At 42.5% G+C, this 278,420-nt stretch overlaps 4 protein-coding genes across 5 annotated transcripts; all 4 read right to left on the reverse strand.

Annotated features, from left to right (window-relative positions):
• Window positions 1–38,078: 38,078 nt before the first annotated feature.
• Window positions 38,079–38,890, reverse strand: LOC147905553 (uncharacterized). The gene is made up of 2 exons (XM_087393314.1): window positions 38,535–38,890; window positions 38,079–38,166 (listed from the first exon to the last, which is right to left on the reverse strand). The coding sequence occupies exons 1-2, from the start codon at window positions 38,888–38,890 to the stop codon at window positions 38,079–38,081; spliced, it is 444 nt and encodes a 147-aa protein (XP_087249440.1).
• A 22,576-nt stretch (window positions 38,891–61,466) lies between these two features.
• LOC147905554 (diacylglycerol O-acyltransferase 1-like) lies at window positions 61,467–185,575 on the reverse strand. 2 transcript variants are annotated; one of them, XM_087373278.1, is made up of 17 exons: window positions 184,883–185,575; window positions 180,718–181,047; window positions 179,494–179,574; window positions 179,324–179,397; window positions 162,931–163,006; window positions 142,942–143,009; window positions 110,729–110,852; window positions 106,658–106,756; window positions 106,366–106,467; window positions 74,643–74,779; window positions 74,400–74,481; window positions 74,205–74,225; window positions 73,757–73,819; window positions 71,365–71,412; window positions 62,610–62,672; window positions 62,004–62,057; window positions 61,467–61,701 (listed from the first exon to the last, which is right to left on the reverse strand). In XM_087373278.1, exons 2-17 carry the CDS (start codon window positions 180,973–180,975, stop codon window positions 61,594–61,596), a joined length of 1,458 nt encoding a protein of 485 aa, XP_087229404.1. In that variant the 5' UTR covers window positions 180,976–181,047; window positions 184,883–185,575; the 3' UTR covers window positions 61,467–61,593. The 2 variants fall into 2 exon arrangements, with proteins under 2 accessions (XP_087229404.1, XP_087229395.1); XM_087373269.1 differs by having other exon boundaries at window positions 184,745–185,575.
• On the reverse strand, window positions 82,663–85,430 carry LOC147905555 (uncharacterized). The gene is made up of 7 exons (XM_087378447.1): window positions 84,848–85,430; window positions 84,177–84,640; window positions 84,014–84,069; window positions 83,545–83,887; window positions 83,248–83,409; window positions 82,954–83,122; window positions 82,663–82,826 (listed from the first exon to the last, which is right to left on the reverse strand). Exons 1-7 carry the CDS (start codon window positions 85,428–85,430, stop codon window positions 82,663–82,665), a joined length of 1,941 nt encoding a protein of 646 aa, XP_087234573.1.
• A 71,956-nt stretch (window positions 185,576–257,531) lies between the features above and the next one.
• LOC147905556 (type III polyketide synthase A-like) lies at window positions 257,532–259,658 on the reverse strand. The gene is made up of 2 exons (XM_087380557.1): window positions 259,441–259,658; window positions 257,532–258,966 (listed from the first exon to the last, which is right to left on the reverse strand). Exons 1-2 carry the CDS (start codon window positions 259,616–259,618, stop codon window positions 257,963–257,965), a joined length of 1,182 nt encoding a protein of 393 aa, XP_087236683.1. The 5' UTR covers window positions 259,619–259,658; the 3' UTR covers window positions 257,532–257,962.
• Between the last annotated feature and the right edge of the window lie 18,762 nt (window positions 259,659–278,420).

The following is a 278,420-nucleotide window of genomic DNA, read 5'->3' on the forward strand; positions in this document are numbered from 1 at the left end:
GCCATGATTGGCCTAATATGAGACATTCTGATTTCCAAGGAAACCAACGAGCCATTAGTGAAAGAACTTATGCCCACACAATGAACTCACAGCAGTGATTTCATGCATACAGTGACAGCCTTACGTCTTAGTCCATACTGACAGCAAACTATTTCAGTGTTATCGAATTCCCTGCAAGGGCATTGATTGGACTGATCAGTTGCTTTTGTCCCCATACTGGCAGCTGATGACAGATATGATGAGGATGTTCTGTTATTGTTCATGGAGATCAGGAATAGGTCGACAGGAGTAGATAAACAAAATGATTAAGAAATCTTTATCGTTTTAAAATTTTGAGGATCCCATACCATGGGTGTTATTGTGATAGTGAAACTTTTGAAATATAGTTGGGAAAAGGTTACCATACAGTATACAATCGCATGCCGGTAACAAGAGTGGTTCTTGTGTGTGTGAGAGAAAGAGAGAGAGAGCGAGACATGAGCTAAGAAATGTATCCTACATATGATAAGCTCACCCTACCTAGTTTCCCATTGTTTGTCTTATGTTCCCGCTGCCCTGTAAAATTTGAAAGCCTCTAGACAGTCAGATTAGCATGCTTCGTTCTGCTTTGCTCTCAGGAAACACTCATTCTCGTCTGGTTGAACTTCCTGCCAGCTGCTTAAAGGAAATAAGAGAATCTCACTTGGGTTAATGAGTGGGCTTCTCAGCCTCTTCAGATTGTAGCAATTGTTGTTTTCACTTCCGTCCTTCCTAAGGGTTCCTGTCTCATATTTAAACTTTCAGTGGTTGGATTCTGTTTGGATTCAAGAAACAGCCTTCTCTGTTTGTTACACTGCTCATTTGTCCACAGGGTGCTACTGTGGTCTACATCTGTTTGAGAGAGGATCTTGCTCCATATGCTGTCCATAGCCCAACCAGTCTGCAGTGCTTGTCTCTTCTGCTCATTCAAGTTGAACTGGTATTCCTCCTCTTAGTCCTCTGCAGTCATCCACTAAGCCAGTTTTAAGCTGTCCATACCGGGAAGTGACCAACGAGCCACTGGAAGGATTGGTGCAGAGGAGCAGTAAGAAGGGAAGCTACCCATTCAAGAAGACAGATGAGGAGCTGCAACTTTTCTACTTGATGATTAATATTTTCTATGAGAAGGTTAGCTCTATTGAAGTTTTGGCTGGAGTATTTGGACTTTGGGATGCGGCTTGCTTCGCCCTTCATTTGCTTCACTGTCAGCTTCGACTTCACTTCGTTATTGGATTTGTTTAGTTTGGGGGTTCAACATTGCCCCCAATCACTGCCAACTCTGCATCCTCATGGCTTATATATTTTTTTGTTGAATCATGATGCAGCAAATCCATGATCTATGTGGCTTCCACTTTTGTGACTTGATACATCTTGTCCTGTATAGTTTATAGTAGGTGGTCCACTCTCTTTCGATTTGTAGCATTGCCATATTTGCAATGATGTCTAGTACCATTTTTCGATGCTGCATTGCCAGAACTCATATCTTCTTCACTTTCGCTATTTGGAGCTTGATGTCTCTATGCCATAATTTCTCTCCATCATTGCTCTGTGTTCATCAATATATTTGAACCAAGCAAGAGCTCACATGATGCTTACTATAATCAGACATGAGGATCTCTTACGAAGGAGAAGGGTTGCCAGCTGTCCGCCAAATTGACCTCAATGGAGCCACAGTTGAAGATCTTACGCAGTATAGTATGATATTTTCAAGGTTTTTAAACAGGCTATAATGTAATAGCCCAGGTATGAAGGCTTTAACAGGTTGACCATATTCCAGATTGGCATATTCTTGGATTGACGTTGGCCACATTATTGCTCCTGGATGGATGGCTTTGAGGCTAGGGGAGGTTGGGTGAACAGACCATCAAGGTTTCTTGGATTGATGTTAGCTACATTATTGCTCTTGGATGGATGGCTTTGAGGCTTGGGGTGGTTGGGTGAACAGACCATGCAAGAGATACATTGTGGCAGGTGTATGCTCCACTTTGGCCTCTTTATCTCCTCTTGCGAACATGAGGGTACATTTGTAGCTTGTGGGTATCCCATTTTGCATCATGTCGACTCTTTCAGACAGTTTTGGCAATTTGTCCAAGGGTGATAAGTTGGATGGACCAAACTATGCCTTGTGGTCATTCATGCTTAAGAACATCTTGGTTGTTAAGGGCTTGTGGGATATTGTTAGTGGGGATGAGGTGAGGCCAGCGGCCTCATCTACATCCAGCACAGCTTCTTTGAGTCAGACTACAGATAGACAACAGACTGCTATAGCCCCTCCTACTAGTACCATAGCATCGATGGAGGAGCATAAGAAATTTGACCGCCGTAGTGCCCACGCGATGTTTTTGATTGCCATAAATGTGAAGAGGCACATTATGATGACTATTAAGTCGTGCAAGGATGCAAAGGCAGCATGGGAAAGATTGGCAAACATGTATCATGTTAAGAATGAGGCAAGGGCCATTACCTTGAAAAATCAGCTCAAGGATCTTGAGATGCAAAAAGGCTAGGCCATCACTGATCATATTGCCAGGATCACTAATCTACATGATCAGCTCACAAGTATTGATGAGGAAAGAGAAGACAAGAAGCTCATCTCTATTACTCTCAATAGCTTAGCATCCTCATATGGCACATTCGTCACTTCATTGACCATTGTTCTCAGGGTAGCCCCACTCTCGTTTGATGAGTTAGTTGGGCTTTTGTTGTAGGAAGAGGAGAGGTGCTCAAATTTTGCCAAAGCCTCTTGTTAGGGTGAGCAAGTGCTTGCCATGGGTGGGAAGGGCAAATTATAGAAAAAGTTTGAGCTAAAACACAGCCATACAACTCAGCCCAAGGAGGGGAATGCAAGCAGTTCAAGCAAAAATTAGAAAAAGGGCAAATGCAATTATTGCTAGAAGCCAGGGCATTACATCGCAGAGTGTCAGAAAAGGATTGCCAATGAAAAGTAGAGGCAAAGGGACAGCTCTAGCAGTAATTTTGTTGCCCCCATTGAAACTCGCGCTTCAAATGCACATGGTGAAGCTCATCTTGCCCAAGGTGATAGAGATTTTGTGTTTGCTGCATTTAATGAGAAGATGGATGCCAGGGGGGATTTAAATGCAAAAATTCAATCAGGGGATGCTTCCCTTGTTGCAAGTGATACATGGTATATCGACAGTGGTGCTACTAAGCACATGACTCCTCGCTAGGAGTGGTTTGAGAGCATCACACCTATTCATGGCAGACAGGTTACATGTGCCAATGATGCTTCTCAAGACATCATCGTAGTTGGGCACATTCCCATTCAGCTTGATAATTGGAAAGTTAAAGTATATTCGAGATGTTTGGTATGTTCTAGATTTGAGGTAAAATATGATTTCAGTTTCAAACATTACCCATGATCAACATATGTTGTCGAATTTCAGGATAACCAATGCAGGATCAAGGATCCAAAGAAAGGGTATGAGGTTGTAGCAATAGGCACATATGACAGAGGCTTATACAATCTTGATGCTCAGCCTTATGATCAGAAGGTATTGGCTGTAGCAAACACTTCCAAGGCTGATTTATGGCATGCCATGTTTGGACATGTCCATCACAGGGCATTGTCCTACTTGTACAACAATAATATGACTCAGGGAATGCCAAAATTACAACAACTAGAAAATGAAGTGTGTGAGGGGTGTGCACTTGGAAAATTGCATCGCTTGACATTCAATAAACAAGGCAAGAATTGGGTCAAGGCAACCAAAGTTATGTAGATAGTGCACAATGCTATATGTGGCCCCATGACTATTCCCACGCATAGAGGAGCAAGGTACTTTGTGACCTTTATAGACGACTTCTCCAAGTTCACATGGCTTTTTCTCATGAAGGAAAAATTTGAGGTGTTCTATTGGTTTCAGGAGTTCAAAGCTATGGCTGAGAGAACCAAACCAATTCTAGAATTGGAACACTCAACTCAGATAGAGGGGGAGAGTACATGTCACATGCATTCCAGGGATTTTTGAAGCAGCATGGGATTAAACATCACTTGACATGCCCTTACACACCACAACAGAATCCACTCCCTGAGAGGAAGAATCGTACTCTCATGGAAATGATGAGATGCATGCTGAAATTCAAGAGAGTCTCAAAGGCTTTTTGGGGAGAAGCAGTTGTGATAGCCACTTATATTCAGGAACAGATGCCCTACCAAAGCTTTGGTTAATGTGACTCATTTGAGGCTTTGTATGGCTTTTAAGCCAAAGGTTAGTCATTTCAAAAATTTTGGCTCAGTGGCATATGCTTTGGTTCCAGATGCACATCGGACAAATCTTGATGACAAGAGTGTCAAATGCATTTTCGTGGGGTATAGCACTGAAAGCAAGGGATTTAGGCTTGATAATCCCGCTACCAGGAAGGTAATAATCAGCAAAAATGTTCTCTTTGCTGAGAATGAGTGCATGCAGCCTGCTAGTGCAGACTTGCCACTATATGATGACACCTCTTTGGACATCATCCAATTTGAGGATGATGAGACGGAGTCTCCTAATGCTTTCCCTTCTACTTCTCATAGTTTAGATGACTTGCTAGATGTTGAGGATGGCTCTCCCTCAAATGTTTTAGATTTGCAGCCAATTAATGAGAATAGACAGCCTCATGTTTGGAGGCATTACCAACGTCATGAGGCCACTAAAGATGTTGATGCAGCTTCGAGTGGTACATCAGAGAAATCTATTCCACGTTGGGCAAGGTTGACCATTCAAGATGCTAAGGATCAGCCTACTTTGGGGAAAACCAGGGCCAGCACTCAGAATAATAAAAAAAAGGTCAATCTTGCTTTGATGCCCTCAGTGATGGAAGTTGAAAATGAGCCTCAGAGCTTCAAGGATGCTCAGCATAATCCGGCATGGCAGAAAGCTATGGAAGTTGAGATTAAATCCATTGAGAAGAATGCCACATGGGACTTGGTTGATGCGCCCATTGGGAAAAATGTGGTTGGCACGAAATGAATTTATAAGGTGAAATACCATCCAGATGGCACAGTTGAGAAATACAAAGCCCATTTGGTTGCCAAGGGATATGCACAGGACGAGGGGATAGATTATGAGGAGACTTTTGCTCCAGTGGCCAAGATGACCACCATTCGTTTTGTCATCTCTCTTGTTGCATTTTATGGTTGGTCAATGTACCAGATGGATGTCAAGACTGCTTTCCTCAATGGAGATCTTAAAGAGGAGGTCTATGTACATAAACCCCAAGGTTTTGAGGTGAAGGGACAAGAGCACAAGGTATGCAAGCTCAAGAAGGCTCTATATGGGCTGAAGCAAGCACCTCATGCATGGTATCAAAAGATACATTGGTTTTTGTTGTCCCAAGGCTTCGTCAACACTCATATAGAGCCAAATCTGTATGTTTTGCAGAAAAAATCAGAATTGGTCATGTTGGTACTATATGTGGATGACATCATACTCACTGGTAGTGATTTGCAACAAATTACAGCAGTGCAGTCTGCTTTATGTCACAACTTTGACATGATAGATTTGGGCCTATTGCACTATTGTCTTGGCATTGAGTTTTGGTAGACCCATGATGGGATTTCTATGTCACAGACAAAGTATTCGAAGGGGTTGTTGCAGAAATTTAAAATGGAAAACTGTAAGCCTGTGGCTACTCCATTGGAAAAGGGACTCAAACTGAGTACGCATGATACTGCTAAAAAGTTTGATGGCACTTTGTACAGGCAGTTGGTTGACAGTTTGATATATCTATGCTCCATGTGGCTTGATATTGCCTATGCCACAGGGCTTTTAAGCCAGTTCATGCATTGTCCCACAATCACACATTGGAATGCAACAAAGAGGGTTCTCAGATGTGTCCATGGCACTCTCTCTTGGTTTGCATTATGCTTCAGATTGTGATCTAAATCTAAGTGGTTTCACCGACTCAAATTGGTCAGGGGACATTGACGACAGACGGTCCACTACTGGCTATTGCTTCTCATTGGGTTCAGCTTGTATCTCATGGCTCAATAAGAAGCAAGAGCGAGTCTCTCTTTCCTCCAGTGAAGCAGAGTACAAAGCTACAAATTCAGCCACTACGGAGTTAATGTGGTTAAGGAAGCTTTTGCATGACTTGCATCATGCACAGGATGGGGAAGCAAACTCTATCTTTTGTGACAGCTAGAGTTGCATTGCCATAGCCAACAATCCTGTCTGTCATGCTCGCGTGAAACAGATTGAAAATCATTATCATTATGTACAGGATTGTATTTCTGATGGCTTCATTGATCTCATCTATTGTCCATCTGAGGACAATGTGGTGGATATCTTCACCAAAGCCTTGTTATCAACAGATCTTTTCTTACGACATCGACATGGCTTGGGGATCAGGGACATTCTCACAATGTCAAGGGGGGTTGTGAAGTGATTCACAATGACATTGTTTTCGTGTACTCCCATAGGTTGCATATCCATCTGGATGAATTTGTGCAACCATGGTACTTTAGGTACTACAGGGTACACCTGAGATGTTTCCAGGGTACTTTCAGCCATATCTTTGAGGGGGAATTTGTAAGTGATTACAAAGATATGGTGTTGTAGTAGGCATAAAGTCAACCCTATGGTTGACCAGTAGTACTTGGGTACTATATATACCAAGTACTTGTATTGTTTCATTTGAACATTTCTATTGGAGCTTTGTGTGTGCACTCTTGCTCACTTGTGTTCACAACCTGTCTCCACTTTGTTCCTACAACTCACACATTATGCATTGCATTCATCATACAACTTTTAGGGTCATTAAAAAGACGGGTGTTTTAGAGTAGGTTATTGCATATGCTAGTTTATGCTAGTGGGGATATACCAGCCCCACTAGTAGCTTGGGATCACATCTCCATGATGGTGGACTCTAAACTCTCTGCTGGACTCATCATTTGCCTGCTAGTCTAGCTTTGTCAATACCCCCAAAATTTTCCATTCTGGCTTGTCAAAGCTACGTCCTCAAAGTACACTGACTCTTCTATGGCCATGATGGTAGTAATAAGAGCATAATTGGTGGTTTCACTCTGAATTACTTTGCCTTTCTAAGAATATGTCAATCTAGCTAGTGGTCTACTTTCTCTAGTAGACCATCTGAGTTGTTGATTCTCTGGCAATTCTTGCTCTTCCTCATCAACCTTTTCTATAGGTGACCAAGTAATTGGTGTTACCATTTCCTGTGTATTTGATGTTTTCCATTCTAATTCTTCATAAAAATCACATCTCTATATATTATTACCTTGTAGTTGATGGGATCATACAACTGGTATGCTTTGCTTTCTTCATTGAAGCCAACCATGATGCATGTATGTGACTTGACATCCAACTTTCGGTGATGATCGTCATGTATTCCAACTTTTGGTGATGATCGTCATGTATGTGGACATATGCTATACAACCAAAGATGTGGAGATGCCCAATGAATGTCTTGTATCCAGTGAATGCCTCATAAGGTTTCATACTCTGAATCGCTTCGGGCCGACTAAGTAAGGAGCTTGTAGTAGCAATTGCTTATGCCCAATATTGATTCAGGAGATGCTTCTTATCACTAAGCATTGCTTTAGCAATTTATGCTAAAGTCCCATTCTTCCTTTTAGCTATTGCATTTTGAGGAGTATCTACACACGTGAATTGTCTTCAAATGCCATTACTTTGGCAAAAATTCATGAATGCTAGCTTTGATCCCCCTACCTACTTGGTTCTCTACCATGGCTTTAAACTCATGAAATATAGAAAAGACTTTAGATTTCTTTCATACAGTAGACCCAACAATATCTGCTCTAGTCATCGATGAAAGTCAAGTAGTATAGTGAATCGTTGATGCTGTGGGTCTCTACATAACACCATACATCTATATGTATCAAATCAAGAATACCTTCTTCTCACAAAGTGCTTCTTCCATAGTTGGTTTTGTTTTGTTTACCTGAAGCAACATGCTTCACAAACTTTGCCAAGAATCTGAAGTTTCAAATTTCCAATTTCCATATTCTGATTTCTTATCTACATTAAGCTTTTAAAATTGACATGTCCATATCTCCTGTCCCATACTACAAAAGTGGCATTGGTTGCTGTTGAGCTAACATGGCATGCAAATATGGCATTGAAGCTAGCATTCTGAACAAGCGTCCTTCCTTGAACTAAATTTCCCTCTAGATCTATCCTCTAGATTTATATTTGATTGTGTATTCATCTCCATCGGAGATGACTCAATTGTTCGTCATTTACCCAATTGATAAGAGGTTTTTGCTGAGCCTTGGGACATAGAGTACATCTGTTTAACACCATACATCTGCATGTATCAAATCAAGAATACCTCCTTCTCACAATGTGCTTCTTCCACAATTGGTTTTGTTTTGTTTACCTGAAGCAACACGCTTCACAAACTTTGCCAAGAATCTGAAGTTTCAAATTTCCAATTTCCATATTTTGATTTCTTAGTTATATTAAGCTTTTGAAATTGACATGTCCATATCTCCTATCCCATACTACAAAAGTGGCATTGGTTGCTGTTGAGTTGACATGGCATGCAAATATGGTACTGAAGCTAGCATTTTGAACAAGCATCCTTCCTTGACTAAATTTCCCTCTAGATCTATCCTCTAGATTTATCTTTGATTGTGTATTCATCTCCATCGGAGATGACTCGATTGTTCGTATTTACCCAATTGACAAGAGGTTCTTGCTGAGCTTTGGGACATAGAGTACATCTTTCACCAATCCTTAAGTATTAATGAAATTGTTCATACAAACATTGCCTTTCCCTTGAATTGGATTTGATGTTGGATTTGGTGTGTTAATAACTACCTTGTAGTACTTCTAACGATTTCATCTCCTTAAACCTTTGTCATGAGCAATGATGCACTACTATCGATGTACCAAGCATCTTGATCTACTTGATCAACTTGATAACTGCATTCCCCTTGGAATTACAATCAATGTCAATGTATGTTGTGTCAGTCTTCCACATATCCTCACTTGCAAGATACATGGTGTTAGGATCATTGGCATAATGATTGTGGCTTGAATGTCCGCCATGATGATTTTCTTTTCCAGGGAAATTCCCTCTATTGCTGCTAGATTGATCGCCTTGATCATACTACTTCTTGCAGGGCAGCAGCAATCTCTCTCATAGTTTCCAAACTTATGATTGCACTGAATGTTTAACACGTTGGTGGATGCATTCCATCATCCTTGAAATCTTCCTCTGTTGGAATGATTTCCTCTTGGATGATGCATCAACATGGGCGGTGTGGCCTTTACACATCAAGCAAATATGGTTAAAGTGCTAGCTCACACATTTATGACAACAAATGAGAAAATCCTATGTGGTTTAGGTGGAAAGACTATTGATTTGCCCACCTGTGTTCGAATCCTCATGTCAGGGAGTAGTGCGCCTACCCATGATGTTGGATGGTCCCTTTTTTGCCATGAATGGTGATGCACCACATGGATGCCATGCACATCTTTAGCCCTTCCCAACTTTGGGTGGGCATTGGTGTGTAGTGTTAGAGCACCACACATCACAACCAAGACCATCGGATATTTTGGGGCAACAAATCAGGGCCATTGAGCTGGTAGCATGTGGTAGTTTTGTGATAGGTTATAAAAAGGCCTTCTCCTCGCATTCTTTGTAAAAACATCGTTTGAGCTCTTGTTTTTGTAGAGTCACGATTTTGAATTTTTGCGTTCTTCTTCTTTTGGTGAGTTTTCTAGTTTGCAGCTCTTTTGTCTATTAGTCAAGCTAGGTGATGGGGCCCATCTCGGGAGCACGACCATGGTCTGCTTATGGATTAAAGATGACCCTACTTATAATAGAGAACCAGACGAATTTGTTATGAATTTTGTTGACCAACACATATCCAATGACCTCACATTGCTTCCTAAATAATTACAAGCAGTACAATGCCACAACACACATGTACATGTAGGAAAAACGGAAAAGCAATATGTAGGTTCCACTTTTATTGCCGCCAATGGATAAAACAACTATCCTACAACCTCTAGAACAAAAACTCTTCCACAGTAACATGACCCTTACTAAAGTATATAATTAACTAAATGATACAATTCCAAGTCCATTACAAAGTTGAGAGTAATTGTTAGCAAATTGCAACTTACTAAAGATGAATACATCTTATCTTTAAGGGCCAACTTAAAACGACCAACATTGTTTCTGAAAAGAAAACCATCTCATGATTGGAAAAACTCATTTCCCAAATTACTAGCACCATTATGGGCTAAAAATATTGATGCTCAACTTATATTAGATCCACATGCAATAGCCACATGTTGTACATCATATCTTACAAAAATAGACAACACAATAACCAAAGCATTCCATGATATACTAAAAAAAGCAAATGATGAAAACAACGATGCAAGCTGCATTCTTAAACTTACAACAAATATTTGGAATTGCCTACACATATGAAATGCAATGACCAAATCCAAGAAGTGCAAATGCTTTTGGATCTTGAAAAAAGATTCGTTGCGCTGTGTGCGACATATACCAGTACAATTCGATCAATACTTTTTGAAGGGGAGCATTGTAAATGTTGCTAGTAATGTAGAAAATGTTCAAACTATGCTTCCACGACAATTGGATGATAGGTTGGAAACTTATATGAAATAACATGAACTCAACACAACAAATTAAAAAATACCAAACTATGAGTGTAAAATATTTTGACATAAAATTTGGCCATATTTATTACATTTCCTTTTGTACCTTGGATTGGATATAAAAAATGATATTTTTGTTCACCAAGCCCCCTTGAATAAAAGGGAGATTTTCCAAACATTGTCTCGCATGAAGTGAGCTTCATGAAGGATGACTATAATAATCCTTTTTGCCATGTGTGGTCTCGATGGTGATTCACATGTCATGGGGATTTTAAAGGAATACCGATGGAGCATCTACTCCAAGCTACTCCTTGTGAGAGCAATGCAAAGCACAAGCCATCTGCATGTGTCACTCAAGCGGCTCCCAAATTGTTGCAATGTATTTGAGGGCATGCTCAATAAATTTTTTTGATTTGTTAAAAACCAAAATGGATTGAAAATTTAGAATCCAAGCTAGTGGTACTATTGCATGGTGGTCTTAAAACATTGATAGTTATTGGTATTACAATAAAGAGCACACTGGAGTACCAAATCACATATATAAGCAGTAATTTCCATCCAAACATAGTTGTGAAAGCACTAAAATAGCTCGTTAAAACATCATTATATAACCAAGAATGTGTGACGGTATCACGCCTTTGGCTTTGACACTTCCCACTCAAGACAAAAGCATAAAAAAACAATGACAACATACAGGATCAACTTATGGAGAATGAAACAACTCTAGAACAAGGAAATGAAAATGACAGTTCATTTACAGACACATTAGTCCATGGATACATAGATGCAAATGAAACTTTTGGTAGAACCTCAAACATCACAGCAATTGCTCCTATTGAGAACCAAAAACCCTTAGGTATATACAAAAAGAAATACTGTGAGTGAGGAATTAAACTATCTAATATTATTCTTTGGCCAACCAAGATATGAACACATGCTTGAAATCCTAAGCTACCAAAAAGTTGCGCAATGGGAGATAATGCATAAAGACCGATGCTTTGCAATGCACGTTCAAAATCTTTTCTTCAAAGCAACAAAAATACAAGCATACTTATTCTAAATCAAACTTGGGTCGATTTCAAAATTCTAAAGACAAATATTATCACCATTGGGTTTACTTCCTCTCCCACATCATATCACACATCACATATTTGGAATATTAAAAACCTCATGTTAATTTATTAAACCAAAATTACATGTTTTCATCAATATAATTGCTTCATGGATACTTCTAGACAATTGCAAATCGACCTTAGGTCAATGTCAAATCTCTACACACACATTATCATGATTATAATACACATTCCCATATAGTACTAACATGCCCATTCTAAATGGACATTTAGTCCATTTCAAAACCCTAAAAACACATTCTCAATACAATTATCTTTGCTTACTCTCCACTTGATGTTACACATAACATATTTGAAGATTAGATCAACCATGGTTTAATTTCAAAATCTCTAAATACATGTTTTGATCAACATCATTGCATCACAAACACTCCTAAACATTTGTTCTTTGAATTGCAAATTTACCTTGTGTCAATTTCAAATCTCTACAAATGTGTTATCATATGCATTCCCATATAGTACAAGCATGCCCATTGTGAATCGAATAGTGATGATAATATATTTGTAGAGATTTGAAATTGACCTAAGATGAATTTTTTATTGAGAGAAGAGATGTCTAGGAGTGTTTGGTGTTGATGAATATACGTATTTTAGATTCTAAAATTGAACCAAGTATGATTTACAATTGTAATATATATTGGGAATTCATTTGAGCCATGATGGTGACGAGATAATGTGTTTGTAGAGATTTGAAATCAACCTAAGGTTAATTTGCAAGTGAAAGATGTGATGTCTTGGAGTGTTTATGAAGCAATGGTGTTTTTGAAGACATGTTTTTTAGATGAGAATATTTTTTAAGGTTTTGAAATCTACCCAAGGTCGATTTACAATGACTCATGCTTGTATTGTATGGAGATGTGTATGATGGTGTTGATATTGTGTTTGTAGAGATTCAAAATTGGCCTAAGTTCAATTTGAAGAGATGTCTAGCACACATCTAAGAGTATCTATCAAGTGATGGTTTTGATGAAAACATGTAATTTGGGCTTTGAAATTGACCCAAGGTCAATTGACACTTCAAATATGTTTTTTGGTGTTGATGAAAATATGTATTTTGGGCTTTAAAATTGACCCAAGGTTGATTTTTACTTAATATATGTGATGTCTAATATGATGTGGGAGAGTAAGAAAAGCCAATGGTGATGAGAATGTGTTTTTAGACTTTTGAAATTGACCAAATGTTGATCTACAATGGGCATGCTTGTACGGTATAGGAATGTGGATGATGCTGATAATAATGTGTTTGTAGAGATTTGAAATCGAACTAAGTTTGATATGAAGAGATGTCTAAGACCTATTTAAGAGTGTCTATGTAGTAATAGTGTTGATTAAAACATGTATTTTGGGTTCTAAAATCGACCCAAGGTCGATTTATACTTCAAATATGTGATGTGTGATATGTGTTTGAGAGTAAGTGAAACCAATGGTGATGAGAATGTGCTTTTAGAGTTTTGGAATCCCAAGGTCGTTTTACAATAGGCATGCTTGTATTGTATAAGAATTTGTATGATGCTGTTGATAATGTATTTGTAGAGATGTAAAATCTTGATTTGAAGAGATGTCGGTTTTGAAATCAACTTAGGATCGATATACTTCAAATATGTGATTTGTGATGTGATGTGGGAGACTAAGTGAAGGGCAATGGTGATGAGATGTCAGAGTTTTGAAATCAACGCAAGGTCAATTTACAATGGGTTTGCTTGATTTTATGGGAATGTGCTTGATGCTGATGATAATATGTTTGTAGAGATTTGAAATGGACCGAAGTTCACTTTGAAGAGATGTGTAAGACATGTCTAAGATTGTCTATCAAGTAACGATGTTTTCTATTTTGGGTTTTAAAACCAATACAAGGCTGATTTATACTTGATGTGGATATGGCCCGACCATGATCATTACACCACTTACTTCCAAGAGGATAGCTATTGGTTGTCACAGGGATATACCATCAACAAATCCAAGGGACTTGTAGTGTTATTAGGGATCAAGGGAGTCAGTGGCGAGGGAGCTACTACAATCATTGGAGTTGACTTCGTATTTTTATCTTCATGCCATGATGTGTGATTGCCACTTGTCAAAGTTGTTATTCTCACTCGCCAGTTCATTTGGCAATTGATGAGATAACACCATGTTTTGCGTAATATGACTTCTTCCTCACTCGCTCTAATGGGCATGATGAAAAACTTAATATCAGATGCATGATTATTCATAGAAAATGTAATGGTAACATACCCATAACTTGCATCATTTGTCCACTTATAGATCTAATGGTAGTAGGTTGAGGGCTAAGGGGTACCTCTAATAGTCATTCCCATACCTCTTGCATGAGGGAGTTGTGACTAGACCCTGGAGCCACCAATGCATGAGTCATAGTGCTCAATCGATTAGAGCCTTGGAGCTATCAACACATACTTGGCTGGATCTATAGTTGATTTATCAAAAATATTATAATCTTCAGGGGTAGCTTTATAAATGGTCATGATTTGGCTTGGGGAAAAGCTTGGAATTTCTAGCCTTAGCCTCCTCTTGGGCTTGTCTCTTTATGAGTGCAAGCTCCTTCTTATGTTCCTTGTCACGATGGATGGCTTGAAGGGTTTTTTGGATTAGGGGCATAGTAGCATTTAATCTTATTTCCATTGATATACCCATCCAATTTGACTCCATTGAGTCTCGCAATTTGGTATGTTTCTTCTGAAGTGATTTCCACAACCTACTATGGACCCATACCATGATACTTCAAAATTTGATTAGTATTCCTGCAAGGTCGCCTGTCCCTATTTTTAAGGTCGCAATTGAACCAATGTTTCTTTTGTAATTTCTCAACATTGATGCTCTACATGGTCCTTAGCCTAGTTTTTTCGAGCTTCTCAAGCTCTATAAGCCTTTCAGGATTGGCCCCCTTAGATAGTCTTTCTTTAATTGCCACCCATAGGATGGGTACTAAAAATTCCATGGGCATCACTACTTCTAACCCAAAACAAGACTAAGAGGAGTGAAGTTAGTAGAAACTTTACAAGTGGTATGATATGCCCATAAGGCAATCGTGACCTGGTGCTCACCATCATATGACAAACCTCTACCATGCACGTCATGGTGTTAGATAAGTTCTTATTCGAGTCTCGGCTTGACCATTTGCCCTAGGGTAATAGGGAGTTGATTTTTTAATGAACAATGAAGAACTCACTCATAAGGATTTGTATGGTTTTGTTGACAAAGTTAGTCCTTGATCATGACTCCCTCCCCTCTTATGGTATTTTAACACTTTAAATTAGTACTGAATTTACTATTAAATTTATTTAGTTTTGTATATATGAATTGTCCTTAATGGCTTACTTTAATAGGATCTTTAATTTTTTAAAGTCCCTCTCTATATACTCTTTATAACCATTTTTGACAATTTGGTTTAAAGGTAATTAGTGTTTTAATGTATGAGTATACTTAAAACCATCTCCCCATCTACACTTTAATTAATCAAGAGAAATTATTCTAACCTAATTTTATAATTGTATTCTAGTGGTTATATAAACCCCTAAGCCCTACTCATTTACACCTATTTAATGGTCTCGCTTTCTTTAGGAATTTTCTTCCTTTTTTAAAAGTAATTTTGCCTTTCGTTTTCCCTAATTTTTAATAGTCCCTCACACACACACACACACACACACACACACACACACACACACACACACACACATGCACACATGTACGCATGCACACATGCATGCACACACACACACACACACACACACACACATTTAATTCACTTTTAGACTCATTTATACACGCACATACACATACCCCCTAACCCCTCTCCATACACTCATACAATTTAGTTTTTTCTATGCTTTTTCATTATTAATTTCTATTAAGCAGTATCAGAGCTTCGACCCCCTCATCATTAGCTTACACATTTCCCCCATCTTTTTAATATTTCTGTTCTCCACTCTTTTAAATATATAATGTTTCACTTATGAACTTGGGTGCACCTATGAACCTTTTTTTATATATACCTTGTATAATTATTTGGGTTACATGGATAATTTATCCATGTGTCCCCATAAGGGCAGGCCAAAGCATGATATAACATTCTCATATAGCAATTTAGCTATTGCCCTAGCATCAACCAACCTGGTTGCGACTTATGGGTCCTATAAAATCAATACCCCACTTTTCAAAGGGATGATTTGTAAAAACTTCCATGAGGGGCATTTAATCTTTCTTCTAAGGTATAGATTCTCTTTGGTAGGGGTTGTAGCATCTAGAAAATTCAATTGCATCTGTAAAAAGTGTGGGCCACCATAATTGAACTTGTAATACTTTGTGGGCCATGATTTTTCATACAGAATGGCCTCCTGCTATGCCCGAGTGGGCTTCTTCCAACACCTCATTTAACTCAATCTCCACGAGCACAATGATACATAATGCCATCTTTCCCCATCTAGTATAGTTGATCGACAATCAATTTATGCAGCACTACATCATTAATAAAATTTTGTAGGCACTATTCTTGTTAAGGTCCTTGTCTTGCAAAAGCCTCTTGTTCCCATTCTAGTATTAAGAATAATGGGGCATCTGGAGATTATCATAGATGCTAGTTTCTTAGGTCCCCATTGGGGATCCTAGACATATGGTCCACCATGAAATGGGTTCTTCCTTTGTGAACCATAATGGTGAAATCAAACTCTAATAATACTAGCATCCACTGCATGATGCATTTAGTAATACACGTTTTGTTTACTAATAGAGAAGTGCTTGATGGACTACAAAGAATACAAATTTGTTTGCCAACAAATAGTGGCAATACTTCTTCATGGTGTAAACCATTGTGAGGCCTTCCTTCTCTGTGGTTGTATATTTCATTTTGGCATCATTAAGTTGGCGACCGACAAAATATATAGGGTAGTCCAATTTATATGTGAACACACATCCTAGTGCAAAGTTTCAGGCATATATATGTACATGGAATATTAAGTCCCAAGTTGGTGCCCACAATATGGGAGCTGAAGCCAGTGAGTCTTAGCATTCCTCAGTCCATATAAATACAATAAGAAGCTTATATAAGAGGCGAGCAACCTTGGCATAGCTATAGATGAATCTTTTATAATAGCCATTATACCTAGTAAAGCATTGTACATCGTCGGCATTGGTGAGAGATGGAATCTCTAAAATGAGCTTAATCTTGTTGTAGTCCTGGAAATTCAATTCTTCGACACAACATATCCTAGTATCACCCCATATTTTATCCAAAATTGGCATTTGAGGGGTTAACAGACATCCTATATAGTCAGCACCTTGCAAAGACTATAGCCTTAGATATCCAAGGTGTTCATCCCATTTTGAGGTGAATCTACAAATTGTCCAAGAACACTTCTCAAAAGTCCCATAAATATTCTTTAAGGGCTGTGGTCATCAACCTTTGGAATAAAGTGACTCCAAAAGTCATTGCGCAAATGCAAATATTCCCCATTCTATGGCAAATGGCATTTTATGGTGGTCTTTGATCGCAATGAACACTTGATTGTAGCCAAAAAATCCACCAAGGAAACTATAAGCCTTCTTGCCAGATGCTCTCTCAAGTACATGTTCAATAAATGGAAGTGGGTAATGATCTTTGCATTATCTTTGCATTAACCCTTTTAAGGTCCGCACACACTTGGATATGGCTATTCTTTTTAATTACAATGGTGATTGGAGACACCCATTCTATATGTTTGATTTCATGTATGAACCCTACATCAATGAGATTTTGTATCTCTTCATTGAGGAATGAAGCATATTTAGGATTCATTGGATAAGGTCTTTGTGTCACATCACCTATCATAGGGATAGAATGCTTTACCACTTTCAGTGGTACCCCTTTTATATCAAAATACTTCCATTCAAATAAATCCTCATATTCTCAGAGAAATGAAGTCAAGGCCTCTTCTTGTCTTGGCATAAGATCATCGGTGATGTAGATTTGTTTAGGTACTCATCTTTTGCCACTAGGCCCATCAAGGCCTTGCTGGTTTTTTTCCTTTGCCATTCTTTTTGGCTTGCTCTAGAAATATCTTATGGTCCTATATCATGTAGGCTTACCTCTTTAACCTTGGCCCATCAAGGCCTTGCTGGTTTTTTCCCTTTGCCATTCTTTTTGGCTTGCTCTAGAAATATCTTATGGTCCTATATCATGTAGGACTTAAAGTGTTTTGAGACTGGGCATAGATCAACATTCTCATCCTCATCACTATCCAAGTCCTTGTCACCAAGTTTATTCTCTATACGAGAAGGCTTCTTGCTTTAGCCTTGGGGGCCTTACAATCTTGTGAGGGTTGTGCCTCTTATGGTGGCCATTTTGCTATTTTCAAGTATTCTAACAATGCCTTTAATCTACTTTCAAGTATTTATACTTGCTTTCCAACTGGAGGAAAACTCATGGTGAGTGGTGGTGGTAACACTAATGTACTTGAGCCACTAAAGGTCGGACTTTACCCTCATTTCTCCCTTTCCTCCTTGGGTGCCTTCAATATTTTGATCATGTTTAAGGGGACTATAATCTCAAGCACTTCGTGATTATGTGCAGCCATTTATGTTTTTATCCTTTTGGGCACCTCTATGGCTGCAAGGATATACATTCAATTGTACGAGTACTCGAGCTTCAGCAATGGAGCATACCAATGTTCATCCGAGTCTCCTCCTGCATCCTTCTCATTTCAAGCCTTGAACACATTTGATGAGGTGGCCCACTAAGTGGTATCTGACTTAGCTTGTTGCTACAAATAAGTTGCCAAAGATAGGGTGGGATTTTGATGTTTGGTAGTCAACCCTCATGACGACCTACTCAACCTTACGTAAATATATCCTATTTGAGCTACATAGGGAGTAATCCTATAGTGCACATGAAAGGCCTTTCTAGTATGATGTCATAGCTATTCTTCTAGTCATGGAAGTCCATCACCACAAACCATACTCAATAGGTTAGACCAAAGGTCTTCATCTTGATATCCCTTAAAACTCCTATCGGTTGAGATGTAGCTTCATCATCTATTTTGACCATGAGGTTTGTACTGTCCATTTTAGGTTATCCCCACTTGGCTCAAAACTACTTAGTGAATGACTATACTTACATTGGCTCCTCCATCCAAGATTGCCATAGCATTCTTACCTTGGTAGGAGATGGGAAGTATTGCATTACTGTCATCATCTCAATGTATGGGACCAACTTGTTAATTGGTATCTTATGGAGGTTTTTCCCTCAATGGGAGGTCCTACTACCTTGGGATTCACATTTTCTTGGGTCACCATCTACCCATTCGCCCAATTGGAGAGGTCCTGTTCTTTTGCTTGGTACCATGTAGGGTCCTCCTCAAAAAGCTTATGACTTTGGAGTGAGCGTCCTGAGATGACATTGCGAACATTCCTTGTCCACTCTTTTGAGTACATTGGAGGCTTTTGGATCTCCGTTAGAAATCTAATTATGTGAGGATGGATAGTGTCTGAACCTTGCTGGCCTTGAGCCATTATCATGCACCAGCTGTTGTGCCTTAGCAAGGTGTTGTTTCTCAATGATAGGGTGTGAATATTCTCCCTATCATTTGGGGTCATAGGTTTCCTATAGTATCATCCACTTCTTTAGGTGGTTGATTAAATATCTTATTAGCTAAGGGAGCATGACTAGGATGGATAGTGTTAGAACCCTTGCTAGCCTTGAGTCATTGTGCAAATCTTTCTTGGCAGTCATGCACCAGCAGCTGTTCTGCCTCGGGAAGGTGTTGTTTCTCAATGATAGGTGTGAATATTCTCCCTATTATTTGGGGTCGTAGGCTTCCTATAAGTCAACACTTCCCAATGTCATCCCTTTATTTAGGTGGTTCATTAAATTGCTTATCAATTGAGGGAGTACGACTAGAAGAGGATGAGCTAGACTAGGTGACGTGTTCTCATCGGACCCATTTTGAATAATCACCTTATCAAAACTTTTTCCCGCCTCAATTGTCCCTTATTGTTTTCCTCTCTAGGCTGGGAGGTACTGGCTTTATCTCTTTTTCCCTCCTTGCAAAGCTCTTTGATAAAGGCTCTACCATGGGTCTTGGTTATCACATTCAAGGACACCAAAGATACTTGGCCTCTTTCTACACTCAGCAAGTTAATGCTAGCCTTAGGGTTTGAGGTAGTTCTAGGTGGCCTTCACATCGGGCAGTCCTTGTTGTAAAGATGATCCACTCCACAACTAGAGCACAACAGTGCACCCACACTGGTGGTGGTTACCATTGGCATGGTTTAGTCATCCTTATATGGGCAATCATTTAGAAGTGAGGTCCTTGGCACTCATAGCACAACACTTGCTGATTAGTTGTTGTTATCTTACACAGACACTCACTAACCCTATGGGGGATCGTCTTGTATAACCTAGTGGCTTATATAGCCAAACTAGTTCATCAGACTCTTGTATTGAGAGAGTAGTCACTCACTGTGAGGGTGTGATTTGGCTCCTCCCAATCACTGGGTAATTCTTCTACTAATACCTGGTTCATGGGAGTGATTCATGGTGCATGTTGAGGATGGTGTAAATTGCACCATACCTCTAGGGCATTAGGGGCAAAACCCTAACCCTAAGGGATTCACATGTATATATTCATCTTCATGTTCAATACAGCTTAGTGTATAGGTAGCTATATCATGTGCAATCCTCTCTCTCTTTCCCTCTCACTTCTCCTATCATGGTATCACAGCCGATGTTACTCCCACTCCCTTCATGGGTATCAAGTCCTCCTTCTGTGAGGCATCTTCTATTTAGAGAGTTTCCATTTGAGAGAGAGCATAATCCCTTGTTCCATCAAAGCATGCAAGCCATCACTCCATCGAGGCAACATCTACACCATGGTGCAGCCTATCACGACCATGCAAACCACTGGATCTTCTAACCATAAGCTCGATTGTAGCTCCAAATGGCTCCCCTTTTTTTTTTCAAAGAACAAATGGCTCCTACCTGCTGGCCAACTCCTAGAAAAGGCTACATAGCAGCCGTGCAAAATCATGAAGGCCAAGAAATGGCCCAAGTAGTGCTTTAGTAACCAGTGGATGCTCCAAACAAGCGGCCACACAACCACAATAGAGAGCTCCCAGGCAGCCTCACTATAGCACCTTGAAACGATGGATTGCTCCCTCAAGACTCTAGGTGCTCTTAATGCCAAGATCAACTATAGTAGTGCCTACCATCAATGGGGCATCGACAACCCTCAACGACTCTCAATGCTCAGTTCCATCAACAAGGCCAGAAGCGATTACAATGACACAGCTCAAGCCCCAGCTCCAATAGATTCAACGGCTTCCAAATGAGCTGACCAACACAAATTTCCTCCCAGCAGCCTTCAATGATTAGTTGCTCGGATCCTTTGCCATAGCTCACATCCAAAGTATGCGGTTCACATGCCCAACGATAGACTCCATGATCAATGGCTTCAATGATGATGCCTATGACATATCCAACCTTTGACATACACTTAGCACCATAGTAGGCAGCAGCAGCAAAATGAACTAAACACACACGAGTAGCCCGGACTGCAGAGGCAACCACCCACAATTGGCTCTCGATCCGCCATAGCCAATGATGGCGACTCATTAGCAAGGCGGCCCAAAAAAGCCTTCAGCACCTCCCATGAATAGAAGCACTAACAAATGATTAGTGACTCAGTAGACATGGAGACTAGCATGAAGAAAACCTTCTCGTCAATAGAATCTAGATTTCATCAGAATCCTCTACAGATTCTGGACAAGCCACGTGAAGGGTAGGTCTTGCCATCTCACCAAGGGTTATCCTCTCACTATTAAGGGTTAGTCCATAAACTAACGCATGGCATCTATCCAAAACTACCATGTCACAGTGTCTTATCCTCATCCTAAGGCCATGCCATTTGACACATGGCCGTGCCATGTCATCTTGTGTGCCATGTGGCACCTCTCCCAGGTCAGCAGTCTAGGCTCAAGTGCCATGTCATTAGTGCCCAGCTACTAGTAACCCAGTTACCTACCACCTTGGCATGCCATGTGGTAATGCACATCAGCATGTGCCTTCTAAGCACACTATCTCCCCACAGGCGTAGTCCATTAGCATGTGACCTCACAATGCCACATCACCCTCCAAGACACCTCATCAATTTGGACCCCCTCCTTGGACAAAGTTTGGCCCATCCTTCTAAGAGCCATAACTTTTGATCCAGAGGGAATTCGGAGGTGATCAAAAAAGCAAAATTGCTCAACAGCTCGCACTCTATGTACTTATCAGACAAAATTTACATCTTATATTTCCATAGGTCAACTCATTAGATCCTCATCATCGAAACCACATCCTGATCCACCAGTACATAAAATGAATTAAGATCAAATTCTTTTGTTGCATTTGATGCTTTGATGCATAGTCTAGCTATAGACTAGCTCAGCTTTAGAGGAGATCCAACTCCACCAAGCCAAGTCAGCCATTGCCACATTACCCGATTAGTTCCCAGTGATGTCAGTCCCATCAGATCTATCATCGGTATACACTTTCACACATTTGACAATTGTTCATTTCTCTTGGCATTTGGTAGTTCATCACCACGATTGGTGACACTTGGTAGAGTTCTCCTCCTTAGATTCATGTGGTTTCATTCTTCTTGCACACACACATGCAACCCATGTATAGTCATATTGACTCTTTTCTGGCATTGGTTCCCTTGTATACACATTTAGCCTTGTACAACCTCTTGGCTACTCTTGACACACAGTTGTCATCATTTCACTTGAAGCTTGATCCTTGGGACACACAGTTCTCACATGACTTGGTTTTGACCATTTAGCATAAGCCCCATAGTGGTACCTTTCATATAGTGTTCTCATAGGTAGACACTGTCACAGGTACATGGGTAAGCCTCTTACATAGAGCACCAGAGCGTCACCTCTAGCATGGAGTTATCCACATCACGGAGTTGATGATACATCAGTCATGACTCTGGATGAGAACCGTGAGTGGAAAGAGAACCTTCTTTGACCATTTATTTCCACGGGGTATGTACCCGTTTATGACACCAACTCGAGCCTCATCGGTCTTGAGCGATTGGACACAAATGTTCCACACATTAGCATGGATCAGCCCACAGTTTTTGATCATATACATTTGTCTTTGGTAAGCCCTCAGCATGAGGCACACTTCTCGATAAGCCCTCTGCATGAGGCACACTTAGCAGTAAGCCCTCAACATGAGGCATATTTGATGGCAAGCCCTCAATATGAGGCAGTCCCATCTACATCAACACCTCTGATTCTTGTGATGCACATCCATCACTCTCACACATGTACTCGACTCCAATTACTGTCATACAAAATGATGTAGATACTCAACACGAGTTCAATTATGATCATGCAGTTATTCAGTAGGTAAGTCCTTAGTACAAGGCACTTGCATCTCCAGCTGCATGCAAAGATATATGCCACAATGCATTCAACTCCTTAGGTGATACCATTCCAACATCCATCATTGATGTTTTCACCTCTAATACAAAGCATATCACATCCTTGGACATAATTTCCACGAGTAGTACAAATCAGCCCAGTAGTCTTCACGACATTCCAGCATCGGCTCAGTCATACTGCATTGCATCATCCATGGATCTAGTTATCACCTCCTCTGATCAGCAGATCATTCCTCAACATGAGGATGTCTATGCATCAGTGTGGTCCTACCCTAATGCAATGGACATCGTTAGGTCCAACCATAGCACAACCTAGGGAACCTCAGTGTTTCAGTATGAACTTATGGCTATAGTATATAGTCCTTACCTAATGCACATTAGTGGTTGGATTTAGGACTTCAAATCGTTCCCTACATTAGCATTCGGCACCTCATATGCCTTAGGGGCATCTTATGCTTTTTTAGTGATATTCCAAGCTTCTAGGCCATTACAATATTAGCTCCTTCTTGAAGATCCTACAATAGATGCTACATCCCATGCCAATGGATGTTTAGACATGCACACATCAGACAATCTTCAGCTCATGATAGCTGAGCATACAGGTTGGATAGGTTCCTATACCTTGCCATTTGTACGAGTCTCTTCTTCTGCAGAGTAGTGTATCATACCTTCACCTTTGGCCCTAGCTTTTATGTAGCCCTTGGATCACTCTTTCCACACCAATTATGAAGTCTTTTATGATCTTGCATCATTTGATAAAGATTACACTGCTGCAGCATATATTCGACATTGTTATTAGTTCTTTTGGGTTGGTGACACCCTCTTATGTCACAACCTACCGGATTTCTTCTTCATAGCTACATTGACTATTCAGATGCCTCTTCTTTAGAGCAGCTACACAGTCCATGACACAACACATGAAGCTTTGACATGTTCAGCACATAGCCATACACATAGTTCTACACGTAGTCATCATTTGATCGACCAGTCGTTGATCCAAGAGGACTTGATTTTCAGCACATTTTCTTTCTCTTCCCTTAGACCTATCTTCTGGTTTTTAGTCCCAATGGCAAAGGATGACCCACAATTTAAGAGGGGGAAATGCACATTTTTGTAGAGGATCATAAGTTGTACTCATTGTATATGCTTTTGCTACATAGTCACTGTGCTCACACGCACATACTACTCTGATTTCTTTCCATTTTCTTTGTTATTTTTGGATGCTATCATATGCACCAAATGAAATCCACAAAAAGGTCTTGTACATGCACCCTTTGCATAGCATTTGTATACATTTGTTAATGTAGTAAGCATTGAATTTTTGCATCATACCTTAGGTTGTTATGGCCTAAATTGTGCAAATAAGGGAAAAATCATAGCATACTGAACTATATAGCTTTGAATTACATGCATTAGCATTGAAATAGACTTACTCAAGTGTTGCATTAGGCATTAGGTAGTTGTGTTATAATTGTCCCTAGCATCTAGGGGTGGAAACCTCATGTCTCCCTCATGTACATAGGACAATATGTTCATTAAGTATCACATATCTTATATAGATCTAATGTTGATCAAGCTCTAATTTCACACACGACTTCAAGACCAAATGCAAATTTGGGTTCCAGACCACTACGAAGAAAAGGTAAGTGTCGCTACTACAATATTGAGGGACACTTTGAATTTGAGTGCAGAAGGAAGTTGGTAGACCTTGAAAAGCAAGTGAGGGAGTTCAAATTTGGTTCAATCTCATCCCAATTTGATTATTGAGAAGGCTCAGATGCACAACATTCACGAGGACACTAAAGATCATTCTACTCATCTGGTAGATAACTTGATTCTTGATTTGGGTGCTAACCAGCACATGACTTTCCATCATGATTGGTTCGTTTCATACAAGCCATGCAAAGCAAGATGCACCGTGCAAATGGAGATGATTCGGAGCATATCATTGCTGGGGTAGGTGACATACAATTTTGACTATCTATAGGGGACACATTTTGTCTCTCAGGAGTATTGTACATATCTGATCTCAAAAGAGACCTTGTATCAATTGCAAGACTCATTGATATGGGCGTAATCATACAGTTCAATGCCAGTGCTTGTTTGATATGATGAGAAGAAGATAACAAGGTAGTTTCCTAAGGAGTCCGATGCCAATCTCTATATTTCCTAACCACCGCAGTCCAAATCAAGGATGTCATCCTCTTAGCAACCAGTAGTAGCAATGTTGACCCGTGGCATTAACAGCTTGGATACACAAATTTCTAGACAATTAAACAGATGCATTCCGAGAAGCTCGTGGATGGACTAAATCTGACGAATCGACCAAAACTCCGGATGTGTGAAGCATGTATCTTTGGTAAGCATCATCAATGTTCTTTCAATCGCAGTAGACCAAGATCAACTGAATTGCTTGCTCTAGTTCATTCAGATTTGTATAAGCCAATGCCATTGTTATCTAAAGGAGGAAGTCAATATTACATGACATTCATAGATGATTGTAGCCGGTGGACAGAGGTGTACACATAGGATGCAAAATCAAAATATTTATATCAGATAGTGGAGGAGAATATTTGAGCTTAGAATTCAAAGATTTCTGTAAAGAAAGAGGCATTTGATGAGAATTGATAGTTCCATACACTCCTCAGTTGAATGGATTGGCAGAGAGAAAGAATCAACTTGCTATTTGAACATGTGTTGAAATAGCAATTCAACATGCGTTGGGATACTAATTGAGCGTGCACTAAAATACTTACTCTACATGTGTTGAAATAATAACCCAACATGCATTCAGTTAGGTCTTATTCAATGTGATGTTATTTTTTTACCAAATTCAGGATCCAAATAATGATTGTTAGTGCTTGTAAGCTGTTTGTGGTTATCTAGATGTTAGAAATCATTAAGACTGTGACGATCAATTTTATGATCTTCCCCGTTAGCTGAAGAATTAGAAACTCTACCCATTTTATCAATATTTGAGTTCTACTTCAGTGGTTCTGGGGTGGGTGGTGATGAAAAATGAGTGGATCACTTGATGATCAAAATTAGTAAGGTTTAGTGCAAATTAGACCCTTGTAAGTGATAACTAGCTAATTCAACAACTCAAAGTGAATTGAGTTATTAATTCATGTGTGCAAGATTAGGGGTTGACCTCTATTTTGGATTGGATTTTGTGCAATTAATGTGCCAATTGTAAGATTTTATCAATGTCAGAGTGTCATACTATGTTAGGGTATTGTGGATATTTCAAAGTGGTATAAGCTAATTTAGTGTGCCTGAAGCTATTTTAGCATGTGTTGGGATCCTAATTCAACGTGCTATGAAATAGAGCTAATTTGGCATGACTGTGTCATTAACAGTTTTTTTTTGGATTTTAGAGCTTCAACGATTTTTGTGCAGAATTTGTGGTCCTAGGGCGGTACTTACATATTACAAAAATAACTAATTTAAATTGAGGGATACTAAATAGCATATGGTAGTGGCATCTAGCATATGAATGTGGTATCTAAATAGTATTAAATAGCATATAACGATGGTGCTTAGCATTTAAGAGAATATGATAGTGGTACCTAAACAATACTAAATAGCATATGTCATTGGTACTTAGCATCTAAGAGAATATGATAGTAGTACCTAAATAGTAGTAAATAGCATGTGACAATGTTACTTAGCAGATGACTATGGTATCTAAGAGAATATGACAATAGTCTCTAAATAGTACCAAATAGCATGTGATAGTGGTACTTAGCATATAAAAGAATATGAAAGGAGTACCTAATTAGTGCTAAATAGAACTAACTAAGATATGATAGTGGTATTTAGAATTTGACAGAATATGATAGTAATGTACAAAATTTAGTATTAAATAATACAAAATAGTTACTAAATAGTGGTACTTAGCATACGACAATTGAGTACTAAACAATACTGACCAGTTTTATATATTACTAGTACTCAAATTATATGTGTTAAATAGTACTAAATATTTGTAATAGCATCTGACAGTGATATGTAGCATCTGAGAGTGGTATCTAGCATTTGCTAGTAATACCTAGCATATGATAGTTACTAAATTGCCCTAAATAGTACTAAATAGTTCTAATAGCGATAATACTCATCCACTCCAAGATGATGTATGTTTGCAAAAGAAGGTAGATTTACCCCTTTAATCTCCAAGTAATGGGTTGTTGTCTTGCATATTATTTTGGGCTAAACCTCCACAGCTTGTACGACACACTAGGTTGTCTATCCAAAAGTTGATGACACATTGAACAATCTCAAGACTCAAGAAATCTTGCCTATGCCTTTAATCTCCATTAGTCCATTTCAAGAATTTTGTTTCTTGAGGGTCAACACAATGTACCTTAAAATTGCATGGTTGAATACCAAGGGCTTTAGAAAATCTGGTATCACTAAATTATATTGCCATTGATTTGTTTGTTGGTGGCAATCATGTGGACTTCTTCTCTCTTTGCATCGAAAATATCAGCATTTTGAACTCCTTTCACAATACCCAATGATGTCTTTGCCGTGGATATTGAATCCTATTTCGTCAGCATGTTGAACTCCTTCCACAATACCCAATGATGTCTTTGCCATTGATATTGAATCCTTTGGAAATTATGTCTCATGTAGCTTGTTTCCTGTTGGGATGCCGTATAAATGCTACTCAAAATATCTGCCTTTGTACTCAAGTCAAGGTTTTTGGTCACGTGTTTGGATTTTTTTAAAAACATCAATGTTATGTATTCATTTAGCAAACCTATGTTAGATGTCTGGGTTGAGGTGATGACAATCATCAATCCTGCACACAATCTACCATATCGCTAATCTTTAATGATCTATCTTGTAGATACACATGAGAATGAGTGTGATGTTTCATTAAAAGATGACAAAGTGACATTCCTAAGGAACTAGGTGAGATCATGGTCTATCTATTGTGCAAAAAGGATCTTTCTACCCCTTAAATATCTTGGCTTGCAACCACTTTATTTATGCACACACACATTCACGTGTGTGTGTGTGTGTGTGTATGTGTGTGTGTGTGCGAGAGCGAGAGAGAGAGAGAGAGAGAGAGAGAGAGAGAGAGAGAGAGAGAGAGAGAGAGAGAGAGAGAGAGAGAAGAGGGAAACCAGAGGGTTCCATGCATCAATATGGAGTGCACAAGTAAGGCCTAAATGGGCATAGAGGCTCTAAGGTCCAAATGGACACATGGCACTCAAGAGAACACCATGTGGCAAGCACTGAGGCTAGGAGGGAGGATTCTAGAAGGAACTTGAGAAAGCAAATTTAGGGAACATGGAAGGGAATCCGTGGTAGGTTGGAAATGACGAAGGTGAGCCCTCTTTTGTGGTCTCGTATCATTGGTATCAGAGCCTACATATTTATTCATGGGGAGTAGGTGCAATGCTAGAAGCTTGGGTGGAAGATCTCGACGGTTTATTACACACAGTTAATCCGGAGGAAGGAAGTTTAAGGAACAGTCGTCGCGGTGAGTTATGGAGGCCAAAAATTCGAGATGGATAGTGGGACTATGAGAACTCTACCTTGCATGCTTTGCATAGTCCTGACAACCTCCTTGAGTCCTCACATAGAGACAATAAATGGAATATAAATGCGCCATATGCTCAGGAGTCAATATGCTGCCTACGCGCAGTATCTATGCATGAAGGGCAACACGGTGTCAACATCTCCATAATGGGATAGTTGTTTAGACTTCTTCTTCTTCAGCATCGGCTGGCGTTCCATTATTCCATAGTGGCATAGAATTTCCTTCATTGGTGTTATCGAGGCAATAGAATCCAATTTGTGTTAATAGTTTCTAGCCGACCTACGCAGAGAAAACATTGAGTATGGAAAGGTGCAACCGTGCAACCTCATATAATGGTGTGGCTGAGGACAGTGAGGAGAAGTAGCTTGACGTGCGAATTCGAAGAGAAGAAAGAAGCCGCAGTCGTATCACAGAGTGACAAAGAAATTCATTCAGAGCCACATCATTCAAAGGTTTCCCAACCTTTGAAAAAAGCCACCTCACCTTTATTCTTTTTTACCCCTCTCGTCTCTAAGATTACTTTTTCCACCACCAAGGACTAAAGAGCCATTTTATCTTTCCTAAAGGCCCCTAACTCTCCCAATCTCCTTAGCCTGGCCAAACTCAAAGAAGATTAAACTTTGAAGAACGGGTATCGAAGCAAAGAGTACAAAGGAGAGCAGGATCGGGAAGAGAGATCAAGAATTAAAAGTGTGAGACGACGCGTCGACTTCAAAGACAAATCCAACGCCTCGAACAAATATCAGGGAAGTGGGCATCACATTTTTCTCTCTAATATAAAGCTTTTTGCTTTATAATTTTTGGAAAGTACACATTTTTTCTTTAAAAATGACAACTCCAGAAAGAGATAATATGATTAGGGAGGCCGGGGAAAGGGCTAGAAAGGGAAAAGCAATAGTTGGAGAGGAAACACATGAGGAGGTACAAATTGAAAATCAAGAGGATAACATGGAAATGGAGGATAGAGACTAATTTAGTGTGCCTGAAGTACATGTGGTGCAAGTGTTGCAAAAATAGATGTGGCCCAAATAGACCTCCAAAAAAACAAATACATGTGGTGCAAGTGTTGCTGCTTAATGGTACTTAAAAGCACATTGAAGTAGAGGTATATCATGAGGATAGAACCCACATGTGTTGTCTATCATCGGAAATTTGGTAGCCCACCTTTGGTCCTCATGATGAGGATGCATGGAAAAATGAAGGGGCAAAGAGTAAGAGTGATGGTCGATGATAGTGCAACACATAATTTCTTGAAGTACTCATTAGTTAAGAAATTAAAATTGCTTAAGAGTCATAGTGCCCATAAATATGTGGTCTCTTTGGCAAAGGGCAGTGATTAAAAAGTTTGGGACACCATGATAGATGGTGTAGAGGTGGATATTCAAGGTTATTGGGATGCCTTGGATTTCCAAATCATGCATCTCGACCAAACAGATCGTGCTTGGTTGAGAATGGCTATATAGTCTTGGGTATAGCTTACAATGGAGTTATCTTAATAACTCCATTATGTTTGAAAAAGAGTGTAGAGTCTTCCAGATTCAAGGAGAACATGATGTGCCTAACGCTCCTCTTAATTTGTTTGATGGAATTGGAACAACTACTACACCAAGAAGAATGCAAGGTATATCTTTATGAACTTACTTTTATTGGTGATTTTATGTCTTCTGGATCGGAAAGAAGTAATGTTGTTTTTTATAAATCTTCTTTCAATGATTTAATGTTTGAATTTAAAGATGTTTTTTCGTTTGATTTACCTGATGGTTTACCTCCTGAGAGAGAAGTAGATCATAAAATAGATTTAATTCCTAGATCTACCCCTGTTTGTAAACCCCCATATAGGCTTAGTCGAACAGAGGAACGTGAGGTCAAAAGACAATTAACGGAATATCTTAGAAAGGGCCAAATCAACCAAGTAGCTCACCTTTGTCTGCCACCAGTTTTATTGGTAAAGAAAAAGGATGGTACTATGCGTTTATGCATAGATTATCGAGCACTAAATAAAATCACCATAAAAAATAAGTATCGCATGCCTTGCATTGATGAGCTCTTTGATCAATTGCAAGGGGGAAAATACTTTACTAATTTTGATTTAAGATCAGGATATTACCAAGTACGAATTAGGGAAGAGGATGTCCCTAAGACATCATTTCGTACTAGGTATGGGCATTATCAATTTAAAGTAATGCCATTTGGATTAACAAATGCCCCAGCAACTTTCATGACACTTATGAACATTGTCTTAAGGCCATATCTAGGGAAATTTGCTGTAGTATTTTTAGATGATATCCTTATTTATAGTAAAACTAGGAAAAAGCATTTGGAACATTTGTGAAAAGTGTTCCACCTGCTTAAAGATAATTCACTCTTTGCTAAAGAATCCAAATGTGAATTCTTTGCAAAAGAAGTGAAATACTTGGGACATATAATCTCCCAAGAAGGGGTTCATATGGATCCTGACAAAGTAAGGGCCATATTGGAATGGCCACATCCTACAAATCTAGAAGAATGACATATATTCTTAGGTTTGTTAGGATTCTATAGGAGATTCATCTAGGATTAAGCTAGGATTGTTGTTCTGATGACGGAGTAGCTTAAGGGAAGGGAAGCACCTTCATATGGGATGAACCTCAAAAGAGAATTGATGAAATCCAAAAGATAAGGGGTTTGGTGAGAGGTCTCAAAGACACTTATAAGGTTGAAGGTGAAAATAAATTCTCCTAAAACCTTTGAGGAAGCTGTTAAGTATGCCCAAATATATGATGATATGATGGGGAAATTCAAAATTGGAACTTCAGAACAAACAAGATTTGTTCCAAAGTTCAACAAATTTCCCAATTTGAAAAGGAAGGGGCACTTTAAGAAGGAGGTTCCTCAGGCACCACCTAAGAAACCTCAAACACAAAATGATCTTCTCTTGAAGAAAGAGGATTATGAAAGTGCCAGGCAAGAAAATCTTTGATTCAAATGTTTGGGTAAAGACCATGCTGCTTAGAACTGTCCTAAAAATAAACAAGCGAGAGCTAAAGCCCCAAATAGACCTCCAAAAAAACAAGTACATGTGGTGCAAGTGTTGCTGCTTAATGGTACTTAAAAGCACACTGAAGTAGAGGTATATCATGAGAATAGAACCCACATGTGTTGTCTATTATTGGAAATGTGGTAGCCCACCTTTGGTCCTCATGATGAGGATGCATGGAAAAATGAAGGGGCAAAGAGTAAGAGTGATGGTCGATGATAGTGTAGCACATAATTTCTTGAACTACTCATTAGTTAAGAAATTAAAATTGCTTAAGAGTCCTAGTGCCCATAAATATGTGTTCTCTTTGGCAAAGGGCATTGATTAAAAAGTTTGGGACACCATGATAGATGGTGTAGAGGTGGATATTCAAGGTTATTGGGATGCCTTGGATTTCCAAATCATGCATCTCGACCAAACAAATGTAGTGCTTGGTCGAGAATGGCTATATAGTCTTGGGCATAGCTTACAATGGAGTTATCTTAATAACTCCATTATGTTTGAAAAAGAGTGTAGGGTCTTCCGGATTCAAGGAGAACATGATGTGCCTAACTCTCCTCTTATTTGTTCGATGGAATTGGAACAACTACTACACCAAGAAGAATGCAAGGTATATCTTTATGAACTTACTTTTATTGGTGATTTTATGTCTTCTGGATCGGAAAGAAGTAATGTTGTTTTTATAAAATCTTCTTTCAATGGTTTAATGTTTGAATTTAAAGATGTTTTTTTGTTTGATTTACCTGATGGTTTACCTCCTGAGAGAGAAGTAGATCATAAAATAGATTTAATTCCTGGATCTACCCCTGTTTGTAAACCCCCATATAGGCTTAGTCGAACAGAGGAACGTGAGGTCAAAAGACAATTAACGGAATATCTTAGAAAGGGCCAAATCAACCAAGTAGCTCACCTTTGTCTGCCACCAGTTTTATTGGTAAAGAAAAAGGATGGTACTATGCATTTATGCATAGATTATCGAGCACTAAATAAAGTCACCATAAAAAATAAGTATCGCATGCCTTGCATTGATGAGCTCTTTGATCAATTGCAAGGGGGAAAATACTTTACTTATTTTGATTTAAGATCAAGATATTATCAAGTACAAATTAGGGAAGAGGATGTCCCTAAGACATCATTTCGTACTAGGTATGGGCATTATTAATTTAAAGTAATGCCATTTGGATTAACAAATGCCCTAGCAATTTTCATGACACTTATGAACAGTGTCTTAAGGCCATATCTAGGGAAATTTGCTGTAGTATTTTTAGATGATATCCTTATTTATAGTAAAACTAGGAAAAAGCATTTGGAACATTTGTGAAAAGTGTTCCACCTGCTTAAAGATAATTCACTCTTTGCTAAAGAATCCAAATGTGAATTCTTTGCAAAAGAAGTGAAATACTTGGGACATATAATCTCCCAAGAAGGGGTTCATATGGATCTTGACAAAGTAAGGGCCATATTGGAATGGCCACATCCTACAAATCTAGAAGAATTACAAATATTCTTAGGTTTGTTAGGATTCTATAGGAGATTCATCTAGGATTAAGCGAGGATTGTTGTTTTGATGACAGACTAGCTTAAGGGAAGGGAAGCACCTTCATATGTGATGAATCTCAAAAGAGAAGTTTTAAAAAATTAGAAGTAGCTATAGCAGCAGCTCCTGTCTTAAAAGTAGTGGATCCCAATGAACCATTCGTGGTTGGGACAGATGCCAGTGATTTTGCTGTTGGGGCGATACTTGTACAAAAAGGTCGACCAGTGGCTTTTGAAAGAAAAAAGTTAGATTGTGCCCAATGGAATTACTCGGCATATGAGAAGGAACTATATGCTATATTCTATGCTTAAAAAAAGTGGAGGCACTACTTATATGGTGCAAAATTTGAGATCATCTTTGATCAGGAGAGCATTAAATTGATTTGTAATCAGCCAAATCTGAAAGGTAGAAAAGCTAGATGGGTTGAGTTAATGCAACAATTTGACATACAATTGGCATATAGAAAAGGGAAGTTCACTGTGGTAGCAGACTCTCTTAGCCAAATGCCAATTGTTAATGAATTGAGTTTTACTCAATTTCAACATGATTTCCTAGTGTCCTTAAAGGGGAAATGTGAGTTTGATCCTCACTTCTCTGAAATATGGAAAGCAATTAGAAATAATGATCCAACTAATGCAGAGGCTTTCATCACTGAGGAGTCGCATGGAAATGGCGACACACCACAAGTTGGTGATGAAGGACGCAAGTAGAAAAATTATACTATTGAAGATGGCTACCAGCTCTACAAGCGTAGAGTATGTGTCCCGGATAATAATGACATTAGGCACCAAATTCTTTTTGAATGTCATGATAGTTCGAGTGCTAGATACCTAGGAATTCAAAAGAGATGTGTGCCTTTGAAAAGACAGTTCTTTTGGCCTAGAATAGGTAAGGACATCCAAGATTATGTATTGAAGTGCCAAAAATGCCAAGTCAATAACTTTGAATGCCTTAAGGTAGGAGGTCTCCTACACCCATTGGAGATTCTATCTGGCAAATGGGAAAGTATCTCCATGGATTTCATTGTGGGATTACCTAGGACACAGAGGGGGCACAACTCTGTGTGGGTAATTGTGGGTTGGTTGACCAAGATGGCTCATTTTATTCCTGTGAGTGAAGATGTTAAAACTCCAGAATTAGCTAGGCTATTTGTGGATCATATCTAAGGATTATATGGGCTACCAGCTGGTATTATTACTGACCAGGATAGCAAATTTAATAACCATTTTTGGTGGGCTGTGTTTAAGAGATTAGAAACTTCATTGAATATGAGCACCGCGGATCATCCACAGAGTGATGGTCAAACTGAAAGGGTCAATCAGATCATTGAGGATATGCTTCGAGCATATGTGCCCATATTAGAAATTGTATATAACAGTGCCAAACATTCAGCTATAGGTTTTAGTCCATTCACAATGATGTATGGATTTCAACCAAGAGCCCCAATGACAGTGGGACTCAAAAAAGAGAAGGTTTAAGCGGCCAAAGACTTTCTTGAAGATATGAATCAAACGCTTAAGTTAGCTAAAGATAGTATAAGAAGAACTCAAGATAGCATGAAGTTATGCAAGCCCCCACCATAGAAAGTTAGCATTTGAAGTAAATGCAAAAGTCTACCTTAAGGTACCTAAATCTTCAGAATCTCTAAAGATAGGTAAATGTCCGAAGTTGTCTCCCAGGTATTGTGGACCATTCACAATATTTAAGAGGATTGGAGAACTTGCTTACAAATTAGCCTTACCTGAGGGATGTAGAGTACATCTAATTTTTCATGTCAGTAGGCTAAAAAATAAATTAGGAGATGATGATAATCTCATTGGAAATGAAGTCCTAGTTGCACTCATTGAACCTGCATCTTTACCACACGAACCAAAAAGAATTCTAGATAAACAAGAAAAAAGAACACGACATACAATATGGCAAGAATGTCTGGTTAAGTGGAAAGATAGATATGAAGAGAGTTCAACATGGAAGAGGGCAAGAAGTCTCTAGAGGAGGTTTCCCAATTTTGTCTTCGAGGATGTAAACCATTCTTATGGGGAAGGGAATGTTACGTCAGCCATAATCCTGGAATTTCTAGTGTGGTTATAGTGAAGCAGGAAACCAGAGGGCTCGACAGTGCTTGCATCAATATGGAGTGCACAAACAAGTAAGACCTAAATGGGCATAGAGGCTCTAAAGTCCAAATGGGCACATGGCACTCAAGAGAACACCATGTGGCAAGAATTGGGCTAGGAGGGAGGATTCCAAAAGGAACTTGAGAAAGTAGGGAACAAGGAATGGAATCTGTGGCAAGGTGGAAATGACGAAGTCAAGCCCTCTTTTGTGGTCCCGTATGAGAGAGAGAGAGAGAGAGAGAGAGAGAGAGAGAGAGAGATTAGGGGTTACGGGGGGGGGGTATATGTAGAGTAATCAATAAACATGCATGCACATAAAGCCTCACATTATTCATTTTGTGATACCATTGTGCAATTATTGTTTCCTATTGTCACTATATTTACTTCTCTTTCTATTAATTACAAATAAGTGAAAATGTTTTTTGCCTTTTTCAATTTGCATGTATAGAGATAAATGAAAATTTAAATGTGTTGTTTTCTAGAGATAAATGTTGCTTCACAATGATGTAGAAATAAAAAGAACCTATAGTGAACGCCCTACCTTGCAATGAAGTGAAATGGGTGCATTGCCTTGAACTGAGATGCTATCCCATCTAACCAAACCCTATTTCTTTTAAACTCCAGACCTTTAGAGAGTAACCGTTTGGTAGTGGAGCATAAAGCAATGTTGCATGAATATATGTCGTGCTATTTGTCATCTAAGTGTGAGAGATGGATTCCTTTTTTATTTGTCCCATGTTAGCTAATAATAACCAATCTTAACCATGATGATACATTGGTCATTATGGTAATGCATGGAATGGATTTCATTTTGCAATTTAAAAATATAGTGCAAAATCCATGATTGACACCACCACATCCTGTAGAAAATTTTTGATGCACTCTTTAAATTGAGAATGCTTCCAGTAACTACAAAAGTTATGGGTGATAAAAACCTCTAAGTGGTGCAAAATTCGTGGGGTGATCTAGTGAATTACAATCATGATTATTAATCAAGTTTTTCTAAACATTACTATTTCTTACTTAAATAATAGTAAATACCAGGTAATGGGAGTGGACATAGTGGAGGGAGTGTTTCAAATTTAACTAGACGTGATATAAGAAATACACTTTAACTATAGCTACTATCACTAGTATTAAATAACACTAAATTAGTACTATCAGAACCACATGTGAACCGTAATCGCAGACTTTGATTTGATAGCTTGATGACTATTTTGAGGACAAATAGTTCATTAAGACTCTAGGCTTAGTGAAATATATGATTCTTAAATCTTTCAAGCACTTCACAAAACGAGAAGATCCCTATCTAATGCTTAAATATCCTAGCCACATGGACCCTACCAAGAGCCAACTTACACATCAAGCTACTCTATTTCTAGACCCTATTATGTAGAGCTGACCAAAAATAATAGAGGGGTCCCTTTCAATGGAACTAAACATGGCATTGGAGGATTTATTAGCCAAGAAGGTCCCGATGGAGAAACTGTAGGAAAGAAAGAAGTGAATGATGCATAAGCCACTCAAGTGCAGAACCCAAGTCATCTTGACCTGAACAAAGTGCACAAACTAGTCCACTACAACTTCACACTACGAGCAAAGAATTTAGAAGAGTGCCGTTCCCTCGTACTCCACGTAAGTGTCACTATGAAGTGTATTAGTTGACAAAGATTTGCATAAACAGACCCTATATCATAAAATATTATAAGATAAAGTTAATTTTTAAACTATGTGGCAGTATACCTATAAATTGAGATGGCCATTTGATGTAATATGAGGGAGATATAGTTAATTTAGTATCACAATATCAAGCAATTAAAATCTAAGACTAACCATGTATATTCAAATTATACACATGGAAATGAGGCTTCAATCAAACAATACCCTTGTGTGCATGAGAATGAGTGTGATGTTTCATTAGAAGACGACAAAGTGATATTCACATGGAACTAGGTGAGATCACCTATGTAGAGTGCAAAAATGGGCCTTTTGGCCCTTAAATAGCCTAGGGAGCACACCCTTAGCTTTTGTGTGTGTGTTGGGGGTGCGGGGGGGGGGGGGGGGGGAAGGGGAGAGAGAGAGAGAGAGAGAGGGGTGGGGAGTAAAGTAATCAATGATAATGCATGCATGTAAAAGCCTCACATTGTTCATTTTATGACATCATTGTGCAACTATGAGTCAGCATACGCACTTCTCTTCCTTTAAAATACAAATAAGTGAAACTTTTTTCTCCCTTTTTAAATTTGCATTTCATTGCAAATGCATGTGTTGCAAAGACATGACTCTGTTAATGTGATGCACTTTTAGTGTTGTCAGTGTTAGCTAGCACTTGAAAGTACTCTTGAGGGAATTTCATAGGTGAAGAAAGCAATACGATTTCATTCGATTTAAGTAGTGATATAGTGCAAAAATACTTTATTGATTATTAATGGATGGACTTGGATCTGCTAAACTTTGGAACAAAGTATATACGTAGGCACCAAGTCATGCTTCTACCCAGTGACAAGATGAACCAAGAACAGTCCTCTAATCTCTTGAAAGCCCGAGCTGTTAACGGTTGTGGAAGAGGTTGCATTGTTGCTAGCTGTCACTGAGCAACACCAGAGGAGGACTCCGTTTGCCATGGCCATCGTTTCGGCATTTTGGTCACCGCAAATTTCGTCAATACTGTGCGAGGCCGCTGGGAGCTTTCTGGATTCCATAAAGCTCCTTACAGCTAGTGAAATAGTTGCAAAATTGCGCCTCGCAACTGCAGTTCAACGATGAACGTTGCTCAGCGACTTGGTGTGCCGGAAAAGCTGACTTCCGACAAACAGGATTCGCATAAAGCTAACTGTATAGCGCCAACATATGTCTTCTTGTATATACAAATACGGATCACATGCTTTTAGGGGCTTTAGGTGAAGGACTGTTGCAAAGAACAAGTTCGCACTGCGCGTTTCAAACGTGCAGAGTTGCTTGGCAGAAATAGAAAGCACGCCTTTCGGGGGGGGGGTCTAGTAAAACGTCTAAGAGCGCGTTTGCATTTCCGTGTTTCCACATGTGTATGCTTCTACAGATGTAACTAGCCGGTCGGCAGCAGTACGTAATTTGGACAAGGGGGGGGTAATAACTTACTCGATCTTCTTCAGATGGAACACATTCCTGCCTGTGTAGAATTTGACGGCCTCCACGAAGGGGCGGAAGTGGCGCTCGCCTTGGGGGAGGACGTGCAAGTGGATGGGAAGTTTGAGGTCGTAAGCGTATTCGTGAGAGGGTTTGGAGGGGGAGAAGGGGGAAGGGAGGGGGAGACCAAGGGGGGGGGGGGGGGAGAGATGGGAGGGGAGGAAGCGTTTCCAAGAGCCGTCGGAGGTGTGGAAGGTGAGGGAGGTGAGGAATCCCAAGGCATGCATGAGGGAGTCGACGTCGGAGAGGGAGGAGATGGTGAAGCGAGGATCGGAAGAGCAGATGTGGTGAGCCACAACGTCGCGCATCGCCGTCTCTTTATTATTAATCATGTTGCCACCCTGCATAGTCTCTCTCTCTCTCTCTCTCTCATCTCGGCTCCCTTGTTTTCTTTCTCTTCCATCAATCGTTGCGTCCCTTCCCTATCACCCTTTTCCTTATCACCCTTCTTCACTCTCTTCATTCACTCCTTTATATACCTTCCATCTTGCCACCCTACCTTTCCTCCTCGACCATCCACCACATCTCACTTCATAGCCCTCCCCTCCTCTCAAGCCCCGCTTTTTCAACCATCATGCTACTTACTACATAGCTCTTGCTCCCGTATCGTACTTGGTTCTCTCCTATTCATGTAGTGTACACGAACAATTATTTCGAGAATTTCGGAACATCATTCAACCTTCATTTGCGATTCGTATGACTTTTCATGGATTGTTGCATGTGCATGGCAACCGACCATGTTTTGGCATGCAGTCGACTCGTCATGACAATTGTCATCAAGGATACTAACAAGTCGATTGTAATGCAGTGCTTCGCTAGAAATCTAGACTCCAGGAGCTCCCCTTGATTGTAAAGCATGTTGATGGAGTGGATTAAAGCTCCAAATGCCTAGAATCGCAGTCTACACAATCCTTTAGCAAAAGATGGAATTTTTAGTATGGTTCGATTTCTACTAGTTGTTAGTACACCGATATCGAATAAATTATTTTTGTTCGTTAGCAAAGTGAAGATCAGTGTGCTAAAATCAAATTCAGTGAAAGTTTTGCTTTGTTAGTAGAGGCGGTGCTGGTCATTGAATATTATGGTGATTGTGGTGTCAAGTTGCACATGCGTGATTAATGGCTTCACTTTAAAGATTGAGAGGTTTTCGTGGCTGATTGTCCAAGTAGTCTATATAAGAAAGCATGATAGAAGGCATGGGGCATCGAATGTTTTTGGCATGCCTTGTTAGTTTTTCTTGTCACCTTGCTAGCAAAATGGCAATAGTTTAACTTTCTGGTTATTCGATAGAGACTTGAAGTAGTGAATACAACAAAGGTTCATTACGAGAGAAATGGGGTCTCAAAAGGGCCTCATACGGAAAGGATTAAGAAATGGATTACGTTAACTTGAAGTGAACACACTATGGTAACCCATTGGCTAAGGGCCCCCTATCATTGGCTCAACTAGCATGGGTACCTTTGTTTTGAAATTGGGAAACCTTGGCCTTTGGATGGAGGTGGATGGTGGATGGATCAAGGCCTAGGATGCTCAAAATGGTGGGTGACTAAACTAAGGTACCTTTGGTGGGATCCAAACTAGCAAACTTTAACAAATAGGAGAAGGCACCTTTAGCTGTGGACCATTGGATCTTGGCTAGATCTATGGTGGAGATAGACTATACAATTGAAGGGTGGAGATGCATGCACATGATTGGATGGCTAGGATTGCAGCGTATGTAATCAACATCATGGATTGAAGTGCCTTTTTGGTGCATCTCTCCCCTTGGATCTACTTCAAATGAAATGGATGGCCTGAATTGAAGAGCCTTTTTGGTGCACCTCCTCCCTTGGATCTCTTTCAAATCAATGGTTACAATTTAGGTGCCTTTTGCTTTCATGTCCTCCCTTACATCTCCTACAAAGATTGTGGCATTTCCTCCTCTAATCTCCTCCCTTGGATCTATTGCTTGATCAAGGGTTTATGTTTGGTCCCTGTAATCCTTTGAAGGTATCCCTTAGATCTACTGATCTAATGGCTTGGAGTGCTCTACCTCAAATTTGAATGTATCCCTCGGTTTGGAGATTAGATCAAGGGATAGGGGTGAATACCGTGGGTCTAAACTATGGGTTAGAGGTCTTCCCACCCATAAATGCCTTTGGCACTTCAACATACCATTGCCCCATGCCTCATAGCACTCTCATTGGTACACCTCAAATCACTCTCTAATTAGGAAACACTAATTCGAGGCCCCTTTGATACCCCATTTTGCTCCTAATGTGTCAATCATTTCAGCTTCTTGACTTCTGACTTCTTTTCTTCGTACTTCTTTCTTCATCCAGATTCTGCTTTAACTTGCGTATTTCTTGTATTACATGTTTACGTATAGTCGAACATTTTGTCTGAGTGCAAAGCTTGCTAAAACTTATGGTGGTGCATGTATTGACAAAGCGATGTCCTCGATTCGTGGTATGTCTCCAAAAGAGACTCAAGCATACTTAATTTTAAAAATTCTATAACACAAGCCTTCATTCTATGCAAAGTTGCCTTGTGTAAACCATAAATTTCCCTTGGTCTTTGATTATTCAGAGAGCTTCATCCCATCCCAAGTTTTGAGATAAACTCTTTTTCCACACATGAGGTTGATTGTCTCAGAGGACAAGGAGATAGTAGAGTGCAAATGACATTTGCAATGTGAACTCTAAAGCCCGTTTGACTTTTCTTGTTATTTGGATTTTATTTTTGTGAACTATTGTAGGCCAATTCGACGTTATAGTTAAGAATCCAAAGGGATCTAGAGCAGACGAGCCCAATGTCAAGTAGCATATGGTGTGCATGATTTAGCATTATAGTTTTAGTTTTTCATTTCACAACTCTGTTGGCTTTTTTTCTATAAGGGATTCGGAAAGTAGTTTGTGGTTTACTACTCTACTAGAAGTTTGTTTGTGCGTGACGATTGATTTTATAGGAGTTATAGAGCACTTCTTCATCATTAATCTATTTGCTACCTTCCTATCGCAAGCATTTCTATCATCCTTGTCTCCTTACCTTATCTCTCCGCCTCTCACCCCTCCACGTCCGTTGCTTCAATGTTTAGTTACAACTTATTTTGATAGCCAGTCTAGCACTATCTTTGACTAGTGAACACCTATGACAACACAAATTGCTATTCAATTCTCACTTGCTTTGAGCCTTTACCTTTCTCGATAGCCTCAACCTTTAACATATTGCCCGAGTCATGGATGCAACCATTTAAAAACCTTGTTGCTAGATGTTGTTGCCTCCTAAGTTGGATTAATTCGTCAAGTTTTTTTTTAATTCAAAAAAATGGGTCAAATACACTTTTTTCTTATTTAAAATGGAGTAACTAAATTATCCAATTTTATTTGTTCGAATACCTTTATTTGCATAAATAAACTAGTATTTGTATGAATAAATTTATTAATACAAATAACATAGTTTATTCATACGAATACAAGTAGTATAAACAAACTAAACCTTCATTTATGGCCTGTATTTAGATAAATACTCCATCATTTGCTTCTTCCCTAACTACCTACTAGTGCCCCCACTTGCCTACCAATGCCCCAGTTTTGCTCTCGCACATGTAAACTTATCTCCCATGTTCGAGACTGGCACTTATCTCTCTTCTGAGAGTTGTGTGTTGCAGTCTCGATTTTAATATTCATGTTTTCATGTTTGCCATTGGGGTTAGTACTCACCTCTTTTACGAGAGCTGTGTGTTGTAGTCACCACTTTGATTTTAATGTTTGTTTTTAACCTAAGGCTGGCACTCATCTCTCTTGTGAGAAATGTGTGTTGCAGTGTCAATTTCAATATTCATGTTTGCATGTTTGCATTTGGGGCTAGCACTCATCTCTTTTATGAGAGTTGTGTGTTGTAGTCTCCCCTTTGATTTTAATGTTGTTTATCTAAGGCCGGCACTCATCTCTCTTGTGAGAGTTATGTGTTGTAGTCTCAATGTTTATAGATGCTTCGTTTGGCATTCATCTCTCTTATCAATCTTGAGAGTTGTGTGTTGTAGTCTAAGTTTAGAGATGTTTTCATAGATGCTTAGTCTAGCTCTCATTTCTCTCTTGAGAGTTGTTTGTTGTAGTCTGAGCTTGATATGATGCAACGTGTTCATAGACACTATAGGTATGGCACTCACTATCCCTTGATAGTTGTCGTTGTAGTTAAAGCCTCATATTAGATGTACATGAATGGTTAGTCAACACATTCACAAGGTCTCATAAATATATTTGTTGTGTTTTTAGATGAGTCAAAATGTAGCTTGAGCATCTGTGAATTTGCCCGCTTTGTTATTTTTCATTGCTGGCATTGAATCAGTTTTGAATTTTGTATTGCAGCTTCATTGTTGCACTTCATGGCTCTTGCAAGAGAGAGGATTAAAGTTCAAAAGAAGATGCTGAAGAACTAGAACGTGCACTTCTTAATGAATGTCGATAAGGACATCATTGAGATTGCTTTCAACTATGGTGAAAGTGGCGTGTAAAATCTTGCACAGATGATGGTTGAGGGTGGAGTGAGGGCATTGTGTGAACAATTTCCAGATGTTTTTTAAGGACAATCTGGAGATAATACTTTTCACCTCTGTATAGATTACAGAGCATTGAATAATATCACTATTAAGCACAGATATTTGATGGCTCAGATCGATGATTTGCTAGATGCAATCCATGAGGAGGTTGGGAGGATATTCGGGGTGCCTACACCTGTGAATTACATCCGTGATTCGGAATAATTCATGCATCACTTTGCATTGGAGAGTCAGCAACGTCTTGGGCAAATAGATCGAGACATCCTTGCCTATGACACAAAGTGGGAGGGTCCCACCGTAGAAGGTAGAGTCACGTACATTAAAAATGTGTGGTGATCCTTCAAGGGCAAGGGAGCTACCTCATCCTTCATTCCATTTATGCACCCATGTCCCCAACACCCACCTTCTTAAGTACCATTGCATCCCCCCCTCCATAGCCACAACTGATGCATCCCTTACATCCACTTCATCTCTTGCATCCCCCACATCCATAGCCACAACCACTGCTTTCCTTTTTTGCACATGGTCCCCTACCCCCTGTATCATTATATCCACACCTGACTTATGTTTTGGAATTTGTTGCACATCCCTCGAAGAGCACATCATGATTTCACACCTTTTGCACATCCCCCCACACATCTAGATAGGTTTCCCTCTCCTTTGCACTTGCCCATATATGCACCCACAGCCCCCTTGCCTTCAACAGTAGCCACACCACTAAAACAACATGCTGAACACATTGAAGCAAGAATGCCACAGCGATTAACACTCACGCTTCTCCAATGTGACGAGATGTTTGATTCACACTAGCAGCAACAACTCTGGGCACCGGCACATCTGGCAATGTTAGTATGTGCCACATTTCCATCAGGTCATTCGATCCCCATAAAATTTATGCCTACAAGGTGTTGAAGCACTCTAGGACAATAGAGAATTTGCAAATGAAACAATTGGCGGAAGCCACATGGTTGGGTAATATCACACAGCCTAGTGTCATCCTATACACATTCAGGACCTGGCTAGCACAAGCAGAGCTCCGTCTGAAGCTCAGTTTCTATCGGGACTACTGCTTGCACATTTCAGCAGAGGGTTTCATCATCCCACCAAGGTACACCCAGATCCATCTACCACATTCACTCAGGATTGCCCTTGGACATTTACATGTCATTGCATCGACTCCGTATCAAGAGTGGGCGTGTAGAGGGGATACCTAGGGTGAGTCGTATCTACAGAAGCTAAGTCTACAACCTGGTAATTTTCCCATACATATGATTACGAAACTTCTCATGAGCAATTCGATGATTCTCATTAGGAAATGAAATCAAAATTATAAAATTTAATGTGACACAGTTAAGTTACACAAAAAGATTAAAAGCAATTGTAAACTCTCATAGTATTTATAATGGTGTTAACAAACCTTCTCCAAGTGATAGATGGGTCTTCAATTTAATGTTTGATTACTAGGATCCTCCCCATTCAACCTCTTTCTCGCTTTCCCTCTCCCACCAGTCTCACCCTTCAACCTTTGCCAAGTGATAGAATGGAAATCATTTGGATAGATGGATGACATATCTCAGACATCATGGAAAGAGGCCCTCTCTAGCGACACACAAAGATGATGTAGAAATGCCTGTTAGAGCTCCACATGTCCGCCGTTAGCATGTTTTTGATCTCCTAGGTACACTTGTATACACTGTTCATTACATGCACCAACATAACGTCCTACATAATATTTTCATGCGCAAAACACTATGCTTCATTTCTTAGAGTCATCTGAAGAAGTGTATATGGGCATTTGTGATTGGGGAATGATGACATCATTTGTGATTGGGTAATGATGACATTACTAAGAACCAACAAGCACTATCTAGCATTGAAGAGTAATAGTTCCATGACTATTATATCTTTTGCTCAAATATTTTTGCCACGTCTCTCTGAAGTGCCATTCCACTAATCCCCCACCTTTTAGTATTGCACAAGATGTGTACCCCCAATGTTCCACCATATTCTAAAGATGATAGATGTTTGTGTACCACTGACTTATACTGGTCTTGCACAAGCTTTGATTATGTGGCTATGACAACTTGCACTCCAAGGAAAGTACATAGACCCAGAGAGCCCTGAGCTGTTCACCAATTGCAGAGTTTTGTAGTGTTTTTAATATTGCAGCAAGTTGTAGTTTACAACTCAATCCCAACCAAGGACTTAGACTGGCAAATGTCTTATACAACCTTGTACATTTTGTGACATGATGGCTTATAACATGATCATTTTTTGTATATTGTTGAGTCCTTAGTCCATGATGATTACTTAAATATTACTTGTATAATTTAAAATTAAGTAAGCCGTTTAAGTAAGTGTCATGTTGGTACGATTTTAATAAATAAGTAAATTGAAATTAAGTAATGTTTCAACGATATAAAAAGTGTCATGTTGCTATGATTTTAAAAAAATAAATAATTTTAAATTAAGTAATTTGTTTAATAAGTGTCATGCTACTATGATAAGTGTTATCTTGCTATTCTTTGCTATAGTTTAATGCAATTATCATTATTTTATACACGTTCTTACGTTCTTGATACGTTAATAGTGTCATTTTTATGGGTTTAATTTTAGGATTGAAATGAGCACAGAGGGAGAGAACATACCTAATCAGGAACATCCCTAGGTAATCTTGGCACACCTCTAGATGATATAGGGTCTCAAGAGGCCAATTTGGATGAGTAAGTTGAGAGTGCTCTCAATGGAAGCAAGAACGGAAGAGGGAGAGAGAGAAACAGAAAGCCACACAAGTTTTGGTGGGTGCAAAACCCCCCTAATCTTCTTTTTCATTCATTTATATATGTGTTTGAGTATTGTACATAATCGAGGTAAAGGCATAGTGACCTTTAACCCCCACAACCTCCCACTTAAAGGACAATGTGTCTTTAAGGGAGAACAACCAGTGAGCATACTATCCAATGCCCATCAATACATGACCATACTCAAACCGCTGATGACTAGGTAGACTCTTCGTCGGCATATTTGCAGGGTTATCATCTGTATGAACCTTGACAAGCTCTATGTGCTTGTCCTCAAGTACCTCCCTGATGAAATGGTACCTGACCTTAATGTGTTTGGTCTTTGCATGAAAGACTGGATTCCATGCTAGCTGAATAGCACTCATAGAATCACTATGCAATGTCGGTACACCTATATGAGTCCCTAAATCTCCCACTAGCTAATCAAGCCATATAGCCTCCTTGTAACCCTCTGTGGCTACAACATACTCAGCCTCTGTGGTAGACAAAGCAACACACTTTTGTGCATGAGACATCCATGACACTGCACCACCTGCAAAGGTAAACACATAACCAGAAGTGGATCTCCTACTATCCACATGCCCTGCATAGTCTGAATCTGTGTACCCAAGTACACACATGTCTCCTCTACCAAAACAGATGCACATCTCCTTGGCACCCTTCATGTACCTCATGATGCACTTAATTGCCTCCCAATGCCTCTTTCTTGGATTAGCCATATATCGGCTAACAACTCCCACTGCAAATGCAATGTCTGGTCTAGTAGCTATAATAGCATACATAAGACTCCCAACCGCTGATGCATAAGGAACCTTGGCCATCATGGCCCTCTCCTCATCTAAGTTGGGACTATCTGTACGACTCACTTTCACATATGGAGGCAATGGAGTACTCACTGCCTTCCCCCCCTCCATTTTGAAACATTGCAATACTTGTGTAACATACTCCTTCTGTGAAAGCCAAAGGAGTTTCCTACTCCGATCACGCATGATGCGCATACCAAGAATATGACCTGCAAGTCCCAAATCCTTCATATCAAAGGCCTCATGCAACTTGGCCTTTAATGCATCTAGCTCATAAGTATTCTTGCTAGCCAATAGCATATCATCTACATATAGTGCCAGGATTATCATGCTATTATCCTTAGCCCTTTTAGTGTAGAGGCAGTGAACAATTTCACTCCTTCTAAAACCCTAGGACTGAATGAAAGCATCAAACTTCTGATACCATTCTTTAGGTGCTTGCTTAAGACCATAGAGACTCTTCTTCAGCTTGTAAACTAAATGCTCTTTGCCCTTTTTTTTAAAGCCTTCTGGCTGCACCATGTAAATTTCCTCATCCAGATCCCCATGCAAGAAAGTTGACATCCATCTGCATAAGCTTCATATCCTCTGCTGCCACTAGTCCAAGCATGCATCTAAGTGTGGTCATCTTCACAACCGGAGAGAATATCTCATCAAAGTCCACACCCTTCTCTTGCTTGAACCCTTTAGCGACTAAACGGGTCTTGTACCTAGGCACATCATCACCCGTGACCTTCATCTTATAGACCCACATTAGGAAAAAAGGGAGCTCATTTTGGGGCCCTGTAAGAAATTCACTATTTTCTCTTTTCTCTCTCTACAAAAGCAAGAAAATATGGATACTTGCGTGAGAAATGTCAGTGTGAAAAGGAATAAATATATTCTTTCACATGCTTTACATTCAATGTTCATATAAGAGCAACACTTTTCTGTGCAGAATTTGGTGATTCTGACACCGCAGGACGCGTCCGGAACGGTGGCCCGAAACCCCAAGAACGGCACTGGAAACGCTGGAATCGGACATCCGGAGGCCCGAAAATGGCCAAAAAGGGCCGAAAAGTAGGATTTGCAGCAAAATGCGATCTGGCACCTTTTGAAATTTCAAAAGTGCCATATCGCATTTTGCTGCAAATCGCGTTTTTTGGCCTTTTTTGGCTGTTTCCGGGCCTCCGGATGTCCGATTCCAGCGTTTCCAGTACCGTTCTTGGGGTTTTGGGCCGTTTCGGACGCGTCTGCGGTGTCAGAATCATCAAATTCTGCATAGAAAATAATTTTTTTAAAGATTCAAATCAGATCACCTCATTAATGTGACATGCTTCTACGAACATATAGTACTATTTCTTTTTCTTATTTTCATCTTCTTTTGTTGAATTTTCAATGTTACGTTGGCCCACTCCTAATTGGTTGAGAGCCTATTTTCTCTCTCTTCTAAAAGGCCCCAAAATGAGCTCCCTTTTTTCCTAATGTTTACATGGCAATGCTTTCTTTCCATGTGGCAAAGAAACCAAGTCCCAAGTCTTATTCTTCATAAGTGAACTCATCTCTGATTGCATAGCATACTCCCACTTGCGTTAATCTTCGCGCATTATAGCCTCTCTGTAGCAAGAAGGCTCCGCACAATCAGTAAGCATCACATAGTCTACCCCTGGAACAACCTATCAAGCGGTCTAGACACTCTAGATGATCTTCTCAAGGGCATTTCAGCTTGCTGTCCTACCTACATATCAGCCACATTTGGCTCATCATTTCCACTAATAGATGATCCATCATCGACCCTTGATTGTATACCTGTGGGAGTACTTGGTGGTACCATTTCTTGCACATTTGGTGCATGGATAGCTTGCTGTCTATCAACATATGTAGGTGGATTCACGTCCTGGAAAGTGATTCTTCTCATTTCCACATCCCTCATGGGTGCCTTATGCATCTTCTTCTCATTGAAGACTACATCATGGCTGCATATGATCTTCTTTGCTTCTGGATCCCAGAGACGATAGCCCATCTCTCCACTTTCACCATAACCCTGAAAGATGCATTTCCTAGACTTAGGATCTAGCTTCTTTTGAAGCTCTTTTGGCACATGTGCATATGCCTCACACCCAAATATATGCAAATGAGAGTAAGAGGGCTTCTTGCCACTCCATGCCTCTTCAGGAATACCACCATCCAAACTCTCACTAGGTGATCTATTAATCACATGCACTGTAGTCTTCATTGCCTCAGCCCAAAGACCACCAGAAAGACTTGCATTGGAAAGCATGCATTAGAACCTTTCTTAAATGGTACGGTTCATCTTTTTTGCAACTGGATTTTGCTTTGGAGTATGCACCATTGTTAGTTCATAAGCATTTAAGTGTTCGACCTGACTGATTCTTAACCAAGGCCAGCCATTTCTTAAATACTTGGAACACATCACTCTTTCGAGCTATAGCATAAGCCCACACTTTCCTAGTTGCATCATCAATGAATGTCACATAGTATTCAGCCCTGCCTAATGACCCTGTAGGCATGGGACCACATACGTCTGAATGCACCAAATCAAGCTTTTCAAACTCTTTCTTTCCCCTTCTTTTATGGGCTGATTTAGTCTACTTCACATAGAGACAGTGCTCACAAAATTCAAAATCAGAGAAACTCAAATGCGGTACATAACCCAAACGGCATAAGAGTTTCATTCCATTTTGGCTCATGTGCCCCAACCTACAATGCCACAAAGAAGTGTTTGGCTGCTCGGTTATTGCAACAACATGATCAAATACCCCTGATACATATAATGGATACAAAGTCCCACACTTGGCACCCCTGGCCAAAAGCATAGAGCCTTTCTGAATTTTCCAACTCTGAAAGCCAAAAGTGGTGTGAAAACCACCATCATCTAGCTGACCCACTGAAATAAGACTCTTGGTCAACTTAGGCACATGTCTCACATGTTTCAAAACAAATGCAGACCCATTTGCGAAAGAAAACTTTATGTCACCTACTCCCACTATGTCACATGCATAGTCATTTCCAAGATGCACACAACCTATCTTTCCACTGTCATAAGTGGAGAACCATTCCCTATGGGGAGTAACATGGAATGAAGCACCATAATCCAAAATCCAATCCGGGGAATATGCATCATCTGAAGTGGTAAGCAACTCTACAGATAAACTAGACATGAAGAGAATGTCATTGTCACTATCATGTGTGACTGCATTGATCTCCTCGATCTTCACTTTTCCTTGGTCCTCCCTTGGACTCTCTTTCTTTTGATTTGCATCCCAATTTGCATTCTTTTTCTTATCCTTTTGCTCTCTTTTTAGCTTGTAGCAATCGTTTTTCATATGGCCCTTCTTGCCACAGTGGTAATACTCAATGTTGCGTGCCCTGGATTTGCTACGAGAGTTTCCTCTTTCTTGGGACTTTCCCCTGAATTGTGATCTGCCCCTTTGCACATTTAAGGCTGCACCCTGCTTGTTGCCATCCATAGACTTCCGTCTAATCTCCTCAACCAACAAGCTACCCACAACATCATCAAATTTCAGTACTCCACCAGGTGTAGAGTTACTGACAGCTGTATGGAAGGTATCCCATGAGGATGGCAATGAACATAAGAGAAATATTGCCTTAGTCTCCGCATCAAAATTCATCTTCTGAGCTTGAAGCTGGCTAAAAATAATATTGAATTCATTCAAGTGAGAAGCAATGGAGACCCCTTCCTTCATCTGCAGCTCAAACAACCTCTTCATGAGGTAAACTTTATTAGAGGCAATTTCCTTCTCATAAGTGGCACACAGTTTCTTCCATAAATCTTCCGCAGTGTCTGCTCATTGTCTGCTCATTTACTACTGTGAAATAAACTGACTCTGCAAGATGAAGTCTAATAGTAGAATTCGCTAATGCATCCAAATCATTCCAATCATCCTCTACAACCCAATGCACACCACGAATGAGTGCACATGGCTTAAACTGTAACTAGAGTGATCTGCATAAGGTATGCTCAAGAAATCGTGGTCCCATGGCAATGACCGCTATTGAAAATAGAACTTGAGATGCCTCAAAATATGGATGCCATTGCATAATCAGACTCAGCAAGAAAATTTGCAAATATATCTCTTTTGCCAGAACTCCAAAATCCCAACCGATGAGTGAGAAATGGGAGTCAACACTTATCCACTGCCATGTGGCATAAATCTAAGGTTTCAAAACCTTAGAATGAAAAATGCATAACAGAGAGACGAAATCCAATACACAGAGATCTATAACTCTGAAAATACTCCACCGAATCGTGCAAGAACTAATAGGTAGGGGTTTTTGGGCGTCCGGAACGCAATGGGACAGACGGTTTTGAAAACCGGTCCAACACATGGACTAAAAAACGTTTTTGGAAATACAACCATTTGCAAACTCTAGTGGAGTGTGAATGATGAGCAACATAGAAGTTTTAGGACCTCCTGAGTCCACTGAAACTAACAGATCTGCAAATGGTTGCTCCAAACTTGAGTTCCAATACTCGGGCAGAAAAAGATAGGAACTCACATAGTGAGTCAAAGACCCAATGAAATGATCCCAGATTCAAGAATGAAGGTATTTCCAAGCTCCTGAAGTGAAGTGGACACCAAAAGCAAGCAATAGTTGCCTCTACAAGTCAATACGGAGTTCTATCATTGAACAAAATAGGGAAAAGCTCAAAATACGAATTTTTCTTTGAAAACACTTAATAGGCTCTCAAAACCACTTCACAAAGCCAAAGTGACTTTTCCAAAGGTTCGTCCAAGGTCTCTACATACTCGGATGCAAGTAAAGTTACCCACAAAGCTTCCCACAGAGCTTCTCCTTCCTCCCACAGAGCTGCTGAGCTTCCAAGCATTCACGCACACTCAACTAGATCACCCGGGCTTTGATACCAGTTGAGAGTGCTCTCAACGGAAGCAAGAATGGAAGAGGGAGAGAGAGAAATAGAGAGCCACACAAGTTTTGGTGGGTGCAGAACCTACTAATCTTCTTTTTTATTCATTTATATATATGTTTGAGTATTGTACATAATTGGGGTAAAGGCACAATGACCTTTAACCCCCACATAAGTGAATCATGCTGAGGCTCAAGAAATTTTAAACGAGCAGTGAGAGATGGTTGGAAGGGAGGGATTAGGTGTGTTTGCCACGGGTCCGATGGATGACAAGACCATGCAAGGCGAGCCACTATCTCTCCGATAAGTAGCCAAGCTTTTTTTGAGTGAGTTTGTAAGAAACACACTGTTTCTTTGAAGTGGGTGTGCTAAAAAAAATTACTCACAACCCAAGTTATCTGATCTATGACACAAGGCTTTTGCACACAGTCTACCCCAATGGTTCATAGAAATTCAAACAATCAAAAAATTCTTATGCACTTCATCTAGCAAGTGTACGTACACGATGTCTTGCATCGGTGGCTTTTTGGGCATAGGAAAGGGACGTCTTGCCGAGCGCATGCTAACAAGGGCTGAGAACAGAGAGCCAGTATCTCAGAGGTCTCGTGTATTGACTCCATAAGCACACAATGATCTTATTGACCTAGCCATGTCAGCCATACCTCTTCATCAATAGGGTGTTACTATTGAGGACTTGTAAGTTAAGATTACAAGACAAGACAAAGAGATTGAGGACTTGTGAGCACGTGTCCATACCCTAGAGACACAGCTCCAACGATACAGAACCAAATTTGGGGACTTAGATGCAAAAGATGATGTTGATACGTTCGATATTGCGGACTTGACCAATCTTGATAGCCAAGGTGTAGGACCTAGGTACATCTGTTTACCACCATCATCCGCCTCAACATCTACACCACCTCTCTCCTCCCCCTCTCCTGCATCATCATCACAGGTCTCCTCTCCAATAGCCTCACCACTGGCCCCACTAGCCACAACTCCACAGTACTTTCCCCTCGTATCACCTCTATCTCTCAGTCAGCCACCCTTTATCATCTCGTCTGGCCTTGCTACTCCTATATATCACTCCCCTGCCCAAATCAAGCTACCCCCACCCTCAGTACAACCTCAGCAGTCCACCTTCATTCCAACCCCTCTCGAGATCTAGTTCCCACCTGAACGAGGACATCTTAGGCCCCCGCCAGATGCTTGGGACTCCCTATTGGTCGACCATGGCATAGAGGGAGCATGGCGTGTTGGGAGAGATCCCAACCGAGAGTAGCCCCTAGTCATTCGCTTCAGAGATTCACATGCTCGGACTAGCAACACTCTGACGTCGAGCCTCTCTACGAGAGCATCCCACCCTGTCCATGGACAAGGATTTGACACCACTATAGATTGAGGAGCGAGGAGTTATGGACCCTAGCACATTTGTCTATTGAGATGTTTTTCACACAAACCTACTATATGAGACATTCTATTGTGAACATGTGTATATGGATCCTATAATGGAATTTCGTAAAGATGATCTTGAAATATATTTACCCTTTTTCAAGTTTTGTATGCAATGCCATTTTGCAAAGGATGTTACCATCCTTAACCTTTTAACTTTTAATGTTCTATTTCTTTGTGCTCCTTTTTTCTCTCTTGCTTGCACAATAGAAAGACTTGGGAAATGGAAACTATAAACACATTATAACAATGCTCACAAAGTGCATAAATTAACTCCAACGCACAACTTCTCCAAGGTGACATGTTAAGAACAAAAGAAGGTGATATGGACACCCGAGCATTATAAGAATACAACAAAGCATACATACACCTTAATTAAACCTTAATTAAATAACAATAATTTCCCACAAAAGTATACAAGTCAGGGCAACATCATTGAGATAGATATGACCATATGTGATCTTTCATCACTTAACATATTCTCATATCCATTCCTTAACATTTATGCACATCACCCAATATCGCAGTAAACATCGGTATGATATCATTGATCTCTTCGACTTCACTGTTGTTGCTGGGTAGCTCAAGCTCATCCTCTTCTTCACTAAATGCACCCTCAGTAAAAACTTCTGTAGTCAAGCATTGTTTGGCAATTCTCGTTGCATTGGATTCACTTGTTGCCCTTGCCGCAACATTCAACCCTTTCGTTGCATATTTCCAAAGCAATCAACCAAAATTTGTAGCTCTTGATGTCTTTAACCGATTGCATCTCATTGAATGAATAAAATCATACACACTTCAATTTCACTCACATGCACATGATGATGCAACACTAGTGCATATGATTGAGAATAAACCAACCAAGCAAGAGGAGACACAACGGCAAGCCACTCTGAAGGTGGAGGTAAGTATAGTTGTCATGATCTTCTAAAAATGAAAGGTTTCATTAATGGTAAAGAAGTTATTCTTCTACATGACGATAGTAGTACACATGATTTCATTTCAGAAAGACCTTTAGTAAGGCTAAACCTAGATTCATTCCCATCTCACTATAAAGTTAAAGCTGCTTTCACTAAGACGAAGTATAATTGTTTTAGAGAAGTCCAGAATCTAGAAATTTCAATCAAACCTTAAAAGATAGATGAGACTTTTGACCCCCTACAAGGAGTTGATATCATCTTAGGAATGCCATGGAGACATCAATATAATCCTAAGATAGATTATGACTCACATCAGATGTGGATTGAGAAGGACAAACAAGAAATATGTTTGAAAAGTTCTATGAAAGCTAAAATCATTCCTTTACTCAACCATACATAAGCCAAGAGAGCAATTAGGAAACGTGAGAAAACATATTTAATTTTGGTGAATACGGTAATGGCTACTCAGCCAAACACTAAGCCTACACACTTAAAGTTTCTTTCTCAATTTTTTGATTGTTTCTTAAACGATTTACTAACCGTATTACCATGTTCTCCACTTGAAGATCATAGGATAGAATCCTACTAGGCAATACTCCACCTTGCAAGGCTCCTTATAGAGTCAACCAGCTAGAACAAAAGGAAATTCAAAAGCAAGTGAACTAATACAGAGAGGATTGATAAGACCCAGTAATTCTCCTCATGGAGAACCTCTCTTATTAGTCAAAAAGAAGAATGGAACCTATCGAATGTGCATAGACTATCGTGCACTAAACAAAATCACAGTGAAGAATAAATATCCAATCCCTAGAATTGATGATCTTTTAGACAAATTGAAAGGGGCCAAGGTCTTTAGTAAGATTGATCTTAAATCTGGCTATCATCAAGTCCATATGGTAGAAGAGGATATATACAAGACTGCCTTTGGAACACAAACGGGACATTATGAATTCCTAGTTATGCCTTTTGGGCTAACTAATGCTCCAGGTACTTTCAGTAGAATGATGAACCGAATCTTTCTTAAACACCAAGATTGTGTGGAAGTATTTTGCGATGATATTCTAGTGTTTAGCAAAGACATTGAGGAGCATAAAGAACATCTAAAGTTAGTATTTTCACTCTTAAAAGAAAATGAATTGTACATAAATCGTGAAAAGAGTAGTTTGTTTCAAGATGAAATTGAGTATTTGGGTCACATAGTATCCACCGATGGGATTCGAGTAGATTCAAAGAAGATTGAATGTATACTCACAGGGCCTAAACCCCAAGACACACACGAATTAAGATCATTCTTGGGATTGTGTAGCCTCTATAGGAAGTTTGTCAAGAATTTTGCATTGATTGCACATCCATTGATGGACCTTCTTAGTTCAAAGCTAAACATTTCTTATGGACCGAGTGTCTTGATTTCATGCACCCTAAGAAGAAGGTCAGCATGCTTGATTTCAGTATCTTGTGCAACATCCCCGAGGGTAGCGTACATGACAATTTCAAGGGCATGGTTGTATACCAGGTCTCCGAGCTAAGATACGGCCAAAAGGTATTACTTTCTTTTTAGTCTTTAAATGTCTTCTGCAAGCTCATATTGACAATCAGTTTGTTCCATTTGTGGATAGGTAACCTGATTGTTGCAATTCACCAACCCAAATGCCCAACTTATAAAGCTCCAATGTGAGGCATGTGAAGGATCTAGAGTCAGTCGCAATCTTGCTAGGCCCTTCTATCACTCGTACAATAATGTTCAGTTCGTTGTACGAGTCCTTATACTAAAGGCCTAAATATTGCTTCGTAGGTGGTTGTCCAGATACCTAGGAGCCATTGGTGATATCCTCCTGGGCATTGATTGTCCGTTTGTTGAGCTTCCTTTGCATAGCTTGGTTGCCACAAGAAGCATGCTGATGGAGAGTAGACCCTCTGGTAATTTTATCATCAATAGCTCGGGCTTCATAATAGCATTCGAGGAGAATGCATATTGAAAGTGACAATTTCGTATTATTCAAATTGCAAGATATGTTCTTCTGGACTCTTTCTGAAAGTTTCATTTACTTACGTGATGCTCGTTGCAAACTACTAAACTTAAATCATTGAAATAAAATCTACTGACGCTTAACGTGAACTTTATCTTGATATGTTGTGCAAACTTTCTCACCCATAAGATCTTAGTTTGGATGTAAAAAGTGCTACGAGAATGACACATCTAATATCTATCTTTTAATAGCTATCATGTTTTTCCCCTTTTGAAGCAAGATTCTTTTCTTTTGATTGCATTATATGTACTTTCCTTTTTTTGATTGATATTGAATTGTGACATACACAAGCCTGTCACATCCAATGGCTTGATGGGGACGAGGGTGGTTAGTGTTTAAACATGGATCTTAATGGGCACTTGCATGCATATCACGTTCACAAAGCACATCACAACACCACACACACAATACATACCACGACATACATTTTGATCATAGCCTCTTACCTCAATACTCTGCAGACCTTTCCACCTCACATACATTGATCTAACACTCCTAGAGCCTCTTACCTCAATACTCTGCAAACCTTTCCACCTCACATACATTGATCTAACACTCCTAGAAGGTCGATTCGCTTTGATCACCCACTCTCTCCATAAAGTTGCCCTACAGACTTTCACATACACCTCCCGCTCCACTCACGAACCGCCTCTACAATGCAATAGCCGGTACGATGATGAGTGTAAGGCACCAGCAACTTAGATTCAAGACTAAGCATCGCCTTCTGAGTGAGGCTGAGATGAAACACAATATTGTCATCTAGTGCATCAAAAGAGACATAAGATTTATTTCTATTTTGTGGATTTTCACAAAGCTCACCTCATCAAATGTTTGTAGGAGTTGGTTGCATGATCAAGAGATCATCAAGGTAGTCATGGACTTTATGAGAGTCATAGGTTGGGTTTGAACAAGGTAGGATGGAGGAGATTATGAGCACTATTGGGGTCAAAACAAGGTTGATTATTACCGCAAACCTTGTATGGCACCTATATAGACAAAACTCGAGACTTTATTGGCACTCTAGGACGGTTGGCTACTCTCTAGTCGCCAAATCCTGCTCTTGATTCTGTGGCACGTGGATGGTGTGGTGCTACTCTCATCCTTAGTAGAGGACCTCAACTGCACTTCGTACTGTGAGACACACGACTTGAAGGTCAACCTTCCACCAGATCCTTGCTTCATATTATGTGGTACGCAGATGGTGTGGTCCTACTCTCGTCCTCAGTAGAGGACCTTTAACTGCATATCATACTGCGAGGCAAATGACTTAAAGGCAAACCTCGGTGAAACCAAGGAAATGATCTCCAATATATCTTGAGCAGCCATGCACAGAGAGCACTTCACACTAGATGGGCTACTGGTGGAGGTGGTTGCATCCCATACATCCTTGGGGGTTATTTTCTTGGGCCTGATCTTTACGATGCGACAAATGTTGTAGGCTCGACTGAGCAAGGGATACGTCACACTTGCTAGACTTGCGAGGAAATGCTAGCACTTCATTTTCAGGATTCCCAGACCAAGTCTCTTCTCTTTGAGACTCTATTGGTTCACCCAGTTGGTATATATAGCAACTCTTGTTGGGGTCAAGATCTTTCGAAGATAGATTGGCTCATGTGGAGAGGCTTCATCTTCTCTTGCTTTCAAGAATGATCTGTAGTAAGCCTTCAATCCCACATCAGAGGATGAGTTTGAAGCATCCCCACTACAGTTTGATGCAACCTTTTGGATATGGCTCTTGCACTAGAGGACGATGCATACCATGGTTCGCCCTATCTCCGTCCATGGCTTTGGTTGAGGGTGACCAGTGGTATTAGTACGCACATACATGAAGAGTCTAGGGCTCCATGTCAACAAATTTTCACCCTTTCAGTACAACATTGAGGCCCCCTCTGTCGCATCACATATCACGAGTTGAACCAACTTATCCAAGAGAATCTCTTACAGCTAAATACATTCAGGACCTAGTGAGCTGCTTGCAGATTTCGACAAAGGGCTCCAAGATAAGCACAAGTGCACCTTCCCTACTTGTTGCGGATATCGATCGAGAAGTTGTGTTTCATCACATCGACTTCACATTGAGAGTGGATGGCCAGAGGGCATACCCAAAGAGGGTCTCATATGCACTATTGTGATCAACAAGAGATCGAGTCGAAGTAATACTTCGCTTTTAGACACCTTATATACTATGAAATCCGAGGTAAACTATCACAATCTCTTCAAGGATGGTTTTGAAACCTTATCTACTTTGTTGTCCTAACTAGATCAATGATACATGCCGACTTTCATCCAAGGCCATCTGACACAGGGAGCATTTGCTTAAGATGCATTGTCAAGAACAAAACATGTAGCGAGACTCCACTCAGAACATGATCACTAAGTTTTTCCAGCGAGACAGCACGAACCAACATGGCTTAAGATCCAAGGAGCAACAGGGCTCAAGGAGATTAGGGATTTGAGGACAATGCAAGAGACATGGCAGACTCGCTAGTAGATTTGAGGCACAAAGCAAACTAAGGGGCCTTTCCTCCATGCTCACCAAATTGGATGCTGCACCGACGAGAGTGGCAGTGGCCTTGTTCAACGTACGGCCATAGCTACGAGACCACAATGGACCACACAGATTGACATCCATCAATGCCTTACATAGGCTTTATGTCACCATAGCCTAACATATCGTTGACCCCCTCTTAAGCTTGACCTCTTCGACAGCGTCTAGATGTTCTTGACAATGCTACCAACTCCCATCATCTCCATAAGCTCAAAGATTTCTCTTAATGTATTGATGTCTTTATGATTATGGCTATTTTGTATTTGTCATGAGTATTCCATCTAGAGGCTCCACCCTTTCAACTCATTGTATCAAGTTCTTTCAATCTCAGACCCTTCGATCATCCGAAGACTTTTAATAAACTTTCTTTGTTTCTTTTGTTTCTTTCTTCCACCAAAGATCAATCTGCTTCTTTCCTTGCAAGTGACGCTTGTGGCACTCGCTTTCAATAACTCTCATGCCCCCTAAACTTCATGAGCTTCCATATAGAGACTCTAACTACAAGTTCGAATGGTACTTGTTTCAACTGTCTTCAAATGCTACCCTTAGAATGTCCACCAATATGCTAACATGAAGGGCCAGCGTATAATAAAGTAGAGGACAAACTCTAAGAAGTAATTCTTGCAAGAAGTGCTAAATTTTACAAAGTATCCATATGTAAGTGATGCCTTTCGTTTTCTAAAGGCTATATGGGATGCATTACCAAAAATTCAAGATGGTCAACATGGTGGCACAATTGGATCTTATTAGGGTTTTGTGCAACTTTTACCTTCAGTCCCAACTATCCAACCGTAGGTGCTGACTACAATGAGCAAGGAAAAGAAATCATCAAGGTAATCGAAGAGGTTGAGCACACTAGTAGATCCATCTTAAAACCCATTGTCGAAGCTATCATGTGCTTCAAGGAAAGCCTCTTGGTAAATGTTGAGAAAGGAGATACTAAATGTATAGAGCAAAAGAGATTGCAACCACAACCAAATCCTAATGGGATCTAGCAATAGTATAGACTCTGCCATGCAAGGATGCATGGCTACCAAATTGGTGGAAGATGTGCAACAAGAGACTTGACCAAGAGTGAGTCAAAGGTAAAATCTTATTCTTGCGCTCTAAGAATGATAACTTTTTATCGATCTCTGCCTAATTAAAGCATTAAACAAAAGAGAAAGTTGCACTTTAGGATTGTAGAAATAGAACAATAGGTTATAACCCACGTCAAAGAAACATCATGAGTGATATCATCAACAAGGGGATGAAATATCTTTGATTCTAGAAACTATATCTCCTATGTTGGAGGAAGTTGACAATACTTTGAAAAAAAGAGCATTTGAAGTTGAAGGACCACTAAAGGTAGTCACTTTCATTTTATTTCTTTAAAGGTCTAGAGCCACTAAGTAAACAAGGATGGTTTGGGGTAGCAAAGAAAGAACCTTTATCCATGTGTTTCCACACCACTAAGAGAAAACATGTAAACCCAAGGGAAACAAAATTTCAAAGAGCACCACCGTCTCCATGGATGAAGTTATAATTGAAATGTTACTTGAGAACACAAAATAAAGGCGCACAACACACGATGGAGGGAAGAGGAAAGGAAACGTCAAGGATTGGATCTAAGATAGTGTATGCTACAAAATAGTGTATGCTACATGAAGGCTGCCCTAAGCCATAAGAGAGATTCCTTTGAGTAGTAGCTTTCAAAATTAGAGCCTCATTCATTTGCTCCAATTATAACTATTGCATCACTATTGCATTTGACGGACTAGACTTACCATTGGTGACACCATAGTATGCATGAGTCGAGGGCAACATTTTGTTGATATCACATAGCTTTTGCAACATTTTAAGTTTTGCTTCTATCAATAGATGGGCATAATATAGCCAAATCATAAGGATAAGGTAGGGTACTTTGACTTCCCCATAGGTCACCTACACACTACATCAAGCGTGGCTTGGTCATGTGGATTGCCAAAAGCTTCACTATCTACTTGATGACATTGGTGATTGGTGATGTAGTCAGGTAGCATCTTTGTGGTGGGTTTCTCTATAGTGTAGTGAGCTGAGGTCTCACAACCTCCTGGAGAACCCTTTTGTCAACCAAGTCACCATCCTCAATGAATAGCGACGAATCCTCCACGCCGTATATTCTCTTCACACAAGGTAACCAATATTAGTTCTCACACAAGGTAACCAATATTAGTTCTCACAAACTCCCGAATGTACATATACATGCCTGCGCCGTGCATGTTTGTGAGTTTGCATGCATGCAACTTGAGCATGGGTGTGGGTATGCACGCTCGCATGGACAACCAAGCTATTTGAGTTCCCATTGCACATCTCCAAAATCGCAAGTGGGACATTTTGTATAGTTTCTTGAGAACTGCACGTGCCTGTGCATATAGGGTCACAAAAATCTACTTGATCCTTGGCATCATGAGAATTGCTACAAGTGAGGTGAAATGGCTATGTGTGGGTGTATGTGTCTCAATGGATGAGAGTGTAGTAGTGATAGTGAGTGTGTGAGTGTGAGTGTGAGTGTGAGAGTGTGTGTGTGTGTGTGTGTGAGTGAGAGAGAGAGAGAGAGAGAGAGAGAGAGTTGTGGTTGAAGAATTTAGGTGCAACATGGACCTACTCACTCTCTCCTGCATACAGCAAGCAGATGCAGTGATTCATATATGAATCCATTGAATCTAAAGGCTCCCTATAACAGTCTATCGTAGCAAACTCAACCCTTCCTGCAGCTTCACCTACACTCCTTAGCTAGAACTGCATATTAACAAAAGAAGGCACCCCACAATCTTGCAAGCTCAGTGTCTCCCAAGCTCAAAGCTGGATCTAGAATCTAGCTCAAAAAATAACACTCGCTGCTATGATCCTGGATGGGCTTTATTATTTGCTACAGCACTTGAAGAAGAAAATGATGTTTGCCGAAATAACTTTCTTATAATGTTTCCTACAAAGAAAAGGGTTCCCTGCACATGTTTCAGCCACAAGTGGGAAGCTTGAAATTTACAAGAGTAAGAATTGGGATGTAATTACTGTCCAGATACAGAACCTTGATTTATGACATCATGATAATAAAGAAGGAGACTCGTTGGCTGGCCCACAATGCAGAAAAAGAACCAAAAAATCATGTTGCCAACCTGAAAGAACCGGTAAAACTGAATAAGCTAGGAAATGCCAGCACACAAATCAAATAGATTAACATTTGATGGTGGGGAGTACCTCTCACATCAAAAAAATCTTGGTTTTCCCTTCCTAATATTTTGATCCCTTGGCTTTGTTTCCTTTATCTTCCCCACCCTCTGATTTTGTTAAATTCCTATCTTTCTGCCTTTTCATTTTCTTTTTCCAAGACTATGGGAGAAGGTAGTAAAGACAGATGAACACCCTTAATTTAGAATCAGCAAATCTAGGATTGCCAGGAGTTGCTACGATGACGCACCATCAAATTTTTAAATCTCTTTTGCAAGTGATTTGTGATAGCCACCAAAGGAACCTGTAGACGCCACCAAAACAATATAAACTATCACATACCATACGTAAATGTGGTGGAAACGACCTTTAAAGAATTATACGCTACTGAAATCATACGATGCAACATAATTATGACTTGGATGAATGGGTTGTTGGATAAGCAAGTAGATCCATAAACCTATCACTCTATCTTGGAATGCTTTGAAGTGTATAATACAGCTTCAGGAGAAAATTGATTGTACCACTGTATATTGTCAGTCAAAGATGCACGTGGACAAGTACCAGTCCTACCAGGAAATCTCAAAAATGGAAACGTTTTGCATCCCTATCAATTCCTCCCGCTCCCCCAAGACAAAAGGAAAAAACATAAAACTAGAAGGATCAGGCTACTGTAAAGAGAAATAAGACGCATGCCCCAAGACACTTTGTAAGTGTAAAATATTCAAGGCTTCCAATTAGAAACCTTCCATAGTTTATTATGCATTCCTGTTTTCCTGTCATTGATATCATCATTTAACTCGTTCGTGTAGACAGTGTCGATTGAAGAAAGACCAAATCAGAGCACAAATCCTACCTGAAACATTATGGCAAGGAAAGCCCAGCCCCTAAGCATGTGACAGGGGACACCAACGCATAACTGTAAAACACAATCAAAACAGTGAACCTCCTCAAAATTGTAGACACGCCCAAAAAGAAACAATGCCATCCATTCCAGGTCATTTAATGATACACAGACCTACTTATGCATAAGACTACCATGGAACCAAAACATCCCCACCTGTCACTATGTCTGAGCTACAACAAATATGAGCGCTGTGTGGCTACAATCCTCCTCATAACACATTGTTGACAGCAAGAGCATTTCATTCAATATCGCTTGTTTCAGATTGCCTTGATCTCTTTTAAAGGTTTAAGTGCTCCTCATCACAAGGTAGTTATGATGGCCTATGATACCACTTTCTATGACTAGGAAAGGCAGCTAGTCTGATAATATACAACGACATGGAATGGCCTAAGTCTGTTTATAACACATGCTTAATGTCATGATAGCACTTACAGATTGTATCATTACTAGCTTGCCTCTTCCAACCAACTTGTCCTATTTTCCAAATTGAAAGGACTACTATATCCATTAGAAATGCCACCCCTTTGTCCTCTCCATACAACCTCATTCATTGGATGATTGGCTGGACCTAATTCAAGAGACCCATGTTCATATAGACCAAGCTTGCATCCTACCAATTAGCTAGCATTTTAGGCACAAGGGTCCATGGCTCCCTTATTCCACTTTTATTTTACGTACCATTAGATCTGTTGGCCCCTTCTACCATGCCTGTCAACACCCCCCCGTTTGGTTGAGGAACACAATCATGATTGCTCTTGCAATCATAATAGATGTCCTGACACATGGGCTCAGACTTAGCTCTAAAAGGCCCCTCAACCTTCAAGTAAGCTCCTTGAGCTAGAATCAATTTACTTGTAAAACCATAGCAAATTACAACAGTCATAAGATACCCAAACCCCTTAAAGGTTGAGCTACTGAGCTCACCTCCCATTCAATGCCTCGAACAGGCCAATAGGTCCTTTGGTTTCTAGGAATTCCTTCTCCAAGACTCCCATGAACTAAGCCTCGCTCACTTCTATTTGTAAGTCTGTCCCCCCTTTTCTTAGCATTCTGAGTCTTGACTGCACTATAAAAGTCATGCCCCAAATAGCATGCTTTAACATATAGCCATGCTTTTCACACCGCAATCTCTAGTTCTCAATCTTGGCTACTACCAACCCTGGACATATTCCTAAACCCCCGATCTATCCAAATCTTAGTTTCATCTGCCTTAATCCTAGATTATGCAATCTAGTTAAGCCCTAGTTAGGTTAATCCGAAACCTCAAGTTGTTTCCAATACCGATATTGAGTTTAGCATAGTCTCAACCTTGGCTACTGCCAACCCTGAAATAGACTATATTCCTCAACCCTTGATCAATCCAGATTTTTCAGCTAGCCTTAATCCTAGACTATCCAATCTTGATTAATCTCTAGTTAGGGATGTTAGGGAAAATGTAATTATGCCTCATATATGAAGGTGTAAAATCACAAATAGGAGATATAATCATTCAACATCCATTCAATTATTCTATTAACCTAATTTCTTCTCATATAGAATTAGATATTGAAATCTATTACAACTCACAACCTAGAGAGCCATTGCTCATTTACCTTGTTATCCTCTCACTAAGTAAACCAGACCTAATTTCATCTCTTACAACTCACAACCTAGAGAGTCATTGCTCATTTACTGTTATCCTCTCACTAAGTAACCCAATTTCCTAATCTTTCCTAAGATCACAAGGATTATTTAAAGGTTCCAATCTTTAGATATTTACATCACTGACCTTTGACACACGCATTCTCACCTGATGACATACTGCCAAACACCAAAAGATCTGTCATGATGAGCATTCTATCTTGGTACTTCAACTGGACTTCAATATTATCAACATTGAATATCCAACCACGATCACCAAAAGTAAAATCCAAAGGATGCATATTTACCAACTCATACTTTGGTAAATCTTGATGCTATCCTCAAGCAAATCTCAACTATCCCAATAGTTTATTTATCCAAAGTCATTTGACTTACAGAATGGGATTGAGCTACTATCACTTTTTTCCTCTAGAGAATAATACTCTCCATTCTGGTGCACAATCTAGCTCATCATCAAATTTGAAATTTACAGCATCACTGATTGGCTAAATCCATCATGACCATATTCTCATACCAATTCTCTTGTTCCTATATGTCCTTTCCTCTTGCAAAACCTACAAATAATATTCTTGGTGGTTTTCCATTTCCTTGTGGAAGCAAATGCGTGATCACAAGGAGAGGCAAAAAGGGCTTCCTTATTACGACGGTCCTTCTCAATTAGTGCCACCATATAATCAAATGTGGAAGTGGCAAGGTGAAGTACTTCAAGATTTCGCTCAAAGCGGGATATTCCATGCATACTCTTCATAAGGACAACCATCTTATCTTGATCATCAGGTGGGCTTTTCAAACTTCAAAGTTGTTGAACAAGAGACAGAAACCTTGCTAGATGATTATTCAACTCATCACTCTCTTCCATTTTCAAATCATAGAACTTAAGCTTCAAAAAGTGATTTTATTACCAAACAATGTCTCAAGGCGATCCCAAATGTCCTTAGCTGTTGACTTGAAGTCCACATGATGGATGAGAGAGTTGGCCAAGCAAAGACCAATGAGGGCAATGGCCTTTGCATTCTACTGCTTCCAAAGCCTTTGGTGTTGTCGATCAAGTAATTCAACCTTGTCGTCCTTAACATCCCAAACGCCTTGACGCATAAGGAGCAGTTGCATCTTGGTTTGCCATGTGGGAAAACCTTCCCCCTTGAACTTCTCCATGAGCAAAGAACTAGAAGACGATGAAGCCATCATGGCAAACCTTGATGAAGGCGGACAGCAAGCTAAGATGAAGGACCAGCAAAAGGAATGGGCTGGTCTCGAGCAGATATAGGTGTCTAGCGGTGCTCCAAATGCCCCAAAATGTAAAACTGAGTGAAGAATGCCCCGGAATGCAAGAATGAGCCAAGGGAAGAGCATTTGTGGGCGTGATGAGGTCTGAAATCCTCAAGAAGGTAGCTGGAGGGGCGCCAAATACAATGATATGTCTTGAAATGTGTGAAGTGCTTCAGTAAACTAGATCCAAGCTATCCCGGGATGGTGTGGTAGAGGTGTAGATGTATCAAAATGCACCAGCAGGTCAACAGTCCAAAAAAGGCTGTTCTATATAAGCTAGAGGCTAGGAACAGCCCTGAAAATGGCTCTGTTGAAGGCAGTTCTACGGCAGCAACCCTAGAATGACTCGAGAATGCAATAATAGCTCCAAAGCAGGTTGAAAGAGCCTCCAAAAGTCACAAAGACTTCTGCTGCAACAGCCTGCCAACCCTAGAATCAGTGTTGAAATGCTCCAAGACATCTTCAAAGATCCACACGTGCACGGGTGCCTTGAACTCTGTGCCGAACAGCAAGCTAGGAGGAAGAAGATGCACCGACCAGCTATCCAAGAGGCTATCAATGGCCTAGGCACTTCTCCAAGAGTGCCCCGAATGGTGGCACCTGGTTAAGGAGATGCTAGATGGGCAGGAATGAACACAAAGGGCTGCAAGGAGGGCGGCTATGGAGGCAGCAATAAAGTCGGCTGTGCAAAACCCCTAATCGGGTAGGAGGCAGCTGAAAGGAGGTCAAAATGAGCAGCGGAACAGCTTCAGCTGAGGCAGAAATGAATGCAGAACTGAGGCAGCTGCAAGAGGGAGGAGCTTGAACAGAATTAAGGTTATGGTAGAGATGATGTTGCAGCTATGGCAGGGTTAACCTGGCTCTGATACCATGTTAGAAACATGGTGTGAATGAGAGAGAGAGAGAAATAGGCAAGGGAGTGAAGAAACGGTAGACAAATGTAGAATCCATTAAGGCTTTCATTCATTCATCATCAACAAGTGACAAGTCAAGTACAAGCCTTTACAGGCTACACACTTATACGCTAGCACCAAGTGCATATGGGATACGTCGCATAGTGACACGTGACACTCACACATGACTCACACTGACGAGTACTAGATCTCTTAGTACTACACATCACACATCACATCTCACACACTCTTTGGCTATGATATCTCCAACAAAAGTAACCCCCCCCGGAAAGAGCAAACCGAGAGACTAGGTGCCCTGTAGATATCAAAACACACGCTTCACATCCTCCCAATGAGAAGTCTTATAAACATGTTGGATTTCAAATCACACAGTATGGAAGTATTTGATATCAACACATGTCATCACCTAAGAAAAGTGATTGCCACAAGGTCTTTATCCTCCATTTTCACAAATAGCTGCCAATTGCTCGTGATATTCTTGAGCTTGGTGAGATGAGCGGAGAATGGATCTCCCTCTCATCCTTGAAGAATGAATTTCCTTTGAGCTGCAATACTACTCTTCCTGCATTGTTCACCTCAAAATTATCTTGCAATATTTGCCATGCTTGTGTTGAAGTCTCTGCATTCAATGAGGAAGAATCTGATATTTGCAGTCAGAACAAAAATGTTTGCCCATCTTTTGCAATCCATTCTTCTATTTCTTGGCATCTGACAAACCACTAAACGGATATTTGGAACTCTTTAAAAACACATTTATGTCCTGTTGAGGTACCAAACTAATGCTAATTAGGGAAGAGGCTCTAATACCACTTGGGAAGTTTGTGAGAGTAGGGAGACAATACACAACTTGAGAAAGCTTGCAAAGTTTAAAAATTGTACATGATATTAAATTCAGAGAAACAACTGGGTTTTGTAGGAAACCTTAAACCCTAGAAGTAAAGTAAGTCTTAGGGCAACACATGGCATAGTGCCATATCTACAGTGCAAAAAAGTACTATTGCACCATCATCTTGAACACCCTAAACTCCTTCATTGAGCTGGAGTCAGATTCTTGGTCCAGATATTGCACTGTGCTAAATAGCTAGCCTACAAAACAGGTAGAGGGGAGTGGTTTCACTTAATAAATCAGTCTCCAGTTGTTGTGGAAGTTAAAAATGCCTACAAGTTGATATCAAAGAGCATGACATAATTCCAGCATTGGCTCTACATGAAAAATGTGAGAGATATTTTAAAATATCATATATGTTCCAAGGCTAAAAAGAACTTGCTTTCAGTTCTATTTAGCCTTTTAGGATGATGTAATGATATTCTTTTAACAAAGCTAAAATCCACAATAAAGGATTCATTTATCAGAGTTGTTGGCTCAAGTAGCAAAGTGATGAAGTCAAAACATGCATATTCTACATCCAAACAGCTTACTACTAACCTCTAGCACAAGAGGAGGGATCACATCAATCCCAAAAGCCTTCGCAACAATAAAACGGCTTAGCATGTTGACACCTTGGATCAGGTAGAGCCACATATCTCCTTTTGTCAGGGTGGTGTCTATGGGAAGATGCACTGGTTACCTTTCCAAAGATATGAGCAGCAGAAAAGGGCAGCAGGCCCTCTTAATCTTGTGCACAAGACTTGGTTGGGCATGTTAGTTAGTATATGGCACATTCGCCAAAAGGATCCATATCAAAGGTACTATGCATTTTGGGATCTTTTATGGGCTTTCCAAAACTCGCTACAAGGGTTTTGTGACATTGATTGGGCAGGTAGCAAAGACAAAAAATCTCCTACATGCTACGCTTTTAATCTCAACAGTGGTAGTATTTCATGGGTGAGCAAGAAGTAAAGTATTATTGCTCTTTCTTCCAATAAGGCTGAGTATATGCAATAAATGCAGCAATACGTGAAAGTGATTTGGATTCAAAGATTACTTGACGATCTTGGCATAGTACAATAGGTTGTGACAACCAATCTGCATTGCTTTGGTGAAGAATCATGTGGTTCATTCTAGGACTAAGCACATTGATATAAGATCTCACTTCATCCCTGAGAAGGTGGAAAATCTGCAGATCCAGATGATCTAGTGTTCTACCAAGGGTTATCCAATAGATGTATACCAAAGGGTTTTCCTATTTCTTTCAAAGGGACATTGACAATGCATGATGATGCAATCTCTAAGAATCAAGTCAGACTCCAATCACTTGCATTTTGGTTGGTGGGCTTATGCTAACCATGGATTGGATAATGCTCTCAGGGGTTTTAAATGAGTTTAAATAAATAACTGACTCCAATTCAATAATAAAGTCTATGATCCTAGAGAGGACCATAAATGCTGCCATGTCACATGTCGCTCTAGGATTTGATCTAGTTCTACGGCTTAGGGTTTCCTACAAAACCCAAGTTCTTTGTATTTTAAATTTGTATGTGATTCATTTCACAAGATTTCTCCAACGTTGTCTGCTCTCTTCCCGCTCTCACAACCTTCACAACAATATAAGAACTGCATCCATTGCACTAATCAACAACAAAGAGAGCACCATTGATATTAGCCCAAATAGAAGCCAAGGCGCACACGTCGCAACTTCAACGTAGACATAGAGCTAGAGAAGGATTCTAAAAGAAAGGCAAATTTACTACCATGCCATAAGAAGTAAGGCCTGAACACACAGACTCACACTCACACACACACACACAAAACATGACACACGGCAAAGGATTTGCTATCCTAGAATTGCAAACACTAGTGAAATTGACTTCTAACGTACGTTCAGCCCTTAGTGCCCTCATGCCATCACTGATCGGCAAACGTTTTGCAATTCATCTTTGTCAACATTGATGACGACAAAAGACAAACAAATAAGACATAGAATCCCTTTTCGAAAAATTGGAGTAACAGATTTTCTTCCATTATCACGTTGTCAACTGTCATCATATGATCTGTTTGCCCAAGCCAAACTCGTGTTGGGTTGAAGAGCCATGACATGTCTGAAAGCCTCTATTAAAAGGTATTGTCAGAACCATGAATGTATATATATTAACCATCATCCCCACACCCCATTTCTTGGAAACTCTGATACCAATGTGGTAATTCTCAAACTCAGCAGAACTAGACCTGATACTCCAAACTGCTTCTTCCAACACCCCATCGCAAGCGCTTGTGCATGCGTACATGCGTGTGGGTGTGTGTGTTCCCCTCTACATTTTCTGTCTTCTCTGTATATATGAAGGTCTTGGAGCTCATAAATGGCACACAACCACTTGTCCATAGGTTAGCCTCGTATAGGTCCTCTTACTAAGGTAATGTGCCGAAAATACTCACCCAAAGGCCCTAAGCTATCATACATATGCTAACTTATATCCATTAGTTTACCCCATGGTCCACTACTCCTAGGCCTCTAGGACGTCACAACCTCACTTAGGAAGTTGTCACCCTTGTCACTATTCTAGGTGACATAATAATGATGCCGTTCACATGTCACCTAGTTTCTTGCCATAATATGCTACATTGCTGACCCTTTTTCCTCCAAAACGAAACAAGAGGCACAGACGATAGACACTCGTCCAACTCTCTTTCATTACAAGAAACATCATTGACCACCTAAATTAATGTAATGCATACAAGATATTCACGTAGCCGTCACAGTGTTGCATAGAAGTGAGCTTCATATGAGTATTGGCCAAATTCCATATATGTCAGAGCTCAAGTTTTCAAATCATGCAATACAACTAAATTCCTTGAGCATTCTTGAAGGCCCCTGCCTAAGTTTAAAATTTCAGATTTCCAGCATGACTCCTTATATAATCTCTTTTTCTTTCCAGTGTACTTGGGAGTCACTAATAAAATTTAAGTTTGCTTTGGAGTCACCATTGTATATTTGACTTTGGCACACTCTTGATGTATCTAAGTATACTATTTGCAAAATACCAATACTAGCTCACATCCTTTCACACACTAAAGCCTGTACACTAAACCAACATTCTCCTAGAAGAGCAACTGCTCCATAGACTAAAAGCGAAAGGACCCTACTACCAATGAAACAAGATGTCCACAAGAAATTCCAGGCTCTTGTTTTAACAGAAGATTCCTAAAGGTGGGAAGAAGCTCCCTAACTTCAACATCCCATAGAAGTGAGCATCATATGAGCATTGGCCAAATTCCATATATTTCAGAGCTCAAGTTTTCAAATCATGCAATACAACTAAATTCCTTGAGCATTCTTGAAGGCCCCGGCCTAGGTTTAAAATTTCAGATTTCCAGCATGACTCCTTATATAATCTCTTTTCTTTCCAGTGTACTTGGGAGTGTACTTGGGAGTCACTAATAAAATTTAAGTTTGCTTTGGAGTCACCATTGTATATTTGACTTTGGCACACTCTTGATGTATCTAAGTATAATATTTGCAAAATAGATTACTTTGGCACACTCTTGATGTATCTAAGTATACTATTTGCAAAATACCAATACTAGCTCACATCCTTTCACACACTACAGCCTGTACACTGAACCAACATTCTCCTAGAAGAGCAACTGCTCCACCTACTACCAACGAAACAAGATGTCCACAAGAAATTCCAGGCTCTTGTTTTAACAGAAGATTCCTAAAGGTAGGAAGAAGCTCCCTAACTTCAACATCCCTAAACGGACCCATCTAAACTACAACCACCTTGGAGTGAACAAGAATGGTTACTGTGCATAATAACACCCTAATTTAAACAGTGAGCTGCATGAAAATATTTTGATAATTTCTGTGTCTCAGCTCTTCAATCTCTGATCTGGCCTGTTACCTACCACACTCATTTCATGTCTGTCTTGCTTGTGTTATGAAAACGAAAAGCACTACTTTCAAACAGTCCGAAATTTTGAAAGATGACAATATTCCTCATACCTCATGAAAAACCCCAGACACAACAAAGGAGATGAGAATAGCACTGCCCTGCCAACAAAAAAAGGTCAAGAAAGTAAGTATCGCAACAAAAAGAAAGGCAAGTAACATTCATAAAGCAAATTGTGAAAGTTCCCATTTATTACATCCAATGTTGGATCTGCAATTTGTGCACCATATATGCTTCTGTTAAAGAGAGATTCAATAACACTTTCTTAGAGAACCTTAACCATCAAAGAATCGTGGAGCTGGGTTAACATGAGTTTATGGGAGTAAAAGTGAAGCGGACCTCAGAAAAGACATTAGTTTCTTCAATAACGCAAATGCCATACAGGCTGTTGTTTTTCACCTTGCAGGTATTGTGGAAGTTATTTCTGAGAATGAGCTAGTCCCCTCTTTCTAAGGCTGAATGATATTGCACGGCACTGTATGGTCTTTCCAGGATAATATGGAGGAATGCTAATATTGTATTTTTCACTCCCCTCTGTGAGCGCATTTAATTGGTAAGATTCCTAGAAAAGGCTGCATAAGGCATCAGTTTTTTTTTTTCATGCAAGAGACTTCCATATAGTATGAAACAAACCAGCTTCAGCAAGCTCGTTGCAGAAATACATCATGCTGGGCATGAGAAAACTCTCTCTCGAGGAGTAAATAAAAACTCAAAATGAGCTGGAGAGAGACCAAGGTTGAGGCTGAAAATGCCACCTCAACCCTAATGTAGTCTTTGAGAAAAAGGGTGAGCCCCACCATTATAACCCTCTTGGCACAGTCTGCCTAAGAGGACCCCTGCATGCTCGCCCAACTGGCCATCAAAGTGTGTATATTATCGGCCCAAATATTGGCCAGAGTATGAGAAGGGTGGACCTGTGATCCATCAGCAGTAATGGTATCTCCAAGGCAGAATCCACATCAGCATATAATGGTATATACCGGGAGATAGGCACATCCTCCAGAGAGCAAGGCTCAACTAGGAGATGGACCAAGAAGCATCCTGCCACTCAGAAAATGTCAGGTCCTAACAAAGAGAGCCAAGCCACTGATCCCCAAGTCATGAAGAAAAGAGGGGGAATAAAAATGCTGAGAATCTAGTCTGTGCCATCTAGCCCACTCTATAAAAAAAATTTTATAGGCCTTATGAGCTCAGTGATGCAATCCCTGGAACTACACCAATAGGAGCAAACATACCAAGCCGTGGCCAACATAACCTGGTTGACAACCATCAGCCTGGATGCAAGGTCTAACTTGGCTGAACTCCAGAAAAGGAGTTTCCTCCTGATACTCTCCAACACCGGAGCAAGCTGCTGCAAAGAAGAGATACCCATACCGACCTAGCATCCTAAGTATCTGACCGACACACCCCTCAGAGTCCAAGTGAAGCCCAAATCAGCCAACCAGTCCAGACTGTCATCGTCACTGATCCAAAAGCCATTGAACTTGTTCCAATTAATGTGAGCACCTGCTGCAATACAAAACAAGTCCAAGGCTGTTCTGAAAAAAATACAGTCTAAGGGGAGGCCTCCAAGAATATAGTAGTGTCAGGTGCTAGCTCACAATCGACGAGGTCCTTCTCCTATCTAAGCAGTAGTCTGAGCCCAATAATGTCAGCTCGAGGTCTGAGAAAATGCTCATAGCCTTAGCCACAAATAGGACAAGAAAAGGGGCAAGAGGGCATCCCTGATGGACTGACTTGGAAATCTGAAATCTATCTCCCCTGACCCCTCCTATAAGTAGTTGGCTGTGGGCTGATCTGTACAAGGCTGAAACCCCTCTGATCCATGCATTTGAAACCCAAAATGATGAAGGGAACCTTCCAAGAAATCCCAATCTACCCTGTCATATGCTTTTTCAAAGTCCAAGAGTAGAATGGCTATCTTTTGTCCACTCTGCATGGCCCACTCAAAAGCTTGCCAAAAAGAGAATATATTATAAAAAATGCTTCTGCCATGAACAAATACAGTCTGTGTATTATGAATAAGATCTGGTAGTATTGGATGCAAACGCAAGCTCATTGCTTTTGCCAGGATTTTATAGCAAGTGCCCAATGAGTGATAGGTCTCCACTGTGACACTGAATTTCTGCACCCTCCTTTTAGGATTAGATGTATGTAATGAACTAAATCATAGTCGATCACTAGCCTTTCCAAGATTATTGAGTTTAAGTAAAGACTTGCAGCAAGGTTTAGTACAAAGGCAATATTGGAACCACAAAGAAACAAATTCTCAGCTTTCAAACCTGCACATTACACTATCAACATTACTAAGACCAAAAAGATAGCTGCTTCATGGAAGTTAAAAATCAGTTAAGTTGAAGCAATTCTCTCTAACAATGAGCATTATCATCCTCACCACGATTCTAGTTATTGAGAATTTTGAAATAAGAGTATGTGAATACACACCTTTGAAATGCCTCTGCGCAAGCAAGGAAAGTAGATATGCCGAACCATCCATTTATGAACAGGCTGTCCACCCACCAAGAAACTATTTATTTCACAACAACTATTGCTTATGCACCAACTGAAGAAACAAATACGCCTAACTGGTATTGGGAAGGCTGATTATGAAAACACAAGCCAAAAAAGGTGAATGCCAATACACACAAGCATGAATGTGTGCACGCACACAGTGAGTTTACATAAAGCAAATAAATCAATCCCATAGACTATATTTAGAAAATAGCAAAAGACAAACACATAGTCTCTGCCCCATGTGCAAACATAGGATGAGCAAACAAATTCATTCAACAAAATGACTTCAACCAAAACCATTTAAAGCTGATAAAAGGAAAGAGATCCAAGAACTTCTTCAGAGTTTACATCTCAAAAGGATCTTAGATAGTAAACTAACCATGTTCCACATCTTCCAATACTGTGATGCAGAATGTCGCCCAAAGTGGACAAGTAGCCAAATGCACCACAGAACAAAAACCACATTCATTATGGAAAGAAACATTTTTGTATTCAAGGATGGAAGCCATGCAGATCAATATTGAAACATAATATGCTAGTAACGTTATGAAAATCATTACAGCAAACCACTTACCTCCTCCACTGTCTTTGCATTCCACCAATCTTTGTAGAACTCGCGATCTCCAAAGTAAGTTAACTCAGCAATGATGTTTAGCCTACAGAAAGAATTCATAATTTGCTATTAGTGAACTTCTCTAAGCACCCTTTAAATAGATAAGATAGGTGAATTGTGGACACATGGAAGCTGTATGCACAACACTAGCTGCCACTCTGGTTAGCCAATGGCAATTGAGAACAAAAGAAGAAGAATGCGTACCAAAGATGAAATAAGCAATAGAATATGCACAGCCAAACATAAAGCGTTGGAATTGAGAGCTTCAACACCCTCTCAATGGCATAGAGATAATTTCCTTTCAATGGATGCTGTGAATTCTTTATTGTTGGATTAATATACTGCCAAAACAAGATAAAACCTTCTCCAATTATAACCATACATTGTGTCTCGCATGAAAATTGTAATTAAGAGCATCCATACAAGTAAACAAGCAATCCTACAAAATTTCAAGAATGAAAATTACAGTTTTTAGCTATTTGGCAACACGTTCTTCACTGCAAGATCCTTTTGAACAACAAGAAAGTTTATTACATCCACAGATTAAATCAATGTACATAAGAGAAGTGCCAAAAGAAAGGCATCCCAATTGTGAGCTATACCCATTGCCAAACTAGCTAGAGTGCCAACTCATTAAATAGATAGAGGCATCCCAGTTCAAAGCTGCAATGAGGCATGGGTTCATCCATCCACTGGCTGCAATTTGTAGTGTGCACCATTTCCACAGGAAAATAATTTCTCACAATGCTTTCCATGGTAGGAAAATGGGGTACTCTTACCAGCTGCACTGTTCATGATGGTGCAGAATGCCTTGATGCCCCCTGTAGATGTGAGCTATTAGACAATCCAAAAGAAAATATAAATTGTGCAGTTTTATGATCTTGTGAGCTCAAAAGACTTCACAAACCAGCGTTCTGCTGGAATAATGGGAGCATGTATTTCTCAAAAACCGGATGAGCATAAGTTCTTGGAAGCAATCGATCCACCTATGATCAGCCTTGAAAGTTCAAGGATAGCTATTTTCTAGGCCTAAATGGCTTCACAAATCATGGATTCAAGCACATAGCGAGGGCAACTACCGCAATCTATAAATAATATGTAGAAGTCCCATAAGTCACAACTAGGTATCAACTCCTCGCTTCATAACCCGAAGTAAAAAAGGACTTTGCAAGGACAGAAAGCAAAACAGAGCCACCGATAGACCCAAGGTATCAACATTGAGGCCTTCATCCATTTCTCCAAGAGCAAAGATTGTATCACTCTCAAGAGATCATATTGCCTGATCTAAGGTCTTTTGGGTCTCGAGAGAGTGATGCTAACCTTCCATAAGAAAACTCTATGCAGCAATCATTCAACTCCAAACTAGTATACAATATGAACCCTGTTTGGTCCGATTACAGGTTTCATATAATATGATTAGTTTGCATAGATAAGTGTGGGGGTAGAGTGGTATAGTGTCGACAAGGGGATCAATCCCATCCGATCATGGATTGTATGTATAGGTTTTTGGGATTCAACAGATTGTAATTTGTGGGTCTATCTCTTGTTTCGTGTATCTGTCTTCTTGATCTCCATGACCTCTCTCTCTCCTCCTCAATTTGTCTACATAGTATCAGAGCTCTCTTTGTATCTTTGTGACTCCATGAAGGAGCAAGATTAAGAGACAGCTTGAGGTAGTAAGACAAGGCTGCAAAAGCCTTGCCTGTTAGCTGGAGAGAGTCCTGTAGAGGAACTCATGGAAGAGCTTGACTCTTGAAGAAAAAGAAGGCACTATTTTTTGGCGTTCATGTGACTGTGTGGTCAGCGCTGCTCAAGGAGACCTTTAATGACCAAAATGGCACCTAGATGGTAGAAAAAGACTAGTATGACCTGTTTGAGAAATCAAGGTTTCAAAGAGTTAGGTTTCTCATTAGAGGCAAAGGTAGAGGACTAAAAGGTCCAACCAATCAAGCAGCACATCAACACAAAGAGCTCAGTCGGAATACGGGCTCATAGGACATGGTGAGCAATGTTTCAGTTCCTCTTATAGCAACTATTGTTAGAATTATGATCATATTCTAAGCAATGGCCAATGTATTGTAATAAGTGGGTTAGGGGCAATTTTCCCTCTATGAGGCTTTTCCCCCTAACCACAGTCTAATCCCTACCTACAGTTAGTGGACAAGGTAGGGTTTTGTCACTTAGACAAAACCCCTCACTTCTCTTTTGTACTCACTTCACTTCAGTCCACTATTCAGTACACTTACGTTTTGCTCACTCTCTCTCTTGCTCTCCTTTGTGCTCACATTTGGTATCAGAGCAGGACAAGCTCTTGGACCAGCTCCTCCTGCCCAAGCTCCCAGCTCCTGTTCACCACGTTTGCTCCCTACCCGAGATCCTGTCATCCGTACAAGATCTACCGCCATCCGTACATCGGTGCAAATTCGGTACCTAGCAATCAAGTCCATACAACTGCACAATCCCGTACTCATTTCCGTACCCGTCAACTCGTCGTATTGTTGCGCCGTACTGCCATACGGATTTCGGCATGCATTCCGTACACAGGCATCAGCTCGCTGTACCGCCGCACGTGCGAACTGTTTTCCAACTGCGTCTGCACTGCATTCCGTCCGCACCTTCTGTTAGTCCGTACCGACTGACAATTCCGACCGTACGTGTGCTGTACCTAAGCCGTACATGTTGTCTGCAGCTCCCGTCCGTACAACCTACTCACATGTGCGACCTATCTGCTTGGTACAGGTTGTCCATACAGCCAGCAAATAGTTGGTCTTCATATCTGTTGCATCAAGCCATTGTTGGACTCAGGTTCAAGCAAATTTGGGGGTAGATTTGTGCACATTTACAGGTGTTGAGCACATTTGGATCTTTGGTAAACAAATTGCAAATTCGGGGATTTCAGGTAATTTGCCCTCTTTCGGTTGCAATTCATCCCAAAATTTGAGGCTTTTGGTTTTGAACTGCAATTTCATGCATTTTTGGGGCTTTCAGTTAATTTGTCCTCTTTTGGATGCAATTTCCTCGAAGTGAAGAACTTGGCATTCGGATGCAATTTGGCAGTTGAAAGACCATTTGACATATTTGCAAGTAATTTTAGACTCAGTGTGAGTCAATTTGCAGACTTTTGCAAATTTTTGCAGATTTTTGGGCATTCGTAGAGCATTGTGGTGCATTTCAAGCCTTTGATAGGCTGGGACAGTATTTGTCACTGTGGGTGGATTTTCTTTGGCAGACTCTTGTTGTGCATGTCACATCCCAGGAAGGGATTTTACTTATTCAATTTGCTATGTTTTTTTAGTTTATCTGGCAAAAATGGCTCAGAACAACCCCAATGAGGTGTTTGCGGTCCTCAAACAAGAGGATAGGTTGGATGGCACCAACTACTCCTTGTGGAGTTTTATGGTTTGTAATATCTAGGTTGGCAGACATCTTTGGTATTATGTCAATGGAGATGAAGGAAGGCCAAATTCTATGGTGGCTACACCTATTACTCCTACAACTGGAGGCAGGGGTAGAGATCAAAATGCAACACAAGTAATTGGAGCAACTGTTGCTCCAGTGGCTCCCACAACAGAGCATAAAAGATGGGAATCTAAGGATGCACAAGCTCTATCAGTGATTTCTCTTTCTATGAAGAGATTCATTATTCCTCACATTCGATCATGCAAGACCTAAAAGGCAGCTTGGGGGATAGTAGAGAGTATGTTTGCAACAAGAAATGATGCCAGAGTTTCCTTCCTAAATAGAGAGCTATCTCATACGCATATGGATGAGGGAGATTCAATGAATACTCATCTCACAAAGCTTCAGGATTTGAGGGAGCAGTTGCTGAATATTGATGAAGTTATTCCTGATTCAAAGATGATTACCACCACTCTGAATTCTCTTCCTGAGTCCTATCTCGGTTTCCACACCTCGCTGAATTTGTCATTGAGGGGAGGCAATAATCCTCTCTTTTCACGAGTTGGTGGGACTTCTGTTGCAGGAAGAGCAGACACAAAGAAATATGGCAACACGGGCTAGCGAGCATGCCATGCTTTCTAAGTTTGAGCCCAAGGAAAAAGGGCAACATGCTAATCAGCCCGCACATCAGCATAAAGCTGACTCATGACAACCCTCTTATAATGGTAAGGGTGATGCAGATAAGCCTTAAAAAAAGGGCATTTGTCACTACTGCAAGAAGCAAGGCCATTATATTGGTGAATGCAAGAAGCGCATAGCTAAAGAAAAGAAAAGGGATCCAGGTATGGCTATGTCAGATGCATCAGCTTCTCATGCACATGATGAGGGAGATGTTACAGCCAACTTTGTAAAAAAGCACTATGCCGTTTTGTCTTGCATTTCAGATTTTTCAGTAGGTAGTTCAGATACTACAGCCACAATTACCGATGATCCTTATGCTTTCTTGACTTGCAGTTATGATCCTTTAAAGGATGCATGCTCTCTCAGTGTCAATGAGACACTGAATACTTGGTATTTTGATAGTGGTGCTTCCAAACACATCACCTCTAAGCAGAGCCTGTTTGCATCTCTGCACCCTCCACCTACTAAGAAGAAGGTGACTTGTGCAAATAATTATTCTCATTCAGTGTGTGGAGTGGGGGATATCATCCTTACATCCACTGATGGCACAGATTTCAGATTTCCATATGTTCTCAATGGTGCCAGGTATAAAGAAGAATTTTCTTTCAGTATCCTCTCTCAATAGAGGAGGATTTCAAGTTATATTCGATGATGCTAAGCATGCACTCAGACAAAGGAAATGACTATGCTTTGATGTTGTCTGGCACTTTGTATCAAGGTCTTTTTCAGCTTGATATATATGAGAAAAGCTTGCACTTTCAGTGAGCACTCCCACTGCTACGATGTAGAATGCGGAGTTATGGCATGCTAGGTATGGGCACATGAGCTATGGCAACTTAATGACACTTCAGAAGCATGCTATCATTGATGCATTGCTTCCTTTGGAGTCACCTCCTCCTCATGCATGTGAGGGTTGCATCCTTGGCAAGATGCATAGATTTCCTTTTAAGAAGGATGGTGCAAAGAGAGATACACATAAATTACAGCTCATATGCACTGATGTCTGCGGTCCCATGAGGACACCTGCTTTTGGTGGTTATCTCTATTATGTTACATTCATAGATGACTTCACCAATTACACTTGGGTCTATAGTCTCAAGGAAAAATCAGAAGTGTTTATGCATTTCAAACACTTTGTGGCTATGGTTGAGAATGAGACAGGACTCAAGGTGCAGACACTTCGCACAGATAGAGGGAAGGAGTATATGTCTAATGAGTTTGAGGCATTTTTTAAAAGGAAAGGCATCATGCATCAGCTTACAGTGAGGCTTACACCTCAGCGAAATGGTAAAGTTGAGCGCGAAAATCGCACTCTTATGAAGATGGATAGATGCATGCTTACTAGTAAAATGTTGCCTCACAGGTTTTGGCTGGAAGGCCTCATGTGTGCAAATTATGTTCTAAATCGAGATCCCACAAAGGCTTTGAAAACAATCACTCCCTATGAGCCATGGCATGGGAGAAAGCCTGAAGTGGATCACTTCAGGGTTTTTGGTTGTGTTGCATATGCCCACGTGCCTGTGGAGTTTCGACACACGTTATGAAGAAACTTCAGTGCGAAAATCCAAGTTTACTTGGTGAAGTCATCAATAAAAGTGACAAAATAATAGAATCCCCCACTAGCTGCAACTCTCATGGGTCCACAAACATCACTATGAACCAAATAAAGCTTGTGTGAACCACCAACTCTCCCATCCTTGGGAAACGCAACAGGGTGCATCTTACCAAGCAAGCATGGTTAACAAATATGTTTTGTAGGCATATGCATTTTGGGAAGATCAACAATCATATCCTCCTTATATAACTTCACAAGGGTTCCAAAATTGAGGTTTCTGCACTAGAAGAACCAGATACTGCAAAACCAAACTCTTTCTCAGGCATAATATTATCAATGTTGGCCAACTGCTCCTTCAAATCCTTCACATTAGTGAGATAGGCATCCATGTTACCACCCTCTTCAAGCTTAAGGTCTTTCAACCGTTGCAGAGATAGGCAACCCTCGCCTCATTCCGCACCTGATACAAAGATGCAAGCTGATCCCATGCTTGCTTAGCTGTCTTGCAAGACCGGATATGAGGGATAATAACCCGTTTCATTGAAAGAGCAATCAAGGCATGTGCTTTGGCATCATGACCATCCCACTGAATAAAAATGGAAACGAAGTTTGCCCATCTCATGTGCTTCTTTGACAAGTTTCTCTGAGTGAGAAAGTATCGCAGCGATTGATGATCAGTTTGCACATAAAAATCAGCACCTAAAGATAGTGCTTTCACATAGTAAGAGCATGAATTATAGCTACCAATTCTTGCTCATACACATTCATGTTGTGTTCAGCATCTCGGAGCGGCCTGCTCTCATATGCAACCATTATTTGGCACTCTTATATGGTTAACACAAGTTCTATTTTTGACACACAAGAGTGGAACAGTAGAAGAGAGATGGAAAGGATAGCAAAGATGCCTTGGCACCCTACTAGTCCATGAGCCTTATAAATGTAAAGAAAGAGACAGTGCTAAAAGGAAAAGGGTTCCCTTCAAAAGGTGACTTGTATAAAAGACCAAATGGTTGACTTCGGTCTTCATTGTTGTATGCACAAGTTTGGAATACAAGCTCCCTCTTCTCTTCCAAGAGTTTCTTTGGGTGTTCTCTTGTTTCCTTTGTAGTACCTTTGTGTTTTCCACTCCATCCCCCTTCACTCCCCTCTTCCCTTTTCCTTCTCCCTCCCTTCTCTCGTCTCTTCTCCCTTCTCCCCCTTCCCTCTTTCTCTCGTAAACACATTGCAACAATCCAAGAGCCGCTTGAGTGACAAATGCGGATGGCTCGTGCCTTGCATTGCTCTCATAAGGAGTATCTTGGAGTGGAGGTTCCATCGACATTCCTTCAAGATTTCCACGACACATGAGTCACTGTCAAGACTACACAATGTGCAAGGATAAGGCAGCCTCTCCCTAAGGCACTCCCTATTCCTGAGCCTTAGTCCCTCATTCCAAGAGCTTCCACTCACCCTTGCCATCTGCACACGTCCAAAACCACAATACAAAACCAAGTCAAGTCCCAAAAAAGTCAGAAATCATCCTCAAATTATCCAAGCATAAATTAATTTTAGGAAAGTGTCATGTTTTTGTCCATATATACAAACATCAAATCCTATTTTTCCCAGTTCATATTGAAACCCCCTTTTCATCAGGTATATACCCGATATATACCGATGCCAAGCCCTTTTGAAGACCCATCACTTGAAGAAGAACCAGAGGCAGTAGGTGCAGCACCAGAAGTGACAGTGCGTGTAGGCCTGGCCTCAGAACCTGAAACAATATGCCATAGATTCTTGGCAACCAAAACATGTCCCATCATGTATGACCACATGGGATAATTGGTGCCATCAAGCTTGTCATCAACCCCAAGCATCCCAAACAAATCATCTTTGCCACTAGACATGGTGTTGAAATTCAAGACAAATGCACCAACTGGCAAAGCAAATGAGAGAAAGACAACCTCTCAAAAATCAAGTAACAAAATTCTGCCCAAGTTTCAAAGCTTATGCTTGCAAGCATGGTTGTAAGACATGTTAGACACGCTTTAGACACGAGTGTCTAAAGTGTCTTAAAGGTAAGACACATAAGACACATTTTTCAGTTATAATAATATTAAATTTAAAAATATAAGTATGTATAAGTACAACTTGGTAGCATGACTAGCTGCTAGTTTTAACATTTTAGAAGTACAATGTAGTTAAGAGTGAAGACTTCTCACTTGTCAATTAAAACTTAAAAGTTAAATGCCAAGACTCCACGGACCCGGAACTTCTTGCAAGTTAAAAGTCAAGACTCAAGACTTAAAAGTTAAAAGTTAAGACTCAAGACTCATGGGCTTGCAAGTCATGACTCACAACTTTAAGGTTTAAAGTGCAAACCAACAATTTGATATTCAAATTTCCAAATTACAACTTAAAAAGAGCCTAGAGGGCTACATAGATGATAGTCAATCATCATAGATCAATAAAGTTTAAACATATGTCATAAATAACTCGGCCAATGCCAACAATCTAGTAGTCACATGTGACATGAATGAAATCTGAATCCTCATACATATAACTGAATGGGAAACTTTTGAATCTCAAGAGTCAAGTCTCTCAAGACTCATCCTAGTCTGAATCTGCTAGGTCACTGCCACTGCTGGATCCAAAGTCACCATCAGTGATAGTGTTACCCTCACTATCATACTGTGGCTCCTCAGGCACCTCATCCTCCTCCTCCTCATCATCATCCTCCCCCTCCTCCTCGTCCAAGGCAAACCGCATAGGTGTATCTGACGAGGTACTAGCCATAGCCACGGCTCTCCCATGGCCACGTCGGATGGCACAACCACGACCTTGTGCTCCTCTTCCACCACTCCTACCTCTGACTCTGGCCTCTGCCTCTGCCCCTACCCTCACCTGTGTCTCTCTGTGCTGGAATAGCAATGGCTGATCTACGACGTGAACGAGTGACTCGTCTATCTATGGGCTCTAGCTGTCTATGTAGCTGTGCATATATCTCCTCCTCATCAGCTTCAACTCTAGCATAAGTAGGCAACTTGGTTATGTCAATGCTTGTAGGATCCACCTGCAACAACATTTAGAAGCGTATGTTCAATGTTCATTGTTATGATTTCAATTTCCTAGATATATTTAGAATCGAAATCATAGATGATAGAACATGTTACAATAGACTCAAGCTACCAATGTTACCTGCATTGGACCTGCCAAGTTTTTAAGCTTTCTTATAAGCCTCAAGTTTGCACGGCAGTATACTAAGCGCTCGAGTTGCCTTGTGCTTAACTTGTTCCTTATTTTCGTATGGATCAAAGAGTAGGAGCTCCAGTTCCTCTCGCATGCTCTTGCTGCACATTCCTTTTGGTTCCAAATCCCGATTGGCATTTACAAATCGAGATTAAAGGAGTGAGAATCAAGATCAATCATCATCTACATTTACAGTTTACCAAACTAGGAATAGCAAATGCCAAAGATATATGTCTCAGCTCTCACCTGAGATAAAATCCGGAGGGCCAACTTCTGCACTCGAGGAGTGGAGTAGCCATATGCCTCCCACCACTCAATTGGCTTCACACAAATCTCTTTCCTTCTAGACGTGGGTCTAGAGAAGGAAACACCCACACTATTTTGATACTGAGAAATCTCCAAGTCCAGCTCCAATTGCTCATCCTCTGAAAAAACCCTCCCTGTGTAGGCATCTCTATCCGCCAATAACTCTGGCGTATTGAATAAATCAACTGACTTAAATAGTGGATGCAAAAGTGTTGCAAGCCCATGGATGGGCCTACGCATGAACTGCCATCTCGTATCCACTAGAGACCTTATTTCTTCCAATCTACATATCAAAATAATTTGTAAATTATAATAAACACTGATAATGGATTTATGATAAGTGATGATTCATTACTTATTAATATAATGGACATAGACCAACCTAATCTCTTAGGTGCGAGGGAGTTACATGTACTCAGCGAAACACGCAACTGCTCCATGAAATGATGGACCAAGCCAAGAGTACTTCCCTCCATATCAGTCACCCGCAAGACAGCGAATAAAGGATGGAGAGCTTTCACTATGGACTCCATGTCAGTCCAAAGTGAGTGATCCAAGCACATCCTCTGTACTGTCATGCTCTCTGACATGGTAGAGTCAGGCCACTCTAACCACATCCGAGACACCACTGTCTGTCGAAGAGCTGCATGCACTGCAAGAAGGCGGTCCAAAACAATGTGCATGTATGCAAAGCATGTCTTCGATGGCCGGACAATTTTCAAGTTGCTATGCACCCTGAATATGGCCAAGGCCTTGGGCTTCTTCTTAAAGAAGGCTGCAATGGTACTAGTAGTCTGCATCACACTAGCAATCCAAGGGAGCGGACCGATGTCCTCCATGAGAAGGTCTAGACAATGTGAAGCACAAGGAGTCCATACAATGGAAGGAAACTCTACCTCCACAAGCTCTCCCATCCTCACACAATTACTTGCATTGTCTATAACAACTTGGACCACATTCTCAGGCCCTATCTCGATGATAGCTGCTCGGATATGCTGAAAAATGACTTCATCTGTAGTGCTAGCACCTCCTCGACCTGTATCAACAGCTTTCAAAAAATAGGTATCAAGGCATGAGGATACCAATATATTAATGATGCCCCTCCTTCTAACATCACTCCATCCATCAGACAGAATGCTGCAACCAAATTTCTTCTATCCCTCCTTGATAGGATGAAGAGCTTTGTTAATTCTTCCTATCCCCTCCTCCAACACAGATGTCCTCATCGCACCATATGTCACACCTGTCCATGTATCTGTAGCTCCCACAGCTGCCACTGCCTTGATCATCCTCTTCCACTGTGGTGTTTGTAGGACATTGAAAGCAAAATTGCATTCAATCACAATCCTCCCAATTTCAATATCTGCCAAACGCTGCCGCTCTTTTTGCCAAGACTGTGTGGACAATGCACCTGATAAAGTCCCTTGGTTCTTTTTCGAAGTAGCCATAGCGGTGGATGGTGGTGAGGATGTAGCAAAAGCAATGCCCTCTTTCCTAGCCCTCTTCTCTGCATGAGAGGAACCAATAGCACTAGAGTCACTATCCATAGCATCATTAAGGTTGATAGTGTGAGACTCAGGCCCCAACAAATCCTCATCTTGCAAGGCAACAGGCATGGTACTAGTTCCACCACAAAGTTTTGGATGATCTCTGATAACTGTCTGCGCAATCTCAAAAGGAACAAAAGTACATCCACCAATTCCCCTACCACCAAGTCCAGAAACATGGAGAATAAGACGTGTCACTGAGCTCAAAAAAGGCTCGCCACAATAATTGCACTTCCACTCTTTGTTTCCTGACCCCGTTGCCACAGCGGGGTTAATCATAGTGGTATGGATCCCCCAAAGTGGATTTGGAGGTTTAGGCATGGTAAAGCACGGTACCCTGTACGGATTTACCGTATGTTCAATCCTGCTGCTGGTTTGGGTGACAAGCATCAACGTTGGAGCTCAGCCTGCCTTCAGGTTCACGTTGTGCATCGTTTGCTTCTTTTATCTCGTTATATAGTGCTGTTTTTGAAGGCCTTGAAGGCTCCACTCTGCATCTTGCTTTCTCCTTTCCCAAAAAATTAGGGCAATTATGGGCTGAAAGCCCTAAGAAAGTTGGCCCCCTTCTGGGCTTGTTTCAGATAAGAGCCTGCTAGTATAACAATAAATTTAAAGGGGGCAAAGTATGGGCTGAAAGCCCTAATTAATTTGGCCTCCTTGGGGCTGCATAGCACCATACTAGCATTGCTTATGCCTTATGCATGAGACTTGTTACTGCTTAATGCTTGAGCCTTGAAGTTTCTATTGCAGCTTGCTCGGCATGTGCATTTCTCAACACAATTAGTCTATAGATTGCAGTTTACTTGCTTGTTCTACTTCTCCCAAAATTTATATTGAATTATGCTCGTGTGCATGCCAACATGACAGGTCACAGGTCATAGCAGCAGAGAATTACAGCATAGCAACAGAGAATTACAGCATAGCAGTATGGCGAATCTTCAGCAGCCGTACAAGAGAGGCAAAAAAGCGTACGGGGCACCGTGGTACGGACGGCATGTACGGAGTCCAGACGATGAGTCACGAAACGAAAATGCTATTCGCAAAGTCTAAGGTCCAAAACGTTGAAATTTTAGGGCTTTTAAATTTTATAAAAAATTTAAAGTGTCTAAACGTGTGTTAAGTGTCTTACCATAAGACACGAGTGTCTTAACGACCCTGCCTGCAAGAGACTCTAATGTCCCAAGGTGTACCTGTTGCAAGAAAAATCCCCAAAGGCAACACGAGGCCTTCCAAGGCAACACGAGGCCTTTCCAAAATGCAAATGAAGCAGAAATTGGAAAGGACCACTGCAACAACAGCTTACCCAATGATGTAGCCCGAAAGGACAGTAGTGTAAGGCTCTAAATGCGAGCAAATGAGAGCTGCAAATGAGAATTACAGCAAAAGAAAGTGCTCCCACGAGAAGGAGAGCACCTAGAAATGGAGAGGAAGAGATCCAATGGAGGGGAACTCGCAGCCCCAGGCAAAGGGATGCCAAATGAGGAAGAATGGGCTCAGGGAGGAGTGGACTCCAAATCACTTCAACATGCTCCAAATGGCTTCAACAGCCGGCACACAGCTCGGGGCAGCAAGAAAACTGCTCCAAAGGGCTTCAACAGCCAGCACACAGCTCAAGGCAGCTCCCAAACGCTGGCACGCTTCACAAAACAGCTCTAGAATGCTGGAAAGCTTCAAATTTGCTGGCATGCACCTCGAGATAGATCCGTAAAGCAAAGCAGCAGCATTAAATGATCCGTACAATCCCAAAATGACCCATACAAATCACACGTGTGGGCGCAACAGGTCCGTACAGTCTCGAAATGCTCTGTACAACACTGCGCCTGCTTTAAATGCATCTGTACAAGTGTACGGATTCCGTACAACGGGCCGTAAAGTTGTACAGATTTCGTACAGCAACAAAGACCTCACACGTGTGGTCGAATTTACTACAGCAGGCTGGAGGATGCTCCAAAATGCAGCTCCCTTCGCGGTGGTTGCTCCAAACTGCAATCTTCTCGCGTCAAAAAGAGGGTTTTCGCGATAGAAGTGCTTAGAGAGACCTCAAACGCTCTCGGGTGTGTGGAAACCAGCAAGACCAGCAAGAATGAGAGGGCTCAGGAGACTGCCAAACAGCTTTGGAAAGCTGTCAATGGTTGAGGGAATGGATTGCCGACCTGCTCTGATACCACTGTTGGCTATGACAAGCAATGAAAGCTCAAAAATGGAAGCAAGAAGAAGAAAAACGAGATGCTGTAATAGATTGCTGCGAAACTGAGAGTGGAGGGAGCCAACATAACAAAACCCTATGGCTAACTGCCCTAACTGGACTAAGTGTCCTGACTGACCTAGGTGGTACATGTACTAACTATACCAATAGTCCTAACTGACTATAACTAGGGCCTACAACAAGGAATAAGTGGCATTTATGGATAGCCCATAGGATGGCCTACAATTTTCAAAGTCTTCTCCAAAAGACTCTCTCCAAATTAGCTAACACCTGATAACCGTCCCAATGAGGGGCTCTGTAAGGCCTCCAACCTCTACAACTGATGTGGAACCTTCTGGCATTACTCACCGTGTAACAAAAAAAGGAAGACTCCTCTCTTGGTTCCCTGCACCAATCCATTCCCACTATCCGGGGTCCCATTGAAGAAACTTTATGCGGAATCCTCCATAGAGCCACAACCTCCATGAACCCAAAAAAGAAAGAGGACTTGCCAAGCAGAGTCCTTGCCCTGTTCTACAAAGCCTATGATCCTGACAGGCTGAAAAGGAATGCCCAAAAGAATATCATCCGAGGAAATAGAGAGCCTACCACCGAGGTGTTACATCAAAAACCAAGGCATCCTCTTGTGGTCCCAAGAAAATGACTTGAATAAGAATACATGTCATCGAGAAAGCCCCCATCCAAGGTGAACAGCCACAGGTCTATCATCTGTAATCACCCAATCATTGGGTAAGGCTGCATCTATCTAAAGTATCCTCCTTGCACTTCCATTGAGATGACAGACCAATTGTTGTTGACGATCTTCTGGAAGCCTTTTGAAGGCTTTCCAAGAACCCACCGCAGGGCCTCTCTCCCACTTGGACCACCGCATGAAATGAGACAAACCAAGCTGCCTACCATGCTCATCAAGGATACAATCATTCCACATGATAGGCTACCTCTGAATCTCTTCGAGAGAGGAGGAAGGAACTCTCCAAAGAGTACTTCTAAGGCTTGACCAAGCTTCAGAATAGCAACCATAAGCGGGGAGGATGGAGATCTGAGACGGGTTGAAGTGAAAATCCATCTGGTGCTATCCATCCAGTCTCCACCTGAGGAGGGTCTGCATGTCTAAATGCACTAAATTAAGAAATTTCTCCAAGGCTCATCCCCAGGCCAAAAGCCTCTAACCACAAACTTGCAAAGCAATGCCTTCTATGATGTTGAGACCCCCCTCCTGTGTGGGAAGGATCAAGGTCTCCCAAGCCACCCTGGCAATAGTGTTTGCTATGCCATCTAGCCCACTCCATCAAAAATTCCTTATAGACCTTACGAGCTGAGTGATGCAATCCTTGGAACTGCACCAGCATGAGCAAACATATCAAGCTGTGGCCAACAGAACCTTGTTGACAACCACCACCTTGGATGCGAGGTCCAACCTAGCCGAACTCCAAAAAAAGAGTTTCCTCCTGATACTCTCCAACACCGGAGCAAACTGCTGTGAAGAAGAGATACCCATACAAACCTGGCATCCTACGTACCTGACTAGCACATACCTCTGAGTCCAAGTGAAGCCCAATCAACCCCCCAGTCCGAAGTTTCATCATCACTGATCCAAAAGCCATTGACTAGTACCAATGAATGTGAGCACCTGCTGCCATACAAAACAAGTCCAAGGCTGTCCTAAAAGAGGTGAGAGTTTGAGGGGAGGCCTCCAAGAAAATAGCAGTGCCATCTACTAGCTCACAATCGACTAGGTCCTCCTATTTGAGCGGTAGTCTAAGCCTAAGAATGTCAACTCTGGACCAAAAATGCTCATCACCTCAGCCACAAAAAGGAAAAGAAAAGGGACAAGAGGGCATCCTTGATGGACTGATCTGGAGATCTGAAATCTCTCCCCCCTGACCCCTTCTATAAGTACCTCACTGTGGGCTGATGTGTGCAAGGCTGAAACCCCTCTGATCCATGAATCTGAAAACCCAAAATGATGAAGGGTGCCCTCCAAGAAGAGTCCCAATCTACACTATCATATGCTTTTTCAAAACGCAAGAGTAGAATGGCTATCTTTTGTCCACTGCGCATGGCCCACTCTGAAGCTTCCCAAAAAGAAAACATATTATCAAAAATGCTTATGTCATGAACAAATCTGGTCTGTGTATCAAGTATAAGATTTGGAGGTCTGGGATGCAAACGCAAGTTGAAGGCTTTTGCCAGGATTTTATAGCAAGTAAAGTGATAGGTCTCCACTGCGACACTAAATTTATGCACCCTCCTTTTGGGATTAGATGTATCAGACCCTCTGTAAGTGAGTTTGTCATCTCACCTGAGTCCCAAACACCCTACAGGGCTGAGGTAATGTGATCCCCAATCATATCCCAAAAGATCAGAAAGAAAGAAGGTGTGAGTTAGTCTGCACCTGGGTACTTCCCCTCGTGAAGGGTAAGAAGTGCTGACTTGAACTCTATGTTGGTGAAAGGTGCATCAAGAGAAAGCCTCATATCTGGTTTCACCAACATCATAGGAATACACTGCGATATGACATGTCTACAATCATCAGTGGCCTCGCTACCAAGATCTTCTGAGAGAGATGCAAGGGACCGAGAGTAGAGCCTCCCCTTCTTTTTCTACGATGGTCAGTAATTCCAAGAAGTTTCAACTCAGCCTTAGAGGCTCGAAGCCTACCAGAGCTCCTCATTGGGAGAGTTTTCAGATTTCTGCTTACTTGCAGAAATCCTTTTGAAAGAGATCTAGAAATTCCTCACGAATAGAAAAATCACTCTTTTCTATTGGCTTTCTATACATGGAGGGATTATAGTGAACCAATGGAGGCATGTGTTCCAAGCAAACTTTACTTGTATTCATTGCGTGTCTACTGAGGAGTCCATTCAACGTTGCTTATGGGACTATAGACATGCAAGGATCATCTAGAAAGCGATTGCTAGCTTATTAAGCACCTTCATGACCTACGGCTCGATAGCTTGGCTTTTTCTTTCAGGGCCTTACGTATTTAATGAGAGACATGACTCTTCTTGGGCGCTTTCACTACGACGACACTTGGTTGAGTCATGCTCTAGATGACATTCATGGCTCTCCTTACAAACCTGCACATGCCTCTGTGGATCCTTCATGGGACATTCATGGGATTCTAGCAAGCATAGCGGAGTGGAATATTAGGAGATCCAAATGCATAGAAGCCTTGGATGGTTTCCAAGTTCACCCTATAGCCAGTATTTCGATAAATATTGTACACACCTTGGTGGGGCCATTCGGGGGAGCATGTAGGGACCTTCCCAGCCAGCCTCTACTAGGAGGACTGTTTTCCTCAAGGAATGGAGTGGCTCCCCATTCTTCTCAGAGACCCCCACAAGAGTGAGGTGGCACCTTCAGCCTCAACCTTGGATATTTTCTAGCCTCTCTCACGAGCTTGATTTTGCCCTACGAGGTGTTTGTTTTCTCATGCCTTGCATGATTTACTTCTCCCATGAGCTTTACTCTTAGAGTTTCTTACATACTTAATAGTGGAACAAAAAGAATGTCAACAAAAAGAAAGAAAGAAAGAAATTTTATTAGAGTCTTCGGAAGACCGATGGGTCTATGAGACTAAAAGAAAACCTAATACAAATCCCAGTAAGGTGGAGCTGCTAAAACGAGCATCATCACCCGTGCTGAATCCTAAGTCTGATCATACATAATCAAATACATAAAGTATGACAGTGAAAAGAAAAAAGACTGGAGCGGAACGTAATCCTTCGTATGTCATGTCGCCCTGGCTGGTGCATAGCCGGTGATGGGGTGCTGGCGTCCGTCAAGGAGTCTCGTGCATCTCGGTCTCCTAGAGGAGGCTCGATGCAAGACCAGAGCCACCGTGACTCCCACAGGACGTATCCCGAGTCTAAACAATGACGGGAGGTCCCCCAGAGTGATATGTGTGTCCCCTTAATGTCTCGTGTGTCGTGCTACGATCGTCAGGTCGGGGTCTCTATCACATCTGCGGCTAGAGACTGGATGATCAATGTCACTCGATGGGAAGAAATCTGTGATCCTGCGCTGAGAGGTGTCTGATGGTGTGGCCAAGCCCCATCGCCTGAGTAAGTACTCTCTGTGTTGGACCCCCTCGTGAATGAAGGCCGCAAGGCATCTTTGATCTGGGTAGGCGAGGAATCTGGAAAGGAGCCCGGAGCCGTCTCTGGAGAGACGGTGGTGGCGGCCTCGGATCTCGTAGTACACTGGGCACCTGAAAATAAAATGCTCCTCCGACTCAACCTCCTGACAGTCGCACAATATGCATATGCGATGCTCCCTAGGGATCCCCTCTGCTCTGCCGCTCCCTATGCGGAGGCGGTGTGATGATACCCGAAACTGTCCGATGGAGATCCGTAGTGAGTGAGGCATATGAAGCTCAATGTACCCTGGTGGTGTGATGAATCCCTCCTCCGAAATACAAAGACAGTGATCTCTGTAGAAACTCAGCTTCACTGGAAGCTCCCTCGACTCCAACCAGGTCCTAAAGGTGTGTAGCTGCAAGAGATCCTCTCAAATGACCTGGTTGGTGTGTGGCTTGATCGGGATGGTGGGTGGGAGTACCAGAGGGGCATCTAAACTGTACTGAAAAGGAGGTATCCTATCGATGGAATCGAGAGCTAACCATGGCAACCTCTGTCTCCTTGATGTGCAGTCCCCATATGATCTAACCCGATGTAGATATGTGGTGGTTTGAAAGGCTGCATCTAGCTGGAGTGGAAAAGCACCAAACTCGGCTTGAATGATGTGATGTGGTACAAATGGTTTCCCCCGGATCATCCGTGAGAGCATGAGGATCTGCAAGTGCTCCATCCGTGTCCACTCTATCTCTGACATGTCAGGTTCCCAACAAGGGCTGCCATACATACCGGCTGATCAGACCAAGGAGTCGAAGAGAAGAGCCTTGGTCCAAGGGTCCTGAAAGTGTGAGTGGAAGCACTGTCTCTCTAGCCGAGCCAGTGAGGCGTATCCTCTGCTCAATCTGGCCTGCATCACTAGTCTCATCATGAAGATCGAGCTAGAGAATATGACCCCCAAGTAAGTATATGAGGATACAATCTCAACTAGTGACCCACCGAAAGTAAACTGCTTCTGTTGCATGATTGCTCGAGAGGTATTAAAGATCATGACCTTGGTCTTGCCAAGGTTAACCTCCACATCATGGGATACACAAAAAGCCTGCAGTGCATCCAGGTGTCGCTGGAGCCCCTCGGGTGTGGACGACAAGAGTGCCACATCATCTGCATAAAGAAGAATCTTCATGATGATCCCGACAGGTGAGCAACCGGTCCCTCCAAACGCCCCCATGAAAGTCTCCAGCTCATCGATGTAGACGCGTTGGTGATAAGGGACAACCCTGTTTGACCCCTATGGTACTCAAGATCTCATCTGTCCAACATGCGCCTGTTCGAACTCGGCCTGAGACCCTCTCATAAAGTGCCATGACTGCCCAGATGATCTCCTAATCAAATCCCAGTGTCTGTAGGCGTGTGATGAGACGAGCTCGACGTACTATGTCAAAGGCTTTTCAGAAATCCACAAAGCAGCAATATACCCTCTCCTTCCGTGATCTGGCCTCCTCAATGACACTCCTGAGTGTGAGTATGTGATCCATAGTCCCATTGCTGAAAATCACGGGTCCATGTAATGCATCTAGCAAATCATCAATCCGAGCCATCGGATACCTGTGCTTAACAGTGATATTATTCAATGCTCTGTAATCTATACAGAGGCGAAACGTATCATCCTTTTTCCTCTTTAATATCACTGGCGAAGCAAAAGGTGAGAAACTTGGTTGAATCTGCCCCAACTTGAGGTATTCTTCCAGTTGTCTACGCACCTCCGCTTCTTCAGCAAAACTCATTCTATAAGGAGGTCTATTTACAGGTTCTGCCCCCGGGATCAGTTCAATTTTATGTTGAACTTTCCGCTCTGGAGGTAACCCATAAGGTAGTTCATCCCTAAAACATTCAGAGAACTCCTCTGTTATAAGATTAGCCAGCTTGGCCATCTCACCACTTTGCGTAACATCAGTGCTAGTCGAAGAATCATCCACCGACTCTACCGATGCTGTGCAAAGGTACAAAAACTCTACTTGAGCCTTTCTGATTTCCATCACGGAAACCAACGGTCCCTGAGGTATATCTTTTTCACCTCGCAAGACATAAAGCACATCATTCATCTTGAATTGATATACGTGCTTTTTCCAATCAATGGCTGGATTCTTCCTAGAACGCCACGCCATTCCCAGGGCTATATCCGCATGAGCAAGCTTGGTCATTTCAAAATCAAGCTTCTCAGCATAGTCCTGAATCCGAAGCTCCAACTGGGTAACCCTTTGGTCCCATACTTCAGTTGAACTTCCATCTGCCATCCTAACTGTATACGCATAGTCAGATGGACTTGTCTTTAATTTCAGCCTCTTCACGAGCTTGGAGTTAATCACATTGTGAGTTGACGCTGAGTCAAACAACAAAATGACATCATGACTGGCCACTTGCCCTTTCATTTTAATTAACTCCGTATCATTGAAGGCTGTATACCCCGTTGCTGCGGGCTTAGATAGGATGTTATCAGGTGCACTCGTCACTAACTTAGCAACAGACACACAGAACAAACAAGGTACTAACCTCTGAGAAGATCCCGCTAGCTGAATCTGCATCTCTTCCGCTCTGGGACTTCCCTGCATCTCCACGTCGCACTCTGAGATCACCATCTCAGCCATCCGACGATCTTTATTACGTGGACAATCTCTCCACTGATGAGGTTGAAGGCAACCAAAGCACAAGCCTTCTCTCCTCGCTTTTTCCCTCTGTTCTGGGTTCAAGGGAGATTTAGACCAAGCCCAGGCTGCCATTGGGGTTACTTTCCTCTTCACTCCAATGGTGGTACTTGGTTTAGGAGTTTCAGCCGGTCTCGCCTGCTTGGCTTGACCACTCGGCTGCGAACCACTCCCTCTACTAGCCCACTTCTTCTTAAACCCAGCTTTCTTCGGATACCCATACTGGGTTCCGACCTGTGCAAACCCACTTGGCTTGCTGCCCTTGGCATCCTCGTAGTTCAGGGCTATAGCTATTGCATCATCTAGCGTGTTCGCGTACTAAGCCCGAACTTCCATTTTTATTCGATCATTCAATCCAAATATGAAATCTTTCACTTGGATTGATTGAGGCAGGGGTTCATCAACCTTCATTACACTCTCTCGAAACTTATCAGTGTATTCTGCCACTGATAAATTTCTCTAACGAAGGTTCCTATATTGATCCCAAGCTCGGGATGCTTCGTCAGGAGGTAAGAAGTGTTTCCTGAACTCTCTTTTAAACCCCTCCCAGGTAGTGGATGCTATGCCATCTTTTTGTTGTTTAATCCACCACCGATCCGCTGCCTCACTGAACATGTGGGTGGCCTCGCGGATCTTTTTGATGTCATTTCTGATTTCACAAATGGCGAACGCCTCGTTCCATTTGTGTCACCAGGTCTCAATGACATCGGAGCTACGGTCGTTCATCCGGCCGGAATACTTTTCCGGTCTGTAATTCGCAATATTTGGCACTTTAGCCTTCCTAGGCTCGACCGTATGGACACTAGACTCCAGTTCCATTGGAGCCTTTCCCTTCTCTTCTCGAGAAGGTCTGGCAGACATACTCTGTAACGCTCTCCTAAGTTCAGATTGCCCTGCGTTGGCTTGTAATTGCTGCGCTAACAACTGTTGCAAGGCATCCTCCAGCAATGCAATCCTGCCAGATAAAGTGTGAGCTACTGGGCGCGATCCCTGCTGGGTCGGCCGGACTCCTGACTCACCAGGGTCCCTTCTGGAAGCCCCTTCTTCTGCTTCCATTCAGTTCAATAGGTGTTTTGTTTTGGGTTTTTTTTTTTTTTTTTTAAAACACCTCTAGAACACTGTATTCACAAGAAGCTGACACAATTCAGTGTACTGACACTCTGACACAATTCCCTATACTAGGGAATACCTGCAATCCCACATGTACACTGACTAGGCATTTGACACATGCATAACCCAAATAGCGCTTTTCCCTATACTAGGGAAATTCCTGCAAACTAACTCTGACTGAAGCACACAGGCATATGCACAGGCATAATCTGTCCCTGCTATAAACCACAAGTCTATATATGGACTAGCTATCCCTTTATGCACACTGCAACCCACAAACTGAATCTGTTTCTAACAAAACAGAAATGACAGAAACAAAAGGGAAAATGGGTAAAGTGCTCCCTGGTCTATAAATTCGACATTATGGAGTCCCTAAAGCCTGCTCTCTGATCACTTCAGATCAGCCCGTCGCGTGGAGATCAGGTCAGCCCGTGTTTCGTCAGGTCAGCCCGTATTTCGTCAGGTTAGCCCTTCGCGTGGAGGTCAAGAGCCCAATTCTGTTCGTCGTCAGCACGCTGCACAGCTTCGTTGCGATCAACGATAGCAATTGTCACACCTGCGCTCCACCCCTTAGACGCCTGCGTGTCCCACTCCATGCACGTCACCTTTCCGCGCCTGGCCTGAGCTTCCCATTGAGATTACGGGAGCGCCATCAATCACGAGCATCGTCAGCAGCTTCGTCGTTACGTCACCTCACCACCTATCTCCAGACTTGCAGTCCGTCGCTGCCTTACGGGACCCCCAAGCAACGACTCACAGCGGGAAGGTTGTCGACAAACCTTCCGTCCGTCATAGCGTAGCACCGACACTAGTCGTCGTCAGCCACTCGGGCTGTCTAAGCCTGTACCTTGAATTCACGCCTCTCTTCTTCGTAGCCTTGAGCTCTGATCTTGTTCGCTCCTGTGATAAGCTGTCAGCCTAGAGCGCAAAATTTCCTCCGCAGGTCTTTCAATTCACGCTCACGTTGGGCTTCTCGTCCAAACCCACAGATCCCTTCTAGATTTTTTTTTCCCGCCAACCTTACAGCTCTGATACCAATTATCACACACTCTCTCTGTTTGTTCTCTAATTCGATCACGGGAGTAGCACCATTTATTTCCTCCCAGCCATATTTCGCTAAGGCTAACGAGCAGACAGAGATCTACGTTACAAAAATCACATGAATCATTATCTTCTCTTCTCTCACTAGCCTCAGTAAACCCCAATTCCCTAGATAGATCTAGATGCCACATGTCATCCATATAGGGCCTTCCTAATGCAACATTTCACCCCTCTCTTCGGATGCATTAAATTCCTTGCCCCTAGGCACAATCTTAGCACTAGGCCCTTGGTCTTAGATCTGTCTAGTCTGGTGCTATCAGCCCTCACCTAGGACCTTGACATTAAATCCCTCCCGATCATTTACATGAAGCGCAAACACATATATTACAGAGATAGATCCTTTAAGGGAAATGTCGACTGATTCTTCCGAGGTCATGCTACCTCGGCTAGAGCGTAACAGTTGTGCTTCCTATGTGGTGTGTGTGGTGTGGCTAAGCGTGGGGTGGCAATAGTGAAGAATAGGTATGTGTGATCAGCTCCTGGAGGGAGTGGTGCTACAGTGAAGTCGGTTGTCAATCTTTTTGCATCCATTTCCAATTCCAATTCCTTAACTTTAGCTTCTGCAGCACACCAAATAGTTCACTTCAAGCTCTACTTCCACTTTCAAGGTCTAGACTCTTGAATCCAACAATGTTCACGCACAAGACTTCCAATTGTTCACTTTTTTGGCATCATGATGACCTCATGGTGCCATCTTCATTACAAAAACACTCTGCAAACACTTGCAAACACTCTCTCTCTTGCTCTCCCTCTCTCTACGGATAACTAGGACCCAAGACAATCGTCGGGCTGGACCCCCCCGAAGGTTTTTATTCATCAAGAGAATCTGAGTACAAAAGTTCAACATAAAGTTGCCTACAGTCCTAGGACTCTAGGACCACACACACTAGGACTCCGATTTCAACACTTGAAGCTCTTGGAAAATGAATTCACATTTTGAATTTGCAACCCTATAGTTGTGTGTGTGTGAAGAGTCTTGAGGCCACTTGTGCCACCTCATGTGGTAGATGTGATTCCTCACCTAGATTATAGGATCTAGATTCTCTTGTGTGTGACCTCATCTATGAGGTGTCTATGTGAGAAGATAAGGCTTGCCCAGCCTATAAAAGAGGCTATGTACTTGCTGTGTTTTAATCTCATCAATCAATCCACATCAGTTCGTGCCTCAGCTCGTCTCCAATCATGTGTCTCTCACCTTCTCCCCGAATTCAACAGTTGGTATCAGAGCCATGCTGAAGCATCCTGCCCATCCTTCGTTGCCATGCGCCACTCTGCTACCGCCTCTGTTCGCTCTTCTACTAGCCCACGTTGGTGCTCCCGCTTCTGCTCTACGCTGCGCCATTCTGCCCACTATCTCCTACGCTGCGCCATTCTGCCCGCTACCTTTAGCCTCTCTCGCAACTGCTCCCTCGCTCAACGCTGATGGTGCCTCAAACTCCGGACCTTCAGTTTACACTACCTCCAGCGGAAGCGTGGTGAGCTGCTGACTGAGAAGATGCCCGCAACTGCATAAAGGAGCTGATCTACATTGACATGTGCTACGGCTGGACTGTTGCACCGTAAAACCTGACCTCTGTAGCTATTGTACAATCTGCCGTACTGCCGTACGATTTGCCGTACAGCAGGCCCGTACCAAACAGCCTCGAAATCTGCGCCACTGCAAATCAGCCGTACAGCCTCGAAATCTGCGCCACTTCAAATCAGCCGTACAGCCTCGAAATCTGCGCCACTTCAAATCAGCCGTACAGCCTATACGGCTTGCCTGCCGTACGACTACACCTGCAGCATACAATCTTCCGTACAACCCTAACCCAAAAATTTAGGGCTTTTCTGCCCTATGTCTTCCTTTAGCATAATTGAAGCTTCTACCATGTAAAATTTGGGCCTTTCTTGAAATTTGAGTAAACATTGTAAGGGATTTAGACAACGGCTGTAATAACAGCTAAGACCTTCCCACCAATGGATAGCATAAAAAACTCCTCGTTCATCGAGAAATTCTCAGGGAGCAATTTCCCAACTTGGCAGACAAAACTCCGGCTTCTTCTTATGCGAGAAGGCATATGGAATATCACCAATGGCAAGGAGCCAAAACCGCAAAGAGATGATGCTAGAATCAGTTGGTGGGAGAACCAAAATGATAAAGCAATGGCTATCATTGACCTAGCTTTAGCTGACAACCTTATCCACCATGTGGATTTTGATAAGACAGCAAACGATGTTTGGGAAAAGTTAGAGAATTTGTTTGGAAATAAGATCAATAATTCCAAAGTATTTCTCAAACAAAAATTCTTCAAGCTCAAGATGAAGGAAACAGAAACCCTCAATGAACACTTGAGCAATCTTGGGTCAATTCTCCAACAATTATCTGCCATCCGAGCCATTGTTGAAGATAATGATCAAGTTGCTGTACTTCTCTCCAGTATTGAAGACATTTCCAAGTACAATGAGATCCTTGATGTCCTAAGAGTCAGCCGCAATATGAGCTTTAAGGATATGGTAGCGCATCTCATTGATGAGGACCGTAGGCTTACAGAGAAAGCAGAATCTTCCTTCGAATCTGGCAAAGCATTCTTTCTCAAGAATAAGCCCAAGAAGAACGGAAAACCTCTTAAATGTAATTACTGTCAGAAACTTGGCCATCCAGAGGATTGTTGCTTCAAGAAATGGGCAAAGGTACAAGCCAAAGAACATGCCAATCTGGTTGCAGAGCGGAGTGAGGATAAAGATGATGAAGCTACACCACAATGTAAATATTCTAAGTCAAAGTACAGTTAACCATTTATCTGATCATAATTAAAGAGTTTTCATGTGTTAACTATGGTCAAAGAGTTCTTTTAATGGTCAAAGAATTGACTACAATTAAAGATACTTGACTCTGGTCAAGTTAGCCTGACTTTAATTGGGGAGACTTGGTTTATTACCAAGAGGGTTAACTGCGGTTAACCAAAGAACCACAGAGCTGACTACTGTCAGAGAGTGTTTACTTCGGTCAATGAGACTCGGCATGCACCAAGAGCTTTAACTACAGTTAACCAAGTTGTGCCAGCTTCGGTTGGAGAGACTTGGCCATAATTAAGGCGCCACAACCATTGGTTAGAGCCCCTTAATTATGACCAAGAGGGTTGACTTCAGTCGACCAAGAATTGTGTTCTATGTTCTGTTCACATGTTTGTTCAGTGGGAACGCCCACCTGTGACTAGGATTAGTCCACAGTTTATTATTTGCATGCAAAGCGCTAACAATCAATGGGTGCCATGGTGGTGAGTCCTATGAGGGGCTAAAAACCCAAGTAATTTGGAGCGTAGCGAGTATTTTGGAGGCCACCCGTGTGACCAAGTGCTATGAAGACCCCAGAAATTGTCCTTAGAGGCATGTAATAGGACTTAGTCTAGATTTTAGCCAAGTGGCATGTTGCCATTTTGGAATGAGCTTGATGTTGAATTCGGGGAGAAGGTGAGAGACACATGATTGGAGACGAGCTGAGGCACGAACTGATGTGGATTGATTGATGAGATTAAAACACAGCAAGTACATAGCCTCTTTTATAGGTTGGGCAAGCCTTATCTTCTCATACAGACACCTCATAGATGAGGTCACACACAAGAGAATCTAGATCCTCTAATCTTGGTGAGGAATCACATCTACCACATGAGGTGGCACAAGTGGCCTCAAGACTCTTCACACACACACAACTATAGGACACTCCTAGGACTCTAGGACCACACACACTCCCCTTCGGAGCTAGGGTGAGAGACTATGACATCATCCAGACTGTGCATCCCAGGCAATCTCAGAGGCTAACAGCTGAGCATAATTCAGAGGTTGAACTAAGCACTCTCATGGCTTAGGTGTCAACGTGATCAGAGACTTAAATCTGAGCATGGATGCATGACCAACTCATAGGTCTAGGGAGTACACCAACATCGTGGAACTTGGCCAGGCCTGATAAAGGAAAGACATAACAACCCCCCCCTGTCTCCTAACTTGGTACATGGAAATAAGTGGAGCCTTTTATAGGACAAGGTACACAAAATGACAAATTATTACATCATTTTAGGGAGACTACCCAAGGCAGAGTACCTAACACACATGACTTATAGAAAGCCCACTCTTCATCTATCACTTCATGGAGGGATAGACCAGAAATATCAGCAGTGTTGTAGGCTTGTTCCTCAGGTCCAGAAGGTGACATCCCCTCGGCTTCTATTCAGTTGACCTCAACTGAAAAGCTTCCAGACTTTGGTGATCTATTTTAACTGTAAAATCTGCACCCAAAAGCTAATGCTTCCATGTATGGATGGCATGAATTACAACCAATAACTCTTTCTCATAGATTCCCACATATCTCTCTGCATCCCGGATTCTCCTGCTCTCATAAGCCACTACATGACCATTCTGATGCAATGCAGCCCCAACACATTCCCCACAAGCATCACAATCGACATCAAATGGCTGATACAAATCTGGAACTATTAAGATTGGCTCTATGGTCAGCCTTTCTTTGAGTGTGGTGAATGTTGTCTTTTGTGGAATTCCCCATCTGAAAGCTGCATTTTTCTAAGTAAGATCGTGGAGTGGAGCGGCTATATCCGCAAAATGCCTGATAAATCTTCTGTAGTAAGAACACAGGCCTAGGAAACTTCGAACTTCATCCACAGTTTTCAGCTCTGGCCATTCCTGAATGGCACAAATCTTTTCCGGATCCATCCGTATCCCATCTTTGGATATTATATGCCCCAAGTAATGGATTTCTTCCAAGAAGAATTCACTTTTCTTGCTGTTTGCATAGAGCTGATGATTTCTCAGCTCTTGAAACACTATAGCAAGATGTTCCTTGTGCTCTTCTTCGAAGAAGGTACCAGTGAACTGTCTGTAGGGTCAGAAGATATGATACATCATCCTATTGAAAGTAGCTGGGGCATTTGTCAATCCAAAAGGCATCACCAGATACTCATCCAACCCAAAAGTAGTGCGAAACGCTGTCTTGTGCACATCCTGAGGCTATATCCTCAGTTGGTGATAGCCACTCTTTAGGTCTATCTTGCTGAAAACTAAAGCTCCATTTAACTGATCCAACACATCATCAATGTGCGGAATAGGAAATCTATTCTTGATGGTCATTTTATTCAATGCGCGGTAATCGATGCACATACGGAATGAGCCATCGTTCTTCTGTACTAGTAGTACAAGGGAACAAAAAGGAGAAGAATTGGGCTGAATCAGCCCCTTGGACAACAAGTCCTGGACTTGAGTCATAATCTCCTCTCGTTGAGTTGCACTAACTTTGTATGGGGGCCTATTGGGTGGCTCGCTGCCAAGAATGAGTTCTATGCCATGATCCTCATGTCTCTCACTGAAATTTATTCAGATCTGCCTCACTTATTTCAGCATATATTTCCATATCTTTCTCTTTTACAAAAACCATGTAAGCTGAAACTGTAGACTTTATTTCTTTTCCAACATAACTATTTGATACAATGGGAATAGTTTCCCCTCTATTCCTAGCAACCACACGATGTCCTTTGCCCCTATGTACAAACTCTAGCACTCTTTCAGGAAGAGTCAACTTCACTCCCTTGCAATGAAACCGAGGCATACCCAAAACTACATCATGATGTTTCAGTGGAGAAATGAAGAAGTCTTCCTAATCCACATAACTATGTACATGAAGACGGAGCTTCCCTATCAAGGGAGTGACTGGCACATGGTTCCCACAGAACATCTGATCGGCATCCAAAGCCCTGCCCAACTCCTCCGTCTTTAATCCCAGCCTCAAGGCTAGATCCTCTGATATAAAGTTATCTATAGCCCCTGGATCAAATAAAATCAGCACTTGCTGGTCTCTGACTTTGCCCCATGATAGCAGCAATTCTCATTCTTCTAGGTTTGAAACATGATCCAGTATGTCAGGAATTCCTCCTGCCATTGGCTTTTGCAGTCCCCGTGGCTTCTCTGCATCTTTTCCCTTCGAAGTTGAAGGCTTTTCTGGGCACAGGGCAGCCACATGCCCCTCTTTGCCGCACCTGAAGCATTTACCCTCTTTCCTGAAAGTTTCAATTTGTTCAGGGTCTGCCCTTATAGGGCTTTTGAAAACTTGGTTTCCCCTAGGCCTGAGGCTGAAATCCCCTCTTCTCAGCCTTGGAAAACTCTCTTCTTTCAAACTTGGGGGTCGCTGGCTTTTTATCCCCCATTAATCCTGCATGTAGTGAAGGTACACTAGTAGAATCCTGCATGTATATGAGACTAGCCACATTGGCTGAATGCATAAGATCTGATATTTCTTTAATATCTTTGGTGTTTACTTGGGCCTGTATCTTTGGAGTGAGTCCTACCTTGTACTTTTTGAGTTGAGTCTTGTTAGAAATATTCTTGAAAGGCGAAACCTGCAAGTATGCGTCCCAAAATTTCTGGTTGTAAGACTCAACTGTATCTTGTGCTTCCATATGAATGCTCGCCCAACCCAGAAGGACATGATCCCAAAATTGTTTTGGAATAAACTGTTTATAGAAAGCTTTCTTAAAGTCCTTCCATTTCTTGGGGGCTACATAGTTGGCTGTTTTAGCTATCCACCATGTACTGGCTATACCAGTCAAGTGTAAACCAACCATACGAAGCTTTGAGGATTCACTGAAATTTTCCAAGCTGAAGGCAGCATCAAACTGCCTTATGAACTGCATAGCCTTTTCAACTTGACCATACTAGCCATTGTAAGTGGCAAATCTTACCGACTTCCCACCGTCCTTGAATTCTTTAGTCTCTGCCTTCCTGTTGGAATTCTTCTTCTTCTTCTTCTTCCTTTTTTTCTTCTTTAACTCTAAAGATCCCGAAGAAGGAGGTGATGTCGAGGATGAAGAGGTAGAGCTAGAAGATGCAGACGAACTCGATGAACTGTGATGATACTTCGCCTTCTTCTTCTTGCGAAGAGAACCTGCTCTTTTCCTCTTTTTACCCACCACTTCTTCCTAATCTTCTCCAAAGGGAGGCTTCTCCGGCTTTCCCTCAAAAAGAGGTTGTACCATCCTGCGAAACAAGGGATCGCTTGTTGCCTCTCCCAACTGAGTAATCAACTCTCTAAAGGCATTCTCTTTATTTATCTGTACAGCCTCAGCTTGCTGTACCTGGTTAGACTCTGTCATTCCCTCATGGGATGATTGGGCATGCTGTTGTGAAGCCATCTCTGCAACTTGTCTGAGATCTACAACTCTCACACACACTGTGTATGCAACTGATGCACTCAGCCTTTGCTTTCCCAAAAGAAATACCTCAACAAGAGGTGTATTGAATTCACAATTTGTACCAGTAACGGGCTGTCAGCCCAAAGCATGAACTCAAAAAACTGTATGCTTCTTTTCTGGCTATTGCAAATGAACTCAAAACTGTATGCCTTTGAGCAGTGAAAAAGGGGAAAAACAGATCCATTGTGAGTGTGCAAATCTCTGATTTCTCTGCTTTTCTGCTGTTTTTCTGACAGGAAAAAGTCTGACAGATAAGTGAAAATTGATGGCCAAAACTGTCTCTGCAACTCTTTTTTTTTTCGTGGACAGTAACTGGATGGTTAACTGGCTGGTTACACTAACCAGACTAGTTCTGTTCTGGTTTGGTTGGCTCCCAACTGAACTCAACCCACTGTGGTCTGGTTAACCAGTAATAGTCTGGTTAACTATACCCAGAGTGAGTTGGTCAAACCTGGTTCCAGTCTAGTTTAGTTAGGCCAACTAATTGGACCTCTGACCAGAGTCCAGCTAACCAAAGTTACACTAACCACGGGTTAGCCACCTGTCTGCCACGTGTCAGTGCCACGTCAGCATCTGAGCTGGCTGCCACGTGTACTGCCACCTCAGCAAGCCCTAGCTATGTGCCACGTGTCATGTGCATATGCCACATCATCAATACAGCTACCTACCACGTCAGCACACTTTGCTTGCCTGTGTGCCACGTGTCCAGATCACATGTCCTCTGTCAAAAAAATGACCCTTGCATTTTCTCACAGCCCGCGCCGGTGATCTCCGTCGGCATCTCTATCAAATAACACGCCTGCGCCTTCGTGAGAAAGTCACTATGCGTTAAGGTGTCTCCGCACGTTAAAATCATTGACACCATCCTCCGTCAGATGCTGCCATCGACCTCAATTCCATGTGCACCAACCTTGAGAAAGAGTCTCCGGTCGCTAAGGTTACAGAAAGCTGATTGCTGGGGTTGAACAGAGGCGGAATCGTAGAGGGTAATGGAACTGCGCTTCAACGCAAATTTCCTTTGCCCCCCCTCTTGCGTACACCTTAAGCTCAACGAAGCCTCCGTGGTTATGCAACTGGCTCAGCTCTTCTGGTTGACGTTACTTCAACGATAGAGAAAAATAGAATAAAAGTCGACCATCTTTGGAGCAACACCAATAGCCGGTCACGTTGCTAATTTCGTGCACAGCCTATTTCCACGTCAATTGCTTGCTATCGCACGAGAAATAGGCAGCGCTTCTTCCAGTGCACCAGCCCTCAACATAGATCTTTACTCCTATACTCACATGTCATCTGAAAACCTCCATCAGAGACATCGCGTAGACATTTCCTTCGCCATTAGCATGGCCTTCATGCAAGCTTTTGGGACGGCCATTCATTACCGTTGTTTCATCCTATTCTCACGTTTTTCCTCAGACCACCCCTGCCTTTAAAGGCAGCGAACCAAAGCTCTGATACCAATGCAATCTTCATTAACAAAACACTCTGCAAACACTCTCTCTCTTGCTCTCCCTCTCTCTACTGATACACTAGGGCCTAGGACAATCGTCGGGCTGGACCCCCCCAAAGATTTTTATTCATCAAGAGATATGAGTACAAGAGTTCAACGTAGAGCTGCCTATTGCAAATTCAAAACGTGAATTCATTTTACAAGAGCTTCAAGCTCATTCCAAAATGGCAACATGCCACTTGTCTAAAATCTAGACTAAGTCCTATTACATGCCTCTAAGGGCAATTTCTGGGGTCTTCGTAGCACTTGGTCACACGGGTGGCCTCCGAAATACTCGCTACGCTCCAAATTACTTGGGTCTTTAGCCCCTCATAGTACCTGCAACAATTGATTAAAGCGCACCACCATGGCACCCATTAATTGTTAGCGCTTTGCATGCAAATAATAAACTGTGGACTAATCCTAGTCACAGGTGGGCGTCCCCATTGAACAAACATGTGAACAGAACATAGAACACAATTCTTGGTCGATCAAAGTCAACCCTCTTGGTCATAATTAAGGGGCTTTGACCAATGGTTGTGGCGCCTTAATTATGGCCAAGTCTCTCCAACCGAAGCTGGCACAACTTGGTTAACTGTAGTTAACCCTCTTGGCACATGCCAAGTCTCGTTGACCGAAGTCGACACTCTCTGACCGTAGTCAACTCTGTGGTTCTATGGTTAATCGCAATTAACCCTCTTGGTAATAAACCAAGTCTCCCTGACCGAAGTCCAGCTCACTTGACCAGAGTCAAGCATCTTTGACTGTAGTCAATTCTTTGACCATAGTTAACACACATGAAAACTCTTTAATTATGATAAGATAAATGGTCAACTGTACTTTGACTTAGGATATTTACATTGTGGTGACACTTGGTATCCTATCGATGCTCGCAAAAACATGTGCATGCCCCTTGTATGATGGCTTTTGTAAATTGATAGGCAGACTGTCATACCGAATTTCTATTAAGCCTCCATTTGTATAGGGCAGACTACCTCCATTTGTTTAGGGCAGACTATTCATAACAAGAGATAGCACCAACATGTCAATACAAACAAACATGATCCATATAAACTTACTAACCATTTTCTACAGACTTTTATGATTTCAACTGCTCACTGAAAATATCAAAGAACAAATGCAGGGGGAAAAGCAGGTGCGGAAATACTCAAGTATGTTTTGAGAAACACAAATGGTCTAATCAAGTATCTTCCAATCAAGAAATTTTTTAACCCTTTTTTAAGAAAGAAAGAGAGAGACATCTGTATGAACCCTGGAAGGACACCACTGCTAACCTGTTCTGTTATAAACCCAATTAACCCTGAGAAAACAATCAGCTTGAGTAGCTGAACGAGTACCCAGCCTTTCCTTATCTTTTCCGTCCGTGGATAGCTGATCTGTCAACAAATAGAGGTGAAAATTCCACATTATGCTTCGAGAAAAGTACCATAAATACCCCAACATCAACAGACACACCAGTTTTCTTTAAATTTATACAGCTGTACATGGAAACGTCCTGCAATTGCTTTGAATCTATTCAAATCATTTGGGTTAATCGCATACAAACAAAGGAATAGTGACCCTTACCTGGTAGCATAATGTTGGAGCCACCATAAAATATGCAAGGTTTCGTATCATGATGTTGTCGGGATATTGAACTTCAGTCAATTCCAAAGGCAAGTCTTCCTGTCCATGTGACAAAGCCTTTGAGGTATCAAACCAACCAGCACAGATGGAAAATTATATACAGAAAAAGAGGCACGCTCCATGCAGTATCAGAAAAGGTAGTGAGAATGAAGCCGAAACATTGTATACTGAAAAAATAAATATATTCAATCCAAAATAATAAAGTACCCATTACATCAGAGGTGGGAGACCTATCCCTATCCCAAACATTCACAAAAACAATTATGCCATAGGGGGAGAGGTAAATTTCAGTCCATAACCTCCCCAACCTGCTCATGAGGCAGGACATGAATGTCTCTATCCCAATTGTCACTTAAGATCAATAAGAACACAAAAATACTAGTTTGGACTTAGTTTGTTGTTAGGTACTTTGGAGCTAGCTAACGAAATACTAGTTTGGACTTAGTTTGCTAGTAGTTAGTTTGGAGCTAACTAGTTTGCAAATAGCAAGTTTGGAGCTACCTAGTTTGAGATAGCAAACTACTTACTAGTTTGGACTTAGTTTGAAGTTAGCTGGTGTAGTTTGGAGCTAGCTAGTTTGCAGATAACTACTTTGAAGGTACATAGTTTGGATCTAGCTAGTTGGACAAACCTAGTTTGCAAATAGCTACTTTGCATTTGCATGCAGCTAGTTTGCAAGTAGCTAGTTAGTAGGTACCTAGTTTGGAGATTCCTAGTTTGTAGATGGCTACTTTGTGGCTAGCTAGGTTGTACATAACCAACTATCGACAACCTAAATTGCAAAGACCTATGCAAGAGAAAGCTAGTTTGCAGATACCTAGTTAGTGGTTTAGAGCTACCTACTTTGGAAGCTAGTTTGTAGCTACCTAGAATTATGAAGGCTACTTTGTAGCTATCTATCCTGAACGATATTTGCCAAAGCTCTAGCAAGGAGTTATGCCGTGATAACTTGCCCCATCAGGTCACACAGGAAGCCCTCAAAGACCTGTATCATAGAGGACCTGCTTTGCTCGAGCATGTCATGAGAAACTATTAAGTCAGCACTTGAGATACACGTCAATGAGCATGCTGAGCACGTAGGTATGCAAGCGACTGAACAGGCACATTTTAGACAAGAATGATCCACATTGGATCACATCTTCACCCTTAGAGCCCTCATAGAGGAGGCCCGACACTAGGAACAGAGAGTATATTGCTGCTGTGGATGTCCATAAGGCCTTCATTCAGGGGCTTTTTGAGCACTAGACCTCAAAGAGGATGATTGGACTGATTTCAAGAGACTACAAGTCATGATGCTATCTCGTATGGTCCAAGGGAAGCAATTTTGTACTCCACATGACATCATCCTAGCAGAGTTTGCAGCAAGACCTCTCCACACAAATGCCCCATTCCAGATCATTACCTATCTGGACCGAGTCAAGATGTTCAGCTAGACAGATGCACACCAACAAAGACTACAATGGCTGCAAACTGACCAGCATTGATATGCACAAGTCTCACAGGGCATGTCTACCCATCATTTACCCTCACATCTGTACTGTTAGTACTCCCCTTTCCTTCAAATGACACAACAAGAAACTCATCAAATCATCCAAGACGACCTATGGCAGACATACATCCATAATATATGGACGCCCCCCCACAGCTACATGAGAACAAGATGGCCTTCTATAGAAAGTATTTTCTGCACCTAAGTAAGGACAGGTCATTCAAATGCCAACTACCTATAAATCCATGGCACAGATGAGCTCATGGAAGCCCTCAAGGCCCTCTCCTCTCACATAAGTGTCCTGGCAAGGACAGATTGACAGTGTCCTCTTGGAACGCATTCATACGATTTGCTTGATCCCGAGGAGAGGAGAGGAGAGGGGATACCATTCATGCATTCGACAATGGCATTCACGACACACAGACAGGTCTTGTTTACAAACGCAACATTCTTGACAATATCTTCAGTTTTTGGAGGCCCAAGAGAGTATCAACCTATCGCAACCCTTCTCTTGGAATTTGAGAAGGCTTATGACAAGGTGAACTGGCTTGTTCACTTGAGGAGGAAAGACACGCGGATGCTAGAGATAGAGGCCACCATCCCAAAGTCTTGGTGGGATGGGATACATAGAGCCTTAGCCCCCCGCAATAGGATGGACAATTCTTTAGGACAGGGGTGCCCCTATGGATTCAGTATTTGCACCCAGCCCTTGAATCCTTCCACTCCATGCAATACAGAGCAGGGCAGGAGGTCTTCTTCAGCCAGAGACACGTAGGGGCCCAAAGATGGAGGCAGCCCTTGACTTGCTTGAGTGGCAGAGGATCAAAGTAGTGGCTCGCCTGGGCAAGGACTAGACCATCAATCCAGCACCAGTACTTCGAGACAGGAGGGGTTTGCAGTAGCACGTTGGGATATGGGAGGGCTGGCGTGACAATGTTGCGTATGCCATGGATAACGACTTGGGAGAGGGATATTGACACAGACTCAAGACCTTATCAAGGAGCTTGTTGGCTATGTCTAGGAGGGGGATCTATCTCCACTGTTGAATGTTGGCTCCATCCCCCCACTTGGGAATAAGGCAATCTAGGCAAGGTGTCTAGGTGTGAGATGCATATGTCATGCTACCTGCATTGACGCATGTCCTTTGAAGGATACTCATATCCTTTAACCAAAATGATAGGCCTAGGCACTTTCCAAATAGCGAGGTATTGAACTCTCTCTTGCTTTGTGTAGGTGCATAGAAGAGGAGCTAAGAACGTCAAGCAGAGTTAACTGTCACACAAAGAAAAGACCACACCGCTAACAACGGGAAGTCAAAAAACTCATCTTCCAACGAAAGGAAGGGGCATGAACAGCTGGGGATAGAGGGCAGGTATTGAGATCCAGGAGCGGATCGCTGGTGGCAGCATGAAATACTTCTGCATGTGGTGTTTATTTCACCATTGCAAAAACCACTAGGTTCACTTCTAAATGCTTGACAAAATAGATGGACTGGTTTTTGTAAAGAAATATCAATTTCATGATTTTTTTTGTCTTTCTCAAGGCAAATTAAACATCTCATAAAGCCATGAGTTAGGTGATGCTTATAGGATTATTTCTTATGAAGTTATCAGAATATCAAAAAAACCTTCAGATAAAAAGATAGCAAGCAGTTTTTCAGTTTTTGATATATTCATAAAGGAACATTTCATCGCAAAAAGATTCAGTAGACATAAAGAGCTTTATTTTTATCAATCCCGATGAAAATCACATTAAATTACATGTTCTATTTGCTCCAAATGAGATTTTTGTTGGACCCTTTTAGGTATGGGCAGGCTAGGCAGAAATCAGGGCATGGGCATTCTGAACGATGGCGAGGCAGATGGTGTTAAAATGAGCTCAACAATGGTCAGCTGAGGTGAAAAGGTGAAAGAGTAGCATCTGGAAGACTGCATAGAGTCAAGCTGAGTGGAATGGCTGCGCTATTATGGTGTGAGGGTGGTTGGTGCTAACAGAACAGCAGGGGCATCAGCATGAGGCAACTGGGGAAGTTTAAGGGATTCACATCCTTTCAATATACCTTCATTAGAATGTTCAAGTCAAACACCTGCAGCAGAAGTCTTGCATTTACTGAAATAGTAAAAACACAAATCACTATGTTTCCTGGCACAGGTTCATAAACAAGATGCCTGTCAATTACACTTACCAAGACTAGTGTTGGTGCATCAAAATACCTACTCCCCTAGGAGTAGCACTGATTGAGTGCTGTACATAAAGAGAGATTATGGCGTGACATTGTGTAGCAACATGTTCGCAGTGTCAAGGCAAACGGCCTTCAGGACCAGAAAAGGCACAAATTTACATGCCTTGGTGATTCAATCACTCATAAGCTTGTTCTTTCCCTAATTTGACTATCAAAGATTGTTTGTATGATTGGCTCAGATGCAAATCAAGAAAATGAGCGTCAGTTTTGAACCATGACAACGTACAAGCACATGTGCTTATCCTCTACGAAAGGACAACAATAAAGTTATCACATGTACCTTCTCACCTTTCGATGCCGACGTTCTAAGATCATAATTGGTGTGTGCATATGAGACTAGCTTCATCCAGCAAGTGATTGAAAACAACATGAGGAAGAGGCCTGACAGCAGAGCTGAGTGTACCCTGTAATTGTAAGAAGAATGACTTCAATATTAAAGTTTACAACAGAATATTCGATCCCAATAGTGAGCAGGAAGATAAAAGAAAAACAAATGTACACATAACACAAAATATCTTCTGTATGAAAGGTGTTGAAATTTAAATCATTGGTTTGAGCAGCCATTATCCTAAGACAGGAAGTAAATGTCTGCTTGATAAGTAGAGCTTTATTACAGCTCCTCTCGATACAAGATTAGAACAGCATATGAACACCTACAAGGACCAGTTATCACCCAAAATGAGGACAAAAAGTGTTTAGCAGGTTGATAAGGGCACCAATATGTCCATGATAAAATTATCATCCCAGGACAGAAGGAATGGTAACAGGAACAAAGGTCGAACAAAGCTCCATAATTTGGAGTAAGAGGGCAGGGGAAAGTTGGATGTTGCCTAGAAATGGTTTCATCCCATGAGTATATGTTAAAATTCTACCTTGTAAAATGATGGCATATTGATCAGGTTGAGAAAAGATAATGAATGTATCAACAAACTTTACTTGAAATGCCAATAGAGGACATCGAATGAGAAGGGGGGGGGGGGGAATCTCTGTCATGTGAGGCTGCCTTTTTGTTGTTTCAAGAGATGTCAAATTTACTTCCTTTTGCATTGTCCATGTCAGAAGTGAAGGTGGTGCACCAATAATTCTATTGCTTGGTGACCATGACCGTGCATGGACCCTCTTTGACGCACTTTCACCTCTTTGGAAGCCTCTTAGTTGTTGGTAGTGCTAGTTGTATTGTATTCGGTCGAAATGTGTCTCAAAGAGGTTACATAAGTATTAATGCAAGATGATGTACTTCAAGATGCCGCATTGTTAGAAATAGGCTTCCAAACTATGTGCAAAATCCAGCACCATGCTTTAAAGGAAGAATGGAGCACAATCAGGGTCAAAAGGTGCAATTCTTCTGTTTTGTGGAGATGATTAGTCCACTTCATCACAATTTGACACAATCGATTCTAGCATGCATTAAGTGGGTTCTCATGAGGTCAATCTTGGCCCAAGAAAACCCATTAAGATTCAAAGTAAAGCAAATTCTTCAATTATATTCAATTTCACAATTTCGATCATCAATGTCCCATATTTGATTCACTTTGATCTGATTTTACGCAATAAGCATTAAGTGTGGGTCCATGTATCAGTGTGTGTGTGTGGGGGGGGGGAAGGCGGGGGGGCGGGTGGGGGCGGGGCCCAAGGGGGGGCAAGAAAAGCTTGCAAATACTTCCAGTATAGAGATTATGCTCACCCATATTGCATGGAGGCTGAATATTCTTAATATTCATGTACACATTTTAGCTCACAAAGGAAAAATGATGCTTCAGTTTCTTCAAGATGATCAGCCTTGGGCTGCTATGATGCGCTCCTTACTTGTTCAACTCCTGCTTTTGGTTCTTGGCAACCCACATAGTGGGATTTTCTTTTGGGCTGCATTGAAGGCAACATCAAAGGTTGCCCTATGGTTTCTCGGATGTTTCTAGATTGGAAGCATATTCTTTCACACTTGGAATGGAATGGAAGAGACTCTTTACAGGGTAACTCTTTTCGAGCTGAGAGCATCCATTGGTCACGGGTTTTTTCTCCTCGCTTGGCCCTGCGCTCTTATTTTCTTAGTACAAAAGGGATTTCCAATGTTGCCGATGTTATTAAGGATGATGGCACTCTTTTATTGTGTGTGTGTGTGTGTGTGTTTTCCACACTTCGACCGATTTGTGAGAGTCATACTTGACAACGCGTCGTGCTTCCCCTCTCAACCCTGCGTATGGCACCCTGTAGATGACCCAAAAGACATCATCTATATCTATTCATGCATCATTTTGTCAACAGTGGTTGCATTCCATTCACCTCCAATGCTGGAGGAAGTCGAATGTCAAAAAATTCAACTCTGGCAGCAGATGTTGTAGGTCCTCTTCCACGACCTACCACATACTCTTAGTAATGTCAAGGATTACCATAAATCCCCACCCCTTTTTCTTCCTACACTTTAAGATCACAAGGAAGATATGTAGGGTCATTGCCAACACCTGCAATACCAAGTGCAGAATTTTGAAAAAAAAGAAATCAGAAGAAAGACTTCTATTAAGTATGAACAAAACCTGCGAGAGCAAAAGCTAAAGGCGGAAATACATCATGCAATGCATGAAAAAACACTCCTCACAAAGACGCAGAAAACAACCAAGATTGAGGCTGAAAATGCCACTCAACCCTGTAGTAGTCTTAGAGAAGAAAGGAGAGTCCCCCCATTCTCTAAAGAAGATAGCTCTCCTAGCAGAAACTGCCCGTGAGGATTGCTGCATGGTCGCCCAGATGGCCATCAGTGTATGTATAGTGTCCGTCCATATACTAGCCAAGGTATGAGAGGGGTGGACCTCGGATCCATCTAATGCCTCTGTGGATCTCTCTCTCCAAATCGATAAAGGCATGGCTCATCAAATCGATAAAGGCCCAGACGATTCATGTTTCTCATAGAAGGCCTGGGGACGAGAGAGAGAAAGCCAAGCAACCCCAAGATAAAGGCCCAGACGATTCATGTTTCTCATAGAAGGCCTGGGGTCGAGAGAGAGAAAGCCAAGCAACCCCAAGTCATGAAGTAAGGGACAAAAAATAAAGGTACTAAAAATCCTGGCTATTCCCTTCCAAATAATCTTGGCCTGTCTACAATCCCATAAGCAATGCTTAACTTACTCCACAGCAGAAAGGGGGGGACGACAAGTAATATGATCGGCTGAATAGAAAGCCAAAAGAATAGAGTGATTTTCCTTTTCCTGTGGGGGCTGAAGCTGGTCAGGTGCAAAAAATTATTGACATACCAACCAATGCTAGACCAGAGACTCCTTAGTTAAAAGTTAAAACTCAAGTCAAATTCTAGATTTGTACTCTACAAATTGGCTAGGACCCTAAACATTGGTTACATACTCAAATAGTGATTGAGCTACTGAGCTCCCCGTCCTGTTGCTCCCTGCTGAGCTTCGTCCTGCACCCCTCTCCCCTCCCTCCCAGCCCTTCCCTTCCCCTTCCTCCTCCTCTCCCTGCCAGCCCCTCCTCCCAGGCCACTGCCCCCTCACCCGCTGCAGCACGTTGTCGGACGGACAGAGCATCTTTGTGTTCGTGTCGGCCATTCCACCTTGATTGACGAATGGGTTCCCATTCAGCCAATCCTCGACCGCTTCCACCGGCCGCAAAAACAGTTACCTTTCCAAAGACAAGCTTCAGGACTGACTCAAAGCAGGAGTATGCCACCTCACTCTTTGCTCGCATCCACGGTTCCCACCCCTCCATGCTACAGGCTAGGGATTGAATGCTTTCGGCTTTACCAGGAGACCTCACAGGGCACCTCACCAATGTTCATCTGCTCGGACGAGGGTTCTTCCAAGGGGTATTTGATTCTCCAGAGTGACAAGATCAGTGCAGGATTTGTAGGACCCTTGGGCACTTCGCTAGGGATTGCCCAAGGAAGAAGAAAAGGCCCAAATAGTTAATTCCGCCTTCTTGTCCTTCTACACGCACTACCAGAGCCCCCCCTTCTCGCCCAGGATCTTCGGGACCAGCCCCTAGACCTGGACCCTCTTCCTCAGCGCGCACAGTACGATCAGTACCTCGTTGGATGCCTGTGAGGGTTGCTGACACTCCGCCACCTCTACGAGACACCTCAGACCATTCTTAGTTACAGACAGGTGATATTCTTGTAGGCGTAGATGTGGTTGCCCCAGTCCCCCCACCTGCTCATCAGGAGAGACAACCCATTTCTTCAGGTCCTATCACTGATGATCAGCCCCCTCCCTCTGTTAGTCACACTTCACCTCTTGATAGAGGTAAGGGGGTTTTTTCTCCTTCTCCCTCGGGTGCAAGGATTCTTCACACTCCTATGCCAGTTCCCTCCTACAAGAACTCTTTTGCAATACTAGCAGATTTGACAGAGTTTGAGACAGAGAAGGAGTTTGTACCCTCTACCCTGGGGGAGCCGGTTATTGGGATTCCGTTGAATAAGGTTTCTCCCTCTGCTGGAGTGGGTTTTCTTTCACCAATTGATTTCCTTTGCTTGACAGGAGGACTCTTTCACAGGAGAGGATTTTCTCCACCACCAAGTCGGGTAGAGCCTTTCACTTTGCCTCCTCCTATACCTCATCGGTGCCATAGGCAGCTGATTCATAACCAACTCCATCTAGGTGTTTCAGGCGGCCCCATTCATATCCTTATGCTCCAAGAGCATAAGCTGGATGGTAGAGATTGTGCCAAGTCACGTAAGCTTCTTTCTGGCCATACTTTTTGGTCACCTGCCTTGGGCACCAGGGGAGGCATTTGCATTTCTATCTCTTCTTCGATGCTCCCCTTGGTCATTGGACACAAGAGTCATAGTCCCCTCTAGAGCACAGTGGGTTATTTTGATGATTGGTGGGCGTAAGGTTGGCTTCCTTAACCTTGAGAGGGGATCGTGTCCTCCTTGGGAAGGAGTTGCTCTCTTGGTCACATATTGCAGATTCTTGGATTATTGGAGGCGATTTCAACATGGTTGAGATGCCTTCACACAAAAGAGAGGGCAGGGAGGTTTGATACCTGGTCAGGAGCCTTGGAAGGATTTTTGCTTACGCAGTATACAGACATGCACACCTTCTCAGGGAGGAGATTGGATGGACAGCCCTAGATGGATCTTTGCGTCAGCCCATCTCAGATCTCCTACTTCCCCTCTCATGGCTGCCATTTTGAAAGCTTGAGACAGCTTCAAAAGTACTCTTCGGAGAGTTCCACCCTCCTCTCGTGAAGAAATTGACAGGCAGCCCATCATGTGGAATGATTGCATACTAGATGAGCATGGCAGATCACTGGGCATGTCACATTAAATGCAGTGGTCTAGATGGAAGTTGGGACCTGCATCCACGGTGGGTGCTTGGAAAGCTTTCAGGATGCTTCTAGAGAATCAGAGAGCTCGTTCAGTTAGTCACCTAGAAGAAAGTGCAGCCAAGATGCAGCAGATAGATGCAGCCATACCAGTGGAGTGGATGGATACAGACCATTTGCCTATTTCTGAGTCCACCTGGTTGGGGGCTTTTTCGAGGACAGGTATCCCTCTGCAGGTTATAGCCTTGCGAGATGCACATGAGGATACCCTCGTCTTTCAGGTTCATGCAGGAGGCAGACTCCAGAGATCTTCAGAGGACATTCTTTTGGAGGCTCCTTTTCAGCCAGTCAGGATTGCAGGATACATGGAGATGTGTAGAGACTCACAGTGGTATCTTAATCCAGACCCCATTCTTCTGGCTATTAGATCTTGGAGGCTTTGGTTGTATGGAGGTTCCCCTATTACATCCTTGCAGTGGGATCCAGGGGAATGGGAGAGGATAGTTACAAGGCACCAAGAGAAGAGCATCCCCTTGTTTCGTTACACGGTCAGAAATGCCAGGAGATTTCAGCTCAGTTGTAGAGCTGGAGGCCCTCTAGAGCTCCTCATTGGGATACTTTTCAGATTTCTGCAAAGATGCAGAAAAACTTTTGCAGGAGACTTTGGAAATCCCTCAGGAATAGGAAAATCACGTTATTCATCTAGCTTACTATTCATGGAGCAGTGAACCTATGGAGATCCAGGTTTGGGGCTAACCCTACATGTCCTCGATGCCACTCAGCAGTTGAGTCAGTGTAGCACTGCCTTTGGGAGTGCACTTAGGCGAGGACGATTTGAAAGGGTGTTGCTAGGATACTTCGCATTTTTCATAGAGCACCCTTCTTCATGACCTGGGGATCAATTGCTTGGTTATCACTCACTGGTCCGTAGGCTTTCTTTGAGGGACATGACATAGACACAGCTTTCTTTGTTCAACGACACCTTGTGGAGTCATGCTCCCTCCGGGATGTTCCATTTACTCCATTCAGAGCTCCCCACACTTCTGTAGACACATCTTGGGAGATTCTAGCTAGTATCACAGCATGGCATATTTGGAGAGCCAGATGTACAAAGGCTTTGGAGGACTCCCAGGTTCACCCTTCTCAGACTATGGCCAATATCTGGGCAGATACTACACACACTTTGATGGCCATTTGGGCGAACATACAGGGAACCTCCAAGACTGCTACTACTAGGAGGGTTGCTTTTCTCAGAGTCTGGAAGGATTGTCCTTTCTTCTCTTACTCTCCTTCAAGAATGAGGTGGCATTTTCAGCCGCCACTTGGGATTTTTGTTTGCTCAGAATGCTTTTCTCAGAGTCTGGAAGGATTGTCCTTTCTTCTGTGACTCTCCTTCAGGGATGAGGTGGCATTTTCAGCCGCCACCTGGGATTTTTGTTTGCTCATTCTGAGCTGTTTTTTCTCATGCTTGACATGATGTACTCCCGCACTTGAGCTTGCTCTGGGTTTTTATTCATACTTAATGAAGTACTTTTCTTGGAAAAAAAAAATATCACCTTGATACTATCCATCCGGCCTCCTCCCGAAGACGGTGTGCATGACTGTATGCTGCGAATAAAAAAGTCCTTCAACGGCGCTTGTCTAGGCTATATCCTCAGTTTCAGCAACTGTAAATCTAGATCAATTATGTTAAGACCCCCTTCCGAAGTGAGGAGAATGAGAGTCTCCCAAGCAACTCTAGTTGTAACATCCTGTGTGCCATCAAGTCCACTATATATAAAATTTCTTATCGGTCTCTTAAGCTGAGTGATGCAATCCCTTGAGTGGCACTAGCAAGAGCACACAAACCATGCCACGGCCAATAGAACCTGGTTGACCACGACTACTGGGAAGGCAAGGTAAATCTTTGCAGAGCCCCAAAATAGAAGCTTTCTCCTTATACTCTCCAAAACCAAAGCAAACTGTTGTGTTGGAGAGATGCCCCAGCCAACCTCTCGTCTCTTTCTCCTTTGATACACACCTAGTTGTGGGCTAATCTCTACAAAGAAGAAACCCCTCCGATCCAAGCATCTGAAAATACGAAGCGAAGAAGGACAATCTCCAAAAAACCCATTATGCTTTGTCATAAGCTCTCTCAAAGTCTAGGAGTAGAATGGCAAGGCATTGGCCACTCTGCATAACCCAATGTAAAGCCTCCAGAAAACAAAAGATATTATCGAAAATGCTTCTGCCATGTGCGAAGCCCGTCTGCGTGTCATGAATAAGGTCTGGAAGAATGGGCAGCAAATGTAGACTGATACCTTGACAAAAATCTTATAGAAAGTTCCCAATAGAGTAATGGGCCTCCATTGGGAATTAAATTTCTGCAACCTCCCTTTCCGATAAGACGAATGACCCCCTCCATAAGTTAGCTAGGCATCTTACCCAAGTCCCGAATGCCCTGCTAGGCTGAGGTAATGTGATCCCCAATTATATCCCAAAAAGCAATAAAGAAAGAGGGAGAAAGTCCATCTGAAGCCTAAGCACTTGCCCTCGTGAAAAGCCAAGAGGAAAATATTGAACTCTACGTTCCTTAGTTGGGTCTTTCAATACATCAGCAATCGTCCTTTCTTGACCCTGCAATAGAAACTCAGCATCTTTGTTGACACGTTTTAAGTGTGTCATCCCATGATTAATGTATAGTGGGACGCTATATGTTTGTAGCAATGTTGTGGTTTCTTCTACTTGTCCATCTTCTATGGACTTTAGCCATCGATCAATCAATCTCCTTTTGGCTTTGAACAAATAGGGCGATGACACTTTCCTATCTATGGGGAGCCAACTCCTTTCATGACTGGCTCTATTGTCGAAAAAATGCCTTGTTCTTGTAAGAGTTCCTTACACTCCCAAACATTTACGTTGGACAATGGAAACCTCAGCTGAAATGATACCTCATCCATGCTAAAAGTATCACGATATAAAAATCCTCCACATATATGCTTTAAGCAAATTTGAGTCCCTATTGAGTTTTGCAAACCCTCCCCCACGCCAGTTGATGTCTGAACATTAGTTTGCATGTGCATCCCTCCAATGCCACCAGGCCTGAAGTCAAAGCCTCCTTGCCCACCTACCTCTAACTGTTCTGAAGTGCTCCATGTGGCAGTCTGAGTTAGATTGACTGTGCTTTTTCCCACCTCATTTAGCATTGAATATCCAGGCTCTAGCACTGCGGCTCTTCCTTCCCTATCAGCTGATTGCAAAGACAGACCCACATCATTGTGGTACCACCCAAAATGAGCCCTGTCACCCCCAAGGCATGGGCTTGTGGCTATATCAAATCTAGTAGTGCACTTTATAGCGATTTTTCTGAACCCACTTGCAACCTAAAATTCAATCTCAAAGATGACCTCAATAGAGGCTCTCTCTAATGTATGTGGCTTACTCACAACATGATTACCAGTGTCACTTAAAGCTCCTCCTGGGCCAGGATACACTTTGACCCTCAAAGTAGTACTATCTTCATCTCCATCCCCATTACCACTCTTGCCTTTTCTCTCTACAGAAGAAAACAAATTCATTAACCTCATTTTCACATTTTTTTCCTTAGATGTGTAGAGCCATCTCCAAACCTAGTGCATTGTAAAATATAGAATGCCAAATAATGCAACAGTGGTTGACTGACTTGCTGAGTTTCCAACGCAGGGTGCTCCACCAATATAGCAGCATTATTAACTCCCACTCCATACCGTTTACAAAAATATTCAACTTCTAATTCCTCTACCTGAATCTCACATGATTCGGAGCTCAAATGAATCTTTGCTATCACTTCCTTGCTGCTCAAGGCCCTTAGCCACATATCTTTCCAAGCATGTGCACTGCTTCCAACAATCATAGTGTCCAAGTCTTCATTTAATATGACATGCCCATAATCCATACCTACTCCCACACAGCTTGCCATACCCTCTGCACTGAGAAATACAACTTCTAGTTTTCCTGTAATACTGCAAAAATTTCTTGTAAAAATTATCTCCCCTGGTAGCTCAGCATAAAGCAATGCTCCAAAACTTCTTTCTGATACTTCTGTTATCAATTGTTGTTCAAAACAGTACCTACAATCATAAAAAAATAAGAAAATGGCACCTAAAAGCCCACTCAAATTTAGAATCGTGAACTGATACTTAAAAATATCATCTTCTTACTTTGAATTCATGCTCCTCCAATGAGAGTCACAGTCTGTTTTCTTACGTTGAAGATCTTTATCAGTCTACAAGATAAAAAGACTGAATTAAGAAGGTAACTTAAATGTATTCACAAATAAATCAATACTCTCCTATGTTTGTCCCCTCTCTCTCTCTCGCACACACACACACAAGCACACTCATGTGTGACTAAGCACTCCTACTCTTAGGACAACATATTCAGACATGGTATCACAGCTTTAGCGTCATCATCCTAGATGCGGAATGGAGCAAAAACAGCATCAAACTGTGGCAATCACGCATGATTTTGACCACAAAATGCAACGGACTGCATCTAGGGACGACAGCCACGCTACTACAATTCTTTGAACACTACGGACAATCTACATGAGCGTAATTTTCAAAGCAACAATAGTTTGAAATAGTGAGAGCAAAAGAAGAGGCAAAAGACAACAGTGTGAAGAAGAGGAGGAGAGGAACCGGTAAAGTAAAAGTTGAAGGAGAGAGACAATATGAAAATCCAAAATGACAGAAAACCTTGAAACTTGGATATGTATATGTGTTTGATATGTGTATGTGTTTGACTGTAACTCTTCTCTTCTTCGTACCTGATTCGTCCCACCTCCAATAAGTGGTGATTTTGTAAGAGTTTCTTGCTTGTTAGCGTTCAGCTGTAAAACACAGAATCAGTTTGCTGCTTTTACGTTAACTCCGTACAATCAATGACGAAAATCATCCTTGATTGTACTTTTCGCTCACCTTAACTGCCAAGCCTCCAACAGGAATTGATTCGAAAGAGGTTTCACTGTTTCACAGCAGAAACTTTCGAAAATATTTGTTGTCAATCACTCACATCATCACAGCCCTAAACACGAAGTCTAAAGAAATTTTCCCCCAAAAGTAAGAGGGGGAAACTTTCGAAAAATAGAATTCATGATTGTAGCCTTTGACCACTGTTGGCTTCCTTTCCCTAAGCTCATATTTCCACTCTTCAATACTCGAAGCTTCTCCCGAGACCTCCCCTTTACCCTGAAAAAAACGATCTTTAATAGGCTCATGCGGGAGAGACTTCTCTCATCTGCTTGCTTTTACATACTTCCACGCATCTGCCTGCTTTTATATAATTCAATGACAAAAAGCTTCGAACCAGTCATGCTTTTCTCAAGACGATGCATGGCAAAAAGCAATGGCGTGAAGAAAGCATTCAACTCACCTCGATCCTCGGTTTCTTAACAGGCGCTATGACCTTTTTCTAATATTTCTTCAAGTGGGATGGGTCTCCAAGTTGGTATGTTGCTGTGTTTGTGGCCATTTGCCACAATGTAGCAAGAATCAGCTGGCTGGTGCCACAATGCAGCAAGCAAGAACCAGTTCGCTGGTGCCACAATGGCACAATAATCAAGAGGTTTGAGAACAGAACACTACATAATCAAGTGGTTTGAAAACAGAATGCTACAGAATACTACAGCAAAGATCAAAGTCGAGCGTCGCAGTAACTCAACAATCGAAGATGCTTCTTTAGAGTTTGTTGGTCATTTGTTGTAATTTGGGCCCCTTTATACATGTTACAGTTTCAACCTTTCTCTTGGAAGAGCCCATGTAGCATCAAAGTTGGGAATGACCCCTCGGCAAAGCTTCCAATGTTGTCCACACTTGACTTGTTAGCAGTACACGATTCTTCTTTCTTCAATATTGTCCACACTTCACTTGTTAGCAAAATAGAATTCTTCTTCTTCGAAATTCATGTGCTTCCAACTGATAATCATGGACACTTTTGTTGAACACAAGTATTTGAGCTGTCCATTCAAGCAGCATTAAGAAGGGGTCAAAATGACATGTTAGAATGATAGTGGTGAAGAGCAAGTCATAGCAATAGATGACACATTTAGGCAATCATAGATCCCTTGTTGTGGTAAGAAGAGGAACAACATTTTAAAGAGGCCCTTGCACATGATGAGGAATGAGGTCCATTCCTTCATCAAAAGATGCTTCATATCCCAATGTGGAAGGCTTTTACAACAAGAAGTTTCATGTCAATCAAATTTCAATAAAATCTACTTGTAAACGCCTTCCACATGTTGGATATGAAGCATCTTTTGATGAAGGAATGGACCCCATTCCTCATCATGTGCAATAGCCTTTCAAAATGTTGTTCCTCTTCTTACCACAACAAGGGTTCTATGATTGCCTAAATGTGTCATCAATTGCTATGACTTGCTCTTCACCACTATCATTCCAACATGTCATTTTCACTCCTTCTTATTGCTGCTTGAATGGACACCTCAAATACTCGTGTTCTACAAAAGTGTCCATGATTATCAGTTGGAAGCACATGAATTTTGAAGAAGAAGAATCCTATTTTGCTAACAAATCAAGTGTGGACTTTATTGGAGAAAGAAGAATTGTGTACTGCTAACAAGTCAAGTGTGGACAACATTAGAAGCTTTGCCGAGGGGTCATTCCCAACTTTGATGCTACATGGGCTCTTCCAAGAGAAAGGTTGAAACTGTAACACGTATAAAGGGGCCCAAATTACAACAAACGACCAACAAACTCTAAAGAAGCATCTTCGATTGTTGAGCTCCTGCGACGTTCGACTTTGATCTTTGCTGTAGTATTCTGTAGCATTCTGTTTTCAAACCACTTGATTATGTAGCATTCTGTTCTCAAACCTCTTGATTATTGCGCCATTGTGGCACCAACGAACTGGTTCATGCTTGCTGCATTGTGACACCAGCCAGCTGATTCTTGCTACATTGTGGCAAATGGCCACAAACACAGCAACATACCAACTTGGAGACCCATCCCACTTGAAGAAATATTGGAAAAAGGTCATAGCGCCTGTTAAGAAACCGAGAATCGAGGTGAGTTGAATGCTTTCTTCACGCCATTGCTTTTTGCCATGCATCGTCTTGAGAAAAGCATGACTGGTTCGAAGCTTTTCGTCATTGAATTATGTAAAAGCAGGCAAATGCGTGGAAGTATGTAAAAGCAAGCAGATGAGAGAAGTCTCTCCCGCATGAGCCTATTAAAGATCGTTTTTTTTCAGGGTAAAGGGGAGGTCTCGGGAGAAGCTTCGAGTATTGAAGAGTGGAAATATGAGCTTAGGGAAAGGAAGCCAACAGTGGTCAAAGGCTACGATCATGAATTCTATTTTTCAAAAGTTTCCCCCTCCTACTTTTAGGAGAAAATTTCTTTAAACTTCGTGTTTAAGGCTGTGATGATGTGCGAATATTTTCGAAAGTTTCTGCTGTGAAACAGTGAAACCTCTTTCGAATCAATTCCTGTTGGAGGCTTGGCAATTAAGGTGAGCGAAAAGTACAATCAAGGATGATTTTCATCATTGATTGTACGGAGTTACGTAAAAGTAGCAAACTGATTCTGTGTTTTACAGCTGAACGCTAACAAGCAAGAAACTCTTACGAAATCACCACTTATTGGAGGTGGGACGAATCAGGTACGAAGAAGAGAAGAGTTACAGTCAAACACATACACATATCAAACACATACACATATCCAAGTTTCAAGGTTCTCTGTCATTTTTCATATCGTCTCTCTACTTCAACTTTCACTTTACCGGTTCCTCTCCTCTTCTTCACACCGTTGTCTTTTGCCTCTCTTCTTTTGCTCTCACTATTTCAAACTATTGTTGCTTTGAAAATTACGCTCATGTAGATTGTCCGTAGTGTTGAAAGAATTGCAGTAGCGTTGGCTGTCGTCCCTAGATGCAGTCCGTTGCATTTTGTGGTCAAAATCATGCGTGATTGCCACAGTTTGATGCTGTTTTTGCTCCATTCTGCATCTAGGATGATGACGCTAAAGTTGTGATACCATGTCTGAATATGTTGTGCTAAGAGTAGGAGTGCTTAGTCACACATGAGTGTGCTTGTGTGTGTGTGTGTGCGAGAGAGAGAGAGAGAGAGAGAGAGAGAGAACAAACATAGGAGAGTATTGATTTATTTGTGAATACATTTAAGTTACCTTCTTAATTCAGTCTTTTTATCTTGTAGACTAATAAAGATCTTCAACGTAAGAAAACAGACTGTGACTCTCATTGGAGGAGCATGAATTCAAAGTAAGAAAATGATATTTTTAAGTATCAGTTCACGATTCTAAATTTGAGTGGGCTTTTAGGTGCCATTTTCTTATTTTTTTTATGATTGTAGGTACTGTTTTGAACAACAATTGATAACAGAAGTATCAGAAAGAAGTTTTGGAGCATTGCTTCATGCTGAGCTACCAGGGGAGATAATTTTTACAAGAAATTTTTGCAGTATTACAGGAAAACTAGAAGTTGTATTTCTCAGTGCAGAGGGTATGGCAAGCTGTGTGGGAGTAGGTATGGATTATGGGCATGTCATATTAAATGAAGACTTGGACACTATGATTGTTGGAAGCAGTGCACATGCTTGGAAAGATATGTGGCTAAGGGCCTTGAGCAGCAAGGAAGTGATAGCAAAGATTCATTTGAGCTCCGAATCAGGTGAAAACCAGGTAGAGGAATTAGAAGTTGAATATTTTTGTAAAAGGTATGGAGTGGGAGTTAATAATGCTGCTATATTGGTGGAGCACCCTGCGTTGGAAACTCAGCAAGTCAGTCAACCACTGTTGCATTATTTGGCATTCTATATTTTACAATGCACTAGGTTTGGAGATGGCTCTACACATCTAAGGAAAAAAATGTGAAAATGAGGTTAATGAATTTGTTTTTAAAACCGACTCGCTCATAAAAGACAGCAATTACAGCTCATAAAAGACAGTAATTATACTTTCATAAGCTCTCCCTCACTCCCTCTCTCTGTAGATGCACTAGGGCCCAGCACAAAACGTCGGGCTGGACCCCCCCGAAGGTTTTTATTCATGAGAGAGAATCTGTTACAAAAGTTCAACGTAGAGCTGTCTGGTAACCTCTTTTTTAAAACGTGAAAAATCTCCTTTATTACAAGAGCTTCAAGCTCATTTCAAATTGGCAACATACCACTTGTCTAAAATCTAGACTAAGTCCTATTACATGCCACTAAGGGCCATTCTGGAGTCTTCAAAGCACTTGGTCACACGAACCGCCTCCTAGATGCTTGTCAGGCTCCCGTAGCGCTTAGGAAAAATAATTCTTCCTAGTACCTGCAACAATTAATTAAAGCGCACCACCATGGCACCCATTAATTGTTAGCGCTTTGCATGCAAATAACACACTGTGGACTAATTCTAGTCACGGTGGGCGTCCCCACTGAACACATGTGCACATCTAACAAATATAAAAAATATATATATTTATTCTCTGGTTGACCGGAGTCAACAGTCTTGATTATAATTGAGGAGCTTTGACCAAAGGTCGAGGCGCCTTAATTATAGCCAAGTCTCTCCAACCGAAGTTGGCACAACTCTCCAACCGAAGTTGGCACATCTTGGTTAACCGGAGTTAACCCTCTTGACGTATGCCAAGTCTTGTTGACCAAAGTCAACACTCTCTGACCGTAGTCAGTTCTGTGGTTCTCTGGTTAACCGCAGTTAACCCTCTTGGTAATAGAGCTGTCTGGTAACCTCTTTTTTAAAACGTGAAAAATCTCCTTTATTACAAGAGCTTCAAGCTCATTTCAGATTGGCAACATGCCACTTGTCTAAAATCTAGACTAAGTCCTATTACATGCCACTAAGGGCCATTCTGGAGTCTTCAAAGCACTTGGTCACACGAACCGCCTCCTAGATGCTTGTCAGGCGCTTGTCAGGCTCCCGTAGCGCTTAGGAAAAATAATTCTTCCTAGTACCTGCAACAATTAATTAAAGCGCACCACCATGGCACCCATTAATTGTTAGTGCTTTGCATGCAAATAACACACTGTGGACTAATTCTAGTCACGGTGGGCGTCCCCACTGAACACATGTGCACATCTAACAAATATAAAAAATATATATATTTATTCTCTGGTTGTTGACCGGAGTCAACACTCTTGATTATAATTGAGGAGCTTTGACCAAAGGTCAAGGCGCCTTAATTATAGCCAAGTCTCTCCAACCGAAGTTGGCACATCTTGGTTAACCAGAGTTAACCCTCTTGGCGTATGCCAAGTCTTGTTGACCGAAGTCAACACTCTCTGACCGTAGTCAGTTCTGTGGTTCTCTCGTTAACCGCACTTAACCCTCTTGGTAATAAACCAAGTCTCCTTGAAAGTCAGGTTTACTTGACTAGAGTGAAGTATCTTTGACGTAGTCAATCCTTTGACCATTAAAATAACTCTTTGACCATAATTAACACATATAAAACTCTTTAATTATGATCAAATAAATGGTCAACTGTACTTTGACTTAGGATATTTACATTGTGGTGACATCCCCTCGGCTTCTATTCAGTTGACCTCAACTGAAAAGCTTCCTTGTAAACATCCAAAAGCCACATGTGGATGGTCGGATAACATGTCTTCGTCCATCCACTTGGCATCTAATGCCGTATAATTCTTGAATTTTACAAGATACCTGTAAAACTCCTTACCCTGAGGGCTTGTACGTACAGTATGGTACACAATTTGCTCTGGCTGAAGGACTTCCTCTAGCTCATCCACTTCTGGTGGATCCTCTGATACTGGTTCTGTAGGCTCTGGTCCTTGGAATTTCTTTAGAAGACTCACATGGAATGCATTGTGAATCCTCCAATGCTCTGGCAATGCTAATCTGTATGCAACCTCATTTATTCTTTCTGTAACCCTGAAAGGGCCATAGTATCTAGGAGATAACTTTGCATACACTTTTTGTTTGCCTTTAAACTTGCGAAGCCTAGCTTTTTCAAACTTCAAAAGTACCCAATCACCTTCCTTGAGATTTAACTGTCTTCTATGCTTATCTGCAGCTCTTTTATGTTTTTCTTGAGACCTTTCAATTGCTGTCCGGACTTGGCTGTAAGCTGTCTGGAGGTCTCTCACAAACTGATCAGCTGCAAATATTTCATCTTTGGTCCTCAATATAGGTGGCAAAATCACCTTCCCATATATGACCTCAAAAGGGGCTTTCCCGGCAGAGGTATGTACTGTATTATTCTAAGCAAACTCTACTAACGGTAGGTACTTTTCCCAGTCTGAACTTTGGTCACCCACGTAGCATTTCAGCATATCCAAACTGTAGAATTTGCTACTTCACTTTGACCATCTGTCTGGGGATGGAAAGAAGAAGAAAAATTCAGATTCGTCCCCATGTTATCAAAGAAAGCTCTCCAGAATAGACTGGTCATTCTGGGATCTGGATCACTAACAATGGACTTAGGCATACCATGATGTTTAAAAATTTGTGCTATGAAAAGCTTAGCCATATAATCTACCTTTATGGTTTTGCGAACCGGAATGAAATGAGCTTGCTTGCTGAATCTATCAATGATAGTCCAAATTCCATCATTCCCTGACTTTGATCTTGGCAAATCAAAAATAAAGTCCATTGTAATACTTTCCCATGGTGCCTGAGGCACGGGAAGAGGCATAAGTAGGCCAGGTGCCTTCCGTCTATCATACTTCACTACCTGACACGTAAGGCATTCAGTAACAAACTGATGTATATCTTTCCGCATCCCTAGCCAAAAGAAATACCTCTCTAGTGCTAGAGTTGTTACTGTAATTCCTCTATGTCCAGCATAGGGAGGTGCATGGCATTCCTCCAAAATCTTTTTCCTCATCTCCTGGGTGATGCATAGGCAATCATCTTTCATTAGATACCCATCTTTCAGGGAATAGTGACTCGTGGATTGCCCCTCTTGCATTTGCTGTAAAATTTCACCAAAATCTGAATCACGAGCATATTGCTCCCTCATGCCTTCCAGGTCCTAGTGATAAGCAATAGTCACGTTATTGACCTGGGGTCTTCGGGACAAGGCATCTGCCACTCTGTTCCGAATTCCTGGGGTATGGGCAATCTGAAAATGATACATTGATAGCATGTTTGCCCATTTCATATGCTTCTCGGAAAGCTTGGTCTGAGTCAAAAAGTATCTCAGACTTTGGTGATCTGTCTTAACAGTGAAATCTGCACCCAAAAGATAGTGCTTCCATGTATGGATGGCATGAATTACAGCCAATAACTCTTTCTCATAGATTCCTAGATATCTTTCTGCATCCCGAAGTCTCCTGCTTTCATAGGCCACTGCATGACCATTCTGATGCAATGCAGCCCCAACACATTCTCCACAAGCATCGCAATCAACATCAAAAGATTGATAAAGATCCGGGACTACAAGAATAGGCTCTGTAGTCAACTTCTCCTTGAGTGTATTGAATGCTTTCTTCTGTGATATTCCCCATGTGAAGGCTGCATTTTTCTTAGTAAGGTCATGTAATGGAGCTGCGATATCAGTAAAATGTCTGATAAACCTTCTGTAGTAAGAACACAGGCCTAGGAAACTTCAAACTTCATGCACAGTTTTCAGCTCTGGCCATTCCTGAATGGCGCGGATCTTCGCTGGATCCATTTGTATCCCATTCTTGGATATTATATGCCCCAGATAGTGGATTTCTTCCAAGAAGAATTCACTTTTCTTGCTGTTTGCGTAGAGCTGATGATTTCTCAGCTCTTGAAACACTATAGCAAGATGTTCTCTGTGCTCTTCTTCTATCTTAGAAAAGACTAAGATATCATCAAAGAAAGTACCCGTAAAATGCATGTACTTTCGGAAGATGCAATCCATCATTCTATTGAATGTGGCTGGAGCATTTGTCAACCCAAAAGGCATCACTAAGTATTCATACAACCTGAATGTAGTGCGGAATGCTGTCTTGTGCACATCCTGAGGCTGTATCCTCACTTGGTGATAGCCACTCTTTAAGTCTATCCTGCTGAAAACTGAAGCTCCATTTAACTGATCCAGGACATCATCAATGCACGGAATAGGGAATCTATTCTTGATGGTCATTTTGTTCAGTGCACGATAATCGACGCACATACGGAATGAACCATCTTTCTTCTGTACTAACAGTACAGGGGAACAAAAAGGAGACGAGCTGGGCTGAATCAACCCTTTAGACAGCAAGTCCTGTACCTGAGCCATAATCTCCTCTCTCTGAGTCGCACTGACTCTATAAGGTGGTCTGTTTGGTGGCTCACTACTAGGCATTAACTCTATCTGATGATCTTCTGGTCTCTCTGGGGGTAACTCCCCTGGCAAAGTATCAGAAAAGCAATCTTTAAAGTTTATAAGAAACTGAAACTTATCTTTGTCTGCATCATTCATTTCAGCATGCATATCATTCTCTTTTTCTTTTACAAAAACCATGTACGCAGAAATTGCAGACTTTATTGCTTTACCACATGTAACATCAGATACAATGGGGATAGTCTCCCCTTTATTCCTGGCAATTGAACGCTGATTTTTCCCCCTATGCACAAACTCCAGTACTCTTTCAGGAAGAGTCAACTTCACTGCCTTGCGATGAAACCAAGGCATTCCCAAGACTACATCATGATGTTTCAGTGGAGAAATGAAGAAGTCTTCCTGATCCACATAACTCTGAACATGAAGACGGAGCTTCCCTATCAAGGGAGTAACTGGCACAGGATTCCCACAGAACATCTGATCGGCATCCAAAGCCCTGCCTAACTCCTCTGTCTTTATTCCCAGCCTCAGGGCTAGATCCTCTGATATAAAATTATCAGTAGCCCCTGGATCAAATAAAATTAGCGCTTGCTGGTCTCTAACTTTGCCCCATGATAGCAGTAATTCTCGTTCTTTTGGGTTTGAAGCATGACCCAGTATGTCAGGAATTCCCCCCGCCATTGGCTTTTGCGGTCCTCGTGGCTTCTCTGCCTCTTTTCCCTTCGAAGTTGAAGACTTTTCTGGGCACTGGGCAGCCACATGCCCCTCTTTGCCGTACCTGAAGCATTTCCCATCTCTACGGAATTCCGCTATCTGTTCAGGGGTGAATAGAGATTTGCCCTTATAAGTCTTTGAAAACTGAGTACCCCTCGGCTTTTGAGGCTGAAACCCTTTCTTTTCAGCCTTGGGGTGCTCTTTCTTTTTTGATTTTGAAAAATCAGTTTTCTTTTTATCAGCACGTCCTGCATGCAAAGACAGCACTGTAGATGGATCTTGTAACGGCACAAGGCTAGCTACTGAAGCTGAATGCATAAGGTCTTGAATGTTCTTTGCCCCCAAAGCATTCACTACTGCCTGAATTTTTGGAGTGAGACCTGCTCTGTACTTTCTCATTTGGGTGTCTTTGGAGATCTTTTTGAAAGGTGCAACCTGCAAATAAGCATCCCAAAACTTTTGGTTGTACACATCCACTGTATCTCCTACATCCATATGCAAGCTGTCCCAATCTTGAAGAACATGGTCTCTAAACTGTTTAGGCATAAACTGCTGGTAGAAGGCTTTCTTAAAGTCCTTCCACTTCCTTGGGGCTGACCCATCTGTGGTCTGTGCACTCCACCATGCACTAGCTGTGGCTGTCAAGTGCAAACTGACCATTCTTAACTTGGAGGATTCTGAAAATTTTTCTGTACCGAATGCAGCATCAAACTGCCTGATGAACTGCAATGCTTTGTCTGTATGACCATACTATCCATTGTAGGTCATAAACTTGACAGATTTTCCTCCCTCTTTAAATTCCTTGGTCTCTTTGGAAGACTTTGTCTTCCTAGACTTCTTGTGTTTTCTTCTTTTCCTGGATGGTTTATCTGATAAGGAAGAAGAAGATACAGAAATCGAACTCGAGGTAGACGGTGATGGACTAGGAGATCGATGATGATGCCTCGATCTTTTTTTGCTATGGGACCGTCCCCTATGAGATCTCTCTTTCTCAGGCTGTACACAAGAGTGTGCCTCTGGCATTGGCACGTCATATATTGCATTAGGCATAGCTTCTGCTTGAAACAAATGCTGAACCCTTGGATCCCTTTTGAGATTTTCCATCTCTTGTATACGAGTGCGTACCATCTGTTCAAATTCTTGTTGAGTTTGCGGCACACTTCTCTGTCTTGGATGTACATCCCTATCTTGTGAATCCCACTGGATGGGTGATTGATCCATATTCTGAGATCTCAACAAGAGGTGTTTTGCATTCACAATCTATGCCAGTACTGGCTATCAATTCAAGGCATAAACCCACACAGTTGCCAAAGCATCAACAACTATATTGCCCTTTTTTGGCTGCTGCAGATGGCTTCAAAAGGCATCTGTTTTTCCCTCTTTTCACTGCTCAAAGGCATGCATACTCTTTTTCTGCAATTTTAATTTCTCTGTTTTTCTCTGCTTTTCTGCTGCTTTTCTGACGGTAGAAGTCTGACAGACAGGTGAAATCTGCTAGCAGAAACAGTCTCTGCAACTGTTCTTCTTTTTTTTTTTTGGAAAAGAATAGTAACCAGATGGAGTAACTGGCTAGTTACTCTAACCAGACTGACTGGTTCTGGTCTGGTTAGTCTGCAACTAGACTAACTGGACTAGTTACAGTCTGGTTACAATGACCAAACTAGTCTGGTTGGGTGAAGCTAACTAGACCTCTGACCAGGGTTAACTAGCCAGAGTTAAACTTAACCACTGGTTAGCCACATCAGCCTGCCACGTGTCTTGCCACGTCATCTGCTGAGCTGGCTGCCACATATACTGCCACGTCAGCACCTGCACGTGCATGCCACCTGGCTACCACGTCATCCCGCACGTGTGATCGCCACGTCACTTATGTGCCACGAGTCTGCTGACCTGTCAATACTACCCCTGCCACGTGTGCGTCATATCAGCAAAGATGACATCAGTGCTCCACGTCAGCATCAACGCAAAGCCCCTGCAAACTTTCACCACCATGGCACCGCGCGTGAAGAACAAGCGTCGTCGTGAAGAATCCTGTCAGCGCTCAACGTAACCGGCCCATCTATTCTCCGTCAGTTCACACATAGACGAGTTCTAGCTGTAGGAGCTTTCGCATCATGACGCGCTGTGTAGCAGAAGCTTTATGGAGCCTGCGTTGTCCGTCAATTGCCTTAGTCAAAGATTACACTCAGAGCCCGTGCGCTCCCTCAAAGTCTATGCCTATGTGAACCTTCTCCATAGCTTCGACTATACACCCCCGTCAGGTCAGCTATTACCCAGGCATACCCATGCAAGAATCAAGAGCAAAGAGCACTTCCACAACTACCTTCGTCAACGTCCCGTCAGGACTCAGGGCCCCCGTTAGCTTTTGTTCATAGGCAAAATAACGCCGCCGTTGCGCACAGCAAACTCTCCCCTTCCTTGCACATCCTTGCCTAAGCTACTGCTTGGATCGTCAAAGGCTTGAGAAAGCCTTTAATCCTGCTCTGATACCAATAAAACCGACTCGCTCATAAAAGACAGCAATTATAGCTCATAAAAGACGGTAATTATACTTTCATAAGCTCTCCCTCACTCCCTCTCTCTGTAGATGCACTAGGGCCCAGCACAAAACGTCGGGCTGGACCCCCCCGAAGGTTTTTATTCATGAGAGAGAATCTGTTACAAAAGTTCAACGTAGAGCTGTCTGGTAACCTCTTTTTTAAAACGTGAAAAATCTCCTTTATTACAAGAGCTTCAAGCTCATTTCAAATTGGCAACATGCCACTTGTCTAAAATCTAGACTAAGGTGTTCATTTCGAATCAAGGCTAGTGAAAGAAATAAGAAACATATCGATAGGTGATATCTGGCGAGCTGCTGCTCCTCCCCGTTCCCCTGCTGCTCCCCCTCCCTCAGCCCGTCTCTCTCCCCCCTCAGCCTGTCCCTCGCCCCTCCCTGCTGCTCCCCCCCCTCCCCCCCTGCTGCTCCGCCCCCTCCCCCTGCCTGTCCCTCGCTCCCTCCCTCTGCCCTTCCGCCCCCTCTCCCTGCTTCCGCCCCCTCCCCCCTGCTGCTCCGCCCCCTCTCCCTGCCTCCGCCCCCTCCCCCCTGCTGCTTCCCCCCTCCCCCCTGCCTCCGCCCCTTCCCCCCTGCTGCTCCGCTCCCTCTCCCTGCCTCCGCCCCCTCCCCCCTGCTGCTCCCCCCCTCCCCCCTGCCTCCGCCCCTTCCCCCCTGCTGCTCCGCTCCCTCTCCCTGCCTCCGCCCCCTCCCCCTTGCTGTCCCGCCCCCTCCCTTGCTTGCCCCTTGCCTCCCCCCTGCTGTCCCGCCCCCTCCCTGCTTGCTCTCCCGCCCCCTCTCTTCCTCTCACTCCTCCCTTTCTTCTCCTCTCCTTTCCCCTCCCTCCCTCTCAGCTTTCCCCTCTCCCCTCTCAGCCCCAGCCCCTCTCCTCCTTCCCTCCCCTTCCCCCCTGCTTCCTCCTAGCCTCCTTTCCCCTCCCTTGCCCCCCGCAGCTTTTTTGGAATGGAAGGAGCTTTCATTCTGTTCGAGTCGGCCTCCTCACCTTGATTGGCGATGGATACCCCGTCAGCCAATCCTACTCCATCTCCACCAGCCGCGAAAACTCTCACTTTCTCTAAAGACGAGTTGCAGCAGCTCAAGAAGGATGTAGAGATTGAGTGCTCTACCACATTGCTAGCACGCATCTTCGAGTCTCACCCTTCCAGATCCCAAGCCAGAGACTGGATGCTTGCGGCTCTCCCCCCAGACCTCGCTCCTCGATTGGTAGATGTTCGCCTTCTGGGACGAGGTTTTTTCCAGGTTGTTTTTGACACTCCAGAGGCTGCGAGCACTGTGATCAAGGCCGAGTTTTTACACCTGGGACACAGGAAGATCTTCTTTGAAGCCTTTCACCTTGGTTTCGACCTAGTAGAGGCAGATAAGAAAATCTTCTCGCTCTTCATCAGGTTCCCTGGGCTTCCCCAGGTTTACCATCGACTTCTTTCTTCTATTGGGGAGCATTTTGGCGCAGTTGCTGAGATCCCACCCCTCCCTGGGTTGCCATTGACTGCAGCAGAGGCAACCAAGGCTGATGGGGTTCCTAGAGTTAGGGTCCTTTGCAAGGATCCTAACCTCGAGATGGACCACGTCATGATCCAGCGCCCGGATGGTTCCTTTTTTCGCCAGAGAGTGGAGATTTCAGGCAGGCAGGACCAGTGCAGGATTTGCAGAACCTCGGGACACTTTGCCAGGGATTGTCCCAGGAAGAAGAAAAGGCCTAAGAAGCCCTCTGGTACAGCTACCGCCTCAGGGCATCGACAGGGGGGACAGGGGGGGGATTAGACCTGGCACTTGCCCCTCGACCTCGACAGAGGGGTGGTACAGGTCCAGCTCCTGCTCCTCGTTCTTCACGTGGTGGTCCTGCTCAGTCAGGTGGTGGTACAGGTCCAATACCTATTCCTCGGCCTCGTCAGGGGGGTGGTACAGGTCCTTCACCTGCTCCTCGATCCCCACCTCCCTCAGGCACACGCGACGCTTTACAGTGGGTTCCAGTACGTGTGCAGGTCCCTCCTTCAGTTCACGAGGGTACCTTAGTAGACTCTACTTCACCTCGAGCTGTCCTTCCTGTCTCACCTTGCACAGTCCGAGACGTTGAAGCTTCGACCTCCTCCCCAGTTGCAGCTTCTTCCTTAGATCCAGCACTGCCAGATGTTCCTCTTGAGAACGGAGAGATCTCCGCGGCTGGGCAGACACCGGGTAGAGAGCATTCCTCACTCCCTCCCTTGGATAGGGGGAAGGGGATAGCTTACACTGTTGATCCTCTTCCCTCACAAGGGATCCTTCGTACTCCGGTGTCTGGATTGCTCCACAGGAACTCGTTTTCAGCCTTGGCAGAGAGTTCAGATTTCCCAGAGGAGGAGTTTGTGCCCGCTACTTTTGGGGAGCCAGTGGTTGGATTTCCTATTGACAGGGCTTCTTCTTCAGGTGCCAGGATTCTTTCCCCTATTGACTTTCCTCCACTGGGTTCCTTCCCTCCTTCCTCGAGCAGGAGGTTTTCCCCTGTTGAGGGGTTTGTTTCCGCCACTAGGTCGGGTAAGGTGTTCCACTCTACATCCTCCCGTCGATGAGGATTATCAGTTGGAACATACAGGGCCTAGGTGGCGTCCCACATCGCCGCCGTAGACAGCTGATCCGGGATCAACTTCATCCAGGTGTTACTGGGGGTCCCATTGATATATTATTTATTCAAGAGCACAAGCTGGATTATAGAGATTGTGCCAAGTCAGGCAAGTTGCTTTCAGGACATACTTTTTGGTCGCCTGCATTGGGCACTAGGGGAGGCACTTCTATTTCAGTTTCGCAGTCGGTTCTCCCCTTAGTTGTTAGGCACGGAGTCATTATCCCCTCTAGAGCTCAGTGGATTATTCTTTTGATTGGAGGGCGTAAGGTTGGCTTCCTCAACCTATATGCCTCCAACATTAGAGGGGAACGTGTCCTTATGTGGAAGACTTTGCTCTCCTGGGCCCCCATTGTGGATTCTTGGGTGATTGGAGGTGACTTTAACATGGTCGAGTTACCTTCAGACAAAAAAGGGGGTAGAGAAGGCGGACTTCACTCTTTGGAGAGAGCAGCTTGAGATGCCTTCCTTTTCCATTTCTGTGGCAGAGATACTTGGTGTGATGATGCCTTTCTTATTCAACCACAGTCCCTCCTGTTCTCTTGGTCGAATAGGAGGCAACAGATGCCTATTCATGCACGCATTGACAGATTTTATGTAGATGACTGGGCACTAGACAGAGGTGGATCGGTATGCATTGCTGCGGGGGTTTCCACCTCAGACCATTTCCCTGTTGTTCTGGCTATCTCAGAGCCTCACTTGAGAGGCCGATCTGCCAGCATCAGGATTCCAGATGCCTTTTACACAGAGGAGGACCTTACAGAGGCAGCCCTACGGATATGGTTTGCTCATGTCCAGGGAGGGCAGCCACATCCTTCACATTTAGCAGCTGCCCTCTCTGGTATTAGCGACTTTTATTGCTCAGTTGCTTCTACCAGGAGACGAGATATTCTCAGACGTGAGATTGGTGTTCGCCAGCAGTAAGCAGCTTTGCAGAGGGAAGAGCAGAAACGGCCTTCAGATGCTTGGATTCAGGAGCGCCTTGCTGCAGCGAGGGCTCATCTTTTTCTGCAGTTATTGCTTGATCAGAGTGCTTGATCAGAGAGCAGAGTATGCCTTTCATGCACGGGAGTCCTTCTGGATTCAGATGGGTAGTAGAGTCAATAAACACTTTTTCTCTACTCTTGGCCCTAGACATAGTAGAGAGAGTGTATCTCAGCTTATTGACTCACATGGGGTTTTACAGACAGAGCCAGATGACGTCTTACGCATAGCTTCAGATTTCTATGCCACCCTCCTTACTGCTGATGATCCTGAGACACACGATATAGAGGATGCTAGACATGCCATTTGGCAGAGTATCCCAGTGTTGGTGAATCCGGATATGCATGTTCTACTTGACGCACCTTTCACCAACACAGAGTTCAGGACTGCACTTTCAGCCCTTCACAAGGGCAAGTGCCCAGGTTTAGATGGCCTCACCCCGTCTTTTTTCATTGCATTTTGGGATATGATTGGAGACTATATTACTTCAGCCATGCAGGCCATTTGGGACTCTGGCGAGATGCCTGAATCGCTTACAGAGGGCCTCATCCACCTTATCCCAAAAGGAGGTAGCAGAAATTTATTGTCCCAGTGGAGGCCTATCACACTTCTGGGGACTTGTTACAAGATTCTGGCCAAGGCTATCAGCCTCTGATTGCAGCCACTTCTCCCTGATCTTATTCATGACACTCAGACGGGATTTGTGCATGGCATAAGTATTTTTGATAACATTTTTTCTTTCTGGGAAGCTTCAGAGTGGGCCATGCAGAGTGGCCAGAATCTTGCCATTCTACTGTTGGATTTTGAAAAAGCTTATGACAGAGTAGATTGGAGTTTTTTGGAGGGCACCCTTCTACGCTTTGGATTCACTGATGTTTGGATCAAAGGTGTTTCCTCTTTGTACATATCAGCCCATAGCCAGGTACTTATTGGTGGGGTAAGGGGTGAGAGATTTCAGATTTCGAGATCAGTCCGTCAGGGATGCCCCCTTGCTCCTTTCCTTTTTTTATTCGTGGCCGAAGCTATGAGCATCTATGTTAGATCTCAAGCTGACATCTTTAGGCTGAGACTTCCTATCAGAAGAGAAGAGGAGCTGCTTGACAGTGAGTTGGCTGATGACACAGCAATTTATTTGGATGCCTCTCCACAGACATTGACTTCTTTCAGGACAGCATTGGATTTATTTTGCTTGGCGGCAGGGGCGCAGATAAATTGGCATAAATCCAATGGCTTTTGGATCAGTGATGAGGACACTCCAGTTTGGGGGCTTGACATAGGGTTCACTTGGGTTCAGAGGGGTGTGCCTATCAGGTATTTGGGCTGCCAGGTCGGCTTGGGTATTTCTACCACGCAGCAGTTTGCTCCCGTGTTGGAGAGCATCAGAAGGAAGCTTCTCTTTTGGAGCTCAGCCAAGCTGGATCTTGCCTCTAGAGTTGTGGTGGTCAACCAGGTCCTCTTGGCCACGGCCTGGTTTATTTGTTCATGTTGGTGCCGTTCTAGGGACTGCATCATTCAGCTCAGAAGACCGATCAGGAACTTTCTCTGGAGTGGGCTTGATGGCACAGCAGATGCCTTAGCCAGAGTGGCTTGGGAGACCCTCATCCTCCCTACACAGGATGGGGGTCTCAATATTATTGATCCAGATTTACAGTGCAGAGCCTTACTTTGCAAGATAGTGGTGCGAGGAATTATGCCAGGACAGGAACCGTGGAAGGACTTTCTTATCAGCAGCATACAGAGGTGCACACCTTCCTCAGGAGGAGACTAGATGAGCAGTGTTAGATGGATCTTCACCTCAGCACACCTCAGATCACCTTCATCCCCTCTCATGGTAGCCATTCTGAAAGCTTGGGCTAGTTTCAGAAGCTCTCTTCGGAGGATTCCTCCTTCCTCCCGGGAAGAGATTGATAGGCAGCCCATCATGTGGAACGACAGTATTTTAGATGATCGTGGCAGACCACTGGGTGCCTCACTCTACATGCAGTGGGCCAGGTGGGAGAGGGGACCTGCTTCTTCTTTGGGATCTTGGAAAGCTTTCCGTAGGCTTCCAGAGGAAACCAAGTCAAGGTTGACAGGACATCTCAGAGGGAGTGCAGGGAGGATCTTGCAGATTGAGATAGCCCTTCCAGAGGCTTGGATAGACACAGATGATATGCCTCTCACTTCCTCCACTTGGGCAGGTACTTTCTTGAGAGGTGGGGTTCCACTTCAGGTCTTAGCCTTCCGAGATGCACAGGAGGATGCTTTGGTTTTCAGTGTCCAGGATGGTGGCAGATTGCTCAGATCTACAGATGATATATTGCTTGAGTCTGCTTTTCAGCCTATCAGGGTCGTAGGCCTTTTGATGCAGGGATCAGATTCAGAGTGGTTCTTAGACCCTGACCCCCAGTTACTCTCCACCGGGTCTTGGAGACTTTGGCTCTATGGAGGAGTTCCCATCAGGTATTTACAGTGGAACCCCGGAGAGTGGGAGTGGATTGACGCGGGGCATCGAGAGAAGACCATCCCCTTCTTTCGTTACACGGTCAGTAATGCCAAGAGATTTCAGCTCAGTAGTAGAGGCTGGAGACCCTCCAGAGTTCCTCATTGGGAGACTTTTGGTATTACTGCGGATCAACAGAGGTACTTCTGGAGGAGGCTCTGGAAATCCCACAGGAATAGAAAGATCACCATCTTCTTTTGGCTTTCTATTCATGGAGGGATTGCAGTGAACCTTTGGAGGTCCAGGTTCGGAGCCGACCCTACTTGCCCTTGTTGCCTTTCTGCTTCGGAGTCTTTTCAGCATTGCTTATGGGATTGCAGACAGGCGAGATTGATTTGGATGGGGATAGCCACGACCTTCAGTCACTTTGCCCATTCCCCACTCTTTATGACTTGGGGCTCGGTGGCTTGGCTTTCTCTTACAAGACCTCAGGTTTTCTATGAGGGACTTGACTCCTCTCGGGCCATTTCGGTTCGACGTCATCGGGTTGAGTTCTGCTCGTTGGATGTGGTTCCACACCGTCCTTTTACAGCTGTACATGCCTCTGTGGATACTTCTTGGGAGATTATAGTGAGCATAGCAGCCTGGCATATCTGGAGAGCCAGATGCATAGAGGCTATGGAGGGTACTCAGGTTCATCCCTCGCACACATTGGCTAGTATCTGGACAGACATCGTACACACTCTGATGGCCGTATGGACGGGTATGCAGGGGGACTCCCGTGCAGCCTCAGCTAGGAGGGCTTCTTTCTTCAAAGAATGGAAGGATTCTCCTTTCTTCTCTGAATCTACTACAGGGTTGAGATGGCACTTTCAGCCTCAGCCTTGGTTTCTTTCCACCTCACTCTAAGGGGTTTTTTATTATCCTCATGATTTCATGATGTATTCCGCTTTGAGCTTGCTCTCGCGGGTTTTTGTTCTTACTTAATAGAAGTCTTTTTCATGAAAAAAAAAAAAAAATCTAGACTAAGTCCTATTACATGCTACTAAGGGCCATTCTGGAGTCTTCAAAGCACTTGGTCACACGAACCGCCGCCTAGATGCTTGTCAGGCTCCCGTAGCGCTTAGGAAAAATAATTCTTCCTAGTACCTGCAACAATTAATTAAAGCGCACCACCATGGCACCCATTAATTGTTAGCGCTTTGCATGCAAATAACACACTGTGGACTAATTCTAGTCACGGTGGGCGTCCCCACTGAACACATGTGCACATCTAACAAATATAAAAAATATATATATTTATTCTCTGGTTGACCAGAGTCAACAGTCTTGATTATAATTAAGGAGCTTTGACCAAAGGTCGAGGCGCCTTAATTATAGCCAAGTCTCTCCAACCGAAGTTGGCACAACTCTCCAACCGAAGTTGGCACATCTTGGTTAACCGGAGTTAACCCTCTTGGCGTATGCCAAGTCTTGTTGACCGAAGTCAACACTCTCTGACCGTAGTCAGTTCTGTGGTTCTCTGGTTAACCGCAGTTAACCCTCTTGGTAATAAACCAAGTCTCCTTGACCGAAGTCAGGTTTACTTGCAAGTATCTTTGACCGTAGTCAATCCTTTGACCATTAAAATAACTCTTTGACCATAATTAACACATATAAAACTCTTTAATTATGATCAAATAAATGGTCAACTGTACTTTGACTTAGGATATTTACATTGTGGTGACAGTTTTCTTCTGTAGAGAGAAAAGGCAAGAGTGGTAATGGGGATGGAGATGAAGATAGTACTACTTTGAGGGTCAAAGTGTATCCTGGCCCAGGAGGAGCTTTAGGTGACACTGGTAATCATGTTGTGAGTAAGCCACATACATTAGAGAGAGCCTCTATTGAGGTCATCTTTGAGATTGAATTTTAGGTTGCAAGTGGGTTCAGAAAAATCGCTATCAAGTGCACTACTAGATTTGATATAGCCACAAGCCCATGCCTTGGGGGTGACAGGGCTCATTTTGGGTGGTACCACAATGATGTGGGTCTGTCTTTGCAATCAGCTGATAGGGAAGGAAGAGCCGCAATGTTAGAGCCTGGATATTCAATGCTAAATGAGGTGGGAAAAAGCACAGTCGATCTAACTCAGACTGCCACATGGAGCACTTCAGAACAGTTAGAGGTAGGTGGGCAAGGAGGCTTTGACTTCAGGCCTGGTGGCATTGGAGGGATGCACATGCAAACTAATGTTCAGACATCAACTGGCGTGGGGGAGGGTTTGCAAAACTCAATAGGGACTCAAATTTGCTTAAAGCATATATGTGGAGGATTTTTATATCGTGATACTTTTAGCTTGGATGAGGTATCATTTCAGCTGAGGTTTCCATTGTCCAACGTAAATGTTTGGGAGTGTAAGGAACTCTTACAAGAACAAGGCATTTTTTCGACAATAGAGCCAGTCATGAAAGGGGTATGGCTCCCCATAGATAGGAAAGTGTCATCGCCCTATTTGTTCAAAGCCAAAAGGAGCTTGATTGATCGATGGCTAAAGTCCATAGAAGATGGACAAGTAGAAGAAACCACAACATTGCTACAAACATATAGCGTCCCACTATACATTAATCATGGGATGACACACTTAAAACGTGTCAACAAAGATGCTGAGTTGCTATTGCAGGGTCAAGAAAGGACAATTCCTTAGTTGCTTTTCCAACTAAGGACTCGAAGAATGGGCTGTAATCTGATAAAAAGAAGTTTTTTGCCTCATATCTCTTCAAATAGTCCCAAATGCATTACTTCTAGGAACCCAGAACAGCGGATGCATCATTTTCGATAAAGTAGACCAGTGTAAATCAGAACTTATCCCAAAACTGAGAAATATTTTCCAGAATTTCACCATTAAACCCTTCAGTTTTGCATGTAGCAATGCAAAAGTATTCAGCATCTTTATGGAGAAAATGGAGCCTGAGAGCTACAAGGAGAAAGGATCAATTTGAGTGAAGTTACTGGAAAGTTCCTTTCTTCTATAGGTAACAGACTTGGATCATAAAACAGGGTTTCTATTAGGCAGGGAGAGTGGCTAAGACGGGGTTTCTACAAATGATTTAAAGCTGGATAGGCAGGTAGAGTGGCTGAAACTGAGGACATAGCTTAGAAATGAGTGCAGGAGAGCATGCGAGGGAAAAGGAGCGGATTGCATGGGCTTGGAGCAAGTAGGGAGTGGTTGAATTGGAGCAGGGCTAGCTGATCTCACAAACAACAGCCTATCTGGCTGTTTATGTATATTTTGGCAAGCTGGTCACTTGCCTGATTTCGCCCAGCTAGGGGCTCCAAATGGGCATGAATCTCCCCTGACTCTAGCAGGGCTGTCCAAGGGTGACAACCAGGAAACATAAGGTGAAAGAGAGAGCCACATGCATGGGAAATTGTCTTGAAATCCACGTGGTGGATCGGTGTATCTGCTAGGCAAAGCAATGGCTTTAGCATTATGCTGCTTCCATACCTTGAGATCAGAGGATGAAGCATTGAGTTCATCATCTTCAATCACATCCCAAACTACTCCTTTCATAAGCAGCAGTTGCATTCTTGTTTGCCGGTTGGGAATCCTTCCCCTTCAAACTTCTCCACAGCACCCAATTGGAAGATAAGTCATAATGAAAAATGAGTTCATGAAGATGGGCGGCAAACTGAAATGAATTACCAGAAATTATATGCCCCGAATTGCAGAAGGATGTAACATTATGCACAAAGGAGAACAAAATGGAATATTCCTTTTTTAAGATTAAAAAATTAGCCTTTTCTATTAGATTTTAAAACACCATTGTGCAGTATCACTATGACAAAAAAGTATGTTACAAGAGGCGTCAATGGCGGTGTAGCCTTTCTCAACAGAATTGACGTCTTGCTGGTGTATAAAGCGAGATCCACTTTCATGGTCTAGCTCGGTAACCCCAACCGCAAAAGCACTTAATGGCTCCTTGATCTCCCCTCAACAGCTACAATGCACCTGTGGTCTCCTCTCGGCTCATTCTCAGCTCAAATGTCCATCTTTGTCGAAGGTCTTCGGCTAACTCCTCCTATGGTACCAAGATTCCTCAGACCTCCCTTATCCCCTCTATCCTGAACTGATTAATGCCTTCACACAAATGGGAAAAACTCTAGGAAATTGGACAATAGTGCCTTCATTATCATTCTCGCAAAGCTTTTTGAGTTCCTATCACAAGCTCCTCATGCCCAACTATGGTAAATCCCTCAAGCCATTTTACAAGGTCAATTGGCAAGATTGGGCCATAGTGGCATAGAAGGGCTAAGTGAAAGGATTGCTCCTCCTTGCCTCGTGTAAAATGGCTTGCCAACAAAAAAAACCAATGACCAAGGAAGACCAAAAAATGGCACGAAAGACTAAACAACCGACACGAGTGGCACAATCAAGATGATTGGTAATGTTGGAATGGACAAACAAAAAGTCAAAATTGCACTCAAACTCAAACTTGAAGCAAGATATGGCTTATGTCTAAGATCCCTTTACAAATAGCAATAGCAAAACAGCACATACACCTTCATTTCTTTGCACCCTATTTGTGAAAATAGCAATTGCATCAACAGTTGATCATATCATATCATGACAAGATATCCATCAAAATGTTTTACAAATCAATGCACCTTAGACTTTGAAACACATCCCTTTAAACCTTCTTCTTAACCACATTCAAAATGAAGTAGTTTTACCTGTGTATGACATATATTGGATACACAATTGATGCCGTGCTGATGATCGAGTGCATTGCAAACATAATCTGCACATTGGCAACCGCATAAACGTTACAATATGACTTTTAGACGAATTACTATCCCATATTTACAAACCTCCATGTTCTCATGTGGATACCCATGCATCCCAAGCCAAAAAGAAAATGTGCTCCCCCCCCCCCCCCCCCTCTCTCTCTCTCTCTCCCCCCCCCATCGCATGTGCACATTGTGCGACTGTCAGGAGGTTGAGTTGAAGGAGCATTTTATTTTCAGGTGCCCAGTGTACTACGAGATCCGAGGTCGCTACCACTGTCTCTTCAGAGACGGCTTCAGGCCCCTTTCCAGATTCCTCGCCTACCCAGATCAGAGATGCCTCGCGACCTTCATTCACGAGGGGGTCCGACACAAAGAGTACTTACTCAGGCGACAAGGCTTGCCCACACCACCAGACACCTCTCAGAGCAAGATCACAGAGTTCTTCCCATCGAGTGATATTGATCGTCCAGTCTCTAGCCACAGACATGACAAAGACCCCGACCTAACAACCGCAGCACGACACATGAGGCATCGAGGGGACAGATCAATCTGGGGGGACCTTCCATCATTGTTTAGACCCAGGACACGTCCCACGGGAGTCATGGTGGCTCTGATCTTGCGTCGAGCCTCCTCCAGGAGACCGAGACGCATGACACCCCTTGACAAACACCAACGTCCCATCACCAACTACGCATCAGCCAGGGCGACATGACATACGGAGGATTCCGCTCCGCTCCGCTCCGCTCCAGTCTTTTTCCTTTTCATTGTCACACCCAGATGAATTTGACTATGTATGATCAGACTTAGGACTCAGCACGGGTGATGATGCTCGTTTAGTAGCTCCACCCTTACTGTGGTTTGTATCAGGTTTTCTTTCCGCTGCCTCCTAGCAGCCTACACCACCTCCCCTAGCCTCTCCGCCTCTCAGCCTCTAGCCTCTCCGCCTCAGCCCCTATCCCTAGCCCCTAGCCCCCAGTCCCTAGCCCCGCCTCCCTAGCCTAGCCTGCTGTGCAACCTCCCTTAGCCCCACCTCTCAGCCTCAAGCCTCGCCTCAGCCCCTCACCTCTCCACCTCAGCCCCACCCCCAACCCCTAGCCCCGCCTTCCTACTGTTGCGCCACCTCCTTTTTAGATTAGGGTTAAAAAGAAAAGACCAGCATGACGACACGGAGCTATGTTAAGGCTCTCGAAAGTGCAATGCAAGTGTACATGGCAGAAAGACCCCCAAAGAATACCTCCGAGGTATTGACCTTAGCAAAATTTGTTTGGCCTTGATCGAAAAGGTCGATAGCCTCGAGACCACTAATGTAGCATTGATGGCAGAAAAGACACATATTGACAAGACCTTGAATGAAATCAAGAAGCAAGGGGGGAGTATGCAAGAAGAATGGCGAAAAGGAGAAAGGGAAGAAGGATGAATGGGAAAGGGAGAAAGAGGCATGGGAAGATGAGAAGGTCAACCTCAAGGACAAAATGTAGGCCATGGGGACAGAATTACAGCAATTGAGAGATATGCAGGGAGTACTAGAAAGTACGTGCAAAGCAATGGAAGAGATGAGAGCCGAGAATGAGATGCTTAAGAAGGAGATGGCAGCGCTACAAACAACCATACAAGGGAAGCATGCTGAGTTCACACAGCAAATCACTAAAGGTAACGCAAACATACTAGAATGGAAGAATGTGGTTAAGAAGGGTACGGCAGCCCCCAAGAAAGAGATCATCTCTGAAGCCCTGGAGGAAGAGAAAAGGAGCAGCAGCAAGGCATTGAATGTCCTGGTCAGAGGCCTAACAGTTGGAGACACCCCTATGTCCGATGCTACGACCTTGTTCACCAAAATGGGAGTCAACCTCACATGCAAGACAGCATGGAGGGTTGGTAAAGCTGAAGCTCCAACAAGACCACTCGTAATGAAATTACGAACAGCTATGGACAGGTCCACTCTCGTGAGCATGAGGGCAACCCTGAAAGGGACCATAATATTTTTGGATGACGATCTCACGCTGTTGCAGCAGGAGCATCGGAGAGAAGGGATGGTACGAGTTATGGCAGCAAGAGAGGCAGGGAAATGGGCTGCCTACAGAGATGGCAAAGTGATTATTCAAGAAAGAGTCAACAAAGGAGACAAGGGAGAAGGGGAGAAAGGGGAGAAAGAAGAGGGTGAACTATGACGGTGCCAGAGCTCGGAGAAGAGTGCACAAAACAAGCTGAGTATGGCACAAAACAAGCTGAGTATGGCTGTATGGAACTGTAATGGCACACTTTGGTCCGACCCAGGTGGCTTCTCGGAGACATACACACGCAGAGACATCATTTTCTACATCCCTCCCTTAGATGTATGCTCTAGTGAGCTGAATAACTTCCTGCAAGAGTAATGTACTTGCTAGCACCACTATCAAAGAACCAAGCATCATGAACATCAGAAATTGCCATGCAGGCATCATGAACATCAGGATTATACTAACATGTAACCAAGAAATCTTAATGTTGGTCTTGTGCAAAATTAGTTGACTCATGTCGATCTTCTATACTATGAGAACCAGATACTGCAAGACTAGACTCTTTCTTCTTCTTTTCAGATGCAATTCTCTTCCTGCATTCAGAGATATCATGCCCAGGTTTTCTACAATAGTTACATCTCGTCTTCTTTTTGTTATCCCCTAAAGAAGAGGCACCATGAGAATGATCAGCATGTGAATGAAGGGGTATTCCTATGGGCTTCAGCTATTCAATGAAGGATGGGTGGGATTGGGTCCTAGACCGGGTCAAAAGCAAGGTGAATAGATGGCAAGGCCTGTAGCCAACATTAGCAAGACATAAATTTGTCTTTAACCACTACATTTATCCCTCCATCATTTACGTCATTTCCTGTTGGTACCAAACAAAGAAATTCCTTAGACAACTCAATAGCTTATTTAGAACCTTTCTGCGGGGAGGGGATTCAATCAATCACAAGGTTCCCAATTAGGAAAATTTTAGGAAAAAGAAGAAAAAATTAGGAAAGTTTTGGAAACCATCATGAGGTCAGCGTGCCAAACGAGTGTGGAGGGCCAAGGAAACCTAGTTCTAGGTCGTGGTCCCAACTAGCCCCCTATCCTATTCCCAGGCTAATCGGCCAAGACATGGAGAGAGGAGTATTTTTACCTCTTCTCAATCCACTGTTAGTGGAAAATAAAACTGGCAGTTGACATATATTTTGGGGTTGTAGTACTACCACCGATAGTTTGAAGATTACCACCGGTAGAGCAAAACTAATCATCAAAGGCCTCTAGCTTGACTTTGAAGATTTCATCTTGTTGTTCTTCCAACACATGAGAGCCTAGAGGGAGGGCTGCCCACAGTGATAGGATACACCTGGGAGTTTGCTCATAGGAAAGAAATGAGGAGAGACAGTGGGGTACGAGGCTCTGGAGGTGTAGCTGTCCTTTTCAAAACACACTTGAGGCCACTCATATCTATGGTATGGAGAGAGGAACATGCACATCACATGTGGATACGAGTGCAGCCACTAGATGCCCGACCTATCTTCATTGCAGTATGCTATTTCCCTCCGCACACGTCATCATATGCCCATGATGTCACTACAAAGGGGCACAGCCCTTATGAGACGATACATGAGGATATCATAGAGTTCTCCAGACAAGGAGACACCCTCCTTCTGGGGGATTTCAATGCAAGGACAAGGGACAAGCAAGTGGGCTTACTTGACTTCACATATGAGAGAGATCCCCACATGATGCCAAAGTTAGATGCACAGAACTTGGGACTCAGAGACTCTCTGCAGATACTTCGCATGTGATAGCATACGGGCAACACTTGCTTGAGTTGGGAGCTGTCCACGACCTCATCATCTACAATGGCCTTCAGAGATGGCCATCATCTGAGGGATTCACATGCTTCCCACATGGAGGTGGGACTAGCACAGTGGACTACCTACTGGGCCCACTGGCTTTTGTCTCACGGATACATGACCTCACCATACCCCCCCCCCCCCAACTTGGAGCTGACCACTCATACCTGGCCTTCGATGTTCTTGTTACTACACCAAGCACAGGGAGAGTTCCTACCGCTACCCGTACCCAAATCCACTTTGATCGTGCTCTTGATCCAGTGTATGTGTGCCACTTAGCCAGAGAGCTTCTGGCCTTATTGGAGCTGATCTAGACCTCGCTCATGCCTCAGCTACCCTTTTCACAGTGATACAGGATGCTACCACCAGATCCTTTCCTACAACCCAATCTTCGCGGATACGAGATGGGAAGATGCCTCAGAACCCCTGGTTTGATGATCAGCGCACAGAGCTGCAAGCCCACCTCACACGGGAGCGAGCCTTGGGTCAGTTGACGCCACACGAGGCACACAGGATATTTCAACGGCTAACACGCCGCAAGAGACGAGCCTTCATCACACATAGGATGGATGAGATCATCATATCATTTCACGGAGGAGACCCAACCACTAGGTGGGGATTCCTCGCGGAGGGAAAGACACCCATCCCCGAGGAGTATCTCATGCACTGAGGATTGCCATTGGTCAGATGCGGGTTTCATCCCATCAATTGAGGATTGAGGCAGGGAGAGCAGCGGGTATACCTGAAGAGCAGTAGATATGCACGCTATGTACGCTGGGCGCGGTTGAGACAGAGGAGCATTTCCTTTGTGTTTGCCCAGCCTACTATGAGATTCGAGGACGCTACCACTGTCTCTACCTAGAGGGGAATGGCTTCAGTCCTTTGTCATGACTGATCCATTTCCATGACCAGATCTGTATCGGACTCTATCTGATGGAGATGCGGCGACATAGGGAGACACTTCTAGGCTACATGGGAATTGGTGCCTTTGCCTACAGACAAGTATGCAATTGGCTGCAAGTGGGTTTATAAGGTGAAGCAGAATGCAGATGGCTGTGTGAACAGATTCAAGGCAAGATTAGTTGTCAAGGGTATGCATAGACATATGGAGTTGATTATGAAGAAACATTCAGTCTAGTTGTAAGGATGGCAACCGTAAGAGCAGTCATTACTATGGCTGCATCAAAAGGGATGGTCTTTACATCGGATGGATGTAAAAAATGCCTTCTTGCATGGTGATTTGGAAGAAGAGATCTATATGGAGCAGCCACCAGGATATGTTCATGCTATTCATCCTGCATCTCTTTGCCAGTTGAAGAAAGCCTTGTATGGCTTGAAGCAAGCACCCAGAGAGAGCAACAAGGGTTAGTCAGACCACTACAGGACATAGAGGGTGACTGGGCACAGCGGCACGTCACAGACTTCTATACATTTGAGTCAGCCCCCGGACATAGTGGAGTGGAGGAAGAGGAGCTAGCCGATATGAGAGCAATCTAGATGAGCAGCCGGCACAGTACCGTCGAGAGAGGGACGCAAAGGCCACATGTGCGATAGAGAGCCCCAGAGCCCAGAGTACACTCTATTGAGGTCCGACCTATCACAGCTTTCCTCAGAGGAGACCGACAGAGACGAGGGATTACTCTAGACATAGCCTAGAGAGTCCAAAGAGCGAGGATACTGGGCCCCCCGCCACAGCTCGAGACAACTCAACAGACACAGATACGATATATTTTCGCAGCCCACCAGAGAGCCATCACTGTACCAGGCTTCGGTTTCGTCCCAGCGCCTGGATAGATTGATTGATATGATATGATAATGATTATGTTTATGATTATGTTTATGATTATGATTCTGTTAGCATAGATTAGTACTCAGCAAGCGTCCTAGCATACCCTTTGCTTCAGCCCACTAAGGCTTGTATGAGTTCGCTTTTCTCTGCACTTTGTCCCATAGGCCCGCGAGGTCTCCCGTGGACATTAATATATCTTTCTTTCTTTCTTTCTTTCTCTCTCTCTCCGCCAAAAACCTACCACACAATCATGGTGAGCAGCCTAATGGCCAAGCTGTATGGCACAATTCTTGAGCGAAAATTCAGTAAATGCATGGAGGCACAGGGGTTTAGGGTACCATCCTAGGCAGGGTTTCATCCCAAACACTCGACAATAGACCCTTTGGTCGCCATAAGGGCTACACAGAAGGAGCCAAGCATGAAAAAGAGGCTTGCTTTGTAGATTTCAAGAAAGCCTTTGGGTTTCACGCAAGAAACTATGGGAAAGATTAAAACAGCTTCAAGTCCCTCACAAACTCAAAGAGGCTACATACCCTCTATACCATACATGATACCCTCTATACGGGAAAATATTCGCCGAGCTAGCACAACCACTTGTGGATGGGGTAATGCTCCAAAGGGAAAGCCGTCATAAGCAGTGACCAAAGGGGTCAAACAAGGCTGTCCCCTCTTGCCAACTCTGCTCTACTAATGCTTATTTACGCAGATGACTAGTCTTCTTCGCAAAAGCAAGCTGAAGCAAGCCAAAAATGAAAGCACATTCGAATGCACTAGGGGACCTCTATAGACACTCAGGAATGCAAGTCAACATAGCCAAAACAAAAGTCATGGTCTTTGGGACTCACAATAAACAAATTGATGTCACTTTCGAAGGGGAGCCCTTGGAGACAGTCAACTCATACAGATATCTATAGCTGGAATTTACCGACAACTACAAATAAAATACATGTGTAGAAAGAAGAACCCTAGGCAATTTGAAAGCTCTGTACAGCTTCCAAAATAAATACAGGAAGGGAAGTGAGAAAGTTTCTATACATTGTGCTTGTAGGAACAGTGATCCTTTATGGGTGTCTAGCATGGGCTCCTGGGCTCTCTAGGACCTACTCGGAAAAGAATAGGAAATTGGGGGTTAGGCTTTGACACCCTACCCCATCCTCCTGGCTAAGACGGCTATGATACCTCTTGAAGGGGAGGCATTATGCCAATTCATGGCTCACCTCTGTAGGCTAGAGCAAGCAAAATGGAAGCTCAAAAATGAGTGGAGAAGGAGAAAAACGAGCTGTTGTAATGCAAATTCTACTACAATGAATGAAGACTCAAGAGGGAGCCGATATGACAAAACCCTAGGGCTAAATGTCCTAACTGGACTAAGTGTTCTAATTGTCCTATGTGGTTAATGTACTAATTGTACCAACTGACCTAACTGACTGTAACTAGGCCTACAAGGCACATACCAAGGAATGAGTGGCACCTATGGATAGCCCATAGAATGGCCTAAAAACCCCCCTCCATGGTATGAAGTATCCTAGGCATGGCTCAGGATACCTGAATATCTAATGTCATGGTTGCACATGTTCATCCTATAGGGATATAGCAACCTATGATTATACAGAGTACAACACATCAAGTCACAAAAGATAGTAAGTTTAAAGGTTCCCGGAAAGCTTCAAACTTAGGTCGAGGTTGAGCCTTCGTAAAAAGATTTGCCAAGTTGTCTTCAGTGGGAACATAAGACAACTGAATATCACTTGCTGATAATCTCTCTCTAACATAGTGATAGTGAACCTCGATATGCTTTGTGCAAGCATGGAAAATGGGAGTCCGTGCAACAGCCAAAGCACTCTGACTATCAGTGAAGATGACGGTAGGAGCAATCTGACATGCACAAAGATCTACATGTAACTTCCAAAGCCAAACACACTCCAGTGACGCTGTAAAAGCTGCTCTGTACTTAGCTTCACAGCTAGAAGTAGCAACCGTAATCTACTTTCTGCTGAACCAAGAAATGCATGAAGTACCAAGCATGAAACAGTTGCCACTATGCGACACAATCAGTATCAGTGAATCCATGTATAACAAATGAAGAATCAGCCTCATAAAGAAGGGCCAAATGCTGAGTGACTTTGAGATACCTGAAGACACGCTTTACGGCATGCCAATGGTGCCTAGAGGGACTATGCACATATCTGCTCAACTGTAAGGCAGCATATTGAAGATTAAGTCTCGTATGGCATAAGTAAATCAAGCAACCAACTGCCTAGTGAGAGAGTGACATCACATGCACCGCTGCCATCCTCAGAAGAGAAGTGAAAACCAAGCTCCAATGGTGTGGATATTGGCTGGCAATCCTCAAACTGAAAACGCTGCAAAAGCTGTCCAATATACTTGGATTGTGACATTTTGTTTGCAAGACATTCTATGGGCTGTCCATACGTGCCACTCATTCCTTGGTATGTGCCTCGTAGGCCTAGTTACAGTCAATTAGGTCAGAGTATACAGTTAGTACATGTACCACATAGGGCAGTTAGAACACTTAGTCCAGTTAGGGCATTTAGCCCTAGGGTTTTGTCATATTGGCTCCCTCTTGAGCCTCCATCCATTGTAGCAGCATTTTCATTACAGCAGCTCGTTTTTCTCCTTCTCCACTCATTTTTTAGCTTCTATTTCGCTTGCCCTAGCCAACAACCTCAACAAAGTTGAGAAGATGAACACTAGTAGGATACCTCACAAGGCCTTGGAAGCTACACAAACCAATGGAAGGCACCAAGAAAGGATGAAATGGATAGAATTATGGGGTACAACAGCTCCTGACATACCAGAGGGTGCATGTGATATCACAGGGTTAGTGACACAGAAGATGCGAACAAATTATGGCAAGACCTACGGGCAAAAATGCAATTCTACAAACAAGAAATTAACCCAATGAGAAGCAATGGGATAAATACATTGGGGAAGGCATGTCAATGTTTAAAAGGCATCTAATATGCAAAAGGTGAACCAACTCACATGAACTGAAAGTGAAAAAGGAAGGTGGGTAATACCTAGGGTTCCAAGGGAAGAAAGAATATGCAAAATCTGCCCCACAGGGGAGGTGGAAAATGCAAAGCACATACTCCTAAGTTGTCGGGCCTAAGCACACACATTAGATAAAGAACAACAAAGGCAAACTGAAAAATCTATCAGATCAGCCACTACAAAGCTAGGAAGTTATCTAAAATAAGTTTTGGAACACCAAAACAACAAGGTACTTGGACTAGCACACAAGCTAGCTCAACAAGTACTAGCTACATAGTAAGCCTGCTACCAGATGTAAAAGATCAGATCACCAGTCCCATAGATCCTAAAGGGTCTCCACAAGATCTAAATACAATGATATCATCCCAACATTGATGGAAGGATGATGATGATGATGAAGAGGTAGCAACTAACATTAAACATTCCACAGGACATGCTACCATCACTCTCAAGTCACGTACACTACGAACCTAGATTCTCCGCCGATCACATAAGTTGAAAGGGACAAAGGTGTGGATAGCTGAGGAGCTGACACGAGCTCAACTGAAGAACAAAGCGACTGAATATGCATTTGAGTCCGCTACCAATGTGGCTGAGGAAAAGGAGCTTGATGAGATGAGAGCATCATGGATCAGCAGTAGGAGTGTCCACCACGATGCGGCCAGACGAGGGGGACACACTCCACGTTCGACACGGAGAGAGACGAGCACACAGGATCAAGGTCCAATCTATCTCATCCCTTCTAAGAGGCGACCGTCAAAGACGAGGCATCACCCTTGATGTAGCCCACCGGATCGAGTAATCGAGGAGACCACGCCCTCCCCCACGTCACGAGATAGCTCGACAGACACAGATACAAGAGCTTCTCACATCTCATCAAAGTGCCACCAGGTTACCTGGATATATGGAACCTGAGCATATACTAGGAGTGCTAGCCTGGAGTGCTAGCCTTGAGCACCTGACACTCTTCTGTTACTTCGCTACTCTAGTTTTTAGCAAGGGTCTTAGTGAACCCTTTGCTTCATCCCTCAGTGGTTTGTATGAGGTACCTTTTAGATTCACACTTTGTCTCAGAGGCCCGCAAGGCCTCTCTCTCTCTCTCATGGCAGGAGGCATGGTCGATGGCCATGACTTCCATCATTTCTTTGGATCACAGACCCCTTAGGGAAGACGATGTTCCTCATATTTCATATTTTACATTTTGTATCTAGGCATTTTTGGTACTCTATTTCATTTCATTTTGTATCTAGGATTTTTGTAGCCATTTTTGGCATCTTAGCTGTATTACGATGAGGCCACCTAGTTGGCGCATCGTTGATGATGTATTTTCCTTTCGGATGATTTTGTGTCCCATAGGCCATGTATGGCCTTCCGTGGACCTTTAATAAAATTTCTTTCTTTCTTTCTCTCTCTCTCTCTCTCTCTCTCTCATGGCAGGAGGCATGGTCGATGGCCATGACTTCCATCATTTCTTTGGATCACAGACCCCTTAGGGAAGACGATGTTCCTCATATTTCATATTTTACATTTTGTATCTAGGCATTTTTGGTACTCTATTTCATTTCATTTTGTATCTAGGATTTTTGTAGCCATTTTTGGCATCTTAGCTGTATTACGATGAGGCCACCTAGTTGGCGCATCGTTGATGATGTATTTTCCTTTCGGATGATTTTGTGTCCCATAGGCCATGTATGGCCTTCCGTGGACCTTTAATAAAATTTCTTTCTTTCTTTCTTTCTCTCTCTCTCTCTCTCTCTCTCTCTCTCTCTCTCTTTGTGTGCCGGCAGCTCCTCACTGCCCCCGTTCATAGCTTCGTGCTCGTTCTCGTGCTTTGCAACTCCTCGCTACCGACACATGATTCGCACAGCCCCTGCTCATATCAGCAAGTGATTGCGCGCATCAACAAGTGACTGGCACAATCGCTGCCAGCACATGGTTCGCACGGCCCCTACGAATCTACCTCGCGACCCCCGTGTGTAGCCTCGAGACACCTGCGTGTAGCAGCAAGTGAGACACTACATCTCGTCCTCACCCCTACGCTCAACCCTGGATACATCTGCGCAGCATCACATTCAGTCTTCAAAGACACGTACGAGACCTCACGTCCAGCCTCAGAGACAATCGTGTGACCCCCGTGTGCAACCTCGAGACACCTATGTGACATCACAATCAACCTCAGAGACACCTACGCGACCCCACGCCCAGCCTCAGAGACAATCATGCGACCACCATGCCTACTCCTGAGACAACTGGACACCTGCTTGAGAACCAGTCCGACTACAATAATTCGTAAACTAAGAAACGTACCTAGCAGTCATCAACGAACCTCTTCTTCGTCACCTGTGTGCAGTCGAGATTCCTGTGCCGAGGACAAGCATTTACATCCACACAGAACTTCAAGAAGCGCGGGAAACATGGGGTCATTTCAGACCCCTTTCAAGTTGAACAAACACCCAGGCCTAAATACTCCTTTTGGGAAAGTGTATGGCACCAAGAATAGCAAGAAAATGGACATGCTCATGAACATGTTCAGCGAGTTACAAGCTGAGAATTTCCAGCTCCAAAAAAATGTCATGCAACTCCAAAGAAGAGTGGATGCCCTCGAGAACATAGTGGATAATGGATGCCAACAGATGCAAAAGTTTATGCAAACCACACCTGTCGAACGAGATGCAAAAGAATGTGCAAGAAGGGAAGAAGTGGACTGAAATAGTCTCCAAGAAAGATGCCAGTGCAGAACATGTTTAAGAGCCATCGGAATCAGCTCAAGTACCGCCACGTCCCTCAACCCCAAATCAAGAGGATGCCCATAAATAGAGAGAAAGAGATAAGAGGTCTTAGAACATTGTTATCCGTGGTCTACCGAAGATGGATAAGGAAACCCCTTTGGCTCTAGCCAAAGAGGTGACTGAATTTTTTTCAGAACACTTTGCAATGCCTGAAGTGACTGTATATGCAGCCCACCGCGTAGGGAAAGCACAAGAAGACAAGCCCAATAAAAGGGCTATCGTGTGCACTATAGCAGATCCACGGAAAGGGGAGATTATCTTGGATAGCAGTAAAGTGTATCTCAAAGGCACACCTTTCTATGTCAGTGAAGACCGTACCCCCAAGCAGCAGGAAGTGCAAAGAAAACAATACACGGAAAGACTAATGAGACAAGGAAAGTTGCCCCAAACACAAGATGGGGGTCAAAATGCAAAATAGGGATTTGTGACCCATGGGAAACGCAAATGCCTACAAGTCATGGTTTGCCTTGGCATAAAAGGGTAAGCATAAATGTCTTCATTCACGATGCAGACATCATCCTTTTAGGAGAGACTTGGGAAAGTGAAACATGCAAGATCCCAGAGACACCTGGATATGTGGTGCACTCAATATACCAAAGGCAAGTGGGGAAAAGAGGACAAGGAGGTGTTGCATGCATGGTACAAGAAAAAGTCAGCCTCCATAAAGTGGACAAATACAAAAGATACATGTGGCTGAAAATAGAGCTTGGTAAATGCCATGTCTTTCTTGCAGGCTGCTACATACCTCACCATGAGTCACCCTTTTACAACAGACACGGAGTGGACCCTAGTGATGCGTTTAAAGCACTATGTCTTGATATGGCTGAACTCAGAGAAAAGGGTCAAGTCATAGTTATGGGAGACCTTAATGCAAGAATTGGTCACCTACAGTTTCAGCCCATCACACATGATGAAATGGATAAAGAATCAGTCATAGAAGTGGACAACATGTCGCAGAGAACATCCGAGGATGACGCCATCAACACACAAGGCAGAGCACTCAGATGCATGAATAATGGGCTGCACATGCCAGTCTTGAATGGAATGCAATTATTCCCCAACACCCACAAGATGACGTGTATCTCAGCTAGCGGAGGACAGAGTGTGCTAAATTATGCCTTAATACATGTGGACACTATACCTGTTATCAAAAGCTTCAACATAGGGATGAAATATCCGGAATCGGACCATCTCCCAATATGGTTGGATCTTGACATACACATTGAACATAGGGAGCATAAATTTTCAGCACATGCAGGAGGTTTCAAAGTAGACCCAGACAAACACCAAGATTATGCAGACACTTTGGATGCAAAGCTGAGAACAATGACCAGCCCTAGCTGGACAGCCCTGTGGGAAGCAATACTTGCCTCAGCCACACAAACCTTTGGAGCAGCATCTACAAGAAAAAAGAAACAGGTCAAAGGGTTACCACACAAGAAATGGTATGACGAGGAATGTAAACAACTGCGCAAAGAGCTGAAATACATACTGGATGCAGACAGGCATAAACAATTGGAGAAGACATACATGCCCTCACAAGGAAAAAGAAAAGAAAATATATTCTAGAAAGAGAGAAATCTGATTTGATTACTTTCATAAAAAATCCAAGAAAAGGCTGGAAACAAGTGAAAGGTAGACGGAAATAGGTAACAGGGAATATATCAGATGCAACCATGCTAGATTATGTTACCAAGTTGTACAATCATGCACATGCCACTGAAATGGGGAAGGAGGATCTGTCGGTCACATGTACTTGTCCTTTTACCTTTGAAGACATTGAAGCTGGACTAAAGAAGATGGCTAATGGCAAAGCCTCAGATCACATGAAGATACAGGCTGAATTTGTGAAATGGACAGGAGACCGAGCAAGAACACGGCTCTCACATCCTAACATGTGCTCTACACCATGGTTTTCCTCAGGAATGGCAAGAAAATTGGGTCCAGCCTTTACACAAGGGTGGAGACAAAAATTCAGTCACAAATTACAGAACTATAATGGTCAGCTCTACATTGGCCAAGCTCTTCAGTATGGTGCTTGAAATGAAAATCAGCTCATGGGAAGAAGAGGCCCAGAAAAGGGCCACTGGACAAGCAGGCTTTTGCAAGGAGCACAGGACAGCCGACCACCTTATTACCTTGAGAGTCCTCATGGATGAGTGCAGATTGAGGACGCACTTTATTTTGTTGCTTTGTGGATTTCAAGAAAGCATAGAGGACTATAGAAGAGAATGCAAGCAATAGGAGTCCCATTGGCCTTGAGAGTAGGCATCTCTCATATCTATGAAAAGGTATTATGCTGACTCAAACAAGCACAGGGTATGTCCGATGTATTTGAGGTAATATGGGAGTTAAGCAAGGCTACCCTCTATCACCTACCTTGTTTGGAATATGCATTGATCAACTGGAGGAACTCATCAATGAATTTGCAACAAAGGAAGGGTTGCAAGGACCGCAATTGGGATTATGGACAGTGCTATTGTTGCTATACGCAGATGATGTAGGCTTTTTTGCATACGATCTGGACTCTATGCACAAACTTTTACAAGCGCTCAAGACTTTCTGTAGGGAAAGTGGGCTGCAAGTGAATGTCGGAAAAACAAAGATGATGGCAGTCTGTACCAATCAGCCAGAACATCCCCCTGAGATCACCTTTGATGGACAGATTATTGAGTATGTCAGCACCTTCAAATACTTAGGGGTTGATATCCCGGCAAATCACAGATGGTGGCAATGTATACACATAAGGATGGACACTGGCTGGGGGAAGTACTACCAGTTTGAGAATGACTACAGGCACACTGACACCAGGAACTGGAAAATTCAAAATGTTTTGTTTGATGCATATGTAGTACAGACAGTATTATATGGAGTGGAAGTATGGGGAGGCATATTTCAGCCTCTACATGGAATGATATTGAGAAAATGCAAAAGACTTTCTTACAGCGACACCTTGGTGTCAAACCCACTACTCCATACTCAGTACTTCTGTTGGAAACAGGAAGGAGGCCGATTGAATTTCATGCACTGATCAGAGTTATGCAATACCTAATAGAGGTGCAGCAAATGCAACCTGATAGGTTGCCTCATAAAGCATGGAATGCCAGCACAAAGCTTCAAAAGAACCACAAAAGTAAGATCATCTATACAGGATGGGCAACCGACATAAGAAAATGGTTCAGCAGATGGAAAGTGGAAGCATATTTGACCATGCAGCCTGAAAAGGTCACCATGCAAGAGTTTCAACTGTCTTTACTGAGCACTTTGCAAACTCACTGGCTGACAAGTGAAAAGAAGGTAAAGCTGGAATATTACCAAGACAACATAAATCCCACATGTTGGTCTACATACATGTCCATAGAGACTCATGCTCAGCCTTATATTAGCACACCTATCCCCCTTCTATATCGTAGAAACATAGCCAGGTTTCGTACCAAATCTCATACATTTGCAATTGAGAATGCATCAGCCCAGACATGCTAGAGTCTGTACCCTTTGTGACAGGCAGAGAGTTGAGACGGAGGCAAATGTGGCTCTACAGTGCCCCCGATATGCACATATTAGGGAGGACTACCAACAAAACTGGAGGACTCCGCTCAGCTGACATCAGTTCTCTCTACCTCTCCGGCAGCATTGGGATCTTTTGTCACTCGTCTTTTTACCTGGCGTCAGGAACTCATAGACTCCTGACCCCTCTCCTTGAGGAGACTCTATTTTACATTGTATTGAGACGGGTCCTATGGGTCATTTTTGGCCCCCCGAGGACGTTAATAGACTCTACTTCTACTTCTCTCTCTCTCTCTCTCTCTCTCTCTCTCTTTAATAGGCACATGTTCTTTTGACATGTCTGCGATATGAGCATCTAAGAGAAGATTTCAGCAATGTCACGCAGCATCACAACAGTTTGGAGAGCTTGCTTTCCCATCCTCACCTCGCAGCCTTGGGCAATTACATTACCAAGGTCCTTGCATACCGTGACCAATGTATTACACAGGTAGCAACATGCTAGCTGTCCACTCCACCCTTCTTCAAAGAAGGAGACTTTTTGTAACATTCCATTGGGTCCCATGGGTCGATTTCAGGCCCCTAGAGGACGATAATAATAGTTTCTTTCTTTCTTTCTTTCTCTCTCTCTCTCTCTCTCTCTCTCTCCCCCTCTAGACTACCACTTATGGGTGCTCACAAAATCGGGGCTAATGTCAAGACTAATTTAAGGGTCTCATAGGATAATTGGCATTGTTAGATGGGGCATTCCAGACTTTCACTTATCTATACAGAGTGCACGCATACGGCTCATGTACCACAGGGCAACACAGGCTACCTTGGCTGGCACTAGCATCTTCTATAGCACTAGCAACTCAAGGTGATCAAAGATGTTGGTACGCACACACATTCGGGTGGTTTGAGAGATTGGGTTTTCATATAGAGAGGCTGCCACCCTTCCAGTACAGCATTGACGCTCCGGAGATTCGTTTTGTTCCAAGGCAACGAATTCAACCCAATCATCCGCGAGGATCTCCTACAGCTACACACATTCAGGACATGGCTAGCATAAGGAGAGCTCCCTATGAAGCTCAGCTTCTATAGGGACCACTGCTTGCAAATTTCAGCAGAGGGTTTTATCATTCCATCAAGATACACCCAGATCCACCTACCACATTCACTCAGGATTGCCATTACGTGTGTCATCACACCCAAGGAGAGCCGCATCTGCACATTATGTGAGCGCCATGAGGTGGAGCCAGAGGAGCACTTTCTTTTCCGTTGCCCAGTCTACTATGAGATTTGTGGACAATACCATTGCCTCTTTAGAGACCGGTTCGAGGGCCTCTCCATACTCCTCCTATACCCAGACCAGAGATGCCTGGTAGCTTTTATTCACGAGGCGGTCCGACATAGAGATCGTCTTATCAGATCGAGGAGACATGAACAGAGCACAGAGTTCTTCCAGGCACAGCAGGTTGCTATCACGGTTAGCAGAAGAGGCAAAGACCCTAAGACCGAGATGTGACACACCATGCAGAGGACGAACACACAAATCACACTCACTAACATCTCCTCTCTCTTTAGGCATGGGAGGCAGCCGACTGAGCTTACAGTGGCGCTCGTTAGGACACGACAGGTTACTCATCCAGATAGCAGACAACGATCCATTACTGGCTTCCTGCCAACACTGCCTAGTCTGCCCTCGAGTGTATCTTGATGTTCTATTTGCCTATTTTATTGTATTGTATTGGATCAGACGGTGTCTCCACATGAGGATGATGATGCCAGGATGGTTGTTTACGTTTTTTGATAGACTATGTCTACATTGTTTTCTAGCATAGGTTAGGATGCTCGCTTAGTAGCACCACCCTTTTGCTAGCTGTATCAGGGTTTTCTTCAGTCTCATAGACCCATCGGTCTTTAGCATACTTTAATAATCTCTCTCTCTCTCTCTCTCTCTCTCTCTCTCTCTCTCTCTCTCTCTCTCTCCCCCCCCCCCCCCATTGTGTGTTTCTCTCCGCTCATCCCCTCCGCCTCTCCGCTCATCCCCTCCGCCTCTCCGCTAGCCTCACTCGCTCAGCCCCTCTCGATAGCCTCTCCCGCTAGCCCCTCCCTCAGCCTCTCTCTCCCGCTAGCCCCTCCGCTCAGACTCTCCACCTCAGCCTCCCTCACCCGCTCAGCCTCCCCACCTCAGCCTCGCTCACCCACTCAGCCACCAACGCCGCCGCCACAACAGCAACCAGCAATCACCGCCACCAGAAGTCACCATCCGCCTCAACAAGGGACACGTAACCCCAGGGTTTGCGCTGAGCCCCAAATGTTACGAAAATTATATTTCTGATATATCTTGCTTTGGACATTATTATTTTAGTCAAGTGTGACTATGGCAAAGTACTCCATAGGAGCGCACCGGACGCGGCGGGGGTCCTAGTGGATACTTTGTGTGGTTAGTTGGAATGCCTAACTAGCTTGTGTTTTGCCCTGCTAGATGGTCGGTATAGATGGTCGGTATTGTGGGTGATTCCATGTTAATACTGATGTCACTAGTGTTATTGGTGTTGTGCTTGATTATTGTGCTTTGAGTGTGGTTATGTTGGGATCGGTTGATTCGGTACTAACTCCAATCCTCACTATGAGTTCCATCACCTATACTCAAGCCGCCAATTACATTAGTTATTAACAATCGATTGAGGGTACCGATCGAGGTGTTGCACAGCACAATTTATATGGCCATGGGCCAATTTTGTATTTGCTTTATTATTGCAAGTTTGAGCAATATATTTTGTAATGGACATAATTCATTTTTGAGCCCTAAGATGGCTATGTAAAGCAAATCCCTCATTTTAGAAGAGAGGGATAATTTTGTCTCCTTGGTGCTTTTATGAAATATCATAAATACTCTAGATGAGGAAGCGGGAGCCATTCATCTAGGGGGGCGAGATTATACCCAGTCTGCTGTCGCTTTCGTGGTGTGGTTGTGTTCTTCTTCTCCAATTGATTAAGTGGTGAATTTGTGTGGAAGATAATTATCTTTTGGTTTCACCAAAACCCAACCCTGGGGGTTAATTACAGCACGGGGCGCCTGAAATGATGCAGGCTACTGTGGATGGGGATGCCAAGACACCTGTGGCCTTCCCCAAGATCAAGACACTCCTCTCGACCCCGACAAAAGCACTATATTCCTCCGTTGCAGCTCTCCCCTCGCCTCCCCCCTATGTGTAGGCAAAGACGCCGTCCCCATATGCAAAGAACTATCTACAGCAAAAGAGAATGGTAAGCATGATAGACCTGCAAGAGCATATTTGTTACTTACAGCAGGAAATCCGTGAGCTCAAGCTCAAACTTGCAGCTTTAGAGAGGAAAACAGATGCATGGGAAACACAAGGAAAACAGGAAATTATTCATGAAGTACTGCAGATATACAATACAGCAACACCCACACCACAGATGGTGACTAAAGTCCAAGACCTGGTCACAAGTCAGCTCCAATCAGTAAAACAGGAAATTACAGCAACACTGGACACTAAAGTTAACACATTGGATGTGTATGAAGAAGTACAAGAACAGGAAAAGAGGGTGGCTAATACACGACTCGTACACATAGGGGGGCTACCAGAGGGCTGGTTTGAAGGAACTCAAAAGGAAAAACTGGAAAATATCATGGAAAGAACCCCACAACTAGAATGGGATGCTGAAGACGTAATAGTTGTTTTACAGAAGGGGACACAAGCCAAAGTATACTTCCAGAACAAGATGAAAAGAAGCAAGATTCTTAAGCAAACCAATAAGCTGAAAGGCACTAAAATATGGATAGCGGAGGAGCTCACCCCAACTCAGCTCAAAATGGAGGCCACTGAATTGGCTAAAGTGAAGGATGCTCGAAAGGAAGGAAAATGGGCTGTTTACAGAGATGGAAAAGCACTTATAAGAGACTTCAAATCCAAGCCTAAAGACTCTCAGTCTTAAACTGATGTAATGCAAGCCGATTATCATTGGTAGTAGACTATAGTAGACTATTGTTAACCTATAATAACTTTGTGAGTGCTATATGCACTCACGAGATTCTCAGTCTATAACAGATGTTTTGGTGTTCACCTTTTGGTGTGTGTTTGTCCCATAGGCTCGTGAGGTCTCCTGAGGACGTTAATCTCTCTCTCTCTCTCTCTCTCTCTCTCTCTCTCTCTCTCTCTCTCTCTCATCAGGTTTTTCTTTAGTCTCATAGACGCATCGGTCTTTAGCATACTTTAATAAGCTCTCTCTCTCTCTCTCTCTCTCTCTCTCTCTCTCTCTCACACACACACACACACAAATCTGGCACACTCATGCACCCACACTGTATGACATTCCTCACCAGCCGCTCCTGACCTCTCACACTCACCTCATTCTACTTCCTACACTCTTTTCACCAAGGGAAGTGTCAAAGATGCAACATTGAAGCTTCATAATGGTCGAGCAAAAGATCATGAGGAACTATGCACTCAGTTTATTGCATATGGGATAAACACCCTAGCCTTGAAGCTCTTCAATGATGCAGTCTGTCTTGGCTTTCCACACACCTGGACACTTAACACCATCACACTCATTCACAAGGCAAGGGGATCCCATGAAACAAGAAAACTACAGGACCACCATGATTGGGCATGTCATGCCCCAGATATATGTATCAGTACTGGACACAAAGGTCAGCCGGTTCGCAAAGATGCAGGGACTCAGAGCAGAGGATTCAATGCTCTCCTTTACAAGTTATATAAATTCTCTTAAGGGATCTAATTCCGTAACATTATCATAGGTAATAAAGTATTGATTGTTTTTAGTGTGATTTGCACTGCCTTGCATTACTTTCTCTCACAAGAAGTTAGTTTCTGCTTAGAAGTTTTCCTAAACCATCCAATGTTTGTTTGTGTGAGAACGGTTTTTATATCATGTAAAATATTATTACAAATACAAGCATGTTTTGTCATTGCTATAGGCTTGACTCCTGAGGATCCCAAGAAAAAAAGCCTTACCCATTCAGGAATGTCACAGTGTAATTTCCATTTTTCAACTAAGTAAGAACTAAAAGGAAACCCTGGAAGACACAACCTGCACAAGAAAGTCAATTAGAAGAATTAGAAGCAGCTACAAAAATGCCATCATAAAGTGTGCATAACACGAGAAAACATGATTGCCAACAATGCTAAAGCAATAATGCAAGTAAGGTCTGGTCTCCTATTAGTCCCTAGGTCCAGAGCCTAAAATAAACAAAATCATACTAACATCAACCCTCACTTTAAAACTGTGGAAATTTGCATTAAATTTAAAAGTAATTCTAGGGGAACATAATTTCCAGCCATCAATGTGATCAAGGGATATTCAAAATTCATGAGACCTTGACTTGTGAAGCAAGCCAGTACATATTCCAGCAATGTTGTAATTTGTCGACTCATCCATACTTCACATATCTACATCCAGGAACATTTCTTCCCCCTTGAGAAAGAATTTTCTGACTACTCGAGTAGGCCATGCTACCTTTTTCAAGGCTTCAATAGGTTTTAACATACTTAAACTTCATATACATGTTTTTTATAATCTATAATTTCAAAATTCAAACCTTATATGGGTCCATATGACTTATGCCAATTGACTTGAGTACTTGGAGGGTCGGAGCTTGTATGAGAAATTTATGTTAATTTTTGGGCAAATTTATCAAATTTTGAGCTGAAAATCTTAGCCCAGGCAACTTGGAGAAGGCTTTCGATTCGCCATTGGGCTATTATTGGCCCCTAATTTTTTCATTGCCTGCAAGCTTTAATATCTTCATACACAGCACTTAAGTCACCAATGAAGCCCAGGAGCAAACGAGCATCCTCCCCCTTTGAACAACGCTTATAGGAAATGCCAAAAAGGCACCCTCCCTCAGGCATACCATAATTGGCTGCCATGCATCATGTCCCAAATGAGAGCTTCATTTTGATTTACATCCTTTGTCAAAGCATTTGAACCTTCAACCCCCTCATCATACACAATTGAAGTGCTCCTTCACTTTCTCACATTCAACCACATCATCAACCCCCTTTTTCTCCTCCACTAAAGGTGAAGGCGACATAGTATCAACACAATTTATCACTAGAAAAATCAGTTTACACATCCTGCCATGTCACGACATTCAACCACATTTTGTAACTTCCATTCTTTCTTTTCACCAAAGAACAGTGCTTTACCAAAAGACATCTTCCCCTTCTTCAAAACATACCTTTGGAACTGCGGTAACAATGCATCCACAAAGCACTTATGCCACTTGAAAAACATGCTCCCCTCCTAACTGTTTTTTTTGTTGGGGAGTTCTTATACTTTCCATTGAGCATCCTTGTTTAAGAATGTATACATTAGCAAACTTTTAAAAGTACCCAAGATAGAACCACTTCAGAGTTTACTGCTCTTCAAGCTTAACATTGAATGGAGTGAGAGGTCTGCTGCTCTGTCCCCCAGCCTGAAACTTGGGGCAGTTGCTGAATTTCTTCAAGTGATCATCCTTTTCTCAAGTGATCATCCTCCTAACTGCAAAGAAGACTCTTGCAGCTAAAAACTGATCAACCAAGGCGTTAGGCAAGGCATCCAACCTACTACTCAACCAAGGCGTTAGACAAGGCATCCCAACTACTACTCTTGCAGCTTAAACTGCTCAACTAAGGTGTTAGACAAGGCATCCCAGCTACTACTCTCTATCAGAGGTAGAGACCTGTACAAAATAAGTGCACTATCTATGAGTACAATGGACAGCAACAATGATGAGCAAGAGTGAGAGTGAGCAAACGTAAGTGTACTGAATATTAGACTGAAATACAGTGAAGTACAAAGAGAAAGTGAGGGGTTTTGTTTAAGTGACAAAACCCTATCCTATCCACTAACCGTAGTTAGAGATTGGACTGTGGTTAGGGGGGAAAACCTCAACGCCCCCCTGCAGTGCCAATGTGGTATACAAGGTAGCGATCAATCACCAAAAGGAGATAAGTTTAGGGCACTACGAAATGCCTAAATCTTCACATCGAAGTGCTTTCCTGAAGATGTCTGCAACATTGTCATGTGTTGACACATAGATCATATTGATCTCCTCTCCCTTGCATGCAACTTCTCTCCCAGATAATGATAATGAACCTCAATGTGCTTCGTGCGAGCATGAAACACAGGATTCTTTGCCACTGCTATAGCACTCTGACTATCAGTGAGAATTGAAGAAGGACCCTCCAATAAGAGACAAAGATCAGCGAACAAACGACCCAACCAAACACAATCAACTGTCACTGTGAAAGCTGCCCTGTACTCAGCTTCACATGAGGAAGTAACCACTGTAGATTGCTTCTTGCTCAACCAAGAAATGCAAGCTTTGCCCAAAAAGAAACAATTACCACTAGTGGACTGCCTAGTATCATAGTCTCCAGCCCAATCTGAATCATTGTCTATCAGGCAGGGCCTTCATCTGCGATGTTGTTAGCCGTACAGCTCGTTGCTATACTGTATGGTTCGCCGTACAGTTCCGTACCAGTTCCTACATCAGATTCCGGCAAGAGCAAGAGCTTCTGGACACTGAGTTTGCTAATGACACGGCACTGACAGTCAGAGGAGATGCATATAGTCTTGCTACTGCTACGGACTCAATTGACAAGTTCTGCCTAGCTTCAGGGGGACTTGTCAATTGGAACAAATCAAAAGGCATCTGGACTGGAGCTCAGCAGGATACCCCAGCATGGGGAGGAGACAAAGGCTTTGTGTGGATACCCAGAGGCACCTCCACGAGATATCTAGGCTTCCAAGTTGGTATTGAGGTGTCCCCGACGCAACAGTTTGCCCCAGTTCTTGAGAGTATCCAAAGGAAGCTAGCCTACTGGAGTACGGCTAGACTTTCTTTGGCTGGAAGAGCGCTAGTACTCAACCAGGTTCTACTAGCGACTATGTGGTACGTTGCGTCATGTTGGTGCTTTCATGCTGACTCGATTCGCCAAGTGAGTGGTGGTGATGGTTCTGAGGACACTAGGGCCAGAGTTTCATGAGATACTATCACTTTACACTCCTCGCAGGGAGGACTTGGGGCTCTTGATCCGGAGATGCAGAGCAGAGCCCTTTTAGTCAAACTTCTTGTTAGAGGTTTGACTCCAAGAGATCAGCCGTGGAAGCGGTTCCTACTCCATGGGATTCACCAGTGCACCCCCAAAGCAGCAGGCCAGTGGGTAGGTAGAGTCAGTTGGATCTTCCTGGCGGACCAGCATTCTCAGCCTTCCTCACCACTGGTAAAAAGGCTTATTCAGATCTGGGACCATTTTCGACAGCACCTCATCAGAGCAGTTCCCTCCTCCAGAGAGAAAATTGCCCGACAACCACTTTACCATAACCCCCTGGTTCGGTATCAGGGATCTTCCCCTGGTACAGAACTTAGGACTCCCTTGGCTAGATGGCATGCTCAGGGGGTTGTGACAGTTGGAGATTGGTTCAGGGGAGGTGTGGAGATGTCAAAGGAGGTGATCAGAGATAGACACGGGCCACTTCGACAAATTGCTGCCACCAAATTACTAATCATGAGAGCTATTCCTCAGCAGTGGAGGGATATACTCACAGATCCAGCCTATGTTCACCCCATCTCTACTTGGTCAGGTTGTTTTAGTGAGGCTGGGCTATGCATCGGAGTTCGTTTAGGACCGGCACCGTTTATCTATTTTGAGGTGGACTCCTCTCACAGATTGTATCCCGCTCAGCCCCTGGATCGGCAGGAGCTCCTTTGGCAGAGAGTCAGGGTCATTGGTTGCCTGGGTAAGGAATGGGCCACAGATCCTTCCAGGTTGACCATTGCAGAGGATACTAGAAGGAGACTTTGGATTTTTCAGGATCGACCTCTTGCGGAGCTTGACTGGGACCCAAGTGAGTGGGCATGGCCTGCTCCAGTGGCAGGCGATCGTCCTCTTTCCTTTTTCCAGTACTCGACGAGGGTAGGTTACAGGCTTCAGCAGAGAGACTCTCATCACCAACCATCTGCCTCCCAGCATTGGCGCGCATAGGGACTTACTGCAAAGCTCTTGCTGAGCTACTGGACTCACTTTTGGGGCATCAGTAGAGCTAGGAAAGTCTCCTACTTTCTTTAGCTCACTATACATAGAGGCATACCTGTGGGTACTTGGCTTCAGCAGATGGGTAGACCCTCCTTGTGTATGCGTTGTCAGCTTGCAGAGGAATCTAGCAAGCATTGTTTATGGAGCTGCCCCAGCTCTAGAGTGGTCTGGACAGGTATCTTCAGGTTGTTCTCACATGTTACATCCAAGTCCTTTCTCATGATGTGGGGCGCTGCCCTTTGAGGGAGAGGATCTGGAGCCTTTAGTCTCTTTGAGTCAGAGCCAGGAGACCACGGTTTCTTCATGCAGCGTCGCTAGAGACAGGGTTCCACAGAGGCCAGCATCATGGAGCCACAGGATTTGCTTTTGGTACCTGTACCAGCTCAAGATTCCCTGCCTACTTCAGCTGCAGGGTCAGCCTGGGAGGTCATTTCCAGCATTACCCTATGGTGGATATGGTGTTCGCGATGTTCTTTTGTCCTTGGGAGCCATTTATGCACGGAGGCTGACACTCGCTTCCATTTGGATGGAGATTATCTTCACTCTCAGGAGTCAGTGAGAGCGGTGTACAGGCACCACTTTGGCAGCTCGTGGGACACTTATATCCTTCATGAGGACATGGGACTGCTCCTTGTTTTTTCATTTGACCCCTTTTGGGATGTCGTGGCATTTTAGACCACCACCATGGCTTTTTTGCCACATTGTTGAGGCTAGGAATAGAGTACTTTCTCTCCCACCTGTTGTATGATTTGTTTTGAATGGAATATATCACTCTTTTACTCGAAAATCTGAATCACTGTAAGCATCCATCTGCAAGTCACCCCCTGGGAAACAACAAGCCATAAGACTTTGTGCTTTGCAAATAACGGAAGATGCATTTTACAGCCTACCAATATGTTGTCTTTGGGCTGTGCATATATCTCCTCACGTACTGCATACTGAATATCGGGCCGTGTATTGCACAAATAAATGAGGCATCCAACAGCCTGGCTGTAAAGTGTGACATCCACTGATTCACCTGCATCATAGATAGTAAGCTTCAGCCCCGGCTCCATGGGAGTGGCTATAGGCTTACAAGCATGCATGTTGAACCTATCCAAGAGCTTCTGCACATACTTGGATTGAGACATAACGATGCCATGCTTGTCTTGTATAAACTGGATCCCCAAATAAATATTTGACATGCCCAAATCTGTTGTTATGCATATCAGTGTTGGGGGAAACACCTAGATGCTTTATGTGACCAGTGGAGCTTTGGGAAAGCGGTGTATGCACTAAAATCTTCAAAAATTGGCTTCCAGTCAAGGGGCTTTTGCCTCATTCAAGTTCTAAACTGTGTAACACAGTTATAGAGGCAAGAGAAAGTCTAATTCTGACAGTTTTGGACAGTTATACAGTCAATTTCTGTTGCTGTACTAGAAAGTACAGTCAGGTACTGTCCGGAGTCAACTTTTGGACTGTAAACAGTCACTTTACTGAAGTTTAAAGTGCATAAAATAGTGCTGTTTTCACTGTTACAGCAGGGACATACATTGTGTCAAATAAAGGTACTGCTGTACTGTACTACAGAGCATCAATTAATGCATTAAGTATTGCTGTTCTGGATCTGCAGCAGGCAGGAAACAGACAGTATTTACTGTTAAGTGGGAGAAAGTTGCAGGTCCTGTGTTCCATTGCAGGAATTAACTTTTGAGCACAACTACAAGTGCATCTGTGCACTTAGTTTGCAGGGAGTCAGGCACCCAAGTGTGGGTTATATTTCTTGCTGATTGTAATGGCTTCATCCTCGGAATCTTCTCTTCTCAATATTAAAAAGTTGCAGGGTGCTGCTAACTACCCCATATGGAAAAAGATGGTCCTGAATGTGCTAATTCTCAGGCAGTTTCATGCTCCTATTATACACAAAGGTGTGAAGCCCACTGGCACAACTGATGATGCTTGGGCACTAGCTGATCTGTCAGCAAAGTCCATAATTGAATTGTCACTCCATGAGAGTGTTGTTTGGAATGTGGATGGTGAAAAAACAGCCTCGGGTGTGTGGAAAAAGCTACAGGACACATATGAGCAGCAAAGTGTAGCCACAAAGATATATTGGTTGCGCAAGTTCTTCAATCTGAAGATGAAGGAAGGGACCTCCATATATGCACATCTAAATGAGTTTAATTTAATTGTCACTCAACTTGCAAATCAAAAATATGTGGTGGATGAGGAAACCAAGGGTATGGCACTCTTGATCTCTCTTCCTGAAAGTTGGGATACATTCACCACAGCTGTAACAAATGCAAATACTTTCATAAGTTTTTCAGATATCACAGGGCTGATTTTGCAAGAAGAGCAGAAGCTGAAAGCTCAAGATGCAGTAAAGCCTAACAATGCCTTAAATGCAAGGGGGAGAAGTCAGCAAAGAGGCAAATCTCAAGAAAGGGGAAAAGGGAGGAGCAAGTCCCGCTCCAACAAAGATGTTGAGTGCTACTACTGTGAAAAAAAGGGACATACCAAAAAGCAGTGCTTTAAACTGAAAAATGATAAGAGAGACAAAGCCAAAAACACTGATGCGTCAGATGCAAAAGCAATTGTACCAGTAAGCAATGGCAAGAGCAGTGTGAAGATTGAAGAGCTTCATTCTACACATGGTTATGACAGTGAGGGAGAGGTTCTATTTCTCTCTACTTTGGATGCTCATTCTCTCCATGCAGGAGATTTTGCAGACATGCACTCTTGGATCATTGACTCAGGTGCCTCATTCCATGTTACACCTTACAAAGAATTGTTTGTAAGGTATGCAGCAGGCAGTAATGGAGTCGTTTTTCTAGGGGATAATCATGCATGCAGTATTGTCGGTGTTGGAGATGTCAGGCTTGTATTTGCTGATGGTACTCAGCTTATGCTTCACAATGTCAGGCATGTACCCGAAGTCAAGAAAAATCTGATTTCTACTGGCATGTTGGATGACGAAGGTTTTGTGACCAGCTTTGGTCATGGTTTCTGGAAGGTCACCAAAGGTGCCCTGGTTGTTGCCAGAGGCTCTAAGGTTGACACAATGTATACTCTCCATGCTAAAGTATGTAATCATGCTGATATTCATGCCACCGAGCTGCCGAATATTTCTATGTAGCATAGCCCGATGGGACATATGAGCATAAGTGGAATGGAGCAATTGGCTCGCCTTGGCTACTTACCGTCTCTTAAATTTTCTGATTTAAAGTTTTGTGAGCACTGCATATATGGTAGACAGTTACAGTATCCTCATAAAAGGAGATTAAGACATAAAGATGCTCAACTTGAGCTTGTGCATACAGACGTGTGTGAGATGCCTAGTCCTTCACTTGGAGGTGCACGGTACTTTGTCACATTTATAGATGATTCCACAAGGAAGGTGTGGGTGTATCCTCTTCGATTGAAGAGTGATGTCTTTCCAGTGTTCCAGAAATGGCTTGCTATGGTTGAGAACCAAACAGGCAGAACACTGAAGGCTTTGCGGTCAGATAACGGTGGGGAGTATATGTCTAATGCATTCAATGCATTTTGTGATGCTAGAGGTATTAAAAGAGAACTCACTGCTCCTTACAGTCCAGCGCAAAATGGCACTGCAGAGCGTATGAATAGAACCATACAGGAAAAGTCCCGCTCTATGATGTCACATGCTGCTTTACCTCATGGATTTTGGGCTGAGGCTGTAAAAACAGCAGTACACCTCATCAATAGGTCACCAAATAAAAGACTAGATGGCAGAGTGCCAGAGGAGCTTTGGACAGGAAAACCTCCTTCCTATAAGCACTTGAGGGTCTTTGGCTGCACTGCGTACGTGCATATACGCAGAGAAGATTGCAGCAAGCTTGATCCTAAGTCTCTTAAATGCATTTTTCTTGGATATGGTGATAGTGGTGAGATGGGTTACCGCCTATGGGATCCTGTGAATAAGAAACTAATACGCAGCAATGATGTCTTATTTGATGAGTCATGTATGTTTAAGGCAGCAGATAAGCCTTCTGATGCTTCAGAGGTTGACATTGATGACTCGGGACATCCTGTACAATTCAGGCAGGCTGCGAATCAGCCACAACAGCAGCGTAATCAGCCAATGCATGATGCTGCAGCAGGTCCAAATGGACAGCCCGCAGTGGCGGAAGATGTACTACGGGACATGCCACCTTTGGAAGACCTCCCAGGCATAATTCTGCAGCCTGATCGACTGGAACAGCCACCTGTTTTAGGTGAGCAGCAAGTTGGACAGCAAGACCAATGGGTCCGAAGGTCCACTCGACAAATGAAACCGCCAGACAGATTTATTCCAGGAGCAGATTTTATTATGCTTACAGACTGTGGAGAACCTTCCTGTTACAAGGAAGCCGTGCAAATGCATGATAAAAGGCTATGGGAACTAGCCATGAAGTCTGAAATGGACAGTCTCCATAAAAATGGTACTTGGGAATTGGTGCAGTTGCCTAAGGAAATGAAAGTACTGCCATGCAAGTCGGTGTATAGATTGAAAGTCACACTTGGAGCTAAGCCAAGGTATAAAGCCAGGTTGGTCGCCAAGGGCTTTAAGCAGGAGTATGGTGTCGATTTTGATGAGATCTTTTCTCCAGTGGTTAAGATGACCACACTCAGGATTGTACTTGCTTTGGTTGCATGTGAGAATTTGGAATTATGCCAAATGGATGTGAAGACAGCCTTTCTTCACGGTGATCTTCATGAGGAGATCTACATGCAGCAGCCAGAAGGATTTGCAGTCAAGGGCAAGGAGTCACTTATATGCAAGCTTAAAAAGAGCCTTTACGGGCTGAAACAGGCACCAAGGGAATGGTATAAGAAATTTGATACCTTCATGAAGTCCCAAGGTTTCAGGAGAAGTGACGACGATCACTGCTTATATACCAAAAGGGCTGTAAATGGCAGCTTAATCATTCTCATTTTATATGTGGATGACATGCTTATTGCTGGTAAAGCTCGTAAGGAGCTTGATGACCTTAAGAAAAGATTGCATGAGGCCTTTGATATGAAGGACCTTGGTGATGCAAATCACATACTGGGAATGCGGATACGGAGAGACAGAGGACAGCATTTGTTGTATTTGTCTCAGACCGAATATATTGGCAAAGTATTGCACAGGTTTCATATGGAGGGGGGGAAGACCCTTAGTTCTCCATTGCCTCCATATGTGAAACTCAGTGCAATGGACAGCCCACACTCAGATGCTGATAGGGCTGAAATGGCCAAGATTCCGTATGCTTCAGCTTGTGGCAGTCTCATGTATGCCATGGTTGCTACCAGACCTGATATTGCATTTGCAGTGGGAGTGGTTAGCAGATATATGGCAAATCCAGGCAAGAAGCATTGGAATGCAGTGAAAGGTATCATGAGATACCTGAAGGGCACACAGGAGTTGTGCATATGCTTTGGCAAGCGAGATGCAAAGGTGCATGGTTATGTGGATTCAGATTTTGCTGGTCATCCAGATAACCGGAAGTCTACTACCGGTTATGTTTATACATTCACTGGAGGTGCAGTGTCATGGATGTCAAGGATGCAGCAGTGCATAGCCTTGTCTACCACGGAAGCTGAATATATTGCAGCCACAGAGGCATGCAAGGAGGCCTTATGGTTATCTCGGCTAGTGGGAGACTTGGGCATTACAGGTGATATTCCATTGTTGCATTGTGACAGTCAGAGTGCTATTCAGTTGGCACACAATCCTGTCTTTCATGCAAAGACAAAGCACATTGATGTGAAGTATCACTTCATCAGGGAGGTAATAGATGATAAGCTGATTCAGCTTGTCAAGATTCACACAGATGATAATCCAGCAGATCTGTTGACAAAAGGCTTGCCTGCAGAGCGGTTTGCACATTGCCGACAGTTGATGGGTATAGGTTGAGCCTCATTTATTTTTACTTAAGGGCATATTGCCTTTAAGTGGGAGGTTGTTGGGGTAAAGGCACTATGGCCACCCAAGTACAGTTAGTACTTTTATTTGTTAAGTACACTAAGTACGGTGTACTTAGTGTTGTAACCTTATCCTTTCATATAAAAGGTTGACTGTGTGCTAGGGGAGGTATACACATACTTTCAATTATCCCCACACTCCCTGTGTTGTGTGTGTGTCAATGTGCTCTACTCTACTTCTCAGCTCACTCTCTCTCTCTCATCTGCCTTCCTGCATAAGTACTCCACCAACACTGTTGCCGCTTGCAAAAGGCTTTCGCAAGTCTAGCAAAATGATAACAAGATCAGAGCATAGCTTTTCTTTCAGCTCATTGAATGCTACAATTTCTTTCTTCCCCCAATAGAAAGGCACTGCCTTCTTCTGCAAAGCATGTAAGGGTGAAGCTATCTCAGCAAAATGGCGTATGAAGCACCTGTAGTATGAACACAAGCCAAGAAAACTACAGGCTTCATGTAGGTTCTTCAATGGAGGCCAATTCTTAATTGCCTCTATCTTGGCAAGGTCCACCATCCTTACTCCATCCCGTTAGATGATGTGTCCCTAGAAATGGATCTCTAGCATGAAGAACTCACTCTTTTTAGTGTTGACCAGCAACTCGTGTTTCCTGAGCTCTACAAATACAATTGCCAAGTGTTGCCTATGCTCCTCTTCATCTTTCAAGTACACAATAATGTCATCAAAGAATGTACCCACAAACTTTTTGTGCTCTCTGAAAATGCGATCCATCATGCGATTGAAGATAGCAGAAGCATTAGTCACACCAAACGGCATGACAAGAAACTCATAAAGCCCAAAAGTAGTCATGAAGGCAGTCTTGTGTACATCTTTGGGCCTAATTCGTATCTAATGGCAACCACTCTTCAAGTCAATGCGACTGAAGATGGCTGATCCCTCTAATCGATCCAAGATGTCATCAATGCATGGAATAGGAAATCAATTCTTGATAGAGATCTTATTCAAAGCCCTATAGTCAATACACATTCTCCAAGATCCATCCTTCTTCTGCACAAGTAGCATGGGGGAACAATATGGAGAAGAGATTGGCTGAATCAGCCCCTTCTGTAGCAATTCATTCACCTGACACATGATCTCCTCCCACTGTGCCACACTCACCCTGTATGGTGGTCAATTCGGTGGAGAGCTGCCAAGAATGATGTCAATGGTATGATCTTCTGGCCTCTGGGAGTTCACAATCTCGAAACTGAAATAAACACTCAGTTTGCTGTTTTTCCAGCTTGGAGAAATTAGGTTCATCCTCTACTGGTTCCTTTTCTTTTACAAATATCAAATACGTTGAAAGATGCTTTTTCATTATGGAAGAAATCGCCGAAGCGGATACAACTGGGACTGATTCCCCTTTCATGTTTACATCTATGACTTGGGTTTTACCCCTTTATGTCAAGGTAAGCTTCTTTTCATGTGTATCAATGATAGCATGAACACGGTATATCCCCAGCAAAACATCACACTCAGGTAAAGGCATCACATAAAAATCTTCATAATCCACATATCCCTAAAGCTTCTCTATGATAGGAGTGGCAGGGGTACTAGGCTCCGGATTAGCCCTGTTGGCCTGATAAAGAGGGCCAATCTCCTTTGGTCGAAGTCCCAACTAAGCTGATGACGTTAGTGGGGATGTCATAGTAGCTAGTCCCTGCTATGCGTGATGGAGTTTATGGTTTTCAATCTTATGACTATCGTGAGATTGAAACTGCACTATGTTGTATTTTTGGAGGATGAGTTTGGGAATGTTCCTGGATTCATCTAGGTAAATGCTTCTACCAATAGAGATTTTCTATCGGCACTCCGGAGGTGAAGGGCACACTCAGCCATGATCAAAGAAGAAGGCTAATCAAAAAGTAGTCCAAAAACTCTTCATTCAAGCTACAACTGCTTGTGAAGTCTAAACGATTTCATTTTGGTCTCTCCCAAAAACGAGCATCTAAATCTAGCTGATAGGACAACGCACCATTTAAGATAGAAAGAATTATCGCAATACCAACAAGCCGCAACTTGGACGAAAACTTCACAAGGTAAAATTTGCATGTCTACTAATACAACAGAAGCATATACCTAGATGAATCCAAAAACATTCCCAAACTCCTCCTCTAAAAAAACAACATAGTGCAGTTTCAATCTCACGATAGTCACTCATAAGATTGAAAACCATAAACTCCATCACGCATAGCAAGAACTAGCTACTATGACATCCCCACTGACGTCATCAGCGCCCAACATTGAGTGTAAACCATGGTATAAAAATATGCTCTCACACATACACATCCACAACCCACACATACTTGAGCATCCATTTATACAAAGTCTTCCTACTGAGTTTCTGTCGGCACTCCGGAGGTGAAGGGCACACTCAGCCATGACGAAGGCTAGCACTAAAGGAGAAGGCTAATCAAAAAATAGTCCAAAAACTCTTCATTCAAGCTACAACTGCTTGTGAAGTCTAAACGATTTCATTTTAGTCTCTCCCAAACGAGCATCTAAATGTAGCTAATAGGGCAACGCATCATTTAAGATAGAAAGAATTATCGCAATACCAACAAGCCGCAACTTGGACGACAACTTCACAAGGTGAAATTTGCATGTCCGCTAATACAGCAGAAGCATATACCTAGATGAATCCAAGAACATTCCCAAACTCATCCTCTAAAAATACAACATAGTGCAGTTTCAATCTCACGATAGTCACTCACAAGCAGGGACTAGCTACTATGACATCCCCACTGACGTCATCGGCGCCCAACAATGGGTGTAGACCATAGTATAATAATATGCTCTCACACATACACATCCACACACCCACACATACTTGAGCATCCATTTATACAAAGTCTTCGTATTGAGTTTCTATCGGCACTCCGGAGGTGAAGGGCACACTCAGCCATGACGAAGGCTAGCACTAAAGGAGAAGGCTAATCAAAAAATAGTCCAAAAACTCTTCATTCAAGCTACAGCTACTTGTGAAGTCTAAACGATTTCATTTTAGTCTCTCCCAAACGAGCATCTAAATCTAGCTGATAGGGCAACGCACCATTTAAGATAGAAAGAATTATCGCAATACCAGCAGGCCGCAACTTGGACAAAAACTTCACAAGGTGAAATTTGCATGTCCACTAATACGGCAAAAGCATATACCTAGATGAATCCACGAACATTCCCAAACTCATCCTCTAAAAATACAACATAGTGCAATTTCAATCTCACGATAGTCACTCATAAGATTGAAAACCATAAACTCCGCCATCACTTTGGGTGCTTTCTGTGATGGCACTCGCTTAATTAGCTTCTTGAATTTTGCATGATGTCATGAGGTGGCCCTGTGTTCTTTGTCCATTGCATGGGTGGGTACACTTTTGTATGCCATAATTGGCCGAATTGAAGGGTTGTTTCTCAAAAAGATTTTACCTTTTTCTATTAAGCTACTCAATAATGATGTGCCCTTGTAGATATGCTAGCCATTCTGCAATGGGAAACGCTCGCGAAACCTGCAAATCCTTGAAAAACACAGCAACACTTTTCGAAAATATGCACAAACTCTCAAAACTCACAAACGAAAGAGACAGAACAAGCGTGCTGGGTACAATCTCCCCCCATAGGAGTGGTGCTCTCCTTCCACCTCCTATGTATTTATGTCACTATGTCAGAGAGCGATTATCAGCAGGTGATATTGAGTTGTCTTATGTTCCCACTGAAGACTACTTGGCAGATCTTTTTACGAAGGCTCTACCTCGACCTAAGTTTGAGGCTTTTCGGCAAACTTTAAACTTAGTACCTTTTGTAACTTGATCTATTGTACTTTGTACAGTCATAGGTTACTATATCCCTACGGGACGAACATGTGCAACCATGACACTAGATATTTAGGTATCCTCAGCCATGTCCAGGATACTTCAGCCCACACCATGGAGGGGGGTTTGTAGGCCATCTCACGGGCTATCCATAGATGCCACTTATACCTTAGGCCTAGTTATAGTCAATTAGGACTATTGGTACAGTTAGTTTATGTACCATCTAGGTCAGTTAGGACACTTCGTCCAGTTGTGCCATCCTGCTTCAACATGTATCCACTTGCTTGGTACTATTTCTTTTTGTTTTTCAATAGAATGCTTATTAAGAAATGAAATGTTTTCCTACTGTTTAGTTACGGACAATGGGGACTAGGTCTAGCATTTGAGGGTGGACCCCCTTGCTTGGGGTTATGGGCATTAGTGACCCACAAGAGTGATGGCCTCTCTTTGAGAGGAACATCTAGGAACCACACCCCACCTGAGTACCCAAACATGGGACCAATCAAATGCACAGATTGCATACCGACCTAGGAACCATTCAAGAGAATGTTCCCTGAGCTTTGGGTGTGGGCCTGGCAGCATGCCAAGAGTAATGAAGATACAAGATAAGACGACAAACAAATGAGCTCAGTATGGCTCAATTATGACCTTAGAGTACGTCAATAGATAGTCTAAGCTGTTAGGAACCCATGGGTGCGATCAGAATTAAATTCTGACAACTTTGAAATTTTAGGGTTTTTGGGAGTGATGTGGCAGCTGACACGTGGCAGACTGCCACATGGAATCTGAGCTGGCAGGTCAGTCCACCTGTCCCACACATGTGGCAGCATGCATGGCAAGTGGCAGGGCATGCAGGCCAAGTGTTTGGCCCCAAATCTGGTAGATTTGGGGCAGGTTGTGGACTATCCTCTTTGGGACTGCAGCCCACCAAAAATCTGGGACAAGTGTCCACCTTCCACTCTAGGCCTGGGGAGGGGGGCTGAGCCTATAAAAGAAGGCCTCTCCCCTTCATTCCTCACATGAAAATTTCGTCACTTTTCTTCTCCCTCCTTTTGGATGATGCAGCAGAACCTCTCCAGCTCCTTGGGTGCAGCCAGCTTCTCCCCAGGCCATTCTCTCACCTCAGCAACACTTTCTCTCTCTACAACAGCACATTCTCTCTCTACAGTTCCAGCCCCTCCTCTCCAGAAATCTGCCCCCTCTCAGCTCTTCTGGAACAGCAGCAGCATCCTCTCTCCTTCACCTAGCCTGGAGCAGCCACAGCCCCTTTCTCTCTCCTGCTGCAGTCTTTGTCTCTCTACTGCAGAATTTCTCTCTCTACTGTTCCAGCCCATTTCCCTTGCAGAAATCTGCCTTTCTGTGCACCTCTGGAACAGCAGCAGCTCCTCTCTTACATCTCCTCCCTTGGGATCAGCATTGGCACTCTCTCTCTACAGCTATCACTCCATAAAAGCTTTCTCTCTCTAGCCTACAGGCTGTTTTTCTAAGCTGTTCTCATTCCAGCCCCATTTCCACACTCTCCTCACCCAAGGTAGCTTCAGAGGCATCAAGGACTTCATCTACAAAAGGGTCAAGTCACGAAGGGAGCCTGTATTGTCAAGTTTATCTCATTTACAGCACTATTTCATGTTCTTTCTACTATCTTTCTAGAAACTAGTGCTTGTCTCTAATGTTGGATGTAAGTGGTGATTGTTGCAGGCTTCTTCCTTGTGGATTGGGCAAGCCAAGAGTTGAAACCTGAGCTTGGAGTCCTCCTTTTTGTTGTCTACCTTGTACATATGCTTTTGAGTCTTGTATCTAGGTCCTACGTTTTCACTGAGTTCATCAGTTTGGAAGGTGCATTGCACCTTGGTCTTGTATCTCCATTTTCAATAATAAAGTGAGCCTGGATAAGGGGGGGGGGCCGTCTTGGCCCCTCAATCATATTGCATTTTCCAATGATGTCACTTTGTGTTTAAGCTGTATAAGTCTTAATTCCAGCTTAATTGCAAACTCTTAAGTTCAAGTATATGTGTTTGGCAACTCGCAATCATCTCATTCAAATGCCTCTGCAAAATCCGTTGTTTGAATTGATAGAAAGCACCGAGTAGTTTACAAGTTGGGGCAGTTAGCCCCAGGGTTTTGTTATGTTGGCTCTCCCTTGAGCCTCTACACTTCAGTTTTGCAGCGAACATCTCGTTTTTCTCCTTTGTGCTTCCATTTTTTAGCTTCCATTGCTTCCAACACCCAACACTCTCTCTCCCTCCTGCTATTCTATCTCCCTTCCTCCAAATATGCCCTATCCCTTTTCTACAAGGGAAATGCATCAAGGTGATCAAATGTAATCATCAAATGTCAAATGCGTAGAGCTAAAGATATGCATGTGAAGATGCCATACATTGTCCATGCTGTTTGAAAATGAGCCTTGCAGCTTTTAAATTGAAGGAAAAAACTTTGCTAGAATTATCTTGAATGCGGCACACGCTACATGAGCATAAAGCATATTCTCAGAAAGTTCGACTACTTGGTTCAAGAGCATTAGATTCCTCCAAAACACAAAATCAAACGTATAGGTGATTCACTAGAAACTCACCCGCACATGAGAATTGGCCATTCTCTAAGTGATTTGGAGCTGAACCAAAAGCCAGCTTGTATAAGCAGTCCATACTGTGCAAAAAGTCAAATAAGTCATAACATTTTGAGCGAATGCACCTAAAGATAGGCATCTAAAGCATGTGGCATTACTATAAATGAAGAGCTTACCTTCATCAAATTTTCAATTATGAGCCGACTGTTCACAGCAACAAGTATTACGACACACAAATTGAAAAGTCCAGCATGGCTCTGCAACCAACAAGCATTTTAGTTGATTCTACTAAAGCTATCAATTTTCCAAGCAAAGATGCAAACCCTCCAAATATGCTGCCAACATTCTTGTACAGAACCCACTAACCATTCTTAAAATCACTGGTTCTTGCAAAGGTACCTTTGCTATGTATACTTATCACAAATCAATATGTAAGATTTCTTACGAGGGAGCCTAAATAATTCATTTTGGACATTAGTAAGAACATATAGATCAAATTAGGACTCTTTAAACCTCGGGGGACATCTCTTGGCATATGACAGCGTATACCGAATTAAGTAGTAACACACTGAAACAACACAACAGCATGCAAGCAAACTTCACTCACAGATGTGAATACAAACTGCCCCAAATAGACACCAGGTGGACAGCCAAGAGGTTGAACCACTGACAGGCTAAGTGCTGCACCAAAACGGAAGAATCCTGGAGCTCCTATGTCTGCCATACTCACTGCTCCTTGCTCCATGCCTGGAGAGGGCTCCTTGCTCCATGCCTATGGAGGGCTTCAGGGTGGATGGGCTGGCCAATCTGGCCCATAATTGGGCTGACCAAACAATGTGGGCCAATGGCCTCTGGTTGGCCAGGCTACAGTTTTGCCCAACCTCCCGGTGGACAGGTAAGGTCCCTGGCTTATGCAAGAGCCTATAATCCCTTTATTAGCCCATTGGCCTGCCCAATTGCTGGGCCTTCCAGCCCACATGCTCGAGTACTCTATGCTGCACATGTGGCAGCCAGATCTACACTGATCTGCTGCCTACATGGCATCCTATGATGCTGTCCCTCTAGGATCTGATGTGCTGCCCTTGTGTCAGCCATATGCATCTAGATCTGCCCAAGTGGCAGCCTCATCTACTGCCCATGTGGCCGTCTGTGATTGCCCAATGATGAGCCACCCATTAGCCCACATCCTAACCTTGTGCAGGTGTCAATTCCTATTCACCTCCTTATTCTCCTTGTTATTTTGAGTACCTTTTGAGTACATTTTGAGAGTGCCACCTATGCTGCTTCTAAAAATAGTACTTCTTGGGGGACACACATATGAGAGGAGACTGCATCTTTGAAACTAGCATCAAGCAGAAAAGATAACAGCAATACAAGCAGTACTGGTTAAGAGCCCTGACCTGATGAAAAATTGCATCTGAGCTCAATGGACTTTCTTTAAGTTTTGTGTGAGCAGCTGCAGAAGGTCGAGATCTGTATTTGAAGCTTGCACTATAGGCCATTGCTTCTTCTGAACGTGCCTTCACTGCATCATGAGTGACTGAACTGCAACTTGTTGAATGAGAGCTTTCAGATTTTGAAAACTTCCTCTGCTGTAAATTAGTCTCTCCTGAAGCACTTGAGCTAGCTACGGACTCTTCTTCCACCGTTTTGCTCATCTTCTTGTGATGATAATAAATCCGAGCACATCCACAACTTCCGCCAGTGGTTTTGGTTAAGGATTTGAGGCACTGAAAATAAACCACACATAACAACATATTGTAACCACAAAATCAGATTGCATAGCCAACAATATTATATATATATATATATATCCAAGGACATGCCCAAACTCATCCTCTAAAATATAACACACAGTACAGTTTCAATCTCATGATAGTCACTGATAAAGTTGAAAACCATAAACTCCTCATGCATACAGGGACTAGCTACTATGACATCCCCACTGACATCATCAGCGCCGAACAACGGGTGCAGACCATCGTATAAACATATGCTCTTACACATACAAATCCACACACTCACACATACTTGAGTATCCATTTATACAAAGGTCTTCGTACTGAGTTTCTGTCCGCACTCCGGAGGTGAAGGGCAGACTCGGCTGTGACAAAAGCTACCACTAAATGAAGTTAGATTTGAACATGTGAACACTGTTCAGTTTAAGTTTTCAAATTTTTATATCCCAAAAATAAACTTAAGCAAGGTGGCAACGGAAGGAACATGGAGATGTCACCAAGAACAACTCTTCGATTAACACATTTGCTTTGGCCTTTGTATCACCCTCTAAACCTGAGTCGGACTCCTTCCTTTTGTTTTTCTGATCCGCCTTCTTCTTTCTGCAGTCCTTCGCAAAATGTCATGGCATGTCACAATAGAAGCACTTCTTCTACTTCCTCTTGAAAGTGTCCTCGTCATCAGAGTTGTCTTTCTTCGACTTTCCACCGTTAGGCTTGCCCTTTCCTTTGCCAGCGTAATCCTTCGCCAGCAACGCCTTGTTGGTCATGTACCGAATCTCCCTCATCCATATCTAGGTTGTAGAGCTGATGCTGAAGAAGCAAGATCCGAGATATGTTGTTTGTCTCGAACAGATCCTTCAGAGTGACCCATGCCTCTACTGACGTCTCAGTCATCTAGATGTGGGGAAGCACAGTGTCAATAGTAGTCTCAATGATCAATGCCAGGGCATGGGCATCTCTGTCTTCCCAAGCTTCAAGCTCCTCTCCATCTACTGCCAGGAGTATATTCCCATGTCTGTCCACCATGTCCTCCGGCTTCTTCTCCACTCTCGTTGTCAATTTCCATAGCTTCCGAGCCACTAAATGACTCCGGATCGGGTAATTCGACCCATCCAGTTTCCCAGACTCTCCAAAGTTAGGGATAGTGAAAGAAAGAAATTTGGGGGAGGAGGAAGGGAGAGCAGGGGCTGAAGAGGTCGACATCTCTGCTGCTAAACCACACAGCAAATCTCTACTGCTAAACCACACAGCAAAGTCAACCAAACTCAACCTTCAGTAGACCATAACTCTAAACGCACCTGATTGAACCTGAGTCACCCTCCTTCTTGCAAGGGCATTGTCCTCCAGCAGTGGAAGTCGATTCCCAAGAGCTTCTGAATCAAGGTCATTCTTCACTCCTACTGGGGCTCTAATACCATGTTAGAAATGACCCAACAGAGGGTACACACAGCGGAAGACTGATAGAATTGCCCACGAGCTCACACAGTGTGGTGTGGGGTGTGGAATCACATAGAGTCACCCTCATCCATATGAGTATGAATCAACTCTTTCTTCAGAAATGAGACCCTAGCATCATTTTGTGCACAAACTTCTTAACTTAATGTGCATAGAATAGATGTGCAGACTCGTCAATAGACAATGAGCCAACCACATAGAAAAACCACCAAAATAATATATTTCCGTCCAAAGCTATGGACACAATACAAAAGAGATAGATCCAGAGTCCCACCAATGGTGTGGTGCTCTGATCTTACCACAAGGTACTCCTCCTATCTGTTGGCTATCTCTAGACTTGAGCCCACGTGCTCCGCCACTAGCGTCTGTATAGACTTTCTCTCCAGAATGGTTCTCTCTACCTTACGGCCTGTAGATCAGCCTAGGTAGGCAGCACTTACTAGCTCAGTCTGCAGCCCTCTTTAGGTCTCCTTCACCTCCTGGGAAAAGGCCCAAGGAAGCCATGTCTGCTGCTCCTGTCTGCTGTAAATCTGCTGCTCCAGAGAATGAATAATGAGGGCCTGGAGGCCCTCCTTTTATAGGCTGGCAAAAACTGACCAGCCTGCCCATTCTGGCCGACCAGTCTGTGGCTGGTCCAGCCCTATAAGGGCTCTCAAACTGGGGCTTGAGGCCCACACTTCTAGGGCCTTGGCCCTCCAATCAAGGCAAGGGCCCTGCCTAATAGCAGCCTCCTTTGCTGCTCCACCAGGCCTCCATGTGGCCGACCTGACATGCTGGACTGCCCCGCCTCTGCTGTGCCCCTTTCCGGCACCCTGTTCTGCCCACATGTGTGCGCCTTTGCTGCACCACATGCAGCCCCTGTCCCGCCTCCTGTGCGCCTCTGTTAGGGGCCTGTTCCAGCCCGTACACACAGGCCTTAAAGCACCTCTGCCAGGCTGCTGTGCTGCCCACATGGCAGCTCATGTGCTGCCCATGTGGCAGCCCCTTTTGGTTGTCCTTTCCTTGTGAGGTGCTGCCCATGTGGCAGCTCCCTCCCTCACCTTTTCTTTTAGGTCTCCCTCCCCCATGCTCTCCTCATGTGGGAGTTTACAGATGGGGAGGTGACCTTTCCAACACCCACATGCACAATGGCAATGGTGCAAATCTTGATGTGGTTTGCAAAGAATGGCCTTGGTGCCATTCTCCTGAACCCACACGGAGAATGGCACCATGGGTTCAGGAGAATGGCACCAATGCCATTGTACATTAAGGATCATGGAGATTGGATTATCCATAATCCCATATGTACAATGGCACTTGTGCCATTCTCCATGTAGGTTAGGAGAATGGCACCAGTGCCATTCTTCACAAACTACATGAAGATTTGCACCATTGCCATTGTGCATGTGGGTTTATGGAGAATGGAACTGGTGCTAATCTCCATTTGTGCTAGCAATTTCAGACACCCATGGAGTGGCACAATTTCCATTGTGCAGGTATGGTTTGTGGAGAATGGCACTGGTGCCATCCTCCATGAAGGTTTATGAAGAATGGCACTAGTGCCAATCTTCGAGTGGGTTTATGGAGAATGGCATCAGAGCCAATCTCCATGTGGGTTTGTAGAGAATGGCACTAGTACGTGGGTTTATAGAGAATGGCACTAGTGCAAATCTCTATGTGAAAGTTTATCAAATTGACAAAGGTTCAAGAGGGGTCACAATCTATAGATACAAAGGTTCAGGGTTCCTTCATAGATACTCATGCATTTGTATAAATTATAAAAAGGTCAACACACTCCATCGAAAATTCAATGTTTAATGGTCCACATTTATCCATTCTCCATAGGAGATTAGTCAAACATTTCATGATTTATTCATCCAAATTAGAAAGCCACGTCATGGAGTCAAGCATTTTTTAATGAGCTATACTGTTAATCCATTTAAAATGAAATTAATGAAAAGTGGATTTCAAGAGTACCCACTCATGCATTCCTATGAACATATGTGTGGTTGTGTCGTGTACCAATAAAATTGGAAGGACTTCCTAGTGATAAGAATTCATGTGTATGTATATAATATTATATTGATTTATTTATTTATATATTCATTTTTTTCAAATCCAAAGTTCATATTTCAAATTCAAATTTTGAATTTGAATTTTGAAACTTGAGTTTGAATTGTGAGATTCAACTTTGAAACTTGAATTTTGAAACTACAATTCAAACAAAGGGGGAGAGAGAGAGAAAGACCTCTACCTAATCATTGCAAAGTCTCCCCTCCCCTCCCGCTTGCAAACTCGTTGATGCGAAAGCCATATAGTGAGGGGAAAGGCATATAGAGATCTGAGAGAGAGAGAGAGAGAGAGAGAGAGAGAGAGAGAGATCCATGGACACCTTGAAGGCAAAGGCGACGGCAGTTACGTAGCCCCAAATTCACCAAATTCCAACGGCAGATGATTGCAGCAAACCTCGAGGCTCGTAGACAATTGCCAGCTCGATTGCACGCTTGCAGAGACGATTGCAGCAGACCTCGAGGCAAGAGACGATTGCACGCTTGCAGCAGACCACGAGTGCATGCTTGCAAAGACACTAAGAAATCATCGAATTCTAACGCGAAAGCAACGAAAGGGCTAGATTTCCGGTGAGAGACAGTCGGAAAGCTGGTTTACCACCGTTCTAGACGGAAACTCAAAGACTATGTCTGTGTATGCTGCAAGAGAGGGAAACTCGAAAAATCTGTGTCTCTGTACTGTCGAAAAGCTGGTTGACCACCGAGACTGAGACGGAACGTCGAAAATGTGTGTCAAAGAGGATTCAAGGCAGCCGAGAGGATCAAGTGAGGTGCTCGACGATTAACGAATTGCGGTGAGGGAGAGAAGCACAGAAAGGTAAGGGTTCTCAATTTTCACACACCCTCACTCACACACTTTAGATTAAACTCAGTGAAAGGAAAGGCTATGGCAACGCTCCTTTGAATTCGGGTGTCTTGACAAATGGCACTTGTAGGATTCGTTGTGACTCTCCACGCAGTGGCATCCATGGAGCCTTCCTTTAGTCCTCTTGCAGTTACTTGGCACCCATGCATGCCTAATTCCCACCTTCTTACCCATGCATGCCTAATTTCACACCACCACCTTTCTCTCGTTTGATGGTCGAATATCTTTTTGCATGAAATTTTCGAGACGTTCTTTGCCAAGCAGGCACACTTCTAGAAAAGTTATTTTCCTTCCAATCTTCTTGACTTCTTAATAGCAACAAAAGTTCACCATTCATCATAGGAGCAATGCTGTCAGGTACGTCTCGTGACCTCGTCTTTTTAACCGCACTTTTTGGTTTATTAAACACACAAACTCTCAACACACTCACACACTTTAGCTTAAGTCTAGATTTTGCTTTTTAACCAATAAGATAGGTGCTCGCGATTTTTGCTTTATTACACATACATATAAAACTAATTAACACACACGCACACACACATATATATATAACTAATTAGCTAACTAGTTACATATATACATAACCAATTAACAACTAAGATAATGTAAATATTAACAATTTTGTGATATGTGTGTGTGTGTGTGCACTACAAATTAATGACTAATATAGATTAAATATTAACAATTTTGTGTATGTGTATTTAAACATGAGATTGAGCCTCAACGTTTAAAATGTCAACAAATTTTCTATCATACAAGTAAGCATCTACATTTAAAACATTAAAAAAGTCTCTACATTTAAAAAATGTCACATTAAATGCCCTTTTGTAAAGCTATAAGGAGAACTAATGGGTCTTATCAATCCTCTCTCTATCAGTTCCTCCACTTGCTTTTGTATTTCCTTTTGCTCTAGCTGGTTGACTCTATAAGGAGCTTTGCAAGGTGGAGTATGGCCCGGTAGGATTTCTATCCTATGATCTTCAGGTCGAGAACATGGTAGTCCAGGCGGTAAATCCTCCAAGAAACAATCAAAAAATTCAGAAAGAAATTTTTGGTGCATAGGCTTAGTGTTTGGCTGAGTAGCCGTTACCGTATTCACCAAAATAAGATATGTCTTCTCACGTTTTCTAATTGCTCTTTTAGCTTGAGTGTGGTTGAGTAAGGACTGACCTCAGATTTCATTGAGCTTTTCAGACATATTTCTTGTCTGTCCTCCTCAATCCACATCTGATGTGAACCGTAATCTATCTTAGGATTGTATTGATGCCTCCATGGCATTCCTAATATTATGTCCACTCCCTGTAGGGGTGCCACTAGAAAGTCTCGTATATCCTTGTAGGGTTTGATTGAGATTTCAAGATTCTTGACCTCTCTAGTGCAATGGTACTTTGTTTTGGTAAAAGCAGCTTTGACCTTGTAGCTAGATGGGAAATACTCTAGGTTTAGCTTTGCTAAGGCTCTTTCCGAAATGAAATCATGTATACTACCATCGTCATGCAGAATAACAACCTCTTTGCCATTAATGAAACCTTTCATCTTTAGAAGAGCATGACAATTATACTTACCTCCCTCTTGCTTGGCTGCTTCATCGTCAATCATGCGCACTTTCGCCGTCAGGGTCTTCTTTCTTTCAGGACACTCAGTGGCTATGTGTCCCAGCTTGGTGCATTTGAAACACCTTATTTCTTTCTTTGGAAAAGTCCCACCGTTCGGCTTCAAAGAAGAATCTGTCTTCTGTGGAGCAAAGCCATTTTTAGATTTAAAGAAGGGCTTTTTATCAAATCTCTTTTTCTTATGGAAGGGTACATGCCGTTCCGGATCTTTTTCTTCTTTTGGGATCCCATTCTTCCTTTCACAATTCATTGCAAGAGAAATTGTTGAGCTCAGTGAGCGAGGATGAAACATGTTAATCTCGGCTCTCAACTTAGACTTTAGACTTGCCACATACTTTCTGCGTTGATATCGCTCATTAACTTTCTCCAAGGATTGTAATTGGATCAACGTTTGCCAAAATCTATCAGTATATGTGAAGATTGTTTCCTTATCGAACTGCCTGAAAGTATCCCATTGTTGTCTAGCTTTTGCTTTGAAATGTGAGGGAAGGAAATCTCTCTTGATGAGCTTTTGAAAAGACTTCCAGGATTTTGGTCGCCCTTAGTGATGTTCCACCAAAGTGTAGCACTCTCTACTAAATGATTTGCAACACATTTAATCTTGTCTTTTTCAGAGAATTTCTCCCCTGAAAAATAATCATTGAGCTGACTCATCCAAGACAAGACAGTGTGTTCTTCTTTCTTTCCATCAAAAATTTGAAATGAGAAAGCTTTTCTACTTATCTTACTCTTCTTCCTCGAATTTTGTGCTGATAATAGTATCATCATCGGAATCATCGTCGGATGACTCATCATCAGATGAATGTCTCTTCCTTTTCTTACCATTGATTTTCTTTTCCAATCTCTCCCTATGCTCACGCTCATCGGCCAACTGTGCCTGAAGTGCATCTAACTGCTCTTGGAGCGTGGGTGGTTGTGGTTGATGTGCCATGATAATGCAATAAGTACAAATAAAGCGGAGCGGAGAATAAAGATACTAAGTGTATGAAAATTAAACGAATGAAAAAGTGTGATTCGAGTGTATGGTAAGAAATGGATGGCAGAAGATACTAAGTGTATGAAATATAAAGCAAAAGAAATCACTTATCTCGCTCTCTGATCGGAGGTGGAAAGGACTAGAGTGGGAGATATGTGACCAATGATGTCGCTCGTAGTCGTTTATGCGCTTGACTGATCTCCAATTAATTGCTCAATGATTCGTGGTTCCAATTGCCTTCTTGATTCAAGCTTCTCAGATTTGGCAATGGTCTTCGCCTTGTCGAGCTTTGATCGCCTTGTTGAATTTCCTCTTTTCTCTTTTTTTTTTAAAATAAATAAAATAAATCCTTTAAAGGACCTTTGGAGGGGTTATTTTCCCAAGGGCGGCAGCGCGAAATTAGTTGCTATCTATGTTGATAGGCGCCAGAGCCAGAGGCTACTGTTATTGGTGACTGTAGTTGTGCAGAGGCAATGGAAGTGGCCACTTTGCATTGAAACTGTACGGCTGCACCACTCACGAAGTCAGAGGACTAGAGGCTTCGGAATCCAAGATGGCCGCTAACCGAAATACTGCAAACAACTGTAAATCCGCAAATAGGGTCGCACAACATAAGAGAGACTACTAAGGTCTCTAAAGGGTTCTGCGCTGCACGATTGGTTCTCCCGAGGGTGGCGGCGCTATTAAACACTGCAGGACTGTGGGACTGCATGCGGGTCACAGACTGTGGGATTGCGCACAAGGGCGAAAGACTCTTAATGAGCTGACTACCTTAGCTGTAGGTCTGCATGCTACAGACGGGTGCGCAAATGGGGATGAGACCCCCGAGTCCCAAGGTCTCCAAGAAGGCAGCTGCTACACAAATTATAGAAGGTTGTATGCCATAGGTTGAGTTTTTTGATGCTCGAGGCAGAGAGGAGGGTCATTCATGGCCCTTGTTGCAGTCTTTGGGAGGCTTCTGGGGTCCGGGCGGCTGGTGAGCCTACGTGCATCAACTCACACAAATAGGAGCTTATACGACCGAGGGGAATCAATTTTATCTTGCCACTGTAGCCTATGGGATGCTTGATGCAGACTTCATAGCATATTTTTTTTGTTCTTTGTATCAAATAAGGATTTTTTTTTTTGACTCCTTTAGAGCTGTGGAGCTTTAAAGACGGCGTAGCCAACGGGGTTCCAAAACTCAAGCGTGGGTACGTCCCTCGATGCACACTATCTCTTCCCCCACGAACTCTGTTTCTACATATGTGTCACGTAGTCCTTTTGAATTCTTGAACCCTCCACACTCCATAGGACTTCTTTTACTCCTTACTTCCCATGAGCATGACCATGGCTCTGATACCACTGAAACTAGAAGGTAATTATTTTCACACAAATTCACCACTTAATCAATTGGAGAAGAAGAACATAATCACATCACGAAAGCGACAGCCCGGGTTTTCAATCACTGCCACAAATGCTTTGTTTCGGTTGTTATACCAAATGAAAGGTTTCATAACCAATGAAGTTTTAATAATCATTGGAATTTCCAAATATCAGCAAAATTTCAATATTTGCAAAATTCCCAAAATCAATGAAACCTTTCCCAAATTTAATGAAATCTACCAAATACGGTGTTTATTCATATGTAAGACTCTCTCTTCTTCTCAAGAGGATTTATAGCAATACCCCCTCCCCCCCTCGGCCTTCCTCAACTCTCTTTCCTAGGCACATGCAAAAATGCATCAAGCCTTACAACTATGTAGAATCTTAGGCTTGGCAATCATGTAGCACAAATGAAGCAAATCACCAAGTAGTGTAAGAAAGCAATCAATATAGCAACAAAAGAAGTGTGCACATTAGCATAAATGGTCATAGCAACACAATGTAGGAATTCAAGACCAACATCTTTAATAGAGCCATGACAAGAACCACTAGGACGTGATGAAGCAACACCACCATAGAATGTGCATGTGCGTGTGTGCATATGCTCGTGTGTGTGTGTGTGTGTGTGTGTGTGTGTGTGTGTGTGTGTGTGTGTGTGTGTGTGCTGACAAAATATGAAGAGGGGAGAGGAGAAGAGTGGAGATGAGGAGAGAGGGCACAACTAGAGAGCACACCACAAATGACTAACTGTACACTAGATTTAGTTGAAAATGTAGAATATATACAAACCCATTTAGGGTTAGGGTTAGGGCATCTAACCCTTTCCTTTATAGCACTCTATTGGGTTAGTGCTATGCACTGGATTCTTGGCCACAATGCTTGAGCAATTGATTATCACAATATATTGTTGTTGGCTTTGACTCGTCAATGTAATCTATTTCTGACAATAGTCTTCTGAGCCATATAGCCTCACATGCACCTGTAGTGAGTGCTCTATATTCTACTCCAGTCGAAGACAAAGAAACAATTGGTTGTCTATTTGACAATCATGATAAGTGCCTTGACCAAGGAAAAATGCATATCCCTATGTCAATCTCCTGGTCTCATGATCTCCGGCATAGTCACTATCACAATATCCATGTAACCGTGGATGACTTCCTCTGTATTCTATCCCAAATTATCTTGCACCTCTGATGTATCTCAAGACTCTTTTGGCTGCATTTTAATGAGATTGCATTGGATTTGCCATAAACTATGTTAGTGAGCTTATTGCATAACAAATATCTGGCCGTGTGATAGTCAGATATATAAGAGATCCAATGAGTTGCATGTAGTACCTGTCATTGACTGTAGGCTTTTCTGAATCTTTTGTAAGCTTCAAACTCTGTTCCATGGGAGTGGTTGCAATCTTGCAATCTGCCATATGAAACGTATTCAGGAGATTGTCAACATATTTGAGCTGACTCATAAAGGTGCTGTCTGAATCTCTCCAGAACTCAATTCCAAGACAATAGTGCATAAGTTCTTTCATGTCGAACTCTACAGATAAGTCTTGTTTTAGTTTTTTGATGAAGCTATCCTTGCTTCCAATCACAATCAGATCATCTACGTACAAAAGTGCAATAGTAATGTCTTCCCCTTGAAATTTGTAGTAGAGTGTATGATCTACATTGGACTTCATGTATCCCAGATCAGCAAAATACTTGTCAATTCTATTGTACTAACTTCTGGGTGCTTGCTTTAAGTCGTAGAGACTTTTCTTGAGATGGCAAACCTTATTCTCCTTTCCTGGTTCAACATAACCTACTGGTTGTTGCATGTAGACTTCCTCGTCTGGATAACCATTGAGAAATGCATTCTTAACATCGAGTTGATACACATTCCATCTGCTGAGTGTTGCTAGTGATATCAAGAACCATATGGAATCCATCTTTGCTATTGGAGCATAAGTCTCATCATAGTCTTGACCATATTGCCGTGCAAATCCTTTTGCGACTAGTCTGGCTTTATATCTTGGAATACTTCCATCTGGATTGTACTTCACTTTGTATACCCATTTGTTTGCTATGGTCTTCTTTCCTAGTGGAAGGTCGCATAATTCCCAAGTATTATTCTTATACAAAGTATCCATTTCTTCATTCATAGCAGTTTGCCATTCTGGCTTGTCTACTACATCTTCGAAGTACACTGGCTCTTCTGTAGTCATGATGGTAGTCATAAGAGCATAGTTGGTGGTTTCAACCTGAATTGCTTGTGGTGTTTTGGGCCATTCTTGCTCTTCTTCATCAACCTTTTCTGTAGATGATTGAGTAATCGGTGCGTCTATCTCTTTACATCTCTGGAGATAATGACCTTTCGATTGATGGGATCATACAACTTGTATGCTTTGCTTTCTTCACTGTAGCCAACCATGATGCATTTGTGTGACTTCACATCCAATTTTTTGCAATGATCATCATGTATGTGGGCATATGCTATGCAACCAAATATGTGGAGATGCCCAATGTGTGGCTTGTGTCTAGTGAATGCTTCATAAGGTGTCATACCCTGAATTAGTTTGGTAGGAAGCTGATTAAGCAAATAGTTTGTAGTGGTTATTGCTTCTACCCAATACTGATTTGGAAGATGCTTCTCACTAAGCATTGCTCTAGCACTATCTGCTAAAGTACCATTCTTCCTTTTAGCTCTTGCATTCTGTTGAGGAGTATCTGCACAAGTGAATTGTCTTCATATGCCATGACTTCTGCAAAAGTTCATGAATGCTGAAGACATGTATACACCTCCTCTATCTGATCTCATGACTTTGATCTTTCTACCTATCTGGTTTTCTACCATGGCTTTGAATTCTTGAAATCTAAAAAACACTTCAGATTTCTCTTTCAGAAAGTAGACCCAACAATATCTACCATAGTCATCGATGAAAGTCAAGTAGTAAAGTGAATCATTGATGTTGCGGGTCTGGGCATAACCCCATACATCTGTGTGTATCAAATCAAGAATACCTCATGCACGAGAGGTACTTCTACTGAAGTTGGTTCACTTTTGTTTGCCGAAGCAGCATGCTTCACAAACTTTTCCAAGAAACTGTAGCTTTGGAATCTTGATTGTCATATTTTGATTCTTGAGATCTAGCAAGCTCTTGAATTTGACATGACCATATCTCCTGTGCCATTTTGCGGATAGTGGCATCTGTTGTGGTTGAGTTGACATGGCATGCTTATCTGGTATTGCGCTAGCATTCTATACAAGCGTCCTTCCTTAACACCTTTTGCTACTAGCTAAAATCTTTTGGATTTGTCTCTGATAGTGCATTCATCTCCGTCAAATACGACTTGGTAGTTGTGTTCCATCATTTGGCCTACTGATAAAAGGTTCTTGCTGAGCATCGGAACATAGAGTACATCTTTCACCAATTCTTTCATACCAGTGAAATTGTTCATAGGGATAATGCTTGTCCCTTGAACTAGATTTGGTGTATTATTTGCTGTGTAAATGACATTCTTTTGACCTTCTAATGGTTTCATCTCTGTGAATCATTCTTAATGATTTGTCATGTGAGATGATGCATCGATGTCGATATACCAAGGATCTTGTTCTGCTTGGTCGACTTGATAGCTAAAACCTTCTTTTGGATTGTCTTTTGGATTGCAATCCATGTCTAGGTACACTGTACCAGTTTGCTGCATTTCCTCGTTTGTAAGAAACATATTCCCATGTTCATTTGCAAAATGACTGTAACTAGAATGTCCACCACGATGATTTCCTCTACCTCAAAAATTTCCTTGATTACTACTAGATTGATCGCCTTGATCGTAATGCTTCTTGTGGCAATCTCTTTCATAGTGTCCAAACTTATGACAATAGTTGCACTAGATGTTTGACACGGTGGATGCATTCCCTCATCCTTGGAATCTTCCTCAATTGGAATGATTTTCTCTTTGTTGATTCTGATGTTGTTGATGTTGATGCTGACTTTGCTTATGACTTTGTCATTGATGATGATGACCACTTCTCTGGAATGATCTACCTCTGCCTTTGCCTTTACCTTTGCTTTTGTGTGAAGCTATGAATGCCTAATCATTAGAATGATCTTTGTGTGCATGAATGGCTTGAGTCCTATTCACCAAGTAAGACTGATTGAAGTTCTTCAAGTGTCAAAATTTACCATTGAATGGCAATACATTAGACTAGATTCTCGTATCCCTCTCCTAGTCCATTCAGGATGACTTGAACTATTTTTGTGGGATTCATAGTCTATCCTGCTGCTGCGAGTTGATTGTTGTAGTCTTTGATCGGTAGTACATAAGCACGATCTGTTTTGCTGCTGTTGTGAAAAATCTGGTTGATTTGGTTTCTCAATGTGAGAATCCTGGAAGTGTTATTGGACTCATAGAGGGCTGCAAACATATCCCATGCTTTTTTCAATGTCTTGACGGTGTTGAGCTATCCTAGCATGACATCTTGCACATTCTGCTTGATCAGATGATATGCATACTTGTCTTTCTTATCCCATTATCGGGCAACGATAGGATCTGCTACAAGTGCAGAAACTATTTGTCTAGCTATAAATCTTGGTGTAGATCCTGCTGCTGGTGCTATGACAATAGGTGGAGTAGAGCTACTACTGGCTAGATCGTCCAATGGTCTAGGTGTAGATCTGTTGACATACTCCCATTTGTCTTGAAGTACAAGAATGGTCTCCATTCAGTATTTCCATGTGTCATAATTGGAGTTGTCTAGCTTAGTAGATGCCTCCAGATTGAGGTTGCTAGTTGTAGACACAGTGCAAGAAATGTACTCAAAGTGTCATGAAAATCACTGTATGAAACAACTGCAAAACACTCACTATGACAACTGAAATCTGAACTATTGGTGTAGATAGCACTGCAATATATAATTCAATCTGAATTACAAGGCTTGTGGCAAATTATGCTAGAATAGCCAAGAGGCTTTATAAGGCTGAAATGATGTGCACAATGCCGTGAAATAGCCAAGTAGGCTTTACAATGATGGCATGTGTGTGTGAAATCAAATCATGTGCTATCTGCCCACTGAACAATCGGCAATGCCTCTGAACACTCTGAAGTCTGCTCACTGAACTGATGAACATAAGGTTTCAGATAATGTGATGATGTGAAACCGTATGTGAGCATATGGACTGACTCCGAGTAGGTGCTAGTTAGGAATTTTGGGCATGGCTTAGATTGGCAACTTGGGGAGATTCAAAGCATCCCCTCTATGGCGATCTAGTCTACTTTGATCTAGATCTATACCAATTGTCGATTAATGAAAGAACTGAAAATAATTTCTTTTATCTGGTTCTTTTTATGTGGTGGGTCAGATGCTCGATGTAGAGGCTGATGTGCATGTAGGAAGTGGATTTGTCAGCGAAGGTCAAAAGTGAGTGATACTTGCATTAAAAAGTGCATGTGATGTGACGAGCACGTAGAGCATGAAAAATCTCTGAGTGCGGAGTCAACCGTCTCTGAGTGCCCAGGTGTTTATGGAGGCTGTGCACCTAGTAGACCGCTTGTAGTTGCAAATGAGCCATGGATGATCGTGTCCATGGTATAAGGTTGATGCTTGCTAGCCCGTAGCTTTAGAGCCCATCGTGGATTCACAATTGGAGCTTGAGTATAGGAGTCATTGCTCATGGGTGCTGGTGTAGCTTGAGAGCTCAGAAGGTCGATTGATTGGAGGCAATGAAGCATGGTCACTGGAGCAGGAGGTCGCGTGCTGAGGCTAGAGCCATTGGTTAGCTTGGCGGTCTTGCAGGTTGTTTTGGAGTCCTTGAACTCCGCCTTGCAACATCGTAGTAGTTTGGTGGTGCTTACGAGTTGGAGACCAACATGGTCATTGGAGCTAGCTTGGGATGTGGGTGTGCCTTGCAGGATGATCATTTGGCCCTTAGAGAGGCGTTAGCCTTAGAGCTGCTATTACTAGCCTTTGTGAGCTGCTTGAGCATGGGAGTTGCTGGCGGCAATTCATTGCAGAGCTATGTGATAGATGGTGTTGAAGCTTCATCTGTCATCTTTAGCCATGGAGGTCCACTTTATGGAGCTGCCTTCACTGCTAGGTAGTAGAGCTTAGGCTCTTTGTGTGAGTTGGGCCCTTAGTTGTTGCCATTGAAGGTTAATCGGCACCGTGAAGCTATAGGACTCCGGAGCCTACTAGGATGTTGAGTCTTTGCTTATGAGTTGAAAGCTACAGAGACCTAAAAGTCTCTCTCGAAATGAACAAAAGCTCTCAAACTAGTAGAAATGAAAAAGAACTCTCTCTCAGTCTCTTTGAAAAAAAACAGATGTCTCTTTGAAAAAATAGATCTCGCAAGGTGCTAAATATCTCACAATCACTCAAAAGAGATGAACTCTCAACACTCACAACTGAAACCTTTCTCTCTTTCTCTTGAAGAATGAATACTCAATCTCTCAAAGAACTCTCAAGAAAGTGAATGGACGGAAATTCTTCCAAGTGGATGGAAATTTCTTTCAAAGAAAAGCGGAGGGTCTCTCAATGGAAGAGAACACTCAATCTCTCAATCTCAATCAAGAATTGTAATGCCTCAGTGGAAGGCAAGGGAGCTCTAATACCATGACAAAATATGAAGAGGGGAGAAGAGAAGAGTGGAGATGAGGAGAGAGGGCACAACTAGAGAGCACACCACAAATGACTAATTGTACACTAGATTTAGTTGAAAATGTAGAATATATACAAACCCATTTAGGGTTAGAGTTAGGGCATCTAACCCTTTTGTTTATAGCACTCTATTGGGTTAGTGCTATGCACATATGATCACATGATGTTGAGCGTGAACTCTCAACATGTGTGTGTGTGTATTGGGGGAGGGGTGCATGCATGTGTGTGTGTGTGTGTGTGTGTGTGTGTGAGACAGACAGAGAGAGAGAGAGAGAGAGAGAGAGAGAGAGAGAGAGAGAGAGAGTTTTCTATGAGTACAAGACACAATATTATTCAAGCAACATGTCCATAATGTGCATAGGTACCTTGTGCTCTTTTTCATATATTCATTGAGGTAACATTCTTTTATAATACTTCATTGATCACTCATGATTTCTTAGCTTCATATAACGCCTCACAATAGTTGTGAGGGAAATAGAGAAGTAGTCAATAAATTTTGGTTCTTAAATGCAGTGACTTTAAATCCTTGTATATTGAATACTATCTAAGGGTTCACCTTTCTACTTTTGGGGTCGTTAATGATTCTCTTTCAAAGGAATTCGTGCAAATCAAAATATTTAATCATTTATACACTAATAATGCTATTGATCAATGCATAAGGTGAAGGATGTATTGAATCTATTACCATTATGTACAAAGCTCATTTGATTGCTCACCTACTCTTCTGCTCTCTATGTTTTCTTGGTGAATGGATAAGCATCTTTGTGTCTTAGCTACATTGAAATCAACAAAGGGCCTTCAAGTATAAAATAGAAACCTTTTTAAGTCAAATAACACTATATTGTTTTTATCAAAGGTTGAAAGGCAAACTTCGTTATGGCTATCATAATTGAGAACTTCATATGAAAGGGAAACTTGTTAAAGGGAGTAAATTGGAATTGAGGTGCAAGTAGAGATTATGCCACTCCAAAGATCATGAGTGGGTATGCCTACAAGTACAATGAGGATAAAGGAAGATGCAAATAAAATCTATTGCCACTATAATAATCATGAGTATGCGTGTTTATGAGTACCATTAACAAGATTTTATAAGGTGACTCTTCAACCTCCCACGTACTTAAGGCAAGTCTCATGTTGTATGACAAGTACAGGAGATAACCTTCAAGTTTCTAATCAAGACTTTTTGCATCCATATGAATGAATCAACTATCTTTGAGATTCCAATGATGTTGAAATATATAGAGTATTTGTTAAGACATCATACATTGAAAATTAATACTAAGTGGCATCTTCCTTTTGATTGAGTTGTAAAGTCACATCTCAACTTTGAGTCATATTCAAAAAATGCTTTGAGGGGTATAATGTCTTGTCATCTAACATATCATAAAACTCTTATGGAGAGAATGTTGAAGATTCATGTCTACATATACATATACATATACATATACATACATACATACATACGTACGTACGTACGTACGTACGTACACATAAACACACGCATGCACATGCGCACGCGCACACACACACACACACATCCCCCCTTCTATTCCCCTTGAAAAAAAGGGGGTGATAAAGCATGAGTAAGTCGAAACATCAAGCAATTGCGTTTGAGTGAGCCGAGAGTTCAAGCGATGCTTGTGATGAACTTTTTCTAAACCTATAGTAGCAATACTTTTTAACTAGAAATGCTTGAATCTACATGACACTATTAGAGATTGTTCTTACTTATTTTTGGTATGATTCTTGGCAAGATACAAAGATAAAACTTACTATTGGGGATAACTCGCAAGTCCATGCAAGTCAGCAATGATTCAATGAATCCCAAATGAAAAATTATTAGCAACATACAAAGAGAAAACCTATTATTTGATAAATAATAAATCTATGCAAAAGGGGAAATGCTTCAATGTCTACACCTTGAGGTAGTCACTCAAAATTATGTAAGGTAGCACGTGAGTTGGACAGGTTTCTTTATTTTGCGGACTTACATACAAATAACAATAGTCCCACCCATGATATAGAAGCTCCTCCTCGAATAATCCTTCACAAAAAACTATTTGTAGCTCATCGATTTTTATGCTATCCATATGATTTGATCCATTTTGTACACAAAATGATCACATGAATAAAATGTTTAAACTGTGAAACTAATAAATTATTGATCACCTTATGACCATGATGCTAACAAAATATGGATCACCTTCATATGTCCATGACCATGTATATGCCTATGAACAAAGGACCCGAATTCTATATGAGAAAATTTTAAGAAAATATATAGTTTGATAAGGTTTAGATCTCATGAAATGAAGATAAGTACAAACTTTCTAAAGCTCTAGACTTTTGACACTCTAACATGATAAATGGATTCATTCATATCATATTATTTATATCATTTTGACTACAAACATGACCACATTTGGAGTTTGATTGACCAAGTTATGGCCCAAATAAAATTGGCAGGAGGAGCCTCCAGGGAGGCCGCGATAAGGAGGCTAACCCCTTTCTTCCACCCCTCCTTCTTCCTTGACCCTGGCAAAAACATTGCCAAACATTTTCAGAAATTGTTGTTTGTATGTAAGATAATTGGTTACTCACAATATCATGGGTAGGACAACAATTGTAAAGGTAAGCAATGCATGCTAATTTTTGAGCATAAAGCATCACACTAAAATGTCAATTTTATTATGAAAGTCCTCACTCAAACTATCACCTCACTCGAACATAGTCACTCAAATTCTAGTAATCCTCATAAAGCATGGGACTCACCTCCTAGGTAATAGACATGGAGATCAAACCTTATAATTAGACAACATCTGATGTGATGTATACTGGCAAGGATAGCCCCGACTAAACCAATGCATGGCATCAAAAAGTATAGAATAGCCTATGGGAGCAAACGAAGATACTACAATGACTACCTGAACTAGAAATAGCCAGGTATACTATGATGACCAAGGAGTAGACCCTTTACTAGATGATGCTTACTAGAGAAGGAGAGTACAAAAAATGAGGTCTAATTAATAATGAAACCGCTATATCTCTAGGGGGGTATATTATGAACTACAAAGGAATAGAAAAATCCCATTTGATTATAGATGGGCCTCATTATTAGTATTGCATCTATCAATGGATGGACTAGAACACTTTACAACTAAGTTGATTATACTAAGGAACCCATAAAAAATCCACCTTTGATTTATTTGAACCTTCCCAGGAAAACATGGAAAATCCACCTTCCTAGGAACCCATTGAACAGCTACCTTTGATTTATTTGAACACTGGGATAGCCATACATGAACATAGAAAACCCTGGGATATAGGCTTTGGATATGGGGGAAATATGTAGACCTAGGGCTAATTGGCAAGTGGTGCAAGGGAATATAGTATTAATGATTTTGAAAAGGGAAAAATAGATGGAGAATGTTAGGAAAAAGTGGAAATTATGGGCAGCCAAGGGAATGAATATGGAGCACCCCCAGTACCCCTTTGGATATTGACAGGCAATGTGTGGTTAGAAGATGAACTAGTGGGGACCCCTCGGGATACTACCGCCTTATTGGTGGAAAGACCTCTAGACAGTGGGTAAAAAGGAGTATACTAGGATTTGAAAGAATGCAAAAGGGGTATGGCAAGGTACCCATAAGAGAGGAATGCACCATTGGAGGAAGGACACATTATGAAGTAATGGGTGTACTGGTACATGTACTAAAGGCAAAAGGTACAAGTCAGTATGGCTAAGTCCTTGGTGCCAAAGGGGTGTAGAGGCTTGGAGTTATGAGCTCCATGCCTAGGTGAGAGGAAGAGACTAGGTTCACTCGAGAACAGAACCCGAGAATCTTTGGATGCCTCGGAATACGTGGCAGCCTTAAAGGAATAGACCTTGGTGCAAGAATCAGTGGATATATCTAAGCAACACTCAAGTAAAGCCACTGAGCTCCAGGTGGCTAGACTGATGACCTTGAGGTGTGAACCCTAACAAGGGGTAGACCATGAAATGAATGAGGAGAACTGCTCACACCTCGCTCCCTTGGAAATATGGATGATACCCAGGTATTACCTACCTTCTTTTTTTCTTTTTTTTTTCAAAGAAAGGAACCTTCTATTAATTCTTGAAAGACTTCATACAAGACAGTAGCCCCAAAGGTGCTCAGTATGGAAAAATTTGAAAAAGGGTAAAAGAAAAGAACCAACCTATTCTAGAGAAACCCAGCTCACTGCCTAGGGGATCTCTGGTACTGGGGCTAACAACCAAGTGGGGGGACTATACAACTAGAGAATCCCTCATGGGGTGAAGATGTAGAAAACTCATGCAGGCCAAGCCTTGCAGAAACGAGCACACCTCTCGATAGTTGCCCTAGAGCTTGGAGTCCCATGCTCCCAGGTGGATCATAGTGTGTAGATGATATCTTGCCAGATGGCAACTAGGGCAGCCGAGGGTGGAACTGGGTGCTCACTCATCACGAGATTGCAAAAAGCCACCCAAATGTTCGACGCAGTGATGCTGGCTACCACCTCCCAAATGCTGTCCTCCATAGGAGAAGGAGGAGCTAGGCTATTAGGAGGGACTGCCTCATGGAGTGCTATCCTTTGGATGCTTTGACCCTATATCCGGTAGGCTAGGGAGATCTCATCAATCTAGAATGTGTGTCCTCCCTCTGTCAACTAGGCCACCATCCCCTAGGTGTAGTCTCTCTGAAGACTCTGCATACATGTCATGATCCTGAGGGCTTCCATCCAAATCCTTGCTATGCTATGACAACTCCACAGGCAGTGTGGGATAGTCTCTAGGAGACCATCGGAGCAACAATGGCACTACCCCTCCACTTGCCATCTACTCCAATTCCTCTCCAACCATGGTCTGATGGGAAAGCTTTCGTGGGCAGGCAACTAGAAGAAGTAGGACCATAATCGCATCCAAAACCTAGAACGGACATCCCGAGGCACTCTCTGGGTCACTCAAATCCTCTCCCTTGAGGGGGTCCACCTCAATGAGTCCATCTAAAGACTCTTGCAATTCTGTGTGGTGTAGGAGGTATTACCTACCTTCTATGCAAAGCCTTGTGCTGTCACTCCCTAGAGCTCTGTTTGCAAGGAAGAGGCTGCAATACTCAATAGACCTGAGTGCTACAAAAAAAGCACAAGAGTCAAACGAGAAACCTGTAAGAAAATAGTACGCAGCGGAAGATAACAACAAAACGCAAGTACACGATGGAAAGCTGGAGAGAATACAAAACGCAAGTACACGATGGAAAGCTGGAGAGAATACAAAAATTCTGATATACCAAACTGCTGATACAACTGATGGTTGGCTGTCCACCCGTGCGCTCTACAGACAGAGCTTCGATGGTGATCTAGACAGATGCTGGACGGAGGACTATGAGCGTGAAGAACTGGTGATCTGATGATAGGGGGTGGCCACTTATATAGTGTAAGTGGTTGACGGTCGGCCCTGTAATAGGCAGTCGGCCTAATAGACAGTCGGCCTGGAAGACCACCGACCCTTCAGAAAACATACCGGCGGGCAGATGAAGGATCGCGCATAGGTCATACCGTCGGGCTACCGGCAGCCCCCGGACCCTGCCGCTGGGGGCTTTGCCCCCAGACCCCCACCGGGGGCCTGCGCCCCCCGGACCCCCTGCTATCGGGGGGGCTATCGCCCCCCCGAACCCCCCCTTTGTGCAGACGGGTATCTACTCTTGGCTCCTAAGCCGTCTCATAACCATCTGGTCTACTCTAAGACCCCTTCCAGTGTCTAAACTGGGGATCCCTCCCAATATCTGATACCCATCATGGCTTCTCCTCATATGGGGGCCTTACAACATTGGGTACACAGAATATTGGTGGGTTACATGAGAGGTGGACATTTGAGCTAACTCTAACAAAACCCCTCTTGGGGATGATGAGCCTTCTACCACTGTGGCTGCCTAGTCGGAAGAGCCACTTACTTCTGCTCATATCTAAGCATCCTCTAGAGACACAGGGATTATCCCAAGCTAGCTTCGTGCATGAAGGAACTCTACTACATGGTATAGCTCTACCTGGTCACAATGACCCATTCACGATAATGCATAGACAACGCTCACCGTATGCATGTTTGTCGAACAACCTCATGAGAGATACAACATGTTGCTGAAGAGTTTTTGAGGATCGCCAGTGGACATATGATTTTTTTATATCTCTTATGTGGTTGGCTTGATAGATTTTCATATGGTTTTCATGTATCTCTTGTTTGGGTGGCCAGTGAGGAGCTAGCCAAGGTCAAGTGGTAAGTCGACACCCCTCCCTACCACTGTAATGGTAGAACTACAAGCTTCCATAAAGGATTGTGACAACATATAGTTGCTAGTACTACGCGAACTAGATGCAAAATGGCTATAGACTACGTAGAACATATAGCCTATGTTTGTATACACCTCATGGTGCTAGAAGTAATCAACGATTTGGTCTCATATTGGCACCAAAAAGTTGTCCTTCGCTTCTGCCCATCAGCTCCTAGAGTTGTGAAATAAGCAAGATGCAAAGTGGTTTGTTAGCTCAGTGCCCTAGTCATGGCATAGTGAGGTTTGCCACCACAACGGTCTACACACATGGAGCTCGGAGGGATGAAGTACCACCTTTGATATATTAGACATTCAGTTTGTGTATGAAGGCATTATACATTGCTATTACAAACATCAAGTCCCATAGAAGGTCTCGCGTATAGCTAGCTACCTTGTATGGCTCAGTAGTGACTAGAGATAGTATATCCTTTGAGGAGCGTTTCCCTTTAAAGTTTTTTTTGCAACGTTGCATCCACTGGTTGTAGCATGGAGTTCAGACACGATCCCATCGGTCTTTGGAGCTCTGAAAGTTCATTTTAAATAAAAACGGTGGTATTACGGGTTGCCTTGACCTGGAGGAGTGCATCTAGATGCACAAGGAATCTAGGGATACAAAGTGAAGACACTATACTCATACTCTACAAACTATGGCTTGCGTATTGCTTACTATACCTCTGGATAGTATATATTGAGAGTAAAAATAGTTTCGTCCTCAGCAAACATATGCTATATAATATGCTCACGGCAAGTATACAATGAGTGGCATTTTGTTTTCTACAATAGCCTTAGAAGTTTGGCTTCTTGCCACTGTGTTTCTTCTATGGAACCATGTAGAAAACTATTTGTGTGTAGAGAATCAATGGGTTGGAGACTTGACTACGTGTTAACACGATGATAGAGGTGAACAAATTGGAAATATTGCCGGCTAAGTGCAACCCTCCATTGGTTTTGTGCAGGTTTCGATTAAGGATTAGGTGGGAAATGGAATAATTTATTGTTATGGTGGAAGGACGAGTGACATCATATGCTTGGATGATTCTTAATAGAACAATGTTGGAGTACTATATAGTCGCTTGAACCCGGAGAGATGGCCTACATAGTTGATATGGTGTCACATAGAGGATAGAATATTGAAATGGGAGAAAAAAACTAGAATATATAATGGGAGATTCATTGATAACTACAAACACTGGCAGTCCCTTGAAAACTTGGAAAGTTAGTAGGACCTTATGTAAATCTTCATTGCTGGCTAAGATGTGTAACAGATTATCATGGTGCTTAAAATAGTCTAAAGGACTTAATAAAAAATTCAATGAAAAGAATTACATTTATTACACGGTTTTGTTTAACATTATATGACATAGCATATATGGGAACATTTTCACGACTATTTAGATTTGATTTACCCCCAAGAAGCTAAAATTTCATAGGATTTTTCTGATGGATTGTGTGGATGGACATGGATAACAAATGTCTAGGGGTTTTGATGCCTACCTTCCCACTGAAATCTACCTAACATGGTTTTCTTTGGATGGTGGCAAGTGAGTCCCTGCACTTCTCTGCAAGATTCTATGAGGATAATTAGGATGGCTTGGGTGATGCAACAAAAACAACATTGGCATAGGTAGTTTTGCCACTGGGACAAGAGATGGAATTATAATATTGCCTTTGTCTTGGTGATAGACCTATAGTGGATTTTTTTATATTTTTGAATGTATAGAAAAAAACATTTTTACCATTAGGAGGCCTATAAGTCTAGATATGATTTCATATAAATAGAATGATTACTGAGAAGCTTGAGACATGGGACCCATGCCTAATAGTTTTGATGCAAATATAGCAAAACTTTTGAATGACATGTGAAATTCTGCAGTTATATTGGCTATGCTAAGAAATCACCTGAGACAATGAGAAATTTGTTCAAACTTACCACCTATAGTAGGTCCATTGTCGCTAGATAATCTGGGATTAAAATGCTTTTCACTACCTGAAACAACTTCTAATGGGCTATATACTCAGACCAGCTTATGACTACCACAATCACCCCCAAAAAGAACTCATCACATACCTACATAAACCCCTTTTTTCCACCTTGGTTATTGGAAGTAGAATTGATGGCATATGACAACAAAAATTGGGAAATACATGACATGAACTTGTTGGCACCATTCTCCCTGGATACTTGGATGTTTCTAGCAGACTTGGTGGCAAATTAAAAACCCATCAAAGCAGAAGAAAAGAGAGCAACACATAATTTCCAAATCAGATTGGTACATAACTATCCATTGGCAAGTTTCTTTCCCATGTCAACATTTGCCATAGGGAGATGTGCATCACCCGTTGGGGTCTTCAGGAGAAGCAAAATTAAAACATCAAAAATTGAGAGGAGGATGCCCAAATATTTAAATGGCATTTTCAATGTTGGAAGCCCTTACTTGAAATGTAGATGCGTGGAGGAATGCATTGATTGTAAAGCCCTGCCATTATGGTTTGACCATGCAATATGGTTCATTGCTTATAACCTCCCCTCCTTTTCCCCCAACTGCCCCTTGAAAGCCGCATTCAACTCCTTTTTACTCTTTATGAAGACCAATGACATGTTACAATTTTGCAAGGCATCACTCAGTTTCTACTACATGAGGGAGTTGGTTCTGATGGCAATCAAGAACTTGGAAAAGAACTTGTAGGCCCCTTTACTCTCGTAGCCATCCTTGGGCATCATGTCCTATGGGGATCTGATGCTAAGGTCACTAGAAGCACAACCATTATGGTCCATTGGACTTGCGAAAAGAGCTAGGTTTGCTGGTTGCATAGGAATGACATGGGGACATATACGCAGCACGTCATATGAACAAAGAACATAAGGAGTTGATAGACTTATTGATTGGCAGCCATCCTCATAAAGTTTAGTCCATTTGGACAGCCCGAAATCACAGACAGGTAAGAACTACTAAAGCACTTAGAGGGGGCAAGGCAATCTCATACACAAGTTTGAAGAGTGGTACACTCCCCGTGCGCCATTTGTTATATGATGACAAGGATTGATGACTAAAAGATATGTTTGTTTTTTTAGGGAAGCTTATCCCTAATGCCTCATGGAAGAATAACATTGGAATGTAACAAAAATGCCTCGAGCCTATTTATACATGTATTGTTTGATAATTCCTTATTGGAAATGTTCTCCATAAAAGAATTGATGTTTGAATTTTTCATAAAATGGGACTATGAACAAGGAATTGCTTTGTTGGATGAATTATCCTTTGCTTGGAAATTTCATAAACTACTATCAACAATACTCTACAAACCTGAAATAACATTCATAAGAGGTGTAGGTAATAGTTGCAATTGCCATGCAAAGGATCTTGCTGGTTTTATAAACAAAAGGTGGGGTCATGTAGTGACACTTGATACAAGGATTATAAAGTGAAGGCCTTACAAAAGGAGGTCTAAAAGGGGTTAAACCATATTGTCCAACATAACTATGACATCGAAGGGGTGTTACAAGCTTTACGAGAGGTATGGTATAAATTAGAATCACTTTGTACGGCCTCTACGATCCCCTTTGGATGTTTGGAACATCACTTTGTTAACTTTAGCAGAGAGAAAGTATACGATATAGCCAAAGAAGGATTAAGAACTACAAGGACATCCCTCTAACCATGGAAGATGCAGAAGTTAATGAGGAGATTGACCATCTTAAGTCATGCCTACTTATTACTTTGACTGATAAGTCATCAATCACACCAACATTTATCTACAAGAGTTTCATATTCACCCAAGCAAGGGAGAGAATGAGGAGCAATGACTTCCAAATTGTGAAGGACCCACATATCCTCGACCGATTGGTCAGAGAGATAAATCACTTTGACTTACACTACAGTCACTTTGACATTACCTTACTTAATGGCCACTTATAAGGCCCATGTAGAAGCATTCCAGTGGACCACCAATGCCCATGCATGTGTGCTCTCAGAAATAGCATCAATTATGACGTTGATCCTACAAGGGTGTATGGAACCGATTATGAGATATGCTAATGACCTCCAAAAGGAAATTTGGAATAGCACAGAGATCCAAACTTGCACTTTTTGGATTGTGAACTCAATTTATGAAGTCAAGCTTAACCTACCCAAGAAGATTCATTATGTGTTCACAACTGACATTGGGAAGTGTTATGAAAACATCCCATTGGAAGGAGAACCAGGTTTGAAGGATGTTATGAAACAAGTGATTGCATGTGCATTTGAAAAACAAGACCAACAATACATTTGTGTCCACCTTCATAAGAAGAAAGTTACTGGGACAGACATAAAAACAGGAATAGGGACATGCATGACTTAAGAGCAATGCATTGAACTGAATGATTGGCTATTGGGAAGCATGCACATCCATTTAGGAGGGGAGGTGTTTAAACAAATAGATGGGATCCCTATAGGTTTCTCATGCTCACCCTTATGGTGCAATCTATACCCCTTTTGGTTTGAATTTAAAGCTATGCTCCAGATCTAGAAACTAGATCAATGGGATTTGCTTAGGAACTTTGAGAACACTTATAGGTTTATGGATGATATACTTATCATAAATGCGAAAACACCTACAACATTCTTTAACCCTGCACATCAAGGAGATGATGATCCTTGGTGGGTCTATCCCCTACAATTCTCGGAGATAAAGGAAACAATAGACACTAAGGACCTGGACCCAAAGGGCCGAGAGATTGGCACGAAAGCCAATTTCCTTAATATGACTATCACGATCACCCAAAGGAACAATGGGAATACGGTTATGACTAAGTATGATAAGATAGACTCCCTTACTCCCTTCCATATCAGGTTTGTAAATACATTTGGGTAGACGAGAATAGACCAAAATCCTTTGCGGAAAAAGTGATTCTTTCACAAATAATGCCGATTCTATACATGGAGAAACATGAGTTCAATGCCTTCTTAAAATTGAAAGGTTTAATTGAGGCCTTTGGGAGGAATGGATTTGATACAAAGAGGAGCAGGAAACTAGTCACGAAGTTCCTGAATCAACCCTTCCCAGGGTGCGACCTCGATGTAAAAAGGATAAAAAAATGGATAGGTAAATAAAATGATTACTCTCTTGACTGTTTTGATTTTAAAAAAAAAAGTGATATACGTTTGGGTAGTAGTCCGACCCACTCCTATGTGAGGGGCAGATTATGACCCCTACTAAGAGTGTGTGTCGGGACCTGTGGGTTTGTGGTTGGTGGGAACACACACACACACACACATACACACACACCCCACCCACCCACCCGCACACGCCCACACACAAAGAAACACACACACACACACACACACACACACACATCCCTTGCCCTTGAAAAAAAGGGGGTGATAAAGCATGGGACTTGGCTCCTAGGTAATAGATATGGAGATCAAACCTTATAATAAGACATCTGATGTGATGTATATTGGGACAAGGATAATGCATAGCATCAAAAAGTATAGAATAGCCTGTGGGACCAAACGAAGATACTACAATGATTGCCTGAACTAGAAATAGCCAAGTATACTGTAATGACCAAGAAGGAGACCCCTTTAGTAGACGATGCTTACTAGAGAAGGAGAGTAGAAAAAAGGAGGTCTAATTAATAATGAAACCCCTATGGCTCTAGGGGAGTATATTAAGAACTACAAAGGAATCGTGAAAAAAATGGGAGTCGCGAGCTAGAGATCCCATTTGATTATAGGCACGCCCTGTTATTAATATTGCATCTGTCAATGGATTGACTAGAATACTTTTTAACTAAGTTAATTATACTAGGGAACCCATCGAAAATCCACCTTCGATCTATTTGAACCTTCCCAGGAAACCATGGAAAATCCACCTTCCTAGGAATCCATTGAAAAGCTACCTTCGACTTATTTGAACACTGGGATAGCCATACATGAACATAGAAAACCCTGGGATATAGGCTTTGGATATGGGGGAAATATGTGGACCTAGGGCTAAATGGGAAGTGGTGTGCAAGGGAATATAGTATTAATGATTTTGAAAAAGGAAAAATAGATGGAGAACGTTGGGAAAAATTGAAAATTATGGACAGCCAAGGGGATGAATATGGAGTACCCCTAGTATCCCTCTAGGTATTGACAGGCAATGTGTGGTTACAAGATGAACTAGTGGGGACCCCTTGGATACTACCGCCTTATTAGTGAAAAGCCCTCAAACTGGTGGGTAAAAAGGAGTATACTAGGATTTGAAAGAATGAAAAGGGGTATGGCAAGATACCCATAGGAGAGGAATGCACCATTGGAGGAAGGACACATTATGAAGTAATGGGTGTACTAGCACGTGCACTAAAAGCAAAAGGTACGAGCTACTATGGCTAAGTCCTTGGTGCCAAAAAGGGTGTAAAGACTTGGTGTTATGAGCTCCATGCCTCGATGAGAGGAAGAGACTAGGTTCACTCAAGAACAAAACCTGAGAATCTTTTGTTGTGGGTCTCGGTGGTGACTCAAGTGTCATGGGGATGTTGAAGATATGCCAATGGAGCCTCCACTCCTAGCTACTCCTTGTGGGACCAATGCAAGGCACGAGCTATCCGCAAGTGTCATGCAAGCAGCCTCCAAATTGTTGCAATGTGGTTCCATGCGAGAAGGAGGGAACAGAAAGAGGGGAGAGGAGAGGGAGAATGGAGGGAGAAGGAGAAAGGAAGAGGAGAAGGGAAGGAAGAGTGAAGGGGGATAGAGTGGCAACCACAAGGGTACTACAATGGAAACAAAGAACACCCAAAACACTCTCTTGGAAGAGAAGAGGGAGCTTGTATTCAAACTTGTGCAAACAACAATGAAGACCAAAGTCAACCATTTGGCCTTTTATACAAGTCACCTTTTGAGGGGAGGGTCAACCCTTTTCCTTTTTAGCACTCTCCCTCTCTTTACAATGAAAGGCTCTTAGGCCCATAGGGTGCCAAGGCATATTGCTATTCTTCCCATCTCTCCCTACTAGCAGAAATAGCGCTTGTGTTAACCATATTAGAGTGCTTAGGACAAGCTTGGCATTAGGAGGTGTTCCTAACCGGCTCCCAAATAGCGCTTGTGTTAGCCTCATGCCTCCTAGGCTTAGGTGATTTGGGGCTCAAACTCCCTGACTGCCCTCATGCCTTAAACCATTTGTGGTTCAAATCCCATGCCTGAGGCTCAAAACCTAGAGTGGCGAGGCTTAACTTCCGCAAGACACTCAATGGTAACCCTGCATGTTGCCTACAATCTTTTGCCTTAGGATATTTAGGGATCAAACTCCCCGAGTTTAAGTTATACTTCTTTCATGGCTATTTTCATTGGCATGGCTATTTTCATTGGTGTGGCTATTTCTGTGGATGTAGGCCTGAAATGTGCATGTTGCTTGCACTCTTTGGTCTTGGTGTTAGCTGGAACATACAACCTATGCATGGAATCCTTGAATCCTTGGACTTTGGGGTGGACTTTGGATATTTGGGGATCAAACTCCCTAAGTTTGAGCTATACTCCTTCCATGTACACATTACTTGTAATCACTAGCCTTGGGGTATTTGGGAGTCAAACTCCCTGAGCTTGTCCATTGCAATGGATCATGTGGCCTGATCACCTTTAATCCTGCATTCACAACAACTGTACTCTGTGGATGTTAACATGCCCCCTTTCCTGTTGCTGATCCGTCCTCAGGTCAGCCCTATTAGAGGAGGTTGGTGGTGAGGACGGTTTGTAGAATGGCATAGCGGTCCAGCTATCATGATGTGAGGCGTGAGTGAGGTATGAGCGGTGCTTCCAAAAATGAGTGGCGTGCATATCCTCGTATGTGCGGAGGTGATGTCCGTGGAGATTGCGGAAGTTGAGGGGCGGAGGTCATGAAATTGTGTTGGACCAATGTTGGGGTTGAAGACAATCTAATTGTTCAGATTGTGGAGGCAATTGTGGATGGGGCGATTGTGGATGGGAAGATCACGGAGGAGTAAGAGGAGGAGGGAGTTGAAATGTACTACTGTGGTGACACTAGGATCTGGCACTGAGCCGTATGTGTCATGGAATGACTAGAGGAGAAAGCAAAATCTCTCCTAAGTCATCTCTTTGGGAAAGATGTACAACACATTTGGGTCCTTTTGTTGGAGGTCTCAAAATGCGACCCAAGTCCATCATCGTTCCATGAGCATATAGAGGGGTGGACTCGACAATCGATGGGTGCACAATGGTAGTAGCGCCAAAATTTCTCTAGCTTAAAGAATGGGAGCTGCCATTGTGGTTGCAGACCAACATCGGCATAATCGTGAGAACTAGAGTGTTAGGGGTGAGGCTGTATCCTCCTCTTGTGTGCTTTGGATGCGTGCAGTGCCAGTTGTCGAAGGACTGCGTGAGGGGGTGCACCTCAAGAATTTCATAAAGGTGGAGGTTGAGCCATCAAGCTAGTGCTTCCAATGGTGCATTAGTGCACTATCTGGTAGCCCCTGAAAGGATTGTAAGTTTGGGTGCTAGTGGACATCTTTAGGGGGGAAATTGGCGAGGATGGTGGAGCATCATCATCTGCAAGTGGCATGGGCTCCAGATCCATTATGCCTGGAGGCATTGATCCATCAACTCTTTGTACAAAATTGGCTGCTTTGAGTAATGTGTTGAAGGCTTCATCAGGAAGATCGACTAGAGCATTGAAGGAGATCGACAGGGAGGGTCCATGCTGTGCAGTGGTGGTGTTAGAGGCGTTAGACAAGTACTCGGGCAATGTTGTCCGAGGGAGGGGAGGGTGGGTTGCTTGTTGGGTGGTAGGGCAAGGGATCTAGAGGAGGCAGTAGTGGAATGTCTGCAGGGGGGGCGGTGGTATTAAAGAGGGTGACTGCTTCATTTCCCTCTTCCTTGGTGACTTCCTCTAGGTAGTCTATGTGAATTGTTTCAAAATTGCTCACCAAGGACTCAAGTGAGTCTTGGAGAGCCTGTACCACCCTATTGAAGATGACTATAATGCCAAGGGGGTGGTAGGTTGTGGACTGGTAGGTGGTAAGGTGCCCTTGAGATTGGACGGTTGAGGCTCAGCCGTAGGTCTACATCTAATTGATGTTTGCATGCAGACTTGTGGATGTGCAAACCCATGGCGTGGGTTCCTCGGGCTTTGCGAGTTGCATCACTTCATCGTCTGCAGGGTAATTAAGGGGCTCAGTGATGATGTGGTACCAGGCTTGAAAATTGAGGAGGATGGGATGGGCAGATAGTGTTTGGAGATTGGAAGGGCAGAGAAGAGATAGAGAAGTAGGTTGGAGATCAAGGGAGAACTATGACATGTCTAAGATGGGGCAGGAGTGGTTAGAGTTATGATGAAGGATAGTCTAGAGGGTGTTAGGTGGAAGTGGAGTAGTGAGGTCTAGGTGGAAGATGAGATTTTGTGCACAGAGTGCATCAAAGTGCATTTGGAGGGTTTGGGGGATGGTGCATGGTGCAAATGTGTATGTGGCTAATTGTGCGGAGACCTCCCTGTACATCTAGTCTTCCAATCTTGACTCCTCTGATTGGCTAGTGGTGCACTGGTGTTTGTTTTCTTCTTGGAGGGAAACTGTTAGGTTCCTCTGTTGCATAAGGAGATCTTGTAAAGATCAGATCTATTGTTGATGATACTCTTGTGATCTGGCATACCGCTCCTCTGCCTGTGCCTATTATCCCAGCATTGTGCATAGGTTTAACTCTACCTTGTCAGCATGGTCCATGAGCGTCTGGACCAGGGATTCACTTGTGGTGAGGTAGTCCTTGAGCCTTGTAAGAGAGAGCTCAAGCTCCTCAACTTTGGCCCTGTATTCTTCGGCTCTATGTACTGTGGCATGGCCTGTTGCTTGGGCTGCAACCATTATCAATTGGCTTTCATATGCAGAAAGTTGGGACTAGCGGAGAGTTGTGAGGCTTGTTCCTTCCTCCTCTATAAAATCGTGTGGGTGACCTATGGGAGTTGTGCCATGTCTTCAAAGAGGTTTAGTTCCATCAGGTCCACAGTGACAACTGCTCTACCATCATGTGGCTATAGCCACTTGATGCCCTATATTGGGGTGCACTGCAAAATTGTAAGGCCTTTGCTAGGCCTGGCCATGGAGTGGAAGAGGTGCCAGTGGTGAAGGATGTGGTCTCTTGAGGGGTGGTGGAGACTGAGACATAGGGCATAGCAGGGGAGGTCGGCTTCTATATGGAGGTCGATTTCAATTGTTTCATCACCCCGGAGGTCATCGATGAGAATGGGCTCGTCTTGAACCCATCTGCCCTTGCTTTGAGGATCCACCCGCTGGAGACACAATTGTTGGTGTATGAATTCATGCAACTGGTAATCCTCATATTGGTCAAGCAGCTGACTTGTGTTCGGTTGCACATGAACTGCTAGAGTGACACTGGGCATTGTCCTTGCTCTCTTGGGCTTCACCTCTGTTTCTTTTGGCTCTCAGTCTATACTGGGTCAGTGTCGGATTTCTCTACTAGGCCAAAGCCGACTGGTGGATGCTGACTCTTTAAGTATTAGAGGACGGGCATGTATAGCATGGGATTGTCGATAACATCCTCGTGGGTGTCGAGATCGTCTTGCATTTGGCTACAGAAGTAGTCAGCCCAGTTGGTCTCCTAGAGCTCCACCATGTATAGCAAGATATTGGGCACAATGGATTGATAATGATTTGTGTGCTTGACTTGAGTGAGCCATTGCAAGGCTCTTGCTAGTCGCTCCACTTCATGCTTGAGGATGGCTGTGAACTGGAGGCGGCCCTTGCCCTTGTGGTGGTCATAGTGATAGACCGTTTTGAGGGCGTCGAGCTTTTTCTTCTTGGAGTATTTCTCCCCGACCACTGCAAGTTGAAGGCTACCCATACCGTGTCCTGATTGATTTGGTAGTGGTGGGGATTGCCTATTGCATCTTGTAGGATGCCAATGTTGGTGTTGCTATTGTACGCCTTGAGGAATTTTGCTAGTAGTGTCATGTCTAAGTGGCACGAGAGACAGGCGGCTATTCTGCTCAATCCTGCAAAGTTGAGTGCCTCCTCCACTGCTGGGTCCTAGAAAGCTATGTATGTTGTTGCTGTATGGTAGTGGAGGGTGTAGTCGTGGCCCTCGTATGCAAATTACAAGTGTATCACACAAGCATTTAGTTCTTAGAGCCATGCTTCTCCAAGTGGCGAGTGTGCTTGGGAGTGCACGACTTTGTACTTGCCTGTTGTTGGCACCAAGGTGCACTTTCGTGACCTTGAGGGAGGCGTGCCTGCTGTGGTTGGATCCTCTTGAGTGGTCTGCCTGGTGGATGTTTCTTTGCCTTGCAAGTCTTTCAAGTGGATCTCGAAAGGCATGTGGATCATGGGATACGGAGTGCTTTGGGAGTCCGATGGGCCAGTGGCCTCTGGAATAGGGCGAGGGTGGAGTCCCAGGTATGTTTCCAACTTGAAGAACTCTTGTTCAATATCCATCAGAAACAGGGTTGGAAGTTGAGTGACGAGGGAATCAATGGATGAGGAAGAGCAGGAAGACATAAACAGGCTGTTCAAATTGTAATGGAAGGGGGCAAGAGACTGTCAGATTTCTGGGCAAATTTTGCAAGAGTTTGGGGGCGACTACTATGGCAATGACCCGACGGGATAAGCCTGTTTATATAGAGTTCATATCCCCCCAATTGATGGGATACGAGTATGGTGATGGTCAGTGTGGAAAATTGATGGTGACAGTTGGTAGAATGTGGCTAAGATCACGACTAGTGTGATACGGGATGACCATGGGTGGCGGTGTCTTTCCTTGGCATCGACTGGTGGGATGTTGGGATATGGATGGCAGGATACTTTGTTGGTGATGATTGGCAGAATGTGGCCAAGACTACAACTAGTGTGATACAAGATGATGACGGGTGGTGCGATCTGGAATGGCGATGAGTGGTGGTGTCTTTCCTTGGTGTCGACCGGCGGGATGTTGGGATCACGACGGGTGGCAAGATACTTCATTGGTGATGACCGGCGTGATTTGTCGATGGTGATGGCAATGATCAGTGGGATGTTGGGATCGCAACGGTCGATGGGATACCATTATGGCGATGACCCAGCGGGATATTAACTGTGTAAAAAGAGTGAAAGAAAGAGGGAGTGGTGTGTTAGGGGGGAAAAAGGGTGTGTGAGTAGAGTCCACTTGTGCAGTGCAATAATGACAATGAGGTTAGCATGCAAGATTATCAATAAATGCAAAAATGGATTCTAATCACTTGGTGCTGACTGTGTGTATGCATGTGGTGTGTTCGGCAGGGACTAGTGGGCTGCGGGTGTCGAGTGAGATGCCTACCATATTGACTCACCTAGACTTGGACTTGATGATTATGATGAATGTGGTGTTGAGATATCCAGCTCCACTTGTGATACGCCAGGGTGACCATTGTGCATTTATGGCACCGACTTGTTAGCTGCAGATGCGGTTGGTACACCACCCATGAATAATAGCTGGATGATAGCTATCTTTATGTACTCTAATCAGTGGCTCAGTTAGTATGCCACCTTAATTAGCTGATTTTGGTTTGAGACCCACATATAGGGTTCACCTATTCTTTTGTACTAGGAGAGTTCTTTTGGCTTTCACAACTAAGAAGAGGAAAACTGTTTTCAGCCTCCACCTTTGTGTGTATTCCCCCATTGTGTATGTGAGAAAGCCACAAGTGAGACTCCTTCCTTCTCTCCCACTCTCTTCACATGGTATCAGAGCTCAGTTCATGGTAAGGAGCTCAAGAAAGCAAACCAAGTTCACGGTGTCTTGGTAAGAGGATCAATGTTACTTTCCTTTTTTGAGTTTGGGAGCAAATCTCTGTAGGTAGCATAGTCGAAAATTGTAAGAGTGCACTGTCTCAGATTAGGACGCCCTTCGCGGTGTGGCGAGAGGGTAGTATATGCTGTGGGACTGGGCGAAGCTCTTGGTGACATTACTTTTTTGATTCGAGACCATTTCGGGGCCCATTTTGGTGGCGGAAGTTTTCTGCAGGCACTCAAGAAAGTGCCCCGTTTTTGCAATGTGACCACTGTTCTGCAGGTCGGTGAAAGTTGCCATAGAAATTGCATCGTATGCCAGTGCACAGAGATATTTGGAGTGATAGAATCATTCTTATTTCCTATTGATGCAAAATCGTCACTAGGAAGTGACTATGTGGTTAAATACCACTCTCGTCAGTTTTGCAGATTTGCCCTTGTGAGGTAGAAGTTGTCTTTTTTTTTATAGTGAGAATATTTTGCAGTGTTTTGTAATGGCATCTGATGCTCTTTCATAGATTGTCACTGAAAAGCTTGTCAAGAACAACTTCCAAGCATGGACGTTTAGAATGACGAATTTCCTTAAGGGAAAAGGTTATTTGCAGTTCATTACTGGAGCTGAACAAGAACCAGTTATTCCTAATGTTCTCAATCAACAGGAGTTGCAGGCATTTAAAGGCTGGCATGAGAGAGCCAGAAAAGTTATGTACTAGCTGTCTATCAGTATTTCAAATTCTATGATTGTGCATATTCAGGATGCAAGCACACCAAAGGAGGCGTGGGATACTTTGACAAAAATATATAGCACAAATACGCAAGCCAGGAAAATGCAGCTCAAGTAGGAGTTGCATAATGTGCAGAGAGAAAATATGAGCATCAATGACTACCACATGAAGGTGAAGAAGATTGCAGATGCACTTGCTTCCATTGGGTCGCTAGTGGAAGATGATGATTTAGTTTCTGTGACCTTGAATGGTCTAGGAAAGGATTATACACAGTTTCGGACATCCATTGCCGTCCATGAGAATTTTCCTGATTTTGGGGAGTTGATTGCTCTTCTAATTTTTGAAGAGCAGAGAAATGGTGGTGCATCTTCTTCAGGAGGAACCTCAAAAGAAACTGTCTTCTACTCAAATGCTGGAAGAGGTAGAGGCAGAGGTAGAGCAAGCCAATCTGGAAACCGTGGCAGAAATCAGAATATGCAGCAAATTCAAGAAAACCAGTTTTATGGAGGAGGACGTGGTAACCTTAGAGGCAGGGGGAGCCAAAGAGGTCATGGTGGATGGCAGAGAGGCCAAAATGCAAACAGCAATGCTGAATGCTACTACTATGGTAAAATGGGTCATATGGTTAAAGACTACTATAAAAAGTAGAATGACATCATGACTGGAAAATTGCAGCAAGGCAATTATGCATCCTCTAGTAGACAGGTGATGATAGAAATGAGCATCTGTTTATGGTGCAGCACATGACCAATTCTGTGACAAGTGCAGAAGAAAGCAATGATGTGTGGTATGTTGACTGAAGTGTGCGTCAAACCACATGACAGGTCATGCAAAATGGATACAGGATGCAAAGAAAATGGAAAGACTAGGATTTGTGGAGATTGGTGATAATACTACACATCCTATTGTGCAGATTGGTAAAATTCCTTTGTCTATGTAGGATGGAAAAAAGAAATACCTGTCTAATGTATTTCATGTCGCGAATATCACCAAGAACCTGGTTTCTGTTGGTCAAATGGTTGAGCAATGCTTGCAGGTCAGATTTAATCCTTATGGATGCTTTGCTAAGGATATGAAAAATAAAGGTCGCTTGATAGCAAAAGGGAAGAAGAAGGGCAGGATGTTTACGTTGGATGCGGACATGCCTGAATTGAGTGCAGCAATGTTTGCACATGGGACCGGTGTAGTTGCAAATATTGATATTTGGCATAAACGCATTGGTCATGTTAATTTACAATGACTTAAATTAATGCAGGCCCAAAATATTGTTACAGGATTGCCTAAGTTCAAGGTTGCAAAAATGAGGTATGTGAAGTCTGTCAATTTGGAAAATAGGCAAGGAGACCATTTCCTAGACATGTTGAAGAGAGTAAGAGGCCATTGGAATTAATCCACTCTGATGTGTGGACTACTAAAGTTGCATCTATTAGAGGCTATCATTTTTTTGTCACTTTTATTGATGACTATAGCAGAAAAGTTTGGGTGTATTTTATAAAAAAGAAAAGTGAAGTGTTTGGGCATTTCAAAGCTTTTAAAGCTATGGTTGAAAAAGAAACAGGCCTGCAAATAAAATGCCTAAGGTCAAATGGAGGGGGAGAGTACCTCTCAAATGAGTTTGCAAGTTTCCTGCAAGAGCATGGCATAAAGCAACAATATTCATGCAGTCATACCCCACAGCAAAATGGACTTGTACAAAGGAAAAACAGGCATATTGGAGAGGTATCTCGTGCCATGCTCAACGAAAAAGACCTACCAGATTATTATTGGGCTGAAGCAGTTGCTACAGTAGTCTACATAATGAACATGACTCCCACTACAGCAATACATGGCATAACACTAGAGGAGACGTATACTGGTAGGAAATCGTATATTTCTCATTTAAAAGTTTTTGGTTGCATTGCCTATGTTCATGTGCCAGATGAGTAAGTTGGATCCAAAAGCTGAGAAGTACATCTTTATTGGTTATTCTCTAAAGCAGAAAGGGTATAGATGCTATAACCCTTCTACTCGTAAGTTTATAGTGAGCAGAGATGTTGTTTTTGATGAGATGAGTAGTTGGTATAAACCAGTAAATGTGATTGATGATGTAGATGCAAAAAATGGTAATGCTACACAGAATTCATAGGAGCAATCACAAAATATTAGTGGACTTGTAATGTCCTCTAGTAGTGGTTCACATACTTTGCCATGGACAGGCAGATTGAGATCAAGAGAATCTCCTCAAAGCGATGCAGATAGTGGTATGCAAGTATCACAAAAGGAAAAAGAGAAAGTAGATTATCCCATGGTTGATGTGAATGCAGGTCTCTCTTCTGTGGATGGTGAATCCAGTGGCTTAGAATAGAGCCTTGATGATGAGTTGGGTATTCCTTCTGTTGTTACACCTGGAGTGAGGAAGACAAGGGATGTTTTGAGAGCACCTGGTAGTGAGCCTACTTTGTGCAAGTCTACCATAGTTAAGTATCCTGTGGATAGGCTGAAATATGATGGATTTACAGCCATTCACTATGCCTATATGGTCAAAGTGATACAGCCATTCACTATGCCTATATGGTCAAAGTGATACAATATGATGGACCTTAGGTGGGGTGCTAGTGGGGGCTAGGGCTTCTGGTCCATGCTGTTGTGTAGCTTCGTCATCGTGGATCGACGAGGTCAAAACTAGAGGGGGGCTTGGTCCACATAGCGGAACTATTGCCGTTTGGCCACCATTGGTGAGCGAAGCAGTTTGGGCATGCCAATCAATTTGATAATTGATGGCATAGCACCAGTTCTTCCTAGTATAATATGTTCTTCGGTTGCTTTTGTGGGGAGAACATAAAATCGTATATCCACTGCTTGGCGAACAACCATTAGACTTAAATTTACAAAACCCAAAGTTTGTAGGAGTTGGCCATTTATGGCTCTTATTGAAGCGACTATGAGGTTTAGGGGTACCTGTAGCTTTTCCCATACCTCTAGGGAGAGGAAGTTGTGGCTCACTCTTGGATCTATGAGTGCTTTGATGCACATGTGTGGGACATATAGTTGAATAAGCAACCTGGCTGGCTCTACCATTAGCTCCTCCATTAGTTGCTCTTGTTCAATCATTGCCTTAAGCAGTGCCATTTGCCTATGCTCTCGGAGCTTAGCATTATAAATTCTGGATTCCTTGATGGCCTGACATTTCATCCTGGCCACCTCGGCGTTGAGTTCTTTTCCTCTATGCACAGCTTGAAGGGTGGAGGGAGTGAGTGATCTGTAGTATCTTTTAAATTTGCTCCTGTTAAGGTAGCCATCCATTTTTATCCCATCAAGGGTGGCTATTTGGCACGACCCTTGGGGAGTGATCTCAACTACGTGATACAGACCCATTTCTTGGTACTTAATCTTGCATTTGGTATTACGGGTGCTATATAGGAGCGCCAAATCTCCTTCTACTAGGTCGTTGCTCTTGAGGTTGTGATCAAACCACCTTTTGCGTCGAGCCTTTTCTACCTTGAGAGAGAGGCTACACGCAACCGTGTCTCTTCTAACTTTTCAAGGTCGACTAGCCGTTCCACTAGCACATTTTCTATGAGTCTTTCCTTCATGGCAAGATGGAGGCTAGGCACTACAAACTCCATTGGCATTATTGCCTCCACCCTGAAGGCTAACATGAAGGGGGTACAATGTGTGACCACTTTGTAGGAGGTTCTGTAGGCCCATAACGTTGCTATGAGCTTATGCTCCTAGTTGGTATGACTGGCTTCTACTGTACATGTGATGATTTTACATGTTTTGTCGGAGCTCTTGGCCAAGCCATTTGCCCTAGGGTAGTATGGCGTTGACTTCCTATGAATGATCATAAACTCACTAGTCATGATTGCTATTATTTCATTGAGGAATTGAGTTTCGACTAACTCCAATGGACATCCAAACCATGTAACAACTTGTTCATATAAGAATTTGGCAGTGGATCTTGCATCAGCCTTCACCGTGGCTCTTCCTTCTACCCACTTGGTGAAGTAGTCGGTGGCCAAGATGATGTATTTGGCCCCAGTCCCCTTAGTTGTTGGGCTTATGGTACCAATGAAATCGATGCCTCATTTTTCAAAGGGTTGGTCGGCCAAGATTTCGGTCAGTGGCATCATGTCTGCGTTGTGTGGGATTAGGATATGTTGATAAGGGTTGCATCATTTGATGAATTTGGCCGTGTCTTCGAAGAGTGTCGGCCACCAAAGACTAGCTTGCAGCACTTTACGTGTTGTAACATTAGCGGCAAAATGACCTCTTGCGATTCTTGAGTGGGCTTCTACAAGCACATCGATGTGTTCGTGTTTGCACATGCATCTTCGCAATATTCCATCCTTGCCCATGTGGTATAGTTGGGCTGCTATCAGCAGCTGATATGGTGCTATGTCCTTAATGAGTTTGCAGGCTCTATCCTTCTTAAGGGCCTGGCCTAGGGGTAATCCATTGGCCAAGTAGTGGCCAATTTCGGTGGCCCATTTAGGAATGATGTCAAGGAAGAAGAGAGAAGTGTTAGGGAGATCATCTTCTACTCCCGGTGGAGCTTCACCATTCGGGATCCTCAATAGGTGGTTGGCCAGGATGTGGGTTTTGCCTTTACGTACAATGACTGTGAAGTTGAATTCTAGCAGGATTAGCATCAACCTGGTGATGTGTCCCATCATGCAGGGTTTTTTGACCAAGTATAGCAATGCTTGATGGTCCACAAAGAAGACAAACTTGTTAGCTAACAAGTAGTGCTTGAACTTCTTGACTGCATAGACCATGGCGAGACCTTCCCTCTTAGTGGTAGTGTAGTTAACCTCGGCCTCATTTAGTTGCTGGCTCACAAAATATACCAGGTAATCTAAATTATGCTCCCCGGGTTGGGCTAACACACATCTGATGGCAAAGTTAGAGGCATCAATATGGACATGGAATATTAAATTCCAGTCGAGTGACCTCAACACTGGTGCAGTGGCTAGAGCTAGTTTGAGGGTTTCAAAGGATGTTTGACATTCCTTGGCCCCACCCAAAGGATACTAGTAGCTTGTATAATGGGTGGGCTATGTTCGCATAGAGCACGATGAATCTCTAGTAATAGCTCGTGTGGCCCGTAAATCTTTGTACTCCCTTGACATTGGTGGGGGGCGGTAACTCCAAGATGAGTTTGATTTTATTATGGTCCATAGAGATTCCATTTGGGGACACTATGTGGCCCAGGATGACACCATGTTTGACCCAAAAGTGGCACTTAAGGGGGTTGAGGGATATGCAGTATAAGTGGCACTTCTTGAGGATGAGCTTGAGATACTTTAGGTGGCCATCCCATTTTGAGTTTATGCAGATATCTTCCAAGAAGACTTCCACAAAGTCCCTCAGATATTCCTTGAATATCATAATCATCATCCGTTGGAAGGTAGCAAGGGCATTGGTTAATCCGAATTTCATCACCCTAGTTGCATATACACCCCATTTGGTTGTGAAGGTGGTCTTATGTTGATCTTGGGGTGCGATCGACACTTGTTTGTAACCTAAAAATCCATTTAGGAAGCTATACGCTTCCTTTCTGGGTACCCTCTCTAGAACATGTTCCATGAATGGCAAGGGGTAGTGGTCACATCTCGTGGCAACATTAACCTTTTTCAAATCCACGCATACTCTAATTTTTCCATTTTTCTTTAGGACTATCATGATGGGTGATACCCAGTCCATATGCTCAATCTCATAGATGAATCTAGCATCTATGAGTTTTTGGATTTCTTCCCTCACTATGAGCGCGCATTTAGGATTCATAGGGTAGGGGCATTGCTGTAGTGGCCTAGAATCATCTAGCATGGTGATTGTGTGCTGCACTACTATGACATGCACCCCTTTCATGTCAGTGTACTTCCAGGCCATGCAATCCTTGTATTTTTGTAGGAGAGCTATTAAGGCATTCTCCTCATTGGGGGTGAGGTCATCGGTGACAAATATTGGTTGTGGGTCCTGCCCTTCTAGGGGTAGGTTTACCTCTTTGATCGAGGCTGGCCCATCATACCCTTGAGAACAACCATCCTCCCAAGACCTTTTGGCCTGTTAGTATAAGATCTTATGTTCTTGAGTAGTATAGGCCTTGTAGTGGGCTGGTACCTATCATAGGTCCTCTTTATCCTCAATTTCTTTCACTTTTTTTGCCAGAGCAGTGGTCTTTTTGGCTTAGCCTTGCCTTTAGATATAGGGGATTTTGGTCTTGATTTCCCTTGTACTTATAGAGCTAATAGGGGTGGTTACCCTACTTACCCTATTTTCCTAGTTGGAGGAGAACTCGTGGTGAGCAGTCGTGGCACCTACGTAGGAAAGCCAGTGAAGATCTGATTTTACCCTCATGATTCCCTTGCTTACCTCTCATGGTTTGAGCATGTTAAACATTCTTAGGGGAACCACTGAGGTCAAACCCTCAAGCTCTGGGGTGGTGATTTGAAACCCCACTCTTTTGGGGACATATACATTGGCTAAGATGCGCATCTAGTTCTGTGATAATTTTGGCTCGGGGAGAGGTGCATACCAGAAGTCATCAGACTCCTTCTCATCCTCTTCCTTGTCATAGGGTTGGAATAGCTTTATGGAGGCGGTTAGGGTGGTGGTGTCGAACTCTGCAGCAAAGAGGTGTCCTGACAATGGGTGGGCCTTGTAGGTGTGTAGGTCCACTCTCATGGTTTGCTCCTCGTGCTGCAAGTAGATGTTATCATTACGCCAGTCATGCACGAGTCTGGACATTCGCAAGGACCTACCTAAGATAGCTTCATATCCTAGATGTCGAGTGAAGTCCATGACCATGGACCTGACAGGGTACATGAACCCAAATACCTTAATATTTATGCGAATCAGCACTCCCAGGGGTTCAACAGTTCCCCCATTGGTTAACTTTACTACCAGATGGGTCTGCTCAAGTGCGGGTTTTCCCCATTTCTCCTAGCTTTCATTGGTGTAGACACTCACTCCTGCTCCCCCATCTAGGATGGCTTCCACTTCTGGTTTTGATAGACTATGGGGATAGAGGCATTCGTGTCATCACCCTCGAAGTACTGGCCTAGCTTGTTGATGGGAACCTTAGGTAGGTTATGCCCCTTTTCTAATGTTGATTGGTTGGCAGGGGTTGGAGGTAAGAATGGTTTGTTCATCCAATTGGACAGATCACACCATAGGATGGGATTTCCTCTTAGCAGGGAAGTGATCGGCATTTTTACCTCTGTCAATAGGAAAGCAGCCAACCTGGTGCTATCATAGAGCTTCGGTGAAGCTTCTTACTCCATGGACAACATGTCCTCAAAGTCGTACATGTCTCCTTTCATGCAACACTAGGTCTTCTTGGAACATCAGATTCAAAGCTTCTGTCTGCTCAAAGATGAGGTGTTTCTCTTCCTCCACCCTTTTTGGCACCTTGGCGATTTTACCCCTCGGTGGCCCATCAGGTAGGCTGGATGAATAGTATCTGATCCCATAGTACTGGCCTTTAGTCAATGCTCAAACTTATCTTGGTAATCCTGTACCAAGTTCTAGATCCTTTATGTATTGCTTTTCTAAGACCGGGGTTCGGATAGGTCTCCTTATAGGTGGGTGAGGGTGCCAAGCCTTGGGCTTGCACTGGTTTGTTCACCTCTGGGACTAGAAATACCTTAGGGTCACCTTGGGTGGAAGACTATTCGGAAGCAAAGGAGGTGGCACGAATAGCTGTCTCCTCATCATAACCATTTTGGATGAGCACCTAGCCGGAGCTGTTACCTACTCAAATGGCCTTCTTGGATTGGGTTAGAGGATGTGGGGGAATCTTGGGGCTTCTTCAACCAAAAAACTTTGCTAGAAGTGCTTTGCTGTGCATACAATGTCACTAATCTCTGCCATGCATCCCATGCAGTGTTCTCATTCCGAATGCTCATAACAATGTCATCACAACATGTCAACATAATAGTGGCTTTAGCAAGTGTGTTTAGCCTCCACCATTCAGCATCTGTCATAGACATAGGCTTCCTGCCTTGCTCTTGAATGGGAACATATTGCTCCTTGAGATACAGTATGTTCATGCATTGTGTCTGCCACACATCAAAGTTGCTAGTTCCCTCTAGCTTTTTAATGTTCATCATAGATGACGAATCTGCCATAATGTCCAAGCCACAACAACAAGACAATAATGATGCTCAAACACTTAGCTCCTTGCAAGCACTCAATGCCACCAAAGAGTGAAATGCACTACAAGTGCACAGCCTGTATAGCAAGTGCCCGCACTTAAACCAGTGCCAAAACCTTCAGCAACAAGTGCAAAATCCTTGCATACAATTGCATTGACCCAACATGGCATATGACATCCAAACTGTAGCATTTACCAATTGCAACTGTTGCCCAAAAATTCATTGCATATGGCATCCAAAATGCCTTAAAAAAACTTGCTCAAGTTTGCACTTTACATTGTGTCAAATTTGTGTCCTGCACCAAACCTCACCACCACTCTACCAAATGGCAAGCTCTACCACCACATCCGGTGGGCCATGCCAAGAAGAAAATATTGCAACAAATGCAAAAAACAAAATAAGGTAGAGACAAGTGCAAGAAATAGCCTCTTACTTGGTCCTTCACCGAATTGTGAAAAAAATGCCAAATGACATGCTAAAAGAGCGCTATATCTCACAAAGTAGTGGTCAAATGGCAAAGCGATGGTGATTGTCACACAAAATGTCTGCAAATTTTATGAGCAGGTTTCGCCAGTGAATATCTCCCAAACGGAATGTCGGATGGCTTTACTGCAGAAGGCAAACTTGTAGAAAATCCAAAAATCTTCAAGTCTTGTGTTGACCATGAGTCTAAATTACTGACAGAAAAAAGAGATATTAAATGTCAAAAATTGTTGTCCAGTAAAAGATGATTGTCTGAGAATTTTGAAACAGCGATTTGGGGCTGTAAACGATCGAATTCGGAAAAAAAATAGTAGACCCAAGTCCAAAGGACCTGAAATTGCTCAGAGCGTCAAGATTGAGTAAAATAGAGTATTTGTTTGCAAAATTTCGACGTCATGACCAAAAACTGCCTGTAGAAGGAAATTTCGACGTCGACCAAAAACTGCCTCTGGAAGGGAGGACAAGCCAGAGATTCGTCTCTCTTATCCTCAACCACGACCAAGGTTCTCCCTCAGCACACCAGAGATTTCTTTTCCACAGCTGCAAGTAGCTCAAGGGTCTCTCACTCTTCACCTCTCTCTCAAACTCTCCAGGAAATAGAACTCCTTACTCCACCGAGTGGCTCTGGTCTACCACCAAGCTACTCAAGGTCATCGGGCTATCACCAAGCTTCCCAGAGCTCTGATACCAGTTTAAAGGGGATCAGGGACAGCAAAGGGCAACAAGAAGGAGAGGAGAACACACAATGTGGGGGTGTCAAGAGACACCAAAGAATAGGTATGCATAGTATATATAGTGGAAGCATAGTATACTATGTACATGGGACTGGTCACATGGCCTTTACCCCATACTATGTACATGGGACTAACCACATGGCCTTTACCCCAACAAAGGAAGCAAGGTAACAGTCGTTTGTCGCTCATCCACTCATATGGCTCACAATGGGCATTGAGATGCTTGATCCTAGCAATGTAATCCCTCAAGGATTCCTTGTCATTTTGTTTTACCCCATACAATTGGTTGATCGGGCTCCATTTATGGCTGTTGGGGGAGAACCCCACAATAAAAGCCTTTCTCAATGTCTCCCAATTGATCTTTTCTTTTGGGATGAGAGCCATATACCATTGGCCTACCTTGCCATCCAGGTTGAGGCCAAATGCATTGGCCATCTCTAGGACTCCGAGAGCACCAAAGTCTTCACAAATTTGTTCAAACTACTCATGTGGGAGATTGGGTCTCCTTCTTCTAGGAACTTGGTCATTAGCTTGGAAATGGCTATGGGATGGCTCTTCGAGGGATTCATAATTCCTGTAGGAAACACTGGGGTGGGTGGAGGTGGTGTTTCCCCCCTTCCTAGGGCGTTCACCAAAATACAGATTGCCTCATCAGTCAACACCATTTGAGCGGCTAGCAGAGGTGGTGTTGCTGTGGGCCTAATGAGATGTAGCACTGGCCTTAGGCTTGGCCCAAGTGGTGGTCCCCACATAGTTGCTAGTACTGGCATTGGAATGGAGGTACCAAGGCCTGCATTCATTGGTGCAACTGGTTTAGATGGGAAGGGACGAACCCTCAGAGGCGGTGGGTCTTGGGGCATGGTAACGTTGGTTCCATGTAGCGGTGGATGGTAGGGTGGAAACTATGGTGCCCCATAGTTGACGAAGGCTAGTGGCGTCGGGGCTATTAGAGGTTCATAAGGCACTCCACCTTGGAAGTTCCTAGTATCCCCTCAGCTTGGGTCTTGCCTTCGAAATTCCCTCATCCATGGATGTTCATCATCCATGTTTTCCCACTAGGGAGGTTCGGCATAGGCAGAGGGTCCTAGATCGACGAAGTTGGTTTCCATCCCGATCTGTGGTTCGGGAGCTGGCTATTGCTGGCATTCTCTCCTTGCGGACATGATAGCAAAGGGGTTCTCCATGTCTGCTGACTCTATTCAGCCTAAACGGATGAACATGTCGGAGAACGTGCCCCTAAGCCTAGATGCAACCGAAGGTGCAGGAGAGTTGGGAGAGGCCACAATGTGAATGGAGCTTCTGATGCCCTTGAACCCGAGGGGTCTTGCATTACTTCTTCCAGACTCTCGTTTTGTTAGAACTAGATAAAGTTTCTAGTTGGGGACCTACTAACGAGTGGAGGCTCGGGATCGAGCTTTTAGATTCCCAGCTAGGATAGAGGGTGGGATGAGCATAGCTCGAAGCGCTTTCTTCCGGCACGGTATCCTTTGGCAAAATCCTTCCGAACGTCAAGTGCATGTGGGATGCCTCTGGCTGGGCACACTCAGGCTAAACTGAGGTTCTGGAATTTTCTTTTAATTCTTTAACTACCCCATCGGTATCACACTAGTCGATGGGATAGCTCTATAGTGATGATCGGAGGGATCTGGTATCACACTGGGCAGTGGGATACGGGTTTAGTAGCAGGCGGCCATTTAAGTGTATTGCAATGGCGATGGAGTAAGAATAACCACAGGAAATGGGATAGATGTATCGTGATAATCAGCAGGATAGATCTTGCCATGTGGTTAACATGAATAGCTGCAAGTGCTATCCCTACGGGTGTAGGTATACGGTTAAGACAGTGGGTGGCAGAATAGGGAATCGGTGGGATCTTACCAATGTGCCAGTCTGTGGTATAGTTATTGCGATGAGCATGGGGATCAAAATGGTGACAATCGGTAGAATAAGCATATCGCAACGATGGCAGAGTAAGCGTATAACATCGAGCGATGGGATAAAAATAGTGACGATCATCCGAACAAAAATAGTGATGGGTGGCATGATGGGCGTAACGTGACGAGTGGAGGGATACGAATATGACCACGGGCATGGGGGTGGGTTCATTACACTGGAGGCGGAGTAGCAAGATAGCAACAGTCAGTGGGATAGCCCTAAAGCCACGGGTCAATGGCTATCAGATCGGTGGGATAATAACTCTGACACGCATTAAATCGGGGCGGTGGGTTAGGCCATGGTTAGAAGTTAGGTTGGCGGGATAGCTCTATGGCATCAGGTCAACGTGGTTTGATCAGAGGGATATGGCTAACGCATCGATCGATGGGATATTTGGTTGATGAGATAGCTCTATGGCCTCGACTCGGCAGGATAGGAAAACATAGTGTCGTCGACTGATTCTTGATGATTTCTGAAGATTTAGAAGGTTTTTTCATGATTTTTTGTGATGGGGGGATGCTAAACTACCTAATCTAACTACTCAATGGAAAAACTTGAAAACAAAACACCTTTTGAAAGCCAAAATGCAAAATTTCATAAAGGGTGAGTTCTATGACACAAAACTACTTCAAGATTTGTCAAGAATCCTCATTTTTGTTATCTTTTGAGGTGTTTGGACCTCACACACACCTTAGCAATCAAACCCACTAAGTTTGTATCAAATTGAAGTACTAAATGCTCCCAAATGGCTTTCACACAAGAAAAAATAGTTTTCCATCCTCACTCTCACTTTCTCGCTCTGCTTTCTCCTACAACTCCACTAACAAGCTCTAAGTTACGCTTGAAGACTTGTGCAATGGGAATACATCAAAGGAAAACATGTGCAAATGCAAAAGCATATCTTTTCTCCCCGACAGCAGTGCCAAAAATTTTGTGGGTCTCAGAAGTGACTCACATGTCATGGGGATGTTGAAGATATGCTAATGGAGCCTCCACTCCTAGCTACTCCTTGTGGGAGCAATGCAAGGCACGAGCCATCTGCAAGTGTCATGCAAGTGGCCTTGGGATTGTTGCAATCTGGTTCCATGTGAGAAACAGGGAAGGGGAAGAGGGGAGAGGAGAGGAAGAAGGGAGGGAGAAGGAGAAGGGAAGAGGAGAAGGGAAGGGAGGAGTGAAGGGGGATAGAGTGGCAACCACAAGGGCACTACAATGGAAACAATAGAACACCCAAAACACTCTCTTGGAAGAGAAGAGGGAGCTTGTATTCAAACTTGTGCAAACAAAAATGAAGACCACAGTCAACCATTTGGCCTTTTATACAAGTCACATTTTGAGGGGAGGGAAAACCCTTTTCCTTTTCAGCACTCTCCCTCTCTTTACAACCAAAGGCTCTTGGGCTGGTAGGGTGCCAAGGCATATTGCTATTCTTTCCATCTCTCTTTACTAGCAGAAATAGTGCTTGTGTTAGCCATATTAGAGTTCTTGGGACAAGCTTGGCGTTAGGAGGTGTTCCTAATCAGCTCCCAAATAGCGCTTGTGTTAGCCTCATGCCTCCTAGGCTTAGGTGATTTGGGGCTCGAACTCCCTGAGCACCCTCACGCCTTAAACCATTTGTGGTTCAAATTCCATGCTTGAGGCTCAAAACCTAGAGTGGTGAGGCTTCCACAAGACACTCAAAGGTAACCTTGCACATTGCCTACAATCTTTTGCCTCGGGATATTTGGGATCAAAATCCCTCAGTTTGAGTTGTACTCCTTTTGTGGCTATTTTCATTGGTGTGGCTATTTTCATGGATATAGACCTAAAATGTACACATTGCCTGCACTCTTTGGTCTTGATGTTAGCTGGAACATACAACTTGTGCCTAGAATCCTTGAATCCTTAGACTTTTGGGTGGACTTTGGATATTTGGAGATCAAATTCTGTGAGTTTGAGCTATACTCCTTTCATGTACACATTGCTTATAATCATTGGAGTTGGGGTATTTGGGGGTCAAACACCCTGAGCTTGTTTGTTGCAGTAGATCATGCGGCCTGATCACCTTTAATCACTGATTACCTTGCATTCAACTGCTGTACTCTATGGATGTTAACAACTTTGGATGCCTCAAAATACATGGGAGCCTTGAAGGAACAAAACTTGGGTGCAAAAATCGATGGAGATAATTACAACAACAGTCAAGTAGAGCCACTGAAATTGGGTGGCTAGACTAACAACCTTGAGGTGAGAATCCCTGACAAGGGGCAAACCATTAAACCAATGGGGAGAACCGCTCATGCCTCCCTCCCTTGGTGATATGGACAATACCCAGGTATTACCTACCTTTTATGCAAAGCCTTGCACTGAGTCGCTCCCCAAAGCCACATTTGCAAGGAAGAGGCCACAATACTCAGTAGACCTGAGTGCTACAAAAAAATCATGAGGAAGGGTCAAACGAGAAACCCATCTCCTGGGGACGACAAGCCTTCTACCATTGTGGCCTCCGACTGGGAAGAGCCACTTACTTTTGCTCATACTTGAGTGTCCTTTAGAGACACATGGATTCTCCCAAGCCAGTTTCGTGTGTGAAGGAGCTCTACTACATGGTATAGCTCTAGTTGGTCACAATGACCCATTCACGATAATGCGTAGACAAGGCTCACCAAATGCGTGTTTGTTGCACAACCTCACGAATGGGTTGCTAAAGAGTTTTTGAGGATCGCTTGGTTGCCAGTGGACGTATGATTTTTGTATATCTCTTGTGTGGTTGGCTTGATAGATTTTCGTATGGTTTTCATGTATCTCTTGTTTGGGTGGCCAGTGAGGAGCCAACCAAGGTCGGGTGGTAAGTCAACACCCCTCCCCGCCACTGGGATGGCAGAGCTACAAGCGTCCATAATGGATTGTGACAACATATAGTCACTAGTATTACATGAACTAGATGCAAAATCATTACAGACTATGTAGAACATATAGCTTGTGTTTGTATACACCTCATGGTGCTCTATGGTACCACAGTAAAAACTATTAGTGTGCAGAGAATCAATGGTTTGGAGCCTTGACTATGTGTTAACACAATGATATACGTGAACAAACTGGAAATGTTGCTGGCTAAGTGCGATCCTCCATTAGTTTTGTGCGGGTTTCGATTATGGGTTAGGTGGGAAATGGAATAGTTTATTGTTATGGTGGAGGGACAAGTGACATTATATGCTTGGTTGATTCTTAATAGAACAATGTTGGATTGCTATATAGTTGCTTGCCCTAAGAAATGGCCTTTATAGTTGATATGGTGTGACTTTGAGGATAGAACTTTGAAATGGGAGAAAAAAACAAGAATATATAATGGGAGATTCATTGATAACTACAAACACTAGCAGTCCCTTGAAAACTTAGAAAGTTAGTAGGACCTTATGTAAATCTTCAGGAAAAAGATATTTTTTTCATCTTCGGACAAGTATTGGCAAATTATGTGTAGAGTTTCGGCCCCTATGGAACATTCCCATTTGATGTTTGGATGAGCTGATATGATCCTGAGTTGGAGTTGCTTCCATTGGATAAGCACTCGTGCTTTTAGGTGATCTTTCGCTTGTAGAGTGAGCACAAGCTCTTGGTACACCACCGTTGTGCATTGTAGTGGGACTTCATTGGTGATGTTTTACACTAGCAATTGTAGTTCAAGCTTGGAGATGACTATCTTTTGGGATTGCATCTCATCCATTTTTCCTTATACTTATGGTAGATGGATGTATATGCCTCCTTAAGCTTTTTCATTCGCAAGGTGACTTGTGCTTGTTGAGGAATGACTTCAGTGGTATTGGACAATTGGTCCAAGACTTGTGCTTGAGAATTGTTGGCCTCTTTAGCGGTAGCAAGTTGGTTCTCTAGATTTGGCAGTCCCTTGTAAGCTCTTCGATGCTAAATGGGCGCATTGCCAAAGACTGTTGCATGTCTTATAGCTTTTCTTGGCAATCCTGGAGCTCTTTTTCTTTTTGGATTAGAGTGCATCGAGCTTGTGCCAGTTCCTCCATCTGCTGAGCATGTGTTGACATCAAGTAATCATAAAAGGTCTGTAGGATTGCCGTAGCTTGTACTACTACTATCAGTTGTATTTGGCTTTGGTGGAGGTTGGAGTTCACATCCCTCACTGCCTTCTCTTGAGCTTGGGCAGCTTGGTTCATGCACACTTCTTCAACCTCTTTCTCATCTATTTGTGCCCGAAGTGCCCTGACCTCTATGGCGGTTCCATGGAATTGGTCTTCGATGGCTACTATAGCCTCTCTTTCCAATTCTCATGCATGTTCCTCCTTGGCCAAGCTAGTGAATAGTTTTGAAATTTGAAGCATTTGGCTAGCTTGATGATGGTGAATGACAGACGGTGATGAGGATTGGTGATATTGTTAATATAATTGGTGCCCATGTAGCCATCCTGATGATTCCATAGTACTTGTTAGGGGTTGTTCCAATGGAAAGTTAGTCACTTGGATACAGTGGTTGTATTGTTGATCTAGCACTAGCTCTCCATGTGGGTCATTGACTGGCATGGCATTGATGGGTGGTCTCGTGGGGCAATTCCTCAATTCCAACCTCCAGAATAGGCATTTCTTATGAGGTATCCGCATTTGCCAATGTGATAGTAGGAGAAGATGGTGACAACTCCCATGCTGGTGAGAAGGGAATGTACAACTCCTTAATAGGTTTTAGTGTGACTGAGGTAGAGTCATTTCTCGTTCTTGTAGCTCTTTATTGATGATTATAGCCAATAAGTGTGGAATTTTACATTTCTGGCAGTGATACATGTCAGCAGAATTGGATATCCCAAACAAGTGCAATGTGGCCTAAAATGGTTTAAAACACTAATAGGCCAAAGGGCATGCTATTGGGTTTGATGATATGCATTATGAAATGAAATGACCTTTGGCATGCTTATGAGCATAAGCAAGCGAATGCATGGAAAAAGAAACAATTCAAAATTGTAAATAGGATTGGATTTATTAAAAGTTCTTTGCACATGCACAAATTGCACACTTCAACTTCTTCCATTCTAGGGTAAATCTATATACCAATATCAACAACTATTAATGTTTTAAGACCACCATGCAGTAGTCCCACTAGTTTGGATTCCAAATTTTCAATCCGTTTTGGTTTTCAACAAATCAAAACAACGTTATGGAGTGTGCTCTCAAATGGGTGTGCATCACTTAGCACAACATCAGAGGCTGTTAACCCATACCTAATGTTCTCATTTATGTGTGTCCTTGGATTGAGGAGAAAATCATGTAGTATACTTTTGAATAATCACTTGGTTGCATGTATATACAGAATAAAATTTTGATGTTTTGGAATAAATTGCTATTTCCTATACTCTTCAGGATGCATGCTTCACATGTAACATAGCACTTATAATGCTTTAACGATCTTGTTCTAGATCATTATTCCATAATTTTTTAGTCTCATGTTCAAGTTTGGAATGTGTATTACAACTTGAAGACAAAGTTTGGAGAATTCCATTGAGCAATGCATAAGTTATGGGTCATGCAAGACACCTAGATATAAAAAATTCCTTGAACCTCAGCAAAAATGGCTACGCCCAAGCAAACAATGACCCTACGAGCCACACCCTATCAAAGGGATTTGTATAGAAGGGAGTGAATGTGAGATAGTAGATAGGGTTGTGCTTATTGCTATTGTAGTGGGTGCATGTGCTGTGTTCAACCATCAAGCTAATTGTATTGCCATTGCATAAAAGACTTTCTATGTAAGCTTTCAATTAATTCATTGACTTGAGAAACTCTCTCTCTTCCCATTTGTTTTGAGAAATTATCTTATTTACTTGTCTTGCATTTGGCTATTTGTCTAATCATTGCAACCATCTTAGCACATGCTTCCATTGAATGCAAAATTCTTTTGGTAGTTTGGAAATAGAAATCGACCTTGCAACACTTAAGACACAAATGCAGATGACAAATGCATGACCAAATAAACAAATTAGCATGTTGACCACCACCATTTGTAGCTAAAACTCCTTACATTATTACATAAAATGGGCAAACGACTATGTAATATCCTCCAATGAGTCTATGTCTTTGCTCCCATACTATTTTATAAAATAGATTTCTTCAACCTATAGTTGCTCCATTTCATTGCTTGTAAATGTGTCACTTCTTCCTTTGGAAGGCGCCAACAATCACTTAGCACACAATGTACAATGACAACACTTATTTCATTAATTTTGGACTTGTTAATGTACAAATCCATTTTATATATACTTTTGGACTAGTTTTTGGATAAAAATTAAGAAAACACACTCTTCAAAGCACAATGAAAACATAAAAACAAGCCATTTTTTAGAGAATTTTGAAGGAAATGAAAATCAAAATTATAAAATTTAATGTGACACAAATAAATTACACCAAAAGATAAGAAGCACTTGTAAACTCTCGTAATATATATAATGGTGTTAACAAACACCTTCAAACTAGTTACAATAAGCCTCTCATTGGAAGGCAAATATTAGTTACAATAAGCAAACCCTTATAATATATATAATGGTGTTAACAAACAACTTCTTACTGTAAGAGGCCTCTCATTGAAAGGCATTAATATTTGCCATTTCAATCCGAGATATCCAAGATTCAACCGTTTCCTGTGCTGAGACAATCTCATCATGATCAATGTAGTTAAAACTACAAAAAAGAGAAGTAAGGAATTATAAAATTTTCCTTGGATAGCACTTTCTTGATTCCGTATGGCTTGCGCTTCACTGGGTGAAAATCTACCATAACGAGTGCTCTGCAAAGTAACCTCACTTAGAAAGTCTGTTAGCTCTCTCCTATATGAAAGTAATCTATTTATTTCACTAGTAGACCTACTTATTTTTTATCTTTTATCTCTCCTCCTTCTCTAAGCGCTTCTGAAGAGAAAACTCCTCCTTCTCCTCGTGGGTTAATGGAGCTCTTTGTCTTTTTCTTTGCTTTTTGTTCACCTTGTTCTTAGCAATCGATTCTTTAATGGTGCTGATGGCTTTCTCCACAGAATTGATGACTTCAAAAAGATCCATGAAAAAGAGGAAAGAAGGAACCAAGAGTGTGAGATAAGGGTAAGGAGAATGACGGAAGAAGGAACTGAGAGTGTGAGAGTAAGGCAATGGAAGCAAAAGAGAGAGTGTGAGAGTAAGGAGAAGGAAGCAAAAGAGAGAGATGAGAGTAAGGCAAAGGAGAATGGTGGAAGATCAAAGTGAGAGATGAGAGTAAGGTGAAGAATGGTGGAAGATCAAACTGAGAGTGTGAGAGTAAGATGAAGTAAAAGAGCGAGAGTAAGGCCGAGGATAGGAGAAAGGCGAAAGAAGACGGTGAGAGTCTGAGGGTGAAGGAAGCAAAAAAGTGAGAGTAAGGCCGAGGATAGGAGAAAGGTGAAAGAAGGAGTTGAGAGTCTGAGGGTAAGGGAAAGGAAGAAAAGAAGTGAGAGTAAGGCTGAGGATAGGAGAAAGGCGAGCTGAGAGTGTGAGAGTAAGGCATGTTAAAGAGAGGAATTTAAGGGTTCTAGAGTGCACGCCATAATGTGAGATGAAAGGTAATTACAAATATAGTGATTGAAGTTAAAGGTTACTGAAAAAGTGAGTGAGGTGAAAGATTACGAGTGTGAAGTGACATGTGAAGAATCATAATGGCTGATAATGAGTGAGTGAGGTGAAAGATTACGAATAAAGTGAGTTGAAGATTTGAAATAAAGATTTAGAGAATGCTCTACTAGATAGTGTGAAGTGACATGTGAAGAATCATAATGTGTGATAATGCTCATGAGAAAGGTTTACATTTTGCTATAATGACGGCATGATAACGCTCTGCTATAAACTATGAAGTGACAAGTGTAGAACCGTAACTTGAGCGAGGAAGTGCTTTTGCTATGATGAGGATGGGAGAACTCTCCACTTGACAATGTGGAGTGAAAGATAAAGAATCATGATGCAAGTATAGATTTCCATTTGACGTATAGCTGACCCTTGAACCAATCTTAGATCCCCCCACACAAAGATGGCTTTACTTTCATCCTACGTTCGAGCATCAAAACATCATTCCTTACCATCTAGTATTGTTGCTATTGTGGGGAGCCCACATGAACATACAACACGTGATGAACTCTCTGATATCAGACTAACTTCTCAAATATGCAATGAAGGCAGAGCCCATGGAAAAATTAAACATTCGACCAGAGGATGCAGCAAGATTGGAGTTCCAGAATCTCGACACTTTAAAATTGAAACTCATGGCAACAACTCTCCTATCAGAACAAGTGTCACCGACAGAAGTTGTGCTCAAATGCTTGCAGATCCTAGTAATCACAAGGAGCGAGTGTGTTACTATGTTGACTCATCTCCTCCTACATTGCGTTAACAAATGATCTCAAGAAACCACAACGTCGTCATCCATCTGGTCGGTTGCTATTGTGGAAGGCCTATATGCCTTGAGGATACCACATTCTATGAGTATCACAGAACATACGTCACCCATAAGGCAAAACAAAACATCCATAACAAAAATCAAGAACGATGTTTTCGCGGTAATCATGTGGTGAAGAACAGCAGGGTCATTAGATTCATGGAATACCACCCTGGTCATCAGCCCAAAGGGTTCTTATATAATGTGCTTTTGCAGAGAATGAGCTTCCAAAAGGAGGGCGATCTTATATTGATAAACAACACTACAAAGCCATACTTTGTAAAATGCCAGATACATGGCCTTGTGTTGAATAACGATGACCTCGAAATGTATGTCACAGAGTACACACAATGAAACCTGCTTACAACTAATCATATAGACCAACTCATCAATATGATTTTACATAAATTCACATTCTTTTGACACAATCCATTGGAGACACCAGTTGTTGATGACCAATGACTTTTTGAGAGTCGGACAAGACTAAAAATGCTACAAATCTTGCACGAGTTTAAGACGATCACCAATGCAACACTTATTATCAAGCAAGATTCGATCTGTAGGAAACTCGTAGCATCAAAGGTAGGATTTCACATCATCACTGGAACTCTAGGAATCGGAAAGACCTTTCTCATAAAGTACTACATCTTGTATCTAATCTCACAAAACAAGATAGTCCTATTGATCGTGTCAACTGGAGTAGCCGCGACATGATTGCATTATCAATGAAGAAGAAGCTCTTTGATTAGCTCTTTGATTCATCGATAGAAGAACCACCATTATATGCACGCACAGAGTGGACATGCACACATACAACAAGCTATTGATTGAAAATTTTCATTTGCTAGAGTCAGTTGTTCATATACCTCTTCACACGAACATGGCCGATGAACCAACAATTCATGAATGGATTAACAATGGCACTTTCAATGAGATAAAAAAAATTAGCATCGGATCAAGGGTGATGATGATAGAAAACATTGACTTCACCATTGGTGCAGCAAACGGAGCAACATGTGAGATCCATGAACTTAGTACATCTGGAATGGGCAACAAAATTGGGATTACTGTCATCATCGATCCAACTAGAGGAAAATTACGATATGCCATCCCAAACATCAGAGAAAGGCGGTCAATGGCAAATGGTACCACAAATCGACATTTTCTTTGGTACTCACATATGCAATAATGGGTCATAAATCACAAGGTGCAACAATCTCAAACAAAGTGTTGCTCATTTTTAGTGAAAGCATTTACACCCAGCCTTGGATACGTGATGCTATGTCGTGGAACCGAGAGATCAAAGCTACGAATCCTTGGACTTCCAGATCCAGACTTCTTCACCTCGATGTCGCTAGATATTCTACAACAGTTATTTTCATGACAAATTAGGCATTCAGATTTGCACTGTAGAACATGTATATATCTCTCCACCAGTATGCTACCCTCGAACATAATATTTTCATTCTTGTTTCTTGCATCTTTTATTCTATAGGATTCAGTTGCAGATCAAAAGGTGTAAACAAAAAGCACAAATGGATACAAACAAGGTACAAATTACCAAACCACGAAATAAAATAAAATGAAATTCTTCTCTTGTAACTTCGCTCCTATACTTATGATTACACTTTGTTGTAGTCGTTCAAGATGTACAAAAAGAATGCAAAAACAAGCTCACCCATGGTAGCCAGGAGAACACAAGACTTGACAACAAACCAAATGCAATTGGCCAATGTTATAGGCGACTGCCCAGCTATGTACATCAATGGATCTAGCAATTACAGGGACCTTTGTGAGCATATGGGCAATTGCAACGACCAACAGTTAGCCAGATAGGAATCAAAAGGCAATAGATACACAAACGGTATGTTCCACTTTCCATTTCAAACATAGATTGCTTATATTCATTATCATAAATCTTAGTACCCACCATAGAAACAAACACTACACAATCGATTTGAACACACACTATGATTGTAACAGGCCTTTTGAAAGAGATACTTTATGAGCTTGACATTCACTTCGACGAGTTGAAGGCACCGCTTGATTACATCGAGGCTCAAAAACTACTGGATTCAAAAACAAAGGGGATATCTACATATGCTTATGAGCTACTATGATTTGGATACAATGTGTCTTTGGATTTGTTGATGGACACAACAAGGCAAGGCAATGCAATGTTAGAATAGTTCATGAAACAATATGGGCATACACACAATGCCACGAACCCGCCTATTACAATCAAGAAGGCCACTTACTTTTTCAACAAGATAATTTATGATCAAAGATTCAGTGTAGATACAGATCCATACAAACCTTCGGAAGCAAACCATGGCAAGTAAATGAAAACTATCGCTTTTTCCACAATCCGTACTTACTTAATGCCTTACTCATGCATGCTTCTCCTATTTTCTGCACAGACAAAACAAACTTGGAGAGCAACATTGACAGAGCAAAGAAGAGCCAGCAACAAAGTGCCAATGCAAACAAACGAACAGAAGCACATAGTTTATAGCATTATGTGCATTCTGACTGGTAGACAATATATAGGACACATGACAAACCTCTCCAGGAGGATTGCCTAACATAGGAGGAACCCACTGACAAAAATGGTGAGAAATTTTGCTACTCATCAACTGTTCAATGAGAATTTTGAAGTGAGAATTCTGGAAACTTCTGATAACGTAGACAAATCTCGCAAACTAGAACATTATTACATTAAAAAAAACAATGCCACTAGACCATTAGGATACAGTAATCTTGATGGTCATCTTGCACAATCTCGAAAGTATTATTTTTTGAAAAGAAGAAAACTACTATAAATAAAAGGTCCATCTTTTTTGGAAACTGTCGCATCGTAATTCTGCATTGCTTGAGTTCTATAATTTAAACACCGCTTATCTCTTCGCGACGTTGTCTATAGTTTCTCAATTAGAATAGCCATAACTTGCCATGATAAAGTTCTTTATCACTTAACCATCCTAGCAAAAGGGTTTTGTGTCATTCAAGTTCTACAGTTTCAAGCACATTTAACTCTTCATGTCAAAACTAACGGGTCCAATACCCTACATCTCCCATAAATTTGTTACAAGTGCTTTCATGTATCGTACTTACAACATCCACATCTATCCGTACTTTAGCTCATTATCCCTTACTTGATCATTCTAGCCAAGCACACTCGTTTAGAAATTAGCATTTTGATTTTTATGATTGGGCCAAGTTGCACTTGTATCCCATCTTTTTCTCCCCCTTTCTCTCTCTCTTCCTTCTTCTCTCTCTTTCTCTTGCTATTTGCATCCTATCTTTTTCTCTCCCCCCCACCTCCCCCTCCCCCCCCCCTCTCTCTCTCTCTCCTCTCTCTCTCTCCCTCTCTGCCTCCCTCCCTCCCTCTCTCTCTCTCTCTCTCTCTCTCTCTCTCTCTCTCTCTCTCTCTCTCTTCTCCTCCTTCTTCTTTTTGTCTCTCTCTCTCTCTCTCTCTCTCTCTCTCTCTCTCTCTCTCTCTCTGTGGGCAGGCCACATGAATAAAATTCATCTTGTTGTACATATGCATGCACATTTTCTAGGATGCCATTCGCCATAGAAGGAGTAACTTCAGACCCATCCTCTTCTACCTTCCCCCATTTATGCACCTAAGCCTTTGAGAGATCTCAACAATAGAAGTGGAATGGAAGAAGGTAAGAGAGACAGGGAACACCCCAATCTTCTATGTCATCCATATATATATGTGTTTGAGTATTGTACATAACCAGGGTTAAGATACAGTGGCTTTTGATCCCCACAACCTCCCACTTAAAGGCCAATGTGCCTATAAGGGAGAACAACCAAAGAGCATACTATCCAATGCCCATCAATACACGACAATACTCAAATTGTTGACTAGGTAGACTCTTTGTCAGCATATCTGCAGGGTTATCATCTGTATGAACCTTGACAAGCTCTATGCGCTTGTCCTCAAGTACCTCCCTAATAAAATGGTACCTGACCTCAATGTGTTTGGTCTTTGCATGAAATACTAGATTTCGTGCTAGCTGAATAGCACTCATGGAATCACTATGTAATGTCAGTACACCTATATGAATCCCCAAATCTCTCAATAGCCAATCAAGCCATATATCCTCCTTGCAACCCTGTGTGGCTGCAACATACTCATCCTCTGTGGTAGACAAAGCAATGCACTTGTGTGCATGAGCCATCCACGACACTGCACCACCTGCAGATGAACACATAACCAAAAGTGGATCTCCTATTATCCACATCCTGCATAGTCTGAATCTGTGTACCCAAATACATGCATCTCTCCTCTACCAAAGAAGATACACACCTCCTTGTTATGCTTCATGTACCTCATGATGCACTTAACTGGCTCCCAATGCCTCTTTCTTAGATTAGCCATATACCGACTAACAACTCCCACTTCAAATGCAATGTCTGGTCTAGTAGCTATCATGAATAGCATACATAAGACTCCCAACCGCTGATGCATAAGGAACCTTGGCCATCATGGCCCTCTCCTCATCTGTGGGACTATCTATCTAACTCAGTTTCACATATGGAGGCAATGGAGTACTTACTACCTTCCCCCCCTCCATATTGAAACGCTGCAACACTTTTGTAACATACTCCTTTTGTGATAGCCAAAGGAATTTCCTACTCCGGTCATGCGTGATGCGCATACCAAGAGTATGACCTGTAGGTCCCAAATCCTTCATGTCAAAGGCCTCATGCAACTTGGCCTTCAATGCATCAAGCTCATAAGTGTTTTTGCTAGCCAATAAGATATCATCCACATAAAGTGCCAGTAGTATCAGGCTATTATCCTTAGCCCTTTTAGTGTAGAGGTAGTGATCAATCTCACTTCTTTTGAAACCCTGGGACCAAATGAAAGCATCAAACTTGTGATACCATTCTCTAGGTGCTTGCTTAAGTCCATAGAGACTCTTTTTTAGCTTGCAAACTGAATGCTCTTTGCCCTTTTCTTCAAAGCCTTCCGGCTGTACCATGTAAATTTCCTCATGCAAATCCCCATGCAAGAAAGTTGTCTTGACATCCATCTACATAAGCTCCATATCCTCTATTGCCACAAGTCCAAGTACACATCTAAGTGTGGTCATCTTCACAACTGGAGAGAATATCTCATCAAAGTCCACACCCTTCTCTTGCTTGAACCCTTTAACAACTAGATGGGCCTTGTACTTAAGCACATCATCACTTGTGACCTTCATCTTGTAGACCCATTTACATGTCAATGCTTTCTTTCCATGTGGCAAAGAAACCAAATGCCAAGTCTTATTCTTTATGAGTGAACTCATCTCTGATTGCATAGCATACTCCCCCTTGGGCTGATCCTTGCGCATCATAGCCACAAGAAGGCTCCCTGCAATCAGTAAGCATCACATAGTCTACCCCTAGAACAAATCTCTCAGGTGGTCTAGACACTCTAGATGTTCTTCTCAAGGGCATTTCAGCTTGCTGTCCCACCTACATATCAGCCACATTTGGCTCATCATTGCCACCAATAGATGATCCATCATCTGCCCTTGATTGTGTACCTATGGGAGTACCTAGTAGCACCATTCCCTACACATTTGGTGCATGGACAGTTTGCTATCTATCAATATATGTGGGTGGATTCACATCTTGGAAAGTGATTCTCCTCATTTCCACATCCCTCATGGGTGTCTTATGCATCTTGTTCTCATTGAATACCACATCATGGCTTCGTATGATTTTCTTTGCTTTTGGATCCCAGAGACGATAGCCCATCTCTCTACTTTCACCATAACCCAGAAAGATACATTTCTTAGACTTAGGATGTAGCTTCTTTCGAAGCTCTTTTGGCACATGTGCATATACCTCACACCCAAATATACGTAAATGAGAGTAAGAGGGCTTCTTGCCACTCCGTGCTTCTTCAGGAATACCACCATCCAAGCTCTTGCTATGATCATGCATTGCAGTCTTCATTGCCTCACCCAAAAACCACCAGAAAGACTTGCATTGGAAAGCATACATTTGCAGCCTTTCCTGAATGGTGCGGTTCATCTATTCTGTAACTGGATTCTGCTCTAGAAAGCATACATTACAACTTTTCCTGAATGGTGCAGTTCATCTATTTTATTCTGCTTTGGTGGAGTATGAGGGGATGTGAGCTCCCTCTTGATACCACGTGTATCACATGAATGCTAAAAGTCATGAGAGATATACACTCCACCATTATCAATCCATAGCACTCTACCTGACTGATTTTCAGCCAAAGCCAACCATTTTTGAAATACCTGGAACACGTCGCATTTTTGAGCTATGGCATAAGCCACACTTTCCTAGTTGCATCATCAATGAATGTCACATAGTATTCAGCCCCACCTAATGACCGTGTAGGCATGGGACCACATACTTTTGAATGCACTAGATCGAGCTTTTTAAGCTCTTTCTTTTCCCTTCTTTTATGGGTTGATTTAGTCTACTTCCCATAGAGACAGTGCTCACAAAATTCAAAATAAAAAAAACTCAAATGCAGTACATAACCCAAATGGCATAAGAGTTTCATTCCATTCAAGCTCATGTGCCCCAACTAGCAATGCCACAAAGAAGTACTTGGTCGCTCTATTATTGCAACAACATGATCAGACACCTCTGATACATGTAAAGGATACAATGTCCTACAATTGGCACCCCTTGCCAAAACCATAGAGCCCTTTTGAATTTTTCAACTCTGAAAGCCAAATGTGGTCTAAAACTAGCATCATCTAGCTGACCTGCTGAAATAAGACTCTTGGTCAGCTTAGGCAGATGCCCACATTGACAAAACAATTACAAATATAATGCCAATAAGATCTAAATGCCTCAAGCATAAACACCGTCCATGGGCATAAGCATCAATAATGTCTCATCCAAGAGATCAGGGCATAACCTGTGCATCCATTGCAATATTTTAAAGCTATCCCTCAGCATAAAATAACATCTGTGTGCTAAATGTCCATCAATAAAGCATCCCACAGGGCAATCTGGGCTTATCAACGCATCCAAAAAGGATCTCAATGCATCCAAATGGCCTATAAAGCATTCACTACAACCCAATGCAAGTCACAAATGAGTGCACATGGCTCAAACTACAATCAAAGTGATTTGCATAAGGTATATCTAAGAAATCATAGCCCCACGGCAATGACTGCTAGTGAAAATAAAACCTGGGATGTCTCAAAACATGGGCATCACTACATAATCAAACTCAACAAGACAATCTACAAATATCTCTCTTTTGCCACAACTCCAAAATCTCATCCAAGGATGGAGTAAGAGCCAGTCAACCCTTGCATTTCTTTGCAAAAATGAATCTTAGGAAACTTAACCTTAGCCAAAATGCCACATGGCAATCAATGAGAAGGTCTTGGAAACTTTGAGAAATTCCTTCGAAGAGATGATAGAAAAACACAAAAAATCACGACTCCCTCGATTCTTCATGGAATGGCAAGCAGCTTTGTAGGCATATGTTTCATGCAATCCCAGATCCAATGGTATAGACAACTCTGCAAATGGAGGCTTGGATGTTGAGTTTCCACTCACATAGGAAATGACAGAATGAAGATGCCTGTAGAAAGAGCTTCACTACAGCTTCAAAAATTCACAGAATCAGAAGTACCTTCACAAGTAGAAGTTTTGGATCGCTTTGAATCCATTGGGAGTGTCTGAACTACAAATGGTGGCCTCGCTATGGAGATCCAACACACAAAATCCACGTAAAAAATTGAATTTCATCACTTTTTGCAAGAGCTGTAACTTTTCACTAAAAACTCGGAGGCTAGAGATGTAAAAGCAAAAAATGAAGTACTTAAAGTCTTCTACAATGTTCACTCAGATCTCAGGGAGAGACTCAGCTTCTATAGAAAGATATCTTCATCACAAGACATCTATTACTTTGCTCAAAAACATTATAATGTCTTTCATTACCACATGTATACTTATTTTGCTTAGTAACATTATTACTCATACTTACCTTGCTCATAAACATTATTAAAGACATCACCTGTATGCAGCAAGCTAAACCCCTGAAGCTAATTTTGTGTTGTGGAAGGAATTTTTTGGAACTTTTTGAATCAATATCACAGATTTGATGGGCACATTGGACACAAGACCAGCAACAAACTCACCAAAACTGATAGAGAGAGAGAGAGAGAGAGAGAGAGAGAGCTCAAAGCACCATCCTCTTGCATAGGGTGAAAGATAAACAAACAGAGCGATGCAAGGAGGGAGAACGAGAGAGAAAGAGATAGAGAGGAGGTCATGGGGGGAAGAGACACAACGTGGAGGTCATTACCAATTTGCATTGCAGGATTGTTACAAGAAGACGTGGAGCTGAATTCAGTTATGGGCTAGAATTTTTAATGTTCAAACATTCTACACTACAAAGCACTATTAAAAGCACCAACATAGCAATGTCCCGGGCATCACTTTTTGTAACACCTTATCATGCATTCACCTGGTCCACATCAAGATTCGCCTGATCAAAATATCATTGGTATGTCTAGGAGCTCTGGAAATATCAAAGACATGTATGCCTCTCCATAAGATCTATAACTCCTCTATCAAAGGTGCCATGTACACGTCCATATTTTTGGCCTTGTACTTCCGTGGCACAAGCAGTGCAAGCATGAGGTGTCCCTTCTTTATTGTTAGCCATGGTGGGATATTGTAATTCACCAAGACTATAGGCCATGTTAACTAAGATGTCGAGCATAACCCGAAAGGGTACATGCCATCCATGGCAAGCCCAAGATGTAAGTTGTATGGCTCCCTTGCAAAGTCTGGCCACTGATTGTCTATGTGCTTCCAAGTAGCCCAATCTGCAGGAATCCTCAATGTGTCATCAGCGAACCGATGTGTAGCATGCCAAGTCATCAACTTCGCTATGGATTTGCATTGAAACATGTGATGTATTCTAGCAATGATGGGAAAGTGTCTCAAGACCTTTATTAGACTCTGCTCACCCTGAAGTCATCTCTATATCATTGTTCCCCACACTCTAAACAACTAGACAAATCTCCATCCTCATGATAAAAGAGAATACAATCATTATGACAAGCATGGATGGTATCATAATCCATACCCACCATTGTCAGCATCTTCTTTGCTTCATCTCTTGATGCGAGCATGGTATTTGGTGCAGGCAACATCTTCTGGAGCAACCTATCGTAATTCAAACATACATAGGCTTTGAATAATGAGAAACTATGATGATTCTCAAAACAAACAATGTCCAAATTATGAGACAAATTAACGCAGGAGCTGACTTCATTAAGGCCGAGACACTTGTATCAAACCACCCATACTTTGCTTGTAGATTCAAGATTGAGAGACAAGCCCAAAGTTTTGACATCCCACCAAACTCATACAACCGTGTTGATTGCAACTCTCACATATTGGCCTCAAAATCGAACATCATGTGTACATGTGACGTAGTGCCCCTAAAAATAAAATCCATCATGTCCACCAAACACTCGTCATCATCTAGCACATTTGGGAGACTATCCTCCTACTCAAAGTGTGAAGGTATACATGCACCCTCGCCACCCTCCTCATCCTATCTCAAGGTTTCTTGTAAATGTAAGATCATGTCTTAAGGTTTTGTGTAAAGTACACATGCAATATTAATCACAAACTCAAATAGCATCGACTTACCTTTGACTATCACCACATACACTACCAATGATGGGTATTGGTGGAGGCTCCTTCCCATACATCTGGAAGTGGCATATGACAATACGGCATTGATGTCATACTTCTTGCTTGCAATGAGTGCAATGATAATATAACCTCTCCATAAGCCACTTTGTGCTCTTGGGCATTGGCACATCATTTGATGAGCTTCCACTCTTCCCTTCCATCTGCACACCTCAAAAATCACAACACAAAATGCAAGGAAATCCACTCAAGATCCAAAAAATAGCCACCCATGAGCTTTTATGTCTATTGCTAGATTTTGTGCCTTGTACCATTGGTAAATACCAACATCATAACCTGTTCCGTTGGTATATACAAATTCTTATAGGATATACAGAGTTGGTATATATCGATGGAGTAGTCTCGATATACATCGACCCTGGGAGCTAAAACCTGAAACCCGCACGTCACCACTCCTCACAACTCTATTGTAGGAAAGCAAAAAACTCTCCTCCTTCATTATATTTGGTGACCTCACTTTCGTCCGTCCTCTTTCCCACACTCCTCACCCCTACCTAGCCCCTCTGCCAACACTTGTGCTCCCTCTCCACCCTTCTCCCTCTCTGCTCATGTGAAAGGACGTTTTTCAAGAAGGTGTGTCTATTTAAGCAATGTAGGTTAATTTTTTATGATATTTCATTTTGTGAGTGTTGAAGCATGTTTGCATTGATAAGCCCATGTGCTAATTTTCATGCTTGATTTTCAGAGTTGAAGGACCAAAAACGAGATTTGGTGAAAGAAAGAAGGCTCACTCTTCTTTTTTTGGTATTTCTCTACTTTCACTTTCCCTTCCTTTCGTGCTTTCTCCTTGTTTGTAGGCTTCTCTTTGTCCCCCCAATCCAATCCCTTTGGCCTAGTTGCTTTTCCAAACTCCTCCTTTCCTTAATTAGTTATCTAAAAAATGGTATGTTTTCTCTCTTTTGTAGGGCCAATACACGAAACACCTCCTCTTCTGAGTGGGATTTTTCTAGGTAAGAAAGTGCTTCCTCTCTTTTCCTATTTCTCTTTTTGTGATTGCATTGGCTTGCAGCTAGCTGTAGTGATGGGCGTAGGAACCCTCTCTTCCCCTCTCTTCTCTTATTTCCTCTCTTATTTCCTCTTCTTCTCCCTCTTTTCCCCCCCTTTCCCTCCCTCTTCCTCCCTGTTAACAGATTGGTTAACAATATGCCACCGCTGGTTTAGTAATGTGATTTGATGGACAGTGGCAAGTCCATAGAGCCAAGATTATGTCTTGGGGCCCAAGAGGATGGTAAAAGAATGAGAAGGAAGAGTGCTCTAAAGAGATTAGGGTTGGCCCTCCCTTCAAAAGGTGACTTGTATAAAAGGCCAAATGGTTGACTTTGGTTTTCATTGTTGTTTGCACAAGTTTGAATACAAGCTCCCTCTTCTCTTCCAAGAGTGTTTTGGGTGTTCCCTTGTTTCCATTGTAGTGCCCTTGTGTTTGCCACTCCATCCCCCTTCACTCTCCTCTTCCCTTCTCCGTCTCCCTGCCTTATCCCCTCTCTTCTCCCCCCTCTCCCTTCCCTCTTTCTCTCGTAGAAACACATTGCAATAATCTGGAGGCCGCTTGAGTGACACATGCGGATGGCTTGTGCCTTGCATTTCTCTCACACGGAGTAGCTTGGAGCGGAGGCTCCATTGGAGTGGAGTCACCGTCGAGACCACACATTTTTGGCATCATTGCCAAGGAATGGAGGTATGCTTTTGCATTACACTTGTCTTCCTTTGTTATCTACCCATTGCACAAAGCTTCAAGCTTAACTTGGAGCTTTGTTAGTGGAGTTGTAGGAGAGGAAAGGGTGAAGAAGTGAGAGTTTTGGACAGAAAAGTTAGGAAAGCTATCATTTCTATTGGAGAGTCTGTTTGATCATTTGAAGCTTGTTTTTCATGTTTTTTAGTGTTTTGAGTTGGTGGGAAGATAGTTTGTAAGATTGCTAAGGAGTGTATGATGTCTAAACACACAAAAAACAACAAAAATTGATGATCTGATTGAATTTCAAAGTTGTTTTGTGTGGTAAAACTCACCCCCAAGAAATCTTGCATTTTGGCTTGCAAAAGTTGTTTTTCTTGCCTTAGCTCTATCCCGCCGGTCAAATAGGCATCGACTCATTGCCATAGCTCTATCCCACCGGCCATTGCCTTAACTCTATCCCACCAATGGTTGCCTTAACTCTATCCCGCTGATCAAACTTGCATTGACCCATTGCTTTAACTCTATCCCGCCGACTATTGCCTTAACCCTATCCCACCGATTTGCTATCCCCACGGCTCATTGCCATAACTCTATCCCCATGAGTCATTGCCATAGCCCTATCCCCATGGTTCATCACCATAACCCTATCCCCACGGCCGTAGGGATAGCTTTGGGAACACAAAAATCAAGAAAAAGCAGACGAAAATTGGGACCCCGAGAATCAAGAAATGATGAAATTTGCATGCATTGCCATAGCCCTATCAAGCAAGCCCCTTGACCCTACGTTGAGGCGGACTCAACCTAGAATTGAGGCCTCAACCGTGCCAATGAACACATGATCTTGAGATCAGGAAGATTCCTACAAGATCAAATTGAGCCTAAAGACAGTGCCTCAAATACCATATTGTCGACCTCCATACCTACCTTGGCATCCTTAGGGTCAGTAAGCTCAAAAGTCAGTTCTCACTCATTGCAAGATCCACCACCAGGTGATTTATCTAGCTCAGAGGAGTCCCTGAGTCAGGATAGAGACATGGGTGAACCCTCCAATGTTAGAGTCTCAGTAGCCTACAGGGGACATACCATCCCTAAAGGACCTCCAGTCCAACCTATTAGGCCCAACCTGATCCAAGTCACAATGCCAATCCCTAGTGGGCCTGGATCCTCCCATCCCAACCTTGTGGCATTTAATCCATGGAACCCTTCATCAAGACCACCAATGTATAGGACAGGGCCCACCATTCCACAAGCTCCTCCTACATCGCAAATGCCTATATCGCAAACGGTCCTTACAGACGAAGCTATGAGAATCCTAGTGCAAGCACTAGGAAGGGGGCCGCCGCTCCACCACCAATGTTTCTAGGAAGAGATAACAACCCCTCAAGGAGTAAGCCTATCACAATCTCCAAGCTAATCACCAAGTTTGTAGGAGAAGGAGAACCAGTCTCCCATGCTGAGAGATTTGAACAAATTTGTGAGACCATTGGTGATATTGGGGATGTAGACAAGGTCAATGCTTTTAGCTTGAGTCTTGATGGCAAGGATGGACAATGGTTTAGAGCCTTAAACCCAGAGGAGAAAATAAATCAAGACACTTTGCATAAATCTTTCATTGTGGGGTTAGCCCCAAGTGGTCCCAAGTGGAGCCCGCTTAACCAGCTTTATGAGGTGAAGCAAAAGGACACTAAGTCCTTAAGAGTCTACATTACTAGGATTAAGCATATGAACTCGTGATGTGAATCCCACGAGAGGATGAGTGATGTGCAACTTCTACCATGCTTCCTCATAGGGCTACAACATGCTAAGCTGCATGATCATTTGTTTGGTATGAATCCCACATCGTTTTGAGCTATGTAGCAAGACGGCGATACACCCAGGGGATAACATGAGGGAGATCCCCCAAAAGGATAGATCCTTAGGTTCCTCTGATATGTCCCAAATAGCACAGGCTTCAATCAATCTCAGAAGCAACTAGGGATGCAAGCATTATGGCCAAGGTTCTCAACATGGAAGAGTTGGCCACAGATCTATTAAACAAATTGAGCCAACAATGGAAGATAGAAGCACCAAAAGATGCTCCTAGTAACCCACATCTATTTTCACAAAGGGATAGCATACGGTGTGGGGTATGCACTGGAAATCATCCCACTAAGGAATGCCCTTGTCTTAGAGCCAGGCTAACACTCTACTATGCCCATTATGTTCATTGGGGAAGTCACGACACATCCCAATGTCATTATCCTAGGGTGATTCCTCAACCCACGTATCAACAAAGGCTACATCTACCATTGCCTGCACCACCCAATCCATCCAATGAGGCACAATTGGCAATACAAGGAGCCACATCATCCAATCAAGGGCAATTTAGTGCTCAAAATATTCCATTACCCCCACCAGTACTGAGACCCCAACCACCACCTCCACGAATTACTCCCTTGAATCAAGTATTGGTGGAAGAGCTACCTAGTGATTGGGGAGACCCCAAACCTACCTACAGTGGATACAACTATCCCCAAAATGGTGACAATGCAAATCAGTCTAGCATTATAAGTCACCACCTTAAACAAGGTGACCAATATATTCCGGTTTACTAGACATCACCAATTCCTTAAAAAATGGGTTATACAAACATCGGGGAAATCAAAGTAGCCAATCACATGTGCACCAGCATCTAATACACCACTGCCATAATGCACTGGGTGTGGTGTGGACCATCTTTTTAAGGATTGCTCAATGAGAATGCCATCTAAGTCCACAAGCCTTAACTTGTTAAGCATTGAGAAAGGCCAAGTGTCATCAATATCCTTGAATGTAATCACGAGGTTACTTAAAGCCCTTAATAAAGAGCTTCACAAACAAGCCAAAAGGGATAAAGCCAGCATGTCATAGCCTAGAGAGGCAACTGAATCAACATGAGTAAGCACCAAGGGTGCAACAAAGATTGGGAAGGGAAAAAATAAGGTCATCATCCAAGATGGGTGGGATGAAGATACAGCCTCCCTAGCAACATTATCTTCATCTAGTGATACTCTCTCAAATGGTACCAACAACAACCACTCACATGAGGGAAATGAGGCAACACTAATGGCTTCAGCCCATGGCCAAGCTACAACACCTAAGGGTTAGGTGAATATACCAATTCATGGGTGGGGAAACTGTGGGGGTTAAAGGTCATTGTGCCTTTACCCCAGTTATGTACAATACTCAAACACATATATAAATGAATGAAAAAGAAGATTAGGCGTTTTTGCACCCACCAAAACTTTTTTGGCTCTCTATCTCTCTCTCTCTCCTTCTTCCATTCTTGCTTCCGTTGAGAGCACTCTCAGAAACAAGGTCTCAATGAGATGCATAAATTGGTACACAAGTGCCAAGAGGAATGTCAGCAGAGTCTCAAGCCAAGCAAGAATACTAATATAATTCATCCTAAACATGGGATAAATGCTCGAGCCTCAAAAGCCTTACAAATACATAAAGGGTAGAGGAAGAAGGTGTGTCATGCCCTTCAACAGAGGGATCCACCCTAATGCAACAGATGTTTGAAGAAGACCCCACCTTGCAACAACTAAAGGAGGAAGACAACATGCCCTTATATGGATTAGAAGGGTCTAAATCAATAGGCATGGAATCTATCATTGGTCCCTGTGACATCGTAGGATTAGCCTCATTCCTATCCACTGAGATCAAGGTGCCCATCATGACACTATTATAGGGTAATCCTACTCTATGGAGAGACCTCTTAGATTGGATGAATGGGCAAATAGTGACACCCCAACCCAAAAATCCTGATAATGTTGAATCTCCCAATCATGCTCAAGACCTTGCAAGGGTGCCAGTCAACGAATTAGGCCAATATTTTGAGAATGATGACATGAATGCAGTGTTACCCATATTCTTTCTTGATAAGAAAACTATGGCAATCTTAGACAGAGGAGTAGGTGTTAGCATTATCTTGGAAGAATACTGGGAAAAGTGGGGAAGTCCCAACCGAGAAAGTACTTCCTTGGAAGTTGGTAGTTAAATTAGCTGATGGAGGCACGACTCATCCCATAGGAGTACTCAAGGACATTAAAATCAAAACCTTTGGTCTCACATATCGGGTGTGCCTTGTTGTAATGGATTTCCAAAACAACCCTAGGTATGAGGCTATTCTAGGGAGACCTTTCTTGCGTATGGTAGGATTGATCCATGATTGGCGCTCCAACAACATTAATCTAAGGAAAGATCAGCAAGTTAGATCTTCAAACATGGAAGGCTCACAGTATGTCCAAAAATCTATTTGTAGCTGAATCAGATACCACCAATAGGTCTGTGTCGGTAAAGTTGGTTTAAAAAATATGAGAAAGAAGAGTCTTGATAAACCTTGGTGTGATCCTTTACCAAAACTAGAATAATCACTTGATTGGATGCATACACTGGCGACAATAGATCTACCAACTACTGAGGGCACTCAGACGATGTACCTTGATGACGGACAACTTAACTCCATTACAACTTTTTACACCATAAGAGCAGTACTACCTAATCAAGGAATTGAAAGTTCCCTTGATCCTGACAAGATAGATATGACTCCATCTCAACTTTGGGTAGAGCTGACATCAATAGGTGTAACATACTAAATACAAACCATGGTAGATGGGCGAGCAGGCCACAACCTCATCTCCTGGAGACATTAAAGCATCTTGGCCAGGTACGCCTTCAAGTATGTGATTTTGAAATTCAATCCATAGGGGGTACCTCTATTAAGGTTATTGGTTCTTTAATGTTGAATGTCTCCTTGGACAATTAAGCAACCAAGCAAATATGGGTCCAAAAGAATCCATTGAAGGCTCAAGGATACTTTGAGGGTGAATCATATTTTTGGATTCCAAAGAAACCTCAACATATAAATCCACCCCCTCCTCTAAACATCAAGCCTCACCATCACCAGCCACCTCATCATGTAAACAACAAACCTCAACATCAAAGAAGAAGATGATGCCATCCAACAAGGAAGGTACATTACCAATGGGTTCCCACAAGACTACTACTCGAGGCCCAGGGATATTACTTTGGCAACTCTTATATATGGGTACCCAAGCCTTGCTAGAGAAATCAACAACCCATTCATGCTTGCCCCAAGCCTAAATGCACACCAGCACCATCACAAAATCAGGAGCAAAGCCCCAAATCTAGCAATACAAAAGCATCAATGAGTGTAGATGCACCATTAGTAGTCACATAAGAACCTGATCTACAAAGATGCCATGAGCAGTGAGAACCTGCTTGCAAGGATAAGGGAAAAGCACCAATGTAGGAGGACCATATGTAAAGGAATTCATCTACCTCCTCTCGAGTAGTTACACGAGAAACTATCTCAAAAAGGGAGATAGTAACACAAGAACCTACTCGATTGCAAGTCTACCAGAAGGGATGTCAATTTATTGCATCATCTTCAAGGCAACTAGTAGAAACATAAGAACGTGTCTTGAAAAAAGAGACGGTAACACAAGAACCTACCAAGAGAAATGTTGAATCCATGTTGGGAGCCTCACAAGAACTTCTTATTGAGAAATTTGGCATCTATCATTAGGGTTGCTATGCAAGAATCGACCACACAAGTAATGCCCATCACAACGAAAGTCCCACAAGAACCTTCCAATGTGAACAATGAATTATCTTCATCCCTGACAACTTTCACATTGGGCTCAACAAAAGCAAAAGATCTCAGAGACATTGCAATCCTACTCACATTTGATACATAGAACACATATCACTTTATTACGATGAGTATCATAGAAGTGGTACATGTGGGAGACTGCAATGCTCAATGATGCAACACTGACAATAAGAAACATGCCAAAAACAATAGATTCACAAGAACTTGCTCCTAAAAATGGAGTAGCTCCACAAGAACCTACTGCTATAATCAAGGATCTCGAAGGACTTCAAGCAACGTTGCTGTCAATGGGATGACAACTGCTTACCAAGAAAGATCTTCAGTGATGTCTTAGTGACTCTCCTTCCAAGTGATTATTAGACTTACATCAGGTTCCAAATAGCTATACAAGTCATATTTCTCTGTTGGTCTACAAAATGATGTTCTTGCTAGGTCTGGGTCACAATTGGTAAATATGTCACATGTGGAAGTCCTAGGTGAAAATAGGCAGTCAATCCTCTTCAGATTCTCAACATGGCACACTCAAAAAATCATGAGTACATTAGCCCAATGGATCCTTGGTCGGGAAGATAAGCTACAAAAACTATGGAAAGTCAATACACCAATCAGCATTAATAACACACCCCTTTAACAGAGCCAAAATAGAACACGGCATTCACTTATTCTTGAATTTGAGTTCACACATGGAATGGCAAGTGGTTCTACACAAGCAGCTCTTGAGGATGCATTTAACTCCGGGGTGAAGGTGATTACATAAATATGGTTTTGGATGAGTTTCTTGTGACTCTCAAAGTAGTTTTTTTCACATTCCTTTACTAACATCACCATTAACTATCTAACTTCTACTCATCCTCTTTTCTTTATTTTTCTTTTGTTTCAGTTCTAGCTTAGAAGCCTTTCCTAGAATCCCCCTTCTATAACCCTCTTCAACCATAGTCCTCATTTTAGGGATTTGTATGGTGTATTCTCAGACTCCTCGCAATTTAATGACTTAGACAAATAAAGCTCTAGATGGTGCCACAACCTTATTGGACTCAAATACTTCCAAGCAAAGCCTTGAATGAAATGGATTTTAAAGAAACTTCGATATTGAGAAGCAAGACAAGATGTCATGCACAACTCCATACGTTCAAATGTGGCATGACAAAGACATAGTCTGATGACAATCCATTAGAAGTCCAACTCAAATCAAATATGGGACTTAAGATGAGCATGAGAATGCACTTTACTTACTCTGCTAACACTAACACCACTAGGATATACATTCCCTACTAAGACCTTCTTCCTAATAACTTACCCCTTAGATTTTTCTTTTCCTTTTTCTATTCCTTCTTTCACTCAAACCCTAAAGTGCTAGACGAATCACTCATCCATACTTCTAGCAAGCATTCCATCACAAGGAGCCACTATATCCCTCTGCTACAACATACTGAAAGAAAATTCATCCTAGTACACACAAAAGACTACTTCTCATTATCTTCATTGACAACACTTCAACAACTAGGAACGTTACACGATCTAGAGGACTGGATTGAAATTAGAAAGGGGGGCATGTTAACAGATTGGTTAACAATATGCCACCCTTGGTTAAGTGATGTGATTTGATGGATAGTGGCAAGTCCGTAGAGCCAGGATTATGTCTTGGAGCTAGATGGCCCAAGAGGATGGTAAAAGATGAGAAGGGAGAGTGGTATAAAGAGATTAGGGTTGGCCCTCCCTTCAAAAGGTGACTTGTATAAAAGGCCAAATGGTTGATTTTAGTCTTCATTATTGTTTGCACAAGTTTGAATACAAGCTCCCGTTTTGGGTGTTCCCTTGTTTCCATTGTAGTTCCCTTGTGTTTGCCACTCCATCCCCCTTCACTCTTCTCTTCCCTTCTCCTTCTCCCTCCCTTATTCCCTCTCTTCTCCCCTCTTCCCCTTCCCTGTTTCTCTCGTGGAAACACATTGCAACTAGGGCCGGAGGCCGCTTGAGTGACACATGCGGACAGCTCATGCCTTGCATTACTCTCAGAAGGAGTAGCTTGGAGTGGAGGTTCCATCGGCATCTCTTCAATATCCCCACAACACGTGAGTCACTGTCGAGACCACACACTCCCCTCTCTTTTCCTCTATTTTCCTTCTCTCTTATTTGCTCTCTTCTTTCCCCTCTCTTCTCTCTCTCTTTTTCCTCTCTTTTCCTTCTCTCTTCTCCTCTCTTTTTCCTCCCATATCTTATTTCCTCTTCCTCTCTTTTCCTCTCTTTTGTGTATGCTTATGCTTATATGCTTATGATTTCCTCCCCTCTCTTTTCCCTCTTTCCTTCTCTTTTACATATGCTTATGCTTATGCTTTCCTCCCCTCTCTTTTGCCTCTCTTTGACTCTCTTTTCCTCTCTTTCCCCTCTCTTTTTTCTCTCTTTTCCTTCTTTTTTCTCCTCTCTTTTCCTTCCACTCTTTCATCCTCTCTTTCATTCTCTTTTCTCTCCGATTCATAAGCATATGCATTTGCATATGCTTATGCTTATATGCTTATGCATGAGCACGTGCTCATATGCTCATGCATAAGCATAATTGTATGCTTTCTCTCTTTCCCCTCTCTTTTTTCCTCTCTTTTCTTCTTTTCCCCTCTCTTTTTTCCTCTCTTTTCCTCTCTTTCATTCTCTTCCTTCTCTTCTTTTCCCCTCTCTTATTTCCTCTCTTTTGCTTCTCTCTTTCCTTCTATCTTTTCTACTCTCTTTCCTTCTCTTTTCTCCTCTCTTTTCCTCTCTTCTCCTCTCTTTCATTCTCTCTTTTCCCCTCTCTTTTCCACTCTTTTCCTTCTTTCTTCTCCTCTCTTTTTCCTCCCCTCTCTTTCCCCTCTCTTTTCCTCTCTTTTCATAAGCATATGCATTTGTGTATGCTTATGCTTATATGCTTATGCATGAGCATATGCTCATATGCTCATGCATAAGCATTATCATATGCTTTCTCTCTTTTCCTCTCTTTCCCCTCTCTTTTTTCCTCTCTTTTCTTCTTTTCCCCTCTCTTTTCCCTCTCTTTCTCCTCTCTTTTTTCTCTTTTTTCTCTCTTTCCTTCTATCTTTTCTCCTCTCTTTTCCTCTCTTTTTTCCTCTTTTTTCCTCTCTTCCCCTCTTTCATTCTCTCTTTTTCCCTCTCTTTTCTCCTCTCTTTTTTTCTCTTTTTTCCTCTCTTTTTCTCTCTTTTCCTCTCTTTCCTTCTCTCTTTTCCACCCACGTAAAGCTTCAACAGCCTGACATTGAGCAAGCATATATAGACTTATATCACTCTCATTCAAAGAATGATCGAGTTTGTAAATGCTTGCTCAATGTCAGGCTACACTAGTTCTTGGAGCATATCTTTTCCTCTCTTTCCTTCTATCTTTTCTCCTCTCTTTCCTAAGCCTATTTTTTCCTCTCTTACCTTTTCCTCTTTTTTCTTTTGCTCCTTATCCGTATTTGGTTATTTTTTTTTAAATAGATTCTAAATGGAATGCCCACGCCTTACCCATGGCTATCTTCCCAAAACCCCAACCCAGTTCCCCACGTTGGAGTGATTTGGGACATCGAAACTTTGGGGTGGCAGTCGATTGGGCTATGGTGGTTACTCGCTCGGTATAAGTCTACTCCAACTTGTAATCTCACTTTCTAAATTGTTTTATTCTTTAAGTTCCAATCTAATTTCAAATTAATATAGTTTCACTCTTAGGGTGCAAGCTTGAACGTCCCAACAGCGGAGGCGAGCGGTGATGACGAGGAGGCATGTCTGGAGGGATTTGGTTAGACGGGTTCGACGAGGGCCAAGGATCAGACGGAGGTGACCAGGGCTAGCATCAAGTAGAGGTCACGAGGGCCAGGGCAACGACGACTCTGACGACGACTTCGACGATTCGGATAAGCAGTAGTAGTGGTAGTATTAGTAGTAGTTTGTATATACTTCAGTATGTATATGCTTTTGTCTGTCGGCTCGTTTGAGCGATTTTGTATCACCCTTTTTGAAAGAAAAATTTTGTAACAAACAAGGTTGTATATACTTCGGCATGTATATCCTTTTGTCTGTCAACTCGTTTGAGCGATTTTGTATCACCCTTTTCATAAGGGAAATTTTATAACAAACAAGGCTTGAGAGTTTTATTTCGCTTGTGTGCTTGTAAACATTCTTTTATAATGCCAAAAAAAAAACATTAGTGGGGTAAAATAGGGCCACAGCAAGCCCTGGTTTATCCCACTAATTTTTTTAAAAAGTTATATTAAGGGTCGATATATACCGACGCTTTACCAATGTCGATATATACCAACCTTTACCAGTGTCATTATATACCCACGCTTATATAACGATGCATGTTTTTCGACGTTAATAGTCACGTAAATAATGATCTTTACGCCTATTTAAAATAAACTTTTTATGGTAAAAAAAGTTGGTATTTTTGTCAAAAAACGGCCTGTTCCTTGTAGTGTCTCTTAGTAAAATGTAAAGACCACACAAAACACTCACTTCATCTATATATTTAAATATGATTGATCTATTTTGACTTAGTAAAAAGTAAAGACCACACAAAACATTTACCACACGAAACACTTGGTCCTTTCATTTCCTTTAGCTTTCATTGTTTGGAGATTTTAGAAAAACACACACACACACATCTTCATATGATGAATCGTTTGGAGATATATATATATAAACACACACACATCATCATATGGGTGAAAGCTAAAGGAAATGAAAGGAGCAAGTGTTTTGTGTGGTCTTTACTTTTTACTACGAAATAGATCAATCGTGTTTGAATATATAGGAATATGTGTGTGTGTGTGTGTGTGAGAGACAGAGAGAGAGAGAGAGAGGCACAAAAGCGACACTTTTAAACACGAGGAAGCTCAACCATTTAAACCCTTTAAACATGAGAAAGCTCAACCCTCTAAGCACTTTAATAACATGTACGTATTTTCTGTCTGCAGGGACTGCTGTCCTCGTGCTGATCTTTTCCGAAGTTAAACTCAAGGAATGAGGCTAAGGAAACGGTATTTGTTGCTTGTTCCACATGTAGTGTATACTGACTAGCTAAATTATACAAATACATGAGTACCGGACGTAAAGCAAGAGAGCATCTGCAGCTTTATGGTGTTCCCACGATTCACAACGAAAGACTATGTACAACTGAATTACGATATGGGATAGACTTAAATTGCCATGTAAATATGTAATGACGTTTTTGTATTGCTGGTATTGCAAGTGGAACGAGTACCAGCTAACGCCAAGAAGAGCGACAAATTGTTCGTAAGGGAGCAGGCACACTGATCTGGGCGCGAGCTCCTCGGACCTTAAGCTGTTCAATGCTAGGTCTACCCAGAAGCTCCTTAAGCTGTTCAATGCTATAATGAAGACATACCAAATGGCTAAGTAAGAGGTAGATATATTTCAGACGAGTTTTCGAGCAACTAGTCCTTCAAAGGTAATGCCTGGTCCAAATGCTAAGATGAGACCCCATTCTGGATCGTCGGATTCGGCCTTCTCCTCACCAGAGTAGTGTTTCGTTTTAGCTCCCCAGTGGCGCATGTAATCTAGCACATATATGATAGTATTGCTGCTGACATTGCCATAATCTGAGAGAACCTGACGACTGCATTGCAGCTTCTCCGGCTCGAGCTGTAGTCGTTTCTCCAGTGCATTCAAAATCGCAGGCCCTCCCGGATGCACAGCCCAAAAGAGGTCGTTGTACTGCAACCCCCCTGCTTTCTTCAGCAGCTTTTGGCAGAACTCCTCTATGTTTTCTTCAATGATCTTGGGCAAATCTCTTCCAAGTCTGAAGATGATCCCTTCCTCCGTTAGGTTGCCGACGATGGTCTGATCGGTGCCGGGAAGGTAGCTTTGGCCGGCCCAATGAAGCTCGAAGTAAGGCATCTCTATGATGGGAAGGGGGTCAGTTCCTAGGATCATCGCAGCAGCACCATCGCCGAAAAGGGCAGCTCCAACGAGGTCGTAAGGGCGGGCAGGATTCGGTGGACGGAACCCAATAATGGTGGTCTCTGTGGTTGCCAGAAGAACTCTGCTTCCGGGATTGTTTTCCGCAAGATCTTTGGCAACACGAAGGCCTGTCACGCCTCCATAGCAGCCGAGCATGTAGAGCATCACACGGTTCACATCTGTGCGCAGCCCCAGGTCTCTTGCCAGGAGGAGGTCACCCCCAGGAAGGCGAATTTCGCTGGAGGTAACGTAGACTACGTGAGTTATGTCTGCTGCCGGGCGACCCCATTCCTTGATTGCATTCTTGGCCGCCTTGACGGCGATGTCTGTCACGGCCTCATTCGATATCTCCAGACGCTGCCTGATGCTAGTAGCACCTTCCACAGCCAATTCAGGATACTTTGCTAGGATCTCTGGCGACATAACTACATATCTAGTTTTGACAGTGGTGTTCTTGCCTGACCATCACAAAAGTATACATCATTCCCGATTGCATGAGCTCATATACATAGCACATCTATATTCATTCGCAACTTCATGTTCTGTGCTTCTGCTAGGTGATATTAAATCCCAGATTCAAGCCATCATTAACTGGCCCACTCCCACTGATGTTTCTCAGCTTATAAGCTTTCTATAAGTGTTATACTTACAAGAGCCATGGCAGCCAAATCCATGCACTACATGGAATTGATGAACTTACTTCATGACTTTTAAAATTTATGTGCTTATAAACAGCAAGATGATTAAAATCTTCACTTACACACAACAAGATCATTAAAATCTTCACTTATACACAGCAAGATGGTGAAGCACTTCACGTACAAACAGCAAGCTCTGTTTTACGTACAGAGCCTCCGTTCCAGCTAAACCGATGCACAGGTCTCAACTGCTCAAAAGCAAAGATAATACAGCGAAGCAGTGGTTACACTTACACAGGCGTTCAAGCTTTGCGCGGAGGACAGGATCGGTGCAGTGGGTGTCGCGGAGGTAGCCATCGACGAGAAACTCCTGCTTGACTTCGACGTTGGGGAAGGCTTTACCGAAGGCGAGGACGGAGGCCTTGCCAGGGGAGGGTTTACGGCGGGGGAGGACGAAACCGTTACGGCTCATGGTGAAGGAAGAAGGTGGATAAGGGAAGGCAGGAAGGAGAGAGAGAGAAGGGTGGAGGGGTAGATGCTTGTGTGTGTGTATAAGAAGGGAAAGGGAAGGAGGAGGTAGCTGGGTGAGGGTGGTGTGCGTTTGGAAGTAGGCCGCTGCACAAAGAAGATGCATGGCCACCCTCTCATGCTCTCAGCATGCTTCACTACAATATTCACCCAACTCTCACTTCACCAACTTCACTGATCGTGTCTCTAGATTAGCCTTCATACACCTCCACAGTCCACACTCCGGAGCCACTATATGTAAACCCTATATATACATATATATATATGTATATGGAAGTCACTATATGTAAACCCTACATATATCTCAAAGTCACTATATGTAAACCCTATATATCTACCTCCACCACCAGGGAGGCATCATCACTACATCCGAGGGCATTATCACTATATATTAGGGCATGGGCATCAGGGCATTATCACTACATACGAGGGCATGGGCATCATCACTACATTCGAGGGCATATCACTACATATGAGGGCATGGGCATTATCACTATATACGTAAACCTTCACCTTATTTTTTAAATCGCTAATGTGCTAATATAGTGTATGATTTTAAAAGACACCCATTTTCTATGCGCATCTCTAACCTTTTCCTCAAATTGGTTTTTATATCTATACCCCTCTCTCATATAAGATACTTAATGCCTCGGTTGTAGCCAACTGAGTTAGCATACAAATATGTTTAATCCCAAGTAATGGAAAGAAATGAGCAATGGCGACAAAAGGCTAAATACCTTGGGAATCACATCCCAACATGAGGAAGATAACTCCTTCCAAGCCTTTATAATGGTGCACCTTTCTATCTTTTTATAAATCTTTTTTTCACTTCAATATAGATCTGTATTCTTCAAAAATTAAAAATGTATGCATGCACACACACACAAATAGTAGATACACACACACTCCACACACATTTATATATGTATATATGTATACATATGTATGTATGTACTCTCTCTCTCTCTCTCTCTCTCTCTCTCTCCTCCTCCTCCTCCTCCTACTACTACCACTCCTCCTCTAATGCAAATATGTACTTATTCAAATATACCTACAAACACACAATTGCTTTAGTAAAAAACAAACATGGACAAAGGAATAATTTTTTGATATGGTTCTTGGGATTTGTTTTAGCTTACCAACAAGGTATGGTATTGCTACCTTTTAGAGCTTGGATATTAAACAATCATTTAGACCAAGGTGATCTTATTCCAACTAGGTTGTGGAGTAGGTTGATGGTGATTTTCTAAGGCAAATACTATTCTATGCTTAGTGGCCATTTTTTAACATTTTTTATTCATGAAATTTATATGCTATAGTTAGTTTATAATTATTCTTCCCCATCTTATTTGGGTTTGATCGTAACAAAATTATTAGAACTTTACCTTTTTATATGGGTAAGCATGGCTTGTATTGGTAATTTTTTTAATTGTAAAGGTTGGATTAGTTAATTGCTTTGTATTAGTACTTTAATGTATGCATATAGTTGGTCTAATGGTGCTCATATATGCGAACTAAGTAGTAAGATAGCCCTCTAGAAAGTGTTAATGGACTATGCAATGTAATGGTGTGGTAGAGAAGCAAAATTTCAATGTATTAAATCCCATCAAGTGGGAGGAGATACCAAAGGGATAAACACCCTGGTATCTAAAGGAATAAACATCCATAGTTGCTTGTGGAGCCAAAACAATGGAATTGAATGTCAAAATTCAACGGGTAGCCTATAAAACAAATACAAAGATAGACACTCTACATATCCGTTCCACCTTTGGTTTGTGGGAAGCTCAAGTAGTGCACTTTCAAATAAGCAATAGCTTCCATATATGTGGTAAGTAATAGCTTCCATATATGTGTAGAATAATTATTTGACTTTTTAAAAAAATTTTGGATATCCTATACAGTCCAAGTTGCATGGTTCATAGGTATTCTAGCATTTTCATACATGTGCAATGCTCTTTGAACATCAGCGAGGGTCTCATCAGCCAACCTCTTTGGCTGGTCTTTGAAGTGGATAAAGCAATCTTTGTAATTGTTAGCAATTACAGAGCGCATGAAGGCCATGATGTCCTTCCCCCATGCATCCATCAAGATGCCTCCTGTCTGAGTGATGTCATAGAATATCATACCATCACCCGAATGCACGTCTAAATAATCTGAATCATCATCGTCCCCACCGCCACCCCTCCCAAAGCACTGTGCCATGCTCTCCCTACTACTATGCCTACTACCGTGTCGTGTCGAGCTCGTACGCTGGCCACTCGTAGCTGGAGACTGAACAGGACTACGTTGACCACTCATAGCTGGAGAATCGAGTCTCGACCACGCAGGAGTACGTCGACGGCTCTGTGAGACAGAAGGACCTCCTGACGGCATGAGGGAAGGGGCATAAGATGGCATGGCAGAAGGGGCATAAGACGGCATGGGGGAAGGGGCATAAGACGGCATGGGAGATGGGTTTGCGCTATGTAGCCGCTAGGCTGTGCTGACTCCGCTGGGGTGATCTCAGCTGGTGTGGGGTGGTTTGGAGTCTATAGTGCCGACTCATGGGGGGTGTTTAGAGTACTCGTCATATACCCGTATAACTCCACAGGGCCAGAAGGGTGCCCTAAAAGGTTATATAAGTCCCTCCAAATAGAATCTCAGGGATCAGGTGAGCTGGAAGCGCTTCCTGGCCACATGTTGAACTGGAAAAAAGAAAAAAAATCTATTACTGATGAGCTGAGAAGAAAGGGAAAGGGAAGAGAGGATTACTGTCGGAGTGCATTTATTTTACATATAACAACGCGTCTGTCTGTGTCTACAAATAGGCTAGATGCGTGTTTAGATGCGCCTGTAGATGCAGTTTTAGATGCGCTCTGAGATGCACCTATAGACGCGCTCTGACAGACGGGCTTTTCTAAAAAGTAGAAAAGGACATTGTGCTCGATACACAAACGTGACACTGATACCCAGATCATGCGTTTTTTGGATACGAGAAAGTATAAATCTAAAGAGAGCAAACTTCCAAAAAAGATCAACTGCAAAAAGACTTACCTTGGATAGAGGTATGGAAGGTTCTTCTTCTTTTTCAAAGTTGCTTCCGGTCCTTGTTCGTTCTCCTCTCCTTTAAGCTTGGAAGTAAGTGTGGGTGCCTTCCTCTTAAGTGTAAGCTTAGAAGTAAGTATGGGAGCCTTCCTCTTAAGCGTCGAAACTGTGGATCTGCTAATAAGGAAGCAAGCAAGCCACGCGAAGTATAAGTAATGTGAAGAAAAGCAAAGCAAGCGTGCTAAAATCAGGTTTAAAAGCCGCGTCTATAGGCACGTCTAATAGCACGTCTATAGGCATGTCTAAATACACAGAGTAGACGCGTCTTTAGATGCACCTTTAGATGCGCTTTTAGACATGCCTTTAGATGCGCCACAGAGCTTAAAATTAAACATTTGAAGAAGAGCAAATTTGGTGGGTTGTTTGTTTGTAGGATGTCTTCATCTTCAACAAGTAGCTCCAGTGAGGATGAATCCCTCCGTATCCACCATCGCAAAATGTGGTTGGAGTAAAAAATCAAATGTCTATGTGATCGATGTCGAGGAAACATGTATCGTGCACGCAGGATTACACTCAATCACATCTCAAAGTATGGAGAATGGGATGTGACCATAAACAGGGTAAGGGTTTGTAAGTTAAGGTTGATTGAGATACCTATGGGTGTTCATATGTTTGAGTTATGATCCCGTTTTAATTTGATATAGGATGCAGTGCCACACCCGCATATGTTGCCCTATGCTCGCTGTGAGGAGGCGAAGCGTCGGCACTATGAGGTGGGATCTTCAGGAGGGACCGTTACGGATGCATGGAGTAATGGTGATAGTAGCCCTCCACCATTACCTCATGAAGCCGTGGAGGAGGAGGTGTTTGATGATATGGTGTGGGATTTAGTCCATCAAGGGAGGGATGATAGCAAGCATGGAGCAGGATGATCTTTTTACTGCAGCATCGACTCCACTGTTTGAGGGGTGCACATTCTCTGTTCTATGTGCCTCCCTTGAGTTACTAAACTTGCAAACCATCTATTCATGGAGCAATGCAAGTTTGAATGCATTACTCAAGTAAGCTTTAAAGTCTATTTTGCAAACATGGTGAATTATGCTAGTGGGTCAATTACTCGAATGCTTTTCCTCATTTATGGTCTTCACGTGCAGGCTATTGTGTAAAATGCTTCCAAGGGAGAATAAATTACCGACCTCAAGAGACATGGCAAGGCAACATGTGACCTCTCTTGGAGGATTAGATTACAAGCGCATCCATGCATGTGTCAATGATTGCATTTTGTTTCGTGGACTACATAAGGATGCAAGAGAGTGTCCTACTTGTGGAGAGGCAAGATATAGAGCAGATCTCAAAACTTTGGACGTGCCTCGTAAGGTTCTGCGATATTTTCCCATAATCCCTCGCATCCAACATATGTTCAAGTGCAAATCTATTGCAGAGCTCATGTCATGGCATTCCTCCCATCGATCAACCGATGGCAAGTGGAGAACTCCCGCAGACTCTCCTGCGTGGAAGCATATTGAAGACACATGGCCAAGCTTCAAGGAAGAACCTAGGAGCTTGAGACTTGGATTGGGTATGGACGGTGTGAACCCATTTGGTCTCAAAAGCACGTCTTACAGTGTATGGCTAGTGATATTGGTGAATTACAATCTTCCACCCTCTATGGCTATTAAGAAAGGACATGTTATGCTGTCCCTTCTAATTCCAGGGAAACATAAAGTCAAAAACCTTGATGTTTATTTGGAGCCTTTGATTGATGAGCTAGAGATACTTTGGAGAGGTATCAAGGTGCATGATGTGAGCAGGCCTCCCTCATCACGAGACTTCAACTGCAAAGCAGTCTTGATGTGGACGATGCATGACTTCCCAGGCTATGGCGAGTGTTCATGTAAGCATTGCACTTCTAATTATGAATAGGCAAAGGATGTGGCACCCTAAACCCACCTTCAACTCTTAATTGCGTCTATTGTTTAGGTATCACTACATCGGGTTACCATGCATGTCCTGTTTGTGGTCCTTCGCTAGTTGCCTCATAGGCAGACGCATTGAATAAGGTCATCTATGAGAATCACCATCGATTTCTCCCACCTGATCATCCTCGATATGTTGCCTCTTGGAATGAAGTCCTCCTACAATCACTCACTGTGGGAGATTGGATGAGACTTTGGGACAGTTCCACGACTCCTCCACCACTTAGCATGAGCCAGTAAGGGTTTGTAACTATTGTGTGCTATATTGGCTAGAAGTAAAGATTGCCCGCTAACACTTTATTTTGTTTAGATACTCCATCTTTTATCGTTTACCATATTGGTCCCACCTCAAGATCAATCGCCTGCTTGATCCCATGCATATCTTCAAGAATGTGGCATCTACCATTTGGGAGCATTTGAATGGGACACGAGATTCCACAGGCATAAGGGAGGATCTACGTACCACAGGGAGGATGCATGAAGCTTGGCCTCAAGAGAGACCAAATGGGCATGTTTTTTTACCTCGTGCATCGTGGATGTTATCAAAGCTAGAGATGGCGACGGTGAAGCGCGCTATTAATACAATTTGTACTCCCACTGGATGCATGATGTGTTTGAAGGGAGCCTTTGCAAAGAGAAAGAAAAGAGGTGTAGAGCAATTATATGGCTTGAAATCTCATGATTGGCACAAGATGCTCCAAGTAAGTATTTTATGTGCATAATATCTTTTTCCTTTCAATTTGTGAGTGAATAGTTATAAGTAACTAATCAACCACCTCCTCGTGGGTTCAGTTCATACTACCTACTAGCATTTCACATAGTGCATCGAAGGACGTGAAAGATTGTATTTACAAGATGGGCGAGCTTGTGAGGTACTTTACATGATACAAAATATGATGCGTATCAATGCTCCATGCAAGTTTGAATGCATATTGCTAATATGCTATACTTTTTCATTTCTAGGTATGTGAGCTCAAAGGAAATAGATCCCACCACGCTTGAGAATGCTTGACTTATGTCAGTGGAGGTGGTTTGTTTAGTGGAGGAGACATTTCCACGTTCTATTCTCATAAGCCAACTACATCTTATAGTGCATTTGGTGGATGAGATTGCTATATGCGGTACTATACATGCACGATGGTTGTTCTTCCTCGAGCGCTTCATGAAGACCTTGAAGGGCTTTGTGAGACAAAATGCAAGACCCGAAGGTAGCATGGCCGAGGGTTGGTTGGTACAAGAGTCACTTGTATATATTTCTGAGTTTCTTGTTGATGTGGATAGCTCTCTCCCATGACTATGGAGAGATGATGAAGACCTAAGGATGACCTCTATTGTGCCTCAAGGGAAAGGATGCAACAAAGTAATAGACACGGAGTTGCATAATAGTATTAACCTCTTTTGCGTGCTTAATAGTGATGTGATGAAAAGATGGGTGACAAGATACGAGGATGCAAAGGCAAGAAGACAAAAATAAAGGGCCCTCTTTCATACACACCACGGATCTTGTGTGCCATACCCTCAGTATCTAAGAGCACTTCCAAAGGATATTCATGTGGATTGGCTACTTGATGAAATGGAGAAAGCAGAGAAAGACGAGGGGATGCATATCACAATGGAAGAATGGGAGTATGCTAGGGGATGCATGAGCAAGGTCGGTATATAGAATCTTATGCATAAGTTAGGAGCTTTCAATAATTTAGATTGCTTATTTAATTGATTTTTTCTTGGTGTAGTGCACTATGTTCAATGCTATATGGTGTGAGGGCAAGCATTTTCGAACACAACGGATTGATGATAAGAGAAACACACAAGATTGCAGCGTCATTGCTAGCTTTGAGGGAGCCAATGGAGCCATGGATGATTATTGTGGCATAATCCAAGATATTATTATGCTTGACTTTCGACGCTTCTTTGTGTATGTTTTGGATGTAAAGTGGTTTAAGGACGTGGTGGAAAGAGGTCCTAATGCAACAATCAAATGCCATGCAAGTGGCTTTGTAACTATTGACTCCACAAAGTTTTGGCAAAGTAGGAAGGACACACTAGTACTACCGCAACAATGTGAACAGGTACTGTGCACACATATAAAAGTACTCGCTTTTAAATATTTGATGCAAGAAAAATAACATGATTGTATTTGTGTTTGAATTAGATTGTCTATCAACCAATGGTGGATAATAATAGATGGTGGCATGTCATACCTATTATGCCACGTTCCAAAGTGATGTATAGTACATTTACTAATATGGAGCGTATGGAGGATGATCATGGCCATGGATGTGATGATGACCGTGATACGAGAGAGGAGGATGATTATGAGATAGGAGATACAGATATTGAGGCCATTACCCATGAGGACGAGCCTACCATTCGAGATGCTGATTTCGATGAGCACATGAGTGGCACAAGTAGTAGTGGGTTGAATGTATTTGTAGATCTAAACACTTGTTTGGATTTTGAAGTAGATAGTTTGACAAGGGTTGATCTCATTGAGGATGAGATTGAACCGTAGCCCCATAATTGATATTGGCAAAACTATTTTACATATTGTCTCAATCTCCTCATCTCACTTAATTCTTGTATATGTGGGCTTGCAAAAAATTATGTGCTTTGGTAATCATGGGCAATGTTTGGAAAGCAATGATGTACACCAAAATCTCATTTTCTGTATTCTCTGGTTTGTGTCTATCTACGCGTCTAAATGTGCGTCTAAGTCTCAGTGTAAACGCGCTAATACATGCGCAAATAGATGCGCTAATAAATGCGATGTTAGACGAGCTTGTATTTTCACCGTTTACACATGCAAATAGACGTGTTAATACACGCACAAATAGACGAGTCATTAGACGCGCTTTTAGACGTGCCCATAATTCCTCTACTAAAGCAACACCTATAGACGCACCCACTATTTTGCACATCTACCAAGCACGTCTATAGTTGCTTTGTGTTGTTGTGCGTCAATTTTTTCCGAAATTTGACAACTCTTACTATTGCATTAAAAGATTTTACTAAATTTACTTCTCTGGTGTATGTCACCTATGTCCTATCTATCACATTGTCACCTGAACATTCTCCCAAAATTTGAATTCTCTTAGAATCCTATCCACTTGCATCCATGATCTTGGCTTCTTCGCCACCCTGGTTCTTTTTGAAAAAAAAAATCTCATGCTTTGAAGGGGTATTTTCCCCTATGTCTCTTTGTGCTCCTCGTGTCATGGGTTGCAAGAGAACTAGACAGAGATTGTGAGATAGTAAAAGTTGATATACCCAATCAAGGTACGAGGAGGAGTTTGAAGGCCATGGAAATTGATGATACAATATACAAACGACAATATAAGACACATTTGAAATGAATGCAAAGGGAGAGACACTGCTAAGAAAAATGCCTCCTTGTTTAGTACTTAGCTAGCCTTGAAGGCAATTACCCTATAATGCTCATGTCCTTAGAAGCTTTACCCTGCATCCGAGGATTCATCGAGTGTTTCCAATGCCCCAAGCAAGAGATCATTTTCTCTAATTTGAGGGATGGCCTTGAAAATGTGAAATGGGTGCATAGTTTAGATCAGCTAGCTGCAAAGAGGAAGTGAGGAAGTCATCACTGCAATGATATTGTTTTGGCACAATAACACAAGAGTTTCTCCAAACAAGAAGGATGTCTGTGGGTTGTAGAGGGGATGCAAACAACACGAGGAGCACATCATACACATGCTTGATAAAATGCAGTTCAGTATTTTGACTTGCGATGCTAAAATTTGGCTATCTTTTTCCTTGCAAACTGGTTACTTTTCATATGCATCTTACAACATTTTTAGGGGGGGGGGGAGAGAGAGAGAGAGAGAGAGAGAGAGAGAGAGAGAGGCAATGTTCTTTTCCAAGCCTGGTGGTTGAAATAACAACCACTGTATTTGTTCTAGTTTGGGGATCTATGTAAGTGTGAGTGTTGCTAGTTAAGAAAATTGGTTGTGCATAATAACGGTCAGATACTTGAGATTGTATGCTTTTATAACTAGGGGCCAATGCATATTGGGTGTACAAGCTATTTTTTGTGAAGTTCAAGGTAATAATGGAGAGCTAATATTTGTTTGCTTGATGTATCGGGATTTAAAAGAAGGTTGCCTTCTAAATCCATGAGGCTACAGCTTGTTGGGGAGGCTTGCAACTGAGAGAGAGAAAGCTGCTTGTCAGGGAGGGGGGAGATAACTGTAGAACCAAAAGTGGCCAATGAATGCAGCCACTATGCTGGCTGTTTACTACTATTACGCTCCTTAATTTTCATTTTTATTTTATGAAATTTTGGGGGTGGGGAGTAGGGGGTGGTTGATATTTCACCACCATGTAGTTGTCAACCACCGTGTTGGTTGTCAAACACCATGTTGGTTGCAGCCGTCATGTGTTGGTTGAGCACTATGAGAAAAAATTTGCTTAATTAGAGGACATGGATATTTATAATAAAGGTGGTAGAAATTGGCTACTGTGCTGGCACTACCAATTACATACATAAATCCTAGTTACCATGCATGATGACAACCATTGTGTGGTCTAATGCTGAGATTGAACGATAAAAATTCCCTAAGAATTATACAATTTCCAAGACCTTTTTATTTAACTAGTTGTTTTATAATCCTTCACTTAACTATTGTGCACCATGGCATTCACTAGGCTTAACTGGGACATGGATACTTATAATAATGATGGAGGAAATGTGCCACCACGATGGCAATAATGGAACATAACGGTAGTTGCGAAAATGATGGAGTGGAGAGAACCATCTAGGTGAAATGATGGGGTGGTGAGGATAAAGTGGCAATCCTCAGAGTTTGATTAGGATTAAATGGGGTGACTTAATTCACTGCGTTTTAGCCACCGAGCTTGTAACCAATTATTAAGTGGCAACCATCAGAGTTCGATTAGGATTAAGTGGGATGGCTTAATTTCATTGCTTTTTAGCCTTTAGGGTTGTAGCCAATTAAATAGCCACTTGGTTTGCATGATGAGACAAGCATCTAATCCATCGCACGACCAACGAAGTTTGCATAAAGGGGGTTCATTTTTCCTCTTTAAAACAAAGTGCCATGCTTTAAAAAAAACTGTAGTGCTTCTTTAGAATGATAATAGGCATCCAATTACTTATCGACTGACAACTTAATCAAAATAGCCAATTGCTCATCGAGGTGGCTAGGTGGGCACTAGTTATTTAAATGGCATACAACCTCATCGACTTCACATACTCCACCCTCTTTGTGTCCACCACCATCATCGACTTTACATTGCTCAACCCTCATCATTTCCACCACCCTCATCAACTTCATACCGATCTACCCTCGTCTTCACAACCCTTGTCAACTTCACAATGCTTCACTCTTGTCCCGTACTTAACCCTCCTAGTGCACCTCCTGCTTCACCTTGTCTCTACCCTTTCGATCCACCAAGTGCTATGTCCCACCTCCAACTCTAGCTTATTCCATTCTTGTCCTAGCTCTCTCCAAAGCAATGGGAGTTCTCTCCTACGACTGAAGTTATGCTATAGAACCTTAATTAGATTTGAAAACAAACTTACTTGATTATTAGGGGAAATATTGGCTTAAAAAGGGCCTCATAAGTGAGAGATTAAGAAAAAGATTAACTCCTTACTCTTTAGGTGAAAAGGTCGTAGATCACTTGTGGTAAAGGGGGAATTTGATCTATCATAATTATGAAGGTTCACACATTGAAGATGATGCCATTTCTTCATCATTGATCATGATCCTAATCTAATGGCATGCATGGCAGGCCTTTTTTGGCATTCAAACCTATTTCAATCCAATGGCTCACCATCGACTATGGGCCACAAGTGTGCACCATAGATCTTCTCGTGATCCAAGGGATCGTAGATAGCACCTTTTTTGGATCATTGGATCCATATTCCCATCCAAGGGCACACGTAGCATGCTGATTGTGGATCGTGGGATCCTAGGCCCCATCCAAGGGTTCTCCTTAATCCAAGGCAGTGCCATTATCATGGGCAGCCATGCGCTTTACCTTGCCATGATTACATGCTCCCGCAAATTGCCATCCCTATAAAACCTTGATTTTTACTAAGGCCCTTTACTTTGGTAATTCTAGTAAGGGTGGGGACCATTCAGCCCCACTAATGAGGAAGAGGGAAGAAAGCTCCATTCTTTTAATGCTTGAGCCTCCTCATTGGCCAAGAGCTTAATCCATTATTTTAGGCCCCTAATGAAAGAGGCCCTTTTTGAGTCCAAAATTACCCTAATGTTAGTGAACGTGAGGTCGGTGTTTAATTCCTACAATGATTCAATTTATTTGTGTATACTATATGGCATAGGTAGATTAGGCCATAGAAATAATATTACAAGAGTATTTACAATGCGAGGAAATGGATCGATCTTCATGAAGGTTAAGTTGAGTAGCTCACCAGTTGAGCAGAGCATTTTTGTGAAGTTGAGCAACTCAAGCACTTGCTCAGTTGAGCATTCTTATATCAACATAACACCTTTTTGTAACACCAAAATGTAATGTAAGCTTGTCAATACCTACAAACTTGTTATGAATCTTGGTCTCGTAAATATTGCATTCTTGTATTGATAGAACACCTTTTGTAATATAAGCTTGTTAGTATATACAAATTTCTTATGAATTTTGGTCTTGTGAGTACTTACTGGTTTTATTTGAAAAAACTTGATATTTATATGAATACAAATTTAGTTAAGCTTTAGGATTTCCCTTATGTCTTTTAAGGATTGGCCTTAATTTAAGAGCCTCAAAAAATGTTTTGCATGGATCTGGTTGGTGGGCTCGACCATCGTGTGCTCTCACTGCTGTGTTTTGCATAGGGCCAAAGTAAATATGGCCCTTGAGGATTCTCCTTTAGGGGCAAGGGCCACATTGACATGCCACATATGTTTGGTGGCATCATTCATGATCTACTAAAAATAAACAGCCATCTATTTGCATCTATTATGTTTTGTTATAGTTTAATTGATGGTCTTTGTTGCTTTTCCAACTCCGATGATTGAAACAATTGCATTTTTAAAGTAGTTTAATTTATGTTCTTAGCATGCCATCGGGAAAGTTTAAAACCAGCCTACTATTTAAACTAGCCTAGTGGTTTGCACAACATGTTGTTCTAGTGAAATGAGAGTGTAATTAATAGTTTAAAATCAATGGCTATCAACTGTGTTTTTTAATAGTGTAATAATTTATGATCTTATTGTGTGATTCTTGGCGTCTGAAGCTGCCATATACATTTATGAGGCACGTTAATAGAATAATAATATTAATGCCACTTTTCTAAACCATGGAGAATTTAGTAAAGCATTTTCATTCATAGCGCTTTCAAGGGTCTTGGACATTGCTTTGTGTTTGCATGTCAATCAGACAATTTGAATTATATGATACTCCAACTTAGCCATTCTCATCTTTTTACAATTCAGTGCAGTGTGTTGTTGCTCTCTCTCTCTCTCTCTGAATATGCTTCCTAAATTATAAAAATAAAGTATTGTGCTATTCAATAGCTGGTTTGTCCTTATGATTGGCATTGCATGTGCAAGTTCAATATAGTTGGTCAAATCTATACCTTGCAAAAGCCTGAAAGGTTTAGATAACCATTCCATTTCTTATTCTAGTAAATTGTGCTTGGAATCATGTCTTTTGAAAGCTCAATATATTGTTTAAGCTATTGCTTGCCTTTTGTTGGTTAAGAAATATTATGCTAAAATATTTTAGCTCTCTCAATATAAATTTTGAGGACCTATAATTTCTTGTAGATTGTGTTTCAGATAGACATCGTGTTGCAATGGGCTGGGACCATGAGTTGTTGACTATTCTTTAGCACTTCTTCTTCAAGTTATTATTTTGCTTATCATAGGAGGTGCTAATGGAGAAGGGTATGTGGCACCTTTTTCTTCATGCAACTATTAATAGCCTTCCTATTCACTGGCTTTCCCATTTTGGAACTATTGCAGCTGCATGGAACATTCTTGGTAGGTTTTTACCTTTGTGATACCTGAATCTTGTCTTACATGTGGAAAATTACATGCATATGTTTGAGTTTAGCTTACGTTGCTTGAGCTTTCCATTTTGATATTAGGTATTGACCATCACAGATCATATTTAGTATTAGTAGAAGTTGAAGTAAAATTTGTGACGTCTTTTTTCTTTTGGATAATTTTTTATGTTATATAAGAAATGAATTTTTGGTTGTTTTTGTGCTTATGATTCTTGTACCAATTGTTTCACCAATGTAGCAATGGTAGATGGTAGAAGCTTGGATTGACCACATTGATTAGATAAACAAAAAATCTCTTCAATTAGATAATAGGTGAATCATGAGGAGTGACAAGATCATTAGTAGATGAGAGGTTGTAGTCTACAAATGATGAATATATATTTATTTCAAGGAATGTAAATGGCTACTCTAATAGAACCTTATAAGCATTGCAGAGGATGGGAATTGAAGGTAATTGGGATATTTGAGCCCACCCCTCTCTTAAAAACTTGTTGTTATTTGTTGTCATTGAGCCACTTAATATTGTTGTAGGAAGTTTTACAAAATGTGAGCGCATTGCAGCACCTTGAAATGTTGCAATTCTCCCAAACCATAACATTTGCACAGGAACATGATATTGAGTTTTTTTGTGAAAATGTAACTAAAGATAAAATCAAAAAAATCCAAACAAGTAATGGCTTCTTGCCAAAAGCAGGGAAATTTAAGGTAGTAAACGTGTACATTGACTAGAGCCTTAATTAAAGGAAAATTGAACACTAATGCTTGTGGCAATCTCGTGGCAAGGGCACATAAATCTAATAATTCCTCTAGAGTATTTACAAAGCCTTGAAGGGGAGGGTATAAGGTTTTGCCAATAGATTTTAGTATACTCAACAATGGGGAAAATGAAGTAGGGTTACCTTGGAAGGTAAGAAGTAGCCTCTTGAAGCTCATTATACGTCAAGGATGGAGCTAAAAAGAGAAGAGAGGCTTGGATGCCTCTTGAATGGCCACATGTTATTCTTTATTGAGCTCGACTATTCTTTCACTATGGGACTATCGACATTTCCTTTTTTAGTGAGTATATGCAAGACATAATCTCACCATTTGTCTTCTTGTTAAGATACTATTAGCTATGCTACTTGATGTTAGATATGCTCAATGCCCCACCCTCCTGGTAACCACTAGTGGTCCAAGGTGCTCAAGTTGTAAGGCCCCCATATGAGGAGAAGCCATGTGTGAGCTCGGGACACTGGATGGATCGTAACTTGCATGTCAGATGAGGTCTATCAATGAGACCGTTGATGGTAGAAAGGTGACTATGTGGGAGCCCCTTATTCTTGATGGGGCCTGCTGGGGGCTAACTAGTCCCCGGTTGGGGGGTCCCAAGGGGGCCAGCGGCCCCCCTGGTGGGGTTTAGAGGTGAGAGCCCTTGAGGCAACCGTATAGGGAATATTCCTTGAATATTCCATGGATGATTGGTCGGTTCCACTAACTAGGTTGATTGGTCGGTTTCATCAACTAGGTGGACTAGTCGGTTCCACTGACTGCGCGTTGATCCGACTATCGCCCTCATAGCTATAAAGAGGCGACCTCCCCAGTCCATTGTACCAGATCAGATCTTCCAGCTAGTAGCTCTTCACCTAGTATCTATCTAGATTGCCATCTAAGCTCCATTGTGGGAGCACACGGGTAGATGGAGCCATCATCTGTACTACATTAGTATTGAAGGAAAATTTTGTTTGTCTCTAGTTTGCTGTGTACTCTCTATTCTTTGTTCAGTTTCTATTCTACTACGCCGTGTAATTTAACTTGGTATCAGAGCCCAGGTAGCTCTAAGAATCAAAGAATAAAAGAGAGGCAAGGGCTTCAACAACATACATAGTGATGGAAACAAGAAGTGGCTCATATTCAATAGCTGCTATTGCACCAACAATCCAAGCGTTGAGGATTCGACCACCAACCTTCACTGAAGGTGAGCTAGATGGTACGAACTACACTTTGTGGAAGTTTAAAATTATTGCTATTCTGGATTCATATGAGCTTCTAGAGATAGTACTGGGGACTGCCACAAGGAACCCTCGACCCAGTAAATCCGGGGAGTACGATACCTCCTAATGTCGACCTTCTACGAGCTTGGAAACATAGGAACACAGATGCTCTATGTGCCCTCGTTACAAGTACTACTGATAGTGTTTTGACCTTGATTCAGCATACATCTAAGGCAACTGTGGTCTGGAACATATTGAAGAGTTAGTATGAGACGTGGAATCAGACAAGGATCCAAAACCTGGAGAATCTGCTCACAGCTAAGAAGTTTAATGAAGGGGAGACAGCGGAGGTGTTCACAACCCGAATTAAAAATATGTGTGACCGAATGGTTGGTGCTAGGATACAAAAGACTAGCGAAGAGCTAGCTTGGCGGTGTCTCCGGATATATCCATCAAGGTTTGATGGGTTGGTAACAGCGCTTAACACTCAGGTGAGACCCCAACCATTGTCATTTGAGGAGTTATGTGCTTTACTTATGGAGGAGGAATTGAGGCTTAAAGCTCAAGATGGAGGCAACAATGGGGATGCTGCATTCTCTACCACTGCGAAAGGCAAAGGTGGTTCCTCCACCAAAGGTGAGTCCTCTACTAGTGGTGACAAAAAGAAGAAGGGCGGCAAGAAGAAGTTTCAGGGAGAATGCTTCTACTGCAAAAAGAAGGGCCATGTGATTGTAGGTTGCCGAGTCAAGAAAGCAGATGAAAAGAATGGTACCCTGAAGAAGACAGATAAGGGGAAAGAGATAGCTAAGACAGCAGAAGCAAAGTTGGTGGATCTACTATTTATGGCCATTGAGGAAGAGTGTTCCTTAGTTTAAGAAGCATCAACCACTAATTCATGGGTGTTGGATAGTGGTGCCTCCCGTCACATGATGTACAAGGAGGGTCTATATTGTTCCATGCAGCCTCTACAGGAACCCATCACCGTGACGGTTGGAAATAATGCAAAATGCCTTGTTGAGGATACAAGTATGGTTTCATTTGTTTTTGTAAATGGAGATGTTAAGAAACTACCTAATGTGCTGTATGTTCCACAAATCAAGAGAAATTTACTATCAGTTGCTTCCATAACTGACCTTGACCATGAGGTGAGGTTCAACAAGACAAGAGCAAAAATTCTGGATAGTGCTAGCAATCTTGTTGGCACAAGAGTAAGGAGGAACAACCTGTATGAGCTAAGTGCTCTTACAGCCACTGCTAGAGTGGACACAAGCAGACTTTGGCACGAAAGATTCAGCCACATCGGATTTGCAGTGCTGAAGGAGATGCAGAAGCAAGGTATAGTTGCTCACTTACCTACAGTAGTAGAAATCAAAGAACCGTGTGAAGCTTGCATGATGGGCAAGCAACAGAGAAAGGCATTCCCACAAGAAAGCAAGAATAGAGCAAACGCTCCTCTAGAGTTGGTGCATGTTGACTTGTGCGGTAAGATGCCTACATAGGCCTTGGGGGGATCTTCCTATTTTTTATTGATTGTTGATGACTATAGTAGGAAGATGTGGGTGTACTTTCTTCACAAAAAGGCTCAAGCTTTTGGTAAATTGAAAGAATGGCTACAGCTTGTTGAAAATGAAACAGGGAGAAAAGTGAAGAAAATCAGATTGGATGGTGGTGGTGAGTTTGTTTCTACAAAGTTTGGAGATTTTTGCAAGAGCAAAGGGATCAAGTGGCAAATGACAACACCACATATGCCTCAGCACAATTCAGTTGTTGAATGCCGAATGCGGACCACCGTGGAGATGGGGAGGTGTATGTTGAAAGGTGATGGACTGCCAAACCACTTTTGGGCTGAGGCTGTCAATACTATGGTTTACATCCTTAATCGTAGCTATACAAAGGGACTCAAAGGTAAAACACCACATGAGGCTTACAATGATAAGAAGCCATCCGTCTCCCACTCCAAAACGTTTGGGTGTGAATGCTATGCACATGTACCAGATAAAGAGAGAAACAAGCTACAACCAAAAAGCACAAAATTTATCTTCTTAGGCTATTGTGATGAGAAGAAATCCTATAAGTTGTATGACCGAGAGGCAAAGAAGCATTCCCTGAAAAGAATAAGAAAAGATGATGTTTGGGATATATTCTTTTTTCTAACATGATGTCTTCAAGTAAGAGTCGTTGCTCATTGTTAAGGCTTTGTAATTTCTCATAGTATATTTTGTTGGGCATTAGGTATTGGGAGGATTGTGGTATGGTCATTTTTTTTTGTTGGTCATTTGGATGTTCATTTCAATGGCAAGGTCAAATTTATCAGTTATGCTCATGGAGTTTGTGTTGGTTATTGGTGGTGTTGTACGTGATGAAGTATTTGTTGTTATTTTAGGGTAAGATTTGATCTTGTCGAATTCTTCAGAGTTTTTTTCAATTCTTTGTTTGTGATGGTTGTACATGTCATTTCATGTGGTAATGTCTTTGTTTAGTGAGTGCTCTAACATTTGAAAAGGTAAGTACAATAAGCATTGCTCTCTAGAATGAGCTTCAGGATCTTTAATGATGTTGTAGTTATTGAAACATATTATTTTTTGCCTTCTTTGAGACTTGTTTCTTCTCTCACAAATGTGTATTGCATTGCAAATGTTGCTAGGCATATTGTGTACAAGCAGGGGTTGTGTTTGATGTTGTTTGTGATGATGTCATCAAAGAAGATGTCACTGCTTGTTAGGTCCATCTTCTCTAGTTGTCATCTTCACCTCAAAAGTAATGCATGTTCGTCGAGCATGCTAGTGATTACATACATAAATTCCCTTGATGTGCTAGTTAATGGGAGTAAGAGAAATAACTAGACTACTTGTTGGGCATTGATGTGTTGTGTATTCAATATTGCATTACCCACTTTCCTAGACTAGTTAATGGGAGTAAGAGAAATAACTAGACTGCTTGTTGGGCACTGATGTGTTGTGTATACAATATTGCATTACCCACTTTCCTTATACGTTCACTTGCTAGCTACTTTCATTGGATTCTTTGCATAAGGGCTTTTTTGATAGCATTGTTTGTTTCCTTATCAATCTTCATAATGTACGATGTGCAATATGATGCTGCTCCATGTGGATTCAAAATAAATTGCACATCTGTATTAGCTCCCCATAGTTTTAATAATGTTGGGTTAAAATTATTTGTGTGCATGTCTTTGGGGTACCTTCTCAAGAATATTGTGGGTTGGGAGATGGTGCTATGTAGCACAAAAATGTATTCTTCTTTAAACATTGCTATTTGTTCAAAGAAATCATTGAGTGTAAGTGATGTTGTAGATTGTTGTGCTAATAATGCTGAAACATGCTTGAAGTTTTGTTTGTAATACTTTGTGTTTGTCGAGACTAGTAGTGGGTGTAGAATTCTTGTTTGAGGGAACCCAAACCTACATTGCTTGCCTCTTCATAGACATGTTTTCCTACGTGCATTTGCATGTCCTTATAGTGGAGGTCAAGCTATGAGATGTTTGTCAAGATGTATTTGTCTATTTTTTTAACGCAAAAAGTAGTGCTAGTTATATTGCTTGAAAATGAGAGTACAAGAAGGCCTAAAGGCTAGCGGGCTCTAATCACAAAATGGATACAGCTCGTGGTAACAAAATAATTACAAGCCTCTCAGGGCATAATCATCTGAGTGTGGACAAACAGCCACGGTGGGGGGGAGTAATGCCACTGAAGACTAGCAGAGTGGTGGAAGAATAGCTCTTGATGGTCCTAGTTGCGAAGGAAGCACCAT

This window comes from Dipteris shenzhenensis, chromosome 1 (genome assembly GCF_047967505.1).
Source record: "Dipteris shenzhenensis isolate YYH24624 ecotype China chromosome 1, Dip_SZ_1.0, whole genome shotgun sequence".
Classification (NCBI taxonomy): Eukaryota; Viridiplantae; Streptophyta; class Polypodiopsida; order Gleicheniales; family Dipteridaceae; genus Dipteris; species Dipteris shenzhenensis.

Bases quoted from the DNA above. Each gene is read 5' to 3' on its own strand.
- LOC147905554 (XM_087373278.1), bottom strand. From the start codon at position 180,975: ATGAGCAAAACGGTGGAAGAAGAGTCCGTAGCTAGCTCAAGTGCTTCA. The intron at 179,398-179,493 runs GTAAGCTCTTCA...CTTTTTGCACAG, and splicing joins TAATTGAAAATTTGATGAAG to TATGGACTGCTTATACAAGC. The intron at 62,673-71,364 runs GTATGAGGAATA...TGTGTTTTACAG, and splicing joins TGTCTGGGGTTTTTCATGAG to TTATGCGTTGGTGTCCCCTG.
- LOC147905553 (XM_087393314.1), bottom strand. From the start codon at position 38,890: ATGCGCGACGTTGTGGCTCACCACATCTGCTCTTCCGATCCTCGCTTC. The intron at 38,167-38,534 runs GTAAGTTATTAC...GTTGAACTGCAG, and splicing joins TTCCATCTGAAGAAGATCGA to TTGCGAGGCGCAATTTTGCA.
- LOC147905555 (XM_087378447.1), bottom strand. From the start codon at position 85,430: ATGATTAACCCCGCTGTGGCAACGGGGTCAGGAAACAAAGAGTGGAAG. The intron at 83,410-83,544 runs GTGAGAGCTGAG...TGGAACCAAAAG, and splicing joins CCCTCCGGATTTTATCTCAG to GAATGTGCAGCAAGAGCATG. The intron at 83,123-83,247 runs GTAACATTGGTA...ATGTTGTTGCAG, and splicing joins ACTTGGCAGGTCCAATGCAG to GTGGATCCTACAAGCATTGA.
- LOC147905556 (XM_087380557.1), bottom strand. From the start codon at position 259,618: ATGAGCCGTAACGGTTTCGTCCTCCCCCGCCGTAAACCCTCCCCTGGC. The intron at 258,967-259,440 runs GTAAGTGTAACC...TGTGATGGTCAG, and splicing joins CGCAAAGCTTGAACGCCTGT to GCAAGAACACCACTGTCAAA.